At 44.7% G+C, this 288358-nt stretch overlaps 2 protein-coding genes across 4 annotated transcripts; both read left to right on the forward strand.

Moving 5' to 3' along the window:
• Nucleotides 1-38775: 38775 nt before the first annotated feature.
• FBXO4 (F-box protein 4) lies at nt 38776-203543 on the forward strand. Of its 3 annotated transcripts, none has more exons than XM_085631189.1 (7): nt 38776-39232; nt 67105-67340; nt 95292-95512; nt 110899-110974; nt 198557-198735; nt 201794-201969; nt 203269-203543. In XM_085631189.1, the coding sequence occupies exons 1-7, from the start codon at nt 39050-39052 to the stop codon at nt 203350-203352; spliced, it is 1155 nt and encodes a 384-aa protein (XP_085487315.1). In that variant the 5' UTR covers nt 38776-39049; the 3' UTR covers nt 203353-203543. The 3 variants fall into 3 exon arrangements, with proteins under 3 accessions (XP_085487315.1, XP_085487316.1, XP_085487317.1); XM_085631190.1 differs by having other exon boundaries at nt 38812-39232; nt 67105-67214; XM_085631191.1 differs by lacking the exon at nt 201794-201969 and having other exon boundaries at nt 38812-39232.
• Nucleotides 203544-219087: 15544 nt separating this feature from the next.
• Nucleotides 219088-231991, forward strand: LOC146864136 (general transcription factor II-I repeat domain-containing protein 2B-like). Its single transcript, XM_085638441.1, has 2 exons — nt 219088-219795; nt 231917-231991. The coding sequence occupies exons 1-2, from the start codon at nt 219088-219090 to the stop codon at nt 231989-231991; spliced, it is 783 nt and encodes a 260-aa protein (XP_085494567.1).
• Nucleotides 231992-288358: the final 56367 nt, after the last annotated feature.

Raw genomic sequence — 288358 nt, forward strand, 5'->3', positions numbered from 1 at the left:
CGTTGTCTCTAGTCATTTGTGGGCAAAGTGCAAGGTTTCTGCGTAGTGGCACACTGATGAACTGGCGAGATTTGCTCAGACTCATGGCCCTTCTCTTGTTGTCATGGAAAAGTATAACCAAGTGATTACCTTTTTAAAAACTAAGGTTCCACAGAGAGATTGACAGGTTGAAAATATCAGGCTATCCAAGAGTCTAAAGAGCATGTGCATGCTTATTATGAGCGGTTGATGCTGGTTTTCTGGCAGCATAGTGGTGTTGAAAATCCCGAAAAAGGAAATCTTAATAATTTTGCATGCCAGCTTGTTCTTGGTTTGGACCTTGAGATTAGTTTACATATTTAGCAAGTTAATTCAGTGCAATCAAAGCCCCTAGATGAGATCCTGCAGTATGCAATGAATTGTAGTGATTACTTAGAAGCACGACAGAGGAAGATCAAAGAGAGATCCATATTGGCTGAAATGAAGTAAGTGCAGAAAGGATTATAGAATGGCCCATATGTGACAAATTTAGGGAATGGGCCTGGTGCTGTAATGCAGGGAGTTGGCTATCAGGGTAATGGTCAGATGATGCAGAATGGGAATGGTGTCCCACAAGGTAGAGGACAAGGAATGTTAGTTGACCTGAAATCAGAGATGGACGTAGCCATGTTGAAAAATATATATATATTTTTTTTTTTCCAAAACCTTTATTCAGCATGACCACACAATACACAGCCCCATGCCTACAACCATCAGGTGGCCGGCGGCCTGGTACGAAAGATGAGTTTAGTGTTGAACACAGCTGCCTGCCTACAACCCTCCAGGGGGCGGCTGCGGCTCAAGAAACAATGATAGTCAGCACACCACCCTGAAGGACACATCATATCTAACGCTGAATACTTTGCATTTAGTAATTGTTTCGTAGAAGCATGTACCAGTTGCACAGAGGCGAACTTCAGTCATGTGTAATGGCATTCCCTCCTCACATCCCCATTATATAGCACAACAGAGTAATACCATGAGAGCCACCTATGGTGGAGGACAAAAGAAGTGAGGGGGAGCTCTGATCTCGTCACTTGACGACACCATCCCATTTCCCGTCCCCTCAATTGGGTCGCAGCCGGAGAATCAGTGTCGTGAAAATCGGAGGCTAATTTGACTGGAAAAGTTCGTTACGGCTGTGGGTGCGACAACAGATACGTCTGAAGGGGACCCCAGATGTCAATCGGCCTGGATGCGGAAGGCAGGAGTTCTGCATATCGAAGTAGAGTGTCCTGACAGTGAACCATGTCTCTGATCCAATCCTTAAATTTAGGAGCTCTACCCCTCCCCCATCTACAGGCTATTAGTCTCTTTGCCATGAGAAGGGCAACTGTGGCAAATCTGCGCACTGGCTTCTTGATAGTTTTTGTGTAGTCCAGGAGTGCCTGCGTCGGAGAGGGCGACAATGGGACATCTATCATCTCCGAAATGCCGGAATACACTTGTTGCCAATAGTTGGCTATTTCCCGGCATCCCCATGCCATGTGAAGGAAGTCTGCCGCCGGAGCGCGGCAACGCCAACAGAGATCTTCCTCCCGGAGGCCCACCCTATGCATGTGCGCTGGAGTACAATAGAGCCTATGTAGGAATTTATAATGAATTACCCTAAACCTGCTGCTGGAGGAGATTTGTTCAGTTTGCAAGCAGCAATAGCTCCAAAGCTCGTCATCTATGGGTAGACCTAATTCCTCCTCCCATTTGGCACGTGCCCTGCAAGGCAAGGAGTCTGATGTAGTACGTAGTGAGTGGTATAGGGTAGAGACTGCATGCGCAGGAGTGACAGCCCGGAGTAGCTGATGGAGGGGCTCTAGAGTGGGTGGCTCACCAGGAAACTCCCCTGTCAATGCGCGAATACCACTACGAAGCCTAATATAAAGGAATGTGTCCATGGAAGTAGGGGCGAGGCTAGCGAACATGTGTGTCTGGGAGCGGAAGAGTCCGTCATGATAGAGATCCCCCATGTCTTAATGTGAAATTTGGCCATAAAGTTCTTAAACAATTGTTCTTGCAAGAGGGGCAGCAGAGGATGGTATGCCAGGGGAAGCAGTGGAGAATAGAGCAGTGTTGTGTGGGTTATTTTCGCGATATGGCGCCACGCCAGAATGGAGCTTGAAATCGTGGTACGGTGTGCCGTTCGTGTCTCTGGCGCACCAAATATTGCACCCTCCAGTGGAATAGGATCCGCCAACCAATGTTCCACCGCTGTCTGTGGTAGGAAGGGGGTGGGGTGGATCCAGTGATGAACATAGTGGGCCTGCGCGCTATAGTAGTACATCTCAAAGTCCGGCAAGTCAAAGCCCCCCTGCGCGAAAGGACGAGTTAATGTCTCCCAACTGAGACGCGGCCTCTTCCCACCCCAGACCAGTCGAATAAGCTCAGACCGCAGGAGTTGAAACAAGGACTTGCCCGGGTAATATGGGATATCCAGGAAAAGGTAAAGGAGCTTAGGAAGAACCACCATCTTGATGAGGGAGGCTCGGCCCGCAAAAGAGAGGGGCAGCGTGATCCATCTGGATGCGCAGGTTTGAACATGATCAAATGTGCGGCCATAGTTCAGCCGCATCAGCTCCTCACGATCACGAGAAAGAAGTATGCCCAAATATCGAACCTCATCCATCTCCCATCGTAGGGGGTATTCCAGATGGAACGGCTGAGCAGCCGTGGTCAGCGGAAAGACAGTGGACTTTCCCCAGTTAATATGGATACCAGACATGCCCGCAAAGCGAATAAACTCCCGAAGGATGGGATTGAGGTTAGTGGCGGGATCACGGATGTATAGCGTGATGTCATCCGCATATAAGGATATAAGCACCTCTCGCTGGAGACAGCGCAGAGCCTTGTCCCGGTGGTGTTGCCGGAGCCGGGCAGCCAGCGGTTCCATCGCCATCGCGAACAGCAACGGAGATAGGGGGCACCCCTGACGGGTTCCCCGCGACACCACAAATGCCTCCGACATCCGCCCATTTACCCCCACCCTAGCGATCGGCCGGTTATAGAGGATATGGATCCAGCGCTTGAAACCCAATGGCAATCCCATGTTGCACAAAATACAGTGAAGATAGTCCCATTCCAGGGAGTCAAAGGCCTTGGTGGCGTCCAGAAAAACTGCCACCAGTGGCAAGTCAGGGTCTACATTATGCATAATGGAAAAAAGCGTCCGAAGATTATTGGAAGTAGCCCTGCCAGGGACGAACCCCGCCTGATCCGACAGCACCAGGCCTCCCAGTAACAACTGTAAACGGTTGGCTAGGACTTTGGTCAAAATTTTGGCGTCACAGTTAATTAAAGAGAGAGGATGGTAAGAGTCACAAGATTGAGGTGGTTTCCCAGGCGTTAGTAGTGAGGTGATCAGCGCTTCCTGCATGGATGGAGGGAGCGCGCCAGACTCATGTGCTTCCATATAGACCTCTCGGAGTACCGGAGCCAGGATATCTATATAGGCCTTATAGAAATCCATGGGCAAACCGTCCAGCCCCGGGGCCTTCCCAGGTGCCATCTGATTGATCGCATCTCGAACCTCATCCAGGCCTATTGGTTCCGCCAAAAACTCCCTCTGACGATCTGAGAGCCAGTCCAGGGTGAGCTCCCTCAGGTAGTCGTCCATGTCTAGTGCGCCGACCCTAGTAGTAGAGTAGAGTGTAGAATAGTGTGTAGTAAAGGCCGCCAGGAGTGATTGTGTGTCGCGTATAGGAACCCCGTCCTCCCCCTCCAGCTCCAACACGAAATTAGAGCCACGCAGTGGGCGGAGCGCTCCCGCCAAAAACCTACCGGGGCGTTCCCCCTCCCCATACGCCCGAGCTCTGAAGTACTTGCCTCGGAAGTTTACCTCTCTTTCAGCAGTGGAAATGTAGTCTGACAGCGCCTCGCGGTATTGTGCCTGGGCATCGGTGTTGACGGCATAGTCTGGGCTAGTTTCCAGAGTGTGTAGTGTGGACTCCAATGTACGTAGTGTATCGCGTAAGGCTCTCAGCACCCCCGAGCTCTTAGAGATGCAGAACCCACGAATTGTGACCTTTAGTGCTTCCCATAAGGTGGCCACCCGGTCTACCGATCCCTTGTTACGGGACAGGAAGTCTTCTAGTTCTTGACACAGTTCGGCCCGCAAAAGTTCGTCAAGTAAGATATTGGGCTGGAGTCGCCATGTCGGGGGTCTACCCATTATGTCCGGTAAGCGGAACTTGGCTAGCACCGGAGAATGGTCAGAGAATATGCGGCCTACATGTTGCACCGTGACCAGGGAGGGGGCCAATGCCCTATTTACCATAATGTAATCCAGTCTGGCCCATGTGGCATAAGCAGTATTCCAGTGTGTGCCTTCCATGGAAGTCGGGTGTAAGTGACGCCAGGTATCCACGACATCCTGAGTGTCGCAAATGTCCCTCAGGTATTTGTGTGTGTTAGTATAGTGGTGTACAGATGGGTTGGATCTATCCATAGCAGGGTTTAAGACAGCATTGAAGTCACCTCCCCAGATGAAGTGCGCGGAGCCCACTTCACGGATCTTGTTCCAAAGAGCAATGAAGCTGCTCGGGTCATCGCAATTGGGACCGTAAGAGCAGGCCAGGGTGATAGTCTCGATACCTATCCTGCCCCATGCTATGCAATATCGGCCCTCTCGATCCGTAGCGCCACCCAGGGGAACATAAGGAATACCTCTTTTTAATAGAATAGCAGTGCCTCTCGCATATGATGAGTACGGTGCAAGAATCGAATGCGCAGCCCATCTGGCAGCAAAGGTGCCTCTGCGGTTGGGGTCCATATGGGTCTCCTGCAGGAATACAACCTGGACATTCAGTCTATCCAATGCACCCAAGATTCGCCTCCGCTTCCGCGGGTCCCCCAGTCCCCGGGCATTCCAGGTAATAGCAGTGATTAGCTCCCCCACCTAGCTCAGTGTGTGCGGCGTGGGTTAGGTCTGTGGATAGGGAAATCACGGGTCAAGAAGCCCACCCGGCAGCAGCTCCACAGGTGCAGTTGTCTATCAAAGGTGGCATACTGTGCTACGTCAAGTATACGTGCAATGCTCATGCTGAAAAAAAACAAACCCAAAACATGCCCTTGAGAACCCACCCACCCACCCACTCCGACATCCCAATCATGTCGGGCATCTCCCCCACCCCTTACAAACCCACAATGACTTGTCATTTACTTATTAGGGAACACCCAAGTGGGGGACACCAGGGGTCCAGACCCGCCATCCCACTCCCCCGATATTGCACCCGCTATCCCCTGGAGCCAAGAGCCAGCAGAAGGCGCGGGAGGGGGAGGTTGGTGCCAGGGCGCAATCAAGGTTAAACATCATTGAGGAACCATCGAAAACGGCAAAGCCTAACAAGTGGTAGCTCAACAATAAAGGGCTAAAGCACAGAGATGAATACGTAACCATCACTAGAACTTCACAAACAGGCAGAGGCAGAACCCGGCCACTCCAGAAGAGTATCAACAATGGAACATAGTGGCTACCGGAGATCCCCAATCAGTCAAGGGCAGAAGTGGGCGATCGGGATCTCGCCCTCTCCGAAGGGGATCGGGCTGGTTCAGTAGATCCTTTGTGGTCCCTCAGAAACAGTTCAACCTGGGATGGATCCTGAAATATATGGGACCTGCCACGATGGACCACCCGCAACCGAGCCGGGTATAGCATGGAGTATTGAATTCCATTTTGAAGCAGTCGTTTCTTGACCTGTCCAAATTTACGACGCGCATCTTGCACGGACTGTGTAAAGTCTGGGAAGAAGGATAGCATGGTATTTTCAAAAAGGACTGGTTGTTTTTCCCTGGCAAGTCGTAGCAGGGTATCCCGATCTCTATAATTCAAGAAGCGTATGACTACAGGCCTTGGGGGTGCCCCGGGCACGGGGCGGGGGCCCAAGGTGTGGTGAGCCCGTTCCACCACCAGCTGTGGAGAGAAGACATCCGCGCCAAAGAGGTCAGACAGAAGTTTCTCAATGAAAAGTTCCATTTTGCCCACGGAAGTAGTTTCTGCCAGACCAATAAGGCGTACTTTGTTGCGGCGCGATCTCGCCTCTAAGTCCTCATTCTTGTCAGCGATGACTTTCAGCAATCTCTCCATCTGCGAAACCTTGGACGTGGTGGCCGATGCCCCATCTTCCAGCCCTGAGATCCGCTGTTCCGCCTCCTTAACCTGCTCCTCTTGCTGGTCTAGTCTATGCACTGCGGAGTCCAGGCGGCGAGACATACCATCGATCTTGGAATCAATGGAGGTGAGGCTGGTCTGCATATTCAGGAGGAGCGCCTTCCAGTCCACCTCTTCGGCGTCGCCTCCATCAGAATCGCCGTCTCCTGGTGGTGGGGCGCGGGGTTTTTTTTTTTGAGATTCGAATGGGAGTCGGGATTGTTTAGCGTCCACCTTCCCCATTATGTCGGTTAACGACCTAGTCCCCAAGTTTGATCGTCAACACGGAGCAGTCTCACTATTACAGCCAGTGCCTGGACGTGTGTGGCACTATGAGAACAGGGCCGCACCCCGGACACTTCTCCCCGGGAGTCTCACTCGAAGCTAGCAAAATGAAGGGCGCACAGATATTCAGAAAAGGGGAAGTCCACCATTACAAAGCGCCAGAAGCAGTGGTCCACGTCAGGAGAGAGGTCCCGATCCACGGCGGCAGTCCCAGCTAGGCACCTCCCCCACAAGGACAGCCGGCCAACAGCTCCGCCCGGATCGACAAGAACCCAGACAAATGGCGGGTAAGTCCTCGTAGCGAGCCCGGGGGGGGGGTACCAACAACCAAGACTCCGCACCCCCCGCCGCATCCAGAGCTGCCCCGAGCCAGACAGGGTCTCTCTCCGCCAGCCCCTCAAGCCGCGATCAGTCCCACAATGGCAGCCCCATGATCCAAAGCCTCCAGCACGGCCTCAGCTCGCCCCCGCCTTACCGGTATACCGGGTGGTCCGCGATGATCAGAGGAAGCCCACGCAGGAGCGTCGGATGCCGGTCTCCTCCCTCAGCAGCGGCCGCATTCCGCGGCCTACCACGCACGTTGGATCCTCGTTGTGGCGTGTGCACGGCAGCCGGCCTCCTCGCTCCAGCCGCGCAGCAACAGCAGCCGCAGGGAGTTTCGACGATCGTTTCTGCCGAACCACCAAACAGAATGGCCCTCAAGTCGGTATAGTTGTTCGCCGGCTGTTGCCCAACAAACGGAGCTGGTCAGATTCGTGGTCCCCCGATGCAGGATGGACTAATGAAGCATCTAAGCGCCCGGATGTGCGGCCATGTAGGTCTGGCGCCCTCTAGCGCCCCCCATGTTGAAAAATATTACTCCATGTCATTATTGTAACAAGGTGGGCCACTGAAAACGGAAATGTTAGCTGAATCCCATTTGAATGCAAAATGATGGTCAGATGTCAAACATGAATGTGATGTCAATAATATACAAATGTAAAGGCCTCAAAATGTTCATATTCTCCAGGCCCCGTTGATGCAGAAAAATATGGCCAATCCAAGGTTTAATACAAGCCCAAACCCCAGAGTTCACCAAAATACCTTTACGAGCCCTGACAGTTTCCAACAGTGCCCGGTCTTCAACAGTTTCAGAGATCCAGGTTCTGATCAATCACAATGACGGTGCCTGAGAGGGGAGGCAGATAGCGTGCTTGGCACAGTGTGTGAGGTACACCAGATTGTTCTATATGGGGATGGAGAGGTGAATGGCTACTTTGTGTTGTTTTGGAATGACATTGGAGCTACTGGAGCATTGAGAGAACTGTGGAGGTCCCAAACCTACTCCTCTCTGGAAAACAACTCCATGTAGTTGTAGGCATTTCCAATAAACAGATTGTGAGCCCCGTTTCTCCTAAAGTCGCTGTGAAGATAGGCCCCCTTGAGGAGGACTATCAGTTTGTAATATGTGATTCAAGTCCAGTCAATCTATTGGGCTGGGATTTACTGTACAAGCTCAACCTATTGTCCACCGGGTGGTTTTGAGCTTCAGACACACAATGAGGATGCAGACTTTAAAATGAGCACGCAAAAGAAAACCTGTAGATTATTCCCAGTTTTGACAAGGGAGGACATACCCTCTGACTTACAGGACTCCATGACGGAGGAAGTCTGGAATTTACCTGGCAAGGATATTAACCTGATCAAAGATGTTAAACCTGTGAGAATAACAATCAAGCAAAATGCAGAGTAAAATCAAGTAAAATGCAGAATACCCACACTCCCCAGTCCAACCTCTCACCAGAGGCGGGGGCTGTAATCACACCTGTAATTGAATCCATGCTAGAGCAGTGCATCTTAAAAGAGGTACTAGGGAGTTCCCGCAATTCACAATAATGCATTTGTAGATTCCAAATGAGAAGTGAAGCGTTGTTCAGGACCTGCAGAAGTTCAATAATACAATTGTCCCAATGTGTCCTGTGGTACCGAATCTTACCATGATACTTTTCCAAATACCATGCGACACTGAGTGGTTCACAGTTATTGATTTGTGTCAAGAGTTCATCTCCATTCCTCTTCATGAATAAAGTCAGTTCATCTTTGCCTTACAATTCCAAAATAAAGTTCTAGCATATTGCAGAGTCCAACAGGGTTATATGGAGAGCTCCTCGATTTCCAATTAGATATTGAAGAAAAATCTTGAGAACTTGCGGTTGCCAAGTAACTCAGTTCTGGTCCAATAAATCGATGACCTGCTGGTGTCATTGGCATTAAAAGACACAGGCATACAAAATACCATTGCAGTACTGAATAATTTGGTCGAGAATAGACACAAAGTGCCCCCTCCAAAACTGCAATACTCCTGGATCCTGGGATATCATATTAAGAAAAAGGCCAGTGGAATACATACGGCACATTTTCCTTGTTTGAGCCATATTAGGATGCATGTGCTGCCCCCAGGGCAGCCGCATATTTGTGCTGGCCTGCGTGCTGCGCTGTCATGTGAAAAACAGAATGCCTTTGAAGCAGCCACTCTGTGTTTCACTGTGCAGGCGGTAACCTGCCTGTACTTTTAAGGGGGATTAAAGATCCCTTGGCAGGCGGGTGCAGTGAGTAGCTGCACCCGCCTGCAAGGGAATGTCTGGGGGGTCCATGGGAACCCCTTTCCCCCTCTAGAGGGCTGCTACCAAGGGGCACACTGACAGTGCACCACCTTTTGGTGCGACTCCTGACAGCTTCTTAGCCTTGGCACCCGTCTCTGTAATACGGGGCAGACGCAGAGGAAAAGGATTCCTTCATTTGCATAGGGCCATGCCCCCCATGCATATGAGGGAACCCCCTCTGATGAAAACGCAGTAGCTTTATGTACGCCCGTGCCATCAGCATTACAGAAGGGTACGCACAAGGGTCTGCGGCCTCTTCCGTAATACTACAGTTGCTGGAGGCTGATTAAAATGATGCTACACTGCTAGCCAATACGAGTTTGACTTGGTCCACAACTTTGAGCAGTTGTGGCCTCACAGAGGTTTCATGACCTCCTTTGTTTCCCCTATCCGAAACAGGAATTATGTTATGGATTTGTTGGAGGCTTTACAGTTGCTGGTTGAAATAGCGATTGTGAGTGGATATGACTTTGTGATGGCTGGTAACTGCTCTGTAGATGAGATCACTAGATAATGCAGTCTTGATTCTTGCACATTGAATATAGACCATTCAATCAATTCTGAAAATGATGTCATCACAAGCCTTTTGTTGACTGTTGCTGATATGTGGGAAAAGATCAAACGTTTGCTGGAGGAAGTCTTAGAAAGTGAACAGGAAGGGTGGATCAGAGCAGGAGGTGTGAAGAATCAGGATGAGATTTGGGGGTCTACAGATGGGAGACCTGTTTTGCCAGATGCTATGTTGTCTGTCACGGCTATACATTTTCATGGCCCAACCCAAATAGGGAGAGACGCAATGGTGGGTTTGTTTAAGACGCATTGGTTCAATCCTGTTTCCATGTAATTGCTGAGAATCTGTGTCACTGATGTGTTACCTGCCAGTAGTTAAATGCAGGCAATATGACAATGGTTGCAATAAGCAAAAAACAAAGATCAGGTAGTCCTTTCAATCACATGCAACCAGATTTTGTGTATATGCCGGTGTGCAGTGAACATCGTTACATTTTAGTGGTAGTGTGAATCTTTTCTTGTTGGGTTGAGTGGAAGCGTGCCCAACTAAGAGGAATGATAGTCCCACTGTGGCCAAGCTGTTATTGAGGGAACTGATTCCTTACTTTGGCCTATTGATTTCTCTGAAGTCAGAACATGAGACTTGTTTAAAAAAACAGGTGATGAGGATTCTGTGTATAGACCTGCAGGTGGATCAGACATTTCATAGTAGTTACAGGCCTGAGACATCTGGTATTGTTGAACAGATCACTGAGACGCCGAAGTCCCGACTTGCCAAAGCATGTGCTTCCGTTTCCCTCAAGTGACCTGATGTCCTTCCTTTGGTACAGATGAGTCCCCAATGCACTCCAGATAGGTGGACAGGACTGTTTCTCCCATGAGATCCTCATGGCGAGAGCCCTGAGACTTCTTACGCTTGTAAATATTACATATGACATTGTTCTCGACTACTGCAAAGGACTGGCTGGTGTTGTGCATTCTGTCTCTCATCAGGTCGAGGTGACAACTCTTATGAGGCAAAAACAGTGGCACAACTAAAGTGCAGGAGATTAGGGTCTGGTGAAAACACACATCAGGAAGAGTTGCTTGAAGCCCTGCTGGTGTGGTGCCTTTCAAGTCATCCTTGCGATGACTTGAAAGGGGCCTTCAAGTGAAATGTGGTAGCCCCCAAACCAGGTACATGCTTCTCACACCTGAATAATAAGACAAGCTGGTAAAGAGATGGTGATCACAACTACTGATTTGCAAAGGCAAAATCCAGAGCATCCTGAACAGCCTTAAGGGGGAGAAGTGTGCCCATGTGTCTCAGGGTCAACCAGAGACAAGTGTTGAGTCTATGGTGAATGAGCCAAGAGTAACTACAGTGAACCAAGCTGAAGGAACCATGAACAATGACTCTGAGCATAAAGAAGGGCCTAGCAGTGCAGCCAGAGGGATGTGAAGAAGAGGAAGGTGGCAAAGGAAGAGTGAAATACTAAGAGCTGTTGTGTCAGGATTGCATCCCAGAGACCATCAACAAGGGCTCAGAATCAAGTGAGTAGAGTAACAGTGATAGTAAACCGACAGTAATTGAGAGATCAAAGAGAACTCGGTGCTTAGTCGAAGGTACTCAGCTCCTGAATAGACATACTTTGCTGAGACTAGGCCTGACTTGAGAACAAGTGAAACTGATTATCAATAGGAAGTGCTTGAAAAACCTCCATGAACAGCGCTACTACAGTTAAGGTTGACTGATTTTTGAGTGTTTCAATCCAAGTAAACTGTCCAAACAAACTGATAACTTTGCTGAAACTTATAAAACTTCTTATGGCCCAGGCTCCAGAAGAAGAGGAGCTTTGGCATTTTTAGACGAACTGAAAACTGAACTTATATACTGATCTTTGAACTAATCAACATTTGGCTGATTTGTACAAGTAGACGACAAATAGAATTAAGTTTTGTTTTGGATTTTTGTGTTCCTTGAAATCTGACTCAAGAGAACTAATGATGTTTGATTTAATTCCACAAGCCGGATGCAAAATCTGTAAAGAAGGTACAGCTTTATAGTATAGTTTAATCGTTTTGTTGATCCATATATGATCATAAAACACATATATACATAAAACATCAAACATGGAATATAGAAGTACATCAGATATTTAAAACTAAACATAAGCAAAATATAAATTGATATAAAATCATTTGCACTTCTCAACCATAAAACAAGTGCTTTGGGCCTTAACAAGAACATAGAAGTATAAAAAAGTGTTCACCATTGCATTTTAAACCAACTATCATACAAATATGATCATTAAAATCAATAATTACCTTGAAAAAGATCAGTAGCATCTAATAGCTTACATCTAGTGCGCAATGCACACAGTAAATATTTTGATACTATGAACATGACCCACTCAATATTTTCGGAGCACAATAATTGCAAGGCTACAGTGGGTATGTTTATTGATTGTCGCTGACGAACCGGAATTACCCATTGCTTCCTGGTTGTCACATATGCAGGGCAAAAAAACATAAAGTGACCCATAGTATAACAGACATTGATATTCCCTGATTTCATAAAGGATTATATGTAAATTGACTGAAAAGGATTTTATTGAGCAATTGGAGCAAAGAAGGGAAGAGATTGAAATAAATGCAAGGAGAGGCGTTAAGAGAGATTGGTATAAGGAGGAAGATAGGTTGAAAGCTGATGGGGCACATCCAAAGTTAAACTTGGATTAGCAACATGAGAGACTTATGTATTATGAGAAGAAAATAACATATTAAGAGTCCTCAGGTGGTGGGTTGGATTGAGTGTGTACAGAGATTTGATGTTATGGGTGATATCTGCTGGGAAGGATACTTCTTTTGCAAATAGTCAGTGATATCTTTGATGTTATGATTCCTTCTATAGGAGTAGTTCTAAACGACCTGAAGATTACAAAGTTGTCTTTGTTGGTGGATCGTCTTGCCACCAACACCGTGGGAGCACTTACTTCTATAAATACAGAGCTTGTGCCAATTAGGGCAATAGTTTTGCAGAAAAGATTCACTTTAGCTATCTTACTCATGAAAGAGGGTGGAGTTTGTCGCATGTTACGAGTCCAAAAGTCTTGCACTTATGTGCCTAACAAGAGTAGTGAGATGAACAAGTTTTTGACTAATATTTTTGATGTTTCTAAAGATTTGAAGGAGCTGAAGGCAACAGATGTCTGGGGAGCAGTAATGAAAGGTTTTTCTGCAGGTGGTAGATGGATTAGCAGCATTGGCAGTGTACTATTAGGGATTATTTGGACCCCCATATTGAAAGGGAAAGAGAACCAACACCTCCTGAACCTGGATATAAATATAGGACTCTCAGGTGAACATTATTACAATGTGCGAAAAAGTGGCAATGTTGGAACATTCACCAATACAGTGATTTTAGCTAATATATCGGAGAACTGTTGTATTAACCATAGCAATTTTTTTTTAATTCCAATCAATCTATTTAGCAAATTCACCAGCGATCCCAGTTTCTTTACTGGCATTACATATTGTAAAGGGTAGGGGAAGTAGGGATAGTCGGTCAATATATCAACAAAAGCCCATTTTCAAATATGGCTGGAGATTTGAAATCTGCAGGAAGTAACTCCTACACTATAGTATACCCCCCTAACCTCTCCAAGAATGCAACCGAAACCTTTCAACACAATTTACTGAGAAAATGCACTGATTTCAGACCTGTACATCAACTTAAAAAAAGGCATTATTGTAAATGACCTAATATACTTCTCAAAAAAATGGAAAAATGGCGCTCGGCCATAGCAAAGTTATTGAACACGCAAGAAATAGAAACATTCCATATGGCACTAAGACTAAGAGCTGATCAAATTACAACAATCTATAAAAATGGCACTGTACTTATTCAAGCAGCCAACAAGGATCTAAAACAATTTGCCAACTACTTTGCCACCCTAAAAGATCACATTTATAACAACACTCTCCCAAGACATCATCAACGACCTAGCACGCAAACAAACACACAATTCAGCAGGCTCTCACGTAGGACTGACCCGAAATCACAAGAACCCAAGCAGACTAAACCTACCTCAACAAACTTAGTATATCAGGACAGCGGCTCTCCGCACTCAAAATACAATTCCTCACCAATCACCAAAAGCTTCTTATCACCAACCCGCAATGAAAGGTACATCCCTGTATTCCCAAACATGATTGCCTTCCCTCATGGAGCATATAGTAACATTTACCGAGAAGCAAGTCGAGAAACGATTAGCCCGCCTGCAAAATCTCACAGCAAATCATTGTCTACTACATCATCAACCATACAAATTCCACATACTTCATCTTCAACAAATAGATCGCATGACAGCCAGAGTTTATTGCATACTTCTATCAAAGGCCCCTTGGTCGCCCCACTAAATAAAAAAAAACTACAGGTGGAACTAAAGTTAGCCCTAATTACACAAATGTCAAGTTATCAAGCAAACCCAGCTCTAGACTCACGCTGCAAACCAACAGCATACCTCAGAACATTAAGGGGCCGATTCCGATCCTGGAGAAATATTCCCCGTACGAATCGTATCTGGATTTTTTTACGTACGAATCGTACAAGTCCCGTACAAACTGGCAAGTACGATTCGTATGTAAAAAACATCATACGAATCGCATTGGGAATATACCCCGACACGTCCTCGGGTCGGAAAAAGAGTATCCGACACGTCCCCAAATGTTTTTACGTAGACTCTGTAAACTGACGTCCGAACGCGCAAGTACGATCCGTCCCGTCCGTTCGAATCCACAACCATATGGTAAAAACACCGTACGGAGCGAACCTCCACAGCAACCATGGAGACATCCAAACATGTGCCCGCATACGTGCCAAACACCCCCCCCATGTCCGCGCCGTACCCCCAGCCCCTCCGTATGTCCGCGCCGTTCCCCCAGCCCCCCGTGTGTCCGCGCCATACCCCCAGCCCCCCGTATGTCCGCGCCGTACCCCCAGCCCCCCTGTATGTCCGCGCCGTACCCCCAGCCCCCCGTATGTACGGTGCGGACCCCCACCCCACCCGAGTATGTACGGTGCAGACCCCCACCCCCGTATTTACGGTGCGGACCCCCACCCCCGTATGTACAGTGCAGACCCCCACCCCCGTATGTACGGTGCGGACCTCTCAACAGCTCCACTACAAGCCTGTCTCAAAGCGGTGCTAGGCTCATAACAGGTTCTAGACAATTTTACCACATCTCTCCACACCTGAAGGTTCTGATTTGGCTACCATACGAATACAGAATTCAACTCAAAATGGCTTATATCATACACAAAGCGATACACTTCAATATCTTGCTCAGAAATTGGAGATATCCGGAGGAGGCAGATATTCTAGGAGCACCAGAGATCTAGTGCTGAAACCACAGTTCTTTCAGAAGAAGAACACCTATGACAGAGCGTTCTGAGAAGCCACACCTTTAATCTGGAATTCACTGCCTCCAAACATCAGAAGCATGAAGGAGAAGACATCCTCTATAGCAAGAAAACTTACTGGTGCTGGCCGAGCTTCATGCAAGCATTCCAAGGTAAAGGAGTTCTAATGTATTCTCCTGTGCTCCCACACGTTCCAGACCCTTATCTTAGTGAACCTTGCGTAAGTAGAAAACATCTCAAAAGTACAGAAAACAATATGAATATTACATATATATTCACTGAAAAAAGCAAACTCAATGTGAAAATCACTATATATATATGTCACAGGATTTCGCCACACAACATCCACTGGTAGGATAAAGACAAAAACGGACCCAGATTGCAGTGCAAAGGTATTTATTTGTTGCCCCGCACCTCCGCTACAACGCGTTTCGACCTTCAAGAGGTCTTGTTCACATAACACGCATGCATTTAAAGTGCTTGTGCATTAACTCGTGACCAATCACATGATAAAATAATAGAAATGGAAGAGTTCTTTCTCATGCATTGCATGGACCGTTACATTTGGACAATTAAACAGATTAAAAGACAATGATGGCATATCACATTTCAGAAACTTTAAAAACATATAAATATGTTAAAAGGGAAGCCAATACATTATCTTTAAAAAACCTGTACATCCTATATATATATATTTATATAGGTATATATAAAAAATGTATTAAAATTATATAGCGCAACTGTAAACAGGAACATTATACCATGTTAATGCAATTTTATCAACTGTAAACAATGTTGTGCTAACTCTATTAATGCAGTTGTAAACCATTATACAATAGAGGTGTGTCTCAATATGTCCAAGAGTAGTTAACTGCTTTGTTGCTCAATGTAGCCCATAGTGGGCATAAAATCAATACTTCCATTACAAAATTTAAAGTACTAGTGCTGAAAAGTGCCACCCAATTAAACCGATCACGGCTCATAAAGTGCTAAGTGCAAAATCTGAAGACTTAAAAAGTGAGGAGGCGTATATACACATAAAAAGGCTAATCATGAGTAAAGAATCTTAAAGTTATACAGTTATGAGCTATGCGAACATTATAAAAAGGGAATATGAAAATCCTCACTGGAGTTAAGACCTAAAGGAACTTTTGTGTCTAACTCCAGGATATATCTGGTTTCCAATTGGCGTAAGCGTGCTTCACGATTACCTCCCCTTCTTAGAGGTGGGATTGTATCAATCACATAGTATTTTAGATGTTCAGGATTTTTGCTATGTGTATCCTTGAAATGCCTCGCGACAGGATATGCTGGATCACAATTGCTGATAGCCCTAATGTGCTGGAGTATCCTCTTGTGGACCTGCAGCTTGGTACTACCAACATAACGCAGGGCACAGGGACACTCCAGCACATATACAGCATACTCTGTTTTGCATGTTAACATTTTAGCAACTGGTACTGTTTCTGATCTAAATGGGCTAGTGTATGATGTTTTACAGCTAGCAAATTTACATGTTTTACATGAGGAACATTTCACAAATCCCTTGCGGGAGGACAACCAACTCTTATAATTTATTACCTCAGGGCTACTCTTTACCAGCATATCGTTCATAGAGCGTGCTTTTCTAAATGCAAGATCAGGGGTTTTAGATATATGCTCCCCCAATACCGGGTCATTGCGTACCAATCCCCAGTTCTTGTTAAATATTTTGCGAATGGTTTGATGCTGCCTGTTATACGTCAAAATCATTTGCGTTGCTGGGTTGGTATTGTCTTGACTTGAGACTTGGTGATTAATCTTAGTGGACAAAATGACCTCTCTCTGAATGTTAGATGTCTTAGCAATGGCTCTGTCAACAATTTTGGAAGAGTAGCCTCTGGCAAAGAACCGTTCCTTACTCTCTTGCTGGGCCAACCTACAATCATCCGGGGTGCTGCAAATGCGCTTAATCCGCAGCATCTCCCCATATGGTATACTTTGGATAAGGTGTCTGGGATGATGGCTAGTGGCATGTAGATTGTATTACCAGCTGTCGGTTTTCTATACATCCTGATTACAACGTTGTTGTCATTTATATAAACTTCAACATCAAGAAAACAAACATTTTGTCTAGTCATATGAGCAGTAAATTGCAGGTTGAGGTTATTGCAATTGATCTGTTCTATGAATTGGTGTGCCAGATCTTCAGGGCCTTTCCAAATCAGGAACAGGTCATCAATATACCTGCACCATTGACTTACATGTTGACTCAAAATGTCGGCATATTTGGTTCTGCGGACTTGCTCCTCCCATAGGCCCATGTGCAAACATGCATAGGTAGGGGAGATGCAAGCCCCCATAGCCACTCCCCTAGTTTGCTGATATGCCTGATTCTGAAAAAGGAAGTAATTGTTTTTTTAAGCATGTCTTAATCATCAATACTAGCATTTTATTGTGCATATATAAGCACATCGGTCTCTCATTCAGGTAGTGTTCAATGGCCTTAATCCCATTCTGATGTCGTATGCTAGTATAAAGTGATGTGACATCCAGGGTGATCAGGATGCATTCAGCGTCCCAGGTCACATCACTTATCTTCATCAAAAAGTCACCCGTACCTTGTAGGTATGATGGTAAATTCCTCACGTGGCACACCGATCATGATGTATCTACTACAAGATCTCTCTTGAAGGTCATGCAGTAGAGACGTCCAAAGTGTGATGGCTGGGAAGAGGACTGCTACTTATATATTGTGAAATGTTCAATCCTGATTGGCTTCCGCTCCATGGGAACTGTGGAGTGTTGCATACTGTCGGGAAATGTGTTTTGACTATGCATTGCTGAGCTGGTTAGATTCCCCTAGCCACTCCTTTTGCTCCTTCCCGAAAGATTTAGACTCCTGGGCAAGTCCATTCTCACTTATTTGACTAAATCTTTATTTGATTCTGCCTTTTAGAGGCTTTACTTGCTGACACCTCCTTCCGTATCTTTCTCACTGATTCGCTTAGCTTAGCATACACAGGCATTTTCCCTTCATTGGAAATTTAATTTGCTTGATTTGCTTTATAGCAACTTTAAATAGTTTGTCTTTGTATATGCTGATTTACATTAATTTGTATCATCAATCAATCTTTTTATTGTTACTAGTTAATAAAAACCATCACAATAACATTACATATGGGAATTTTGTGACACATGTAGAAAGATGAATAAAATTAAAATATTGACACTATATGTACAATTTAAAATTAATTATAAAATGGTGAGTGTTCTAAAATCAATTGTAATTAGAAGGAGTAATGTGCCATTGTGCATACTGTTTATATCTTGTGTTGGTTTTTTTTTGTTGCAGATTTATATAGGGTGAACTCGACCCGAAGGTATTGGAGCGCTTTACATAAGCACCAGTTATGTTACACAAGGACATGTTCATTATTGTTTGTACCGCCAGGGCAGCCTGGGTGCCCTGCTGTGTCTAAAGATGTTTGTTGGGCTTGTATTCATAGTCGCATCATTGTTCCCAGGCTGCCTGATGTATGGGTTAAAAGATGAACATTCGGCTGCCAAGTGAGTGATAGCTTGCGCACATGATTGTAAGTGAACATATTATCCCCAGTGAGTTGTTTGAAGTTGCTACTAAATTTCAAGTGGTGATCCTTTACTCACACTTCTTCTAAAACCAGACAAACCCCCAGAGCTTCGCGTCTCTTATCGTCCCCTTTCTTTAATTAATACGGATAGCAAGATCTTTGCCAAACTACTTGCCTTCCGCCTTCTCCCCCTCATGACGCTCATCGCTCGCCCGGACCAGTCTGGCTTCATTCCTGGTCGCGCGACCTCCCATAATCTCCGGACCATCTTCTCCGTCCTTCATCAAATTAATCCCACGCTCCCGGCAGTGGCCTCCCTGCTAGACGCAACCAAAGCCTTTGACACTCTTGAGTGGCCCTTTCTCTTTTATCTACTCCCTCTCTTAGGCTTTAGCCCAGTCTTTTTGCGCAAAGTACAACTTTGCCCATTGAATGGGGTCCCCCCCCCCTGTTTGGAATCCCTCTGCTCATATATAATGTCTTGATGAAGTGCAATTTTGTAACCCTGCTGTGCAAATGTGTTTAATAAAGGTTTTTTTAAAAGAAAAATGAAAAAAATAAGTCAAGTGGTGGTCCTTTGGCTAAAATAACCTCGTCGTGCCACTGTTGTTTTTATATTTCAGGAAATAGTGTTTCTGTAACGGAATAGCCTGCGTGACTCAGAGGGTGTATTATAATCTGGGAAGTCGAGCAGGGTTGATTTGTTTTTCACGGAGTCTCAGAAATTTCAATAATTTGCAATTGATCTTGGGATCTGTGGTAGCGAGGCCATCCAGCATGTTGGAATCCCCCGTTTGTTAAATGCATATTACAGTAATAGAGTTTGGGGTTTCTTTAAGGCCAGACAAAGGCATACTGGGTGGTTTATGTCTTCCTTTGGAGCATCACATAGTCTGAATGATCTTGAGCCTTTTTTATCTCTATGCGTATTGGTCAGCCAAGGATGGCAGAACTCCCAATCTAAGAGCGATCAGCTTTTTTTTAGATATGCTGGATATGTTGTGATGAGGTGTTCTTCTGATTTTAAACTAATGTATGATTGGACTATTGTTAGAACTAGCACCATTGGCGGGGTCTCCCTTCCATTTTTTGTCTTTGCCTCCTGTGTTTTGCTATGTATTGGACTCCATTTTTACTGGTCTAGATGCTTTGGGCACTTTGCCACTGCTGTTCAGTGCCGAAGTGCAACTTCTCCCTTTTGATTGGCTATGTGATTTACTTAGCAGACCCTAGTATAGTGTACTGTGTGTGCCCAGGGCCTGTAAATCAAATGCTGCTAGTGGGCTGCAGCACAGATTGTGCCACCCACAGAAGCAGACTGTAAAATGTAACTCTGTCCTGCCATTGCAGAGCCTGTGTGCAGTCTGGGACTGCCATGTTGACTTGGCGAGTGCACACACTTGCCAGTCCCTAAACCAGTGCTTTCCAAACTGTGAGTCGCGACACAGTAGTGTGTCACCTCCCATTTGTGGGTGTGTCGCGCGATGATGACGTCCTCCGTGCGTCTCAGGGCAGATTAGGGTGAATGCTCTCTTGGGCTGAACGTATTCAGTGACACAGACGTAGTACAGCTAAGTACCCGGAGGAGGAAGGTGAAGTGTGAGGCGAGTGTGCGGCCTAGTTCATTTTGCGACTCAGTGATTAGGAACTGCCTCTGCACCCCATCCCAGGCACTCGGTAAGGGAAATTTCCGAAATTGTCAAACTCTGTTGGCATCCCTCTCTACTTTTCTCCTCTTTCGCTTCTCCCGCTCGCTCTCTCCCAGCGTCTCTTTTGCCCTCTTCTTTCATTCTGCTTATGCCCACTCTGCGCTGGGTAAGGGAAATTTCCGAAATTGTCAAACTCTGTTGGCAGGGTAATCCATTTGTATTCCCTCGTATTTTGTTCACAAGGTAATAGCCCTGGGCCTCCTTCCCGGTGGGGGTCCTCTCTCCGCACAGGGGTCCTTGTTTTCGTCTAATAAAGGTTTAATCAGGCGTGTTCCCATGTCCCAATCAGAATCGCTCTCTGCGGTGTCGACTGAGCCCCAGCGAGCGCCAAAAGTCCTGCTCAGCGAAAAATGCACCTCCCGACGGGGAGATGCCATTATCGGGCAGAACAGGACAGGAGCAAATTAAAGAAGATTGAACCTTGCGGAAATAATTGTTTTTGTTTTGTTTTTACGAATGTTTATAGCGTGAGCCGACCTGGATGGCATAGGTGCACGATCTGTTACAAAAATATGAGTTTTTAAAAGTGAGGAAATAATATAATTCTAGTATTTTGCCCGATAAACCAGTCCGCACATTTGTTCTGGTTGTTGCTCATAGTAAGTTATAAATATCTTTATCTTTGGTGTCCTTACAATTAAAATGACACAACCACAAATTCGCCTGGCAGCTCTGGGGGGTTGGGGCGGTAATCATACCATGTGGTTGTTTGTATTGTAGAATTGCTATAGCTCTGTCTATATCGTGTCCGTGTTTGGAAGGTTGTGCTCTGCAGGGATGTGTTGTGGGCGTGATGCGTGATCCTGTGTCATTTAATCAATGCAAGTACAATCTCCGCTCGTCACCTTGATCTGCTCACCTTCTTTCTCCTTTTCTCCATTTCCCTTAGTGAATTTCCCCAGGTTGGTAGGGATCAGGTGAAGGTGGAGGGTGTGGGTAAATGGGTATTAACAGGGAAGAGGAGGGATGTCTAGTGATGGTGGTAGTGGTGGGGGGTGGTGGTAACTGAGGAGCAGTGGTGGTGAGCAAGCTATGCAGGGGCGTGATGTCAGGAGTGAGAACTGGACAGAGGTGGTAGTGCAGGGGAGAGTGGGCCAAAAATGGCATATGAAAAGGTGGTGGGTAAGAGGAATGGTAGAAATGCTGGGGAAGATTGGTATCGCTGTGCCCATGGTATGGGGTGACTGGGTGGGGAGGATTGTCAAGAGTAGGGGGTTAGAAGCAGGTGGAATTATGCATTAGGAGATGGGGGAAGAAATGGCGAGTCATATGGTTTTCAAGGGTACATAGCACCGTTCAGGTGGAGCACATGGGGTGCCCTTCGAGAAACTACGCCTGAGTGGGAAGGGGAGGGAGAGGTTGTGTTGCAATATCAGGTGCTACAGAAATGAGTAAAAATACAATACAGCCCTGGGCTGTGTGTTTAAATTACATATAGTTATACTTTACCCACATGTACATTAGAGCATGCAGGAACCACGCCTCCTCAACTGATGTGGAATGTGTTCTACCTTTCTGTATGGGCATTGCTTATGTTTAGAATTGTTGCGGCGGGTTGTCCCATTATTTAATTGCAGCAGTTAGTGTTTCAACACTGCTCCTGTGTTTAATGTTCAGATGTTTTTGATGGAATTGTAACCGTACCCTGCTACAAATGTTAGATTGGGAACTCTGGCAGTCTGGCAGTGCCCGCAGGACTGTTCTGACAGGTCTATGTGTGAGCCATTTTCTTGCTGTTTGTGGGCCTGTATTGTGGTTTGGTGGTCAGGTTTTTACTATTGTTGTCCTTGATAATACCACAACATTGCCTGGGCTGGCACAAATGCACGCCATACTTTACAAAACACCTTTACAGTGTGTTACAAGTTCAAAGCTGCCACGACTTGCAGAATATGGACTGCTTTTTTAGCTATCCAATTCGCTGATGGGTGGCACGTTTATTTTGAGCCCAGAGACTATTTTCTTTGGCAGCCCGACCCTGCCTGCTTCTGCTTTGGAGTCGATTGTGGATTGGTCTTGCCGAGTCGCAGGAGTGAAAAGTCCCGCTCTGATGCTTTTTCTGAAGCCAGGCTGCCCTTTCTTCAGCGCACGTGGAAAAGAGAGCCTTCCAGTAGAGGACGGAGAAGTGTTTTCTCTTAGTTCTATTTTGACTAGAGGCAGATGAAGGTAAACCCTGCACCGCAAAGCCAGGCGAAATCCGCAACTTACCATGGACAAAGCAAATGCACTTTTCAAACGTGGCTGATGCAAAACTTTCCTACCTGGGGCCTGTTTACCCTGACCTTGACTACTTTCGAGTTGTAAGAGTTCACCCTGACCTTGACTACTTTCGAGTTGTAAGAGGTCATGAATAAAACAGAGAGGAAAGTCTCTGTCAGGGAGAGCACCTGGGAGCAATAGAGCAGACAAGGGACCTTTCTGGAATGGCAGCCTTGTGTGAAAGAGCTTGGTGGGAGGGGCTGAAGCAGTGCTTAATTTGAGACAGGGGTTGTCGGTGTGGGGCACCGGCACACATTTCCTTGTGTTTGCTTTATTGTTTATAGGCCAATCTTAAATCCTATGATATTATTGACTAGATTAGAACTAGATTCTTAATAGATGGCAGCCATTATTTTCAACACAGCTTGGGCAACAGTTTGATTTCCTAATCATTTTAGAGGTTTCAGGAACGTGGTCCTCCAACTTAATTAGAATTTCCCATGCACAATGTTGGTGTGGTGCTTCCACCTTCAATGGCATGTTTTCTGCATGCCGCACTGCTACCTCATTTAGGTTGCCTGTCTCTGATCCAGTCAAAAAGGCTTCAGTGTCATAGCAGAGCGATATGTGGTTGTTTATGTGATTATCTCTTGATTGCTTCCAGTTCATATAAGTAGATTAAAAATGAGACATCGATTTGTTTTTTAGGAAAGTAAGCAATCTAGTTTGGCGGGGAAGACCCTGGCATGGAAATGTAAGGGCCTTCTGATAAAGGATGGAAGATAATTGTGGTTTCTGGACAGCTCACTTGGCATCCTGAGTCTGCCAGAGCCAGCATCAATGCAGTTATTACTTCTGTCCCACCTTATGCTCGGAGCTCTGATTTCACATGATTATCTACTACTCAAGATTGTTAAACTTCGTATCTCATGTTCTTCCTATCTCTAGATTTCCACATTTCTTCATTTTCCCGGAAGGCAAACAGAAACTCAAAATGGATAAGTTTATAATTCGGAAGCGAAAAGCTGGTGACGATGACGTTTGCAAAGAACAAAATGTAGCAGCTATTGAGCAAAGTACCCAAGAATCAACAGAACGGTCTGTCTCAGTACATAAGAAGTGTAAAGGGAGAATCGCCAATCCTCGTTTAAATATGAAAGCTTATATGGAACTGGGGTTCACATTTTCTGGCAATGAAAACCATCCTTGTCCCCAGTGTTTAGTTTGTGGGGAAATACTTGCAAATGAAAGTATGGTACCAAATAAATTAAAATGCCATTTTAACACAAAACACAGCCATTTGTCAGAAAAACCAGTAGAATACTTTATTGAGCTTTCAAAATCTATAAGGAAGCACTCTGCATCATTCGCAAATAGAATGAAGACATCAGAAAAAGCTCAAAAGGCAAGTTACTTGGTTGCTCAAATAATTGCCAAAAACAAGGAACCACACACTGTTGCCGAAACCACCATAAGGCAATCTTGCTGTGCTATTGTTCAAACAATGTTTGGGCCAAAATTTGAGATTGAAGTTAATAAAATCCCTTTGGCAGATAACACAATTGGAAGTAGGATTCAAGATATGTCTGCTAATGTTCCAGTATGCCTCTGCTAGATTTGTGTATTGCATGTCTGGTTTGGAGTGTCAGGGGCTGGGGAGAAGCAGTGGCTCCAGAGAGCCTGATGAGTCAGGGCTGGGCTGAATGGGCCTGGCCTGCATTTGGAGTGGTTGGAGGAGTAGCACCTGCACCTAAATAGGGCTGCACCTGCCTTGCACAATGATGGCTCCATCCCCCTGTGGTGTGTCTGTAGCCAGGGATAATAATGACAATGGAGGTTGTTCTGCACTTGCAAGGTGCCCCACAGAGCTGGTTTTGGCTGGGTACAGATACTCTTTGCCTCAGAGAACAAAGGGTTTTTGGGTATAAAAAGAGAGGCCCAGACCCCAGACTTTTAGCTCACTTCTTGGAAATAAAGAGGAACCTTTGCCAAGGAGAAGAACCGGATAAGCTGAGGAGGAATACTGCCCCTGCGCTGTTTGCTGTCTGGGGTTGGCCTGCAGTGGCTGCTTGCTGCCAAGAGAGAGGAGAAAAAGGATTTTGCTGTTTGCTTTGTCACCTGCTTGAAAGAAGATCTCCCAGGGCTTGAAACTGAGCTTTCCTCCTGTTCTGAAGTCTCAGGGACACAAAGACTTCACCACCAGCTCCCCTGAATTTCCTTATTGGGAATTCCCACCTGCAAAGAGGTGCCTGCTGCTGTTCTGGACCTCTAGAGAACTGTTTTCTGCTGAGAACTGGAAAATCTTCGCAACATCGAAGAAGCAAGACGCATCTGCACCTGTTTCCCACACATAGCCAAAGAAACCGTCGCAACACCTGCTGTGGCTCGAGAAAAAGCTGCCCGTCGCATCGAGTGCACCGATATCCGAAGTCCGAGATCACCACACCGAGTCCCACACAAGGCCTGCTGTGCGGCTGCATGAGTTCACGCATCGTCACTGGATCGTCGCATCACATCGAGGCACCAAGTCTGTCGCATCATTGGGGGACGCAGTAAGAAACCTTCACCACCAGCTCCCCTGAATTTCCTTATTGGGAATTTCCACCTGCAAAGAGGTGCCTGCTGCTGTTCTGGACCTCTAGAGAACTGTTTTCTGCTGAGAGCTGGAAAATCGTCGCAACATCGAAGAAGCGAGACGCATCTGCACCTGTTTCTGACTCACCGCCGAAGAAACCGTTGCAGCACCGATCTCGGAAGTCCGAGATCACTGGACCGAGCCAGACGCATGGTCTGCTGTGCGACTGCATGAGTTCACGAATCGTCACCGGATCGTCGCATCACATCGAGGCACCAAGTCTGTCGCATCACCTACTCTTCGTTAAGGAACCAACGCATCACCTCCCCGGTGCTGCAGTAAGGAACCGACACACCACCTTCCCTGCGGCCTGTTTTGTTTGTTTGCATGACGCATCCCAGGTACTTTGTGAGAAAAGGTTTGCTTCTGCAATTTGCTTTGAACTGAACTATTTCTACCATTTTAAAGCCTTATTTTTAATACTGTATTGTGGATTTTTGTCGTTTGGTCTTGTTTTGGTTTAGATAAAGATTACTTATTTTTATAAACTTGTGTGGTGTCCTTTTCCCTGTGTTACTGTATGTGTTCCCAAATGCTTTACACACTGCCTCTGACATAAGCCTCTCAGCTCGTGCCAAGCTACCAAGGGGGTGAACAGGGTTTATTTTAGAAGTGTATCCTCCTTACCCTAACTAGAAGCAAGGGTCCCTATTTAGACAAAGGTACCTAACCTCTGCCAAATAGAGACCCCCATTTCTAACATTGGTTGCAGCGGTGGGATCCTGGACTTGCATTTGTGATTTACATACAGTGATTGGTGTGCACTACTAGTGAGTGCAGACCATTACGCGACCACATACATTTTGGTAGAATTTATTTTTCTTCCTTGGAATCTTTTTGTATCTTGAGAACTGCCAATTGTCACCATGAGTAAACAAGCATCACTTGCATCTGTAGATAGGAGGAATTCCAAACGGTGCTGAGGGCTTGGTTGGGTGCAAGGAATGCCAGTGGGCAGACCGAGGAGCCTTTGGTGGAGGGGGAGAATTTAGAAGGGCAGCAGAATGGGCTAGTGCGCCTAACTGGAGGGGGTAGCAGCAGTGTGTCTTCAAGGGGTCTGTCTCCAGAAGAGTTGGAGGACAGGGAGAAGAGCAGAGTGCATGAGATGAAGCTTGCTAGGCTCAAGCTGGGGAGCCAGTCTGACATACAGAATAAGAAATTGGAGCCGGAGAATAAGAGGTTAGCCATGGAAGAGAAAACAATGCTTTTAGAGCCTGAAAGAGTGTCGAGGGAGTTGAAGCTGAAAACAAAGAGACTAGAGATCACTCACTCTGGTGGCAACACACCATCAGTACCTGTAGAAGGGAAAGTATACATCCCCAAGGATGTTATTAAGGATTTCACAAAGTATGAGGACATTGGTCAGTGGTTCAAGGCCTATGAGGTAGCAATGAGGTCCCACAGAGTCCCTGAGAGAGATTGGGGAGCGGGGTTGTGGGGCTGATTTGTCAGTGACGGAAGGGAGACATTGCTAGCATTGCCCACTGAGGATCAGATGTCTTATGCCCCCATCAAGGAAGCTTTAATGACAAGGTATGGGTTGACCCAAGAGCTGTACAGGCAGAAATTTAGGAACTGCAAGAAGCTGAAGTCAAGTACTTTGGTGGAATATGTATCTTATTTTTGCAGCGCACTGGATGGATGGGTGAAGGGTAGCAAGGTAACTGACTTGCAGGGGTTCTATGATTTGGTAGCATGGGAGCACTTGTCCAGTAGTTGATTTCCAGAGCTACACCAGCACATGAATGACAGTAAGCTGACTGACCCCAGGAAGCTTGCTGTGGAGACGGACCGCTGAGTCAGTACCAGGGTCCACAAAGGTTATGTGGGAGACTCAACCAAAGGTGGGCAGGGTTCCCAGCAGAAGAGCGGGGGGGACAAGGGTAAACAGAATGAGTTCCTAAAAGGGTCCCAAAGTATTCCCCAAGGGAACCAAGGTGAGGGTTCCCAGCCTCCCACTGAAGAGAAACCATGGGTAAGCCTGTTCAGAGGGGTCCCAAGACCTGTTCTTGTTGCGGTCAGGTGGGCCATTTCTGGGGGGATCCTAAGTGTCCCAACCTGGTTACCTCCGTACCCACTGGTGCACCACCCTGGGACCTGGCTAGTGTAGCCTTGGGAGAGGAGTCAGGTGCCCAAGGTGTGTGGGGTCCCGCAGAGATGTCCCTGGTCTCTTTAGGAGACAGTGAGATGGTCCCAAGGACTCACCTGTCTGATAATACTAAAAAATACAGGCAGTGAGTGACCATCAATGGCCATAGTGTGGAGGCTCTGAGAGACACCGGAGCCAGTGTGACAGCTGCCAGTTGTCGGCTTGTGTCTGAAGAGCAGGTGGTCCCCAACACATTCTACCCAGTAGTTGCCGCTGACAATTCCGAGTGCCTCTGAAAAGTGGCACAGGTTCCCTTTGAGTGGGGGGGAAGGGTCTCAGGTACCTTGAAAGTTGCGGTGAGGCCAGCCATGCCTGTTGACTGTCTGCTAGGCAATGATTTGGAGAGCTCCCCTTGGGCAAAGGTGGGGAGCGGAGGTCTCATTTGGAGATGTTGGATCTGCCTGAGAGGGCCTGTGTGACCACTCGGTCAATGGCAGCCGGTAAAGTCATTCAAGAGGACCTGGACCCTGAAAGAGTGGCCCAGGTTCCTGCCTGGAGGAGAAGAGACAGGGGGCATGGGAAACCAGCCCCGAAGTTCCCACAGTCCAGGAGTAGGTTGACCCTGAGGGGGATGCCCTGGAGCCTACAGGGGAACAAGTAGCTGAATTGGGGGACCTGCCTGAGCTGACCCATTGACAGCAAGAAGGAGCATCCACCAGGGAGGAGTTCTGCCAGGCGCTGCAGACGTGCCCTTCTCTCATTGGTATACAGAAACAGGCTGCAAACCAGGCAGCAGGTGATCAGTCCGGGTCACATTGGATATACTAGGAGAATGGTCTTCTGTATAGCAAGCCTAAGGTTGCTGAGCCTGGGTCAGCCCATGTGCTGGTGGTACCCCAGTGCTTCAGAGCCATCCTACTGGGTCTGGCTCATGATGTGCCTTTGGCAGGTACTTTGTGGCAAGACAAGACCTTTGAAAGGCTTGTCACCCACTTTTACCGGCCGCAAATGAGCAAGCATTCTGACGCTCACTGTAGGTCTTGCCAGACTTGCCAGGCAAGTGGTAAGAGTGGGAGGAAGTGTAAGACTCCTCTCCTACCTTTCCATGTGGTCAGCATCCCCTTTGAGAGGGTTGGAATTGACATTGTGGGGCCTCTGGATCCCAAGACAGCCATGGGCAACAGGTTCATCCTGGTCTTGGTGGACCATGCCACCCGGAAACCGGAAGCCATCCCTCTACGGACTGTGACGGCCCCCCGTGGTAGGTCGAGCTTTGATGGGGATTTTTTCCCGAGTGGGGTTCCTCATTGGTCCTGTCCGACTGGGGTACCAACTTCATATCGCAGTATGTGAAGGCCCTGTGGCAGGGGTGTGGTGTAACCTATAAGTTCACCACTCCTTACCACCCCCAAGGTAATGGGCTGGTTGAAAGATTCAACCGGACCCTAAAGGGCATGATTATGGGTCTTGGTGAACCCAAGAGGCGTAAGTGGGACGTCCTCTTACCCTACCTGCTGTTTGTTTGCAGAGAGGTACCGCAGAAGTCCTTAGGTTTCAGTCCCTTTGAGCTCCTGTATGGGCATCCTGTAAGAGGACCTCTGAGTCTGGTGAAAGAAGGCTGGGAGAAAGCTCCCATTAAACCTCCCCAGGATGTATATAGTACAAGCTGGCCTTCAGAAGCCAGACTAAGTGCTTCAGGCAACTCGCTCTGGCGAACATGGAAGCCAGCCAGGAGGAAATGAAATGCTGGTATGATCAGAATGCCACTCTGATCGAGTTTCAGCCTGGACAGAAGGTTTGGGTCATGGCCCCAGTGGAACCTTGTATGCACCAGTATAAGTGGACTGGACCATTTGAGGTGGTGGAGAGCAAGAGTAACATCACCCACTTGGTTGACTTGCAGTCTCCTAGGAAACCTTTGGAGGTCCTGCATGTGAACCGCCTGAAGCCCCACTTGGAGAGGTACGAAGTGGGCATCTCCTAGCAACAGATGCTGGGATCGAAAAGGATACTGAGCCTTATTCCTGACCTCCTGTCTGCAAAGAAGCAAGATGGGTTAGTGGACGGTGTGAACCTCTCTACCGCCCTGACCCCTGAACAGCAGAGTGACTGCCGCCAACTGTTGGGACAGTTTGCTGACCTGTTTTCCCTGACCCCCGGTGTCACTCAGTGGTGTGTCCATGATGTGGACAGTGGGGACAGTCCTCCAGTAAAACATAAGATTTACAGAGTAACTGACAGGGTCAGAGCTTGCATCAAGGAGGAAGTCTCCAAGATGCTGGCACTAGGGGTGATTGAGCACTCAGACAGCCCTTGGGCCAGCCCAGTGGTCTTGGTCCCGAAGGCTGCCGCACCCGGTGCCACACCAGAACTCCGGTTCTGTGTGGACTACCGAGGACTCAATTCAGTCACCAGGACTGATGCGCACCCCGTCCCCAGAGCTGATGAGCTCATCGATCGGTTGGGGGCTGCCCATTACCTCAGTACATTTGACTTAATGTCTGGGTACTGGCAGCTCGCCTTAACTGATGGGCCAGACAGAGGTCTGCATTCCCCACACCAGATGGGCATTACCAATTCCGGGTGATGCCCTTTGGGATGAAGAATGCCCCTGCCACCTTTCAGAGGTTGGTCAACCAGTTGTTGGTTGGGCTGGAGGATTTCAGTGCCACCTACCTGGATGACATTGCAGTGTTCAGTGCCACTTAGGAGGAACATCTGCACCACCTCTGGGAAAGGTTGAAGGTGCTGCGGAGGGCAGGCCTCACGATCAAGGCAAGCAAGTGCCAGATCAGGCAGGGTTCAGTGGTGTACTTGGGACACCAGGTGGGGAGTGGCCAGGTGGCGCCCCTACAGCCCAAGATTGATACCATTCTGGCTTAGGAACCCCCCCCCTCACCAAGACCCAGCCAGAGGTGAGAACCTTTTTAAGTTCTCACCTTTTTAAGACTCACTGGGTATTACAGGAGATTTGTCAGGGGATATGGCACCATTGACAGAGCTGACTTCCAGGAAGCACCCCAAGAGAGTGAATTGGACTGACACCTGCCAGAAGGCGTTTGATGCCCTGAAATCTGCAATGTGCACGGCGTCTGTGCTTAAGGCACCCAACTTCTCAGAAGAGTTCATTGTGCAGACCGGTGCTTCAGAACATGGTGTGGGGGCTGTGCTCTCACAGCTAAATGAGGAGGGCCTAGACCACCCTGTAGCCTTCATTAGTAGGAGGTTACTTCCACAGGAACAGAAGTGGAGTGTGATTGAGCGTGAGGCATTTGCTGTGGTCTGGGCACTGAAGAAGCTGAGACCATACTTGTTTGGGACTCACTTCTGGGTTCAGACAGACCACAGGCCCCTCAGATGGTTGATGCAAATGAGGGGTGAGAATCCAAAGCTGTTGAGGTAGTCCATTCCCCTACAGGGGATGGACTTTACGGTGGAGCACCTCCTTGGTACAGAACACGCCAATGCTGATGGTCTGTCCAGATTATTCCAACTTAGTGAAGAGAACTCCCAAGAGGGTGGGTAGTTCTCCCCACATTTCAGCTGGAGGGGACATGTGTTAGACCTGGCACCATTGGCGGGGGTCTCCCTTCTATTTTGTGCCTTTGCCTCCTGTGATTTGCTATGTGTTGGACTCCACTTTTGCTGGTCTAGATGCTTTGGGAATAAACAGAAAAAACATCAGAGGGTTCCTGAATCAAATGAATAGGGAAAACAGGGGGAATCAATAGACAACAACAAGAACAATTTCCCTATATTTGATTTACAATGGGTAATATATCCATAGAATTATATATCCCAAAGACCAAAAATATTATCTAAAATAAAGTTTATTAAATTATTTGATATGACATAAATATAATAATTATCAAAGAAGTCAAAGAAGTCATGTACACAGATATCAATAATTATGGAGCCCCATAATCACAAAGAGAAAACCAATAGGAAATGTGTGATTACAAAACTAAAAAACAGATCACAAACATATCATGTACAAAACAATCACAAAACAAGCAACAATGAGATGATACATAGAGAAATATACAGTAGTAATATTTACAAAGGGAACACAAAAAGAGGGATGCACCAACAATCACAAAACAAACAGCAATGATATCATACATAAAGGAATATACAATACTGATATTCACAAAGGACACAAGAAAAAGAGATGGGCTGACGCGCGTTTCGGAGGTGAGAAATATTAAGCCAATTCCTTCATCAGGGCGCTGAGGATAGGAGAAGGGTGGCGGCCAACAGCCATCATGGATGTCATGAAAGTATCTCAATATACAATAAACGGGGCTCAATAAATACACATATGTATTTGGTCTGTAGCCAGGGCTCTCACTGACAATGGAGATTGTTGTGCACTTGCAAAGTGCCCCCAGAACTGGTTTTGGCTGGGTACAGACACTCTCTGCCTCAGAAAACAAAGGATTTTTGGGTATAAAAAGAGAGGCCCAGAATCCAGACTTTTAGATCACTTCTGGGAAATCAAGAAGAACCTTTGCCAAGGAGAAGAGCCGGATAAGCTGAGGAGAAATCCTGCCCCTGTGCTGTTTGCTGTCTGGGGTGAGCCTGCAGTGGCTGCTTGCTGCCAAGAAAAAGGAGAAAAAGGACTTTGCTGTTGGCTTTGTCACCTGCTTGAAAGAAGATCTCCAAGGCCTTGAAACTGAGCTTGTCTGCTGTTTTGAAGTCTCAGGGGACAAAGACTTCCCCACCAGCTCCCCTGAATTTCCTGGGAATTCTAACCTGCAAAGAGGTGCCTGCTGCTGTTCTGGACCTCTAGAGAACTGTTTTCCTCTGGGAGCTGGAAAATCGATGCAACATCGAAGAAGCGAGATGCATCTGCACCTGTTTCCGACACATAGCCAAAGAAACCGTCGCAACACCTGCTGTGGCTCGAGAAAAAGCTGCCCGTCGCATCGAGTGCACCGATATCCGAAGTCCGAGATCACCACACCGAGTTCCACACAAGGCAGTTCACGCATCGTCACTGGATCGTCGCATCACATCGAGGCACCAAGTCTGTCGCATCATTGGGGGACGCAGTAAGAAACCGACGCATCACCTCCCTACGCAGTAATAAACTGACACATCACTGACTCTTCGGTAAGGAACAGACGCACCACCTCCCCTGAGCTACAGTAAGGAACCAACGCATCACCTCCCATGATGTAAGAAACCAACACTTTACCTTCCCTGAGTGTAAGGAACGATGCATCACCTTCCCTGCGGCCCGTTTTGTTTGTTTGCGTGACGCATCCCAGGTACTTTGTAAGCAAAGTGTTTCATCTGCAATTTGCTTGGAACTGAACTATTTCTACCATTTAAAAGCCTTATATTTAATACTGTATTGTGGATTTTTGTCATTTGGTCTTGTTCACAAATGCTTTCCACACTGCCTCTGAGATAAGCCTGTCTGCTCGGGCCAAGCTACCAAGCTACCAGGTTTTTTTTTAGAAGTGTATCCCCTTTACCCTGACTAGAAGCAAGGGTCCCTATCTGGACAAAGGTACCTACCTCTGCCAACTAGAGACCCCCATTTCTAGCAACTATCATCCAGGCATGTGACCGTGCTGTTAGTTTATGCGTGTCTTCAATGAGGGAATGCAATTGAGCTACTTTGTTGATGGCTCAGCAGAATGTGGAATATGGTAAATTTAGGTCCCATATGTTGATGGTATTTGTTTCTGGTAGTGAGGACCTCAAGTTTTTACTGTATAGTGAGTTATTGTCATTATCCAATGACTGCCATAACGCACTAGCTAATGTGCTATTATGATTACGCCAGATGTTGTGCCATGTTCTTATGGTAGTGTATCTTCTTGCAATGCTTTGTTTCATTAGACCGAATTCCAGTCGAACTTGGGCAGGGAGGCTCTCTGGGGAAGCCCAAGAACTTGCTTGTAAGTATTTGTTTGTATTTTCTCCAGAGTGGAAGAATCTTTCCTGTGCATGGCAGCACTTGCAAAAGACAGTGATGGTAGTATTTTTGCGATGATAATGGCTAATAGTGGTTTAAAAGAAGGGCTGTCCACCTTTTTAGCAAGTGCACAAAAGGTATGCATCAGCGCCTTACTTTTTTTTCACCAAATGTTGTCTATATATCATGAAATGTTGCTTTTTATCTATGATGAAGACCAGATATTTATAGCTACCCACTTTCTCTAGGGTTATGTTGTTTGATTTGATCCTTGGTGATTTGCCAGTGCCATTTCCCATTGTCATTGTTTTTGTTTTAGTCGTGTTGATTTTCAGTTTGTTTGTCATGTCGAATGCCGAGACTTCATTTATTGACCTTATAGTTCTACTGTTGAATGGCTTAGCTGCACAATGTCATCCACATATGCCAAGTGTGACAGTGGCAGTGTTCCTAGCCTGGGTGGGTGAGAGTTTACTTGATCAAGACCCAATGATAGGTTATAAATAAACTGAAAAAGTGGGGTGTCAAGACGCAGCCTTGCTTTAGGCAAATGGTTCTATTTTTATGCCTGGACAGCTAGCTACCATCCGCCAACTTGATTTGGATCCAGGTGTCGGTGTACAGTTCTTTTATTGCTCGTAGAGTTCTTTCATGGAGCCCCCATCGCCTTAGTTTTGTCCACAATAGGGCTCTATCAACTCGATCAAAGGCGGCTTTCAGGTCTATAAAACATAAAAACAGATTTGTATTATATGAACTGGTATTTATACACATATATCCATTGTTTGACCACTGACTCTGATAACATTAATTAATTTTGATTTGTAACTCTGCTAATCGGCTAATAAACCTTTATGGTTTGCAAATTTAAAACATTAATTACTGTGGAGACTAATGTGCTTCACTGTCATTGATGTGTTGTTGATTAGTTGAGCTACAACCTCTGTCTAGAACTAAAGGTCCATCCGCTCCAGTGCAGCTTGCAATTGAGTTTGCACTAACAATCTGCATGGTGAAAACTCCCTTCTGATGCAACACTAGTGAATACCTTGTCAGGTTGATGGTTCTTTCTAGACATCACATCACCTCTTTGTAATCGCTCTCCCAAAACACATAGCCAGCCGTGCATCCGTTTTTTAGGTCTTGCGCCTAGCGTTGCAGTGCGCGGCACTGCTCGCGCAGCAAGTGACTTCTTGTAGGGGGTAATCGCACACGCTCGTGCGTGTGCTTTTCCTTTTGGCCCACGCTATTGGCCTTTGCGTGCGTCTGTTTAACAAAGACAGCAAGCAATTGGCCAAAGGCGGGCGCATTGCTCCGCCCATGGCCTATTGGTGTTGGTTACCCGCACCGCCGCCATGTGGTTTCAATTATCGTGCCCAGACACGGGTGCGATAATTAACACCACATGTCTCGCTGTGGCGCGCTTGCGCACACCACTCGTTTTTATGCTTCCAATAGGTGAATTCACACGTGATTCCACCAGGGCAATCACTATACAGAATGGAGGCAGGAGCAGTGGTGTACTGACAGTAAGGTGGGTGAGCATAATAGTGCCGAGGATCATGCACGAATTATTTTTTTTTACGGGGAGCACACTGCAGCCAAATAGATTGCTCAGCCATGATTACGGAGACTCAGCGTCTCTTTGCAGCCATAGCGCTTAGTCCGCAGTGCAGCTTCCCTCGCACTTTTATTTTTCAAGACATTGTTTTGTTGCATTTTATATAACTTGAACTTCACCCAAAGGTATTGGAGCGCTTTACATAATAAGCGCTAGTTAGTTACATCACACAAGGTCACTCATATTTCCTTAAGGTACGGAGAGATTTAGCGATTTGGACAGAATAACCTGGTAGCTCTGGTCGTAATGCGAGATCCTCTTCCTTGCCCGACATCATGAGAGCATGTCAGGTCCGCTTTTACCATGTTAGTTCTGCTCTCCGGAGTCCCTAGGCATCCGCCTGTCACCTTTAGAGCACAGTGCGTGACCTGGACTCTGGATTCACAAGATCATGCGCCGCATTCTGTCTCCGAGTCCACTCACTGCACTTTCATTGCCTTCAGCTGCTGCGCGGTTGGTCCCACGAGTATGTCCTATAACTTAATTCAGTGCGCAGGTGGGGGGTTTCCTACAGGCCTCGGGGACTCCGGTAGGCTTTCCTAAAACTTGAAACGTGATGAGGTTGTTGTTTATGACTCTTGTCTTGAGCCAGTCACTTGCGATTCTGATTTATGTTTCGGTCTTCAACAGGCTCATGGAAATAAAAGTGTGCACCTTTTTAGAGGCCGGCGAGCCAACAAATTAACAGGGAGAGCCAGAGCCGAGCCAAGGGTCGGGCTAGTAAATGTAAAAAAAAAGTGCATTCCTTTAACTTCAAGTTTTGACACTAATCGGGCACATTATATATAGCACTGCAGTGAGAAAGTACTTATTAAAAGTAGTAATTTTATGCAACTTGTAGTCTGAACTCACATATTTTAAAGTGCTTTCATACACAATAATGAAGAAAAGAAAGTTTTGGTAAAATAAAGTATTTACATAAGGTCACACAATTTAAGCAGCTAAGCTGCGTTTTATCCAGGTTTTTTTTCACTTTGTGCAAATTAGCTAGAAAATGGGTATCTATTTGTCTTTCCCTATGTTAAGGCTTTGTTTTTACTTTTCAGTGCATGTTTCCGCAGTTCTTAAAATACAGAGCAAACTCGACCCAAAGGATGTTGAGCCGAAGCTGAGACTCGAACCTGGTTCCCCAGTTTGCCACTCTGATTGTAATGCAACATCTCGGGTAGAGGGAGAGATCAATTCGCATGCATTTCTTCCCAATTCCCACGGGTATATCAGTGCTTAATTTGTGCCGGAGTTTTGCAGTACTGACACTGGCACTCTTTTTTTAACACCAGCACTTACGTATCACAGCCCATCACATGGTGGCGCTGTCTATTTTTGTAGGAGCACATCTGTTACCAGTTAAATGCACATTTAAAAACACAATGGTAGAGCGACCAGTCCATTCTTAATGCTCTGGATGGCTTGGAATTGTCCAAACTGTCGCATTTATAGAAGTGTGCTGTTTAGTAGTGAGCTTTATAATAGGATGTGCAGTGATGGGATTTCCAGTTTGTTGGGCAGCTTGCAGAGGCCTCCTGAGCAATAACATAGGCCCTGACACTTGTTTACTCACAAATTAAGCACTAGGTATTATATTCTAAGAAATGTGTTACAAAAATTGAACATAAACGATACTATAGACCAGCAAGCTTGTGTGTGTGTGTGTGTGTGTTTTTGGAGGAAGGTGGATCAAAGCATCTAAGATCTAAAGCTTTTTAACCACCATCGCTTTACCTTATGTGTTGAGATAGGCCCAAGGGACCTTTGGGTGTTCGAGCACTCTAATATTATAACATGACTTAACGTAACATAACATGACATGACACAATCATCAGCATGAGTATGCGAGTGGAGTATGCTATCAAGTTCACAATTGGAATGAGTTGGCTGCAAGTGGGTGTTGTGGACATGAGTGGCCTGTAGTTGCTTTAAAAGGTGGCCTATTGGCTCTTGATATGGTTGTTAAAATCCATATGTTCTGAAGGCAGAGTGGGAACTCTGCAAAGGACTGAGGACAGTATTGCATTTTACACAGCAATCCTAGTGTCAGCCTACAGAGGAGTACGGGATAGAGCACAGGGGATGGCACTGTGACCAAACAAAGGACGAGGGTCTTAAGTGGTGCGGATACTGAGGCAGTGATTTTTAGGTCTCGCTGAGACAGCGCATGAGCTATCTCTTCTAAACCTTTTGTTTCCACCAGTGGGCTAAGGGACAACCCATTGCATACAATTGGTCGGCTTCATTTTTACTCGCTTGATATTGGTCAACTATCATAAGCGCCATTAACCCTCATGTGCTTGTCTCTACCCTGGTGCATAAATGCTTTACTTAAGTCCTTCCAGTGCTCATTTTTGTAGGTGTACCCTACTAGGTGTATTTAAGCACACTACTGGAGTGCTTCTTTTTTCAGCTAACTCACTCATGCACTTCTGCCCCCTCCGCTGTCTGTTACACTTGCCCCCATCCTCCTATTGTTAGCAGTGTTGCATTCCCCCTCCAGCTATTCCGCACTCCTTCCTTCCATTGTTGCCTGTCCACGAGCAACCCACCAGCCCTCCATTCTTCCACTGATGTTTGTCATCACCTAGGCCCTCGCTCGCCCTCCTTTTGTTGTTGCTTGCCTCACCCACCCTCCCTGTCTTTCTTCTTCTGTTATTGCTTGCCCTCACCCATCCTTTCTCCTTCGGTTGTGCTTGTTTCCACCTACCCTCTTGCACTCCCTACTTCCGTTGTTGCTTGCCCCTCCCCTTCTATTGTTGTCAGTGTTGCTTACCCCTCCCACCCAATTACCATCCTGCTGTTGCCCAGGTTGCCCCCCCCTACTGGCATTCAAAAACCGTCCTGACGTGTACAATTCTTGCCGCAGCATAGAGTTTTATTTTCTCTACCGGCATGTTGCCTCTAAAGTATGCGGCCGCCATTTTTTTTTCTATCTGTTTATTTTTGTTACAATCACGGCACCGGTGCTTTAGCTTTAAATATCTCAAGCTAAAGTGCCAGTGCGGCAATTGCTTCAAAAGTGAAGAAATATTTTTAAAATGTGTTTTCGATTTGTTTACTTTTAAAGCAATGAAGTGGTGAAGAATCCAGACGAATGGAGGTAAATTGAGAAACAAAGTTTATTGATGTACTCCACCCATCACACGGAGCATCCCTTTTAAGTCGAGACCCAAACAGTAACTGACTCGTACCCGTTGGAGTCTCTGACAATGGACGCCCCATGCGTGAGCCCCATATTCAAACACATACAAGTAAGCATCTTACAACAATCGGAGGCGCGAGTACCGCATCATGTGAATGATGCATCGCGCGCCTGTCGCGCGATGCATGACCCTTCACATAATGCCGTACCGAGCGTAAGTAACCACCACAAGCAATTTCAGCACCCACGCTTTAGCTTAAGATGTTTGAAGCTAAAGTGCGAGTGCCGCAGTTGATTTTTAATGCAATAGATCTGGAATCACTGAAAATTTGAGCTATTGGTGTTACATTATTATTAGCACCGCCAATAGCTCAAACTTTCACTAAGGCGAGATCTATTATGTTGCAAATGCTTGTTTTTGCTGAGACCACTTGTGTGGAGTCTTTTCTAACTGCCTCACCTGTGCGGGCGATGCCTTTTATTTGGTTTACGAGGTCTCTATGACTACCGGTAGATCAAGCATTGTCTATAAACGCCTCCTCTGATTCTGCTCCACTTGATCAGCCATCTTGGAACTGTAAATCTGTAATCTCAGTAAGAAACTAATGTGTCATACATAGACTTAGCAGCTAAAAAGAAAAATATTTTGTTGTAAGTTGTTATAGAAATGACAAAGTGAGTAGACAAATCTCCATTCATTTTACTGTAGTTGCCTCTACATTATTGCAGTATTTTAAAAGATATAGTAACTAATAATAATTTACATTTTATCTCTGGAAGTAAATGTGTTGTATCGTTACTTTCTACAATATTCTAACAGATGCGAAGTAAATATTCCTACTATAAGATGGCCGTTGTCACTGTCAATTAATACCCGCCTCCCCCACCCTAGTTCGCGCAGGTCATCTCCCGACAACTTCCGCACTGAACTACGTAAAGATGTAAAGCCCGCAAACGTGGAAGCTGAGTCAGGAGATGAGAATATTTCCTGTTGTACAGTGCCGTGTCAACGCAAGGGCGGTGCTAGTGATGGTTCTGCCTACTATAACCTGCGCTTCCTGGTATATCCAAAATACAATTATCAGAACACTGGTGCACTTTAACCCTGGGCACTGTTGACTCACTGAAGTTTCTCGCTAGCCGCAGATTGATCGCGGGCTGCCCATGGCAGAGAATGAGGACCACCCTAGCGAGTGGAGCCGACTGGAGTCCGCTATCCTCAACAGCATTCGACACTTCAGGGACCTCTACCTGCCGAGTGTGAGGAGGAGACGCAGCGAGGATGCATCATTCGTGCAAGAGCGCACTGCCGATGGAGAGCACACCAGCGCCCTGCAGTGTCTACCGGTTAGTGGCCCTGCCTCGTCACTGCAAATCTCACAAGTTTTTATAACTCACAGGGGAGAGAGATATATTGAATGACGTTAGAGAAAACGCTGCCATCCACTGTGATAATATACAAGGAATTATAATAACTTAAAAAGGCGTGACTTCTCAAACTAGTAAGTCGGGTCTCTAATGTGTCCAAAGTGATCCCTTTTCTGTCAACTGAAGCAGTTTGTATGAGGACTCCCCGTGTAGTGGTGGAAGAGCTTCATGATTTCTCGCAGAAGCTGCTATTTCAGACACCACCTATTTGAATAGTCCCATTTAGAGTTCAGGCCCGAGCCCTTCTCACCAGATCCTTTTTGTGAGAGGTCATCCCAACCTCCAAATGTGTGTCTCATTCGCAAAGAATGAGACTTGATGTCTCTACTTGCCAGCATTCTGCGACTAAAAAGATGAAGTCCTTTTCAGGTTTTCAGTCAGCGTAACGATTTGGTCACAGTTGATAAACAGTGCGTGCCCAACATGACATAAAATTACATCATAACACATTAAACCGAGACTGCCCTACCGAGAGGTTCACAAACAATGTGTAAAGCTGTTCGCGTAGTGAGGCTGTTTCATGGTGTAGGAACATAGTGCCAATATCGGCAACAGTTATCACAAAGCACATAAGTACATAAGTACATAAATAAAACACACAACACTGTAATGTAAGTGGCGAAATATTGCTGCAGGTTTATTAGCATAACCAATATGCAAACAAGGTGGGTTATCTTACGGGCGATCCCAGGGCAGGCCAGCCCTATGCCGCCTGCCCGTCTGATAAGCCTAGAGTCACCATGGCAACGCCAACTGGTGTATACCAAATATTGGGAGGGTCCACCCCTCCCATCCGTGGACCACCAGTCCACTTGCTTCACACGCCCCCCCGTGCTGGGTGGGCGGAGCATACATGGCAGCCCCCGGTTGCTCAGACCCACAACCGCCTTTCGGTTAACGGGGCGCCGTCGTTCTTCCAGGGTACACGCTAAAACATCCCTGGGTATCCTGGCTTAGCACCCCGCGGTGCTGCTGCATGATGTACCCCTTGGTATGTGCAGACCCTGGATCGCCCTGTAACTCCTCCTGCAACACAAAGTAAAATTGTTAGAAAAAACCTGCCCCCCCCCTTTGTCCCTCCGGACGCCGGGTAAGCGGAGGGGCGGGCAAGGCGAACGAGCGGACAAGAGGACGAGGAGGGGGTGGAGACAGTATATGTACCCCTGTCTCCTCCCCGCCCTCGCCGGAAACAGCTATCTGTTGGGGTCTCCCCCGGACTAGCCCAGGGACTCGACATCCCACCCCTGTGCCTTCCTGTGGCACTAAGGCGGCCGCCCTCCAAGGGGCGGTCCGCTGCGCAACCCCCCCCCCGGGCAGCCTTACATAGTGCCAATATCGGCAACAGTTATCACAAAGCACATAAGTACATAAGTACATAAATAAAACACACAACACTGTAATGTAAATGGCGAAATATTGCTGCAGGTTTATTAGCATAACCAATATGCAAACAAGGTGGGTTATCTTACGGGCGATCCCAGGGCAGGCCAGCCCTATGCCGCCTGCCCGTCTGATAAGCCTAGAGTCACCATGGCAACGCCAACTGGTGTATACCAAATATTGGGAGGGTCCACCCCTCCCATCCGTGGACCACCAGTCCACTTGCTTTACACGCCCCCCCGTGCTGGGTGGGCGGAGCATACATGGCAGCCCCCGGTTGCTCAGACCCACAACCGCCTTTCGGTTAACGGGGCGCCGTCGTTCTTCCAGGGGACACGCTAAAACATCCCTGGGTATCCTGGCTTAGCACCCCGCAGTGCTGCTGCATGATGTACCCCTTGGTATGTGCAGACCCTGGATCGCCCTGTAACTCCTCCACAGCCTTGGGAGTTGCCACCGTCACTACCAGGGCCACCCACCAAGGTAGACCTGTTTACTTACAACCTGCTGCAGCCAAAGCTTCCCCTAGGTCCAGTAGGAAAACATCCATGCCTAAACTAGAGAGGTGCACTTCATCTCCCTCCAGGCACCCTGTGGACTTGAAGCCAAGACCTCTTTGCTCTGCGCAACTGCGCATGGCTCCCGGTAGGCCTTTATACCTGCAGCATACCGATACCGGGCTTCTCCCAGGTCCAGCCAAAACAAGTCTACGCCCAACCGGGCCGGCGGCCAGCGTGCACCATCAGGACAGATTCCCCCATCCTTTCTAAACTCCCCCGTGGATTTGACTGAAATGACCTTAAACCTAAAATAAGCGATGGTCCAAAGTTGCCTTTGCATGGCTTTAAGAACAATCCCTTTGACAAGACACTCCTGCCTGGCAGTGCCCATGCGGGAGGAGGTAAGAGTTGACAAGCCCGCCTCGCTTCCTCTTTCACTCCGTTGGAGTACGCCCATCCCACCAAATGTAAAGCCTTGCCCTCCCAAAATGTTGCTAGTATACCAGGGAGGGACAGGTCAGGGTGACCACAGAGGAGAACAACGTGTAAAATGCTTCTCTAATTGAATACTAGGAAAGCCAATTGTTCTCCTGCTGATTAGTAGCCCAAAAGTGTTACCCCGGTGTTTCCCTTTATCATATGGACCATACTCCCCTGTTGGAAGGCCACTTCCACAACCTGCATAGCTGTCATCCAGTGCTGGAGGGCGGGAGAAGTTACCCGGAACCGATACTCGCATCACCGGTACCTGTTTCGTCGAACTCAAGGGCGGGCTACTAAGTGAGCAACCAGGCTCCGCCCTAGTATCCAGAGGTCAAACCCAAGCCCCTCCCAGTTCTGCTGCTTCACCTGCCTGTTAACAGGAATCCCAGGGCAGACCACCGGCCTATAACCCATGCTTGGCCATGCCTGAGCTAAAATACCTCTGAACAGCATGACAACAGTCTAACCACCAGCATTGCGTTCTGAATGTTTCTGACACTGCCGAGAAACGTGCGCATAACTAAAGCAACTGGCACCATGCCATAAAATTAACAATTCAGCCTTCTATGAAACAAGACGTGCCCTTGTGGCGATCCGAGTAGTGCTTCCTCCAAGCCAGCAGCCCTACCCAGGCAACCTGCACCCTCTTGGCACTGGCACACCCCCGCCCCAGCTGCCCTAGAGTGCCTGGTTGTGTGTGGCCACAACCTACGTTTCATCACTGCGTCATACCGGGGTATGATGACATCTAACTCTACTGCTGAGTGCCCGTTGCACCATCGCAAGTCTGCCTTTGCTTTGCCTGCTCAGGGTCTGGCTGCAAAGTTGGATGACATTGACCCCCAGCCCAGGGCGAAAATGGCAGCTTTACAGTATCTGGTGCTATAGACGGTCCCCGTACCCTGATGGAACAAAATGCAATTTCCTTGCTCCTGTTGAGCACGAACCCAGAAGCAATTGCTCACCATGGTTCAATACCTTCCTGCTGCTAATCATTTCCTAGCTGAATGTTGACAAATCCATGTTCTGTGAAGGCACTACTTCGCAGCCTGCGCCATTCTGTCAGTGCCGAAAAGACCTTTGTCATGCTGCCTGGCCTAATCAATCTTGCCCTGTTCTAGAAGCGCCCGCTTCAGCCGTGGAGCAAACAACTCGCCAGTAACCCCAAACTGGCCCTGATGCGAGACAAACCGGGCCAAGGCACAACAGTGAGTGTACTAACTAATAGCAGGTCTAACAGCATCAACAGGCATCCTCAGCTTACAATAGGCGTGATGGAGTGAGGGTTTCCAGTGAGAATCAAGATGACAGCTTCCCATCTGACCGACCGTGGTGGGAACCACTCCTGTATATTCTAGTACACATGGTCCCAGTTCGCCTGTCACTGCCTGATCGACGTGACCTAGGTACATGGTCCCCTTGCATGGCGGTATGCCATCGAGACCAACATCCAGTCCCCGATAAGTACCACTATCTGCCTACGCTACAATCTTGCCTGGCGTTCCTTCATGCCCAGATATACCACGCGATGATTGCTCTCCTCCGTCACTTGACCCGACCACACCTAGAAGAACAAACACAGCGAGAGGAAGCAGCCTGTGACCTGCCCCAAAAATCACCATCCCGCAACAAACCGACCCAATGGAAAGACAAGCGCCTAACGCTCTACACCCGCGGATGACCCAGGAAATAACCCATCGTTTAACAATCGAGTAAATAACAACGGACATCCTTTCAGCATCTGAAGGCCTAGCCCTTCAGAAGTAACCTGGGAGCCCAACGCCAGGCATCAGGACAGGCCTCGGCACCTGTGGCGTGTGTGATCTTTGCCCACTACCGTGTGAGCCGGGGCCCCCGTTGCATTTTTTTTTTTTGGTCACTGAAGCACACGAAAACCACCCTAGCTGTTCCTTGCCGCTAGGACATCCTACCCTCAGGAGGCCAAGAACGACCAGGTAACATTAACACTCACTCAACACTAGGCGTAACTCTTTGCTTCGCCTAGGTGCTGGATGCAAAGTGACACCTCCCCCTGCTCCCGACCATAGTGGTGGGGAGCAGCTCCAGTTACATGACATACCGCGCCCTAGCATCGCATCTCTATATTTTCAACGCGAAGAGCACTACCTACCCAAGCCCATCTATCGGCTGGTCAGTGCTTTTAATTGCATATGGTGAAATAATTCACCATCAAGCTTTGTTGCAAGGCCCACCAAGAGCTATTCTACCTCATGTCACCCTGCCTGCGTGTACGACAACTGGGCTGTCCCCCCACACTAGTAAACAGCCAATTCTTTAGGAAAGACACCAACAGCGCAAGCTACAAGTATTGGATAAGAATTAAAAACTGGTCTGCAGGGCTCCCCAACTATCTCGTTTCCGAAGTAGGGAGACGCGATAAGTCCTGCAGGCCACTTGTAGCATTAATTTACAGGTCCTCGGTACAAATAGCACCATATAATCAGTACTTAATAGTAAATTAAGTGTGCGAAATAGGTGTTTGGAATTCACCAGGTTTAAGTGGGAGAGCACAAGCCTTATACTATGGTAGCAGGAGTTGAAGTGTACAGAGCCCTGTGGCCGACTGAAACAGGTTCTGTCACAGAGGCAAACATTTACAGGATGCCAAAATACCCATACACATATCCAACATTTCAAATGTCACTGTGCTAAGATGTAACAACTTGATAAAGAAAAAGGGGCACTGCCTTCCAATGGCACAGGGTATGAAGCCATAAATATTAGAGATATTCCAAAGTCAATCATTAAGGGGAAATTAGGCAGGTAGACAGGGAAATGCAGTTCAAAGAATCCTGCGATACGAATAAGAGTATGAACATAGTTCAGGTATTTTAATGATGAGATAAATCACCTCATTGAGTGACCATTCCAATCAATGCTATATGCAGTGTGCAATATATAAGATAGTCTTACCACCAGCACAATATTTTAGAATAGAGGAACCGTGGACTTAATCAGTTCCTTCATTATGAAAAGTGGTTAGGGCATAATAGTTGACGTATAATTCCCAAGAACATCTGGCCATCCTCCACCTGCAAATAGAAGAAGCAGTGCATCAAGCTTGCCAAGAGGTCAGGTGATTCACTAAAGGGCCCAAAAGAGACAGTACTAGGCCATGTTTAGTAATTCATTGAGTGCAACTGTTAGCTCTCTTTGCAGCTATTGCTGCATATAAACCAGTTCCTCCCCTACTTCTTTCTCCACTCTCCCAGTAGTAAGGATTTTATGGAAGTTTGTACAAAGGTTCCCTCTCCAAATATGTTCGGTTCTCCCAGGGATCTGAACAGTGAGCTATTTAAACGAATGCCTTCCACTACAAAGCCCCTGCTTATAGCTGCAGGTCACCGTTTGTGCTGAGTTGCTACTACTTCAGCACATGATTAGTGTGATGGAGCCCCTATGTTTCATTAAACCATATACCATATTTCACAAAACAAGGCAAAGATAACATGACCCCTACCTTCCTCGCCAAAGTTATTTCTAATTTGTGCCAATCAGATTATCTTGTCCCCTGAAAGCCCTTTCCCTATATTTCCTTGCCAGATGAAAATCATTTCACACCCCTGAAGCAGAGTTATAAAATAGTGCCTAGTCAAAACTAAAGACTTCAGGCAGCCTACTCAACTATGCTCCTCTCCACAATCAGATGGTGATAGCTAAACAGTCTTCAACCAAGTTAAACCATATCCTGCAGAGGATATGGTTTGACTTGGCTCTAATGTTCCAATACGAAATCGACCTGAGGTATTGGAGCGCTTTACATGAGCACCGTATTTACATCACACAAGCAGGCACGAGGAGAGTGAGAGATTCGTACCATATAACACGAACCCCGTGCCAAATCACGCGAGTACCGCACCAGGTTAACCATTGAGGTGCGGGGGGTTTAGTAAAGCCCGTGATGTGAATACTGCTTGTACTTGTGTCATGTATCTGGCTTATAGGAAGCCAGCAATTACATGTTGCATATTTATATAGCGCGAACTCGACCGGAAGGTATTGGAGGACTTTACATGAGCACCGTATTTACATTACGCATTCAGGACGGGGAGATTAAGTGATTCGGCCAGAAACCCAGGATGTGGACGCGACCCAAAATGACCGAACTCTGGTTACCAGCCCCCAAATCAGCAGTCCAGCCGAGGCCCATCCCTTCTGCTTTCTACCTGACCTGCTCGTTCAAATCCCATGCTAGCTGCACTTGGTGCCCCATATATGTCACTTAAGGCCCTAAAGGCAGCCAGCAGTTGCAGCGTGCATATTTATGTAGCGCACTCTCAACCAGAAGGTATGGGCGCAAAATTCTCCTGCACCATGCTGTCCCTGCATCAAGCATCGGCCTTCTAGGCCGCCAGCCACTACATGCTGCCTGTTTACATAGCGCAAGACCAACCTGACGGTATAGGCGCGTTTCACATGTGCGTCGCATTTAAATCACATATTCTACCGTCCCCGATCTCTCAAGCCCCGCCCCCGGGTGTAGCATCGCATGCCGCCTGTTGTGTTTATATAGCGCGAACCCGACCCAAAGCTATTGGGTCGCTTCAACATAGCCCACATTTACATTACGCATTCAGGCACAGTGCGGTTGGGAGGGTTGCCCAGAATCACGGGATGCGGGCTGATATAGCGCGAACCCGACCCGAAGTTATTGGACCGTTTTAAAATTCGCCCGTATTCACATTAGACCTTCAGGCACGGTGCAATTGAGAGAGTGCCCAGAATCACAGGATGCATACTTACATAGCGCGAACCCGACCCGAAGTTACTGGGCGTATTAACAAAGCCCGTATCTACAGTACACCTTCAGTCACGGTGAATCGAGAGAGTTGCCCGGAAACACGATGCGGGCTTAAATAGCGCGAACCCGACCCAAATTTATTGCCGCGCTTTAACATAGCACGTATTCACATTACACATTCAGGCACGGTGCGGTTGAGAGAGTTGCCCAGCTTCACAGGGTGCAGACTTATATAGCGCGAACCCGACCTGAAGTTATTGAGGCGCTTTAACAGAGCTCGTATTTCCATTACACATTCAGGCACGGTGCGGTTGAGAGAGTTGCCCAGCTTCACAGGGTGCAGACTTATATAGCGCGAACCCGACCTGAAGTTATTGAGGCGCTTTAACAGAGCTCGTATTTCCATTACACAGTCAGGCACGGTGCGGTTGAGAGAGTTGCCCAGCTTCACAGGGTGCAGACTTATATAGCGCGAACCCGACCTGAAGTTATTGAGGCGCTTTAACAGAGCTCGTATTTCCATTACACATTCAGGCACGGTGCGGGTAGAGAGAGTTGCCCAGAATCACAGGATGCGGAACGCGTGCTTGAACCCGAGGTTTCCGCACCAGAGGTGGCAGTGAAGCCGCGGACCAGGGCCACTCCCGATTTTGCTTGCGGTGCATCACGTCCGTATGAGAAGGGCCGCTGGGACGCTTCGCCGGCGATAAAGCCACGCTGGACGTTCGTCCCCCATGCGGGCGCGAACTCGGAACCTGCGCCGCCCATCGGTTCAGAGGGCTAAGTCATCCCTACTCATCTAACCGTGCCCGGTCAGGTACTTCCACTGACCAACACAGGGAGACTGGCAAGCCAAAGCAGAAACTTGGTTATATTGTGATGCTCTGCCGGCAGAGCCAAATCGATCATAGCAGGCCGCCGGTTCAAAATTCGAGCCGGGCGCGGGTCCCCCGGGTGCACGGCCCAGTGGTCAGCTACCGGAGCAGTGAAAGCACCCCCGACATATCTAGAATTCCAGGGCTCCAAGGTTCAACCCCGGTTCCCGCAGCTCAAAAGACAGACGCGGGTCCCCCGGACCAGACGTGAGCACTCGGTGAAGCGGGGGTGGGGGTGGCGGGGGGGGGGGGGGTCCGCGCGACACCGCACGTAGCCGCCTTGACCGCCTCCCCGATCCCCTAATGGGCAGTGCAGCCCTCCCGCCCACAGCGCAACGCAACCGCCATGGGGCGCGGGGGTGGGAATTACACACTCGCAACGGGACATGTCACGGGGCCACCCGCCCGCGATCCGCGGGAAGCACGCGCCCCTAGATCCGTGCAAGCCCCCCCTCGGTCGCTTCCCCCAAGCGTGGATGCAGGGCCTACCGCAGTTGTCGGCCTGGGTAATCGCTACGACCCGGTGTGACCACCTCCCGGTCCCCTCCCCGTCCCGATCCCCGGTTCCCCCAGCAGCCCTCTGGGTCGTTTCGAATAGGGGCCGGGGTGAGACATGCTTTATACCCGTCCCTAAGGTGGGACCCAGCTAGGGAGGTCGGCGGGTGGCGGGCTCAACCAACCTCGTGGTCGCTCCAGCAGCGGACACCGTCTCCTCGCGCCCACCGCCCTCGCCCCGATTAGCCTTCCATGCGGTGCGAAGTTCAAAGCAGCAAACTTTGCCTCCCACAATTATCTACCCGTTCGCCCCTTGCCGAAAGAATAGCCAACCACGAGCCTTGCTCCGTGCACGGTCCCCCCCCCCCCCCGCCCGTGGTACTCCGACCACAGGGCCCTGTCTCCTGGTACTGCCCAGGGACAGGGCCGGGGCGAGGGGGCAAACCGGCAAACTCACCACAGTTATTTCGGAATGCTGCTAAGTGGTCGACGATCAACGCGAGACGACCGACCAAAAGGCGAGGTGGGCGACAAGGCGAACGAGCGGACGATTTGGTCACAGTTGATAAACAGTGCGTGCCCAACATGACATAAAATTACATCATAACACATTAAACCGAGACTGCCCTACCGAGAGGTTCACAAACAATGTGTAAAGCTGTTCGCGTAGTGAGGCTGTTTCATGGTGTAGGAACATTGTGCTCTAAAATGTACGTCTTACAGTGTATGATGAGTCTGTATAACGCAAAGATGCAAGGCTGCACTTCGTGATTTTTTATATGTTTGGGCTGCAGCAAAAATATTTTCCATTTCGTACATTTCGCACTGTAATTAAGATCTGACATTATGCACTGCTAAAAAAACCAAGTAAAAACAATTATGCATTGGGCACTTTGTCTTTTCCCAAAAGTGCTGTATATACAAAGCTATCTTAAGAGTTTGCGTACATTCCAATCACATAAATGGTTTATCTTCTCTAAGGTAAAAGTGCAATAGAAAAAAGTGCATAATCTGTTCTGAATAGTGATCTATAGGCTTACATTGTTTGATTCCAATTATTTACACACAATTATTATTGTATGTATCAGTGTGGATCAACCACTGCATGCAATTCATAGGATCTAACCTTTCTCCTAAAGTGCAATATATACTTATTGCCAGAACTATCTGAGACAACTCATATACTCCAACCAGATAATAACATTTTTATCTTCACTAAAGTGCAAGTGCAATAAGAAGTGCATAATCTTGTTCTAAGAAGTGCCCTACATTCTTGTAAAATTTAATTACAACCATTCGTTCACCATTGTGTTTTTTTTATGTATGTCTGTAAACCATCCAGTGGATATAAAATTATCAAAAAACTCAATTGATCCGAATACCATTAAAGTGCATTATTGCCCATCAATAATTCAGTTGCTTGATATATGGCTATTAGATACAGACTATTGAAAACAGAGGCCATTTGCCTAAAACAGACACCATACAGGGGATTTCTTGAACTTGTATCTACCTCAGGTTCAATTATATTCTTATCTAGAAGATCCCAAATATTTGGAATTGAATTATACAATTTTCCGCCTCTTAATATCCGTTCAAGGAAAACAGGTGCACCCAGCATTCCAAGGGAGTCTCAATTTTAGTGTCCGGGATTTCAGTTTTTAGAAAGAATTGTCATCTATCATCCTAAATGGCCTGTAGGGTCTTGTATCTCACTTTTACGGGTAATTTTGGTTCCCTTGGAGTCCTCACCAGGCTCTGTATCCCATTGCAGCGCAGCATACTCGATATAATGAGAGACTGCTATTCGTGTGATACTTGCCATTAGTGAAAGATACTGAGCTCCCTTGGTAGGGCTGTACTACAACCAAGGCATAACTTTTGACATGTCTATAACAGAAATGTGTATGTGTAGAGGCAGTGAAGGCTGCATCCTGTGTCGGGAGAAAGCAGTGAATGTTGGTAGGGGTACAACTTGGGGGCATTTATTATGATTAGGAATACAGAATTAGTCAAGCAAAGAAATACATTTCTCATTGGTGTCAACAATCTTGATAAAGATTGTTCCACAGTGGCCCAGAGCAACACTGACATAGCCTTGTCTCTGTGCAGGTGGGATGTGGTAAGGAGGCAGCTTCCTCTACTCACCCTCAGTTGCAGTGCTCCACCTGTAGCAGCCTACTGGGCATGGCAGAGGTGTTGTGGTTTTTAAAATTGAGTTCTGTCTTTCTAGTTTGTCAGAAATCCTTTTTTTCGGCATATTCTCAATGCTTTTAAGTAGAGGCGGAAAGTGCCATTGCTGGGTGTATTGTCCGACCCATTCTCTCACTGCCTTTAATCTCAAAAGACACTTCTGGTATCACTAGTCCCAAAGCTTGTTCTGAATGAATCCCTGACCGCCTGCACTGAGCATTGGTTTTGTTCACTGCAGGAGGAACGGTGAATTCCTGAGATCTGCTTTGGCCTCATGAACATCCTAGTTCTAGATGCTGAAATCTGTAAGGCTGATGAAAAAGTGATCACCTAAGGTTGGCAAGTATGTTGTATTGAAAAGAATCTGCTTTTCCGATGAGTGCCTCACTACTATCCTCAAAATCCACCTGTTCTGCCTTAAGCCTTGCACCTTTCCCTCCGCTGCACCATAGCTGCTAATGGCCCCATGCCATCTTTGACCCCTTTAGGGAGCTCTGTCTTTTTGGGCTAACACCATTGTAGTGCAGTTCATTCAACAGACAAATGATGAACAAGATACATTTATAATATATGGAATTCTGCATTTCCTGTATAAAAACCCACCTCTAATTTCTTTGTAATCGGCCACTTGTTTTGCACCCAGTTGCTGATCATAAAGAAGAGATGGTAAAACTCAACTGTAATAACTTACTGCAGTTCAGGTCTTAAGTCACAATGCCTGTTGCCAGAGCCAGCGGCCCAGGAGAAAGGCTGGTCAGATCATGAAGGATAATTAACACAGCTGTTTAAAGAGCGAAAAATGAAAAGGTTAATGGTCCCAGAATTGAAGGCAAAACCCTTCCGGTGCTTTTATACGCAGACAATGCGGTTTTAATTGGATGCACCCCAAAGACACTATGCACTTCAGTACAGGGTTTCACAGATTTTATGACTGGCCTTGACCTATGGACTAATTTCAGGAAATCTTTTCTAATGTCCAGTGGGCCATAGAAATACCCCCTAAGTTCCATTTCTGTTGGTGACCAAAAACTAGTTTGCAGTTCCACTTTCCCATATTTGGGGATGGTCTTTGCTGCAAACGGTACTTTGTCTTAACATATGGGATTTTGCAAGAATAAGTTTGTAAAGGCCACCAATTCTATTCTCGGTCTCCCCTGCCCAAAAAGATCAGGGGCAATCCCGGCGATCCTAAAGATTTTTAAAACACAGTGCATACCTATAGCAACCTATGGTGCAGAGGTTTGGGGTATCACTAAAAGCACCAGCATTCAACTGGAAGAAAATAGATTTTGCTGGAAGATTCTGGGCGCACCAATTTCCACTGCTCAGTATATATACCACAGTGAATTAAAATTAAGTTATATTGAAGACTTTTTAAGGGCACGTCCTGCATCGTTTTGGCTAGCCAGTATGAAAAACCCTGCAGCATCACTTACTAGGGAGATAACGGAGGATTGTCTTGGATGTGAGAAAGGGATGGATATCCCATGGCTCACTGGGGTTAGAAAGAGCCTGGAAAGCATCAACTTTGGAGGACTGTTTTTAAACCCTGCAGAGACTGTAGATAATAAAGTCCTTCGGTCAGCACTATATGCACTTTACAGCGCGGAGAGATCAGAGAGGGAATTAAAGAAACAAACTATTGCTAACTTTGTACCCATAGAGCGAACTGAGCTTTCCTTGCCCAGCTATATCATATTACCGATATCACACTGGGAGAGAGGTCTTCTTTTTCGCTTACGGACTGGGACTGTAAAATATTTGCTTTGCTTCCCCCTTGGGTACAATGCTAAACTTGATTCCTTACCATGTCCATTTGATTGCCAGAGTGGACAAACACTCCTACACTTTTTTTTTTCTGTAAGTATTATACTAAATACTCACAATGGCTGTTAATCCCATTTTAAAAAAAAAATCTCTCTCACATTTTATTGGTGGATCCAGTTAGCAGTATACTTAAATTGGAAAATGTAGAATTGATCATGCGTGTTGGTACTTTCTTACGCTTAGCCACAAGGGCTCGCAAATCAGTGTACAACCTATGGAGTCTATTTGCAATCTGGTTTTAACATTACGAACTTTTATCATGTCCCTGTAATTGCTTTTATTGTGCACTTGCTTTGCTACTTGCTCCATATGCCATGAACTCTGATTATGTTATTTATTTGCTTATCGTGATTTTAATCTTGTATGTGCTCTACTTTTATTGATACAGTGTTGTCTGAATAAAGTCTTTTGGATTGAATTGGATTGGAAAACGTTAATTTTGTTTTCTTCTGCTCTGTTTTTCTACCTGTACAGTGACAACCAGAAAGAAGATATTTATTGCAACATGTTTATTTTTTGCATTCTTTAGTCAATTATAGAAAAGTTTGAATCTCTTTGCATGTTTCTACAAATTCTGAGCTACTGCCCATTAAAAAAGCAACAAAAAAACATACGTGTATTAAACTGATTCTGGTATCTTCTTGCAACAAATATCGCACAGCTTTTTAAATGCATTTAATTTTGCACTAGAGGTTTTTATGTTTGCAAACATGCTCTCTCTTTAGTATGAAAGAGGTGTGTACCAATGATTTAAGTGGTTTGTGGGAAAGTACCCCTGCCGTATATAATAAGGATACTGCAATTCACCTTTGAGTTCCATAACCTTATAAAGGGACTTGGCCTTCAGCTTTGTTCCTCTATATGATTATGGAACTCATTAGTGACTTGCAATACCCTTATAATATATGTACATGGGTACTTTGTAATTGTCAAACAGGCTAATGAGAAGATACCTTCTCGGTATATAGGACATTCTCTATTTCTGAAACGAAAATGCTTCTTTTTTAAAGATCAGAAGCATTTTGTTTTCAGTAATCCAAGTCCGGTTGCGGAGGAAGAGCTTCCCTCACATCCTGAGTTTGTTTTTGTTTCGCTGTAACACCAGTACAGCTTGTTGACATCACAATATATTAAAAGTGAATGAAGATTGTGCATTCTGCTTTCATTTTGAATTTTTAAAAAAATAAATATATTCATTAACATTTTCTTAATTACATTACAAAGATATTGTTCAGTAGCAAAACGTAGTAGCATATTCTGTGTGACATCGACATTATACATAAACTACAGTGGTGGACAATCAAAGAGCTGCATCATATGCATATACATCGTGTTGGGCCCCTTCCTGTTTCGCAACCCGTACACCCACCACAGGAGATCATTGTGTATCAGAGAGCGAAAGTCCATAATGTGTAAGCCATAGTTTCCATATTTTCCAAAACGTTTTGGGACAACCCCGTGCTTTATAAGTCGTCTTTTCCCCCAACATATATATATCCATGCTTTCCCCCCATTCGATTAGAGATGGGTTCGCTACTGCACCCCATGCCGTAGCCAGGTCGCGTTTTGCCACCACTCATCCTAATTGAAGTAGCGTTAGCTTTGGTTTGGGGAGATTAATTTCAGTGGATATTCCCAGCAGAACAAACTGTGGACTGAGCGGAATCGTCTCTCCCAGGACAGTACCCAGCTCTGCCACTATGGTGGCCCAATACTTTTGAATCTGATGGCAGTCCCACACTGTGTGAAAGAATGTGCCCATCGACGCTCTACAGCGCAAGCAATCAGGTGTTTTTGCCCTCCCTGTGCAGTGTAGTCATGCTCTGTCATAGTATACCCTATGCAGATACTTTAATTGAATCAATCGAAGCCTAGACTTAATGGCCACCTCTCGGGGTGCATCAGCGCCAGTTACCAATCTGTCGTCCAGCTCACCCATCTCTGACTCCCATTTCACCCACAACTTCTGCAAAGTGTCTGGCTTATTATTAATGAATGTCCAGGAAACAGCCGTCTCCGCTAGCTCCCCCATCAGGAGTCGCCCCTCCAGTGGTGCATACTCAGGAATGTCATTGGTATCTATGCGTTGCGCTCGCCATGCATGGGTCAGCTGCAGGTATTTGTAGTGCTGAGTCTTGTTCATGTCATATTCAGCCTGAAGGTGTAAGAAAGTAACCAACTCTTTACGGTGTAATATGTCCTTAAGTTGCGAAATGCCTAGCAAATCCCATTGCCGGAAACCTCGCAGCTTTGTGATTTCCGGAAGCCAGTTACCCACCCAAAGCGGTGTTTCCCTATTGACTCGACCATCCCATTTCATTTGTCGCTCAGCCTGTTTCCAGGCTGTTACAACAGTCAGGAGTCAGGAGTTGTGCAGCACCTCTTCCCCCATATAGGTAGTGTATGTGTGGGCGCTTGGTAAACTGTGTGTGTTCAAGTGCATATGTGGGGTGATCTCTCTCCATATGCTGCCATTCATTCACAACTATTAGTTAGGCTGCCCAATAATATGCCCGGAGATCAGGCAGGGAGATACCACCATTGTATTGATTACGTTGTAACGTCACCAGTGCTATCCTCGGCGGCCTTCCATCCCAGAGAAACGTACGTAGTAAATCATTAATTTTATTGAACACCTCAATCGGTATAAGCTGATATGTATTTTGCAGTACATAGAGAAATTTGGGGAGCACTATCATTTTGTACAGTGCTGCCCTACCTAGCAACGTCAGTGGCAGAGTCTTCCACCTTTTGACTTCCGCTCGGAAATCCCTGAGCACCCTGTAGAGATTGCGATCCAGCGCCATTGTCCTATTCGTTGTGATGTAAATTCCTAGATATGTTATGCCCTCCCGTGCCAGCTGGAGTTGGCTGGGGCCGACAGTAGAACCGCCGCTCTTGTCTATGGGGTATAAGTATGATTTCCCCTAGTTAATTTTGTTCCCCGCATGTATGCCATACGTCTCACAGCTATCCATTATTGTGGGAAGTGTCGTCTCCGGGTTTGTGACATACATTAATATGTCATCCGCATAAAAGGATATGCGTTTGTCGGTCTCAGCATTCTCTCCACTCTTAAATCCCGTTATGTACGGGTGCTGTCGGATCACCCAAGCAAGTGGTTCCAGCACCAGGGCAAAAAGCAAGGGCGATAACGGGCAACCCTGTCGAGTACCTCTACCTATTGGGAATTCCCGTGACACTACCCCATTGACTCTGACCCTGGCCACAGGTCTCTCATAATGGACAGCAATCCAACGCCTAAATACTGGACCAAACCCAAACTCCTCCAAGACAGACCTAAGAAAAGGCCAGTGGACAGTGTCAAATGCCTTCTCGGCATCAAGGGAGAGAACAAGGTGTGGATCTTTCCTTTTATGAACAACCTCTAACCAATTATGTAGTCTCCTCAAGTTGAGCCTAGTCGACCTATTGGGCATAAAGCCGGACTGGTCTCTATGAATGAGGCTAGTAATTACCACGGCAAGCCTATTTGCTAATATTGTAGCCAGAATCTTAGTCTCTATGTTTATGAGGGAGATAGGGCGATACGAACTGCACGCCTGCGGTGGCCTGTCCTTTTTAGGGATTACTGCAATCATGGCTGTCCGCAAGTCCCTGGGGAGGCTTCCCGTCTTATGCGCCTCCAAGTATAGATGGAGGAGGTGTGGGCCAAAAAGCGTTGCATGTTGCTTAAAAAATTCTGGAGGTAGCCCATTGGGGCCTTCCCAGTTTTCAGTTGGCCAATCACTGACGTGATTTCTTCTGTCGTGATCCTGTCATCTAATGTCTTGGACTCGTCGTCCGTTAATTTGGGGAGTTGTATCTCTCGAAGATACACTTGTATGTGTGACAGCTCTGCTAGGTTACGTTGTGTGTAAAAGGCCTCGTAATAGTCTGCAAAGGTGTTGGCTATTGTAACTGGGGTCAGATGAGTTTGACCATCCTCCGTTTGTATCTGTGAAACCCATCTACTATCAAGCTCTTTTTTGCTAAGCCATGCCAGCAACTTACCAGTCTTGTCACCTACGTCATATAGATGCTGGTGCATGGCTTGTATCGCATGCTGTGCGTCTTTTTTGGCCAGTGAAAAATATTCCTGTCGGAGAAGTTGTAGACTGCGTAGTACAGAGGGATCACTACTCGCCTGTGATTCGAGCTGCAGCAATTGGGGTTTCAACCCCGTGATCACCTCTTCCCGTTTTTTGTGTGCTATAATGTTCTGTGCCCTATCTCTCAGCACTGATTTGTAAGCCTCCCATAGCGTAATTGCAGAATCCACCGACCCCACATTCTCGCTAAAATACAACTCTGTGTCCACCCTAAGTTCCTTAGCAACCTGAGGGTCTTTAAGTACCCACGGGTTCAATTTCCATTCCCCCTTCTGTTGATGTGTACTGGTACCCACCGTAAGCCACAAGGGCGAATGATCTGAGAGGCCCCTTGCCAAATATTCTACCTTGTATACCTCCCCAAGTTCCCCCATTGGGGCAAATATGAGGTCTATCCTTGAAAAGGCTTTGTGTGCCCCTGAATAAAAGGAATAGGCTCTGGTCTGAGAGTGCTGCCAACGCCATATGTCTGTGAGCGTTAATGTGTCTACAAACCGTTTGAGCAGCGTCTCTTTGGGATTTCCCGTTGGGACAGTCGTGCGGTTGCTCGTAAGGCCCATTACCTCGTTAAAATCTCTCCCTATAATGTGTGTATCTGACCCGGCCTCTAATAAAATCGCTGCAAGCATGTCCATAGTTTGCCTTTGGAGCCTAGGTGGTGCATATACACTAATGAAGGTAATGTGTCATCTATTCCATACCCATTTGATCGCTACATATGTACCGTTGGGATCTGTCCAAGTGCGTTCTATTCTAAAGGGCGGGTTTTTCCTGATGAGTATTGCCACGCCCCTTGCCCCAGTCGAGAATCCAGCGTGGGCCATAGTTTTATATGCACCTCTGCCTAGGAACCCACATTGAGTACCTTTTAGGTGTCTCTTGTAGGAGAATGACATCCGGTTTCAACCTTTTAAAATATGCGACCACTAGTTCCCTCTTAACCTTGCTCCCCATCCCGTATTAGATTTAGCCATCGTGGTGGTGCATTGTGTCTGACTCCTCAACGGGTCCCTTTCCCCCTCCCCACTGCTGTCGGTTTTGCAATGTCATGATACATGCCACCTCGCTGTTCTCCCACCTTGCTTCAATATCCTTGTGTATACAATTACTCAAAACAAACCAAACACCCCCCTTACCCCAAACCTGAGATCCAAAATAGCAAACAATACCTGTCATGCCCTTCTCCCCACACTCTGCAGTCAACCCCACCACCCCTTAACTAGTCAACAGGACAACACTGGTGCGGGTAAACCACCCAGAGGTCTGTAGCCCACCCCCCCTTCCACCCACTCAACTATATAATACTACAGAAAGAAAAACACACACAACTCGCTGTATACTTCCCTTCTTTGCAACAGATGGTTCAAATGTCCTCCGTGTCGTAGATACAATAAAGCATCTCTGTGAGGGCGTCTGGCCCCGTTACTTCATTCCTCCTCGCCATTGTGTGGATGCTGCAGCAAGCAAGTGTCTCCGCCCGAGGGACCCGAGTCCGAGGCCTCCAGGAGTTGAATAGTCTCCAGAAGAGGGTGTGTGGCGTCCGAGGTCCGGGAATCAAGGGTCTCTGACTGGTCAGAATCTCCAGGGCAGTTGGATCTCAAGGAAGTCTTCGACGCACACTCCAAGGCTGTGTCATCGTCCGAGTCCGACAGGTTGGCTTTCGGGTTTCTTGGCCTTAAGGCTCTTCTCGGTGTGCTCCCAACTGATGTCAGGCATTTGATCTTTCACCTTCGTCGCTGCGGCGTCTCCCAATCAGGGCCCGGTTGCCTGGTAGCAGTCAAGGGCGCAGGAGAGGGTGTCCCCAACCGCGGCTGAGGCCGTTCCTCTATCCAAGACCACGCATCCTCTGGCGTCTGGAAAAAATGCGTGGTATCCTGGAAGATGACTTTAAGTTTGGCGGGGAACAGCAGCATATATTGGATTCCAAGGGCACGAAGTTTCACTTTGATGGGGTCGAAGATGCACCGTTGCTTTTGAACATCACGCGAATAGTCCGGGAATACCATCACTCTTGTGTTCTCATACTTGATTTCAACCTTTTTCCGCAACTCCCGTAGTATCGGATCCCTGTCCTGAAAGTTCAAGAATCGAGCTTTCAACAGCCGGGGAGGGGGCCCGGGCTGCGGCCTAACCCCTGGTATCCTGTGCACTCTTTCTATGATAAAGTAGGAGGAGAATTGCACCGCAGGAAGTGCATCTTTAAGGAAAGTCAATAGGAAATGTCCCGGATCTGTTCGCTCTGCATTTTCTGGAAAGCCTACAAAGCGCAGGTTTTTTCTGCGGGCCCTATTTTCAGGATCATCGACTCTCCAGGTTACCTCCTTCATTGCCGTCTGAATATCTCTCAGATCCTCGCTCACAGTCCGCGTGGTGTCCTCAACCTCTGAAACCCTTTGCTCGACACCTGCTCAGAGACCTTGCGCAAGTCTTGTCTCAGAAAAGAGACTTCCGTTTGCACCTTGGCCAATTTGCCTTCCAGGCTCTCTCGAGAGGCGCGGATCGCCTGTAGGATCTCCTCTGTATCCGGGCGGGTGCAGGAAGAACCATCGTGTAGCGATCCATCTTCCCTTGTCTGGCCGTCTTGGAATCCTTTTCTTTAGCCATCATGACTGAACAGGCTGTGGACCAGCGACAGTACCAAGCGCGAGGGACTCTCAGAAGGAGCACCAGGGGGGCGGGGACCTCATCCCGCAGCACACAGACGTCCAGGCAATCCGAATCCCGGCCTGATGACCGGCAACGAGTCAGTCAGCTGCTCAGCTTTCCATTGGGGTCTTTATATCCCGCGATATGATACGTTCTTAATGTCCCAAGGACTCCGATTCAAGCAAGTCCACTCTAGGCGCAACTCCCAAGCCCCCCTGGAAGTGAGCCCGGGTCCGTCACCAGATGCAGTGCACCCCTCTGTGCCCAGCCCGGTTGTCACCGGTCCTTTCCACTGCAGTATGTAGATTGGGCTCCTGTGTTGTGTAGTTGATATGTTTAGGTCCACATCTAGTGTCCCATTGCCCCTCCGTGCCGTAGTGGAAGCATGTGTCGCATCAGCCAGGTGTACTTATAGTGAGCGGCCTCACTCCACGTTATTGTTGGGCAGGCAGGGGGAAGCTGCACTCACTCCAATCCCAGCAACGTCTAGGGGTATGAGGCCCTGCATTTCGCCCTGTCTGGGCCCACTATGTCCCCCCGTATCCAGGACAGGAAGCCCAGTCGCCGTCACAATATTGTATCTTGTCATGCAGGGGGCCCAGCTTTCCTTTTCTTCGAACCCCGAACGGCATCTGGCGGGCTGATCACCAGTGGTTTAAATGGGAAAAAATAAGTGAGCTACAAGTTTAGTGAGGGGGCGGGGCTAAAGGCCAGACATGATGATACTTAACGACTTCTATATTAGTTGCAGCACACACCAAAACACGAGAAATGTGTTGATATAAACAAAGCAAGTTAACTTATTACACAAAATGAAAGAGAAATGCGATAATATGTTAACATTTCCTTTTTTTTGCAATAGTTGCACCTTTTTTAATGTCATACTGTTAATTGCTGTTTGGCAAAATACTATATATTTTTAGGCATACGAGTAGGAAGAAACTGAAAATACCCCCACTTCGAACAAAAGATCTTATGGCACCAAGCAAATGAAGTAAACAATCATGACCCTCCCCAGAATCTCTTGTCTCTTCCATCGATCTATCCATTCATCCTTTCATCCTACCATTTACCTGCTGATGTCCACCATTTAACCTTTACATTCTATTGTCTATTCAGTCTTTCATCAATCATTCAGTTTTTCACCATTCCATCTATCCACCCTTCATATCCAAACCTATCCATCCATCTCCAAACCTATCCATTCATCCTATCACTCATCCATCTCTTTATCCACCTTTTCCCTCATCCATCAATCAATTCGCTCATCCATCCATCAACCCTTTCACTCTTTTATTCCATCCACCTTTTCATTCCATCCACCCTTTCATTCCATCCACCCTTTCACTCAATCCCTCCTTTCACTCATCCATCATCGACCCTTTCTTTTATCTATCCAATCTTTCACTTATCCGCCCTTTTAGCCAATCATCCACCCTCTTTCACCCATGCATGCTTTCACTCATCCATCCATCTATTCATCCATCCATAGATACATCCACCCTTGCTCACTCAACCATCCACTCAGTCACCCACCCACCAACCCTTTTTTTAGTTATTTATGAATCTTTGTCGCCGAGCAGACATGTACACACAAAGTGCCACCCATTTTCTTTAAAATACCTCCTGAGAGTGTCTTGATTCTCTCACTTTTTTCTTTCAAAAACAGGCATACAAATGCAGGCAAACACACAAACATAGCAGACACACAAGGGCAGAGATTACTTGAGCACCAGTTACATTACAGAAAGTCACATTAATTTTTGTTTTAGGCCTAGGACAATTAAGTCATTTGCTCAGAATCACAGGATGTTGAGCTGAAGCTGGGACTCAAACCTATTTTCATAGTTCCTTGTTGGGCAGCTCTGACCGGCCCTAACATTACATCCTCTCAATTTTTCTATCTGGGAAAGATGCCTCACAGCCTATGAAAACATAACCCCCCCCCCACCAAGGCCTGAAAGACACTGGAGCCAAGGTCCTAACAACAGGCACATATCCAGGCCAATTCACTAACTTTCCCCCCTTTCCCAGCAAACTATAGCTTCAGGGCGCTAGCCTGGACAGGGAGCAGGGAAGAAAAGCAGAGAGACCCTTAGGCACCATCCCATCACCCAATGTCCGCCTTCCCAATCTGATGCTGGGTAGCGTGTAATACCCCCCCCCCCCCCCACACACACACCCCCTTCGCAGACTCGTGCTGAGAGGTGCATTCATCTCGGGTGTCACGCTGTAATTAGATTTGTGGGGTGGGAGATAGGCTCAGAGTCCCACACCTACAGTGTGATTGACTGGGCAGGGTCTGATTGGACCCTTCACTTTTATTCACAGAGGGCCGCAGGGCATTCACAACCCTAAACAGCCCTTAAATGATGCTAATGAGCCGCTGCTGGACTGCTCAGCAGCGGCTCCATTCAGAGGCACACACTGCCCCTCCCGCCATTCTGCCTTCTCTTTTTCCCCAAGCAGAACACTTTCTGCGCAGCACAGTCTCCAGTGCCATCGAGCCTGCACTGCCTGACTTTCCCATGAGAACCGGTACTGTCCTTGGCGAAGGAAAAGTTCCGGTACTCAAAGGGAGAAAGATAAAAAGTGCCGGTACTCCGTACCGGTGAGTACCGGCCCATTTAAAGCACTGCTTATCACTGGCAGTCAACACTCACCGCCGTCTCCACCAACGAGGATTCCGGCGCTGTAGCCCACGGCCTCCCTTAGATCTTCTCGGCCGCCATCTCCGCAACCCTGCGCGCTGATCATCGCGCCGAAAGGGTCCCGTTTTCCGTTGCAAGATGGCTGTAACCTCTCTCTCGGACCCACCGCTCTATCGTCTGTCACTTCAGCCCTAGATATCCGTAAGTACTGGCAAGGAGGAACAGGATTTCATGCAGGATTTTAGTCTGGGCTGGCAGAGCTCGCGAACCACGCAGCTACCCGTCCATGATGCCGGCCACGGCCCCTCTGCCTTCATTTTTGATTGGTGGTGGGGGTGCACAACTCTGCTCCCTAGCACTGATCAAACCGGGAGTGGCAACGCTGGGAAGGGGACATTGTCCTCTTTCTAGCACTTCCGCTACCGGGTGGGTTTCTGCTTTAGAATCGGTCTTGGTACTCGATCCCCAAGTAGGGATCCACCCCACTAGACACCAGAGACATACTTTTGCAGTATTGGGGGGGAAAAGCCCCCGTTGGCATGGACATGTGTTCCTTTCTACCCAAGGGGTAATTAGTCTTTCTGCCACCCCACCCCTGGGGCCGGATGGCTTGTTTACTAAGGGGAGCAGAAAACCCACTATGCACCAGGGAATTGTGTTTTTACTAACTTCTTTATGGGGGAGCTCCTCCCTATGGGTCTGTGCTCCATCTGTCCCAGACAGGATAGCCTTTCTGCCCCCCCCTGAGGGGTAGATAGAGGATGCTTACCTCCCATTCTGTCACCTCTATAGCGGCATAAAGCCTATGAGGCACCAGCAGGGAATGTTGCTTTTACTATTTTTTTTTTTACAGGCGATTGCTGGTCCCCAAAGTTTGTGCTGCCTCCACCCTGGGCATGACAGTATTTCTGCCCCCTGGGAGGGGATGGATAAGGGGAGTTTGCCCCCAATCTGCATCTGCGAACGGAACACCCATTAGAACATAAGAGGATAAAGGTTCCCAGAAAAATTAGTGGAGGGCTGCCTATCCAGACATCGGGCTGTGCCTCCATCCCAAAGTGAGCCCAACAGTCTTTCTCAACCCCCCTCCCACCAGTGTAATGTCCCACCGGTGTTGATTGGGGAGGGAGGTTGCTGCAAAAAGCCCGATACAAGCCAGGGATAATTTGTTTGTTTTTGTTTTAGGAAACTAAAATTTGGTGTGGGTGGTCCACCATGGCACTTGGCCCATCTCCTTTCCCTAAAGCCCCAATAAACTTCCTGCGTGCCTAGGACACAAAGCATCCCCATGGCAAGCTAGATAAAATTTGGAATCATTTGGTGTAGTTTTGATGTATGGATCGGCAGAGTAGTGGTGCATCCACTTTTCTTCTTACTTGCCTTGCTTATTTGCTGCACTCTGCACCATGGGATGCCATTTTTACCGGGATACGTATGGGAGCACAGAATAGTAGGTACTTTTTTTATTACCAATGGATTTCACTGCCTTTTTGGCTTCAAAATGTAAGATAGTGTATGGGAAAGAACATATTTTGCAAAATTTCCTCTGAATCACATGACAGTATGTGTATGAACAAATTCAGAGGTGTGCAAATAATTGCTTCAAAACTCAGTCCCTTGTGCACTTTCGGAAATACATAGGTTCTCTTCATACCCATTTTTCATTAATCATATTTTACCATATGAATTGCTGCATGGTCAGTATATGCTGAAAAGCCATTCCAAGCTGCTGCTCAGTTGTTGGCTCTGGATATGGTGTGTTTTTGGAAAACCTAAAAACCCTACACATCCTTGTGACCTAAAGGGCAAGACAGACATAACTGTATACTGCTTTGTAAATCGGCCATTGTGGCAAAAAAATACAGGTGAAAACATTGTCCCCTGTCGCTATTATTTTTTCCCATTTCTCGTTTTTTTTCAAAAGATCAGTTTCTTTGGGAAAAAAGTTCAGGCATCAACACAAAGAGCACCTTGCTGAATTCCGATTTTTGTCTACTTTTCAGAAATGTTTAGCTTTCCGGGTTCACCAATGGGTGTTGCACCTGTTTCCACCTCGAACAGCAAATAGATTGAAAACACAAACATTTGGAAAAATTGACTACTACTTAGAAAAATGCAAAAACTATGGTATAAGCTTTCGTTGTTATCATTTTAAGAAAAAAAAGTATGCTTTCTTGAACAGCACTTTTTCCCATTTTCCGCCTAAAAATCAGAAACGAGCAAAATGTTTGCTATTTTCTCGATTCCCTATAGGGGAAATCCACAAACACTGGCTATCTATAGTATCCTCAGGATGTTAGAAAAACAGTATGCAAAGTTAGCCAGGATGCCTGCTGTGGAAAACAAAGTTATGAAGGCCTAAGCGTGAAGTGCGCCAAGTATAAACAAAAGAGCTGAGGGGGTGGGGTCAGGGCTGGCTTTAGGGCATTGCGACTGGTGCAGCCGCACTGGGTGCTGACCTGTGGAGGGGGGGCGCCGAACTCAGGAGGGTTGCTGAATTTAACAATATATTATTATTGGAGAGATATTGGGGACTTTTGGCCGGTGGTAGTGAGAGACTATGAGGAGGCGTTCTTGGGGTGCGGGGCGCCTAGAATGATTGTCGCACAGGGCACCACCAGTGCTTAAGCCGGCCCTGGGAGGGGTGTCAACTATCCAGAATAAACAAGATGCTAAAAAACATTCAACATTATGACTAGTGGCTATTAGTCAATATCCAATCTGCAAATAATCAGATTATTCTTCAATTAGAAAGTATACATACACTGCCTTCATAACCCAAATGATTATCAGTTCAGGTATATGCCTTTTGGTTTACCTACACAGTATTTCAGAGGTTACGGATCAAGTACCTTAGATAACATCATTGGTATTGCAGTTTGAGAAGTGAGTGAAAATCTAAAGTTACTTTAAGGGAATTCCTTGCTTTCAATGGTAAGTTAGCAAGCACTGTAGTGGCCACACCTGCAGTGCCCCAGACAGGGTTGAATACCCCATTGCTAGAAATTGGGTCTGTAGTTGGCAGAGGTATGCACCCTGTCCAAGTAGGGACCACAATCGTAGTCAGGGTAAGCTAAATGCACACTAAAAATTAACCCTCTGGTAGCTTGGCACAGAGCAGTCAGGCGTATCTTAAGAGGCAATGTATAAAGTATTTGTGCATATCTCTCTCTCTCTCTTACCTCCCCCACACAAATACTCCACATATATTTAGCGATTTTATTTTTTATGCATACAACAAGACCAAAACAACAAAAATCCAATTATTAGAACCGGAGTTATGAATTTTTAAAGAATAAACCAAAAATAGTAGCACTACGGGTTTAGTTGAGGTCAATGGACTGGGGCAAATCCAAAGTTCAGGCTGTTTGCGATGGAGGGAAGGCCGGCTACAGGACTCGCGTAGCTCCCGCTGAGAAAGTACCTTGAATGGAGCAAAGCGTCAAAGTCTTGATGCTTTGACGCCGATCAACGCAGGCGATGACGAAGCCCTTTACGATACAGACACAGCATTGTTATTGAGCCTTGCTGACGGTCATCATCGAGCTGTGCAGTCCGTCGAGGTGATGTCATCGATCTGCTTCAGTATCAAAGAGTAATGCGTCGGTTCTGGTCGACGCAAAATCATCACTGCGTCGATTTTTGATGGTTTTGAACAGCAGAAATCAAATGTCAAGGGCCCAGTTCAGGAATGGCACCACTTGGCAGGGCATGACTCACAGATGGTAGAGTCCAGGTGCTGTTGCAGAGTTGAAGGTAGTCTTTGATGGATCTGAGACTTCAGAACAGGGGGCAAGTCAGCAAGCCCTTAAAGTCACTTTGGGTTCAAGTGAAATGGGTCCAGTCCTTGTGATCAGCAGGGCAGAGAACAGCAGGCAGCAGTGCAGCTCCGCAAAGCAGAAAGCAGTCAGGCAAAGTGGCAATCCTTGTGGCACTGCAGTCCTCACTCCTGGCGGAGTTCTGCACAGGTCCAGTAGTGTATTGTCTTTGTAGGGTCAGAGGTTTAGTACTAACACCCAAATAGAGAGAGAGAGAGAGAGAGAGAGAGAGAGAGAGAGAGAGATGGAGAGAGAGATGGAGAGAGAGATGGAGAGAGAGATGGAGAGAGAGATGGAGAGAGAGATGGAGAGAGAGATGGAGAGAGAGATGGAGAGAGAGATGGAGAGAGAGAGATGGAGAGAGAGATGGAGAGAGAGATGGAGAGAGAGATGGAGAGAGAGATGGAGAGAGAGATGGAGAGAGAGAGATGGAGAGAGAGATGGAGAGAGATGGAGAGAGAGAAAGAGAGAGAGAGAGAGAGAGAACAGAGATAGTGGAGATAGAGATAGTGGAGACGACTGCGTATAACCCTGAGAAATTGCCCGTAAGTAAGTGAGGCATGGAGTGATCTGGGATGGTGACTTGAATATGATAAAAGGGTATTCCTTTTGGTTAGTACCGAAACAAAATCATGTATGTTCATTATCAGATTTTATCATAAAGTCAAGCACAGATGCCTCATAGTGCATCTTAAATGTCAACCCCTTGCAGTTAAGTAAGGGATGTATTCAGAAGTGATTGTGTACATTGCCATAATATGAACACTTCATCAATATATCTCTTCCAAAGAAGAACATGCTCTCTGAATGAATTCACATGTTGCAAAATAGTGGGTCTCTAGGTTGTCCATGTTAACAATCATAGAGTTGGGAGCAAAAATGGTTCCTGTCAATATTCCCTTAATTTATGAATAGAATTGATTATAAAATTGGAAAAAAAGGAGGGCTGGCCTTAAGATAGAGAAAATTAAAGGTGTGGGGACTTGATGAGGGCAAGTGTCAAGGAGGTTTTGGATAACCAAAAGCCCCTCAAGTTGAGGAATGTTAAAGTAAAGTGACTCAATATCGTGGCTAACCAAGAAGGAGGGTGCAGAAACAAAAGGTTTACCTTAAGTGATGTTAATACAGTCCTTACAGTCTCTTTTGTAGCAGTGAATGGTACAAAGGTTTTTATAATGAAGTCCACATATTGACTAATGTTTTTTCGTATAGAGCCACAGCAGAGACTATAGGCCTGCCTGGTGGCGCATAAGTGTGTTTATGAATTTCTGGCAGTGTATATTTAACAGGAGTTATAGGATTTTTTGTATTAAGCAATGGAAATAAATTGTGATTTATATATCCAATTTCCTTTGTATCTGCAGTCATTTGTAAAATTCCCTCTTGGATTTCTCTTGTCAGCTTTCTGTTAAGTTCATATAGAGTTCTATGTTTGACAGTTGACCATACATTTCTTGTATATACTCATTTATGTCTTGTTTTGTAAGACTATACCTCCGCCTTTGTCTGCTGATTTTATGACGAGAGGACGTCTTCTTAAGTGTTTCAAAATGTTGTTCTTTCTTGGCGAGAGATATTGTGAAGAAGATAGTGGTGTTTGTGTTGGAACCCTAAGATCTTTTTGGAAACTAATTTCCCAAAACGTACTGTCCCACTTTTAAGATTTACATATATTGTTGGATTAAATAATAAATTACAAATCTCCATTTGGAACTCAAAACATAGATATTGCATTTCTGTGTGTTATTGCTTGATATAACCTCTTCTGGGAGGGACCATTGTTCCTGTAAAAGTTACCTGTACTCTAGGTTCCTTTGACTTCCAGGTTTCCTTTGTTTCTTTAAAATATGAAGTATTTGAAATAACAAATATTTTTGGATAAATTATTGTATGAACTCAGATAATTAAACAGTGGTAATTATTGACTAATCTGCTCGGATCGTTCCGAGGATCGTATCTGATAATTCCATATTTTCAGTTTTAGTGACCTGTTTAAATGTATATTTTTCCATCACATATCTAAAAGGTTATTTTTCTACTTTGTTTCAGGTTGATGTGCAGCTGTATATCATGTCATTTGTTTCTCCCAGGGACCTATGCCAATTGGGTTGTACAAGTAATTACTGGTACCTGATGGTCCGAGATCCAGTGTTGTGGAGGTATTTTCTCCTGCGAGATCTGCCCTCTTGGTCTTCTGTAGACTGGCATTCATTACCAAGTGCAGATATTTTAAAAACCTACTGTTCAGAGACAAGTGATGGTACACTCCCTGATTACATGACCGTGTAAGTTTGTCAGTTCTCTAAAGCTGCACTAGTAGATGCATAAAACTGCTTCTTGTTCCCATATAGAAAGATAGTTGTTCGAAATATTTTTACCCTCTACCGTGTCTCCTCTGTAAGCCTCTTGCTTCACAAATGTGTTCAAATGGCACCCCAGTGTTATATTGATTGAAATTTTACCTTCCATGTCTGACAAAATAGTTGATGTTCCCTACATTCTTCCACTTAATGCTATGCTGTATATAAATATGTGGCAGTTTTTTTAAACGCAGTAATTCAAAAGTAATAGCAAAGAAAAAGCAAGTCTAGTACCCCACAAGACACCCTTACCCTTTTATCTCCTACGCAATAATTTGCATGACCGTGAGAACAGGCTCAGTGCCTCTGACAAACCTAATTTGTTGGTTATCAGGGATAAGATTTGTCTAGAGGTCAGAAAGAACTGAATGTCCTAAAGGGATGTAAAAGCTGAGACGATAAGTATTGAAGACTACAGAATCTATAGGACATTATTTAGTAAGAGCATGGCACATAATTTAAGCAGGCTGGCAGCAACCAAAGCTGTTTAAAGGCATTCTTAATAAGGTAAGCAGTTGTAGTTGCTGTTCCTGTGACAGATTAATGGTGAAACTTTGAAAGGTATCTTGTATGCAGCCACTTACTTTCAAGCATCTTGCATCTTTAATTAAATCACCACTGGTGATCTTCATGCTCGCAGAGCCACCCATTCCAGCCAAGTTTTCACACATTCCATAACCAACCTGTTGCTACTCTAGATTTCCTTTTTTCAAGGATAAGGACTGCTGCTTTTCAAGACATAATATTGCAATACACAATGGCAATAGGGGTAGGAAGGATGTCAAAAAGAGAAGTGAGACCAAATACAGCGTGATACTAATAAGTTCAGAATGTTTATATACATAAATATTTACAGGAGTATTCAATATAGGTGCGTAGTGTCCCCCAAGTGAACATGGAACTCATAACACTGTGCATGACATTTTGTGACATAGAAAACAGGCTTCCATAATGACAAAGTCGACCATTGGTTTAGTACAAGATGAACACAGCCATCTGACATAATAATCGAGACTGGTAAATGATTCGCTTTCAATACTGTTGACGGCATTTCAACCCCATTATCTCTGAGGGGTCTCTTCAGGACCTATCAATGCAGGGACATCTGTGGATTGATAACACAGAGTAAATCACGAGGGGCCAAAACCAGCTAGGACGCTGGAATTATATGCAAATAGGCAAACTGAGTAAGTACCTGAGGGAGGATTAGACTGTCAAAGTGATATTAGTGCTTCCCAGGGAAGTGAAAGTAGAGGAAAGGGTACTCACATGGGATCCCAGCTGGGAACTAATAAAATGGGAAAAGTTTTGAAACTGTACGTTAAAAAATGCATGGAAAACTCAAGTGCATTGCACTAGTGAACTGACTGATCGAAATGCTATATACAAGGAATTATTCACAGGACTTGTAAGGTCGCAAGGAGACAGCCTTACCCCTGTGAGAGGAGGGCAGTCTTCAAAAAGGACAAAGTACAATTACCTGCTTCTAGTTTCTGATATCACGGCAATCCATGTAGGCAATGTTCTTTGGAACATGAGGGAAACCCGGCTGATCCGTGTTGTATCAATGTGTTTCTGTTAGGGGAGTAAATGCCACTGTATTCAAGGATTGTAGCAGCCAGGGCAGGGCAGGAGAAGGGAGGGAGCGGGCTGTGCTCTTACTGTGGATGCGGCACAATGGCAGCAAGAATGATTCCAAGGACACGTGCAGCCGCTACGCGTCAGGGAAGAAGAACATGCAAGTCCGTCTCCTTTGGTGAATGACAGGGGCTGCGCTTGTTCAGGAGCATTATAGGTGCTTTTACCCCCTAAAAATCAGCGAGTACAGGCAGACCAAGTTGCGGATCGTGGTGTGTGGCTCCTATCTGTTGTGCTGCGATCATTATAGAGTCAGACCCCATCATGTTGGGAAGGGAACACGAAAATTGTTCGGTCAGGTTAAGTTGGGTCTAGAGGAGCAATTTGTATCCTGTGCTATACGGAAATTACCAATAAACCAATGCGGAAATAAAAAGTAAGTGGGATGTTACCTATATTAAACAGCCACCCGGCCTCGTTCGAAGTTACCATAGGGGTGCATCAATAATAATTATGTGGACACGGATCAACAATGGTGTGGTGGCAGTCTGTAAGTGGAGGGCACCTGAGAACAAGGCGAATATACAAAAACCCTTATCACACATAGTGAATGAAAAGTCTTATCAGTGGAAAAATGCTAATTGAGTCATGGCGGCCAAAATGGACATATCGGGCTGAAATCATAGGGTCTAAGGATAACAAGAAAAGGTCATGGAGTGATCACATGAAGGGACCCACAAGATGGTCCTGGTTAGGGGCCTATGAATAAACAGATATATAAACCATTGGTAACTGAGTGAAAGCAGATGTTAATGCTAGTTAGCAGGACATAGTCCTGTATATTGTATGAATGTGGACCGGGCTCTATAGTTTGGAAGGTTCCGTTGGCTAGAGTGGCCACAAATCCACGCCATTCTTCTGCTGTATTCAGTCCTTCGATTATAGAATTGGTCCATTCTATCCATTGACGTTCTAATCTCTGTAGAATGTGTGATAAGATCTCCACATCTTTCAGGCACAGTCGCTTTGTCGATGACCTGCTATTTGATTTCATCCGCTGTGTGATTCTTTTCGTTTTAGTGTTATACCAGAGGGGTATTTAGTACTGAACATCTTATTCTACTTCTGTGTTGACCAATCCGTGATTTGACCAGTTGTGACGTTTGTCCAATGTATGGTAGATGACAGGGGCACCATATACAATAAACAACATTTCTGGTGTTACAGTTCGAAAAAAAGATTAAAACTTGTTTTACATTGGCATGCTCAAAAGAATCTGCATCTGTTGTGAATGTACATGCAACACAGTTGCCACACTTGTAATGACCTTTGATCTCAGGGAGGCCCCAGACAGATTCTAGTGTTCTTTTCTTTTGCCTGGTAATGGCTTGTGTGGAGGAATGTACAAGGCAGTCTTTGACATTTTTGCCCCTTTGTATGCAAACATAGGGGTTGCAATACCAGAATCTATATTTCTGATCAGATTCAAATTTTTCGTGATCAAGTTACGAATCTTATTTGTGTGGACACCAAATGTGGTTACACAAATGAGTCTATCCACAAAGAGAAGCGCCACTATATACTGATGTATATATATAGCTAAAATCATTGGCGGGCCATCACTTTCTTCTGTGCAACCCATCAAACCAGTGAGCCGAAGACCAATATGGTCGGAGAAACTTGAAAAAACAAAGAAAAAGCATGTTAGAACAGAACTACATGCTTGCATGTTAACCGAGTACCTGAAGGCAGGAATCATCCCACAATGTTTACAAGTGAGGAATGTACCTGGAAGTTTTAGAGAGGATCCTAAATTTAAAGGTGGTTTCAGTCACATCTATTTTATTATATTAATTTTATTATCTAATAATAAAATATTAGATCTAGAAATAAGGCGATATCTTTCAAAACAGATTTCAAATCAATCAATCACCGACCACTTATAGAGCAGCGCGCACAGCTACCTCAGAAGAGGTTTCCCGGCGCTAGCTGATTAGAGAGACTGAGAAGCTCCAGACACTACTGCCCCTGCCTATAAAGCCAGGTGTTTAAAGCCTTTCTGAATTCCTGTTCTGTGTCCAACTTGCTAAGGTGGCTGGGTAACACCTGCCTCCTTGTCGCATTTTTGCGAAACAGGGGACATTGAGTAGACCGTGCTGATTAGATCTCAGTGTCCGCTCCTGATGATATGGGATGAGTCTTGACCTGATATATCCGGGCCCTTTGCCGTGATAGGCTTGGAAAGCCCGGGTGAGTGCCTTAACCTCCATCCTCCTGGTCACAGGGAGACAGTGAAGCTGTCTCAGATTAGGAGAGATGTGCTGGTGGAGAGTATTGGGCAGGTGGGTGTGAGAACCCAGCTTTGCCCTATATTGCATCTTTGCTTTTGCATCTGTCCGTGATCCTTGTGAGAAATAATTTAAATGCTTTTAGACATCGCTAGGAGTTACACATTTATGTCCTTTAAAGTATATGAAAGTGGAGTGCCTCCCTTTAAGATAACGATTGTACCTTAGCCTTGGATATAACTCGGCTGTGGTCATTCATTGGTTAAAACACAAGGTCAAATGCAGTTGTATTTGAACCCATATTCTATCACAAGCCTTGGATTGATGCTCACAGCTTACAAAAACGACCTTCGCGTTTGTTTCAAACACGAGGGGCAAAAGGCAGAGAATAAATGAAATAGATAATTGTACTGACCTGGAGTTGCTGCAGGCATTGATATTGATGGAATTAAACTTGCTATAGGAACTGGGGTGGGAGGCGCTACATCAGGTTATGTTTCTCACATTGGTGCTGGCACGATCTGCAAGCGCCACTAGCACCGTCCTATCACCCCCTCACAACCCTCATTTTCCCACCCACACGACACTTTGTTCATCACCTGCTGCAGCCTCTACCCCCATCTCTGCTCGACTCCAGGAGCAAGGGATGAAGGATGTAGCGTCTTCCCCAGTCTGATACCCGCCAATGACTACGCTACACACTGAGTTTACTATTACACATCTTTATTCATCTGTGTGTAACTGCAAGCTCAACATTCTAAATCAGCCTTGATTGCATTCCGCTCTAACACCTACGTCATAACTCTACGGAGTCTATTTGGAGCCAAAAGGGTACCATCGTTGCTAACTCGCAAGACACTACATCTCCCCCCTGTTAATTGGAAAATTAAAAAATGTTCAAAATATATACAGAATTAAATCTCTTCAATCAATCTTTTTGGCGCTTTAATTGTTCGACCTGATCTTGTAACAGGAAACTGGGAAGTGTGACCATCCATATCTGCATTGATGGTGGAGAGGCAACAGCAGTCACTGGTGCCTCAGACCCAGTCTCTCCTTCAACATGTAGATCTAATGAATGAGGATTTAAATGCCAAAAGTTAGAAGAGTCTCTGGTAATAGACTTCAAATGGCCCTAGGCAGTCACTATGTTTCCCTTATTAGACACCACTTGAAAAGGTTCTGCATCAAATGGAGTATCAGATTTTCTTTCCTGCATCTTGAACGTGAGCACTCTATCGCCTCTCCTAAAACGATGTTCTTTGCATGTCCTCTTTTGTCCTCCTACGCTTTCATCTTTTGTTTCTGATTCTCTCTCTCTCTCTCTCTCTCTCTCTCTTTCTCTCTCTTCCACTGAGGTATCTTGGTTGTCATAGCTCGCCTTAAAATTAGTGTTGCAAGACTTTCACCTGTGGTCGAGTGAGGTGTTGAACTATAAGCTCTTAGGGTAGTATTTAACACGTATTTAAATTAAGCTTTTTAAGATGAGCATGCTGCACTGCTTTCTTTAGCGTACTCAGAAAACGCTCAACTAGTCTGTTGGCCTGCAGCCACAGAGGTGTGCTCTTCTTTATGCTTAGATGCTCTATGAAATCTTTAAACTCATGACTGTTAAATTGCGGCCCATTGTCAGATTTCAACATGACAGGAACACCCCATGTTGCAAAGATGCCATCTAGTCTCTAAATGACTCGGTCTTGAGTGGTAGAGGAAAGATCCTTAATTAAGGGAAATCATGAGTATTTGTCCACAATCACCATCAAGTGATGTCCATTGTCGAGTGGACTGAGCAAGTCAATGGCTACTCTCTCCCAAACATGTTTCGGGAGCACTGGCATGTTTGAGGTGTGTTGAGTAACTCTAGTAGAAAGGCAGTTGCACAGATGGCAGGCCTTTAATTCTTTCTCAACCCACTCTTCGAAATAAGGAAACCAGACTCTGTCTCTGAGAGATTGATTTGTGGCAACCATTCCACAATGTCATTTGTGAGCCACTTAAATCATCTTCTGCATCAGACACTGGAATCAGGATTCTCGACCCTCGCAAAATAACTCCTTCCTGAGTTATAGACAGTTCATCATTGACATTTTTGTATATTTGATATTCACCCTCACTGGTGAGAGGTCAAGGGTGTTAGTTCCATGACTTATGTGTGATTATATCTTCCAACTGTATAATGCTGCTATCCTGGTGCATGGCAATGATAATCTGGGTTTACGAAATGGCAGCTGGTGTGTTTGACTTTACAAGCTTTACTTTATAGGCTTCAACCGTCTTGGATGGAGTACCATGACCTTGTATAGGCACTCAGGAAAAGTAGTTCTGATCCTTCCCATGTACAAAGTTATAATTGTACTCTTTGTAGTCGTAGTCCCCATTGTTCAATGCGGGGAGGCATCTTGGCCTTTGGATTGCCAAATATAGTTAATAAAGTTTGATGATCAATTACCAGTGTAAATGTTCACAAGTCCATACCATGGCTGAACTCTCTTTTTGAGGTTTTGAGTAAGCATATGCTCGTACTTGCATATGCCACAATATGCTTTTGAGCATTCGGATGTCTACTGTGCTGTGCAAGGATCGTGCCTAACCAGACTGGGCTAGCCTTGACAACAACCTCTGTATGAAGCTACGGATTGAAATATGCTATTTTAGTAGCATTCTCAATGGCTGGTTTGAATTTCTTAAAACTTCTCACATTCATGTGACCAATGAAAGCAAACATTATTTTTCATCAGCTCTCTCAATGGAGCACTTTGTGGATAAGTCTTGTATACATATGGAACAGAAGGTGGCCATGCCAAGAAATGAAGGCCCTATTGAAACATCTTTTGGGTGATCATCTTTTGACAGTGCTTGTACTTTAGCAGGATTCAGTGTCATACCCGCATCAGAAAGGATATGGCCAAAGAATTTTAACTTTGTCTTGTGGAACTCACATTTATCTGCATTCAAGGTCAAACCTGCATCTGCAAGTAAACAACATATTTGGGTGAGATCTTTATCGTACTCTCTTTTTTTTTTTTGTGTAGCTCCGAAAACCAATAGGTCATTGCTATTATTGAACACATTCGTGAAAGGCTGTATGATACATCGAATGACGTCTTGAAGAGTTTTCTAGCCCATGACATATCAAAATGTAGTCTTTTGTATCCAAATAGACCAACATGTGTAGAAAAAGGTGTATTGTAAGTGCAACTTGCTTCTATTTCCAACTTATGACAACCTTTATTCAAATCAAGGCGAGAGAAGAACTTTGCACCTTTAAATTACATTATGTCAACAATGTGTGGACCAGGATGTTGCTCTGGTTCAATTGTCTTGTTTGCCCGATGTAGGTCAATGCATGTGTACAGCTCCTTCACTGTCCCTTTTGGGCACTACCACTATCTGAGAAACCCAAGACCAGTAGGTTTCTCAATTATATTGTGCTTAAATAACGGTTCATGACTTGGCTATTCGAATGAACATAATGTTGAGTGTGTCCCTGTAGGGCACACCTGTGTCATCTTTAATGGAGGAGATGTGGTATCTAGTTTGTTTAAGTCTCAGTTTGTACACCAGCAGTCTGTTGGCTTTATCTTCCTTCTTGTAGTATTTCTGATTAATATAGAGTGGGTTTCACGCTGAATCCGCCATACAGAGCTGTTCAGCCCTCCCTAAATTTGTCGCTGTTCCCTATAGACTCTAACCCGTAGCTTTGTCATGAAGTCACATTTAGGCTCGATTAAGTTCACCATCATTTTGCATGCTCACATTTTAAAGTTGACATCTTTTCTTAAACGCTGACATTTGACACCCATTTGCTTGCGTGGCTGTGCAGGACAATATTCTCTGAAGTGGCTTTGCTTACATTTACGCTTCTTCGTAGGCATATTATCAAGTGTCTTGAACATTCTATACAAGGGCCTAGTTCACTAGCAAAATGCTGTTGTTGGTTATTGTCAGCTCAGCGACTGAGCTATCACTCAACAAGTGCCACCTGACTGGGTCTCTGGCTTGATCATGAGTGCAGTTTATTATATAAATGACATCACTGCTTTGGTAAGACATAGGAGCCTTTCGCTGACACTGCTGAGGCCGCCTCATGCTGGAATTCCAGCCCAGCTGATTCCTGTTTATGTCCTGCGAGGGATGATGCCCAGCTTTCCTCCAAGACTGGCTCCCTGATGACACCGACAGCTAACGGCGGAGTTAGATCACCCTACAGGGATTCTATCAGATCCATCCACCTTAGACACACAGGATAGGTAGAGCAAGGTAGGAGCACAAAATATAACAGTACTTGTATGCGTATATAAATATATAATATACACCACCGCACGTTGGTTGAATTGTTTATTTACTTTATTGTTCTCATAATGCTGATTGCACTCTTCTTTTTCCTTCTGTTGATTATTGCAGCGCATGTATTTTACACAAGAATCATAATGATTAAAAAAACATTGAAACACCAAATTGTGTATTTCTTGTGTAGCTGTTTGGGTACGCATGAGTTACCGAACGAAAGAGTTCTAGATCTGTTTCCACAATTTCCTTGGGGAGTCGGGGATGTCCTGTTCTGAGGATGCACATTAGACAAGTTACCTGGCTAGGTTAGGGGTACAGATGGTGCACTGTGAGCTAGCAGTACTAAGGCCAACAAATACTGGTGGTGTGCATTGAATCAGTCTTGAATAATTTCGAAGTTTATGTTGTTCAACAAATGCACTGTTTTACTGAGAAAGTATAAACCTGTATGACACTTTGTTGTGCTTCGGGCTAGGCCTGTGTCATATTCCCTAAAGTAATGTTCAAGAGATTCTCACACTGAGTCCCAGAGTGCCAGGTCTCAGAAGGCAGTCAAATTGATGTACCATGTAGGGGCCATACTCTGGGGGGAGTGCGCCCCCATCGAATAATAGGAACACCGGGTATGGTCCGGCACGGTCTGGGTGCCTATATTGGCAGACAGAATTCACGGTTAGAGATAGTGGGCAATTAAGAAGAAATCGATCTGTGTGTGTGTTTCGTAGATGCTGGAGTAAGAAGTGTAGTCCCTCTCCCCCCCCCATCCCCCCCATGGATTTCCCTCCAAATATCTAGCAGGTTAAGGTGCTGTATAGCTTGTGTCAGCTTTGGGGGCACAGCGGGAGTGGGTAAGTGTTGTAGCGTGCCACACAGTGATCTAGTGTGGAGTTGAGGACTGTATTGAAGGTTCCCCTAATAATCAATCTGCCCTTGGTAAAATGTGCTAACAGTGGGAATAGGAAGCCATATAACTCTTCCTTGTTGTTGTTGAGCCCATATATGGAGAAGAGTGTAACAGCATGGGTACTCAGTTGATCTCTCAAGCCCACTATCCATGTGTGTCTGCTCTGTAGTTATGGGTAAACCTCACTTAAACAGGGGGGCACACCTTTGTTCTTGATGGGGCTGATTGCATGGAACTGGAGTGGGAACCAGTACAAATGGAGCCTCTTAGTATCAAGTGGTAGGAGGAGTGTCTCTTGAATCATTGTCATGTCTACCTCCTTGGTGTGAAGCCATTTCAGGAGTGCTCTCCGTTTTATCAGAGATTTGAGCCCCTATTTATTCAAGGAGACTATATTGAGTTGGTGTGTCATTTACATATAAGAGGGCATTATCCTACTGTTGCTATTGATTGTGAAGGTGGGGTAGACCTTCACAGTAGTGATGCAGCCCCTAAACCCCCTGTAGGCGCCCAGTGCCAAGTTTATCAGAGGAGATTGTGCGAATCCTGGAACTATAAGTGGAAAAGAAAACAACAGAAATCTAGGTTAGGCAACATTGAAAAAACAAAACCATAAATGAGGATATAAGCAAAGCATAGCGGTTGAATGGTGCACATCAGCCATGAGCAAGGGGAAGCTTATGAGAGGGCTCCAGTGCCCCTGCGCCTCCACCAAAGGATATAACGATTGGTCCGTGTAGGCGAAAGCACAGCCTCTGTAGCGATCCGGGGGAAATGACTCCTCGATCTCAGCAGGGGGACCAGTTAGTTCTTCAATTACTGGACTGCCTAGCCAAATGTAAAGTTTGATGGAGGCAGATGCTTGCAAATTGGTCAGTTGTTGTCCACCACAGGTAATCCATCAATACGTGACTGCGGACAGTGAGCCGGGAGGTGGTACAAGAGTGGTGCAGACAGCTTTTCTTTCCCACTGCTGCTTGCAGCGAATGTCATATGGTCTGGTACTGCCTAAATCCCCCTCCCCGCCATAGGACTTATACCCTTGGTGATATTAGGGACCCTCCTCACTCCCCTGAGAGGCTCACCGACCCTCACTTCCCTCCAAGGCAACACAATGCAAACACCACAACTGTTTGGATTAGTGGTCGTAGTAACCTACATAAAATCTTAAAACATTAATAATCAATTTATTTACATTGCGTACAATACGCAGAAAGTCCAATACATTGATAGGTACATGGTGTCAATTGGCTAACCTTAACATATTTCTAATAAAGAGCCAATCCTATCATAATCTAAATGGTGAAGATAATAGCTTTCTGCGTATCCCTGTTAGAGCCTGCGGCAAGGTCAATGACTGGCTTTCCCAGATCCTGATCCATCTAGGTACACACCTCCTTACCGGCGTGACCTTGCGTAGGGGGCCCAGCTTATCGGATGGATACCTCCCCCGGGCCCCCCCGGGCCCTCCATGTTTAAACTCCATAAAAAGGGGCGCGGCAATTATGCCTCCTTGCGCCCTTGAGCGCATGCGGGGATTGGCCAACCAGCCTACTGGAAGCGAGACTTCCCTTCCCCCGCACCCCTCCAATCTACCGGCTGTAACTGCCCCTGGAGTTCCATGAGAGACCCTCTGTCTCCCCCTCGGGCGTCCCCATTTTACAATGGTGATGCCCGCCAAGGACCAAAAACTATGCTCACCAATCATGACCTTACCGCCACAGGCCAGTATAGTTGCCCGACTATTTGGCCTCCCCCCTCTACCTACTAGGAAGGTCATGTCCTGTGCTTTGCTCCCTCTCACCATGCCATTATGTTCTTCATGAATTTCTGATTGCCCTGCTTTCAGAGATGCACCCCATATCGCAGGAAAAAAAATTCTCCTCTTATGTACCCATGACCTTTATATCTTAGTTTCGGGGTTCTGAATAATTTTTCCATTTTCTTGTTAATTCGTTTGACCGAATTATTTAAAGCCCCTACTGACTCACCCCCTCTCCACTCTAATCTGGGAATCATAGCTGACCACACTATCATTGACTCTGGGCATCTCTTTGCCATCCACCCTACCTCAGTCAGCAGTGCCTCAATTACGCCCCTCTGCCCCAGGTGCACCAGGTCATTACCCCCTAGATGTATGTTCCACACTGCAGGGGCTCCCCACATTTTTCCATGGCGCGTGCCACCAGGACCCTTAATTGACTTAGTTGCAGACCCCTCTGCCCGTGAAATGAGATTTTAGCGCCTACCATGCGTGCCCTGGCCTCATAGGAACCTGCGACAAGAAACTGTTTCAACCTTCTTACGTATGAGTGGCCGATTATCCACACCTCCAGTTGCTTGCAGTCCCAGGCTTGCACCGGGTCTGGAACGTGTGCTGCTTGATGATGACCTGCTGATCGTTGACTTCCTGTCTGATAGGATGTAGACGCCTTTGTTGGACGGTGGACCGATGCAGGCTTATCCCCTGCGTTACTGGATGTAGAAACTGCAAGAACCATAAAAGAAAACCAACTGTCAGTGCGTTACACTTCTTCGTTGGCACTTCTACAGCATGTGTAGGCGCACATAGCGTTTATAACAGTTTGAGGACCATCTCCCGATCCTCTGCACCTCGCTCCCAGAGAATCCCCTGGCCACTGCCTCCGTGACGGCCCCTATCCTGAAAGAGTGGGCCCCAAAGCTGCCCGGGTCCAAACCGGCCTTCTGCATGGTTAGGCCCAAGACCCTTTTGAACTGGAAAAGAGTGAGGGGAGTCCCATCTGTGTGTACCAGTAGAGGCCCCCCGCGCCTACTGGAAGTTGAGCCAGAAATTTCTCCAGGCTGGCAATGGGGCAGCAAGCACTCCCTTCCACCCTGCGCAACACTACTCCTTCACCCCTACCTTCCTGATCAGTTTTGGACCTAGGTATCGATATCAGGAGAGAGTCACCCTGCAGCAGCACGTGGGCCAACTGGAGCCCCCCTGCCAATCCGTTTTGTTTTTTGCTACCAATTCCCCTATCCTGAAAGTGCCATAGAACGCAAGACAGAAAGCTGTCTGGAACAACAGTGACCCCAGCTGAAGTGCACGCCTGATGTAAAGCGTCTACCAGCATGGCCAATGTCTGAATACCTATTGGTCTCCTTCCATCAGGCTGTCCCCCCGTAGGCGTTGCCACCCTCTTAAGGCTTTCCGCACTATGAAAGTGCTAGTGGGTTCCTTTTTTCTCTTAGTTTCGCAAAGAAGGAAATGGCTGCCATATGCTTCCTCGCCGATTCTACTGAGCTCCCCTCATCTCTCATGGCCCTCAAATAAGAAATGACAGACTCATTGTTGTGCCATTTTTCTGGCCAATTCCCCCCCAGAAAATAGCAGTAAGCCCCAAACGCCCCTTCGTATGCCCTCCTGGTCCTTTGTGCTAGGCTAGCTGCTACGAGGTCCGATATCTAGGGGCACCAAGCTGACAAAGCTGTTCTGGGAAAGGCGTTTGGTTCTCCGCCGCCTCTGGGTGATAAGACCTGAATACCTGCATCTTAAAGCGAGAGAGCGCATCAGCAGCGTGGTTTAAGACTCCTGGCACATGTTTGGCTCTAAACAGCAAATTCATTCTCATGCACAGTAGTATTATCTCCTTCAGTAAACGCAGGATCATTTTACGTTTTGCATTTTGATTGTTTATGCATTCCACTACAGCCATTTTATCGGACCAGAAAACCACTGATTGATTACTCAGTTGTTCTGGCCAGACTGTCAATGCGACCAGGATGGGAAAAAGCTCCAAGAAGCTTATGTTTGTTGTAAGCCCAATGTCCACCCACCATGCTGGCTAGCGTTGCACAACCCATGGTGTACCTAGAATGGCACCAAAACCCTCGCTACCTGCTGAGTCGGTCCTCAAACTCATCTCCGGGCGGGACCTGGGAGTAGAGGGCCACACAACCCAACAATTGAAATCTCGCAAAAATGCTTGCCAGATCCGCATGTCCTGCTTGACCTCACTGGACAGTCTGGTGTGATGGTGCTTCTCCCTGAGTCCTGACATGGCCTGTGCGATGGTGCACGAGAAAGGTCGTGCCATGGGAATTATTCTCAAAGCAAAATTCAATTGACCCACAACCTGTTGTAACTGATGAAGCATAACCTTATCTTTTCCCAGGCACTGCTGCAAAACAGCCTTGAAAACCAATATTTTTGCCTGTGGTGGACGTGACAATCCCTGCACTGAATCCAACTCAATCCCTAGGAACTCAATTTCCATGCTTGGTCCCACAGTCTTGCCTTGTGCCAAAGGCACAGCTAAGTCTTGCATGAGTGCACAGAACTTCCGCAATGCCCACCGCACTCCTGTGAGTCTGGGGCCCCCAAGAAAAGGCAGTAATCCTGGTAATGCAGTACCCACCGGTGCCCAGTTGCCCTACGAAAAACCCATTCCAAAAAGGAGCTGAATTTCTCAAAGTATGCACAAGACAATGAGCATCCCATAGGCATACATTTGTCCATGTAATACCTCCCCTTGAATTGAAAACCCAGCAGATGAAAATCATGTGGGTGCACTGGCAATAGGCGGAAATCTGACTCAATATCTGATTTTGCCAACCAAGCGCCCCTCCTCAGACCTTTGAGTATCTCAACTGCCTGCATACTTGACACTGCATAGGTCGTCATCAATGGCGTCATTCAGTGACACACCTCTGGGGGCCGAGAGAATATGAATCAATCGGAATTCCCCTTGCTCTTTTTTGGGGACTATTCCCAACGGGGAGCAGACAAAATCCTGCATTGGGGGTACCTCAAATGGACCGGCTATTCTGCCCAACCGAACTTCTTTCTTGATTTTTGCAGCCGCCACCCCTTCATTAGCCCTGATTGATAACTGATTCTGGCAGTGTGACACCCTTGCATCCCAGGTTCGGGGATCCTAAAACCATCCCTAAAACACTCTAACAGAATTTTTGCAGATTTTGGGCAATTGTAGTCGTTCAACTATGGTATCAAAGTGCTGGTAATAATGGGAGATCTGGCCTTACTGAGAGACATACTCTCAGTCATGCTTTTTGCCTCCTTTGTCCTTTGTTTTCTTAAAACACTTAGACTCTCGATTGGAGGAGTTCCCTCAGAAAGTACATGTGCCCACTGCTCTGTTACACGAGCGCCTGTTAAAGTCCCAGCACGCCCACTTACTTTTACCTCCACCCCCTGAACCACTTGGGTGGCCTGAGCGAAAGGGCTGACTCCTGAAAGTGTCCTGCGCTGTAACCCGTGTGGCCTCCTGTGGGCCCCCTCTGAAGTGCGTCAGGTATACGATCATATCGATCTGATTCCAACACAAAGCCGGGTCCGACGCCTTAGCCCTTCTAAAATTCTTATCATAATCTTTCCATCCACTGCCACCATAAGTATCGTGTGTACAAGCTATACTATTTTGATAACATGCCATTTCTGAAGCCAGGCCTGGGAAACGTTCGCCCATTATGGATGTGAATACAGTAAAACCTTTGATCAAATATTCCAATGTTTCCTCAACCCTGAACTTCAGCAACATGCTCACCCACTCTCTTGGGTGTGTCCATTCTTTATTCTTTTTGGCCTCTCTTTCTGACTCATCCAGCAAGAGGGAAAATATGTTCACATAGGAGCCCTTCCAAATCTTTTCTTTAGTCTCCTGAGACACGTGTCTGCCTATGTGCTCCCTACCGGAGCGGACTTCGCCTAAACCCAAAGGTGGCAGTGTTTGTCGTATACCTGTTAATGCTGCCGCCATTGGTTTTGCTGCTCCTGCATCTGTTGGTGGGGTGACCGTGGTGGGGACTCCACCGTTTGGCCCTGTGTTTGCCCCTGTCGCACCTACTGCTGGTACCGTTAAACCACCTACAGGCTAAACACCCCCTAATTGCGACATTATCTGTCTGGTCTTTTCTAATGCGTCCTCCCCGCCCCCTGACACCCCAGCTGCCGGAGACCAGTTTCCCACTTTCTCCAGCAAAGGAAGTATCACTGTTAGATTGGCTACTAAATCTGGCTGGACTGGCGTGCTCCCGGATGGACCCTCGTCATAGGGACCAGCGAAGCCTGTGGACTGCCTCCCATTCCTCCTGGTGTGCTTGGCTGACCCTCAACCGGTTTTCCTGCCCCTGATTGCTAGGCAGATCACCCCCAACACTCGTGTTAGGCTGAGAGCTGGTATGTGGGACAGGTAAGGGGTCCACCACCCTGGGCAACAATCCCTCAGGAATTGTTGCCGGGGCACCCTCTGTCCCCTCCCCCTCACTGGGTCGCGGTGCACCGACTTTCTTAGCTCTACTCCTTTTAGGGACTGGAAAGGCTGCCTTAGGTGCTACCCCCAACTGCCTGGGCCTATCCTCTACCCCCTCTTGGCCCTCAACCCTTTCTGTCAGAGCTGCTAATGGCTGCCCCATTTCATCCACCTTTTTCACAACGGAGTCCACTGCCCCCATTTTCCTCATCATTGTAGCCATAACAATGTCCATCAGTAGCCTCTCGTCATCCCGCTTAACCTTTGGGGCCATTATTGTAAGCAAACAAATGTACTGACACAGTTAATAATGTCCTGCAAGGGCCAGTGGCAAGATCTTTAAGGTGTGTAGCGTACCAATTTAAATAACCGGTTGCAACAGGGCGTAAAAACCACCCTCTAGATGACAACCTCCCTCAACAGAGGCACTCACACCATATCTCCGTGTTCTAGGTATGAGCCAATGCCCAAACCCACACTTTGCAGTTGTAGCACCCACCAGCCGGCCCCTGCATCCACGCAACCAGAGCCACGCCCACCAGCTAGTCTAGTGGGTCAGGTGAGTAAATTCAAACCTGCGTGGCTCCCAGAAACGATGGAAACGCAGGCCCGGCGGTGCTGCCTCACGACAAAAGATCCTGAGCGATTTGCTCAGCACGCTGCCTCACCAATTCCTGCTAACCTGCTCCACCGTACTTGATTGTTTGCTGCTTTGACAAACTGTATGGGGAACAAAAGAAGAAAAAAACACAAAAAGGAGGGGGGGGGGTCAAAAAAACTCCCACTGCAGCGCTTCTTGTACCAGAAAAATGCCAGCAAAATCTGGCCTTTGGCCACCACACTCCCCCACAAGCGCTCCTCATGTTGCTGTTGTTTTTTGCTTTGCATTGCAAATGCCCAATTAAATCCCAGAGATGTCCCCAGCACTTAAAAAAACCTAATGCACACAATGATAAACCAAAAACGCTTGGATTTTAAACAGATCACCCCCGTAAGATTCAGGGCGAGATTCAAAATTTAACTACACCCCGGTCGCGCTGCACATGCTTCAATAGGCGGTATCGCCTGCCCAAATAGCCTCCCAGCCGCTCTCTACCTATTTGGACAACATGCAACGGGTATGTGCTGAAGCAGGAAAACAGCTCACAAGACTCCTCTGGAAACGCTGAAAATGAACCGCTTACTCGCTCCCTCGCGGCTCCATTCTAATGCTGGGTGTGCGCTGGAGCAGAAAAGAACAGCTGACTCGTTCCCTTGCCGCAAATGAACGTACCGCCGCTCCAGCTTCATACGATCAGCTGCTCGCCCCCTCAGGAACCGCCTCTCACCACTCCTTGCCGATACCTGCAGGGGACATGGGGACAAAAGACACTCTCTCCTTTTTCCGCGAAGCTGTAAAACAAAAAGGCAAATATTAAATATTTTTGTTGGGGCCTCAGTCTGAGGCCCTCCTGTCCCTGGGTGTCCTGTCGGTAAGCAGTGAACAGAGACTGTTCACTCCGCTCCCCAGCCTTTAATTGCTTTGGTGCCAGGCAAGCCGGTTCAAACCAGCTTGCCCGATGTTGTTGCCACCTGAGAACCGGAAGCACTTCCCACAGCGTCGCGCATTGCTAGAAATATTTGCTAGAGAAGCGCTCAGTTTTCCTAGAAACCGTTTCTATTTTAGCTTTTAAGCAGATGTGATCACGCACACGCTGCATTCCCCCGGAGGTGTCTCTGTCCACTGAAAAAACACATTCTTCAAATTCGATTGATTTAAGAATGTAGTATCTTTTCGAAAAGAATATGCCCTCTACCGCACGACCGAAAGAAACACGGCATGGTTCTATTTAGGGGTTGTGAGTGGGTGGCCTACAAATATGGTGTGAGTCAAACCTGGCTCAGCGGTGCCCCCTCACCCCTCCTAGTTTAAAAGTCTTATGTATTGTGAATCGAGATCTACAGGGTATGTGACTATTAAATATATCCTGTCGGTGCACGGGTTTACATAAATTCCAGTCAATCCCAAGATGACAGGGTCAGGGCTATATACTGAAATGTAGGTTTATTTTTTTTTCTCAGTGCTTTCGTTTGTGTATTTCACTGTTCTGCATTGGGTGTTGGACTGAACGATGATCAGCAGAACGAGATAGCTTGTTGTTTTGTTATCCACCCGTGCCCCCAAGTTAGTTGTGTTTTCCCGTTCTTTTTAAAAAGCATACATTGTGATTTTTGCAAAGATGCTTGCTCATTTTTAGTTGCTGAGTTTTGGTGGTGCATATATTGGAGAGAAAGGAAAATGTTATGGGGTCTTGAATGTCCGTACACTAAAGCAGGAGTTGCCTATGATAATTCTATACTCAGCAGGGCTTTTAGTGGGCAGGGTCCACTCGGGTCTCGGACCCATTAGTAATTAAATTAAAAAACGCAGATTAACACGGGTACCTATCGGGTCCTATACTCATGTCCTTAACTGTACTGGGAAATAACACTGATAATTCTCTGAACAAATAATCTAAAAACCAATAAGGTAGTGATTTTGGTTCTTGTTCATATTTCGTGTTTTACTTAATCTTGCTCCAAATTACCGGTAGGCTGGCACATTATAGGGATCAAAATAAATAGTGTGTTTAAGCGACGCCCCTAATCACAAAGGCCGCGCCTCTTTTAAAGCCCCCACACACACTTTTTTGCATCCCTCTTAAAGCCCTGACTCCCAACCATTTTATTTTTGTCCAGGATAATCATGCATCCTTTTCCGTTCAAGGCTCCAACAAAACGTGACGTTAGAAGTCCTTGAATTAATCTCACCCGCTGGTAGTTACACTGGGCTGTACTTCAGCCTATTGTGTGTGTCTTTGTTGTCTCTGCTACTACGTACATGGAAGAGCTTCGTAGTCAATCCTGCTCAGTGTGAGGTGCAGCTATCAAATAAGCTCCCCCCCCCCCGAAAAGCAGTAAATGCCAATTGTACATTCAGGGAAGGCATTGAAAAGCGAGTGAGATGCAGGGGCGGCTGGTGACATTTGAAAGTGGTGAGGCGTAAAATGATTGGTATACTGCACCGTTGCGAGCGAGCGTAGCGAGCGAGCCCGAACCTCCATAAGGGGGGTTCGGGCGGATTCTCCACCCGCGAAAATTTTGAAAAAAGAGAAGAAAAATTGTGCATTTTCAAGCAAATTTGAGAAAGCAGGAAGGTTAATAAAGCAATTGTGAAAGTGCAGTTATAACATTAATAAAGAGATGTCATATAACATAGGTAGCTGCTTATTCAGTATAACCACAGAGCTTCATAACAGACTTCGAGATACAATGCATTTCTGAGTACCTCACTCACAGATGTTTTTTATTTGACAAACAACTAAACTGGTTGCAAAGTAGCAGCATTCAACATTGTTTACTTTTTGTAAATGAAATCAGCACGTCTCTCTTTAAGACTAGCAAACTTTTCAATAACTTTAATGTTAAAGTCTGGGATTTTCTGAACTAGCTTGCTCTTTACAGAGCATTGCCAAAGCATTGAGTCTTTCCTCAAGCATGGTGTTTCTCAGGAATGTCTTAATCCTCTTTAAGGCTGAAAAACATCGTTCTGACTCGACTGTTGTCATAGGAGTGGTTATGACAATTTTAAGTAAAGCCACTGTCTCTGTAAATGACTTTTCCATATTAAGTTTATGTATTAAAGCCAGCAAAGACAAGGCACTTGTGGCCTTCCGGTACACAGGCATTGCGTACAGTACAGTCAACTCAGTTCTCAGCTCTTCTTTTTTGAGCATAGGATAAGCTTCCACAGCCTCATTCAGAGCACGCTCCGGGAAGGATTTATCAAATTTGGCAAACTGTTGACTTTGCAATAATGTGGCACTCACCAAATGTTTTGTGAAAGAAAAACGTTCTTTTACCTGCACAATTACAATGTCACATATCTCCTTTGCAATTCGGACCAGAGTGGTGATGTTTTTCCTGCGGTTTGAGAAAGTAGATTGCTCTGGCAGTTTGCTGTCTAAATTGTCAACCCCATTTCTCACTTTGCTTATGCTTTGTACAAACATAGTAGTATATACTTGCACTTTGACAGTATCTATCTCTCGTGCTTGTAACTGATTGTATAACAGGTCGACAGCTACCATTATATCATGAAATAAAAACAATAAGAACTGAAACTCTCCGTCTGGTAGTGTTCTAGCAAAGCCACGGGCTTCAGTCTGACTTTTGTAATCAAACTCATCATTGTCTTCTATGGCGGCAAAACATTTCTCAAGGTCCTCTCTATGTTCATAGATTAGGTTGACTGTACGGATGTTAAAGTTCCAACGAGTTGAGGATCCCCTTGGAACGCTTTTGTCCACAATCTCATGAAGTGCTTCTGTTCTTTTGGGGGAACGTGAGAAGAATGCTGCCATGCCTCCTATATCCTTAAAGAAAATTCGTGTCTCGGTGATCCTTGATACTGCCTGTTGCATAATAAGATTAAGTTGGTGAGCGTAATAGTGCACATAATGAGCATTAGGGTACACATCTCGAATTCTCTTCTGAACTCCACTAAGGCTTCCACTCATTACGGACGCACCATCATAGCTTTGCGTGATACGTTTTTTTTTTTGAGGCAGCTCTGGAAAAATTAAGCTCAGTTGACGCAGTATAGCTGCAGTAATGGTTTCTGCACTAGAGTCTCTTAAATGTGTGGAACCATAGAACCTCTCCACAACTTCTCTGTCATTGTCAATGTACCGAAACACTAATACGGACTGTGTTTTAGTGGCCACATCAGTGGTGTCATCAGCCTGAATAGGCACAAAGTCTGTGTTTTGCAATTCTTGCACAATATGACTTCTCATAATTTCGAGCATACACTCAAGGAGCTCATTTTGTATTGTTTTAGAGGTGCCCTTAAAGACTGTAGCACTTGCTAAATGTGCTTCCATATCCTTGTCTATGCTTGCTATTAAATCCACAAGGGCTTTGATTATTACAGGATTTGGGGAACCTTCTGATTCATCATGGCCTCGCAATGCCAGTTCAAAAGCACCACAGAAACGAATGCAATCAATTATTTTGGATAGCATCTGTCTGTTCCTATCAACTGCTTCATTGTGTTTCTGTATTTCTTTGCGGTATGCATCACTTATCTGCTGCTCAATCGGTGCATCTTCCAGTCTCGTCAGGTTTTCCATATGCTTTCTTGTGAGTGCATGCTTCTTTATTTTTTCAGACAAATGCTTCAAGTCTGTTACTCCTTGATTTGTCCAAGAAAACTCACCACCAAACAGCAAGCAGGGGAAGCAGAACAGAGAATTTCTTAAAGGGCACCCTGTAAGCCAATCAACTTTTGTGTACCAGGCGTTTGAGAATGTACGTGTGGACATTTTTCCTCTGTCCTGGGAAGTTTGCTGTAGCTTTATCTCAGGCTGATGAGGTCCTAATTGCTTTAAATGTAGTTTCTGTTCAAGTGGCCGTGCCTGAAATGACCTTGTAATCAGCTCTTGTACTGTATTCATGATGCCGATGCTGGCCTTACCAATATATATTAAAGAAACCTGTCAATAATCAAAGTACAACGTATAAGGTGCGGTGCAATAATATCAAATTTCAGTATAAATACATATATCTTGTGCAGTACCGCAATAAATCTCCAACAGCTCCCCTTTACACAACATGACTGCTAAAAATACATCCTTACTGGCTGCTGCCTCTGTGAGCCATAGAGGTTGCTGAAGGCACTGAAACAGACTCTGCTTGAGGGTCTTTAACAAGGCAAGGGATAGATAGTGCCTTTAACAACCGTTATTGCGCAAAGCACAGGGCCAAGGCTATTAGTAAATTCCATCCACTGAGGGTACAATGTTCAGAATGTGTACCCAACCACCATGTAGGGTGACCACCAGGATACATATCCCTAACTTCAATGTACAAAATATAGCATCAGTCTCCTTACCTTTAACACTGGTGTTTGCTGCAGCAAAGGAGGTTGGGGCGGCTGGGGCCTCTTGTTCTTTGCAGACAAATTGCCCAAAAATTTGGTAATGGTTCAGGTTGTTGTCAGCCTTTACGAGGTGCTGAAAATAAAAATATAACAATTTATTATTGAAACATTAGGGAAATCAAACAAAGACTGGGGGAAAAAATACAATGCTCCAAAGTTTACCTTGCAGTTTGCATGCAGCTCTTAGATGACAGTTAACAGCTCACTGTTCTATGTTAGGATTTTAACTTACAAAAAACTGCAAGTGACAAAAGGATCTCTCTGACAAAAGCAGTGACTCACTGACCTATTACATCATGTGCATTTTGTGATCTGCATCAGGTACATATTCTTTGCAGCACATGTGAGGGGGAGAGGTGCAAAACAATTACTTTGCCATTTGCAAAGTACTGCAGCACTTCCAATCTATTCCCAACCACGTCAGCACATGTTTTAGTGAGTGTATTTTCAAATGATAAAAGCTGAAGAACTATCATCTAAATGTCTCACTCCCTGTGGGGGCAAACAAAAGCTTTTTCATGTGCGTTCCAATGTACAACCTCCATATGCTGGCAGTGAGAAACGTGCTTCTAGCTGGAAAATTAATCAGTTCCTGAAGGATTAAGGGAGAGATTCAACTGATGTTATATAATCTGCACAGGGCCAGTTTTAGCTCTGGTGGCGCCCGGGTGTTTAACGGCCTTTTCTAACTCCAAGCGGGAAGGGTTTTGAAACTGCAGGTATCTGCTGTACTGTGGACGGATGCTGAGGAACCCCAGGAGCAGGGGCTGCTCTTAGCTGTCTCAAAATGCCCACCGACATGAAAAAAACTTACTTTTCATAGGATGGCTTTACTTTCCAATAAGCAAAGACCATATTTGAAAAACATTGAAACTTTGGCAAAATAAAAAGAAAATGAACAAAAAACTTTGGTCTAAAGTATAATATATTAAGATGGACAGGACGTGTGTAAAAACTCAACACTACGCAGCCTTGGTATTAAGTGCCTACACCCAGCCACGAGCTTCTGAGCAAAGCTTTGGGCATGAGCACTTATTTTTTAATAAATTAAGCACCGAGTCCACAACCTCTTGACAGATCCACCCCAAAATGTTAAAACTTTTGCATCCTAATTATTAGGCCCAGTCATCCCACGCATTCTATTTGTCGACCTGCCTTCATTGAAAATGTTAATGAATGAATGATGCAATTTACATAGCATTTTAATACATAATATCATTGTCTCCAAGCCCTTTGGAAGTAACCAGTGTAATGGATCTCGTGTTTGTTACGGCATCTTGTCCTTCCCATTTCCCACCGATCCTGTTTCACTACAGTTGAAAACATTCACTCGAATTGCTGGTGTTCATAGGAACAATATTTGTACTGAAAATACTACCAACTTAAATACACAATTGCTAATGAAAACGGATCTTTTAAACTTCTGCTAGAAGAGCAAGGTTTTCTATGTGTTCTTTTTGCATTTGTTGCTCTAAGTGATAAAGGTATGCCCAGACGTGGGTCCTGTGCTCCCTAAGATCAAGCTAGCCTGGCTGATGAGGGGTGTTACCCTGAAACCTGTCCTAGGATGCTTGTTTCTGGTCCAGGTAGGATCTGGCCTGGCAGTTGGGCTGGACTGTTCCCATGAGGAACAGGGACAAGACTGATTTGCTTGGTCTAAACTGCAATGGCAGCGCGAGCAAAAAACTATGAATTTAACCGAGATCTGTGTCTGCGGGTGAATGTTTGAATAATTAAGAATTCCGTCTATCATCTGTCCTTTTTGCAGTCTTACTGTGTTCTACCTTCGAGCTTTAAAAGCCTTGGCGCCCATTTACTTGGTTCTGCGACCCTCCCGAGAGTAGTTAGGGCTTGTTTTGCTGGTTATTTCGCCACTTGATGGTAGGTTGTAATAAACTGGTGGACGATAACCGTGTGCTCAGTTGTCTGCGCAGGGCTCAGTTTGTCACAGCCATCTACCTAATTGAGTGAGATGGAAGCAGCCAGGACAATTCGTTTCAATACTGCAGACCCTATTGACTTAAAGATCGGGTGCCGACATCTTGTGAGCCTCAGCCCTCAGTAAACATTATTTACGGCTCTCCAGGTTGTTTCGAAAGTCGGACTGATTCCAGTGTGGGGTCGAGGAGCGAGTGGAGGGTGTTCGTTCCTGAACAGATTTGTTATACCCACAGGGGTTTGGTTTCCACGGGGTGAGGGTGCTACATGCTACGAGTCACCAGCTCGGCTGCTTTCAATTGTGGGCTGGCAGCAGGGCTTTAAGTGGGCCATGACAGAAACAGCAAAATACCAGTCGGGCGCCACACTATGAGGGAAGGACTGTGGGAGTAAATGTCAATTTACCCCGACGCATCTGTGCGTCCTCTATTTATTTGTGTTGTGCAGAGGTCTATATACTGAGATAGATGGTACAGTGACCTGGTGAAGCACCTACTGCTGAAAGCTGGCTGAAACGTTCAGGTTGAATGCTGGCTGTGACGGCCCAGCCTTTCATCATCAGAAGTCGATTAAATGTATACCATTGCGTTTGGGTAATAATAACCACCTTTCATGTATCAGAGGTTAAAGGAATGAGATAAAATTACAATAACACTTGTTATTTATAGCACAACGAAACAACTGCACTAGCAACCGCTAAACTCAGCACATTATATACTCAAAGGAACATCTCGCAAATAGATTTGAAAAAATTCTGAAAAAAGCATTTATGATTACACTGGCATTGCTTATAAGGGGAATATTCATATTTATTTTAATAGCACCAATGGCACGCGGAAAAACATAAATACAAAATAAATTATTCTGCATGTACTTTTAGAGCACACATTCCCTCTAAAATGCACAGATTCTTTAAACAACCTCAAATAATCGGTACTCCATTTCTCATCCCTAGAAGAATGAAGGTCCGAGTCAACCTGCAGAATTCGAACATTTTGTAAACAGATCTCTGCAGCAAGCCTCTGCCCTTGTCTGTTCCAGCAGACGAGAGATGTTTGACAGATGAACAAGGGCATCTTTCTGAAAGGCCAGCAAAAGATGCCAAGGGGGGCTGGCGGCAGCGCCGCAAAGTGGCAATTAGGAGCCAGAGATGCCAGGCTGAAAGACAGGAGGTGGGCCAGCGCCCCATTTTGGAAATGTCAGCAGCTCGCGACTCGGCTCAGGAGAGGAAATTACTCGGCTCACCTTTTAAGTGAAATTAATACAATAATTAATCAGAGGCCCAGGCGGTGTAATAGGATTTCACAGTGGTGCAGGCCGGACTGCTGCTGCCCCAGAGCCAGACTCACATAATATCGACAGAAACGATGCCAAAGGACAGGAATAAGAGCCATAAAGATAATTACTGAGATACTCAGGAGAAAATTAAGTAATCAGGAACACTTCTGCACGAGGCTCCCAAACGAAAACCAGTACTATTCTATTATTTAAATAGGAGTGCAGCCTGGCACCGCAGCGGCAACTGGAGGCCCTTACTGCACACAATTTTATTTGCAGACTTAAGTTCACACTTCGAATGAATCGGCAGAAAGTAGTAGGCCTGTGGCTGCACCGCACGAGGTCTCGTGGTCACAGTCAGTCGTGTCGACTCCTCGTGGCACTGAGTAACGACGCGGTGACCATGACGGAGCCTGCGCAAGCGAGGTCACGTCACAAATCTATACCGGCCAATCACAGTGCGGCACAGCGGCAGGGCCACCCCACCCACGCGCGGCACCCAATGCGGCAAATGCCTGCCCTCAGGCTGCGCGGTGTCTCTGCCAATCCAGACGCTGCATTAGCAGCGCCAGTATTGGATTGGCTAGAGCACTTATGACGGCTCGCCCATAGGAGACCGGGGGCTGCTGCATGAAGCAACCCTCGGCTCCGACTCCCCCCACTCGCTTTCCTGGCTTGAGTGGCTACCTATTGGCCAATGCGATCATAACTTGGGTAGTGCGCATGTTCGGGATGGTCATATCCCAAAATCGAGCATGCTCACTTACCCGCACGGCACTAGTATTGCAGCAGCTACCTCTGCTGTCACTCAGGCTCAGCCCCGCCCCCACCCACCCCCTTCAGCGCCGTGATTGAATCCACGAACGCATAATGCCGACTGCTTGTGCTGATTGCGCGTGCGCGCGCGCAGCGTGCGGACTCTCGAGTCTTTCTCATTTGACTGAGTTGAGTTGACTTGTCTGATTCTGTGCTCATCATTGTGCTGGCTGGCTGGGTTAGTGGGGCATAGCCCCACCGCCCCAATGGACGCACCGCCACTGGTGAGATGATGCCTGCAAACTTCAGTGTGCTGATGAGGTTGCAATGTCTATTCATATACACTTAGTCCAGTGTTCTACCATTGATTTAGGAGTTGTGCACTATGCTTTATTTGGTCCAGTCTGACTAATAACACTTTTAGCAGTGGTTTAAAAGGAAGGTTATGGGAATGGATACAGGTTTTCCAGTGTGCAAAGAGTGTTCTGACAACCATCAATTTGATGTGTTAGTCTTAAAGAGATGCAGGTACTTAATTGCAGTTCGGCATATGCATGGTTACAGCAAAGAGGCCAAGGAAGGAATGGGCATGCAATGTGCATTGAATTGTTTCCTACTGGAGATCATTCCAAGGAGGGAAAGGTCCCGGGACAGCTCGCCCCTATTTTCTTCCTCCCTTAACTCTGTTTTACTTTTCAGGCTCTTTTTTCACTCTAAATTTGTTTGCTTTCAGGCTGACTTTTCCGTCCCTTTTTTTTTTTTACTTTTCAGGCTGGGCTTTCCCTCCAACTTTGTTTGCTTTCGTGCTCACTTTTCCCTCCCTTTTAACTTTATTTTGCTCCTTAGGTTCATTATTCCCTCTAAGCGTTTTCACTTTCAGGCTCGTTTTCCTCCCCGAATCCTTTACCACTTTTTCCTCAGCATCACTCAGAACCACCTGAGTATCATTCAGCATCATCTCCGCACCAGCACACCACCATCTCAGTCTGCCCTCGTAATCTAGCATCTGTTGATTCTCCTGTAGTGTCCGTTTGCTGCTTGTGTTGTGTATATCCCCCTCCCCATAACAAAAATAAAGTTATAACAAACAACCATTATAACAGGCAGGAAGACATTGCCAGCATTACAAGGACAAAAAAAACTAGAAAACATTTTTTGTTTTAATTCTTTTTTTAATAGGGTCATTCAGTTGTATGTGATGTCTTCTTGGTTATATACAAGATGACAAAAATGCTTAAGACTTTTTTACTGTAATTTTTTAACATGCTGCACAGCAGCCACACTGCTCTACAACATTGCTTAACGGCATTGGCAAAGCCAATAGCTCTGGCTAAACACTAATAAGGTCCCAAAGGCGATACCTATTGGCTACGTCAATGCTTTTTTTTTTTTTTTTACCTCCAGAGCCCCACTCTCCCTCGTGGAACCTTTTCTTAATCTTGTATCTGTACTTGTAAGGACACTGCATCAAACAAATGTAGACTAGAAGATTTATTTGACATATTGCCTACAGCCAGCATCAGCAAGGGTGCCCTGAAATATAGGGAAACACGTACGTGCAAAGGTAGGATTTTAGACCAAGTCAAGTCAACGACAAGCTTACATGGTGAACTTGTGGTTATACCTACCTGTCAAAATCAGGCCTGTTATAAGCTTTTTTCTGTGATTATTATTATTATTTTTTTTGAGTTGTAATTTCCTGCAAGGAATATTCCTTTGTTACGGTATTTGACTTCATCCGAGAGCATTATTTTTAATTTTCGATGAAACTGCGATGCACACAACATTAAATTGAAAACTCTAATGCCTCCTTCATTTCCAAAAGGAGTCTTTATAGAGCCTTTTCTACTTTGGTGGACCGTGGTGTGTAGCCAATCTGGACAATCGCTAGATTGTTTCTTGCTTTTCTAGTTAATAAATCTGCAAGTTTCTTGTACTTGCCAGATTCCTCCCATTCACCTTGACTCATGACTGCATCTTAAGCTTTCTAGAGGCGTGAATCCTAATCAGAAGTTTCTAGAGCAGCCACTTGAGGGATTCAGTTTGTTAGGCGGAATTCTTTGAATATTGATTCTGATTCTTTGTATCATGATTTTTCAGATGCCTTTTTCTTGATTTCTCCTGTTATCAACTTTGTGTTAGTTCCTGAAATCTGTATTAAGCAGGTGGGAAGGAGGGGTGAGCATGGTAAAAGGAAGGTTGCCTTTATGGTGATTGGTACTTCTTCTAATTCTTGCTGGCCATCTCCCTTCCAGCTTCTTAGCTCCCGTTATTTCATGCATAGCATAAAAACTAGTGCTGTGGAGGCGACTCTAGTGAGACATGCCAGGAACTGAATCCTAACTTACGGCATTTAACACACGTTTTGAAGCTCGTCTTTCAAAGTTTTAATGCTACCACATCCCTTCGTCCTTTGAAAGATCATCTTCTGTTTGGTCTGCTGCACCATTGGGTTTACAACTTGTGGAAAGCGCAGAGGGCCTTAAAAGTACCTAAATAAAGATTGAGACAGTTGCTTATGTTCTCTTTTTGTGTGTGTTTTTTGTGGGTTTTTTTGTTAAAAAATGTAGTTATTTTTATGTATTTGCCTATGTTTTTTGTTTCCTACATCGAGTACTTGCAATTTCTTTTTCTGTTATTTCACAGATATTTAACAACCTGTCCTGACAGACGAAAATGCGTGAAGTCGAACCGGCGCATGTATGGAGCTATGGCTTCACTGTGGCATTCACTGGTGGTACAGACAGAACCTCGCTTTGCTATGTTTGGTCCTGGTCTTGAGGAACTGGATGATTCTTTGGTAAGAAGTATGATGACTTCTCCAGAACTTCTTCCAGTTGCTGGCTTCCCACAACGCCAGATCGATGGTAATATTTTAATTCCCCTTATAAAGAAACTTTGCATCCGGTTGTTGTGTATTCAGGTTACAAATAAACATTTGGAACTCATACCTGTGAGAGAGTGCCATTTTTGCGTAGTGACCCTCATTCTTTGTGGGTGTTGCTACTGGGCTTTGAACTCCGTGCACTCAAGCACTGCTGATTACTTCCCAGTGTAGTACAAAAGGGGGTGGTGATGGACGGAGCATCAGAACCAATCAAACACTCACACCCAGTCAACAGATCTGGGTTTGATCCATCACCGTTCTTTAGCCCACTCCACCACCCCAGTTCAGACATGGCAATATGCAAATCAGTCTGACCCTGTGCCTCATGGGAACAGTCCAGCCCGAACTGCCAAGCCATGCCTTCCCTGGACCGGAAACAAGCTTCCTAGGACCGGTTTCTGGCATTTCAGCCATCTTCAGCCAGGCTTGCTTGAATCCAGTGGCAAAGTGAGCAAGGGACTCACGTCTGAGCATACCCTGCCAACTTATGGCGAACAAAGCGGTACAAAAGGGGGTGGTGATGGACGGAGCATCAGAACCAATCAAACACTCACACCCAGTCAACAGATCTGGATTTGATCCATCACCGTTCTTTAGCCCACTCTGCCACCCCAGTTCAGACATGGCCATATGCAAATCAGTCTGACCCTGGGCCTCATGGGAACAGTCCAGCCCGAACTGCCAAGCCATGCCTTCACTGGACCGGAAACAAGCTTCCTAGGACCGGTATGCACTGTGACCCCTAAAACGTGGTAAAATTGGCTAATCTTCAATGGGCATATTTAACTTCCATTAAGGCCATGACTTCAAGCCTGCATGTGTAGCCTGAGTGCTGAACTTCTAACACCACACCACTTCCCAGAGTCAGCCTTGGACTGCTCGACTTTGCTACCCTGAGGGTCAAATGCTAATGGGGCTTAGTGCTCAAAGTCCGTTCCTAGGGCACCACTCGTTAAAGGCTCGGATAATCGCACAGTGATCCCAGTAATCCCTGCCTGCCCTGGGACTCCTGAAAAAGTTATATGCAATAGAAGAAACCTAAGCAAAGGAAAATGTTTAATATACCATTTTAGCACACTACTCCTGTAGAACCTTTTGGCTATTAAAGCAATGCAGGCTTAAACCAGAAAGTTAGACATAGAAAAAATCAATTTTTTAAAGTTTTAATTTCAAGCAATTAATCAATAAATCTTTATTCAGTTTATAAGCATGGCAAACCATTATAGTACAATATCATAAATACATAAACACAAAATAATATTATCCAAAACTGAATTCATGTTAAAACTACATTCATTACATCGGAGGTAACATACAAGAGTTACTAATACATAAGTCATCACAATTCTAAATATGCCCAACTTTTCCTTTCACGTATAACACAGATGAAAATCTCGGCTACAGCATCAAGTACAATTAATATGTTGCACGACAATTTTTTTGTCTTATGTATACTCTTGTAATTCCGCCCAAATTGTAAAGCGCTCTGATACCCACCTGGGCCAAGTTTGCGCTATTTAGATCTTTCAAATAAATAAATTACGTCACTTAAATTGATCAAGTACGTAAATCAAACAACTTCTCTTTTAAAAATAGAATCAAATTTACAGAAAAGTTCCAAGCGCAATGTCAACTGAATGGATCTCCTTGTCGCACGGGCATATCAAGTTATTAAAACCCCAGCAACCCCTTTCTGGAAGTGCAACCAAATGATGAATTATTCCTAGACAACATTTTTAAAATATACCTATGGTGAATTTTAGATTCAAATAGGGTTTAGTCCCCAAGTACTTATAAGTTGACCAATAACTCACCATTGTAGTTTTATTATGGCCTCTCAAATATCTTTCATGTGCACTCGGGCCATTAGAGAAATCTTTTATTTCCCTTTTTGGAAACTGTACCATGTTTTCAGGATTCTTCCAAAGATCCCCATCTAGGTTGTCTAGTCCTTTAAAGTATCTCTAATATGTACTATTCAAGGCATGTTAAGCACATGGTCCAAAGCTCAGTTGTCTTTTAGGACCGATTTAGTAAACAGCTTCTCGGTTTTGGACCAAATCGAATGCCACACTAGCAGTGGTTTTGTATCTAAAATATCAGTTAAAAAGGGAATTAAGAGTTCCTTATGGATTACAGTCTTGGTGGGGCATACAGGTAAGCTACCGGGAAGAGGCCGGCCAGGACACAAGGGGGAGTGTCAACGTGAGCAGCAAGATGCCGCTCATTAATGTTACACGTGTGGTGGTATTCGGTGCCCGAGGGTTCATGGTGGACGGTCATCAGTCTTGGCCTCGCCTACAAGGTAGAACGTCTCCCACTCCCCACCTCCTGCGCGGGAAGCACCCTGCACGCGGAGCAATCTGAAAGTGTGTGCCTCGGCTCGGGTCCATGTCTACAATACCCAGAGCCAGCCACAAACCTCCGGGGGGAGGCGGGGGACTTCCGTTCCATTTAAACAGAACGAAGGCCAGGTCAATGAAACACTGTAAGTATTTGTCCTGGTTCGCACGGGGTTGCAGTCCTAGTAAGCAGGATTTAGGGGAGGGGGTGAGTTTGAGGGAGTGTGTGGACAATACTGTCATTAATGATGTCACTTCAGTCCACGTCAGAATAATGGAACGCAAGTCCATACCATGTGTATGCATGAATTCTGCGTCCCATAGTCTGCACTGGGGGCATTCTGGGGAGCTAGTTGGAAACATGCGTTGAATGCAGAGTAGTGAAAGGTAAATGTGGTGTATATAGTAAAACTGGGTGAAGCGAAACCTGGGATTACGGGAAATATCCTTCGTTCAATCGTAGCACGTGGGCCCACGCTGTGTCCGTTAGAGTTCATGGAGCACTGCGTTCCATCTGGCGCGAGCCCTTGTGGTATGATCAGGAGGAGTAGTGTTGAGGGCGGAGTACAGAAACATGACAGCGTGGCGCGTGGAGTCAGACTTAAACATTATCGACAGAGCTTGCAACAGTGGCAGTTCGGCCTCCCCAGCACCCCATGTATCATGGGCCACCCGTTGTGAAGCATGATATGATAGGAATAGGCCAGCGTGCAGTCCATATGTCTCGACCATGTCCGGGAATGGCATGAGTGTGCCCTCATTATAGAGATCACCTGCCTGAGTGAGTGCAGTATCGGTCCATGGGCATGAGTCAATATGCCTTGGTGTCCAGCGCAATAGAGCTAAGTCCCAAATGGGAATGGAGGGAGAATATGGTAGAATGGGGCCTTTGGGGTGCAGATACCGGTGCCAGCAAGTGCAGGCCACAGTCATTAGATGAAATTAAAGTGTAGGGCGGATAGTGGAATCAGACAACCAAGTGTAAGTAGCTATTCCTTGTAGGACTGTACGGACAAGCGCAGATTCAGGCCTTGTCAGAGCACCCAGCCAAGGCCTGTGCCATTGCAGTAGTGCCACGGCGTAGTACAACGAGCAGTTGGGCGCCCCAGCCCGCCTTCCATAAGTGGGCGCTGCAGTACTGACAGAGCCATCTGACGGTGGCCTGAGCTCCAAATTAACTCCAGCAGCAGTCCGTTCAAGTCACGGAAAAGGAACCTGGGGAGCAAAAGAGTTAGATCTGCAAAATAATACAACAGTCGGGGGAGTATAAGCATTTCAGAAATTGCGACCCGGCCCAAAGGAGACATCGGAAGTGAACGCTAAAAGGGGAGCGAGTGACATATGGAATTGATGGCCCTGTACAGATTACCCTCCCTAAGATCTCGGTCTGACTGGTATATCTGTATACCCAAATACTTGAAAGTGTTGTAACGCCACCACAGACGTGACTCCGAATGTGTGCGTCAGTAGTAACACACAAGATATGGACCAGTTTACCTGTAAGCTGAAGAGTGAACCGAAGTCCTCCAGAATCTGCATTAGGTTGGGTAGAGCAGATTCCACATCCAGTAAGAAGATAAGGGCATTGTCAGCGTATAATGAGATAAGGTGTAGCTCATATCTCATATCCGCATATGCCCCAGTCCACTGTACACTGGCGAAGTCAACAAGCCAGGGGTTCAATGGCAAGGTAAAAGATGAGGGGAGATAGGGGACAGCCTCCTGCCCCAGCGTATAGGGATCGGAGATCACCTGCCTCGTCTTAAATCGCACTTCCGGGTCGGTGTAAAGAGGGCTGAACCCCATGCTAATGAGAGATGAAAGTAAATATTCCCAGGCCAGTGTGTTAAATGCTTTCTCGATATCCAGCAACACTGCCACTTGGCCATGAGCATCCAATGTGGTGTGATGCAGAAGGCGTAAGAGTCGCTGAATGTTCATAAAAGTGCTTTGGTCCGGGATAAACCCAGATTGATCCGGGTGGATCATTGATTGTACAAGAGGGAGAAGGCAGTTAGTTATGACATTGCCTAGTATCTTGCAGTCTAAATTAAGGAGGAATATTGGATGGTATGAATGGACATCGAGGGGGTCCCTACCTAGTTTAGGTAGAACCAGTATAAGCGCCTCACAAAGGTAGACAGCCATATTCCCTAGCCTCTTTAAAAACATCCAGGAGGCTCTGTGTGGTCTGGGTGGGGATTGTGGCCTAGTACTTGATGGGTAGACCATCAGAGCCAGGTGTTTTGCCATGGGCAATCTGGGACATGGCAGTGCGCACCTCGTCTAAGCCCAGAGGCCTCTCTTATTCAGCACTCTGAAGCACGTTCAGGTGCGGCAGATGTAAGATGTCAAGGAAACAACACGACACACTGGTCTGTGCCACAGCCGGGGCGGAGTAAAGCATGCTGTAGTAATCCTGGAAGGCCCTGTTAATATCCAACTGTGTGGACAATGACGTGCCATCCCTCAATCTTGTTGCTGCCATAGGGGCGTGCTGTTGGTTCTCACGTACCAGCCATGACATCACCTTTCTAGTAATGTCACCGTCCGCATGCAGTAAAGCTAAATGATGCTTGTAGTCATGCCTGCTCGGAGTCAGTTCTGCTTTGTTTTGTTGTTTGTGTAATTGTGTGAACTGTTCATTGGCAGCCGCCTGGTTGACTAATCTCACCTCTAGGAGGCGGAGGTTGCATTCAGTGGTCAGAAGGTCCTTAGTCAGTCCTTTGCGTAGGCCCCATGTGGCAGAGAGGCATTGGCCTCGTATCACCACTTGTAAGCATCCCATTCGATGGTACGGGTGGATGCACTGCCTGTATTAAGTGTGAAATAGCAATCTATACATTAGGCGAGGTCCGCACGAAACGGTGGGCCGGACAGTGCCTCCACTTGAAGACACCACGTGGGTATGAGTGAGGGGGCCGCCCCCTTCGAACTGTGAGCATCAGAGGAGAGTGGTCAGACAAAGTGCGGACCGGGTACTCTGCTCCGGCCATTTGAGTGCCGAGGTGGGGCTTGCAGAGTAAGAGATCAATCCTGGTGTGAAAGGCATATACAGGAGAATAGAAAGAATATTTGTGGTCTATCTGGTGTATGAGTCGGCAGGTATTATGTAGACACATGTGGGTCACCCACCAACAGAAATGGCGAGTGATGCGTTTGGACGGTGTTGCACAGAGCCGGGGCATAGAGACACAATTGAAGTCGCTACCCCAAATGGAGGAAGAGGACAGGTCGCGGAGGAGCACCACAGTTAGTGTTGAGGAACTCACATTGACATGTGTTAGGGGCGTATAGCACAGCAAGGGTTAGGAGAGAGCCGTCCAGGTGACCCTCAAGCACTACATATCTAACCCGTATCCACACTCTGAGTAGTCACAATGTATGGAGCTCTCGGAGCTATCCAAATAGGAACTCCACGGGCAAAAGAAGAGGATGTGGTGCCATGTACCTGTCTCAGCCAGCGCATTCGAAGTTTGTGTACTTCAGTGGCAGTGAGGCGCATTTCCAGAAGCATTGCTTTGTGGACATGGGTCCTCTTAAGATAAGCATATATACTATGCCATTTCATTGACGTAGCCATGCCACGTACATTCCAGGCCATGATATGATATTGGGGGATGCGTGTATTCATTTGGAGATTAGGCATGGGCAGTGTATTGTGCGCCAAGGAGGGAGTAATGTGTAATACTCTGTCCTACCCATTAACCCACCTAAAAATGTCCATGCAGTGTGAGGTGAACCCAGGTCACGACGGTAAGTGTTGCGAAACAAATCGGTCTCTAGTAGAGCATCTTGTGAAAACGTAACAGTTAAGCCAGATAATATAGGCTACAAAAAGTGCAAAAACAATATCATCACTACATTAAAACATAGAGTCCACATAGGAACCTGCGGGAGGCGTGGGTTCAGATTAAGGAGTGTAAATGGCAACTGTGCTGTGACGGCAATGTCTAATGTGGCAGTGATGGTGTAGGCCCAGTTAGTGGAAACAGCTTGCAGTCCCGCACCCATGATACGCTAAGTACAGGCCAACTGCAAGCGATGGGGAGGCATCAGCCAACGACGGGCTTCGTCACAGCTCCACAGCAGTACTAACAGATCATCTGTCGATCTGGGAGTAACCGTCAGTCCACGGTGAACCCTGTCAAGCATGGAGCGAGAGCCACCAGGGTCCGACTCCGAAGGGTGACTGTCCCGCAGAAGAGCGAAGGGGTTTGTGCTTTAAAGGATGGCCTCCGCCAATGCACGAGCCTGCTCCTCTGCAGCCTGGTCTTTAGAAGGGCATGCTCCAGGTTGGCGGTGTCTGCGAAGACATGGCTGGGGTCAAGCCAGGCATCCTCAGGTTGCTCCGGGGTAGTTATAAACAAAAAAACCGTACGGCTGACCAATGTTAAGCACACCAAATCCCAAATCAATACACAATTTCTTAATAGGTGCAAAGACACGTCCAGAGCATGCCGTACTTGTGCTCTACTGGAAAACCAGATATACAAACTCTTTTACAAAGAGACGGTGCACCAAGGGAAAAGTCTTTTCAAGAATTCCAATTGTTGTTCTTTTATTTTCATTCAACTTTCAGAAAAATCAAACTCAGCCAACGCGTTTCGTTCTCTACGAACTTCGTCAGGGCATAGATTGTTTCTAAGGAACGGCCACCACAAATTTCAAAAATGGCCGACTTCCAAGTGGTATATTTGTTCATATAGAATTGTATACGACCTAGTAAGAATGGATTTTTCTCTCCAAATATAGATGCGCTCATAAATATATCACCGGCTAGTTCAAATATTAGTCGGACTCTTAGTTCAGTCTGTATGTATCACAGATAAAAATAGAACAACCTTGTTGTTGTATATTTAGGCCCAATGTACAGGCTCCATCATTCTTTCGAAACGGGCGCTATCTCGAGTCACCGGCGATGACTAGGTCGTATACAATTCTATATGAACAAACAATTGGAATTCTTGAAAAGACTTTTCCCTTGGTGCACCGTCTCTTTGTAAAAGTGCTCCGGGGTAGTTGTTTTCAGGAAATCCTTCGCGTGGAGCCATGTCCAGACATCTTCTGGTGATTGGAAGATGTGAGTCATGTCCTATCAACAATGCGTAGCTTCGCGCGGACTAATAGTGAATACTTGATGTCCAGGTCCCGCATGCGTTGCTTGACATGCAAGAACGATCCGCATGCGCATTGCACCTCCAGAGTGAAGTCAGGATAGGCCGAGATTTGAGCATTTTTAAATGTCAATGGACCTTTGGTGCGATAGCGCTGCAGAAGCAGGTCACAATCCCAGTTGTTAAGGAGACGTGCTATGATGGCGCTGGAGGTGCGGTGTGCCCTTTCAATTGAGAAGAAATTTGGTGCTTTGCCACCAGCCATTCCTCAAGTAACAGTTCTGCGCTGGGACCCTCCGAGCGTTCTGGAAAGACCAGCAGGCGGATGTTATTGCGCCTGGACTTATCCTCAGCATCCTCTGCCATGTGATTTAGGAAGGTGATTTCCGCTTCCACTTTTTTTAGGCGATCCTGCGATTCCTTTTTGGAGCGCTCTACTCAAGAAACCAACAGCGGACCCCACCGAACTCAAGAACTACCGCCCCATCTCGCTCCTCCCGTTTCCAGCCAAAGTCATCGAGAAGACCGTCAACAAGCAGATGGCCGCCTTCCTCGAGACGAATGGATCCCTCGACCCCTCACAGTCCGGCTTCCGAGCCAATCACAGCACCGAGACCGCCCTCATCGCCGCCACCGATGACATCCGAGCCCTGATGGACAATGGAGAAACAGCGGCCCTCATCCTCCTAGACCTCTCCGCGGCTTTCGACACGGTCTGCCACCGCACCCTAGTACAGCGCCTCAGCAACATCGGGATCCAGGACAAGGCGCTGGAATGGATCATCTCCTTCCTCGACGGAAGAACACAGAGAGTCCGCCTACCACCGTACAAGTCAGAGGCCTCCGAAATCATCTGCGGCGTCCCTCAAGGTTCATCTCTGAGCCCCACCCTCTTCAACGTCTACATGAGCCCCCTCGCGGCCATCGTACGCAAACACAACCTCAGCATAATCTCCTACGCCGACGACACCCAGCTGATCCTCTCCCTGACCAACGACCCCACCTCCGCCAGAGCCAACCTGCACGAAGGGATGAAAGAGGTAGCCGAGTGGATGACGACCAGCCGCCTGAAACTGAACTCTGACAAGACGGAGGTCCTCATCCTGGGCTCTTCACCCTCCGCCTGGGACGACTCCTGGTGGCCTCCCGCCCTGGGCACCGCACCCAAACCGACAGACCATGCACGCAACCTGGGCTTCATCCTGGACTCCTCCCTCTCCATGACCAGGCAAGTCAACAACGTCTCCTCGGCGTGCTTCAACATCCTACGCATGCTACGGAAGGTCTTCTGGTGGATCCCCACCGAGACCAGGAAGACCGTCACCCAGGCCCTCGTCACCAGCCGACTGGACTACGGCAACGCCCTCTACGCCGGTACCACCGCCAAGCTCCAGAAGAGACTCCAGCGGATCCAGAACGCCTCAGCCAGACTCATCCTCGACATCCCACGAACCAGCCACATCACCGGACATCTGAGAGACCTTCACTGGCTCCCCGTCAACAAAAGAATCACCTTCCGCCTCCTCACCCACGCACACAAAGCCCTACACGACCAAGGCCCGAGCTACCTCAACAGCCGGATCAACTTCTACGCTCCCAAACGCCACCTCCGATCAGCCAACCACGCCCTCGCCGCCGTCCCCCGCATCCGAAGAGCGACTACAGGAGGTAGGTCCTTCTCCTACCTGGCCGCCAAGACCTGGAACTCCCTCCCGACCGACCTGCGCCTGACCCAAGACCACCTCTCCTTCAGGAAGAAGCTGAAGAGCTGGCTGTTCGAGCAGTAGCGGCACCCCCCCAGTGCCTTGAGACCCTACGGGTATGTAGCGCGCTATATAAGTGTCACAGATAGATAGATAGATAGAGTTAAGGACCGATAACGCAGATTTAGTTTTGTCCACTCGGTTCGTCAATTTGCGGTGGTCGGTGCGTCTAAGGTTAACCTCTATCGAAACCGTGTCAATGCGGGCCTCCAGGGAAGTCTTGGTGTCCAGGATCGCTCTGAGCACCTTGTCAAATTGCGCTGTGTGAGCCGGGAGAGTCTGTTCCAGGTGTTGAAGGCTACTGAGGATCTTCTTCCCTTGTGCCAAATCCATCTCACCGGCCTTGTCCGGCGTCTGTTGGGTTTGGCGGTTTTAGGTTTAACCATGTCTGTGGGGTAATGTGATACCCCACCTCTGTAAATGGTGCCCACCCCAGTAGACACGTCAGATCTCCAGATGTGCCGGCCACGGGCGGTCTCAGCCAAGAGGTGGAGAAGGGCATGTAGAGTGGTGCAGATGGTTGCAAAAAATCAAAGTGTGAGACCATTATAAGAAAGCGGTGCTGTGCAATTTGCACGGGGGAGACAGGTGTCCGGACAGCAGCAAGCATCTGTAACCATTCAGCGCATGAAGAGATGCAGCATTCTCGTGGCCAACAAGCTCCCAGTGCGCCAGCACCTACCAACAATTTCGAGGTTGAGATCTCTCGAGGAGCGACTCCTCAACAACGTTGCAGGCACCTCTGTGGTGGCAAGGCTCTATATGATGGAGTCTGATGTGGCAGTTAAGAGTGAGCAGCCGGGGTGTGAAGGCCAGTGGCCTCCAGAGGCGCTCCAGAAAGATCCCTAGAGCCACCAGGGATTTATAACTCCAGTCTTCTTGGGCCCTCACTCCCCCCAATGCGCAGTGCAACTCTTATCTGCAGTAGGGGGTGGCTCAGTCCCACTGCAACTGTGTAGCCCATGTCCTCGCCACAGGATCCTCTTGTGGGGGTGACAAACAGACAGCTCCCGGCAACTCCAGTACTGGATGCCGGTCGACCCTCAAGGCTCCCGGCAACTCCGGTACTGGATGCCGGTCGGCCCTCAAGACAGCTGCACTGTAAGTCAGGCAGGCAGAAGGAATAGCACCTTCATCAGCCCCACAAGATCTGGGCGCTCGTCTAAGGAGATCGGTGGTCCACTGTCCATGTTGCTGCATCACATTGCAGCGGGCCTTGACTTGGCCCAGGTAAGCCTCCACTCCCCCGCAGGTACCCTCACCGAACGGGTCCCAGGGCACTTGGCAGGGAGTCGGCCCGCCCGGGAGAGCACGGTGGCGGGATCCTGCATTGTTTAAATCCATGATGCAGCTCCCGACAGTGTAGGCATGGAGGGCCTGGGGGTCGTGCAGCCAGGTCATCACGCGTCGATCACGCTGGGTTCGGCTCAGGTCAAAATCTCCTGAGGAGTCCGGTCAAGGGAAGCGGGTGGTAGTGGCTGCGTTCCCCACCCTCACGCAGTCACACCAGGGTCAAGCATACTCGAAGTGGGGGGGAGATTTCCATGACACCATGGTGCTGGGCCCAGCAGGCAGCAGGTCCGGATCTCTTGGGACATCATGGACCCAGTGCAGGGTGTCTGGCAGGGCGCTGGATAGACTAGGTCCAAACCTTCCACCATGTGGCAAAGAGCGGTGTTCGTGCAATTCGTACACCACCATATTCTCAGGAGGAAGAAAACACGGCTCTGGGTGTCCTACGGTGTCAAGACCTCAGTTCAATACACCGTTCTCAACTCAAGTGTATCTACACTACGGGTCTACAGCTGGGCCATCTTTCCAGGCCTGGCTGTGCTTGCCACAAAGGGGTCCGGCTGAGCGCCTCCGGTTCCTGCAGGGGTCGGCTCCGGATTTACGCCCATGTCAAGAGTAACACACTAGCAGGTGTGGAGACCGAGGATGGTAGGGATGCGGGGTATAAATGAGGATTATTGGGGGACCCGACGCAGAGCTCCAACTTACACATCCATAGCAGACACCAGATGCCAGCTTGGCTACGCCCCCAGAGAGGCAGGTCTTTAATCGTCTTTTAGCACAGCTCATGGTAATTTCTTTTTTTTAAACGATTAATGCTCAGATCTATCTCCTCTAGTAAGACATCGTATCCATACAGAAGTATTGGTATGGACCGTTGGCCAGCTTTGTGGATGTCGGTGCCAAGTGAATGCAGTTTCCCATCAACACCAATGATTAAAAAAAAGAGAAGAGAAAAGGTACAAGGAAGCATCCCTGCCTCACCTCTCTTCTTATATTAAACAAATGGGTTAGTTCCCCTAGTGGCCCAAAAGAAACCCTAGATGATAAATTATTATATACATATGAGCTAGAAAGGAGATTATATCCTTTGGTTCACCCAGTATATGCATACACTTCCTCAGTTAGTTATGGATCACTAGATCGCAAGCACTACTTTCATTTAATTCACTACAACGCGATTAAAGGGGTTATCCGGTGTAGATTACAATTTTTAAAGAAAATCTCTTCTCTTTATCCAACCCTGCATCTCCAACAGTCCTCAACAATAAGCATTTTTGAATGTTACTTTGTTCGGTTTTCAGGTGTATTGTGATATCCTTCACTGTATAGCCCCTTTGATGTAATCTCAGAGTATGTTCCTTTTAATTAACAATAACAGTGAAAGTCAAAAGTTCACCATTAGGGGTAGACAAAAAAATAAAGGTGGAATACTGTTGCTAACAGTAAGACTGGAGTTTTTGGGTTGCATTTGATTGCTCTCAATTTTCAGGGTCCCTTAAATTAAGATCTCGAAATTATGTAAAATACTAATATTAATATTAATAATTTAATACAGGTATAGGTTATACAGTTTTCATATGATGGCTATATTGTTGAACTGTTCATTTGTTTGATTTTATGTCAATCTTCACAAATAAAGCTATCCAATATATATCGAAATATGAAGCAAACACTAAATATACAGGAGCCTCACCCTTGCTTCAGTTCTTCTTTTTCTTCCAAGCAGAAGTGATCAGAATTGTTCTACTACATTATATTTCTCTTAACATGGTTTTGAGGTTTTATTTTCCTTAATATGTTTGGTGGTGACCATGCATCGTCTGAATCTCTTTTGCTATGCTAAAATTGTACTGAGGTGTTTTTTTAAAAAATGGCTTTAAATTAATTTAAATAAAGATTATAGAATCAATACCACAAATTACTACTCATTGTATGACTACTACAAATAGGTTTATTTAAGAAGAACCTTGTACTAGCTATTGTATTGTCTTCAGCAATGTACTGAAATACGCCTTTATTCACCCCGAAACAGACAGGACCAGGTCAGACGGTAGAGACATTTTCAGAGATCCGGGGAGGAAGGCCTGAAGTGCTTGCACGTAGCTCTTGATCTGCCAGATAGTCGGCGGAGGCTGATAATCAAGCATCTGCCCAGACGTTGGCACACAGGTTTGCTACCAGTGAATTCGTATGCTTGCTGGGGAAGGCTCCACCGGAGGAGCCGGGGGCGCATGTCGAGAGCGCTGAAGCGGGTTTGTCATTGCTGCTGGTGGCCCGAGGTATGGACTGCTGCTTTTGGCCTCAAGGCAGAGAGAGGACTGACTAGTCTGCATCCGCGGGGAGCTAGCGGGGGCATAAATAGGTGCCGGGAGGTGTGAGGGCAAACCTCAATCTCTGCAGGAGGGCCTGGAAGAGAGGCGATTAAGAGGAGGTAGGCGGACGTCCCCTGCCGTGAGACATAGTTGCCGGGACCCCGTGCCGGCTGGGGGGAGGCATTAGGGGACACACGGGGCACCGGCAGGACGGGGGTGGATCCATTCCCGCGCCGCCTGACCCCAAAATGTCTGCGATGGGACCCAAAGTTGCATCCCTTTAAAAGGATAACTTGTGACATAGGTCTGACGCCAGCAAAAGAACCAGCGGGGCGTCTGGAGATCATATTGTGAAGAACGGACAGTGAAAGCAACCCACACCACTCAATGATAGGATCAATAACCGTTTGCCTGACGCCAAGATAGCCGCCATTGAGCTCATTCGTCATACTTCCTTGATGAGGCAGCCGTCCACGAGAAGACTGGGGCTACGAATGGAGGCAACCCAAGGAGCTACAACACGACGTGGCCCCCGAGGCCACTGAAGGGCATTCCCTAGGTTGATGAAGCGAAACACAGAAGTCACATATCTGCCGCGAAATAACTACGCTACGTACCTTCACCTGTGACGACCTCTTCCGATTCAATAAGATCAACTTGGACCCTTTCACAGTGACTGACCGTGCCTGACCACAAGATGGCGTCTGGATTTCATTCGGACCATGGTTTACCCCCCCAACCCCCAGCGCTACTCTGACCTTCTCTGAGTACACCAGATCACTATCCTGACAGCGGAGTCCGAGCATTATGTCCGACGCCCGGTGGAGCTGCTTGGTTCAGCTATTGAGGAGATCGGCCGTGCTTCATCCCCTCGGCTGTCACCCACCCAGCCGGACATTGGGCACAGTTTCTCCCCATCTCCCTTCCCACCCCCTCCCATAACGAATTTTCTGTAACTCAGCCCTTTTTCTTTGTTTCCTTTGTTTTGATTGCTCCTAAACAAATGTAACATGTTAACCTGTAACTCTGATCCTCATGTAAAGCGCTCTGATACCTCCGGGTCTAGCCAGTGCTATATAAAACTCAAATAAATAAATAAATTCGAGAAAGCACTCAGTCTATTGATTGTATGCTCTATATTGAAACCCATTCACAGATTGGGAATTTTTACTTTACCGATGAGGACTCTACAATTTTGTTGCCCTTAGAATAGCACTCTCTGGTTCATCAGGGTTCAACCCACAGAGAAGTCTATTTGAACATCTTCAGATGATTTGTGATCATTACTAGGTGCTGCTTAAGGCTAATGTAAGGTCTGCACATTTGGAAGAGGATGGGACTATCCATATTTTTTTATTAGAAATCTGTTCTGCTGTCTTTCGCAAAAACATTGTGCCAATCCACTCCAGTCGCCCAACCCAGCACCTCTGCTCTATTGCATCAGTGGGACTCCAGAAGAACCTGAACTGGACAGCGATAGGAATGGACAATTCATTTCTTGTCCAAGTAAATGAGACCTTTAAAAATTCTCACTCTAATACTGAGTCTTCATGAACAGTTTGCGATTATGGGCACTGAGAAAGAGAGCCTTCCTCCAAGTTTTTGGACAACTGATTAAAAGCACCTGGAGCCGTCTGAAAGAAAGCCTACCAAAATGTTTTCCCGACATCCTTTCACGTTTTCAAATGATTAGTCTGCTGTTCTGGCTATTTATAAATGTATGTATTTGTGAGGTCCTTTTAAAGGGCCCGATTCTGATCTCCGTCGGAAGGGCTCCGAATTGAATTTGGTTTTACCTAAACCGATCCAGAGCCCTTGTTTCCGACCGACTCATTCCCAATTCCGAATGACCAAGTACGATGCCTGGAAACCCTTAGCACTGACCGAATCATTTCCAGAAGGCATACGGAGAGATAGAGCCCTCCGGAGCCAAATTGTACAGCTCTATGGAGTAGGTTTTCCAAGCAAGCAAGTACTATCAACGATTAGGACAGCCTTTACTATTTCTTTTGCCCGGATCGAAAAGGCTGCCGGAATCAGTCTTTATGGGCCCAAAGCAGGCCCCCCTTCACCTGGGGCCGTCCAACTTCTGCCCGTGGGGGTTCCCATGGGTCCTCACTTTCAGATGATGCACGGTGTAGCATACAAAAGGGCGTAGGCATGGATTCTACCATAGGCTTTAAAGGGAAGAGGCATTGAAAGTCACTGAAAGCTGGGGTGCAGGAATAGGATTGTGAGATTTTCTAGTTTCCACCTTGATTCTTCAAGTTAATCATAAGACAGTGCCACCTTCAACGTGGATTTGTGATACTAAAGGCTAATTTAATCTAAAATCAACTCTTGCAGAGATATGTTTACAGATCATGTTCTGATACAGTTGGATCTAATCTCAGTGTCTTTGACAAATATCCTGACTTTTCTATTCCAGTTTCTTATTTGTACATTAATGTTTTTGTTTAGATAACCTTCAAAAACTTGGATCTGTTTTGTTATATTATTGATGAAAGGTGACTGTAAGCTAATTTTGTTTTCTCAGGTATTGGATCAGGAGTTAGTTTTCAACATAATAACCACCACAGGTTCAACATCCTGACATTGTATTCAACTACCAGGTAGGCACCTATTTTTCATGTTGATTGGCATCACTTGTTTTCTTAATACACATTCTGTCACCACATTAAACCTGGAACATTGAATAGAATTTACAAGTAGCAAGGCCCAGATGTACTATGTACTGCTCACAAAGTACTTGTCTGAATTTGCAACCAGACGTTTTGCGACCAGTAAATATTTTTAACAAACTGACTTATGCACCATTAGGTCGGTTCATAAAAATAAGAATCAGATTGAGTCGCAATTCGATCTTCCTTATTAACATTCATTAGGTAGGTCGAATTGAAAATCAATCCTATCAACAACAATCATAGGGAAAATGGCCTGCAAGAGTCAGCTGGCCACCATGTCACTAATTGATTTTCTTTTTTCTTTCAACAATTTTCTATTGATGTATCATTCAAAGCATGACAGGTTTGTGAACTTCTGTATAATCATTCATAGCATGGAGACAGATAAAATATATGATGAAGAGTAATATATTAGAACATTATAACAGATCAATGAATAATAAATCATCAGTAGGGTCACATATAACAGTCCACTTACACCATTCCGGGTGTACATGTGTAACGCCCTGAACGTCTCAGGATCGTTTAACAGACACGACAATGAGGACGCAACCACTTGTGAAGGGTTAGTTCTTTTAATGAAGGCAAATAAAATACAAAGAACAAACAAAAGTTATAGTCACTGGAATCCTCCAGGCTAAGTACGTTACCAGCCCACAGCACGGATGGTCCTAACCGTCCTCTGCATATACGCCGATCCCGGCGTATGCCAACAGAGGGCAGAAATGAAATGGCCGACAATGCCAATCGGTAGGCTGTGAGGGGCACGAAGAGTGTTGGGGAGAATCGAGGAGTCAGGGAAACACCCAGCCGGGGTCTCTACCTGAAGGGAGCAGCCGCTCAACCTCTTCCTCAGACTGCACCGGGACGCGGAGTCACCTCCTGGTGATGCGTCACCGATACCCCAATCACAAGCAAGAAGACTGAACCGAGAGCAGCCGCTCGATCGATCGATCCTGTGGACTTCCGAGTCTGTAACGCGGCAAACACCTCCTGGTGTGCGTTACAGCTGGCAGTCCCTGTGTCTCTGGTCGGGCTGGGAGTTACGACTCCAACCAGCAAAAGCGCCACTGCGCTTGGACTCAGCCGAGTCAAAAAGCGAAGCTCAATGGTTGACCGGTAGAGCTTCCGGGTCCTTCACAGGTGACGATGGGGCAAGACACGGCCCAGGGAGTAACGACTCGACCTACCTCCGTTCTTGCCTTACTGGAGCACCACTCCGGAACACTGCTCTTCACGAAGCAGGTACGTCGGTGTAAACACAATATCCGACAGCCTTGTACCTCCCGGTTCCTCCCTTTATAGGGCGTGTTTTCCTTGAGTTATGTAACAGCTCTCCTGTTTACATAAGGGCGTGTTTCCCTTGAGTTATGTAACAGCTCTCCTGTTTACATAAGGGCGTGTTTCCCTTGAGTTATGTAACAGCTCTCCTGTTTACATAAGGGCGTGTTTCCCTTGAGTTATGTAACAGCTCTCCTGTTTACATAAGGGCGTGTTTCCCTTGTATGACAGGAATTCTTGACAGTACATCCTCCCTCTCAGCGGCTCCCCACGGGTCCAGCGCTGGCAGGAAAACGCCGATGGAACAAGGAGACCAAGCGCGGAGCATGAACCCCTTCAGCCGGTTCCCATGAATGCTCCTCCGGGCCATAGCCTTTCCACGCAACCAGGTACCACAGCTTCCCCCTGCGCCATTTGGACGCCCGTATGCCCGACACTTCATACTCCACCTCCGACTCCACGCATACCGGCCTAGGTGTCCCAGACGGCTTGGAGGGTGCTGGTTTGAGCAATGATACATGAAAGACAGGGTGTATCCGCAATGACTGGGGCAAGCACACCTTCACGTTCACGGGACCCATACACTTGGTAATTCGATAGGGGCCCATGTACTTGGGATGGAACACACTGTTCTTTCGAAACCTCATGTTTCTTGTGGATATCCAGACGTAGTCTCCAGTGCGGTACAGTGGCCCGGGCCTTCTCTTCCTATCTGCCGCAGCCTTGTATCTTCTCTTGGCCTCTATTAGGACAGCCCTTGAGCGCATCAACGTGTCTTTTATGTGTGCCACCCTGTCCGCTGTGGCGGGAATCCTGTCCTCTCTGAACGGATGTAGAAATGGCAAGAACCTGGGATGTTGGCCATAGTTGCTATAGAACGGAGATGACTGTGTGGAGCTGTGAGTGGCGTTGTTATAGGCTATCTCTGCAACCCATAGCAAGTCGACCCATTCTTCCCTGCCCTGGTCCACAAAACATCGCAGATACTGTTTGAGCGTTTGGTTCAGGCGCTCGGTTTGGCCGTCCGTTTGAGGGTGGTAGCTGGTGGACAGGGCGGTCTTAACATGCAGCGCAGTGCACCAAGTCTTCCAGAATTGCGCAGTAAACTGCGACCCCCGGTCCGACACGATCACCCCAGGTAATCCATGCAGTCGTACCACATTCTTTAGGAGTAGTGACGCCAATTCCCCGGCCGTAGGGACTCTCTTGCAGGGGATGAAGTGCCCCATTTTCGTCAAGTAATCCACCACCAGTATTGCCGTCATCCCCTGGTCTACCGGTAGGCCCACCACGAAGTCCAGTGATATGCTATCCCATGGTCTATCCGGGGTCGGAAGTGGATGTAAGAGCCCTTGGGTTCGGCCATGGTCGGCCTTCATGGTAGCACACGTAGGACACTCCTGTCCCCACCTCCTGACATCCACTCTCATGGTTGGCCACCAGAAATGCCGTCCCATGCTAGCCACCGTTTTTTCAAAGCCCAAATGACCTGCGCATGGAGGGTCATGGCACCAGATGAATGCTTGTTTCCTTAGCCTAGGCGTGGGTATCAATAGGCACCTGCCCTTCAGGGGTATCCCGTCCTTCAGTTGCCATTCTCTGTGACTGAGGAGCCACCTCCGCCATGCGAATGACCTGATCCCTCTCTTTATTCCCCTCAGGAAAGTATCCGGTTGGATAACCCCCAATACCATCCTCGGGGAAATGATGGAACGCTCGGTTGCAGGCAATGGTTCCTTAACTGCAGATTGACGGGACAGGGCGTCCGCCTTCCGGTTTTCCGTCCCCGGCCGATATGTGATGCGGAAGTTGAACCCCGCAAAGAAGATCATCCACCGCAGCTGCCTGGGAGAAAGGTGTCTAGTGGCCGTCATGAACTGTAGGTTCCGATGGTCCGTGTACACCGATACCACATGTCTTGCCCCCATCAACCAATGCCTCCATTCGGTGAAGGCGTCCTTGATTGCGAGAAGCTCCTTCTCCGCAATATGGTAGTTGCGTTCGGCGTCGTTGAGTTTGAGGGACATGTACGCAACGGGATGAAGCACCCCTGTGTCGTGGTTGCGTTGGGACAAGATAGCCCCCAGCGCCACATCCGACGCGTCCGCTTCCACCACGTAGGGGAGATCCGGATCGGGGTGAGCCAACACCGGCGCCTTACCAAAGGCGCTTTTCAGGGCCTCAAAGGCTTTGTTCGCTTCAGGGGACCAGACAAACTCCTTGGACTTCCTCAGTAGCTGTGTGATTGGGGCCACCACTCCTGAAAATCCATCTATAAACCGCCTGTAAAAGTTGGCGAAGCCAATGAAACTTTGGACGTCCTTCACGCTTTGGGGCACCGGCCATTCTTTCACCGCCTTGATCTTTCGTTCTGCCATCTCCTGTCCCTCTGGACTCAGCATCACTCCGAGGAATTCCACGGATGTGACGTGGAAGTCACACTTGCTGAGTTTACAAAACAGCATGTTTTCCCTCAGCTTTTGGAGCACAGCTTTGACGTGGTGTACGTGCTCCTCCACACTGGACGAATAGATGAGGATGTCGTCGATATATACGACCACGTAGATATCCAACTCCTCTCTGAATACCTCATTCAAAAAGTACTGAAAGGCTGCCGGGGCGTTGCACAGACCGAACGGCATGACGAGGTACTCAAAAAGGCCGAACCTGGTCTTAAAGGCGGTCTTCCACTCGTCTCCGTCCCTCATGCGCACCAGATGGTATGCCCCTTTCAAATCCAACTTGGTGTAGATACGAGCTTTCTTGACCTGTTCCAGAAGTACACTGATGAGAGGCAAGGGGTACCGATTTTTTATGGTTATCGCATTCAATGCCCTAAAGTCCACACAGGCTCTCAGCTCCCCATTAGCCTTCGGGATGAAGAAGAGTGGCGAGGCGGCCGGAGACTTGGACGGGCGGATGAATCCTAGCTTGAGGAGTTTATCCAGGTACCCCCGGAGATGCACGTTTTCAGGCTCCGTCAGGGCATACAGCCTGCCGCTGGGAACGCTGGCCCCTGGCACCAGGTCGATCTGGCAGTCAAACTGTCTATGTGGTGGTAGCACTTCCGCCTTCACCTCATCAAATACATCCTCAAAACTGTGATAAGCCTGGGGGAGAGCCACATCTTTTTCTGCCGCTGTAGCCACCGTCTGACTCCCGCTCTCATCTGCGTCAAGGGATTCCGTTCTTATTCCACAATGCAGGATGCAATACGGTGACGTCATTTCGATGCGATGTGTTGGCCAATCCACAAAGGGGTTGTGTTTCTGTAGCCACGGCAATCCCAATATGACGCCATATTGGGGTGCTCGGATGATGTTAAAATCGATTTGTTCCAAATGGTTCCTCCCATATCTCATCGGAAGGACCCCCGTGTGCTGTCCGATGGGCCCCGTGACCAATCGCCTTCCGTCTACCGCATAGACGTCTTCGGGTACTGCTTTGGGAAGAAGCACTAGCCCTAGCCTGCATGCCTCGTTGTGGTCCATAAACATGCCAGTGGCCCCTGAATCCACCATGGCCACAACGGGTATCCACTGGTCATGCACTCCCACGTGCACCGTGATAAACAGGTGTCGTTGTCCCTTAGTGACCGAGTTGGAAAGTGAAGGGATGGATGAGTGACTCCGAGATGCCCCTTCTCTGGTCTTGGAGTCCTCTAGTTTTCCGCCGGTATGTCCACCACGGCTGTTACCGACCGGTTGGCCCGATAACGTGACGTCTTCGGTTTGGCAGGGCATTCACGTACGTAGTGGCCTTTTTTGCCACAATATAGGCACAATCCTTGTTTACGGCGTGACTCTTTCTCCGTGGCTGTGAGGCTCGCTCGTATTGCGCTGATGTCCATGGGTTCTCCCTTGGATGCGGTGGAAGTTTCAGGACTTCCCACCGTCACATAGGATGGAAGGGATTTTTCTTTTCTCCCATGATCCCCCTTTCTTTCACTTAGCCTATGTTCCAGCCGTAATACCAGGTTGATAAGGCCCTCACATGTCTTGGGTTGAGGGTCAATATGAGCCACGGCGTCCTTGAGCTCATCGCACAGCCCTTGATGGAAGAGCGCCGTCTGTTTAGCAACAGGCCACTTGGTTTCCGCAACCAGCCTTCGGAACGCGTTGAGATACTGCACCAGGTCGTTGGATCCCTGTCTCAACTCAAGCATTTCACGGTCCGCCGTGTACGAGTCAGCCCTTCTGTCGAATACCTTCAGGAATTCCTCGCGAAAAGCACCCCAATCACATAAGAGGGGGTCGTCCCTGCTCACCAGAGGTACGGCCCATTGTGCCGCGTTTCCAGCCAAATAGGATATAAGGAAAGCCACACGAGCCTGACTCGTGGGGAACGCCTTTGGTTTGCACGATAAATGTAGCGCCACTTGTGTGAGGAATACCTGCACTGTGTTAGGATCCCCACTGTACCTCTCTGGTGTTGCCAAGGGGATGGCTACCGGCATTTCCACTACTACCGCAGGGGTCTGGTTCGTGAGGGAGGTGCTGGGCGTGAGCGGGTCCAATTGGATAGCATCCAGTCTGGCTTTTACATCGGCTGTTTCTTGCCTAGAGGCAGCCACTTCAACTTGCATGGCCGCTAAAGCAGCCAGCACATCATCAAGTGTTGCCATGTCTGTTATCGACCGGGAGACAGTTAGTGTTATTAAGGTCGGATATTTTGTAACGCCCTGAACGTCTCAGGATCGTTTAACAGACACGACAATGAGGACACAACCACTTGTGAAGGGTTAGTTCTTTTAATGAAGGCAAATAAAATACAAAGAACAAACAAAAGTTATAGTCACTGGAATCCTCCAGGCTAAGTACGTTACCAGCCCACAGCACGGATGGTCCTAACCGTCCTCTGCATATACGCCGATCCCGGCGTATGCCAACAGAGGGCAGAAATGAAATGGCCGACAATGCCAATCGGTAGGCTGTGAGGGGCACGAAGAGTGTTGGGGAGAATCGAGGAGTCAGGGAAACACCCAGCCGGGGTCTCTACCTGAAGGGAGCAGCCGCTCAACCTCTTCCTCAGACTGCACCGGGACGCGGAGTCACCTCCTGGTGATGCGTCACCGATACCCCAATCACAAGCAAGAAGACTGAACCGAGAGCAGCCGCTCGATCGATCGATCCTGTGGACTTCCGAGTCTGTAACGCGGCAAACACCTCCTGGTGTGCGTTACAGCTGGCAGTCCCTGTGTCTCTGGTCGGGCTGGGAGTTACGACTCCAACCAGCAAAAGCGCCACTGCGCTTGGACTCAGCCGAGTCAAAAAGCGAAGCTCAATGGTTGACCGGTAGAGCTTCCGGGTCCTTCACAGGTGACGATGGGGCAAGACACGGCCCAGGGAGTAACGACTCGACCTACCTCCGTTCTTGCCTTACTGGAGCACCACTCCGGAACACTGCTCTTCACGAAGCAGGTACGTCGGTGTAAACACAATATCCGACAGCCTTGTACCTCCCGGTTCCTCCCTTTATAGGGCGTGTTTTCCTTGAGTTATGTAACAGCTCTCCTGTTTACATAAGGGCGTGTTTCCCTTGAGTTATGTAACAGCTCTCCTGTTTACATAAGGGCGTGTTTCCCTTGAGTTATGTAACAGCTCTCCTGTTTACATAAGGGCGTGTTTCCCTTGAGTTATGTAACAGCTCTCCTGTTTACATAAGGGCGTGTTTCCCTTGTATGACAGGAATTCTTGACAACATGTCAGAGTCAGTAATATGAAGGTAGGAACTTTTTCATGGGGTCATCCGACAATTTTAATTCTGTGGTATCTGATAAGAAGACCCATGTAAAAGCAAATGTTTTTATTTGGTATTTCAGTGATATGTCATCTTTTCGTTGGCTGCTTGTCAATGTATTTCAGTCATCCATTCCTGAATCTCAGTCTAAGGGGCCGATTCCGATCCGGGTCGGAAGGGCACCGAACGTGATCCGGCCGGAAAAACTACGAGCCGTATGCGTGTTTTCTGGCCGACTCGTACAGCTGTACGAGCGAGCAAGTACGATGCGAGCTACATGAAATTCACAGACGAGTCGTTTCCGGGTCCGAACCACTCCGTACGTCTCCGTCGTAAGCTAACCGTGGCGTGCAATGGATGCGATTCACGACCGAGCCAGTACGATGCACGCGTCGGACAGCCTGTGCGAGCCGGAGTGTCCAGCTTGCAAATCGTCTGGGTGGTTGCCTTTGGGGGTCCGTGTTGGACCCCCTGTCACCCGCAGCCCTACGACTCGGACACAGGGGGAGACCCATGGGTCTCCCCAACACAGGCATGGACGGTGCGGATGGCACCGACACGTACCCACTGTAGGGGGCGCACTTGTCCGCTATGTACCCATTCAGTCAATGGGAGCCCATGTACGCGTCGTACGACTGGCTCCCATTGACTTCTATGGGAGTCCGACCGAACCGAGTCCGGCAGCATATGGCCGCATCGTACTCGCTCGGTCGGACTGCAGGACTCTGGCTCGTTCGAAAAACACTCCGGATCCGGCTCGGTCGGAGTGCTTTCCGACCTGGATTGGAATCGGCCCCTAAGAGTTAATCACAAAATTCATAGTTTAGCCACAGTTAATACTGGTGCAAACTATCATTTTTTATTGTTTTGTAGTTTCTTGATAATCTGTAAAATGTAAAAGGGCTACTTGACTACAAATCTCCAATATATTCCTCATGGTATCTCAAATTGTGCACCTGATGTGTTGTAGGGAGTGGCATTCCGAGTGTATGTGGACTATGTCACTACCTGGGTTAATGCATCTCCAACACGATTCCCTCTACATTATTCCAGCCCAATTGAGACTTCAGGGAGACCAGTGCAACCTATTCAGGACTTTGCAGTAACCCATAGTTATGTTGTGCCTCCCTTAGTGCTTTGCCATGATTGTCATGATTTCTGCGCTGTTTTCTTTACCTTATACTGCTTGTAGCTGATTTGACCACCAGGTCCTCAAGAGTTTGATTCGGGTGTTGAGAAGAATGATCACTGAGCTTATTGTATAATCCTGACACTCCCCTTTTAAATGGATCCCATTTACGGATGTATTGCAGTAGTGCAGAGTCTTTCATATCTGGCAGCAGTGGCACTAAGGATTTATTCAGGCAGTGTCATAACCTCTGAAAATCCCAGAACATGTATCGGTAGAAGTTCTAGTCCTCTTGCATCTCAGCAAAAGTTTTCAACCAAACTCAGATGGTCACTTGCCTGATCCCGTGGGACTAAAAGCCCTTCCAGAACAGTTCAAGCATTACTATGATAACGTTACTATACCCCATAGAGGGGCTCTTTGTGGAGAGTTCTGGTTTTTTTCGGTTTAGCGTATCCTTTTCACCAATTTTGTAATGTTGTTTGTAAAATGGGATTGGTTGTAAGTTTTCATCGCTTCTTAGTGGGATGTAGCAGGGATAGCCCATTCACCTCTCTCCATAGCTATCTTTCTATGTGGACCCAGTTTGGGGTGTCTAGGTTAATATGTATTGTGTATCTCACTTGTGCCAACTGGAACATCAGCCAATAGTATTCAATGTATGGTAGTCGCAGTCCACCCCTTTTGGTCGACCCTTATATTTTGCCCATCTTCAAGTCTTGGCCTACATCCAGCCCAAATGAATGACTTCATGAGCTTTCTAAATTCAGCAAAAGAGGTGTAGAGGTATGCGATGGGGCAAAAATGCAATTTAGGTCGGTCATCACATTCATTTTATAGACCTGTACTTTGCCCTACATGGCTAAGCCTAGAATTGACCACCTCGAGTGATCCTTTTTTATTTTGGAGATCAGAGGGTTTACATTATCTTCTACCATACTCACCTAACCGGTATGTAAGTTGATCCCAGGATAACGTAAATTAGATGTTTCCCATGTGAAGGGATTGTTCGGTATCTACGCGATGGTTGCAAAATGTTAATTTTATATCTAGAGAAGTTGGCTATTAGCTAGTAGCCTTAGCGATGCAATAATCTGGTTAATATGAAATAATGCAATACTGTGAAAATAACTTAGATGAAATGCATAGTCCAGATAGAAACATGTCAAATGCAACTGAGGCATGTGAAAGGCAAGGGTTAAGTCTCAGTACAAATAAATGAATTGTACCAATTCTATACGAGGCAGTGAGAGAACGAATGACAAAAAGGACATATTGTTAACACTAGTGAACCTATGTCGAAATTATAAACAAGTTGCTGCGGCAATGTACAAAGGACTCTGAAATTACCTGAGGTGGCACCTAGTATACTCTGTACAAGGTCAGTGCAGGAAATTGAAGATAACATGTTGGTGCCTACTTCAGATCCAAGTATGTGAACTACTGGTACTGATTTGTGACATTCAAAATAATTTCTACGTTCAGACCCTCCTTGACACTACTAAAAGAGAAAATCCAGAAAGTTTCCCTTCTCTCCTGGGTTGCTTCAACAGACAAGCCTGTCTTTGATTTAACCTTCTCAAGAATGCACCATCGTAGCTCATTTTCCCCATGGTGCTTTTCTAGACAATGTGAGATGATAGGAGCTGCAAGTTTTTTCGTACGGATGGCCGACTTGTGCACACTATATCTAGTGCACAATTCTCGACCTGTTTCTCCTATATAAGCAAGCTCACAAGGACACAAGATGATGTATATTATGTTTTGACTCCTACAATTGCTAAGGTCTCTGAGTTTGATGGTTTTTTCCCTTGTATGTTAGGGAGCTTGTTACCATAGCTGAATCACAGGCGTGGCAGGAGCCACATCTATGGTTCCCTAGTATGGGGGTAATCGCGTAGACTGGTGAGAGGTGTTATCAGTTTTCTGTCTTGTATGTACAAGCATGTCACAGAGATTTTTGTTTCTCCTGTAGGCTATTAGGGGGGGTTTTAAGTTGCTCCTCATCTTCATGTACGTTCAAGATTTTCTAGTTTTTATTTCAGATGTTCTTGATTTTATAGTTTAGTTGGGAATGATTGATAATACATACGACTTGGTCTCGCGAGGCACGAGTATTGCCCTGTAATAATGCGTCGCGGTTGTAGTATTAGGCCATTTTTAAAGGCCGCTCTGACCAGTCGATTGGGGTATCCTTGAGCTAGAAGACATTTTTTTAAGGTATCCCCATGAATGTGAAAGTCATTCATATTTGTACAATTGCGCCGTATACGTAAGAATTCTTCAAAGGGTGGGGGCATTGTAGTTATGAATAAAACCAACTACAATGATAAAGGTTCAAATTATTTCCCAACACTCTGATTAACTTCATCTGGGATACATTTCCCTTACAAATAATATGTTTTTTGTTTGCCCTTACCCAATAGCATCGCTAGTGGATTATGACCACAGCAAAATAGGTATTATTGCCTCAAGCTCCATTCATTTGCATCCTCATTGTACCTGGATTTGATTAATTTTAAGAATTATTTTGTAAGTTGAATGCTCAATTGCATTGCATGTAGTGATACACCCGAGGATGCATGCATGTATAGCACGTTGACGCTTGTATATATCCTCTCTATTTCATTATTCATTTTTTCCTCCTATCATTTTAACATTGGGCTGTTGGTGTCATGAACAATCTTATTCTGTTCTATCTTACGTGAATCCTCTCTTAGTGAGTAGGAAAGGCCTTATAGACCTCAGGTTTTAAATGTCTGTTGAAACTCAATGTGTGGAATACAACAGAACAATCACTTGGCATGCGGTCTAAAGTCTTTAACCTTTGCAATCCCTTCTTTCTTTTCCTGTCATGTGGTAGTCCAATGAATTGTATATAGACAAATTCGTTTTTGTATGGGTTATTAAAAATGAATTGCTTATGCCCCGTAGGTACCACCCTTTTTTTCATAGTGTGTGTGGAAACCTATGCCATTTGGGAAAGGTCCTGAAGGAGGTGGTTTACATCGTGTTTCAAACCCACCGAAACATGCGTCAACCTCATCTGACCCGATCTTGATGTACATGGTCATCTAAAAGTTGCCTTGGAGATTTTTGACATCTGTGTCTTCTGTTTACACCCTGATGTGTATAAGTGTTTCAAGTGATTGTGAACGTTTGTGTTGAATGAATGGGTATGGCTGTTAATGGTATAGTGTTGCTCTTGTTGCTTGGGATTCACAATTTTTTGTAAGCACATTTTTTAAAAGAAATATAGATATATAATTTGTATAAAAAAAGGAGAACAAATGTATTAAAAAATATTGTTGTATGATATATTGAGTATGGGAAAAAAAAGTGACCATAAGTTACAAATCAATGATAAAATAAATAATTGGCTTTGTATTCTATCAGTTTGTAGTTGCGTTTATTTGATTTTGTTATATACCCGTACCAGATACAATCTGTTCTGAAAATCAATATAGGTCAAAGGGGAGTATTCTCTGTTCATTTGAAGTTGTAGGAGTTACATGATGTTATCCTCATACGGTCTGTTTATGGCAACAGGAGTGTCCATGTCATTGATAGCTAATGTTTATCTGATGAATACATGATGAAGATTGATTTGGCTGGAGAGTAGGGAACTAAGTAGGTAAATCTTCATTTTATAATGCATATTAGAAATCTATACCAATCATGTATACAACCCTCAGTAAACACTGACAATAATAAACTTTGAAAATTCCACAAAGAAATTCATTGATACTCCTTTTAACATTCCAATTAAATAATTTTCCTTTTGCTTCTTTTAACTATCTCAATACATTAATGCTGATATAGCAACCCTGTAACCGTAGGGAAACAGACCCAATATACCCTTGAGGGCTTGGGCAGGTTAAATGAAGAGGTAATATGCCAACAAGGGATTTTATTTGAAAAAGTTCTATCGTTGTTGATTTTAGGAAATTAATTTGGTGGGTGAGTTCTAGACAAATACCAACCCATATGTCAATTGACTGAACCAATCATCAAAAATATGAAATACAAACACGGGAAATCTTTTTGTGAAATAATCACAAATCTTTTTATATGTCAATTCAATTTAAAAGGAGTACAAGTGAACAATTGAATGCTCAATGAATCATGAAAAAGGAGAAAATAAATATTATCCACATTTCATGACAGAACATCTATTCCAAAAGAAAAAACAGAGATCTATCTCATTCTGAGAGAATAGTAATCAACTGTGCATAATTAATGTTATGGAAATAGATGATGAAGTCGACGTTTCGGTCTTAGATGGCATCAATCCGTCAGACCATCTTCAGGACAGTAGGCATTGCATTAAAAAGGAAGACCCCTATACAAACATAATATAAATTAGTTACATCAATGTAGACATCATTGTTCTCTTATTGTTAATTACAAAGAGAGAAAAGAGATAGCCCGTGTGTGAAAGGCACTCATTTGAACTTTTATCGTGAGTAGCTGCCCCAAAACACCAACAATATATACAATATTCAACTATCTGCATATTTGAGGTGAAAGAATGAAGGCATGCTAAAGTGTGATTCAATGAATGTAGTTTAACGTCCTGTTACTTTGCTTGCTTAGATGTTTATGCTTAATGCGAGAAAAATGTTTCTTTTCGTAACCTGATGGTTTACGCTGGTTCTGTAAATTTAATAGAAAATTGCAGCATATAATGAACTAGGTGGTGACAGTTTCATATTTCATTGTGACTTGTATATAGGTATATTAACCAGACCTACCAGATCCTGTTCAAGTTGCTGACTACAAATTAATGTTTCTTTTCGTAACCTGATGGTTTACGCTGGTTCTGTAAATTTAATAGAAAATTGCAGCATATAATGAACTGGGTGGTGACAGTTTCATATTTCATTGTGACTTGTATATAGGTATATTAACCAGACCTACCAGATCCTGTTCAAGTTGCTGACTACAAATTAATGTAGAGGGGATGATCCTTCCTCTTATTTTTGGAAAGACATGACAACACCATGGGGCAACACCATGAATGTGGCACTCTTGTGTGTCGAAAAGGAGGAGACTATCCTTCCTGATTTATTGTTCTTTTTTCGGGACTCTGCAGTGACACTGAAAGGCAACATCATAGATGTGTCACTACTGTGCGTTGTCAAGAGAAAAATATTCGTAGTGAATTATTCTCAAGGTGTCAGAGTGTGACTAATTTCACATAATCTATCACTGTGACAAAGGATGTATTTAAAATGGTTCTGCACTGTTAGAAACTATCTCAAGTTTTATGGTAAAAAAAGAGCATAACATTGCTTCGCTTCATTAGTGATTGCAACACGTTGTTAATTTAAAGATAGTGAATCTTGAAATATTCAACAGTTCATCAATGCGGTTTGAACGCACAATTTACTTTAAACTAAGTTTTATGCATCGAGGTGCTAGGCTACCCCATGTTGATTTAAAGTCACTGGTCCATAAAGACAACGTAGAGCATGTCATTGATTCTGTGCGCCCAGACATAATCACGAAGCATGATAAATCATTACTGATAACGAATGAATGAAAGGTTAATAAATTCAAACGTCCAGTTGAGCGTGTAGCTTAATGTAAAGAGGGTTATCTTTTGCCAAGAGTCTGGCGTACCAAATATTCATTCAGACCCACTATTTCCGTCAAACATACTAAAGCATGACATAAATCATAGAGAGTCAGAGCCTACTTACATTTCTAACCAAGAGTAAAGAAAGCTGACGCCAATCCACACCAAGGAACACGAACGTGAGTTCAACGTTTTCGGCGTTTTTTAAAGGGCAATGGCAAGCGCAGGGCCAGGTGTTTGTAATCGGGAAGTGTAATCAATGCAAAGTTTTACTGAAATGTGGCGGCCATCTTAGACTGCCTGTGTTCAATAGACAAACTTGTGTTAATGATCGAAGTCGCGTGATAATCCGCAACTAGAGTGCAAATTAAATCTTATAACTAAGGTGTATTCGTAATGCTGTGCAACTTAAATGCAACTTTGTTCTTTTATAATCAGTGTAAAGTCTTGCTGAAACATAGCGGCAATATTAGGCTGATTCAATATAAACGTCTGTTGATAATCGAAGTGTTACGCGATAGTGCGCAAATAAAGGGCAAGTTTAATTTTATGACCCAGAGAATATTTGTGACACTCAATAGTTTGAATGCAACTTCATTCTTTTACCACAGATCTGTTTACAACCTGTGTCATCCTACACTGTATATCTAACAAACAAATTAATGATAACAATGATGGATGCTATCAAGAAATACAACAAAATAATTTTGGCATACAAAACATTCATGGGGGCAAAAGGTAATCGTAACTCAATTACATAGTTTTTATGTGCATATACATAATCAGCTCAGACTTATCGCTTACAATACAATTGAAAAACACAACACTATTATCTAGTTTAGCTTGTAACTAGTTGGAGTTTTACAGCATAAATAAATGACAAAGGATTGAACAAAAAAACATTTAGTTGAGCAATTTTACTAAATCGTAATCCTGTTTAGCAATAGATGGAAATGTTGCTATTGGATTCAGTCAATGGCTGAAGTCTCTTTTTAAGTGGGCCAGTTGTGTTCAAACTCATGCCAGGCATGCCAGAGTATACAAACATTCCTCAGCAAGAAGTGCTTGAGTTAATTGAAAATCTACTCAACAACAGACCCAGGCCACATGCGGTACCAACTGAATTTATTGTTGAATGTATTAAAATCTCACTTTGTGAAAACTTTTTCCTCTGTGAGAAAACGTTCTTCCAACAACTCAAAGGCGTCGCAATGGGGGCTGTTTATGCCCCCGACATAGCGAATATCTATGTTTCTGATTTTGAACAGAAATACATTTATAATCTACTAAATCCATTTACAGCCAACATTACATGTTGGCTAAGATACATAGACGACGTTTTTCTAATTTGGAAAGGGAACAAGCAACTTCTAGCTGAATTTCATAGTTGGATTAACTCTAGAAACCCAAATCTGAAATTCACACTAGATTCCAATAATCAGCTCATGAATTTTCTTGACATCTCAATCAAAGTAGGTACAGATAATACACTCTATACCACTCTGTTTACCAAGCCAACAGCGCGAAACACTCTCTTGAAATACGATAGCCATCATCCACAGTCTTTAAAAGACGGACTTCCCTTTGGACAGTTCCTCCGTCTCCGTAGGAACTGTTCCAAAAGGGAAGATTATTTCTTTGAAGCAAAAAAACTAAAAGAAAAATTACATTCACGTGGATACCCGAATAAGCTACTCAAAAAATCACTGAAGAGGGCATGGTATAATGATCGGAATGCCTTACTAGAAGTAAGACATAAGACGTCAGAACCTGTGCTGGCTTGTGTCACCACTTTTGGGACCGCTACCAACAGGATTAAAAAAATCCTAAAAAAACACTGGACCCTTTTGGCATCGCTCCCTGAATTGGCAGAAGAACCACTGTTTTCATTTAAGAGGGGTACAAATTTGAAAGATCGACTAGTCCATGCGTACAAAATGCCAGAGCATAATGTAGTTGACAATATGAGACAAATCGTACCGTTGGTTGGTCACTACAAGTGCAGCAACTGTGCAGCATGTTCAAGTACCATTAACCTAAAATCATTTGATTTGAATGGAAAAAAGGTTTGGGTTAAATCCTTCTCTAATTGTAACACCAATAATGTCGTCTATTGTATTCAATGCCCCTGTGGTTTGAAATACATAGGCAAAACAACACAAATGGTGAAGAAACGCATTTTACAGCATCAGTCAAGAATCAGATGCAGGGTTGAAAATGCCCCACTTGTTGACCACTACATCCGATTGGGACATACCGAAAAAGAGATGCTATGGTGGGTAATAGAAGTGGTGAGACCCACAATTAGACAGTCCAATGTTGACCGGATACTCACGATAAAAGAGAATCAATGGATTTGTCGGGCTGACAATATAAAACAGGGCTTAAACTCAGCTACTGAATGGCATACTCTGGCATGCCTGGCATGAGTTTGAACACAACTGGCCCACTTAAAAAGAGACTTCAGCCATTGACTGAATCCAATAGCAACATTTCCATCTATTGCTGAACAGGATTACGATTTAGTAAAATTGCTCAACTAAATGTTTTTTTGTTCAATCCTTTGTCATTTATTTATGCTGTAAGACTCCAACTAGTTACAAGCTGAACTAGATAATTACACTGAAATTACAAAATAGTTGAGTGTTGTGTTTTTCAATTGTATTGTAAGCGATAAGTCTGAGCTGATTATGTATATGCACATAAAAACTATGTAATTGAGTTACGATGACCTTTTGCCCTCATGAATGTTTTGTATGCCAAAATTATTTTGTTGTATTTCTTGATAGCATCCATCATTGTTATCATTAATTTGTTTGTTAGATATACAGTGTAGGATGACACAGTTAGGTTGCAAACAGATCTGTGGTAAAAGAATGAAGTTGCATTCAAACTATTGATTGTCACAAATATTCTCTGGGTCATAAAATTAAACTTGCCCTTTATTTGCGCACTATCGCGTAACACTTCGATTATCAACAGACGTTTATATTGAATCAGCCTAATATGTCCGCTATGTTTCAGCATGACTTTACACTGATTATAAAAGAACAAAGTTGCATTTAAGTTGCACAGCATTACGAATACACTTTAGTTATAAGATTTAATTTGCACTGTAGTTGCGGATTATCACGCGACTTCGATCATTAACACAAGTTTGTCTATTGATCACAGGCAGTCTAAGATGGCCGCCACGTTTCAGTAAAACTTTGCATTGATTACACTTCCCGATTACAAACACCTGGCCCTGCGCTTGCCATTGCCCTTTAAAAAACGCCGAAAACGTTGAACTCACGTTCGTGTTCCTTAGTGTGGATTGGCGTCAGCTTTCCTTACTCTCGGTTAGAAATATATGTAGGCTCTGACTCTCTATGATTTATGTCATGCTTTAGTATGTTTGACGGAAATAGTGGGTTTGAATGAATATTTGGTACGCCAGACTCTTGGCAAAAGATAACCCTCTTTACATTAAGCTACACGCTCAACTGGACGTTTGAATTTATTAACCTTTCATTTATTCGTTATCGGTAATGATTTATCATGCTTCGTGATTATGTCTGGGCGCACAGAATCAATGACATGCTCTACGTTTTCTTTATGGACCAGTGACTTTAAATCAACATGGGGTAGCCTAGCACCTCGATGCATAAAACTTTGTTTAAAGTAAATTGTGCGTTCAAACCGCATTGATGAACTGTTGAATATTTCAAGATTCACTATCTTTAAATTAACAACGTGTTGCAATCACTAATGAAGCGAAGCAATGTTATGCTCTTTTTTTACCATAAAACTTGAGATAGTTTCTAACAGTGCAGAACCATTTTAAATACATCCTTTGTCACAGTGATAGATTATGTGAAATTAGTCACACTCTGACACCTTGAGAATAATTCACTACGAATATTTTTCTCTTGACAACGCACAGTAGTGACACATCTATGATGTTGCCTTTCCGTGTCACTGCAGGGTCCAGAAAAAAGAACAATAAATCAGGAAGGATAGTCTCCTCCTTTTCGACACACAAGAGTGCCACATTCATGGTGTTGCCCCACGGTGTTGTCATGCGTTTCCAAAAATAAGAGGAAGGATCATCCCCTCTACATTAATTTGTAGTCAGCAACTTGACCAGGATCTGGTAGGTCTGGTTAATATACCTATATACAAGTCACAATGAAATATGAAACTGTCACCACCCAGTTCATTATATGCTGCAATTTTCTATTAAATTTACAGAACCAGCGTAAACCATCAGGTTACGAAAAGAAACATTTTTCTCGCATTAAGCATAAACATCTAAGCAAGCAAAGTAACAGGACGTTAAACTACATTAGTTGATTCACACTTTAGCATGCCTTCATTCTTTCACCTCAAATATGCAGATAGTTGAATATTGTATATATTGTTGGTGTTTTGGGGCAGCTACTCACGATAAAAGTTCAAATGAGTGCCTTTCACATACGGGCTATCTCTTTTCTCTCTTTGTAATTAACAATAAGAGAACAATTATGTCTACATTGATGTAACTAATTTATATTATGTTTGTATAGGGGTCTTCCTTTTTAATGCAATGCCTACTGTCCTGAAGATGGTCTGACGGATTGATGCCATCTAAGACCGAAACGTCGACTTCATCATCTATTTCCATAACATTAATTATGCACAGTTGATTACTATTCTCCTTTTTCATGATTCATTGCGCATTCAATTGTTCACTTGTACTCCTTTTAAATTGAATTGACATATAAAAAGATTTGTGATTATTTCACAAAAAGATTTCCCGTGTTTGTATTTCATATTTTTGATGATTGGTTCAGTCAATTGACATATGGGTTGGTATTTGTCTAGAACTCACCCACCAAATTAATTTCCTAAAATCAACAACGATAGAACTTTTTCAAATAAAATCCCTTGTTGGCATATTACCTCTTCATGATATAGCAACCCATCATTAAAATTGCAGCTAACATTGCACAAATCAGTTCATTAATACCACTTTAAAATTCAGTAAAATAGATTGTAGGTGCAGCCTAAAGATTTAGCAGAAGCAATCAACAATTTTGCCCTTTTTAGGCTCGCGACCTGCGTTGCACTGCGCAGCAGTGTTTGCGTAGGCGAGAGTCCTTTTGTTCCGGGGTTCAAAAATCGACCTAGGAATCGCACATGCTCGTGCGTGTGCGATTCCTTTTTAGCTCCCCCATTGGCCTTTGCGTGCGTCTTCTTCCAAAAGACTGCATGCAGTTGGCCTGAGGCGTGCGCATAGCTCCTCCCATGGCCTATTGGTGTCTATTACGCGCACCAAGTGCGTAATAGACACCAATAGGCCGTGGGTGGAGCTATGATTTTGCCCAGACACAGGCGTGACGCACGCGCCACTTGTTTTTCTTTACTTCTGGTATAAGCGCGGCACCCGCGCTTTACTTTTTATGTTATGAGTAAGTAAAGCGCGGGTGCCGCGATTATACCAAAGGTAAAGAAATTAGATTTTTTTTTCTATTTCTTTACATTTGGTATAATCGCGGCACCTGCGCTTTACTTTTAATGTTATAAGTAAAGCGTGGGTGCCGCGATTATACCAAAGGTAAAGGCATAGAGAAAACATCTATTTCTTTACCTTTGGTATAATCGCGGCACCTGCGCTTTACTTATAACATTAAAAGTAAAGCATGGGTGCCGCGATTATACCAAAGGTAAAGAAATAGATTTTTTTTTTCTATTTCGTTACTTTTGGTATAATCGCGGCACCGGAAGCATCTCAGGTACAGGTAAGAGGCAGACAGACCGTGGGGCTAGGGTAGGAATTGGGTAACGTGGGCTGGCCCATTGTGAGACCTGTAAAAAAGCCTGTGTAAATAAGACCCTATATACGTATACCATTATGTACTTGTTTTAACTTTTGTATGTCTAGGTGTTATTACTACAGCTTGCTATATATATTTACTGTAACTATTAGACGGTGAGTACCGAGTACATTTATTTTAGCATCCCATGATGTCAGTGAACGTGATATCAGTTTTGGCGCAATACAAAGCAGGGTTGGACAGGAAACTAAAATCAGGATTAGGAACAATGTTCAACCTAGCACCTCACGGTGGGAGGCTGCAATCAGACTAAGGCCATATTGACATGGGTGGGCCTCGGTAGTCCCCCCCTGCTCTGAAAAATCCCCACAGTCAGCAGACCACCGGTAATATGTAGCAGAACAGCCTGGCCTAGAGCAAGCCAAATTCTAATGAGAGGGGTGAAGCACATACACTGTCCTACTCAAAACAGTTCCAGTGCCCACCTGTGCAGTGAATACTCACACTGTTTATCAAACTGGGGGCACCAAGCTGGGAACATGTTTCGCAGTTGCAAACTGTTTGCAGCAGTATTACATTATACAAATATATTTACAGAAAAAACGATGGGGCACAGAGGGGAGCTTTTGCTCACAACCAGTCCTCAATAACAGCAAACTTCAACCAGCATTGATATGTATACCTTATGTGGCATAATTCAATGACGAGATGCTCGGAAAATGCATCTTACTCTTCGGAGACATCTGAAGTTGTCGGGAAACATTTATTTAAGCAGACCAATGATCACAAAAGAATTTTCAATAGCAGCAGAGGGATAAGAGAAACACCGAGTACAGAGGTACACTATCTGTTCGGACAGAGATTAAACGCAGCTCTTCAACATCAGTCATTCTTGTTGCAGCAGAAACTGTATTTGCTTAATTCCACTCAACGCCACTGTCTTTATCTCCATAACTATAAGAGTGTTCACCTGCAGTTCAGATTAGTTCACCAAAGCGTAGACTGCTTGACATTGCATCGTTTTTGGATCATTACAGATCCCTTGCTTTCAAGCTCTTTTCCTTCAGTAAATACGCTTATTCCTAAACTTTCTCTCTGATCCAATCCAGTCTTCTAATCCATGGTCCAGCTGGGTTTACATCAGCCATAATTATAAAACAAACTCCAGATTATCTGTTATGGTTTAGAAATGACCGTGCCAGTTTGTCCAGGGTCAAGTTCTATTGAAATGTGTCCATGAAATTTGTATGAATTAAACTAATTTCAATTACAGGAATACACTGTGGCCCTGATTACACATGTAGGTGCTATTTATCGCACCTGATAAATAACATCAGGGGGTACATTATTTATTTGGTGCAAAAAGTAGCACCTATTAGGAGATTGTGGGGACTAGCATGCAGAGTTTGGTATTTAACAAACCAAAATCCACATGGTACGGTAAATAATGTCAATAATTTCCCTGTTAAAATTCGGCAGGTTTGACCTGCCAAAGTTTAACAAAGCTTGTGGTATTTAATGCATCTGATGATTTTCAGGCGCATTAAATACCTTCAAACTTGTAATTCCAACAGGGGTTTATGCATGGGTCAGAATTACCCGACCCTTTCGTAATTAGCCCTAAGGGTGTTTCTCCTTTTTTAGGTCTCGCGTAGGCAGCGCTTGCCCTGTCTCTTCGAGACATGCTGTATTCAGTATATGGGCATACAGCTCTGTCCATTTTCGGCCCATCTATTTAATTGGCTCCTGTCCCTGTCCTTTTAAAATGGTGGCTTTTCATTGGTCAATGGTCTTAGTAGTTCCTTCTTAGTACCGCCTTATAAGTTCTTGTAGCCTTCCAGGAGAACACCACATGTTACATGTGGTGTTACTCCCTAAGTTTTAATTACAGCCTCAGAGCTCTATTTTCTTAAAGGACTTTTGGGCAGGACACACGCTTGGTGTTAGACAAGGCTGGCAGTGGTTACTTTACTCACTAGTACATCTCACTTATATATATATATATATATATATATATATATATATATATATATATATATATATATATATCTGAGACCTTTCTATAAATTTCCCTTCATCAGCTTCGTACAACCTAATCCAGAATTAATATAATAAATCTTTTGTCACATTTCAAAGCTACTAATTGTATATATAGTACTGTTTCTGTACATGTTTCAGAGCAGCTTTGTTAAATGCCACACCCTAACTATTGCAACACCAACGCTTGGAGTCAGACAGACTCTTAAAAAAGTGCGTATTTGCATACCTGCTACACACGTTTTACATTAGCTTCATATTTACAGGCTTTATTCTCCTCCCCCAGCAGAGAATACTGAAAAAAAAGAGCAGGCAAAATAATTAACGATCTAAAATTAAGTTGAAATTGTGGGACTACTTCACGAAAGTATCTATGAGCAGGGGAAGTAGTATAAGAGTGCTCTTTATGTGCTCCTATGCGCCTCTGAGAATCAACCCAAAACATCTAAGTTCTTAGTAGTAAAAGTGAAAGAGGGCACAGTTCTTTCTGTTTGTACCAATTATATGTGAATATTCCCATTTAATGTTTTGGGGTGAATTCACATAGATGGGTAAGTAAGCAAGTAAAACAGAAGCACTACTTTACATACTCCAAAATGCCATTGTAATTGAGCCCCTGTGGCTCCTGAAAGTAGCAGAAACATCAGGATCGATCTCCTGGAGAAATTAGGAATTGACATGGAACGCTAGAGAGACCTTCCCACTCACACTATTAATTCCTTATTGTTGATGGAGGGAGCGCCCCCACACTGCTGAAGCAAAGACTCCATTATTTTGCATAACTAGTCCCCCTTCATAAAACTATTGCATTGGCACAAACAAATCCGTCTGCCTAAATGAAACCTATATGCGTGATCAAACTCAGTCTGCACAGGAGGAAAGGTTAATCCTCCGGGTGAAATATTATGTTAAAAACTGTGGCATTAGTCACTCGGAACAGTTTGTGGGGTATGTTGGCGTTCAGTCCATGCCCGAGCATCACTTGTCATTCTGGGGGATTGGGGACTTAGCCAGGTGTGCAGTGAGCAGTGCTTTAAATGTGACATGACATCTCAGAGTACGTAGTCAAATTGAAAACCAAACTTGTTGGATCGCGTCCAGTGCAGGCTTGTACATTGCTTTTGCTGAATCGGAGAAAAAAGGCGTGAAGGGTGATAACTTGTTTTGTCATAACATTGTCCCATGGTTCGTTGGATCCGCCTCTAGGGGTGCAGAATAGAATGGCTTTACCTCATGTTCTCTTTAACTCGTCTTGAGTCATTATTCTGAAAACAAGACACCTGTGTCTTAACCAACGTAGTGAACGTGATTTCAGTTCTAGGATTAGATTCAGGACATAGTATGCTTTTTCCCTAATCAAGAAGGTGCAGCCCACTATCTATCCTTTTGACAGATACTTACCTCTGAACAGTTTAGGCGCTCTCATTGCCGACATTCAGCATCCCTCAATGTTGTATCTGAGGTTGAATTCTGCTGGGAGTCGGCTCGAACAGAGTAACCAACTTGTTCGACATCGGCTCCAGTGTAACTTAAATATATATTATTTATCTGCTCCCTTTCTTGCTGCGGGTGGTGCTCTAAACTGAAAAAGAAGGAGATATCTTGCACTCTATAAAATCACATAATAACTAATTAACTAATATTACCATAATTGATGAACTATAACAATTTGAGAATTAACGATGTTAGTGAGCAACACTACCAGTGGGAACAAATCCTTAACACTGAGTGGATTCTTATAGAGTTTTGGGGAAAGAGGTAGTACATTTTTACCAGTGAGCCCTCCTCTGACCGTCATGGCCTCCTTCTCTTTCCTTCCCAGGCCACATATACTCTTTTGCGTTCATGATTTTAAGAAAGCATCTATAGAACCATGCTCCGAATTCTAGAACTCTGTGTCATTATGGTTAAGCGCAGCCATATTATGGTGGTCCAAATGAGTGACTAAAGTAATTAGTTTAGTCGATCAGATCCATTTTGTGGTTGCTATATGTACCTAAACCACTCAATAATAACCCTGGGCGTAGTTTTCGAAGTAGCACTACGCGAAGTGCACTTTGCGCTACGCGTAGCTTCACAAACTACGTAGTGCACTGTGCAAGATGCTGTTCGCACTGATTGCACAGTGCCAGATGCTTGTCCGCACGGTGCAATCAGTTCAAACTGCATCTTGCACAGTGCATGCGGTAGTTTTCTGCTGCCCGAGTAGATTTCTACTCGAGCGGCAGCTTTCTCAACGCGGACTGGTAGTTTCTCATCGCGAGTGGTCGCAATCATACGCGACCACTCTCAATGAGAAACCTGACCTCCCCGCGTTGAGAAGCTCGCCGGGAGGTTTATTTTCCACGCTCGCGATCGGCAATTTGATGTTGCTGATCGCGAACGAGGAAAAAGTCTCGCCGGGATGTCATTTTGCTTGCTCACGGTCGCCAACTTGACGTTGAGGACCGTGAGCAAGCAAAAAATGACAGCTGCACTACGCTACGCGTGTTTGCACTGTGCTACGTGCAATTCGCGTAGTGCGAAGTAGAGCAAACTTCGCAAACTATGCGAGCTAGCATAGTGCTTTGCCCAGGCTTACTCAATAACACATACATGCCTTCTTGTGGTGTGCTTTTTCATTCGCCATCTTCCAGTACAAAATAGACAAATGTTCTTTCTGATCATCTTTTGAAGCCATGTAGCCATTGACCTACCAAGGAATTAATATTGGTGCATTTTCCTTCCATGCTCCTAATGAAAGCAGAATGGTGTATGTACACACTTTTCCAAGTGTGAGTATTTAATTAAACAGTGGCTTGGAAATACATTGCACTTGTTTGATTGTTTTTAGGTCTCGCGCCTAGCGTTGCACTGCACAGCAGTGCTCGCTCAGCGAGAGTCCTTTTGTCCGGGGTTCAGAAATGGACCCTGGAATCGTACACGCTATTGTGATTTTAGTGGCTGTATTTTTTAGACAGAGCACGCAATAGGCCAAAGGCGGGCGCATTGCTCCGCCCACGGCCTATTGGTGTCTGTTATGCGCACTAAAGCCTATCTGGTTTCAATTATCGTGCCCAGACACGGGCACGATAATTGAAAGCATATGGCTGTCTGTGGCACGTGCGCGCGCACCATTGGCGGCTGTCTCTGCTTCCAAAAGCGATTGCTTTCGGTTTCGCGATCGCTTTACTTGTGGCTTTGCTTTCAGTTTTGCGATCACTTTACTTGTGGCTTTGCGGCTGCAATACAGTTTGTTGCTTAAGTTGGAGGAATGCGTGGCTAATCTTTACGCGGTTACAAGGTAAAATAGCTATTACAAGGCAAAGTAAATGAAAATGCGCGGCAAATATTTACTTCGTTACAAGGTAAAATAAATGAAGGCGGTTACAAGGTAAAAAAAATGAAAATGCGCGGCAAATATTTACGCGGTTACAAGGTAAACAATGCGTGCCTAATAATTGCACTATACTTCTCTTTTTCTAATGTCGCGTCAGGCTTACTGAAGTAATTGACTGTATCTGCTTAGTTACAAAACAAGGACTTGGGGCTAAGTCATACTTTCTGACTGGACTGAAAACTTGTAATTTTGGATAGAGTTCTTTCTCTTTCCGTTACCCAATTTCCCTTAATCTAAATGGCGCTTGTTTACAAATAGAGTTATAGACATATAGACAAAAATGCACAGAGCTAGACCTAGGTACAGGAAAACAGACGTACACACATATAGAAAAGGAGATTTAACACATTTGGGTGTTGTTTTGTGTGTGGTTGTGGGTGTGTGGGTTGTGGGGGTGTGTGTGTGTGGGTTGTGGTTGTGTGTTGTGTTTGTGGTTGTGTGTTTGGGGTTGGGTGTGTGTGTGGTTGGGTGATTACACATCACATAATTACACTGTATTCAATACAACATAAATACACTCCACATACCACTCAGTTCTACATAATTGCACGTCACATAATTACTCGCTACTTAATGCAAGATAAATACACTCCACACAATACCACTCTGTTCCACATAATATCACAACACATAATTACACTGTACTCAATGCAACATAAATACACACCTGTCACTCAAGTTCGTGCTATGTAAAAAAAAACAAAAAAAAAAAACAATTGCAATGCAATAGGTCTCACATTACTGAATCTTTGAGCTGCTATTGGTGTTGCATTATTATTAGCAATGCCAACAGCTCAAACTTTAATAATGCGAGACCTATTGCATTGAAAATGCTTGTTAAAATTCCTTCTGCACAGTAATACAGTCTGACATAGCGAGAGGGATTATTTCTAATAATTCTTCAAATTCTTAAGACGCAGCCCCATCAATGAGCTAAATTTGATTGTACACCCTATAAGTTTATACGTACTTCCTGAAAAACAATAATGTTTTGCTTCTTTAAGTGCTCTAATACCCACTTCCCTAATTAGTGGCTTCAAGTACTTCTTTCTTACATCCTGCAGAAAAGGACACAGGCATAGGGTGTGATCGATTGTTTCAAGGTATGCATTGCAAGAACAGCAATGATTCTTTTGATCCCCAGTCTTTTTCCAGCATCCCTCAAACATAGTAGCCTAAAGCATAGGCAGGCCTTTTTTTTAACCCTCTGACTGATACAAGTTGTGACACGCTTGCCTTTTTTTAGAAAGTTCTATGAGTGTAGTGAAAGGTCTTCTACTTTGCTGCCACACCAAGTTCTCTTTCGTACCGTACTGATCTCATTTTGATTTTATTAGTGTCTTTCTAGTTAGCTTTGGAATTACAGCTAAAGTTTTTATTGTAGGCCATTTAACATTTCTCAGTATGCGCTCCTGTTCGGTTCCTGTGGCTACCACAGTTATTCTGGGATTTTTTTTCCAGATCTTCTTTAATAAGGCCCTTTAAACTTGACAGTGGTGCATTCTCACAATCACACAGATAATTATCCACATTAATGTAATTTAGGACGTCTAGCTGCATCAATCCCAGCTCTAAACTTATACAGGCCTGCAGTGTCCCAGATCGTATAATTTTAATAATTATAAAATGTAATATCAATAACTGTTGTTTCTTAAAAACTATGGGCCATTAGGACAATTTATTTGCTGTTAAGAGCATTAGCCTGAAGCCCAAATCGCCTTCTCCCGTATAAATGTGCAAAAGCATGCAATAACTCTGGCTGTAGACATCAGTCTAGCCTTAATCCGTTCTATATGTTCCTACCAAGTCAAATTTAAATCAAAGGAAACCCCTAGATAAGTGTATTATGTGGCTTGTTCTATTACTTCCTCACCTCACCATTTGATCTAGACTTTACATTTCTGAAATACATAATTTTTGTTTTGCTGTTATTAGTAAGAAGCCCATTCTCTGTGTAAAACTCTCCTAATCGTTTTAACTGCCCCTGTAGGCCATTCTGAGTCTTTGATATTAAGACCAGATCATCAGCGTTTATATTAAATGTGAGATTTTCCTATTTCCATATTTTGGTGGATCGCCATTGTTAAGACTTTGGGTTAAATCAGCAATATAAAGTGTGAATAGTAGAGGTTCCAGGATACAATCATGTTTATGGCAGTTTCAGGTCTTAATTTTAGGTGTTATTCATTGCGCCTGTGTTAGCTTGACTTGTACCCAAGTGTCCGTACATAGTTCTATTAATAGATGCAGAAGGGCACCATCTATTCCCCATTTTAATAATTTTGTTCAGAACTTGTGTCTTAATACTGTGTCAAATGCAGTGGGAAAATCCAGAGCACTAAGAAAAAGATTTGTTCTTGTACAGTAAACAAGACTAGTTAAAATGAGTTTATTATCAATGGTGGAGCAATTAGGGCTAATGTTTGTTTGATTAATTGGGATATGATCCCCACCTTCCACCCAGGCTGATAAGGTCCGTAGATGCTTTGCGAATAAATTCCCACCTACCCCCAGCAAAGCAATAAGCAGGTAGTTACTCGGGTCAGACTTTGGCCTTATCTTATAGCTTGGCTTTAGGTGGGAATCTTTCCAAGGGGGTAACACTTCACCAGACAAGATGGTCTGGTTAAACAATAACGATAACATTTTACTACAGTTAGTTAAGTCTGATTTGATGACTGCTATCGATATGCCATTCGGGCCTGCAGCCCAGGAATCTGAGGGTTTTTTTTAGGAGCTATACTGTTTTCGATGTACTGATATTGGGTTCGAACTCCCTATCACTTTTTCCGTATAGCGATTCTATAAAATCTTTCCATTTACTTCATGACATATGATACTGATAGGGATCAGGGTATCTAAAATATGCCCACTACCACGGATAGAGTAATCACACAGTTACACGCACATACATTCATCATACGCTAGGGCCCATTTCACTAACACACGCTCAAATACTCTACCAGCAATAAACCTGTGGAAAGAAAACACCTAAACACCCTGCATCGATATCAGGTCGATCAGATCTGGTTTTGTGACTGTCCTAATCAATAACATAATCTACACAACATGTACAATAATGATCAAAAATATAAACCCAATAATTTACAAGAAAGAAAATTCAACACTATGTTTAAAATTATATTGCTTTATCTAAAATTAGTCAAAGTAAATCAATCAGAATAAATCATTTCTCATAGTTACCTATTCTAACTAAGTGTCAGAACGGGTCAGGACAAGTCTCTCGGTAAAGTCTCTCAAGACGAAGTCCCTCAGCATCGATCCTCAGCAACGCAGATTCACGCGGCAAAGGCAAAAAGGCAAGTGGCAAAGCCCTCCCTAAGCTAACATTTTTTATAGTAAAAATTACAATGGAAAAACACATAAAGTTTGCAATATACACTGAATCACTGAGCAGAGCGAAAAGGAAGAAATGTAACATTGCTACATCTGAAAATCTCCGCTCAGGAAAAGTCACAAGACGGAAACTACGGAACAGGAACCAAGAAAATAAAACATGTATCACATTAATCCGGCTTCTCCTCGGCTATCGAGCCACAGTTCAGAGTTTCCCTCTAAGGCTCCTTTGTTTTTCAAAATTGCCAAGGACACTTTCACTTCTCTTGGAGAACTCCCAAAAACTGCTGCTGTCCTCATGGAAAGTTTCTCAACATGGACCATGGTCAGTTAGCTTCAAGACCATTTCCAGCAGGGGTCTCCCTCGTCTCAGTTTTCACATATTCACTCGAGGCCAGGCTCACAAAATCAGCCATCATGGACTAGGCCTCCATAGGCCACAATAGACCATCTCAATTAAAAGAAATAAAAACAACGTTACTACAGCATAATGATTAAACAGTGTTAACCCCACTAATACCCTTATGTGTATGCATTTATCTAGCTCTCGCAACATAAAAAACATTAATTCAAAAGCGTTTTGTGCTCAAAATAAACAGCACACAGCAACGTTTAAACATGAAAACTTGCACGTTATTTTTTAGAAAACAGAAACAGCACACGCATGCTAACCCTCGTGTAACTTTCTCCTTATAGTAAGACAAACGGATTGATTAATAAAACACACTTGCACAAGACAAATAATTAATTGTTATTTATTAATAATTAATAAAACGCATAGACATACTAGAGCTTCAAAAGCCCCTGAATTTTCTAAATGAAAACTCTGCTCCAACAATCCCCCCCTTTGGTGATTTTATCACCAAATAAACCCCAAAAAAACAAAAAAAAAATTAGTGAAAATTTAGTCCCATTTTAGGAGAAATCAGAAATGTCTTTTCCCCTTACACAACATTAAACACCAGTCACTCTTTCATCATCCCTTTTTGTCTCTAAATAAACACTCTCCCACAATTCTTCCAGCTCAATTTCTTGAGGTTCTCTCTTCAACCTCTTGTTTTTCTTTTCCTTATTCAATTTCTTCCTCCCTCCCCTGTTTTTACAACACACACACACCAATCTTATTATTAATAAAGCCATAATTATACAAGACAAAGGAAACAATATTCTACCTATAATAGTACTACCTATCTTTGCAATAAAATCCTTAACAGCTATCATTTTATTAGCTATTTTAGTCCACAAACTCTCAGCTTCAAGTGGTACTAATTCTTCATGTAAATCAGTAATATTTTTGATATAGACCTTTAGGTCTTTACTTTCGTCAGGAATGTAAGTGCAACAATGTTGAACTTTCAATATTCCACAGACTCCACCCTCCTTGGCCAATAGAATATCAAGGGCAAGTTGATTTTGCATAGACATGGCACGTACGGCACTTAATTTCGTATTCACCAAAAGAAACCCTCCTGCGGTATTTGTCGATAAGCGATCAACCACTGTGGACAGTTTCCGAATTCCATAAGCATTTAAAGAAATTCCCACTGCTGGAATCAAAACCCCAAAAATATCACCCACAATTTCAGACCAAGTTTCTCTCTTAAAACGTGTTAATAAGTTAATATCTTCTACATCTCTTATTTTATCTGTATGAAAAATCTTAGGAAAAACCAGGCCCACATAACATGTGCCATACCAATGGTCAGGCAACTTGTAATAAGCCTTGTTCCCACAAACATAGTACACTCCTGGAAAAATTGTATCTTCTCCACCTCTGAAACCCCAACCTGTCGCAACGAAGTATGTATCATGGCACTCACTAGTCCCCACAAAATATGTATCATATTGGGATTTCCTTCTTGTAATGCAACGTTTACCCTTCTGCGGTGCATCTAGAGCTAAAGTTGGACTAGCCCCATTCTTCAACTCTTTTCCCATCTCAATGTCCCAAATTGTCTCACTCACTTCATAATTTCCCGCTTTCTCATGCATGTTCACTCTCCTTTCTTCTACCATATCCAGGAAAGCTTTCTCCTCTTCTTTCAAACTGCAAGTTAAATTATTCTTAAAAATGTAATCTAATGTTAATCCTTTTTCTTCAATAAAAATTTCACCAAAAGTATTAGCTTCTTTAGCTGGATTCAGCTCTTTATTCATTGGCAAATGCCCAAAAATACTATCCCTGTTAGACATCTTATAATCTACTTTCCCTAACAAATAAAAAACACTACTTAAAATACTACAAGAAATACCATATGTAGCTGGTAAATGGTGATAAGTAACACCTTCTGAAACGGATGCAGGTAATTGCATACAAACGTAGCAATCCCTCACGTCCATTGTCTTCACATATTCATATAACAGTTTCGAAAAAACATTACTAGAAAAGTTATTAATTGACCTATCTTTGTGTGTATAAGCATTACTAATTCTAATTGGAACTACTTTTTGTGAATTCTTCTCTACATTTGTCACATTCTCTGTATGCATCTCAAACTCTACTCTAAAAGTAACGAATAAAACTAAAACACCCCATAGAAGCATTAATAATCCAGTACAACAGCAGCACATCCTACACCACCTCTTAAAGAAGGCACATCTATTTTTATTATCCTCTATGTTAGCCATTTTAGTTTAGTCTCTACTACTCCACTACTGTTTGAACTTCTTCAATTCTTCAGCAATTCTTCAGCTTTCAGTTTATCCAAATGATCTCTTCGTTCACTTGATCCAAGTGAATCTTTCTTTCACTCAGTTTGGATACTTGTCATTCTTCACTTCAATTTCTTCAACATCAAATTGTATCAGATCTCCAACGTCAAAATCCTCAGTACTCGACTCTTCTCCAATGTCAGTCAAGAGTACTTTCAGAATTTCACCAGTATCTTCCTCAACCACTTCTCTCAAGACCACTTCCGGATTATCTCGAGTCACTGCTTCTTCTTTTCCTCCTTCAGACAGTGCCACATAAGACCATTCCGGTGATCTGTACTTTTGGTTGGGTTTTCTTACTCTTTTTATTTCCACTGGTTCGTTTGACTCCTTTGATTCTTCTCCTTCAGCTTTTGAACTTTGACTCGAAACTTCATTCACTTGTTCAGCTTTTGATGAATTTGCTCTTATTACTCTGTATCTCAGCCTCTTAACTCTGTTGTTAGGCCAACGATCTCCTCTTAACACCTTCTTCGGCTTTATTTCTTTATTACTTCTTTCTCCAATCCAAGTTCTCTTTCTCAGAACTCGACCCTCTGTTTGTTCATCCTCATCATCTGTTTCAAGTGCCTCTTGTTTCCGTTTTCCAGCAGCTTTCTTCTTCTCCACAGATTTTTTCACCACTGTTTGAGACTTCCCTATTCCTGTCCCTCCTCGGGTCTCCAACACGCAATCTTCTTGCTGTCTACTTGTCCCTTCACCTGACTCATCAAGAATGTTCCCTACACCTCCTCGGGGGTCTTCCGCAATCTGTCCCTCTCTATCTTTTTCTGACCCTACTTCTTCAAGTATAATCTCAAGTGGTTCTTCAATCTCCTCCTCTTCTGATTCAGGAGTAGTCTCTGTGTGATTTCTTTTTTCTTTTCTTTTTCCTTCGCTGCTGTTTGAAACTTCAGGCTCTCTTACAGAATTTGATCTTCTCTCTGATACTCGCAGTGATTCTCTTGAAGCTCTCTCTGCTTCTTTTCTCACTGATTCCGTATCTTCAGTATCTTCACCATCACTAGAATCTGACTCTTCAAAATACTCTTTACCAGTCCCTTCTTTCGGGTTTGGAACTCTCAGAGTATGACTTGCATGTACCCAGTGCTTCACTCCAGCACACTTTACTGCAGTCGTCGTAGTCAGAATAACTTGTCTTGGCCTTCCCCACCTTGGAATCAAGCAATTTCTTCTCCTGTGCACCTTAATCCTCACCCAGTCTCCCGGACTCAGATCATGGGCTTGCTTCTTCTCAAGTGTGGTAGCTTCTTCTCCAACCTGGTGAAACACAGAATGAACTGCGTCAGCCAGGCCTTTACAGTAATCCAAAATCATGTCATCAGTTATTGTCACCAACTTATTGACAGGCACGAATGCATGGCGCATTGCACGTCCCATGATTATCTCATGCGGGCTCAAACCAGTAGTTCTATCTGGAGTATATCTCATTGTCATCAGAACTAGAGGCAAAACATCTGGCCATTTCATGCCAGTGGCTAAGCACATTTTTCCAATCCTATTCTTGATCGTGCCATTAATCTGCTCAACCACACCAGAAGCCTCTGGTCGGTATGCACAATGTAGCTTCTGCTGTATTTTCAATGCTTCACAAATCAAACCCATGAGCTCATTTTGAAAATGTCTACCTCTATCAGACTCAACTGTTACTGGAAACCCGTACCTAGGAATCAACTCCCTCAACAGTAATTTTGCCACTGTTAATCCATCATTTCTTCTAGTCGGGTAAGCTTCCACCCACCTTGAAAACAAACAGACTACCACTAGAACATACCTCAGTCTGTTCACTTGGGGCATTTCAATGAAATCAATCTGCATTCTTGTAAAAGGACCTCCTTCTCTGCCTATTGTTCCCAGACTCACCACTGTCTTTTTCCCAGTGTTAAATTGCTGACAAACTAAACACCTCTGACAGATGCTTTCTGCAATTGTCCTGAACTTTGCATTGTACCAGGTTTGTTTAAACGATCTAACCATCGCGTCTCTCCCCAAATGTCCCTGGCCATGATACATCCTTGCCATTGACGACAAGATTGAGTTAGGCATCACTGGTCTGCCATCTCTGTAGACCCAAACATGGTCTGTTTCTCTTGGAGCACATCCTGCCTTAATCCAATCTTGTTTCTCTTCTTCTCCTGCCTCATCTTGTAACTGCTTCACTTCATCCCAGGTCTCTAGGACATTAGTAAACATCACAGAAAGAAAAGACATTTCCCCTTCTCTGCCCCTATTAATGGACTGATTTGTCTTGGCACAGTATTGCGCAACATCATTGGCGTATCTATTTCCAATCGTTATGAAATCCTCCCCCTGACCATGGGCAGCACACTTTACAACTGCTAACTCCTTAGGCAGCTGTATCGCCTCAAGCAATTTTCCAATCATTTCAGCATTCTTTATTGGAGTTCCACTCGATGTCAAGAAACCTCTTTGTAGCCAAAGTTGGCCAAAATCATGCACCACTCCAAATCCATACTGACTATCAGTCAACACAGTCGTCCTCAAATCTTTCCCAATTTCGCAAGCTTTTGTCAATGCTATTAATTCAGCAACTTGCGCAGATTTCACTCCTTTCAATGGTGATGCTTCCATGACCTCTGAAACTTTGCACACCGCATATGCTGCACATAGCACACCATCATCATTCCTCAAGCATGATCCATCCACAAACAACACATGATCATTCTCAGGTAAGGGAATATCCCTTATGTCTGGTCTTGGTTTTGTACAGTACTCAAGCACATCCAAACAATCATGATCATCTTCCATTTTCACACCCACATTTTCAATGTCTGGCAAAAGCGTCGCTGGATTCACATTCACACATCTCTCAAGAGTCACATTTGATGCTCCCAGTATCACTTTTTCATATTTGGTCAATCGACTATGTGACATGTACTGAGTTCTGCTTCTTGTCAAAAGAATTGCCACATTGTGAGGTACGAATACCCTTACAGGATATCCCATTATGATTCCCTCACTCTGTTCCAAACTCCTGCATGTTGCAGCCACAGATTTCAGACAACCTGGTAAACCCACAGCTACAGGGTCAAGTGTTGATGAGAAGTACGCAATAGGCCTTCTCAATTGTCCATGTTTCTGGATTAACACTGAAAGTGCACATCCATTTCTCTCACTGCAGTACAGCTCAAATTCTTTCTCATAGTCAGGCATACCCAAAGCTGGAGCCTCACACATTTTACTTTTAAGCTCTTCAAATGCTGCCAATTGTTCTGCATCCAAATCCAATGGATCTGTCATTTCACTTTTTGTCAGTTTAATCAGTGGCTTTGCTATCAGGGAAAAATTAATTATCCACTGACGACAATATCCCACCATACCCAGGAACATTCTCACTTCTCTCTGGGTTTTTGGAGCTTTCATTTCTCTGATTATTCTGATCCTGTCAGTAGTCACTTTTCTCAGACCTTTTTCAATATTGTGTCCAAGATAATGCACCTCTTTCTTGCAAAATTGCAATTTGGCTGGAGATACCTTTAACCCTCCATCTGCCAGATGATTCAGTAAAGCTATGGTATCCACTTCACAAGCTTCACGTGTCTTTGATGCCACCAATAGGTCATCAATATATTGTACTAGCACTGAACTCTCAGGCATGATCAGACTTTCCAACGATCTTTTCAATAACTGATTGAATATCGAAGGACTCTCCGTATACCCCTGTGGGATACGACACCATGCTAAAATACGCTGGCCAAACCTAAATGCAAAAATCGGCTGGCTGTCATGATGCAATGGAATTGAAAAGAACGCATGACACAAATCAATCACTGTATACCACTCAGCATCATGTGGAATTTGATACAGAATCACTGATGGATTTGGCACAATAGGACAACATGCCACCACAATTTGATTAACTTTTCTCAAATCTTGCACGATCCTAAATTTCCCATTGGGCTTTTTCAGTCCCATTATTGGTGAATTACACGGACTACTCAGTAGTTCTCTCAGAACTCCTTGCTGAATCATTTTCTCAATTATAGGAGTTATCCCTTCAATTATTTCTGGTGTCATTTTGTACTGAGGAATGTTAGGATATGTAATTCCCTCTTTCACTGCAATTTTCACTGGATCTACATTATTCATCAATCCCACATCCTCTCCAGTAAAATCCCAAACTGCTCTTTTCACTGTGTCTCTCAGCTCTTGAGGCAAATCTTCCGGATTAAACACAGCAAATGCACCAATTAACTCACTTTCTCTATTTTCTAGAGTCATTCGGTAGAAAACATCATCATCTGGTGTCTCAAAAGCTATTCCATCTGGTGTACAAAAAATTGTGCAGTTCATCTTACACAATAGGTCCCTACCTAACAGGTTCACTGGACTCGTGTCACAGACAATAAATCTGTGCATGTCTGAAAATTTCCCTATCTGTACTCTTACTGGTTCAGTAAGACGTGTTCTGATTTGTGTATTAGCTACACCAACTACTTGGATTGCTTCATCCGAGAGAGGAAGATTTTTAACATCTGTTGACCTGACAGTTGATCTTGTCGCACCTGTGTCTACCAAAAAAGTAACACTCTCCTCATTTATTTTCCCATCCACAAATGGTCCTGCCTGGTCTATTTCTAGAGTTGCACCAAGTATGCACTCTTCCTCCTCTCTTCGGCACCGTCAATAATCACCCTCAGACTCACTCCCTTCACTCTTTAACAAGTACTGCTGTACTTTGTTAGAACGTCTTGGTTTGTTTACCTGCTCATCATTGTAGAATCCTGAATCCTGATTATACTTTTGTAACCCTCTATTCTGCGGCAAGGGCGGTTTTGGCTCTTGACTCTGCTGTCTCACAACTTTCTGTTGTTGCTGTTGTTGATTATTTCCTTCGTTCTGGTTCTGCACCTGTTGATTTAAAGGTTTACTCTCATTACTCACTAATGGTGGATTAGGACACTCTGATCTCCAATGTCCCAGTTGGCCACAGTTGTGACAAGGAAACTTTTTCTTCGCTTCCTCAAGACTTCCTTTTCCTTTCCCTGCATATCTGGGTCTATTTCCTGCATTATTTCCTGGATTATTCGCCTGTTCCACTAACTGTGCTTCCTGTCTTTCTGCAACTTTCACTTGTGCCCACATTGCTTTCTCTTTCAGCTTTCTTTGTTTTGCTTCAATTTCATCACTGAAGTATTTTGCATGTCTCAGGATTTCATCTACTTTTTTACTCTGCCAATCCACTGTGTGCTCACGAATTCTCTCACCAATTTCAGGTCTCAAACCATATACAAATCTGTATACAAAGTGACTCAAATCTTTGTCACCCAGGTGTTCATCTCCACTGAATTGTTTAAAAGCCAGTATCAGCCTCTCGTAAAAAGCATGAACTGATTATTTTGCTTCCTGTTGTGTTCGATCTATCTTAACCCAGTCTGTCTCTTTTGGAGGAACTTTACTCTTCAGGTATACCATCACCTGATCATATTTTCTCATTACTTCTGGATCTGGTGCCCCTGTTCTTGGATCTCTTGGATACTCCTCAGTAGGCCAACTCACAACTATTTTACACTCAGTCCACAAATCTGCTGGAACAATTATATCAAACAGACTATTCAGGTCAACCCACAGCACTTTTGACAATTTCACAAACCTATCTACCTGCCTATACCACTCGACGGGCTTTTCTCTCAATCGAGGGAAATCATTCGTAAATGATAAAATATCCTGTCTGGTCCATGGAACATGTACATATCCTCCTCCAGGTATTTCTCTCATAGGATAATTATCCACTGGTTTCTCCTTTTCTCTTACTGGAAATGCTGAATAAGTTGTTCTATCTACAGATTCCTCTCTTTTCTTATACCACCTATCCTTCCACTTTTCTACATCACCCCATCTTCGCAATAATGCCACCATTTCTTTAATCTGTCCTGTTCTACCAGAAGCATTCAAATTTTCAATATCCTTCTCTGTAAAATCCATCCTGTAAGTTTTCTGTAAAGCTTTCACTTTATCAATGTCAACTCCCTGCTCATTTGCTATTGTTTTCAGCCTGTCATGTGTATGTCTTGCTCTCCAGGTAATACTTTTACACATAAACATCAGCTCACCATCATGATGACTCTTCAGGATTTCTGTTGGAACTGTTCCTGTCACAAGTTCTTCTAATTCTATACGTAACCTAGCCACATCAATAACTTGTGAATCCTTAATAACTTGTGAATCCTTATCCTTTTTCTGAAGAACCTTCATCCAATCATTCAAATCATCAACTGTTATTTCAGCAGTTTTTCTCACTGGAACCACTCTTTTCTGCGGTTCTAAAATTGGCATCCCTGAACAACTAGGTTCACTAGCATCCAATAGTTCACTACATGTGTCATGTCTGGTTTGTCTCAGGTCACTTTTCCCTGTTCTTTTATCTGAATCTCCTGAAGGACCAACTGAATTTGTCAAATCATTCCAAACATATGGAATCACCAGTCCATTTTCACCTGTCTTCTGTTTGTCAAACACAGGCATAACCGGACCTATAGTTACAGGCACCGTAACAGCTTCCAGATTCTTCGTTAACTCCCTAATTTTCTCAGTCAGTTCTGTTGTCGTTTTTGCTAATTTTCTGGCATTTTCCTCACTACTTCGATTCTCTCTCTCCCTGAAAGAACTACTACTCCTTGATTCAGGTGTCACTTTTTCTTTCTCAATAATACAGACTGTATCTCTTATCGGAGAAACAACTGGTGTACTCTCATCTGGTTCTGGTCTATATGGAGGTGGTCTCTTGTAAATCATGTCATTTAAGACCTCATCATCATACTCATTAACTCCAACTGCTCCTTCTTCAATTGTTCTCATAGGATATAATCCCTCTGACATATTAACATCTCGCCACCTTTTCATCCGATCATGATGTGTTTCACGATCATGTCTCCTCCCAAACATATGCCTGTAGTACCCTCCAGATCTTTGCTTTTCTCGCTCATGAACTTCTTCTTCCCATTCCACTAAAGCCTCGAACTGTGTAGGTCTTGGCTTCGGGTCCAGACATACCATCTTTTCCCGTAAATTTCTCAACACGGCCAAATTAAATGAACCATGTTCTGGAAATGCTAGAACACCATCTTCTTTAGTATACCTAACCCAATTCTGCAACCATATACAGGTATGTAATCCATATTTCGCAGCCATGAAGGATGCAGGTGTTTTCGCTGGAGGTAGCAACTCACCCTCTCTCGTTTTAACCTCTTTATCCTTGCTAAACCACTTTTTAACTTTCCCAAAGAATGTTTTTTTCTTTTTCTCTTCTTGGTAATACATTTTAACGCTTACCAAAACTCTCTACTCTCTCCGTATTATAAATATACAATACGAGCTTCTCAACCAATAGCAGCGCGACTCACACTAACGCACCAATCCTGGAGCGTCTACGTCACTAAACAGCTCTTCCAATCCCTGCGCGGCTCATACTAACGCACCAATCCTAGCGCGAACCCTATTCTGATCCACTATCCAATCAGAGCGCGGACTTTCTGACGTCAACAGTCGCTGCAGTCGCTTGTCTCCTGTCTTCTGTCACTCGTCTACCCCTCCTTTACAAAATCTCTCAGTAGACTTCGTGTCAAGATTTCTACAAAATCTATTAGTTACAACATAAAAACATCTCCATTGTCTGCTTCGCTAACCACAGAATAGTAAAAGAGAGTCTATTTTTCAAGAGTCAACAAACTTTCATACATCTCATAACTGTTTCCTCTAGGACTTATCCAAAGAGTCTTACAATCAATAAATGTATATACATTCACGCACATTCATGCAAGAAAAATATAGTACATGCACACAGAATCCTGCTTCCCGAGAACAGCGCACAATCTGTCCCACTACAGAATTATAACATACATTAACTAAGCAACTTCGCCCAGTTCCTCAAACAAGCTCAGAGAATACCTATTACTCCTCCCGCGATAAGCTTTAACGGAAATCCTTTACGGATCCCTGGGACTTAAGACCAGAGTTTCAAAGATAACCTTCACTACGATACACACTCCTTATATACCAGAAATATATTCTAATAGTAACATACAACAATGTCACTGATTCCGAACCCAGACAATGTGAACGCGCAACTTCAATTGTCACACGTTATTCCTTACAATCCCGTCTTTCCCGAGAGCAGCATATACCTTCCTCTGCCCTACTACGGAACTGCTACCACAGCTTCCAAATTCCAGAAGCACTACATATAACTCAACATGACGACTTCAACATATAGTATTAGTACATATACCAATATCAACAAAATAAAATCAATAATCAATAAGCTAATGTACAAGCAATCTTATCAGATCAAGACAACCATCAAAACCATCAATCTCTGCTACCAGGAAATTGATAGGGATCAGGGTATCTAAAATATGCCCACTACCACGGATAGAGTAATCACACAGTTACACGCACATACATTCATCATACGCTAGGGCCCATTTCACTAACACACGCTCAAATACTCTACCAGCAATAAACCTGTGGAAAGAAAACACCTAAACACCCTGCATCGATATCAGGTCGATCAGATCTGGTTTTGTGACTGTCCTAATCAATAACATAATCTACACAACATGTACAATAATGATCAAAAATATAAACCCAATAATTTACAAGAAAGAAAATTCAACACTATGTTTAAAATTATATTGCTTTATCTAAAATTAGTCAAAGTAAATCAATCAGAATAAATCATTTCTCATAGTTACCTATTCTAACTAAGTGTCAGAACGGGTCAGGACAAGTCTCTCGGTAAAGTCTCTCAAGACGAAGTCCCTCAGCATCGATCCTCAGCAACGCAGATTCACGCGGCAAAGGCAAAAAGGCAAGTGGCAAAGCCCTCCCTAAGCTAACATTTTTTATAGTAAAAATTACAATGGAAACACACATAAAGTTTGCAATATACACTGAATCACTGAGCAGAGCGAAAAGGAAGAAATGTAACATTGCTACATCTGAAAATCTCCGCTCAGGAAAAGTCACAAGACGGAAACTACGGAACAGGAACCAAGAAAATAAAACATGTATCACATTAATCCGGCTTCTCCTCGGCTATCGAGCCACAGTTCAGAGTTTCCCTCTAAGGCTCCTTTGTTTTTCAAAATTGCCAAGGACACTTTCACTTCTCTTGGAGAACTCCCAAAAACTGCTGCTGTCCTCATGGAAAGTTTCTCAACATGGACCATGGTCAGTTAGCTTCAAGACCATTTCCAGCAGGGGTCTCCCTCGTCTCAGTTTTCACATATTCACTCGAGGCCAGGCTCACAAAATCAGCCATCATGGACTAGGCCTCCATAGGCCACAATAGACCATCTCAATTAAAAGAAATAAAAACAACGTTACTACAGCATAATGATTAAACAGTGTTAACCCCACTAATACCCTTATGTGTATGCATTTATCTAGCTCTCGCAACATAAAAAACATTAATTCAAAAGCGTTTTGTGCTCAAAATAAACAGCACACAGCAACGTTTAAACATGAAAACTTGCACGTTATTTTTTAGAAAACAGAAACAGCACACGCATGCTAACCCTCGTGTAACTTTCTCCTTATGTTAAGACAAACGGATTGATTAATAAAACACACTTGCACAAGACAAATAATTAATTGTTATTTATTAATAATTAATAAAACGCATAGACATACTAGAGCTTCAAAAGCCCCTGAATTTTCTAAATGAAAACTCTGCTCCAGCAATACTCTGCCCTATACATTATTTGCTGTAGGCCTTTCGATATTAAAGACCAGAATTTATGGTTATTGCTCATTTTAATTGCTGTCTGAAGGGCTTACCAATAATCTGATCGTCTTTTCATTTTTATTTGATAAATACTTTTTTGTATTCATGATTTAATGCTCTTATATGTTCTTCTGCTGAGTTCATCTTCATTAGTGCTGTCCGCAACAACTGCTTCTTACCATTGGCTCACTGCTCCGTCGCTCTTTTTTGCTGGGCCCTGAGTCGGTCACTCAGCCGATAGGTCACTTCCTATTAATTTTAAGGAGCACCAGCCGAGCACAGTCGCCTTACTCTTACTCTCCTTATCAGGGTTTCAGCTAACTTTTTTGTTTTTTAAAGTTGCTTTTTGCATGGCGCTACTTTTGCCCTCCCACCACCCATGGACACAAATGAACGTTTAAATGTTGCAGACTGATTCCTGTTCTGTTATAGCCACTTAATGCTGTTGTTTACTTTTGGGTGGACATCCTCACTTCAATGTTTCTCCAAGATTGAATGTTACGCACATTGTGATCCCATGTGGCAGCTGGTTCCTCATATTGTCAGTTGTCAGTTTACTGCCCGGTAAGTGAGTGCTTTGCGTGAGCAGTGGCAGAGGCACTGGGTTTTGTTTACTATTTGGAGAGGGGAGAGCCATGTTGCTGTGCTTTTAGTCCCCGCCCTTGTGTTGATTCCACCTTTCCTAGCCCGGCCGTCCCTGCGCGCACACACACACACATATAACCTCCTGCCAGTCGCTACTTTACACGGGTAACATCCTGTAACTTTGAAAAAAAATTATATTACACGTGTTCATGTGCAGGGCCTCTTGCTTTGCCCCAGCGGACAAAGACGACATCCCGAGCAGAGGGCGTGTTCGGCAAGTATTTTTTATTTTTGTTTTTAATTATGCAATGTTATTTCCCCCCTCCCCCCCTCCCTCCCCGTAGATGCCTGCCACCACCGAATCAAGCCCCTAGAACTCACAATTTACCTTCCTCGTCCCTGTTTCTCCTTCGTTGCTTGCTTTAGGCAAAGCTGCATGTTTCACTCAGGCGACCGTTACTGGATGCCCATGAAAATTAACATGAAATGCGTGCAACCAACGATGATCTCTTCTGTGATAGTCTGGGTAATACATGAAAATAATAAATCAACAGGTCCTGGACAGCAAAACGGTTCCTTCTTCTGGCACGCCTCTTGAGACTTCATTTGCGTACTAATGAGAATACTTTGCAAGTCAGAGTTTGTGTCACGTTCAGCCTTGGATTGTTATCAAACTCATGCTGATTTATTCTGTAACTCCTGGTAGAAGTATCATGTCCGAGCTCGGGTGATGGCGCAGCTCCTCATAAATCACACGACGTGTGGTTAGTACACGGCGGCCTGGGGATCAGGTATTTGCACAGAAAGTTGAGAGATGTTTTCCTCTTCCTCCCCAAGACCAGCTAGGGTGCTGCCCCATCTGAGCATATCCGAAGTGCTCAGTAATAGCTGAAAGGGTGAAATTCAATTAGTGCAGGAAAATTATACCTGCTGTTGCCCTGTATGTTGGAGATACTCCTCTGGCCATCACACACATTTTAAACAAGCATACAGTAACACAACGCCAGATTAATGGTATAACACAGATGAAAAACTCGGCAACAGCGTCACATACAATTAATATGTTGCACGACTATTTTGTTGTATTATGTATACTCTTGTAATCCGGCCAAATTGTAAAGCGCTCTTATACCCACCTGGGTCAAGTTCGCGCTATAATAAAACTTTCAAATAAATAAATGTTTGTAAGACGGGAAGACAGAAGCCGCCAGGGCAGCAGGATAATAGAGAGAAGCCAGACAAAAAGGGCTGGCTTAGTTAGTGACGTCTGGTGCGACAATCTTTGCTGCTCCCCTGCTCCCCCTCCAAAAATCTTCTTTTCCACGAATTCCCACTAATAATTGTTAGAAGGTGGTTCTGACACTATGGGCCGCCCGGATTTTTTGCTTTTTGAGCACCTAATTGTTTAGCTTTTACTGTGGGGGAGCCTCATAAGTTGGGACTCACCCACAGTGAACTCAGGATGTAAGAGACTGCATGGGGATTTTACTGGTGTTCCCCTGGCTTGACCAGGCCACTGCGCAGCAGCTGGAGTAAGGGACACCGGGCTGGTTACATGCAGACACATGTGAACATGCGTGTGCACACGTGTACGGGCTGTGCAGGGGAGATTCCTAGCGTGCGCAGTCCAGGAGCAGCTACAAAGTGAATGGTGTGGCAGGACTTATGCAGTATTAGGTGGTGATATGGAATAGGCTTTATACGCTGGAAAGAAACATGCCAGGGAAAGTCAGTGTGTTTTACTCTGTTTTCACTTCATTATTTCCCTAAGGGAATGTGGGGCCCATGGCTAAATTAACTTCCACAAGGCCTACAGTTTCCAGACATGCCGTAAAGTCCATTGTATTGGAGGTGAAAAGAAGTATTCTGCAGAGTCCAAAGTCATATTTGTACTGCTTTTGGGTCATCCAGAACTGTCATATTTCTGCAAGCCAGCCAGGACCAGACCCAGGCTGAGGGCTGACCTCAGCTGGATGGATTGATAACCTTTCTTCCACAAGCTAGGGCCTCCTCTCCACGAAGAGAAGATGGGAGGGGATACAGGCTCATCAATTAGCAGCTGTCACTGGGTGCCAGGCACCAGGCTGCACCAAGGAGGGAAGGCAGCGTGGGGGATGAGGCTTCAGACATGTGGCCAGAAACCCTGGAGGACACCATTTTGAACAAGCTCAGAGGCTGGACAAGGTGGGAGCAGGGGCAGGGACGTGATGTGTCGCTGTTTGATAGGACCAACAGAGACTTTCTGCCAGCCCCCTACACAACTTTTAAAAAGTGCTTGCACAGGAAGAGAAGGGCTCTCTGGGGTGTGGTCTGCTGAGGGTGAAGGTGCTGGAGCCTGGCACAATGGGCAGTTGGAAGGAGAGACCCCCTGACTGCCCCCAGGACCCTATCAGCACCAGAAGAAGAGCCCAGGACTGGTGCACAAAAGCAGGGGCCTCTGCGCAGGGAGAACAGAGTCCCAGAAGGAGAGCCTGGCGAGAGGCTGGCGCAGGGAGCCAGTGAAGACAGCACCCTGCTGAATCAGAGACCCTGAGGGAAGAGGAGAGTGTTCCCAGTGGCGGGGGCTGGTGAGTCCCAGAAGGAGAGCCTGGCGAGAGGCTGGCGCAGGGAGCCAGTGAAGACAGCACCCTGCTGAATCGGAGACCCTGAGGGAAGAGGAGAGTGTTCCCAGTGGCGGGGGCTGGTGAGTCCCAGAAGGAGAGCCTGGCGAGAGGCTGGCGCAGGGAGCCAGTGAAGACAGCACCCTGCTGAATCAGAGACCCTGAGGGAAGAGGAGAGTGTTCCCAGTGGCGGGGGCTGGTAAAGAGGAGCATGAAGTGCCCCATAATGCCTCTCCAGGAATTTGGCAATCTGCTGTTTTGGTGCTTTGTGGCCCCCAGAGGAGAGGGGCCACCCTCACTTGTGAAAAGGTGCTGGGGGAGCACAGTCTTTCCCCCCCCCCCCCACCCCCCCAGCAGGAAGAAATCTGCCATTTTTGTGCCTGGTGGCCTCCAGAGGAGGGGGTCAACCTCATCTGTGAAAAGGGGTGCAGGGGGGCGGCAGGAGCACCGCAGTCTCCCCCAGCATAAAGAAGAACAGTCCACCCCTAAGTTTCACGGGGCATCTGAAAGAATAACCCCTCAAGGGCTCAGCAGAAGGGCTGAGTTGGGGATGTCTGGAGAAGGGCATCCCCTGGAGGTGAAGTGGTGTGATTGCACCGAAATGCATTTACTATTGGATATTTCTTTTTAAGTGGACTGAAAGTCACATGTGTAAAGTGAAGTACCTGTGTAAGGTGATGCTAAGCTAAATGGAGTTATGTTGCTGGACCCTCCTGCTAGGGGGTCTTGCTGTATTTACGTAATCCCATGCTTTTGTGATTCCTTTTAAAGTGAAGAGGCACACTGCAGGAGAAGTTTAGTTGACAGGAGTACTTCTTTTGAAGGGACTGTAAGTCACATGTGTAAGGAGATGTCATAGGCCAAGTGGGGCTATGTGGCCAGACAGTCCTGCTAGGGTGTCTGGCTGTATATGAGCAATCCTGTGATTTCATCTGTGATGCCCTAAGGGGCTGTAATTGCAATGCATTCAAATGATCAACCAAGTTGATGAGTACTGTCATTCTAAAGTGTGCGTAAACATGGATTCTTGCTGCTGCGCTTAGGTGAAGACCCCAGACTGCTAGCCCTAAAGATATAGAGGTGCCAACTTTATGGTCGGTAGGAGATGCTTAGTCAGGGTCATGTGTCACCAAGGCAGGTTTACCCCTTTTTAATGCTTGTTGAGGTAATGGGGTGGGTCGCCACTGGGATGGCGCCAGTTCGCAGGGCCCTCGCTCCAGGTTATGTTCAACTAACTGCATTGGGGGCAAGTTGATGTGCATACATGGGAGTGGTGGTACTAGACCCCACCCCCTCTGCGGGAAGGGTGGAGATGTTATGCAATGTCACAAAGTAATTCCAACAGCTTATGTATATTTGTAAATTGGTGCATAGTATTGAGTAGTGTGTGTGTTTAATAAATGTACTCTTACTTTTATAAAGCAAAGTACAGACTGGACAATCAATTATTGAGTGTTATTTTTGTGCACCTGCAAATGGCGATTACTAGCCCACACCACCTCCCTTGAGTAAGCCTCAGACTGCTCTGCAACGCTACCCTCTGAGAGTCAGGCGCTACAATTGGGTGTTTGGTTCCCAGTGAAGGACAAATGTAGTCATGTTATTTGTGCAGGCCTCACAGATGCTGCCTCGTTTTCCAACAATAATACATTGATAATATTAATAATAAGATAACTATGGTGGCTAATGCACTTCCCGAAAAGATATATGATTTCCTACATAGTCACAGTTTTGACTCCAAGTAGCTTAAAGGGTTAATGGGCCTGCGGGCAGTTTGCTGACTGCCTACTTAGGTAAGATTCTCACTAGAGTATGGTCCCACCCCCTATAGTATGGTTTTGAGCCATATCGCCACAAGATATGGCTTGCGCTGCGGGATTTATGTGTGCCAGGTCCCTGCATGTCTAAGAGCAATTAGCAATAAAAAACAGACATTGAAACAGAATCCCATTCTATACTCATGCCCTTAACTTTAATTCTGAACAGTTAAAGTATTTGAGGTAGTTCCTGTTTATTTTTCATATTTTACCTAATATTGCATCAAAATCTCGTTCGAAAGACACATTATAAAAATCACAAAAATGTAGTTCACATGTTTAAGCCATGCCTTTCTATCTCTTGGGAATCCCCCCACCCCCTAACTTGTTGCCTCTTAATTAAATCCCTCCTGCTCTCTGCCATGTTTGGCATATAAGTTCAGTATTGGAGTGGCCCTTGTTCAAACCCAAACTATAAAATGGCACTAAATGTTTTTACATGAACATGGATGACCTCTGTAACTGCACATTTGGTGAAATATAAATGACCGCACATTTACGGGAAGAGCCAGAAAAAATACAACACACTTTGAACCTTGTCCCAAAAAGCTCCTGAGCGGAGGGATGAGGCAAGTGAACCCTTCATACATTTAGAAGAATTCTCTGCCTGAGGGAATTCTGAGATTCTTAAATTGTCTTCTTTCATTGACACCATCCTTCTTTCAGTCTTTTGTCCTCCTTTGTCACCATTATTCTTTATTTTTCCATGATTCTTTCCATCCTTTCTGTACATCATCCATCCACCCAGCCATCCTGCCTCTTTCTGTTGCTTTAATTAATTTCCTTTTCATCCATCATTCGTCCTTCCTTCTTACCATCCATCCATTAATCATACTCCCATCCTTCCTTCTTTCTATCTGTCTTTTCTCTTCATCAATTCATCCTTTTACCCGTCCTCATTCTTGACATCCAACTATCATTCATCCTTCTCATCATTCCGTATCTTTATCTGCATGCATGCATCAATCTCCCCATTCATCCATATACTCTCCCCTTTTCTCCCCATTCATCCATATGCTCAAATCCTTCTCCCCATTTATCCATATACTCTCCGTCTTTTTCTCCATTGCGAGCTCTATATAAATGCAAAACCATTCCCCTCTTCTATCCTTCCACCATCCTTTTCAATCCAAATAAGACTAACATATTCACCGCACAAATTGATTTGATTTAATATTTTCCTTTACTACTTCACCAGTAATCCTTTTTGGGTTCCGGAGTAGTGTGCTACTTGCTAAAAAAGAGCTTTGACTCCTCGTTAGGGATAGTAAGTGCTATATAAATACAATTACAATACAATAGTGGCAGGCTCGCGTAAGTCCATTAAACATTGAGCGCCACCCAATGATCTCCGTCATCAGTTTAGGCTTCAGCAGCGTACCTCTTCCCTGTGTTTTCCAGATTCGCTAGATGAACATATGTGCCTTTAAAACCTGAGACTTATGTTACCTTTTAACGTTAGTTGCGCACCCTGGCTCACAACGAGACTGGTGAGGCACTCGCGCATAAAGGGTGCGTGCACCGGGTGTTCCCTCAAGGCCACTTTTTCCCAATCTAACAAAAGAAGATATTGTAAAAAATGTGGGTTCCCGAATAGGAGCATTAAAGGTCCCGGATTGCTGCTACATTTTTGGGTCCTCCTCACCTCAACCGAGATGCTCCTAGATTCCCTCATGGCTAATGCTATTATAGCTGCTTTATCTCTGTCCGTCTTTTGATCCATGCCAATTTCCATAATGTGTGGACCTGCCATAATGTGGTCTATGTGGCATCATTTGTTTCTCAGATTCTGCTTTTCACCAGTCTCACATATATCTAAGTTGTGCAGCTTACATTGTGTCAAGAGATCCAGAGCTCAAACCCCAACACAAGTAGGATGTTGGGCAATTTAAAATAGGCTACCCTAAGCTTTTTCCCCTCGTCCAGTGAACAACATGCATGTTTTTTTCAGGTTTGAGCGTCTGCCATAAAAAAGTGCCTTACACAAAATTGTCCTTTTGACTCAAGCTATGCATCCACACCATGATGTTTGAAGGCTGTGCCACTTAGTAAGTTCTTTCTTGTAATATTACTAAGACACAATAGTTCCCTGCTGATATTATGCTTAATCCAATTATCTGATTGATTACTCCTTCCATCAAAACAGTGTAGTGGTTTTCAAAATCTCAAGGGTGGTGGTGGAAACAATTAGATGTAATGACTCTAACTTTTTCATACCAATTGTGAATCCTATTATTTTGGATTGATCCTGCTCTCTAAGGAGAGCTGGGATTGAGTTTATTGGAGAAGTTGCCGGGACCAACACATTATCACTGAACCTAGTTAATTTAAAAGTATCTGGTCCTAGTCACCTCCCATTGATAATAAGGGTTATTACATTTTCTTTAAGCCTGGGTTTTCAATCCCAGCGAAAACAGTAGAGGGGGGAGAAGTGGAAACCCTGCCTCTCCCTCCTTTGTATATTACCTACTTGGACCACCTGTCCATTAATCCTCATTCTGGCTTCAGGGCCTGTATAACACGGCCATATCATCTTTGTGTCTAGGGCAAAACCCAAATGCTTTCATAGTCCAGGAATTAAACTAATGCTCCATAATTAACATCACAAATTTAGCCTTAAACTTGTGTAAAATGGATTATGAGCCCATAAGGGACTTGGCACTTCATATTTTAGTTGCAGCTTTGGAGCTGCATCTCCCTTTGCCTTTCCATTGCCAACGGCACATCACTGCAGTCTGCGAGCCCAGTGGCAGCCATTTTGTTCCTGCTTATATTTCACATTTCCTTGATCTTGCATTCCCTCTAACTGTTTTAGTCTTTGCTTTTTCCAGAATGTTGAAAAAAAAAATCCACGGAGCACCTTATAATCTATTTCCCATTGATTCGTTCACCAGCATGGCAAGGTCATACCAATGGCAATAGCGCTATGCTAAGATAATCACACCACTGCAAATAAAAAAGCATAAGTAGAAAATGTGTATTTTCAATGCCAACAGCTCTAACTTTAACAAATGCGAGACCTATTGCATTACAAATGCTTGTTTCATTGTGTATCAAAAAGGCCATGCCACTATATTTTCGGACCCCTTTATTTGCATATAACAGCAGTCAATACATTTCCAGATATTATTCCATAAGGATTCTGTGGTGAAGAAGGTAGCTGACACTACTGGTACTGAAAAAGGTAAGATTATTGTCAGCCTGTTATTTGTGTGGCTTCCCTCCAGCCAGCTTCCATCTAACTGTCTCCGATGGAATCTACGCAACCAAACACTCCATACCATCATGCCCATGACGCTAAGGAGTGAGCCAGCGCGGAAGGAAGAGGATCACTACACATCTTCTCCCTTTACAATAGAACATTGAAACTCCAAGCAAGGAAACCGAAGAGGTGCAATAAATATAAAAAAGGGAACTTGTCAAATTACTGTATAGTAACATAAAAGGAAAACAAGTAAAGACAAGGCAATTAAAAATACTACACAGTAAAATATACCTCCAAACCTAAGTGAAGAATATTGCAAAAATAGTCACTTTTCAACAACATTGTCCTTCAGATATCAAGGTGGTCTACAAAATATTGAACTCCCACTCCTATCACCTCCCCCTCTTATACATTTCCCAGCAACCACGTCCCCTTTCCTCTCTACTGCTCCCAGACAAATCACCACCCTCCATCAAAATAAAACCACTAATGCTTTTGGTGGCACCCCCCTTGGGCATCGCAATCTCACCTCCTCTCTGGTATAACCCCATCCTCCACTTGTTCCACCTGTCACCATTCTCCAGAACAACATGCTAATAATGCACTCCCTTGACCTTAAAAGGTCCCAAAAATTTTGATAGCCCAGCCCTCACATGACCTTTTTTGATCTTAACCCAATCTCCAAACGCCACAACTTTTCTCTTGCTGACCAAAACGTCATTATTCCTACCCACCAAGTTATCCAGCAATGACATCCAACCAGGATGTAATTTAGTTCCCGCTTTCCTTCCCCTCATACACTTAAAAGAGGAAATTTCTTCACACCAGTTTCGGTCGTACGATGAGCCCATAACAAATCATCAACCACCTTTTCTACATCTCCTAAATTCTGAAGGCCCATTAGAATTGTACCCTTTAACAATCTGTTAGCCCTCTCCCATAGTCCATTACCTTGTGGGTTATAGATATAGGTGCACTTGTGTTTAATGCCACAATCGCTCAAAAAACTCTGTATCTCATCAGAAGTAAGCTGAGTACCATTATCCTTGACAAGTACTTAGGGAAACACTTCCTCCTGAAACACCTTTTCTAACGCAGCAGTGGTGTTTTTTGTGGCCACCTCCCTCATGAATTTGACCACAAGCCACTTGGAGAAAACATCCATCATCACCAGTGCACATCTAAACTCTGCTCTTAGTTCGTTCATAGGACCAATAAAATCCAAACACTCCGTGAACCATGGTTTCCCTGGATCATCAACATGTCTTCCTTCCGATTGTACACCTGTTCTAATTTTCTTGCTGTCCTTACAATACGAGCACCTCACTACCCAACTAACGACATCCTCATCCATCTCCGGCCACCAAAACATCTCTCGCAACCTTTTCTTCGTGAGGGTTTGCCCAATGGGCCAATTAAATGATTTTACCCCTCAAACCTTGTGGTGGCACAAATTTCTCATTACTCATAATAATCTGTTGCTCACTCAGCGAAAGGCCATCCAAATGTTTTAAATAAGATCTTACTCCCCTGGGTAGTGTACTCTCTTGTCTATTCCCTTTAACAAGCAAGGTCTTGACACATTTCAATACTACATCTATTTCCATCTGTCTACTCCAATCCACCTTAGTAAAAGTAGTCACTTTACTACAGTTCCTTAAATCAGACAACAAAGCCACTGCTCCTTCAAGTTCTCTAGGAACTACTGCCTCCCTGTCTACCTCTTTCCAATCCATGGACAGACCTGATGAACAGTTGACTTGAATATTCTTCCATCCAGGAATATACTCAATCTTATACCTGTACTCCTGTTACCTGGCAGCTAACCTCACTTGTCTTGCTGAACCCTTTCCTGCGCCACTAGGCATTAACACTTTTACCAAATGCTTGTGGTCTGTGCGAAGCACAAACCCCAAGCCCCACACATACGCACTGAAGTACTCCACTGACCATGCAACCGCCAACGCCCATCGCTCAGTAACTGAATAATGACGTTCCGTGTTTAAGGAATGGGAAACACAAGCTACTGTCTTTTCCACTTTATTATGTACCTGGGACAACACAGCCCCAACACCCCAGTGCCACCGGTGTTGGGGCTGTGTTGTCCCAGGTACTGTCAATCAATTATTGTATGGTTGCCAGCTGACCTAAATGTATCTTCTGATGGTTGGTCAGTCGTTCTTCCGAAAACTCAAGTCCCACAGTGAGTGATAAATATGCTTTCCTGTCTATGAAGAACTGGTTTTCCTGACAACCCGTTGTGGAATATTAAAGAAATCATCCTGCCCGTCATATCCCATGTTTTTCCTGTTCGTAATTAAGTTTGTTAAAATCCTCTGTTAGCAAGAAAAAACTTGACGGGAAGTTATCGATTAGATTCACAATATTCAAAATTAATCGCTGAGTTTGTTGTTTATCATAGATAGAGCTGGGAGGGATATAAATTTTCGCTACAGTAAGCACATTTTTATCTTTAAATTTAATCTCAGGAATACTTTGAAATCTGGTAGAAATCTGGATAATGTTCATATTGACCATTTTTAGATTGTTTCTTAGTAATATGGCGATACCTCCACTTGCCCTACCTCAAATAGACTTGGTTGCTGGGCAGTCGCATATGCTGACATTTGATAAAAATGTTTGTCTATGCATCCATGTCTCCGGTAAGCATACAAAACTGATTTTAAAAAAGTAAGTAATTCTTCTCCATTTGTTTTAATCTGCCTATAAAATTACACTCTGTTCCATGTAAGAAACTTAAAGAACATTGTCCCTCATGCACATCGATATCTTATATCCATCAGGTAGACATTCTAGGACATAATGATTATACCATGGAGTTTTTCCAGGCTGACCATGAGCTCTTTGCTAGTGCTCCTGGGGGAAAAATGCAGTGTCTGCTCAATAGACCTTCACTATTTATTTGTATTTGTAAATTTTCCCTCATACGTTTTAGACCCTTGTTTTTAATTGATTCCTCTTACAAGGCCTCTCAAGGCTGGCGACATGTATTTATTATAAGCTGGCTGAAAGTTTCACTAGATTGTGAGATATTTCACTTGTTTTATGTCTGTTAATAAAATTCCCCATTAAGCAAAAATAATTTGCCTAAGACCAAAGCATTTTTGCAATCTCTTGCAATCTCTATGTTGTGTGAGTATTTCTGTCGAAACAATTACATTTGGTCTAAATTCGATACTTAGTAGGTCACTTGAGTTCTCAACCTTCAAATCCAGAAAGTAACTTTAATATATATTGTCTATACAAAATATTGTGTTTGTCTTCAGAATAATATTGAGGACACAAGTTAATTTGCTTGGTTAAATTTGAGTTGTCTGTTTTGGCGCATACTTCTTTGCTTGTTTTGGGCCCTCCCTTTAGATAAGATTTTGAGATGTGGTAAGCCCATTTGAGCCCTCTGTAGTACTCAATTGTATCAAATTCTGAGAAAACAATTCACTATCTTCTTTAATGGAGATGTATGTGCTACGCCCTGAGGCACATCTGCAGGCTCCAAAGAATTTCCACTGAACATTTTTAGAGTATTGAACTATATCCTAATGCCTTACGCAGTTTCCATTAATATTCCTTTGTGGGTCGAATCCAGTGGGCTCTGTTAATAAACAGTGGGACGCTACTTGAAGGTGTACCATGAAGCTCAGTACTTGAATTCAGCTGTTTACCATTCATTACTGTTATTTCCTTCGTTTTCTAGCACTGGTGTTCATATCCCCTTTTCTTGAGTGGTAGCTGATTCACAGTTCCTTCTTGTATTTATAGGGCCTCACACCATTTTCTTTCCTTTTTTTGGATTCATTCTTTTGCTGGGTATTCAGTCCAAATATGGTATATTTTCTCTTTTATTCTTATACTTCGAGTCCACTTTTTTATTTTTTTTATTTTCTCAATTTTTAAGGTCTTTGCTTGCTTATACATTTTTAGAATCCTTCATCGTCCTTGCCATCTGTTTTTTTCCCTTGGGCTAGAAGGTTCTTCGATTTCAACGAAACAAACTATCCTAGGTTACTTTTTTTTTTATTGGTAACAGCCCACTCCCCCCCCCCATCCACAATTGATGGTTCTTAACCATCCAATATAACAGATACATTCTCATTCTCTCTGACAGCAGGGTTGCATCTGCCAATACGTGTTGCTCCCCAGTTACTGCTTAAGAACTGTTGTGTTGTCGGGAAGATATCTGTGACAACAAACAAACAAAATCACAGTGTTATAAAGAACCTAATACAGTAAACAATTCCTTATCTGCAATAAGATATAGCTGTCTTTTAGGAAGGGTTCAGTGGCAATTGTGATTTGCTACTGGGGTGTACTTTTTGTCCGAGTGTGGTATCTTTGAGCCTGTGGCCCATTGGCGACTCACCTCTTCAAACCTCCTCCTTTCAGTCCACGTGTGGCTTCATGCTCTGTCATAGTTCAGCTCTTGGTTGTCCCTTCTGTGTGTGCCCTTGGGTGATTACGATTTCCTCATCCTCGAGGGGTCCAGAAAACATTCCATTTGACCAGGATCCTCAAACTTTTTGGGTTTGTTGTTATGAGTAATCCGCGCACAGGCTGGATTTGCCCATGTTGAATTTCTAGTTTTCTCTTTAATCAGCAAAGTGCCAGAAATAGTGTCCTGGATCTTGGATTGTTTCATGGGAGAAGTCATGTGTTACTGTAATCTTCATGTCTAGAGAAAGGAATCCTGTGTGTCACCTCTATAATGATTTGTTGAGCTTGTTGATGCCTCAAGAAGCATGCCGTTATTTGACATGGCCCTGCTTTCCCCATTGTCCATCTGTTCCGTACACTACGCACCCTTTGTCAAAGGTCAAAAGTATGCTTTATTTGAATTCCATTCATAAAAGCCAAATACAATTACAATAATCAATTACATACAATAGTTTAAAATAAGATGAAACACAATCAGGACATCGAATACTAGACATACTTTGGCGAAATTCTTACTTGATAATGACCCTAAGTGAAACATTCTGTTCTATTAACAATAGATGTTATTAATTTAAAAACAGGGAAAAATGATTAAAATAAAAATAAAAAATTTAAAAGCATGATACAAACGTAAAATGCAGAAAATAACATGGCAGAGAATAGTCGAACGGCTAGTAGTCTCTCCCTTATCAAGAGAGTAGTCAATCGACTAGCAATCTCTGTCTAATCGACCATGCCCATCCTAAATATTTTGCAGTGGCTACAGAAATCCAAGTCAATGTACTGGTGCATATAATACGCAGAGCTACGGTACTACTGGTTGTTCCTAAATTTTTACACATCGGAGTCAGCCAGTTACGCCTTGGTGCCACATAAAATTTACAAGCAAATAAAAAATGTCCGATAGTTTCTTTATTAATACCACAAGCAGGACAGCCATCACATGATCCCACTTCCCACTTAGATGTCAGAAATTTAAGAGGGAGTGCACCTGCTCTCAGTTGAAAAAGGAGCTTCCTTTCTCTGGGCTTTGTTATAATGTCCCAATATGGTTCTAAACAGGGATACATTTTGGCCTCTAGGAACTCTCCGGTCATAGAGCCAGCACTAGAGCTGTTCCAATGCCGGCGGGCGACCATCTCCCAATAAATGGTCTTTAAAGTACTTTTAGACGGAAAAGTAGAACTCACCGGATCATCCCAGAGTGAGCACAAGCCAAGCTCAGACAGGGATATCCTAAGTGATTTAAACCATCCAATTTTGTGGTAGACATCGGATCTTATAATATCTAGAAAACCCTCTGCATAGTGAGAAAGCACAGGAGTCGTCCATAGCCTGCGCCAATACAAGATCGGACGAAGTTGAGCCAGATCTGAGATAGCTCTTCTGCCCAGATCGTATTTAAGGGGCAGCAATGGAGTACTTTTTGGGACGCCTGTTGTTGCCCTGAGAAATGTATTCTCTGAGGATTGAAGGGCAATCATCTTCTCAAAGCCCCAGAGCTCAGCACCATAGAGTGCGGATCCTAGAGCCTTTGCTTCGTAGACCTGTAAAGCAGGTTTTACAGGTTTAGTCAAGGATTTTCTATGCTCTGTACAGATAGCACCAGCCAGTTGCCTATGTTTAATTGTAGCGATATCAATATGATGCCGCCAACTCTTCTCGCTAGATATATGCATGCCCAGATAAGTAAAGGTATTCACTACCTCCAGCGGACGATCATTTAAAACAATTTTTGATTTAAAACTACGGTGGGGGTTAAAAATCATAAGCTTTGTTTTAGCAGTGTTAACCTCCAGTCCATACTCTCCACAAAATTGGTCAAAGATCGACAAGGCGCATTGTAATCCACTAGGAGTTTTAGATAGGATGAGCGTGTCATCTGCAAACATTAAAATGGGAATTTTAGCCCCAGCTAAAAAGGGAGCATCCACTTGTGCAGAAGTCATGCGTGCAACAACATCATTAATATATAATGTAAAAAGGACAGGAGCCATTGAACAACCCTGCCGGACTCCCCTCTCAACGGGGAAGTCCGAGGTTACCGAACCTAATCCCCCCCACTGAATTCTGGCATAATTGGATTCGTGAAGCCTCATTATCAAAGATAATAACTCACTAGGAAGACCCTGCTTCTGGAGGACCATCCATAACTTAGATCGGGGGACAAGGTCAAAAGCGGCCCGTAGATCAACAAAGGCCGCATACAGGCTTCCTTTACCCAGCACAACCGTCCTCCATTGTAACAAGGTAAAACGAAAAACCTGGTCCACCGTACTTGTGGATCGTCGAAAGCCAGCCTGAAATGGCGAGAGAGCATTAGTCTCTTCCGCCCAGTCCAGGAGTCTATTGACGATCACACGTCCTACAACCTTTTGAATGGTATCTATAAGGCTTATTGGCCTGTAATTACCCGTCAGGGATCGATCACCTTTCTTAAAGACAGGGATAATTACTGCACCCTGCCAGGATTTTGGAACTGCTGCACCCAGGGCAATAGCATTAGTGAGATGGTAAATATACTGACCCCAACGCTCTTTATCATTTATAAATAGATCAGCTGGCACTCCATCGAGACCAGGGGCACGTCCACTAGCGACCGTGTTAAGGGCCAACATGATTTCACCAAGACAAAAGGGGATTACTTTTGGAAAATCTACACTAATTTCCTGAACCAAGTTAACATTATTTGGTGCAGCATACTGGTTTTTAAAAAATTTTATCCACTCTGCTTCAGGCACATTGTTATGTGGGGACTCGGGGAAAACCCGATTTACCCCATCTAACAATGTGCCAGAATAACCGGGAGTCCCTTCTATCACCAGCTGCCTTTAACTCGGACCAGTGGTGTTCATCCCAATCTTTTTTAGCCTTAAGTATACTAATTTTATAATTCTTTCTGGCAGCTTGAATTAAAGCAGTTTGCCCCCCCTTGATAGCTTTACCCAGAGCAAATCGTGTTTCCCTACACTCTTCGTTATACCACTTAGCAGGCTTTGGAACTCTATCACCTTTGTTTTTCATAGGTTTAAGGAAGTACTCCTTAATTGTACAGAAAAGGGAATTGTGTAGTCCTTCTACCTTATCAAAGCCAGTGCTAAGTGTGTTGAGGTGCTTTAAGGCTGATATTGCTGTGTCAACATGGCCGTTGATATTAGCAATAGCCTGGTGGTTGATTACTACCTTTTCCCACCTTAATCTCCGCATATCATTGGTGGGAACAATCCGGGGAGGGGCAATCTCAGGAAAACCTGTAGGCCAATTAATATGGGACCACCATTTATGGGTTGTACACAGGGGGTTATGATCGCTCTCGATCCTCCCTACAACCTTCATATCACATGTCAGAGGCCATAATTTTAAACTACATAACACATAATCAATTCTGCTGTTATATCGGCCGTTATCAAATGTACTTGTCCCATTCCTATCGCCACTAGTCCTTCCATTTAAGGCTCTTAGTCCCTTTTCATAACATAGGGCATTTAGGCCGACAACGTCGGCGGTCCAACACACAACCGGAGGGAGCTCTAATTTAGGAACACCCCATTGTCGATCCTCCTCGTCGCCAAAAAGATCATCTTCATTTAGTAGGGGTTCAAATGTTCTATTAAAATCACCCGCGATGACAATATTGTTGTTCGGAGGTTGAATATCAAGAAGACTGACCAAGGCAACTAATACCTCAGACCTCCCCCCCCCCTCTTAATCCGATCGTAAACATTGTAGATATCCAAGCTTCCTAATTTATCTAAATCCAATCCAATTAGTTGGATATCTTGATTTTTAGTGTCCACATCTTTGATGGCCAACTTTAAACTCTGGCGAACCCATATTGTTAGGCCCCCCATGGGTCTTCCCCTAGATCCCTTTGACGCAGGGACAGAATAATTCAAATATCCCTGAGCAAAGCAGGGTTCACATGACCAAGTCTCCTGGAATATGCATAGATCAAATTTATTAACAAAACGCATCCAATCCACAGATTCCAGTTTGGAATTCAACCCTGCAATGTTCCATGAGAATAAATCTCCCGTTAATTCCTGAATATTGGCCAGAGAATTAATAGATGTTAAAGGATCAGGGGCAATGGGTTGATTAGAACAATGCTCTGTGCCTACTAACACCAGTGGTAAATTCCTTGACTCATTAGAAAGAATAAATGAGTCAAACAGTGGCTCATCAGATGACACTGTCATGGCCCTATAGTTATTGAGTCAATCTACGTCTTCAAGGTTTGCTAAAACCTCATATCGATTTTTCAACTGGATTGGTGGGGTTGGTTGGATGCAAGGTGAAGCCCCAAAAATAGAAGAGGGAAGTGGCCTAGTTCTTGGAAAAAAGTAGGTCAATTCCCACGTTGTAATGAGAGACCTCCTATGATTTGAGTGCCAGTTTAGAATATGGTTGACGGCTCTAGGATCCCTAAAATTAATTAAGATGACATCCCCATTAATATTTTTGGGTGTGTTACCTAACCAAGGTAGGCGCCTTACATGTAGAATTTCCCCGTTGATATACAAAGGAAGAGGGCGATTTTCTCCTAGCCAATGAATGACTTTATTTTTTAGTTGTGAATATCCTTCTGTAGCATCGGCCTTTAGAGTAGGAACCCCCGCAAGCACAACTACAAGAGGGACAGCTTCTGGTGGTAGATTAATAGAAAAAGGCTCTCGCGACTTAGCCATAGGAACCGGGTTACGACTTATTCTATCAGGCATTAAACCCCCTTGCATTGGAATATTTTCTCCCGGGCAATCTCTAACCTTGTTTAGATAGTTTAACTTTGGATTGATGATTCTACCTTCATGGTTAATCATTACGTTATTTGTACTCATGTCCGCTTGAGAAACTGTCTCATGTGATGGTAAAGTAGAAGGTGGTATAACAGAAGCTAAAACAGTAGGAGACGCTGATGTTGGCTTTGCAGAACTCAAAATTAGGTCCCTTTTTGCTACCCATTAGAGATTCTACTTTCTCCAACCTTCTTTCGATAGTCTTTAAACTGTCGACAATTGGTAGCATAAGAGATTTAAGTAATTTATCTATATTACCCAACAATTCCTCAGCAGTTATATCTTGTACAAGACGGGGTGCAATAGCACCGGGAAGAGATGTATTATCAATAGAGGGAGTAAGATCTTTATCAGAATCGAAATGAGCTATAATAGAGTTGTGGCTAAATTTGTTAGTGTTTTTATATGGCTCAGAGACTATCTTCCTCTTTTTCCTAGGCAATGGGCCTGACGATTTAGATCGCACAGATGAAATATCTTTATGAGATATAGGCTCGATGGCTTGTGTTAAAAGTCCATTCGATACAACAGGGGCGATAGTTACATCAATAGGAGAAGGAAAAGCAGTTAAGGACAAATCATTAAATGAATCATCCACAATTGGGTTACTGGAAGGTATTAGAAAATCGTGATTCCCCGAGAGTTGTGAAGTCTCTTGGTCGAGAGGAATGCTCTTATCTGGGGAAGTTACTTCAAGAGGAGAGGCTACAATTAATGACATATGTTTAATGTGCTCAATAGAGCTGCGACGCCTCGCCCTTAATTCTGCGAGAGTTGCTTCTCGATCTAGGCCTGAGTTGGCTTTCAATAAATAGCCGTCAAGAGTACCTCTTTTGGAACAATTAGTCATAGTGGTAAAATGTTATAACAGCCACAACAATCGGCATACAAACAATAGAATAATAGGATGCACCACTTACATATATTACACTACGCTACAATAAGAATGATCCACAATTACAAACATCCCTGGAGGGACGGACTGAATAAAGGTCAAGGGGGTGAGCCCAGCCCGGCCTCCTTCGGCTCCTTCGGGCTACAGAGGGCCCGCCCTTTGCCCGGGCTTAGCCCGGCGCCCGCCCGCGCGCGTCCCGCGACGCGGGAGAAGCGCCGGACCTTTATGCGCGTTTGTGCGCGTGTGTGGCGCTAAGCAGTGTGGGGGCTGTAGTCTCTGGCCGCGAAGATGGTGATGGCGGCGGGAAGACACACAGCAAGCAGGGACCCGGACACCACGATGACAGCGCCAGCGGTGGAATAAGGGGCAGCAAACAAAGAAGCCCAGCAGGTAGGCAACGTTCTCCAAGTTCAAGGGTTCCCACTCTGCAGGAGAAGCGCCGGACCTTTATGCGCGTTTGTGCTCGTGTGTGGCGCTAAGCAGTGTGGGGGCTGTAGTCTCTGGCCGCGAAGATGGTGATGGCGGCGGGAAGACACACAGCAAGCAGGGACCCGGACACCACGATGACAGCGCCAGCGGTGGAATAACGGTCAGCAAACAAAGAAGCCCAGCAGGTAGGCAACGTTCTCCAAGTTCAAGGGTTCCCACTCTGCAGGTGAAGCGCCGGACCTTTATGCGCGTTTGTGCGCGTGTGTGGCGCTAAGCAGTGTGGGGGCTGTAGTCTCTGGCCGCGAAGATGGTGATGGCGGCGGGAAGACACACAGCAAGCAGGGACCCGGACACCACGATGACAGCGCCAGCGGTGGAATAACGGTCAGCAAACAAAGAAGCCCAGCAGGTAGGCAACGTTCTCCAAGTTCAAGGGTTCCCACACCCTTTGTAATTCTAAGGGTGGATCAAACGTCTGCTTGGTGATTTGAAGGGTAATGCAGGTGAGAAAAGAGATCATATATTTGTGCCTTCCAAATTCTCAGGGACGTCTGAAAGTGTGAGGTTTTTTCCTTCTGTTCCTATCTTCTAGCTCATTCAGGTTCTTCTACAGGACCCTATGATCCTGCTTCCAATCGATTGAGACTGTCAATTTCTATTCAACTTCCTGAAGTTGATCCTCTGTTTGTTGCAAATGTGTATTGAAGGGCGCTATATCAGAGCAGAAAGAGACGATTTCCGTGGACATTTTCATGGTATTGTCTTTGATCGTGGACAGTTAATGTGGTGAGTTCTTTCAGTATAACCTCTAATATTGGATCCATGGACAGTATTTCTTGAGCTGTCTGTGTCTTGCATGGCTTCCTGTCACTGCCTCGGCGAGTAGCAATTGCCATGTTTGTTTGAATATGACTTCATGTATTGTGACGAGTAATGGAAAAGTAATGAGTGTATCGGCTGTCTTTTTCAATGAGAGAAGTCCTGTGGGGCAGGGTCTTTATTGTCAGAGGAACGGCATGCACAGCAGTTTCAATGCAGGTCACCCTTGTTATTGTTGTCCTTGAGGAAGTTTAATGCCTTGTGATAAATAGTCTCTTAGTGGTATTTCCGACCCTGAAGCATGGACATAATTCAACTGGTCCAAAATCCTTCATCTAGCTTTGTCTTGTGGGCGGGGGCAAAGCCAAATGCGAGAGCCCCAGTTGGAGGAGAGGAGATGGATTCACTGCTCTATGGTGGATGGCTCTGGTTTATCCAGACTAACGCCTGAGGTGGAGCAAAGGGAAGGGAAAGACAATACAAACATAAAATAAAAGTCATCAAAAAATTACATGTGCAGACTGTGCAATCTAAAACTAGCTTGGGTATATCCGGCTCTACGCTTCATTCCTGGACTACCCGACCAGGATTAAAAAAGACAAACAGGATGGTGGTGTCTGGGATTATTAGTAGCCCCTCACCCCTCCCAACTGCATACTCGTTAATTTTATGTTTGTATTCTCTTTCACTTCCCTTAGCTCCAACCCAGGCGTTGATCTGCGCAGGGGTGTCAGTTAGCAAGCCCTATGATGAAGCATGCCACAATTTGTGGGTGAGGGCAGTTTTTTCGTATCTCACACAGGCCACTTAAACTAAATGTGTGTGGGATTTAACATTCCTACCTCTCTTTTGTGTGTGTGAAATATTTCATTATTCCACAGAATCACTTAAGTTAGCTTTGTAGCTTTATTTTATAAACACTTTATTGATATTTTCAGTTTAACGCAATAAATGAAGAACATTAAACATTTATTAATTATTCATGTGGTAGTTTTGATAGTACAAAATCCAACCATGCACCGAGCTGCAACCCATAAGTGAGATACCAGCGTGGCAAACTTAATGCTCATCTTCTCTCTCCTCCAGAGTACTCCCCACCAGCACACTGTACTGCTTGTAGCCATATGGGAAAGTGATACATAAGGCCTCCCCACAGCATCAGCACTGCCACTAGACAAGACCCCATCCACATCTTCACTGATGAGATCAAACCATTGGTAAAAGTTTCAAAGCTGAAAAATCCACTTAATAGAGTAGTACATGCATTCTTAGTATCCATACATTCTTCATGTATACTTTTGTATGCATGTTTTTTCTTACACACTGATAGCTGGCACCAATGCATCTATCATATTTAATGCAGTCACCAATGTGGCAGAAACACAGTGTTGGGACTCCTGTCATGTCTACATGTTCCTCCTGCATACTCATTTCCACTGGGTACTGTTAAAGCCTCAAGACACACCATTACGATGGGTACCTTTTTGTGTTTGTTGCTTGGCAGCTGAGTAGCACGTATACAGATGCTGGCTTCCATCTTTTTTCTTTCTCTCTTTTTTATTCTCTGTTTGGGGAAATTGCCGGCCATACGAATGTCATGAGTTTGGTGATAATGGAAAATCCTATAGGAGATGCAAAGCGCATGAGAGGATCCTCTGCTGCCTTCTTCCTCTTTTGTTCCTTTCTTTTCCCAAACTTCAATGCATGCCTCTAATATTTGCCAGTGGAAATTTTTTTATTTCCAGCTGCTGGCAGCCACTTCCAATTCTAGGATACTGGTCAGTCGAGATAGACTTGTGTTGCTGCCTTGTCTCAGTGCTTTAAAGGCTGTCAGCAGAAGAAGGGGGGCCCAGATTCTATGTTGCAGCCATAATTAGATATAAGAAGATGAAAATGTGAGGGAGCCAGAGAATCGAGGGGAATTGTGTTGCTACCTTGTCTCAGTGCTTTAATGGCTGTCAGCAGAAGAAAGGGCCCCCAGATTCTATGTTGCAGCCATAATTAGATATAAGAAGATGAAAATGTGAGGGAGCCAGAGAATCGAGGGGAACACCTGCTAGAAGTGTCTGGCTAGGTCCCACCCAGATTGGACTGTAAGAGGACTTCCTGCAAAAACATAAATAACCTAATAGGTTTAAGGTTCTGAATTATGAATCAGGTTGAGAACCAACCATCAGGTATCACTGACCATCAATCAGCTATCATCCTATAGCCACTAGCTGATCCGCCTTTGTGTCAAAATGACTAAATGGTTATGGAGGGCCATTTCAGTGTGTTTCTCTCAAAACAGTATCAGAGTTTAACACATTATAAGCCGGACTCCATGTGTTGAGTACTTGGTGACCTCCCAAATTCTATATCAGAGCGTACCTGGCATGCTTTTGTCAAAAATGTGATAGTCTGATTTAAGTGTGGGAAGTTAGCTTTTCTATCTGGAGATGTATTTTTCCAAATTGTTTTTGTTGGTCTATTGTTGCATGTTTTTACACCATCTTCCTCATTGCTTCTTAGATGGCGATAATTTACAGTTTCTATCATCTGGTTCCCCTTCTTCCCGGTACCCTTTACGAGAGGGAGACCAACATATCAATGACCAATTAGAACTACCAAACTTGTTGTTGTCCACAAATCTATGAGTTGCACCAGACTAAAGCCCTATGTGGCTGAGGTTCATGCGCTGACTAGGGATGGACCTCGGCTCCTTAATGTAACGTGTTGCAATTGACTATTTAGAAGAATGCTTGCATGCTTTTCAGTCCTTTGTTCTGCTCTCCAGAGTTGTCTGTAGAATGGGAAATCGCCTCAGTGGCTTTCTGCTTCTTGGTTACATTGGCTGACTCCTCCAGATTTCCAGCAAGGGGAGTATGCTTTATGGACCTGACCTTCTGTCTCAGGAACGGGCCATTGTCTATAATTAGAAAGAGTGCTTAAGTCCTCTGTTTCATGGTTCTTTGGCATTAGCCTTCACCTATGTTAGTGCTTCTAGGATATAGATGTTGTTCTTCCCATGTAGGAAAACTGTACGTTCTTGGACCTCAGGGAGGACCAGGAAGGCATGCAAGGCCCTACCTTTTCAGATAGGCCTCCTAGCAACCAATCGGAATGACTTAAACCTATTCTGAATGGCAGACTGTTGGTCCCTCAGAATGGCTGAAATACAGAGTTCTTTCATCTATTCTGACCAATCAGAATTTACTACTGAGGAACCCTGAGGCGTAGCATCAGTTCCTCTTGAGTCTATCATTGTAGGGAGCCTTTCCTAGGAGTACAGTTATCACTATAAAGGTATTATCTAATCATACTGACCCCATTATAAACTTATCTCCTGAAACCCAGAACAAATAGATGTAAGGTTTGCATTTATAGTCATGGAATTTTGATTCTACTTAACGCCGCTCACTCTGTATCACACATTATATACAGCATTGTTTTTTCATCACTGTTATATTGTTCTGTTAAAGTGCCATGTATGTCACTTACTAATTCATCCGGAAGGTTGCTTTTGGTACTATCCAATAAAACCACTACACAAAGTGACTTTTGTGCATGCAGACCACAAACACAGTGAACAGTGTTAAAGACGTTTCTTACGAACACTAGCTTAGTTTATCAGCAGGCTATTTATACATATTATAAGTATCTCTTTCTGCCTAATATTAAGTCTGCAAGGAATCCCAGTTAAGGCTTTGTTTCATTCAGTTAAGACTTTCCTTAAATATTTAACTTTCTCTTCTGCATGCTTTCTCCTAATAATGTTCTAATTTCATGGTTCTTTTCTTTAATAAAAATGTTTAGAAACTTAATGTCCATTTCAAGGCCACTGCTGACCATGGTAATAGATGCAATGTGCCTCCTCCCAAAAATCCCCGCCCTCCCCCGGGAAGAAACTAGAGATTGCTGGTCTGGCTTTCTGTTATGCTCCTGCTATTGAGGCGTAAGTTTGGCCCATCTTGCTAAAGCTCTAATCTTACCGTTTCTGATTAAGACCCAGAACCTCCCCATCTTTGTATGTGCTGCATCTGCTGACAGGAATCCTAAGTAATAGTTTTCTCCTTTACTCCTTAATCAGACCTGGAAGGGCTTTGTTCTCTCAGCTTGGTTGACATTGAACTGCAGGTTCCCACCACGTGCTCCCATGCAGCCTATCCTATTTTTCATTGTCAGAACACTTATAGATATTATTTCTAGTCACCCTCTGAAGTCCAAACACTGGTTCTGATGAAAAACAGCTTAGTTTGGAAGTGGATAGGCAAGGGTTTCCATTTTACTCTTGAACAGTCTGCCAACCCAAATTAGATGTTTCGATGAGGCAGAGTAGATTGCAGGCTCGGATTATCACACTGCTTGCTTTTCTGCGACTGCCTCCTCCACACTTTCAATTAATTTTTCACTTTTAAACCTACATCATAAAATCCATGTGGTGCTATTGGACGATTCTGCCATTAGAAGATCAGGTTACTATTGTGGTCAAGAATAGCAGGTCTTAACTGAGGCTTACTGCCTCTGAAGGATCCTTGATCTTATTCAACACCGACTGAGGTCTAACCTTAAATGGCCCAAAAAAACTTTCTCTCATAAATAGTCATAGACTCTGAATAATCCTGCTCACTTGCGGGGATCCCAGAGTACTTTTGAACAGTATACATACACGGGTAACCAAAATATGTACCATAGTACTTTGTATATATTTGCTGCCTAAAGAAGGCTACATATGGCCAGATTTAATTGAATGTTCATTTTTATAAGAATCCAATTGCCTAGACATGCATCGCTATAAAAGGGTGACCATAGAACATCTTTCACATACCTTTTTCAAAGGAAAAGAATGTTATATAAGACATTGTTAACCATTGGGCTGCAAAATCTTGCATAGCAAATTGCAGCTGTGCCTTTAAGAACCTCACAGTACGCCCTGTATCCCATCATGCCTCACAGGTGACAGTTAGGTCAATTTAATTTTTCTGGCTCCTGGATACAGGATACTGGGGCTCTGAGCTCTGCCTTTTAGGTTAAATCATTTGGCAATCTTTTCAGACCTTATTTCTATAGTTTTCACTTAATGTCTTTTGTCTTTGAAGACAGCTTGACACCTTTTTCTGACAGGAAATGTTTCAGTTTTTCTGTCAAAAATGCCTTTACTCTTTGTGGAGTATCCTTTCTGTGAGAAAAAGAAGGCACAATCAGACCCCCACAGGCTCTGTATTAGGTGCCTTCCAGAATTTCACCCCCCCTCTGATTTCTGTACTCATTCTCAGTCCTTCTATAGAAGAAATTTGAAGGGTAGACAGAAAATCAGGTTACATGGAATGCAGCAAAGGAAGAAAGAACATGCTGCCTGATTTTCAAGAAGTCATGAGGAAGGTCAATCCTCCACTAGAGCTTATTATTTCTGCTCCAAGGACTCTCCTGGATGTAGGTCCAAGGAGAGGAGACACCAGAGGCAGAGACATCGCTCCCATTGGACGACGAGAAGCATGATGTCGGAATATAACGTTGAAGACCAGGCATGTACATACTTGCTGGGCGTCATCTGGTACGACATCAAGACACTCGATGGTGAAAGAATCCTGACGGTCGCTGTCGAGAACAGTCCACAAGGAGAACACTTCCGTCAACGGTAAAATCACCTCTGTTGATGTCAAGACGACCTCCAGCGATGACTAGTCTACCCCAGTCGAGGCTGGTTCTGTCAACGCCCACACCTATTCAGTCACCATTGAGGCCACCCCCTTCGATGTTGAGGCCACTTGAGTCAACAACAAAGTCACCCTAGTCAATAGTGACGCCACTTTTATCGACGTCAAAGCCATCACAGCCTTCAAAAGTGACATCTAGAGCAAACGCTTTGCCACCATCTATACAAAGATCTTCTAGATGGTCACAGAAGTCTCAAACAGACAGACATGCCATTCCAGGTTCTGATTACTCCCGAACATATTCCCAATCATGTCATATGCTGGAAATGGTACTTTATGGTACAAGTTCACCACCGAGAGCTACACCACCTTTTTTTTCTCACAGTTCAGTAATGCCACATAGGCTGTCACCTGGAATACCTCTGGCTTTCCCTTCTGTCCTCGCAAGAACACAGGACAGTCCACTTTTGAGTCCTCACTGTAGATCTAGATCCAGAAATCGATCTCCTAGAAGATCCAGAGAAAGATACCAGTCATCATCCTCTTGATCAAGAAGGTCTTGTACATGCCGTCACAGAAAGTCATGATCCCGACGCAGAACTGAGTCCCCTTCATGGACTATGACCTCGAGATCTTCTACTAGAGATTATGCTCTGACAGTCTCTAATACAAGGGTCTCTAATACAAGGGTGTCTCCAATTGACGATTTGATAACTTCTAATGAGGTGCGACAAAAGCTGAATATTCCAATGCCAGCTCCCACTGCTTGTACAGCTGTCATCTTTGAGACCCTACATCAAAGAACATCATCAATACTTCTCCTCCCCTTGGCCTCTGGTCCTCTTGTACCTGCAATGCATTTGTTCCTTACACCTGCATCTGTAGAAATTGCTCCATCTAGGCTATTGCAAAAGCACAAGCCTCCTGATCAAAATCCTTTCTTTCTCAGGGAAGATCCACCACTGTATTTGGTTATTCTGCCTACAGCAAGAAAGTCGCACATGGCAGCACCAGCTTGCTCAGTACCACCATATAAGGAGAGCAAAAAAATAGACTCAAAATGATTGATCGCTTTGGGTCTCCCTACAAACATTTACAGAAAAACTTCCTGAGGAAGACCGGCAAGACTTTCAGGAGGGCGTTAACGAAGGAATGCTAGTGTCAGATCATTGGTTCAGCTGCTGACATTTCAGATTTATCTGTCAATGGTTATTGCCATGGCATTTTCTGCTAGGAGATCCTCATAGCTTCGACTAACCGGTCTAAAACCAGAAGCGCAATCTAAAACACTCAAACTACCATTCTCAGGGAACATGCTGTTCGGATTTCACGCAGATGATGAAATGTCACGGATGAAGACTAAATTTGACACCTTAAAAGCTGTGGGCCTGGAAAAGAAAACATAATTTAAAAAGAAATACAGGCCTTATGCTAGGTGCTCCTATTACCAGAGGGTTCAACCCCCTTATTGGTCGCACCACAACCAGAAACACCAGCACAAACAGCCGTACCATCAGCGTAGATCCTCTAGAGCAGACGTCTTCAAACTTTTTTGCTCTGAGCCCCCCCTGAGCAGAATGTTTTGAAGTTGGGCCCCCCTTCCAAAACTATATGCAAGGATTTGGGGAGAGGGAGGGGTGATCAAAGGGGGCGGGGATCATGTCTTCATTTCAGGATTGCTTTTCTGTAGGTCGTAATCCACACTAAATGTGCAACAGCATCAAACAAGAATAACATTGACCCAAAACACTGCTACTCATAAGTGGGGTGCTGTGTGTCTCCGTGCACTCCATCTGCCACACTAATGAGGGCTGTAGCCCTGAGAAGCAGGAAATCTCCTCTTCTTTCACTCCTTCCCCACCATGTCTTACTTTCACTTCAATCTTGAAACAAGCCCAGTCTCTTTCTGAAAGAAAATCAGCTACTGCATGCTACCCACATTTTTTGCTCCAAGGGCACCATCTGTCCTAATGCTAGCAAGGAAAATGAGCCCCCATGCACCCTTTTTATTGTAAAAAATTAAAACGTGTGATGCAGTGTACCCCTGGGCAAAAGTGTCACTGCACCTGTTTTACTAATGACGGGTACAGACGTTTGTTAACAACATAGGTTCCCATCTCACACCATCCCTCTCATCTCTCTGATATCCAAATCAAGGTGTCTTCTCTGCACTAATGTTTCCTCTCCCTTAGGTTCATTGCTCCAAGGCTTCAAAGAAGCACTGGTACAGCAAGTATGCCCTGGCTCTCTAATACAACAGCCGCACCAATAATACCTACAGCTGTCCACTGTGCCTACTCAACAGGGCCATTTCTTCTAGGCCACATGCCCAAACAGGTTTTCTGCCACTTTGTGTAAAATCAGCAACAAAAAAGCACATTTACTCCTCCCACCTCCCCTGTTGCTTGGGCCCAGTTCTGTGCGCAACAATAGTGATTTGAGCCCTAATGCTGGTAAGAAAAATGCACCCCGTGTTCTTTTCAATAGTAAGACTGCCATAACTGGGTTCCAGTACCCACTCACAGTGGGTGGGAGGGGGTCCTGTGCTGTGAAACAGATAGTAGTGAACTAAAGAAGAAGTATGGCTTCTCACCAAGGCGCCTGGGACCTGAAAGAAATGGAAATGTGTGCAGTGGTTAATCACCAAATGTAAAGGCTGCTTTGGAGTCACTGTAGCTTTTTACTAAAGAAGTCAATCAGCTACATGGTGCATGGTGACTAACCTTTATTCTTTTTGAGATGTAATAGGTGTCCATTAAAAGGAGCTCACATTTTGTAATGGACAAATAAAAATAGATTTACATTTGAAATACAGTTTGAATGCTTATCACTGAAATGTGTTTTTTAAAGCACTTATTTTTCCTTAAACAGTATTTTGCAGCAGCCTGTTTTATTCAGTGTAATACAATTTTAAAATAATGGCATTCATAGTGCTTTCTGTCAGTGCTTTCGTAGCGTTATAAACAAATCACTATTCCTCATTGCACCAATCAGGATGTTATTCTGTGACTCTCTGTCTGGTCACGCACAAAGCCATCTGCAGTGATCACAATAGCCAACTGAGGTTTCATAAGGTAAAATAGCATTTTTCCCCTTGATTAGTTTAACTTGCATTTATTTTTTATTTCAGGTATGCACATGGTTTTATATGCAGTTACCCAAAGGTTAACGAAAAACAATAAAAGGGCTCTGAAAGTCCTGCACTGATCAATCAAAAGGAGGTCTGAGAGGCCTAAGGTGCCTCAGATGATCAACCATGTATTGCTATTCATGGTTAAAGGGCATAAAATATCAGGTTCATTTTGGTTCTTTAATTGTATGAAGTCCATGACAGCACAGGACCAACACCCAAGCATGCATTGCATATATGTACATTAGTAGAAGGGGAGTATTAAATAGTAGTGATTTCTAAAAATAGTAACGATGCAAGAACAGGAAATTCTACAGCCTGAAGTCTGTTGAATTTCAACCCAATGTTCTCTCTCTCTCTACCCCTCTCTGTAACTTTCTTGTGGTCTTGCATTTCCTCTAGATTTTTTATGCTCTCCTGGATCGCTCTTTCTAGGAACGTTTTCAGTCTTTCTCACTCTCGTTCTCATTCTCTTGTTCTTTTCCACACCCTCTTCCTTCTGAGTTCCTCCTCTGCTCATCATCCTGCAACCACATGGCACTTCCTCTCCCCTTTCAATCATGACTTATCCATAGCCCTATTCTGCCTTCTTTCTTTAGATCCACTCTTCTCATCCCATCACTAGAAACATCCTTAGCAACTTCTTTACTTTTCCTTCCTACACCACAGTCCCTTGTACTCATCTCCCCTCTTACTTTTCTCCACCTCACTTCTCCATTGCAAAATTAGTTTGCTCTCATCATCATATTCTCGCTCAAACCTCCACCACTTTGGCCTAGTGGGCCTTTGACAAAAAATCCTAGGGGAAGGTTTCTCCCAGGTGAGCTGCAACTGATATTTGCACAGAACAGACGTCTCACAAAGGTAGAATTTTGGACAGGCCAACTTGAGTGGAAGCATGTTACCAGATGGCCACCATGCTTCCTGCCAGCAGTTGGGTCTAAAATCAAAGGTAGTAGTACAGCCACAATATTATGTGGTACATTACCCCGCTCCATCTTTCAGACATGAAATGTTACTTCAAATGCAGTTGCAGCGTTGCACCTTCCAAAAGACACACTAAACAGCCAGAGTATAAGTACCATTTATGCATGTTTTCTCCCACACAACACATATACATCATTGGCAATAGCAATAGACGCTTACCTCAAAGACAGTACAGGTACTGCATGGGCAGCAGAAAGAGGAACCTAGGGCCCCCGCTGACACCAACAGTGTATGAAGGCTGGTGAGAGGGGCAGGGTTATGCCATGAGGATCATCCCGGCATTAAAGTCTGTGTTTGAAGATAGGGTTAGTGCAGAAGTCTGCTTTGAGGTCCCCAGCAATATATGCCGAAGAGGAGAGTTGGGGTGGATGCCAGCTCACAGTGTTGGGTAAGTGGTCTCCTGCTGATGCTTCTGTCATCTCCCAGAGCTCCTCTGTCTTCCCTAAGTGTTGATCTGCAAACCACACAGCCCATTACATTTTTGTTCAGGACACTAGGAGACCATCAGCCACCTGGGAAGTGTGGTGGTAAATCCCATCAGAGAAAACCAAAGAAGGCTGTAAGATGGCAGATAGTCACGCTGGGAAAGGCAGTCAGGGTGTGAAGGTTACGAGGCTCACAGAAAGCAAAAAGGAAGGAGCTAAAACATAGTGTGTTAGGAGTTGAACAGAGGCCAGAATATGTAAAAGGCCAGGATGTCACGATAGTCCCACATGTACTATGAAGACCAGGGTACAAACTCCATCAAAATCTATGGAATCCTTCTTTGTCATTTAACAAATATAATATTGTGTTCTACGTAGTGATTACTACAGCAGATTTAGCAAAAAGTAGAAAAGTACTATGTGGAATGTTTGAGTTAATCTCAACCAGTAGTAATTAATCAGGACACCATTCCAATGCATGATTGTTTTTCCCACCATACCACCCCAGACAGAAACAAGCAAATTAACCTTGGCCCTGCTTCTATAGGAATAGTCTGTAGGAGAGTAGGATCTGCTTCTTATAGTTACCACCACTTTTTGCTGATGTTTCACTGTTTTTCGACTTTAGTCTGGCTGGGGCCCTGCTAACCAGGACCCCAGCCTAGCTGCTTCCTCTTTAAATTGATTACCAGTACTTTAGGTACACTCCAGATTGGATTCTGGGGTACCCATATAAGTCCCTAGTATATGGTATACTATGTACCCAGGGCATAGGTACCCCAGAGGCCTACCAGGGGCTGCAGCATGTATTATGCCACCCCTGGGAAGTCTTCCAAAATGACACCACAGGTCTGCTACTGCAGCCTGGGTAAGGTGGTGCATGCACCCCTTACTGAGATATAGGTTCACTATATCTCTCCATATCACTGCACATGTAACCCTATCAGTCACCCCTATGGCAGGCCTTAAAAATCCTGAAGACAGGGTGCTGGGTTTCATGTGAGAGGGTGCCCATGCATGAACAGAGCCCCTCTGCAGCTGTCAGAACCTTTATTCCGGGGTTGTTTGTGATGCAGCCAGACCATATACTCTTAAGTGCATTATAACCAAACGGTAAATGCTAACTTTGGAATAGCTGCATGGAAACATGTCGTGTTTGGTGTCAAACACCTTAGAATCATACCTCCACACCAATAACTGGTGTGGGAGTATGATCCCACCCTTCTAGAGGGAGAGACATGACAGCACCGGTATACCTGGTACCAGCTAACAGAGCCCTGGCATCACAAAATGGATGCTGCCGGCAACAGACACGAGTCTGCCTTCCTGCTGCTAGGCGAAACTCCGGCAGGGGAGGCCTGTACAATTGGTTTCCTGTCACAGGGGGGTGTCACCACCTCCCAGACAGGCTTTAGTGTATTGGGACTGGGTGGGTGCACCCCAAGAGTGCGTTGAAGTCTGCACTGGGGCACATTTGGTGTCCCTGTGCATAGTCTAGCTCCAACCGGTTGCAGGGGCTACCAGCCCCTGCCCTGGCGCAAAACTGGACAAAGGAAATGGGTGTAGCCACCCCTCTTTCCTGACCCTCCTATAGGTGGGTCCCTAGAGTTTGTCCCACCCCTTCCTTGGGTATAAGATAGGAACCCCTGGCTACAGGACTTTAGATTACAGCTGGACGAAACTCTGATACATACTCCTGGAACTGCGACAATCTACAAGGCGCTAGATGACTGAAGAATCTCTCTTGGAGTAAAGGAGTTACTCCCCTGCAAGGCAGGCACCTAAGACGCATCTGACCGGTTTGCATCTCCGAAGCTCCCGCAGGACTCCGAAGAATTTGCAGCACAGGAGGTGGGTTCCCAGACTTCCCAGAGGCCGACCCGAGCTCCCAGCAATGCTGAGACCCGTAGCCCTCGTGGGGACCGTGGAACCGGAACGCCTGGACACCGAGCTCATTTACAAGTGCATATGCTTCTCGTCTATCCTTGAGGCTGTGCTTTGAGCTACTTGTAGTCCACACCCCGAGCAGTGTCTCCACCGAAGATTACTAGCCTACACTCACCGAGTGTCTCGTGGGCTGGTATTGTGTAATTCCTCTCGAGGTCCCTTCGCGATCCCTGGTCCGTCGACTGGTGGGTCCCTGTGAAGGCAACTCTAATTTTAATTGGGCTTCCCTGGTTGCTCCAGACGTGCCCTGACTCTCCATCACTTGGGGAGTCCCCAGGACCTTGCTGGTCCGCACCGAAGCATCTTTTCTCTTTCTGCGTGGGCTGCTGTTGCCAAGGCTTGTTGGGTTCAACCTGAGCACTGACACCGCAGCACTCGACATCCTTCGTGGGGCAGCTCGAATCCAGCTCCTGGTCGTCGTCGACGCCTCCTGGTCCTCGTGGCTGCAGAGTCAAGCTTCACCTCCTTGCACCTGAAACACCCGACATCGGTGGGCATTCGTCTGTCGTGCCCCTGGTCACTGGCAAGTGACCCAGACTTTGTCCCCTCTGCTTTCAGGTTCCTCTGATCTTCAATCCAGGCCTGGATCACACCGGACACTTTTCTTCTTCCCAGCAGCAGCACTTTGACATAAACTATAAATACCAACATACTTATACCTTACGGATTGTGAGTTCCATCTACTATCAGACCCAGTTTCTGTTGTGATATCTAGGAAATGTTATGTTCTATGTCCGGAAAGGAGGCAAGAGTTATTCTAGTTTAAAGCTTATTTACTACCAGAGTGGCCGTATTTACTTCATGCTTGAAATAAAGCGTCTTGAACGTGGAATGTACCAACTAATCACCCTCATTTAAAATGTCTCCAAACGAGCTTCTAAAGAAAAAGCCTTAGATGCCATAGCAACTCTCACCGAATGTGCCCCAAAGACGGACTTGTCAATTCCTGCTTCTTGCATGACCCCTTTCACTCGTCGGTCAATAGAAGGGGAAGAGACCGCTTTAGATGGTTTACGCAAAGCAATTAGGAGTTGCCGCTCCCTGGCTGGGCAAGTGTCCTCCGTCATTGCCTCATAGACTTTGAGGCATCTGATTACACATAATTTTGACACTGCTGCAAACTCAGGATAAGACACAATTTTGGAATTACATTTCATCTTCATAGAAATATGGAAAGTGAACAACGTCTGGGGTGAAAATCCTACCAATATCCAGAGCTCGCTCAATCGAGACTCGTTTACAGGATAATAGACATAGCAACGTTGCCAACTTACCTGACAGTTGTTTCCTCGAAAGATACTTATTATGTGGCCACGAAAGACAAAGGTCGAGTACCTTAGTGGCATTCCAGAGAGAGTAATATCTGGGTTCAGAAAGCACTGACAATCTCACATCCCTCTTCAATTTCCTCATCATGGGATGCTCTCCCACCGGAAAAACCCTCTATGGGAAGATGACTTGCCAATATGGCAGAGCGAAAAGTATTTACTGACCTGTATTTCATACCTAAGGGAACAAATGTTTCAGGATGGGGACTACTCCTGAATTCACTAGATCAGTATCCCTTTGCACACACCAACGTAACTTAAATTGCTTATTTCTCCCATCTGCCCATTCCTGGGATAATAGGTGTTGAACTTTTTCTGAAAGTCCTTGTACTTTCAATCAAGACCTGTAATCCTCCAGGCTATGAGAGGTAACCTCTCCTCCAGACCATGTGATGGGGATTCCCAAGGGTATTCCAAAAGATATCCTTTCTCCAGGGTAGACAGATTGGAAAACTCCAAGAAAGTTCCATCATCACTGGAAACCATACTTGCAATCTCCAAAGAGGCGTGGTCAGCACCAGATTTGCCTTCTGTCGATGGACCTCCACTACCATCCTCATCAGCATGATCAATAGGGGGAAAATCATACTCCATCTCCTTGCTCCAGTCTTGCAGGAATGCGTCCGTTGCCAGCGGACCTGGCCTCCAACTGAAGTAGCAGTCCAATTGGAAATCGAGACCCGAGGCAAACCGAAACACTGTGAAGGTCACCCAGAGCCCCTGGACCTTCTGTAATACCTCCAGGTGAAGTTTCTAAGCACTGAGACCCTGTAGGGGCCGAGAATGCCAATTGGCCACCTCGTTGGAACTTCCCAGGAGATACTCCGCTGTCAATGAAATACTATGGTCCAGACAATATAGCCAGAATCCTTTTGCCAGTTCCGCTAGCAACTTGGATCTGTGACCGTTAAGCGGTTGATGTACCTCAACGCTGAAATGTTGGCCATCTACAGAAGCACTGAGCAACTCTCCGCATCCTTCATCCAACAGCAGACCGCGAAAGAACCTGCCAGGAGTTCCAAGCAATTAATGTGCATAGACTGTTCTTCTGAGGACCATTTTTCTCTGGTGGATGTACCCCCACAGTTTGCCCCCCAGCCAGTTGTGCTGGCGTCGGACTCTATAATGATATTTAGACTGGAACCGAAAATGACTCGCCCGTACCAGGCTTCCATGTGGATCAGCCACCACTGCATCTGTTTCTTGACCACGTCTGTTAAAGGAACCATCCCCGAGTAAGATAAACCCTCACATAGAAGGTGTGTCTTCAGCCGTTGAAGAGCCCTGTAATGCAGAGGGCTCGGAAATATGGTCTAGATGGAAGATGCGGGAAGGCCCACCAGTCGGGCCAATGGCCTGAGAGACTTGTGCGTTCTGGTCACCGTCTTCCTCAGTTTGGGTTGAATCTTCACCATCTTCTTGGAATGCAGACTCAGTGTGGAGTCTCTGGATTTGATGATGCAACTGAGGAAATTATTTTTCTTGAGCTGGAGTCAGCAGGGCTTTTCTATTGTTGATCACAAATCTCAGGCGTTGCAAAAGGTCGACCTTCATCTGGAGATGTTGCGCCAATGTGTGAGGACATTGGTACATGAGTAAGATTTGGTCTAGATAGACGATCAGACGGATGCTCGGCCTCGTAGGAACTTCACTACTGGTTTGAGAAACTTGGTAAAACACCATGGGGCTGACGACAGGCCGAAGGGTAAGTTCTGAAATTTGAAGACCTGTCGACGCCACATGAATTGTAAAAATCTGAGATGGGGCGGACAAACTGGAACCATGAAGTAGGCATCTTTTAGATCTAAGCGCGCTAGCCAGTCTCCTGGTCACAGGAGGTAGCAGAGAAGATGGATGGCCTCCATCTTGAAGTGGTGATATACCTGCCACTTGTTGAAATCGCAGAGATTGCTCACCGGGCGTTGACCTCCATCCATTTTTTCTACCAGAAATAAGTTGCTCAAAAAAACACATTTGGGTGGAGTGTGAAAGGAACAGTTGTCCCTTCCTGATACTGTTCTGCCATCTCCTGATCTATCAGGGAAGCTTAGACTCTAAAAATATTGGGCACGGCCATGGCCACCTCCTCTGCCACCATGGGGAACGCTGGAAATGGCAGGAGGGGTAGAAACATCCATACTTGGCAGGGCTTGCCACTGCACTTGGCGGAAGACTTGGCCTCTTTGGGGGGTATTGGTAAGGAACCGGCCGGATTAGTGCCTCCTGCCACATGGAGGACCGAAGATGGAGTAAATCGTCTGAATCTAGCATGTCGGCCTCCAAAGTATCCTGCAGAGGACCTGGGAGCAATCTGGGTAAGAAAGCTTCATCCGATAATGAACAGCCAGGATCCCAGTCTAGGTCACCCTGAGAGTCCCCAACCCCCAAAGGATTAGGAGAGAGGGTGGGGCTGGGAAAGGTTTGGGATCCATGGCCTGGGGTTGAGTTGACAGAAATTGCCTCTTCAGATGCTCAAAGGTGTCCTTGTCGACCTCTCCCCCATCATTGGGGCAGTTAACGACGTGACGTTGGGCCTCGGGTAACTCTGCTGCCCCCGGGGGAGGTGTTGATTAACCTGGACGAGCCTGTCAATTTTTTGCTCCAAAGACGCCAGTGCCAGGGACGCTGTATGCTGAATTGAGGCATCAGCCGCCTCAACCAATATTCGAGTGCAAGTGTGTAGAGAGATTGCTTAGCTGACATCATGGAATGTGTGATGTCAGCTTAAGGTGGAATGTTAACAGATGAATTAGAGAGACTGTTGAGCTGGAAGCTCAGCTGGGTTGTCGTTGGATAATAAACTTACTTGAAGACTAAACTACATCTTGTGAAATCTTTACATTGGCGACGAGGATGGGATCCGAACCCATGCGTTTGTGACCTATCCAGTAGGGTGAGTGTGAGAACTCAGAGAATCGGGACCAGCACCCTATCAGATTTTAAAAGGGTATACAGTCTGGGCCAGTCCCTGTGGTGCCGAAGAAGTCTGAGGCCCTGCTACTAACAACTACAGCCCACTATAGCCTATGGGCCTCAAGGGGTTAATACCCCGAAGGCGCTGGGCCTATGGTCCCTCACAATTCTTAGAAATTGGTTTAGCCAGGCAGTACTTTGAGCTGTATTGGTTAATTTTACGGAACCAACCCATGGGGGCGTGGCAGTTACTGCAATGAGCAACAAGGAAATTAGGGTCAATGCCCTTCAATACTGACCCGCTTTCAGGCATAGGGCTCCAGGCTGGCAGGGGCGCTGAAAAATGAATGAACCGAGAGCAAAGCTCCACGCAGTGTGGGCAACTCTCCTGCACTAGTGGAAACAGCGCTCAACACTCTATGGTTTCGCTTGAGTAGCCTCTAGTGCTCGGTGCGTGCAAGCTTCAACATGCTACCCCGTTGTTATGTTCCCGGGTTAGGCCCAAGTAAAGGTGCTACACATTTTTCTTACATTGTCCCACTTTTGCGCAATTACACCTCTGCTTGCACATATTTGTGTGCGGAACAGTGTTGGATTAATTTCACTGAAACTACTTTATTTACACAGCTCACTTCGCATAACATTATCACGTTGCCTAGAACACCTTGTGCACGGCCTCTTGACGCACTACTTACAAATATAGTTCTATCTTCATCCACGGGGTGATAGGGCTATCTACATATCCATAACATTGCTAATCTATACGCACATCACATGGATGCTTTCTATTCTAAATAATGAGCATCCCAAAAGATTAGCAGAGGAGGCACTTCAGCTGACACCGAGGGTCCCTGCATGCTAAGACCACGCAGCAGTCGGACATGTCTGTGAGGGGGTGTCGAGTCTGTGACCAAGATGGGCTCCTACGTTCTCTCCCACCAGGTAATGGTGTTGGATTGTCCCTTGTGGGGATTCTTGGCTTCACACCTACACACACTCTAGGTACACTCAGAGTAGGGTTTGCATAGTAGGAGTACGCCTGATTACTGCCTTGTTTATATGCCTGCATATATACACTGTTTTAGCACCACGGTAGAACTATAGCTACTATTTACTCTTTTGGTGCTTGTAATCGCTTTCATCTGCTTCTGTCTACTGATTATCGCATCACATGTATTCTATACAAGAATTATGTTGGTTCAATAAATACATTGAAAAGTCCAGCTGTATATTCTCTGTATATTTCTCTGAGCACAAGTAAGCACATGTGACTGATCAAAAGTTTCTGATCTATTTCCACGATCCCTGAGGGGTCAGGGTTGTCATTTTCAGTGGTTGCCAGAAACCATTCGCTCCCTGGTAAGTTTAGGGGGGCTTATGGTGGCACTGTGAGCTAGCTGGTCTCTAGGCCAACATATCATGCGGGGGTGCCCGGAATCAGTCTAGGCACCTCGCTCAAAGTTTATGTTGTCCAACAAATGAGCAGGTCTTACGGATTAGTGGGAACTACACGATACTCTGAGGATCAAAGAGACGGCATGTGAGGAGTGCTGAAACACACTCCCGCTGCTGCTGTACGGGAAAAGAAACATGTTAACAATACAATTTACTGGAAATAAGACAAGCAGCACTAAGCCACAGTAACAAATAATGTTCAATTAGTACGAAGACTCTGCCGAAATCCCTAATGACAAGGAGAAGAAGAAAAGTACTTAACTCATGGCTGCTGGAGCAGCAAAGAAAGAGGGGGCATAGACAGTGTTAATGGACTAAATGCAATGGACTGTTCAGTGATTGAATTACGTTTTTTCTCTCCTTTCCCTATGATTCATGGGAAACGTAGTTTGTATTGTTTAAAGGCTGTTGTGAGATTTAAAGAGATGAGCATAATCCTCGCCTCCAGTCCTGACATCGAATCAAGATGTATTTCTTGAAACAAACTAGGTGTGACAAACGTTACCTCCTGAACAAAAAGCCTGTTTCAATAGATGGCTGTGGCTCCAAACATTGCATTTTTCCCATCAGACCTCTTTCCTTTGGCCCACCCTGTTTCTACACGCTCCATTACACTTAGCAAAACAGGATTCTTGCTTAACACTACTATGTCTCAGTAACATTGCATTCACTGGTAATATTTACTATAGGAATTAAACACTCAATACGTTCCTTGAGTCAAGCATAACCTCCTCGCACTGCATTGGCAATCCAAAAAAACAGTCTGCCTTTTTGCTCTGAATGTGTCCATGGATTCCCAAACAAAAGATTTGAATATTTATATTATTCATACACATGCTGGCATCTATCTTCTCAATAACTGTGGACTGATTTTCCTGTTCCTTGGAGTATAAGATGCAAATACAATTTTAAATTCTCGCCTGAGAGAGTCATTGACAGTTACATCTACAGGCAAACCTGTGATAAAAGGTTGCAATAAAGGTTCACACAAATGTTTTTCATTTATGGCTGATATTTGTTCACTTCCCACACAAATGTTGCACCCTTTTTGGAAGAGTTTTGTCACAGTTTTAGACATTGTTGCAAAGTTGAGCACAATTTTGACTTTAAATTCCAATAAGTCAGGAAAAAATAAAAAGCTGCGATGCCTGTCTCTCGGCACAGGTGCCTTTTCAGTGGCCATTGGGTGGAGAATCTCCATACCTCGGATTTATTGACTTCGCTGCAGCTTTCAATTACGTTGCATGGGGCAAGCTCTGGACCAAACTGAATAAATGGAGTATTCTGCCTCCCCTACTCAAAGGCCATAATCTCTTTATACAGACACCTGGGTTAAAGTGAAAGTGACTACTGGCTTGATCACAGCAACAAAGGTAAACTCAACAAGTGCCTTAAACAAGGATGCCTGCCAGCACCCCTGCGGTTCAATCTATATTTGCCCGATTACCTAGAAGAAACAAGAGCTACAGCAAACACAAACTACAGCTGTTGCAGTACGCTGATGACACGGTGTTATTAGATCAAACCAAAACTGGGCTTCAGAGACTGTTTGACACCCTGGCCAAATATTGCGAAAACAATAATCTGCTGATTAATGCAGCAAAAACTAAAGTGATGATCGCCTGCCTCAAGATAATCAAGAGTAGAGCATGGTTCTGTCAAAAGAACAGAATCGAGAAGGTCTCCACATGCAAATATGTATGCATATGACTGGACAGCCGGGGACGACACACAGCACATATACTTACTCAGCAAGCCGCCGCCAACTGCTTAACCTGGGCTTTCTTTAAACTAAAAAGATCTATCCAGAGCCCACACTGCTATGCGCTCCTAAAGGTAGTGGCTAGTAAACTGTTTGCCACCATTGCTTATGATGCCATTATGTTCAGGAGAAATCTGGCCAAATGGCAAGCGAGAGCTCTAGTTATCAGCTCTACTCAACTCTACAACTCACGCCCAAGTGCGCTTAGAATTTATTCTAACTTCCCAAGAGCTAATATTTAATGCAAAGTTCCTTTCTCACTGCATGTAAGTGAAGCAGACCCCTCTGGCTCTTTAAACCATTCTTTGTGGGCACTTATAATTGGGGCAGAATCAAATTGGAGGCGGTATATGATGAGCTTGCTGATAGATTTGGAAGCACATGAAAATGGGCCGCAGATCTTCCTATAAAACATGTAGCAAAACTCCTGCCAAAGGAAGCAAGGTTAATATCCCGGAACCAAAACTTGAAAGTATTGAAAGGAAAATGTCCATGATAGTTGGGCTTTCAACCTCTATGACTTGGGATCATGATATTAAGTTAAATAAAACTAGGATTTGGCCTGATCCAACTTAAAGTGTATTGGTATGGAAGAAAGGAAGAGGACGAAAGCAGGACATGCAGACTATTCAAGGTGGGAGCAGAGACGCTAATACACATAACCTGTATTTGCAAACCTCTACTGCCTTATAAGAGATTTTGGCTGTGCCCCCCTTCTGCTAGTGCTAAACGTTTGCACATATCACGATGCAATGCTCTGATGCTTTAAAGACGATTCCACACACCTGTCGTCACTTTATTAGGCTGCAATTGAGGAACAGCCCCATGGCATCCGTAAAAGCAGAGCAAGGCAACAATGGTAATATAGTGCTTCTTTTTAATAAAAAGAATAGGGAAAAAAAGTCTAAAGATCCAAATTTCAATTTGACCACCAACAGACTATTGCCAACGGTCCAGCAGTACAAACCACTTTAAAGCAATGGGAGGACTAAAACACCCCTGCCTATAGAAAGCCATTAGAAGGACACCCATTCAAAAGACTCTTCCCAGCCACACCAAGACCTGAGACCCAAAGGTTCAATTCCTTTAGACTCAGGATCAGTATCGCAAGGCACTTTATTGAATGGACAGGACAGTAGTACACCCTGAGGCCTAACTGAGATTGCACTATTGCACTTGCACAAGGTTAGGCCCTGCCAAAGAGGGAGGCATAGATGGGTGAATCGACAGATATCATATCCAAATATAAACTGCGGACACATTTTCTTGCCGAATACAGCTCCTGGCCCTCCGCTGACAGTGGACTTATGTCTATTAATTGTATCAATTTTAATGAGATTGTAATTATTTTAAATAATTGTACGATACATTCTTCTTCTTATTCCCCATCCATCTTACTACAAGACAACACTCTTCCACTAATACTTATGCTTTCTTTTCTAAATGCTTACATAACTATCTTCACAAATATTGTATGCTGTCCCATTGATGGAAGCAATCTGAATTTTCACACCAGGGATTAAAACCATCCCCCACAATCCCCCAAGAACAAAACTTAGATCGTCTCAACACCTGTTTACAATGTTAACTTTGTCATGAACTTCTATTGCTTTGTATTAAATGGAAGTCCAGCATATGCAGCTGGAGTGAAATCTGACTCTCTTATAGCTCCTTGTCATCCAATAACATTCAAAAAATCACATCAGAAATTATAGTGATGAAAGCTCCGAAATTATTGATTAACCTCTCAATCCTTCCACGAGTCTGGATGCCGTTGACATGATCACTGCAGTTTTGCTCAGCTCCCTTTGGTGCATTCACCGTCAGGGCCAAATACTCTTACTTTATTGCACCTCTTTTTCATTTAATACCAAGTTAACGTTGGGTTTCTTGGTGTTTCTACAGACTTTGGCATAATGTTTGACCACCCTAAAGATACCACATGTTTTTGAGAACCGGATAGAACTTGAAAATTTGCTGTATGTTTCAATGAAGCACATTTGTACGCTTTAGCAGAATACACAATGCATTCTATTTCATCTTTAGCTTTTCTCTAAGGTTCATCTTCTTCCTGTGCTGTCTCTACACTATTTAAATTCTCAGATGCTTCCCCTGACGTGAGGTTTTTCTCAGCTGATCTCTTATTAAGTGATCAGCAGCCACCAGGACTCCCAGATTTGCTACGCTTGAGTCCATTCATTCACTGACCAGTTCCGCAGAGAAGATTGTTTTTTTCCTGACCATGCTGCTCTTCTGGACATCAAAGGCTTTCTCTGAACGTTTCACAGCCTCTTTGTACTTATTGTACTCTTAGTCTGCAGGAGGAACACATCCAGGAAGATGCTCGAAAATTGTCTGCACATCTTTTCCTTAACAGTGTTAACATGCATTTCCTCATTTCAGGACGAAAATGAAAAGTCATTCGTTCACAAAGCTATGTAAAACCTTCCATCCAAAGTTTGGGTGGGACTACTGGTGACTGCACAAAGGCTGCTGATGGTGCCTGCATACTTCAATTAACCAGCTCCCATGCAGTTTTCATCTTAAAGGATTAATTGTAATTAAAAATATGTTAAGATTCTCTCTAAAAGATCATTTCTGCCCAAAAAATAAAGAGCCACCTTGCAACTCGGTGTGGTAGATAAAGAAGCAAGGGTTCCCCACACCAAATGAATATGCACCAGAGGATTCATAGTGATAATCTCCTGACGTCTGAGGAATGCGCCACTGCCAGCCCCCGGATTCCTTGCCGCGACTGGCAACAGTGAAGTAAGCACAAGATTCACATCAGGTGGATTCCAGGTAGATTTATTACCATCAGAGAGGACAACTTATACAACCACACAGGACAGTCTCAAACTGCTGAAGATCTCTCAACACATCATGGAACCTAGAACCCTAGTAATACAATAACACTCCATAATAGAACATCGCCCCAGATAACATGGACACTACACACCTTCCCCCCATAAAAACAAAAAAAAACAAACAAAAAAAAACTAAAACGTAACAAAATCATTCATTTTAACAGGTGGTTTTCTCACCCGGGAACTTCTCCTTGGAACAGGTGGAATAGACACTTCATCAGGAGAACTAACATGTTGGTTCTCAACAGGGACCACATTAGATGTAGCAGTAGTACATTGAGTCAAACAAGCTTCAGTAGCATTCCCAACATTATCCAAAATGTCAGTGTTTGAAGAAGGAAACACCCCCTCAAATTCAGAATTAGAACCATTCAAAGTATCCAGAAAATTATCAAAGTCCCCATTCTCCTCAGTGTCCAAAGATTCCGTTACTGGAGGAACAGGTGAATCATCACGAACATCCTTGGATCTAAATATGGATATCCGTCTGAAATTCCATATTTTACCACCTTGTACCCTAACAGCCCTGCTGAAAACTTCAATTACCTTCACTGGGTCAGACCATCTAGACCATCTTTTATCAATACCTCCCAATTTAACACGAACCAAATCACCCACTTTGATTTTGCAAACTCTTGAACGGTTGTTATTCCTTGTGTTCTGCATCCTATCTTGATATCTTTGAATACGCTCTCTAACTATTTTGAAATCCAACATAGGATCAGGACACTTGTTCTTTTTTAACCAACATGGCATGAGCTTGGAAGACGGTTTTCTTCCTCTTAACATCTCAAAAGGAGAACAACCTGTAACAGAATGAGGAGACATCCGATATGTATGCAAAGTGGCCCGTAAGGCCTTCCTCCAATCAATATTACTTTTAATGGCTAGCTGTATAGATTCTTTCACAACCCTATTAAAACGCTCAACCTGGCCATTAGCCATCGGATTGTAGTTAGAAACTCTTTTATGCGTGACACCGCATTTGTTTAGAAACATTTCAAATTCATGACTGATAAATTGTGGCCCATTGTCAGAAACCAATTCAGAGGGAATACCTTCTCTACTAAAAATGTTATCTAAAAATTCTATCACATGGTTAGAAGTTATTTTATCCACCACCTTGACTTCTGGCCATTTCGAAAAATAATCCACTAACACCACTGCAAAGACCTGTTTAGTAGAAGGAAGATTCAAAGGCCCAATAATATCAATGCCTAACTTACTCCAGGGACACTGGGAATATTCAATAGGCGAAATCCCCACAGATAAGGGTTTGACCGATTTGTCACTCCTCGAACATTGAATACAATCTCTAACCCACCTGTCCACCATGCCATCCATGCTAGGCCACCAATAGAATTCTCTCAGATGACGTTTAGTGGAGGACATTCCCAAATGTCCTTCATGTGACAACTTTACTAACTGTTCTCTGATACTCTGAGGTGGAACAATCTTATCGCCTCTGATTACAAACCCATGCAAAAACATAAGTTCATCATTAACTTTCCAAAACGAGCTCAACTCACCACTCAATTTCCTTTCTTCCGGCCACTCTCCTTGTAAATACTTTACAACATTTTGTAAAATGTCATCTTCAGACATTGCCTTAGCCCAAGTCTCCTCCGAGATGGCACCCGAACTTACACTTTCCTTCACATCTTCCATAGTATATGCTATATCGCACTCCTCAGAGGTATTACTTACACCTGAACCCTCATCTAAGGACAATCGAGACATGCAATCTGCATGAACATTCATACGGCCAGGAATATACACAACCGAGCATTGGTATTCTTGCAATTTAGCAGCTAACCTGGCTAAACGGGCAGTCAAAGTTCTACCACCACCAGCCGCTAACATATTTATCAGTGGTTTATGATCAGTTCTTAATTGAAACTTTGTCCCCCATAAAAAATGCCTAAAGTGCTGAGCGGCCCAGGTACACGCAAGTAATTCCTTTTCAATAGTGGAGTAACTAACTTCCGCTCCTCTTAAAGTTCTTGAGGCATAAGATACAACATACTCCTCCCCAAGTTTCTTTTGCAAAAGCACAGCGCCTAAGCCAGTATTGCTAGCGTCAACCGCTACAATGCATTCCCCACCAGCAGTGAAAGGTCTCAAAAACGGAGCCACACAAATTTCTTTTTTAAGTGTTTCGAAAGCTAATTTTTGCTCATTTCCCCAGATAATTTTAGCGTTTTTCTTTAGTAAATTGCGCAACGGGAAAACTTTCGAGGCATAGTTCCTAACAAACTTACTGTAAAATTCCGTTAAACCTAAGAATGACAACAATTGATCGTCGCCAGTGTGAAGTAAGCACAAGATTCACATCAGGTGGATTCCAGGTAGATTTATTACCATCAGAGAGGACAACTTATACAACCACACAGGACAGTCTCAAACTGCTGAAGATCTCTCAACACATCATGGCACCTAGAACCCTAGTAATACAATAACACTCCATAATAGAACATGGCCACAGATAACATGGACACTACAAACAGCATCACCTCGACATTAAAAATAGCTGTCGCCAGCGGCATCGCCAGCCACTGAGGATATAATGGAAGATCATATGACAACACATCATGGTTGGTAAGATGGCTGCCTGTTTGTTGACAGCAGCATTTACAACCCCTCCTGCAAACTGGATGCCACGTTGCTGTCGATGAGATGGTTGCCAGTTACACCATGTCACGTTTGTAAAAATGGTTCCTGGATGGTATGTTGGCAAAGCCTTGCAACCTGCCAGCCTTAACCACTTTCCTTAGCACCGAGATGGCAGTAGAGATTGCACCTGGTAGCTAGTTTTATGGATAAATAACCAATGGAATGCTAGTGAACATGCACCTCCAGGGAAACAGTGCAAAGCGAAGCAGCCTCTGATGATGAAATCGCTTGGATAGCAATGGACGCCTGTACTCGATGACAAAGTGTTGTGGCTTGAAGTAGAATTGAAAGCTCAGTCAACTAAGCTGTAGTGTTTGTTTTTTAACTTTAGATTTTTGTTTAAAAGAATATTGCAACACTGTCTCTATTGTAATTTCTGCAATCCCAACTATTTATAGTAAGAGAACCTTGCAGCCTCATAGGAGGGGAACAGAAGATCTTCAGTTTGAAATAATCTTCCTATTGAAGTGGTCTAACATGAATGATTGCATTATAAGAAACGTGTTCTAGTAAGAAAGATGAAAGCAATCAAATGACTACCAAATCCTAGCGAGCCTCCCAATATTGTGCTCAAACTAAAAAGAAGCAATATTTAAAAAAAAAAAAGCAGAGCAAGATAAGCAAAGACACTTCATGTTCATTATAAAATTCTTCAAAACATCCCTATTTATTTTCAGATTGTTTTTTTTGCTTGATTGAGAGATTTCTGCTGATGATAAATGTTGAGTATTTGTGGTCAGTGCCCTTATCCTTGTTCTCCTAAGATAGCGTATTTATTGAATGCTTTCTTTGCCTGTCTGAACATGATAACACGCTTAGGCATTAAGTGCTGTGTCTCACTGATTTTTCCTTCACCAGTACGTGATGGGCGTCTCTCCCCTTTTTAGCAGTATAAAGTGAAATCCTAGCAAAAATTTGTTACAACACTTTTGAAAGACGAGGAAAAAAACCAAGTTAAAATCTTATCGGAATGAACTGACCAGTCTGACCTGAGGCATTGCTACCAGCCTTAATGTGATAGGGGGTACTTACATTTTTCCTAGTTGGCAAGACTTACTGTACTTAACCTTCTAATGCCAATAAAAACAGATTTCAGGTCATATTTTCACAGTGATAATGATTAGCAGGTTGGGACTGAGTGCCCAGGAATCGGGAAGGCTAGCCTGAGTCAGTGCGACCAGTCTTAAAGTAGTGAATAATTTGCAATCTAGGACTTTCAAAGATTAAGTAGTTTCTTCTCAGGTTGTAGGCATTATGCTTGCCTTTAAAAAAAAGTGTATGGCTACTGCACCAGTCACAAGCTCTCATTCATGTACATTCGGCATTATTTTTCTCATTTTACAGCATCTCTGATTTATGGTGCCATATGGATTACTTGACCTTTTCTGAGTACCTCTCCTTTTTTGGTGTGCACACACACACATGCTACCCATATATTTAGTCCTATCTATAATTAGCGTGCTTGTGTCTTGCACCTCCTCCATCACAATTTTGGGTGCTGCGCCCCAAGTCAAGACTAGAGCACCTCTTTGGTCTCCCATGTACAGCACCAAAATGCTTCCCTCATAGGATCGCTGCAAATACCATACTCCTAGCGTGCCACCCATTGCAAAATGCTCTTAGGCCCCCCACAAAGGGTTACCAAGTCCTGTACACGTACTGCAGTATCATTCTGACCTCTGTAGTGAAGGCCTATCAATGCCGCAGCTCTACTTTACATGAGTTTAGAGGTATTTTTAAATTTCCTTCTTGGAGATTGGAGATTGATTTCCAATCGCAAAGTTTTTACATTACTGTATATTATTTTAAGGGTTTTTCTGAAACAGCTCATGGGGTATTCTGTGATGTATATACACTTGCAAAGAAATCCTGTTCTTCAAAATTGCATCCCAGTTAAGGAAATTTGCAGGATAGGCCAGTATCCGATAATTAATTTGGTCCAGATTACATTTCAAGAACAGATTTGTCATATTGAGTGTGTTCTGTGCCCAAGTAACTGAATCCGTTTTGATTTGCTGTACATTGCAGAAAAGAAAGAGACCGAAACCGAACAAGTCTAAATGCTTCAGTCAATAAAATGTTTATTCCTGAGATTGGCACAACAGAGGATCAACTCCCAGTCCAATACAGTATAATCCCACAAGTTCAGGAGGTCTGCAGGGTAGTCGATGGATTCATTTACGTTGCAAATGCGGAAGCACATAAAAGTAAGTGATTTGTTTCAAAATTCTATATTAAAATTATTGGGCATGTTGTTGCAGTTTTTCGTGGCCTTCTTGATCTTTTGGCCACGGGGACTGAATGTGTTACTGGACAAATTTCTTTGAGAGTTGTTTATTTTTTTTAATATGTTATTAAATAATTTTTATGGGCATTCAATTTCTTTGAAAATAGCACCTTTAGTTAAAAGAAACACTCCAATCAATACATCATATTCCTGCACAGCCAGGCTTGATAAAGTATAAATACCTTAAATACACAGTGAATAAATATTAACTACTGTGTGATCTTTGATTAAATGAAGCCCACCACAGTTGGTAAGTCGCCACCTTCCTCCGGCAGACTTATTCAAAAGCATTATTGCCACACATCATCCATTTGAAGGTCTGTTAAGCAAAAAACAAAACATATTCATACACTACCACTATATCTTTTGCCCTAGCAGACAGATTTGCATTTCTGTTAAGTGCCTGCCATATCCTTACAAAATACCAGATCATTCAAGCATATTCTCTGTGCTGTGGTCTGGATCCTTTATTTTGGTGGTCACAGTTTTCCTCTTCATCAACAGTTGGCTCGAAACTGGAGCGTCTTCAAAACTTCTTTGTCCAGAGATCTTTCATACCCATTCATGTTCCACATGGGTTCCTGGGGAGCTCTACACCTATGTGAGATAAATGTAGTTTGAACATCCTCCCGTAATGTGGAAGCAGTAGGAGAATTTCAAGCTCACAGTTTATTTAAATCTACCTTCAGCGCAATACATTAGTCCTATCAGCCGGGGGGTGAGCGCCTGGATATGTTTTCTGAAGCTTTGTTGATACACATGACCCTAGATAGATATATTTGAAATACAGATTTGGACTGTTCAGAGAGCCTTTGTATATCTTGGCGTATACTGTATAAATGTGCTAATCACCTGGAAGGCCTGTGTTCACATTACTTTTCCACTTGGACCAAGCATTGATGGCGATATTAGATATTTCCTTCATCACCACATACACATAGTCCAGAAACCGGCAATCTTCACCCACTGCACCAGCAGAAGAAACATGTTATGGTATGTTATTAAAATGTATACACCGCACGAATACCAGAAGGTGTCTTGGGGCTAACAGTCCAGAAGCAAGATAGTGCACTATTCATTAAATAGCCAGAAATTCAGGGCTTTTCGAAAGGATGTGAAGTATTGAAGATGTTTAATGGAGAAAGGGAGGGTGTTCCAGAGTTTCATAGCACCCACAGAGAAGCTTCTGCCACCCCATTTAGCCTTGTAAGATCTCTGAGAGAGCATTAATTTGGCCCCATCAGACCTAAAACATCTGTTTGGGGAGTACCAACTTAATTATTGTCTCAAAAACTGAGGACCGGTACCCTTAAAATGCCTTGTATGTATCACATAAGGCCTTAAACTTAATGCAACACTTGAGTGGAAGCCAATGAAATTTTCAAAGATGCTTGCCTAATGATTGAAACTTGGGGATCATCAGCAGGAGCCTTGCATCTGCATTCTGGATCATCTGCAATCTATGTAGCTACTTCCTGGTCATTCCTTGATAAAGCCCATTACAGTAGTCCAGTTTAGCCATGGCTAGGGCAGTAATCTCTATCTTCCTGCTGTCTACTGGGATCAAAGGTAGAATTTTCTTGATCACCTTGAGTAGAAAGAAATTGGCTAATGACTGCTTTGACTTGAGCTTCAAAGTTTAGTCTCTCATCTATAATCACTCCCAGAATTTTTACTTAGGTGACCGGCATGGGTACTGCTCTCAATTGATCCGGCCACCAGATTTGTGACCAGTTAGGGGAGTAATTCCAAAAGAGGATTACCTCTGTTTTGCCTGAATTAAGCTTGAGGCAGTGCGAGCTCATCCATGAGTTGACTGCCAGCATGCAATCTCTGAATCTTGTGACTGGTGGCCTGACATTTTTACATATGGACAAGACAATTTCAGTGCTGTCTGCGTAAGATGATAAAGCCATCCTGAAAGGTCTGATTAATGCGCCAGTTCAGATACATATACTTTGAAAAGTGTAGAACTCATTGAAGAGCCCTGAAGGACCCCACATGGGAGAGTGAAAGACGGGGAATCATAATTGCCCAAGGCAACCGATTGTATCCTATCGGATAGAAAAGAGGAGATCTAAGCTAACACATTGCCCATAATGCCCAATGAGTTCAGACGGGCAAGTAACAGGTTATGGTCGACCGTGTCGAACGCTGCCGACAGGTCGAGCACAATAAGCGCCGTAGCACCACCTGCATCTAAGACTGCTCTGATTTCATCAGTGGCTTTTATCAGGGCAGTCTCTGTGCTGTGGTCTGCCCTGAATCCGAATTGGGATTCATCCAAGAAGTTGTATTCATGTAAATATCGTGCAAGTTGATTATTCACAACTTTTGTCACCAGTTTGGCTGGAGCTGGGAGATGTGAAATGGGCCTGTAATTAATAGGATCAGCTTCATCAAGATTACATTTTTTTCAAAAGAGGCAAAATCGATGCCCTCTTCCAGGGAAAAACACCCTCCATAAATCTAGAGTTAAAAATTGATGTTAGAATGGGGCATAGGATCCCAGGAACTTGTTTAAAAATTGAAGGGGGAAGAGGGTCGTGGGGAGAGCTAGATTTGGCCTGTAAAATATGGGTGGTTACCTCATCCAAACATGGACATATCAACTGCATGGGAATCTGGGAAGCTGTCCTATGTGATAGAGAGTTTGGATCACCCCTTTCCATTTCTGAAAGGGAATACTTCTTTTAGAGCTACGGATGCCTCTTTATCACAGCATCATTTCGCTAGTTATCACACAAACAATCACTCAGTGTTATTATTCAGGGAATGTAATCAGGTTAGTAAGATTTGGATTATGTTTTGTAATGTGGCCAAGAACGTGTTGCGCCCAGGACATTGCGTGTAAGGAAGTGCCTATAGAATAGGGTTGTGCAAGTAAGTGTATCAATGTTAAATCTGCCCACACCTCATGAGTTTACTTTCCTACATGCCACCTACAGTTCATTTCTGCTTTCTATGTCTCTTTTCAGAACACAATCGCCAAGAAGAAATTGCCCATATTATGGCAATGATTGACCCAGTTTTTGGGTCTCCAAACAGACCTTTTTTGGTGTTGTCTTGCATCAGTCAAGCAGGAGTGAGACGGATCCCCTGTGTTTACATAGCACATGAGCTGAGCCTCAATCTATTGAAACGCCCCTGGATGGTATGATACTGTTCCATTTCTCTTCTTCCAGGTCATTAGTGTTCTTTTTATAGCTGCTGCTCCCTCTAAACTGTTACATTTGATTTTACAGTGGAAGGGGGAAGGATGGTGGACAAACTGCTTAGAAAGGGGAATAGAGAAGGTCCCATAAACACCTGGTTGCACTTTGATACAAGTTAGTATGGGAACTCAGTATGGATATTCTTACATTTGCGCAGTTAAGTTTCAGTTGAACTTATAGGATTTTTATTCTAAAATACGAATAACAATACTTTCCCGAAACATGGGTACTCATTTTCTCTTTCCCTCCTTCTTTTATCAGTAAATTGCAAATATTTAACTTTATTAACTATATATCTCGAGGAAGTCACTAGATTGGCAGAGGTAGAAGAGCACATAACAGCTTAATGCAGTATAGGCATGCTTCCAAAGCACCTACACCAGGAACATCCAGAGTTTGTAATTGGTAGTCGGATCTATGCCATATTTTTAGTATAGCTACTGTCTATGTAAACAGAGTTTGACTCACTTTGTATACAAATGTATCTCATTTGGTTATATGGCATGGATCTGCTCCCTTTCCCCAGACCACTGTACTACATATTTTCGAATGCAGGTGTAAGCCCTTGTAGCTGTAAGATACCCCTTGCTCCTCATTTTTTTTTTTTTTTTTGCAGTTTCATATAGCGCGAATTTGACCCAAAGGTATTGGAGTTCTTTACACGAGCACTAGTTACATTACACAAGGACATTTTTGGTACGACTGGGGAGATTACGTGATTTGCCCAGACCACAGGATGTCAAGCGGATGCCGAGGTTCGAACCTGGTTCCCCAATTCCAGAGTCAACAGCTCTGCCCGTTATGCCACATCCTCTCCCTTATTAGGTAGCAGTGTCAAGCTCAAGCAAGAGATCGTTATGAGTGTGTACAACAACATACACAATCCAAAACAGCTCATGAGATAAAAGGACGTTATAGCCAAACAAAAGAAACTTCAGAGATAAATAATCTATTAACTAAAAAATACGTGTTGATTAAAAATAAGCAATAATGCTACCACTCCATTTTGCATCAATCAAATAAGTCTGACAGAAACAGAAGTTCTTGGAGGGGGTAGGAGGGTTCTTCTGCTAAGAATTGATTTACAAAATGGGGCTACATTGTTCATTGTACAGCGCAGTTTACCAGATATATTGGCCTAAAAAGTTTTACGTGCACTTCATATGTGAGAATAAGGAACTCTTCATTGTTATTACACATAAACATTTGACAGTATTGTTTATTTATTTATGTTTTAGGTTCAGGATACAGAAGCAACAGCACTAACTGGACTATTGGATGGAATTGAATGGATTCTTGGAGAGTGTGTCGCAAAGACATAAAAATGCCTGTTCACTGCCATTTCCTCAATAAAAGATCAGCATTGTCCATATAAAAATATTATTGAAGACATTATCAATTCCATGTGGAACATTTAGTACTTTTTCTCTATATGGGGCATTTTTATATTTTGTTAAACTGCACCTGAAATGCGTTCCTACCAAATTTGTATTAAAAAAAATATATTTTCAAATGTTCTTATTTTTGTAAATGTTCTAAATGTAAGTTCAGGTTTGAGGGTACTTTCTAAGTACATAAAGCTTGTAGCAATACACAGTTGAGCAACTCCTGGATAATCTTTATTTTAAGCTTACTGCTGTGTAGAAACAGTCTAAACATAATGCCTTGAAAGAATCTGCAGCGATAGAAAGCGAAGTGCAAGAGAAGAAGTTATGGCTACCCTGTCTTTTCCCAGGTGAGTTGTATCGTCGCCTGGCTAATTGCCCTGTATAGAGCACATGTGCAACCACCAATGTGGGTAGACTTCAAGTAGAGAAATCTGAAAGTTCTGGAGAAAACGAGCATTGCAGGCTTGGGCCTATGCAGGCTGAAAATGATGTCCTTCCCTCTCCCCTGGCATCAACAGAAGGTCACATATCTGGACTCCGATTATAAGGAGAGCAAATGAGGCGATAACAGGTAAGATCAGGAATGATAATTGCTGGTCCACACATGGTGTGCCAGTCATTGGAAAGTCTGAGTAAGGCAGAGATTGTCATCATACCAGTTCTTCATGTTAGGCTTACCCTGCTTCTCCAGATGAGGGTAGAAATGTTGGGGCAGTAAATGACTTGACAAGTTGTGAATGATAGTTGAGTGCCAACAAATGTTATTGACTACTGTTGAAAAATAAATAATGTCATTTACAGTCCAAGAGCCATCAGGTGGATACCATGGAACCAAACAGATGTAGGCTTGCTCTTATGAGGATCATGGCGAATAAATAGAGATAGCGGCAGAGATAAAACTGTGCTCTACAAGTATGTGACATAATGGAACAGAGGGTGGATAGAACATGGCTACACGTACTTGCTAGAATCTAAATGGAGAGCGTTAGCACCTAAGCTGATTGCCCAGCGCCATATTTGTTAATGGCCTTTTCAGATACAGCAACTTGGTAAATATGGAATATGATGCATCCATGCACTGAGCCACTGATAATTTTGCAGAACCTTTGTGCACAAAGAGCCGTATAAAATAGTAACCATCTACAAGACAGGCCCGCTTGGTCAGTGTGATGCAGTGGAGAAATATGTAACTCCAAGTGAGGACCTGGCAGAGTAACCAGAACTTCTTTCTACAATCTTGGGGATCTGAGCAAACCTCTGTTGTACCACTGCTAGAATTGTGGTATGAGGTGCCTGTGAATATATTGACAGTGGGTGTTCGAGTGCCCACAAATGAGGATCTGAAGGGATGCCTGGCAGAACTCAAGACTGATTTGGATAAAATCCTTTCAGAGAACCATTCTCAGCGGAAAACCGATAATAGTAAAGACATGATGTCATCCAGGATATGATATCAATGCTTCAATTGCAATAATATAACTTTAGATAGTGTCACATTAACTTTTGTTTAGCATATGCAAAGACCTCAAAAACTGCCCCAGGAGCAACAATAATAGGATCCAAATCCTGGAAGAGCATTCGTAAAGGTATGACATCTATGCCAGCCAGTGGGGTAAAGGGATCAGTAGCCTAATCAGGTCAATACTGCAGGCAGATGACTCCTTTAATATTGGCATTGAGTGGGCAAGTAGAGTGGGTAGAAGGAAATATCTAAAAGACAAGAGATCTGAGCAGCTGCACAGAAGTTTAAAAAATACACCGAGTGAGTAGTACATAGTTTAAGAGAAGCGTAATTGTGCCAAAATAAATGCTCTCAATGCTCCCACTTGAACAGCTATTACCTAGGTGATCTGTTGACCCTACACTCTCCCAAAAACCTATTTCTATGAAGGGATTTGCCGTGCTGCCTAATAACATGGCATTCCTAAAGCGGTCTGTAGTGGGCCTCAAAACCAAGGACCCAGAGCCAGCTTTGTATCCACACAAACGAAAGGGGTCAGAAGGCTATTCATGGCATTAATGCAGGAAGATGACTCCTTTCAAATTGAAATTTAGTCAGCACAGACTGGGCAGAAAGAATGCTACGATGATATCTTGACCCTGAGACATGTTAGCTAAGATGTCCTAATTACAGTTGATGGAAAAAATAATCTTGAAAGTGTCAGACCCTTTGGTCAAGTACACTCCAGTCAGAATTTGGTCACCTCAGCTTTTATGAAGAGATGGAAATTGTGCTTCTTACTTGCAAAACTGAACACAGAAACACATGGTGGTTCCTCGTTACATAATCGTACTGGATGTAGTGTGGGAAGGGCACATTTGAAACCATATGATGAATAATAAACAATTCATATTTATATAATTTATTATAGAAACAATGTGCTTAGGAAGTGATGGAGATGCATAGCAGGTGAAAAAACAAAAAGCAATGTGTAGTACATTTCTAATAACATTTTAGCCCAGAATGAATTTAATATATACATGTGCAGTCAAATTTTCTTGGCAAAGGACCTAACACTCTATTGACTATTTTGGTAAAGAAAGCCACTTGAATAGAACAGACGTTTCAACTTGTTTGGACCAGTGAGTGAGTCGTCATCAGGACAATAAATTTCAAGCATCCGATGGAGCTGTAAAATATATTATACCAAAAAATTACATTTATTGGAGTAAAGAAATCAATGCTGCTAAAATGTGTCCCAAGTGACTAGAAAATAATAGCTAACTTGGAAGGCCAATAAGGTCATACATTAATCAAATGCCAAACGTGATACAGTGAGAAAGATTGGCTGAAAAGCACCTAATGGTGCGTGTACAAGTCACAATGAAAAACAAGGTAAGTGACGTACCAAAAAACGAACTGATGGTTGGCATTGGGAAGGGTTGAGAAAAGTGGAAAAGATCACCTAATGCTGAATCTTCAAGTGAGATAAGTTATTTATCACCACAAAACATGAAATCACCAACCATGTTGAAAAGTAAGGTGATAGTTCTTAACCCCTTCAGCGCGGCGCGGATTCCCGCGCTGTGCTGAGGGTTCTATTGAGCGGGCGGAGCCATGACGGAGCGGTTCCGTCATACGCACAGCGCAACCGATGCGCATGACGGAACCGCTCCGTCATGCGCATCGAAGGGGTTAATTGAACAATGTATCATTGTCTTATTTGAAAAGGTAGCATCACCAACGGAATTCTACTGGTTCTATTAATAAATCAAGTATTATCTGTAATTTGTTGGACTCTATTCACAGATTCTTCTTTATCATAACTACAGTCTTTGCTTCTGGAAAAATGTCTTTATCTGCCAAAACAGCCAGTGTCTAGAATCAGACCAAACCGAGACATTAGGAGTTATTAAAAAGAACGTGTAAATTCCTCCTGCCACCTTGGTGTTCCCCTATCCCTTCTCAAACCACATTTACTGCATACTGATAATATTCAGAGACTGTATGCTCCCGGAGTGTGCCTTTTTCAAGCATGGCATTTCCTATCTTGCTGTTTGCTCAACACTGCTTCATTATATTAACACTCTATGAGGAGCTTACATGCATGTCTGTAAATGTGAACAAAGCCATTCATGCTTCTGAAGGATTTTGTTTCATTCAGAGGGACCTTTTTTATCTCTGCAGGAGACCTCTAAGTGGGGAAAGCAAGGAACGCATATCGCCTACAGAACAGATATGGCCAATTATACCTTCTCATCTCCGGAGACCTGCTGCAGGTGTAGGCAAATGCAAAAACAACAGTTGATGATGGGGGTTTCACCCCTCTTCAGCCAGGATAGCTTGATTCCAGTGGCATGGAGAGCACGTGTAGGCAAGCGAAGACCTTACCAAGGACAGGCCATGCCACACGGAGTGCAGAGGAATCCAGCCAAACAGTGGAGCAGCAGGAAATCCTCTTGGTCCCAGCAAGTACCGACCCTCCCACCAAGACAATGGTTAGCATTAACCTCTGGACTGCTTGGGCTCCCTCTTTCTCCCCCACTGCTAAGCCCTTTTTTGGATTTTAGGGGTAGCTCACATTTAAACCTTTATTACTTATTTTTACACAAAAGGTATTTTTGCCAAATTATTTCCAATATCCTAGTGTTTCTAAAGGTATAGAGGGTTTGTAGACTCCCTGGAGGAAACAGATTTGTTTTGAAAATATAGCACATTTTGTGGGTTTTTGTTTAGGGGAAAGAAGTGCTGTGAAAGAAAACATTTTCCCCCTAAAAATGGCATCAACTAAAGGTTGCTGTGCCTGGGTCACCATATTCATATTTTCCACAATTCCTACTACCCAGCTTTCCCTCATGGTGTAGGAATTATGTGGATCCTTGCAGAATCCAGTAGTGGAAAAAACCCTTAAGCACACGCACTTTTTACAGGATATTTTGTGTCACACGATTTCAGTGCCCTCATATGTTCAACCACTTTACCTCCCAGAGCTCTGTGCATATACGTACATACAGAACAAACTTAGTGCCACAATTTATATTTGTGTGGATTACAAAGTCATCTTCGCCATTGCTAAAACATCTGTTCTTGTCCAGAGCCCATCTGCACATCCCACAGTGGGCCCATATATAGAAACCTAAAGTATGCTGTGTCAGCCAACACATCTGTTATTGTTGTTTAGGGTAACTGGGGCTCTAAATGGTTTGTAGTGACCTACCTCTATGAAAGGTATTGTTGGGTTTATCTGAAATGTATTAGCTCAGCATTCTGTCTGATTGGAGTAAATGCCAATGTCTCTGTAGACATTCGCAAAATCTGTGTGAGGTCCAAGTGTAATTAGTCGTGCTTGCTTTGATTTAGCCCTGTCCTGTTTATTGACACCAAGAACTTTTCTGATCTACTTTCAAATTCCTGTTTCTGGCAGAGCAAATAGCATGAATATTGTAGCCCCTCTAAATAAATCTTGCTTCCATATCTTGTAGACTTTTCTAAAAGTGTTGCTCATTGCTACAGTTGCATCTGGCCCGCATCAATTCCTCAAAAGGGATTGAATTTATCTGGCATGTGGGATGTGAATTAGTCATATGAAGGGTTGAGTTGCAGGAGGTTACCAATTTGTGAAACCACTCTAAGGGGCCGATTCCGATCTCGCTCGTTTACCGACCGACTCGTACAGCTGTACAAGCGAGCAAGTACGATGCGAGCAACGTGAAATTCTCCGACTGACTCGTTTCCGAATCCGAACCGCTCCATACGCCTTGTCCGTAAGCGAACCGTGCAATGGAGCTGAATTCCAACCGAGCCAGTACGATGCACGCGTCGGACAGGCGGCTAGCAAAATGTCCAGGAAACTGCCTTTGGGGGTCTGCGTCGGACCCCCGTCACCCGCAGCCTTACGACTCGGACACAGGGGGAGACCCAAGGGTCTCCCCAACACAGGCATGTACGGTACGGATGACACCGAGGCGTACCGACTGTAGGGGGCGCTCTTGTGCGAGACGTACCCATTCAGTCAATGGATTAGTTGGCTGACACAGCATACTTGAGGTTTCTATAAATGTGGCCACTGTGGGATGTGCAGATGGCCTCTTGATTAGACAAGATGTTTAAGCAATGGGGATGCAGATGAATTCATAATCCACACAAATATCAATTGCACCATTAAGTTTGTTGTGTACGTACTTATATGCAAGTGTGGCAGCATATATGTGGGAAGCACAGTCCGAGCTCTGAGGGACATATGAGGGCAATGAAATCCGGTGACACAAAATACCCTATAGCGGTTCATGCCTTGAAATGTGAGGCACATGGGCCACACAGGAGTTTTCAATTCTTGGGTATTGATCATGTGGCCAGTGACCCATGAGGTGGATGCAGGGAACTGGACTTACATTTACAAGAAGCCATGTGGATTATGAAATTGCAAAAAGTTTTTGGGATCATAAGCTACAGTACTTTTTGGGGGGTTGAATTATTTATTTCCTTTTCTCTCTCTGTAATGTGACGGGTGCGTCATTGCCTCTCCATCAATGCAACATTAGATATATATATGTGAGTGTACTGGTGCAGAAATGAAATTTTAGCGGGGTCTAATTTGAGATTTGCAGATTGAAATCTGCAGCTATGAGTATACCAATTTAGTGGCGGTAGTGAGACTGTCAGCGGATGAGACACTGACTGTCAAATTTAAAATATCAAGTGATGCAAGTGGTGGTCAAGAGATTGGACTGTCTGCAAATGAAGATATTATTTCTACCAATATTTATCTAAATGTAACTTTCTGTAAATTATGTATTGATAACGTGAGGCGGTATCAGCTATATGACTTTTTATTCTGACCCACTTCCCTTCTATAATATTTAAATTGGTGGTATATTGTGAACACATAGATTGAGGCAGTTTTAGGATAGCGGCTGTAATAGAGGGAGGAATGTTGTCCTTTTTTCAATTTGATGATGACGTTGATTATGACAGACTGTATAGGTCATGACCTGGACTAGGAACCATTTGGATCTGTTATGTTGAACATCAACATATGGCAGCCCCTGCCCTAAAATATGAAGCGTTTATAATTGAGATTTAATTGCAGAATAGATATGTTAGGGATTTTCAGAATGAATACAGATATTAAAATGGCTGCCACTGTAGTGGAAGATGTCTCGTCAGTTTTCTATTCCTACGTGGATACAAAGGGAGAAAAACATGGCACCCTACAAGAACACCGGTATCACAGGATGTACTCGCTGTGATATCCCGGGCATATTTGGTGCGATTTTAAGCTGTATTTTTAGGTAAGCACGAGTGGCTGTTAAAGTTTTAAGTGAGCTGAGATACAACTTGTAGTAGCGGCATTTGGAGGATACAACCTGACATGCTCTTGATGTTTTTTACAATACTCAAGCCACCTACATTTTTGCTGAGCCGAACTCATGACTGCAATTTCGTTTATGAGGTAGGAGCCACTTTACACTAAGTGGTGGTAAGGTGGTGATCGGTAGACTAAGCTTTGGCACTAATTTGCTTTAACTTTGTTTTCAGACATGTATAACAAGAACAAGGTATTTGGTGCACTTTTATTGGCGTTTTACACAAAGTGCTGATAAGGAGGAGAATCGTAGAGTTAGTTTCAACACTATTATGTTATAATTTGGTTTTTAGATGTATATAACAAGAATAAGGTATTTGGTGCACTTTCGTTGGTTTAAATTTGTCACTTTCTGATTAGCATATAAAAGATTACATATATTGCCCCTCCATCCAAAGTTAACGTTTTAAGAATGCTATTTGATTGTATATATGTCTTGATTTCACTTTGGAGTAGACCGTGGTGGAGACATATTTGTAGCCCACATCTACACAAGAAATGGTCATGTATATTTATTGTAGTGCTAATCATAACTGTAGTTGTCTTTAAACTTAGGACCATAATCTATGCATCAGTTTTGAATACATTTGCGCATGGATTTCCACAAAACTATCATATATTGAGGATAATGTGGAAACATGTATCTTGTCACAGGGTGATACTAGTCACGTTAAGGAAATCTTTTTTGACCTATGTAAAATGGAGGCTGTGATTTGTTGTAGCCCTGATGAAGTTGTGGAGCAAGATGCCCAATCGACAAAACATGTTTGGGTATGCAGTGCACAATGGAGCAATAAAGATTGAACATATAACAACAATGAACTTTGGAATTTGAGAAATACTTTTTATACAAATGCTTGTGTTTAAGGATCTTATTGTTGCATTATAAACCCTAGAGTATTTTGAGGGTGTGGAGGTGAACACCTTCCCTTTGAGCACTGTACTACAGATTTATGTCAGTACAGATATTGTGTGAAACACATAAGTGAGCACCAGGATTTCCCAATCACCCCCTGTTCAAAGCCTTAAGATTCCAGAGGTGCACAGCAAGGAAAATGCATGATTTTAGGCAATGTTTGAGGTTTGCAGTGCATTGTGTATGACATTTCTTCAGGAATTGGTCAGTTTCTTGAACTCAATCTCCTCAGACAGGCCCAGTGGAGAGGTGGCGTAGGGATCTCCTCACTTTATTTAGAAGAATAGAAGAACGAGGAATTCGTTAAGTGCTGGAGTCACCCCTGAAGGGGTGTCTCCGCACTGACAGCAGAAGAAATAGAGGGTAATATGACAGTCAGTTATTAAAAAATTCAGTTTTTCATTGTTCCTGAATTTAAGAAGATTAGGGAACTTGCATAAGATGATGGGGAGCGAGTTCCAAAAATGCGGGGAAAGATAGGCATAAGATTCGCAACCAGTTCGAAGTTTATTAAACCGAGGTACTACTAGCAGAGCCTTCTCTCAAGAGCGCAGAGATCTGCTAGGACGGTATTGGACGAGTTTTTCCACCCGATATCGGAGCCCCCTATCATTGATTGTTTTATGGACCAAGCAGCAGATTTTAAACTTGATTCTGTCATGGATGGGGAGCCAGTGAAGGCATTTTAATAACGGCAAGGATGCTGATCTGGGAGGCATATTAAAAGCCAGCCGTGATGCCGTGTTCTGGACTACTTGCAACCTGTCTAAAACAGCATCATTTGCAGCTCCCAAAAGTGCATTGCAGTAGTCAAGTCGACTGACTACCAGAGCTTGGATCAGTGTCTTAAAGACAGATAAAGGGAGAAGGTAGAAATTCTCCAAAGGAGCGTCAGCATCTGTAAGCAGGTGCCTGAAACAGCAGCCATGTGGCCTTCCATAGATAAAGAGAGTCCAGATAAACTCCCACATTTTTTGTCTTAGTTGTAGGGTTTGGGGGCAGGGCCTTATTCTTACGGTCACCAATTAGGGAACAACAGAATCTGTGCTCTACCGAACAGGAGAACTTCAGTTTTATCGGCATTCAACTGGAGAAAAGTCTTCGTCATCCAGTCAGAGAGAGCTCGCATACTGTCTGCAAAGAGCTGTTTTGTTGCCACTGTATTATTATCAAACGAAAGAAGACGTGTCTTCCGCATATGAAAATGGAACAAAGCCATGGTCTCTGATAATATTTGCAAGGGGGGCCATATATATATTTAAAAGAGTGAGACTGAGGCACGAGCCCTGAGGAGCCCCCTTCGTATGGGATTTAGCACCTGATCGAAAGGGACCCAGATTAACGTGTCTAAAAAGCTGGAAAACCATTGAAGAGCCAACCCTAACACACCAATTTCTGTCAGTCTTTGCAGTAGCCTATGATGAGCTACAGTATCAAAGGCTGCGGACAGGTCCAGCAGCACTAATTATACTGCCTTATTATTATCTATAGAAAGGTCAATAAAGTCCGTCACACCTATAAGGGTGGATTCGGTAGTGTTTTGGTGTAAAACCAGACCATGAGGGGTCAAGACATATTTGGGCTTCAATATATTCCATAAGCTGCGAGTTGATATATCCCTCCAAAGGTTTTCCCATGAGCGAAAGGAGAGAAATGGGGTAGTGGTTAGATAGCTCTGCATGAGGCATGTTAATCGTTTTACAAATTAGAAGGATTTGAGCAGATTTCCAAGCCAGGGGCACCTTCCCCTCACACAGCGAGTAGTTAAATAAAGTGCATATTGGAGGGGGCAAGATGCTGTGCCAGCAGGAAGAATAGTCTAGCTGGCATGATGTCCATAGGGGAACCTGATTTAGCTGTTTTTAGCACCTCTTCTACTTTAGAATTCTGCACGGGGGGATGCCAGCTAAAACATCTTTCTTTCTGGAGGCTGTAGAAGGAGGAATGAGTGTGAGAGATACTGGCGTCCCTGGGAAATTTGTCATAGATATTGTCAATTTATTCATCAAAACAATTGGAGATATTATAACATAAAATCTGAGAAACAGGGATAGGATTAGTGCAGGCAGTTGCAGACATAAATGATTTAAGGATCATGTAAAGTTCCTTTGCGAAATTCCCTCCTTTGCTTAATTGAGCATAAATATGTCCTTTCTAAATTAGGTTAATGTTTTTATGGTTGGTGGTTACCGCCGATTTAAATATTTCTTTCTCTCCTGTGATTGGGTTTTACGCCAGATTTTTTCCAGCTTTTTACACTTTGATTTCTCCCTACGTAGTTCTGGGGTAAACCAGACTGCATGCTTTCTGTGAGATTTGGGCTGCTGTACCTGAAGTGGAGCCAACATTTCTAAGGCTGTCCCTTTAGCATGATCGAGATCACTGAGTTTAATATTTATATCCCCGGGCTTGGCAAAAGTGGGTGATCGGAACTCCTCGAGAAAGCTTGTTCTGAGATTTTATGCCATTGTCGCGTGATCCTCCCGATGGGTGGGACGGTGTCACCAATCTGATGAGTGCAATTAATCTGGAAGTTAATTAGTGAGTGTTCTGACGAAATCACTGGCACCGAGGGTTGAAATGTATGTGAGGAGAATTGGTAAGGATAAGATCTAACATATGCCCTGCTGCATGGGTAGGCCCTGAGTTAACAGGGATAGGATTAGTGCAGGCAGTTGCAGACATAAATGATTTAAGGATCATGTAAAGTTCCTTTGCGAAATTCCCTCCTTTGCTTAATTGAGCATAAATATGTCCTTTCTAAATTAGGTTAATGTTTTTATGGTTGGTGGTTACCGCCGATTTAAATATTTCTTTCTCTCCTGTGATTGGGTTTTACGCCAGATTTTTTCCAGCTTTTTACACTTTGATTTCTCCCTACGTAGTTCTGGGGTAAACCAGACTGCATGCTTTCTTTGAGATTTGGGCTGCTGTACCTGAAGTGGAGCCAACATTTCTAAGGCTGTCCCTATAGCATGATCGTGATCACTGAGTTTAATATTTATATCCCCGGGCTTGGCAAAAGTGGGTGATCGGAACTCCTCGAGAAAGCTTGTTCTGAGATTTTATGCCATTGTCGCGTGATCCTCCCGATGGGTGGGACGGTGGCACCAATCTGATGAGTGCAATTAATCTGGAAGTTAATTAGTGAGTGTTCTGACGAAATCACTGGCACCGGGGGTTGAAATGTATGTGAGGAGAATTGGTAAGGATAAGATCTAACATATGCCCTGCTGCATTTGTAGGCCCTGAGTTAATTATTTCCAACCCTAGGGAGGCTATGACTGCCAGGAAGAGAGCGGCGTCCGTATTCTCACTATTTTCACTATGCATGTTAAAGTCCCCAAGTAGCAGGAATTGTTTAGAAGAAATTACGTGGGGGGAGCGATCCTTTCCATTCATTTTAAAGAGCAGTCCTTAAGAGGCCCCGAGGCGATCTACATAGGCACCTTTTCAGCAATCCTGGGGTGAAATTTCAATCTTAAAAAAGACGAATCTCTATCGAATTGTCTAATGAAGTATCCGTTATAGTGATTTTCAGGGATGATTTCAAAACAATAGCAACCCCTCCACCTACTTTACTATCCCTAATTAGATGCAAAATTTGATACTGGTCGGGGAGGGCAAATGCAATGGCCGGAATGGAGAAGAGTTTGAGCCAAGTTTCTGTTAGAAATCCTACGTCAGGGGCCTGGGAATTCAATAAATCCCATATTTCAGTGCAATGTTTGAGCAAAGATCTATCGTGTATTAGAAAGGCTCTACAACTATAGGTAGGACATACAGAAGCCTTTCTGCCTAAATTCACAGAAGTGATTGTCACCGGCTTCGAATCATCAACTCTTGGAGGGGGTATTGTGCACCCCCGTAGATCTTGCAATGAGACTGTGGAAGTGGAAGTATATACAAGAAAATGTCCCAACCTGGTTGGCTGAAAGAGCATTTGCATGAGACCCCCGTGAGCCGACAGCCAAGTTTACTAACTGACTTGTGCAGGTAAGCTCTGCCCTAGTGTAGATGTAACTCAGTAGAGAATAGCTGTTATAAAGGACAGGAGTCCTGGCGAGTGCAGGGCGCGGACGGGTGCAGACGGGCTTGCCTTTGGCGCACCAGTGGCACCCGTCCACGGTATCCTGTCCCTAAGTAGACAGGCTGAGGACAATTATCCCACCCGCCCTGGAGCCCTATGGCCTAAAGTAGCGGGACCGGAAATAAGGGAAAAACAAAAGCTAGACTGCTCGCACTCTTCTGAATCGAGAGTGACCCGCAGTGGATAGGAGTGCGAGCGAAGAAGCTGCTGAGCTGCGGAAGGTGCAGTTAGAGCACGGGTAATCATAGTACGGCCCGCGGGCCGCTGGCGGCCCGCCCGGCCTTCATTGGCGGCCCGCGGACCTTGTTGCCGTATGAGTCCTTCCTGATAAGTTTAAACAGGGAAGATGGCCGCACGAGCATACCTAGTGAATACGTATTCAATACGTGTTCACAACGTTTGCTCCTGCGACCATCTTCTCTGCTTACGCTTGCCTCTGATTGGCCTGAGCCTCTGTGACGTCACACCCGGCACGAAGCACAGGCCCTTTAAAATTCAGCTGTAACTAGCGCTTGTACAGCTGACTTTTAAAGGACCTTTTATGAAGCTTCCTGTGTCCGTGGTGACGACGTCGACGTCCTCGAAGCCCGCAGCCCCGGGGAATCTTCACTGCAGTCGGAAAACCTTTAGCGTCACTTTAGCTGCAGGTAAGTGTAACAGCGGTACTATGGGTCACAGACATTGTTGCCTATAATGCTTAATTTATCACCACTATTATCATAATTATTATCATATCTTGTAACATGTCACCTTTTCCTTTTGTAAGGTATCGTTGTATTTTGTTTGCTTTTGATGCATGCACAATTGTCACTGTTGCCTCATGTAACGTAACGTTTGCTTTTGTAACATGCCCATTAGTCATTTTCTCCTGATCTAACATAACTGTTCCTATTGTGAAAAAAAGAAATCACTCGTCATGAGCCGTGGTGTCCTACTCTGAAGCTGCACCCCCCACCCCCCAAACCCCCCCTTCCCCCTCCTCTTTGTGTGATCTCTCCGGGGCTGCGGCTGGTTCACGAGTTTCTGAAACCTCTTGGTATGCTTAAAGTCCCCCTTAATGGACTCGGTGCCTTCCGCCTGTTTACAGCAAGACAGCGGCCTCCACGGCTTGGTGATCTTTTGATTTTGATAAAATCACATCTAATGTTCACCAAACATGTGTCACATCACTTCTTCTATCATTGGGGTAAAATTTCAAGTGGTGTCAGATGGTGGGATATTATATCGGCAGAGCTCGCGTGAATTTAAAGGACATGTCATCTCCTCTCAGGTCTGCTATTTCAATGACTGCAGTGAAATAATGTTACGTCGAGGGCACGACCAAATATTCTGTTGTTTTTAAAAAAACGTATTTTGATCTAAGACAGCTGACGGGGATGTACTTTCTACCTGCTTGTGTGTGTCAACATCAGTGACTCTGCAAGCTGAATACTATAATAAAGGCATTGTTGATTTGGTCATTATTCAGTTATAAAGCAAATATTTTTATACTTGTCGACCTGAAATAGCACTTTACCATTAACCCGACCATTAAAGTGCGCAGTTCTTATATTTAATTTACTCTCTGTGACCAGTCTTTTACTGTTATTTTTCCTGTTATGAACCTTCTGAGAGTTCAATAACTGAAAGCCATAATCCTGCTGTGTCAATTGTGTCATTGCCTTAAATTAGATAGTTTCAATAAAATACTTATTGCTGCTTATATGGTGCACTTGTGCCACTCAGGGCTGGACTGGCTATACCGGGAATTCAATACAATAGAAAAGTTCTGAGTCTGGGTGGGACGGTGGTAGGAATGCCGGCTGTGAGTATCCTCTCTCTTTCTCCCCGCCTGTCTCACATGCCATTGTAATAATGTTAGATCAAAACAGGAACTCACATATGAGAAATGGGAGTGGTGTCACAGACATTACTTACAGTAATAGTAGTGAGCTGCTGCTGTGTTATCTTGCCAAGGCTAGACCTTTTGGCTTTACTAATGCTTGCTTTGGCTGGTTAGCGCTTCTATCCAAAGCTTCTGAAGTTTTTGTTTTCCTCTTATTTTTGGTAGGGGCTGTGTCACATTTTAGTTGTTTGTGAAAAGGTGCTTTTCTTCTCCCCGCACTTATCTTTTAACTAATAGGACTTCTCTCTTTTCTTTGTGACGTGAATTGTCCCTGATTGATGATGGGTGCACTTCGGTTGATCCTGTATTAAGGTAGCTTTGTGCGTACCCTTGAATGTTTCATGGCTTAAAGTCGTGGTAGCTTTGCCTTGTATCCTTGTTTTTACTTTCAGCTAGCTTTAGATATTTAAGAAACTGCATTGGTTGAATTATATAACGTAATAAGCTGTAACTAGGCAATGAAATACCAACCAAATACTAAAAATTGGGATGTTTTGCTCTTTCTGGCCACACCTGACTTTGCCCACTAGCCCAATCTACTGGTTATTCCCGCCCTCTGATTCTCCGCCCGCTCTACTAACCCCCACCTGAAACCTGGTCCCTCCCCATCCCCTCTCTACAGGCCTGACCATTGTATCTGAGCCTTTCAGATTCCTTTAGTTTGACAGCTGCTCCACACCAAATAGCGCTGTCCAGATTAGCTCCTTCCATATGTGTTTCTACTCTGTATCCTTGTACTGTGTGCAGGCCGGGTCTGGTGGCGCAGTGGACTAATGCGTTCGAAGCAGGGGCCTGTGTTCTACCTCATGGTCACAGGTTCAAATCCTGGCGGGTCGTGCCTTTCATCTATCTGAGGTCAATAAAATGAGTGGGGTAGCAATAAACATCCGTTCTTCAGCGCCAAGATACCTATGGGTGTGCTTGTATATACGTGTGTGGGCATGCCATTTATTTCAAATCCCTATTGAGTGACACATTTCATGCATAAACCAATGTTTAAACATAACATTACTATGCTGTTGCTCACAGATCTATTGCGAAATGTGGTGTCGGTCGTGTTGGTCCATCGGTCGTGGGGCGGTGTCGGTTCATTGGTCATCCGGTGGAAATTCAGATTCCTGGTCCTTGTTACTTGTTGCATAGTAACAAACTAGCTGGAGAGCTCCGCAATGGCCTACAGTCCAGTTTCCAAGCCTTGCAAACGATCCAGATCGATACAGAGCGAACGCAGGACCTTCCAGGAAGCATGGGAAGAAGAGTACTTGTTTGTAGAATGTCCAAAAGAAAAAGCCACCTGTTTGCTTTGCAAAGAGAAAGAAAATGTTCTTAAAAGGTATAACCTGGAACGGCACTACAAAACGCGGCACTCTGGATACAGTGCAAACTTCCCACTGAACTCAAACCTGCGTTCTGCAAAAGTGGCATTGTTGAAGCAAGCTCTTCTTTCCCAGCAGAAAATCTTCCTTTGCCAGATGAAGGAATCTGAGGCTGTAACAGAAGCGTCTTTCAAAATATGCTACTTACTTGCCAAACATAAAAAAACATTCTCAGATGCAGAGCTGATGAAGCAATGTTTCCTTTCGGCAGCCGAAATTTTATTTGACAACTACAGTAATAAAGGCAGCATTTTAAAGGAAATCAGTGCATTGCAGCTATTGGACTCCACGTGTGCACGCAGAATAGAGGCAATGGGACAAAACGGCAGGAGCAGGTGATCAAATCAGTGAGAGAGTCACCGTTCTTCAGCATTGCCATGGATTAGTCCACAGACATAGGCGATGTGGCCCAGTTATTAGTATGGGTGAGGTATCTGGACCAATCGCCTCATCTCAAAGAAGAGCTCCTGTGCCTTCTACCACTGCTAGGGCACACAAGAGGAGAAGATGTACTGGACAGCGTGTGCAACTACTTTAAAACAAATTACATACCACTGAACACTCTTGTCAGCATAACAACAGATTGGGCTCTTGCCATGGTAGGCCATGACAGAGGCTTTGTATCTATGCTTATAAAGAAGCTCATAGGACAGACTGTGATAGACTACCACTGCATTATTCACCAGGAAGTGTTGTGTGCAAAATTAAAGCATGGAGAACTGAATAATGTCCTAAAAGGTGCAGTGAAAATTGTTGCTTTTATCCGTGCTAAAGCTCTGAACCATAGACTTTTTAAAGCAATGCTGCAGAAATCTGAAGTGGAATATACCGACGTCTTGATGCACACTGACGTGCGTTGGCTAAGCAAAGGGAAGGTTCTGGAGCGGTTCATCGCATTGCTTCCTGAAATTGAACTCTTTGTGAACAGTAGAGGCCAATCGTTCCCAGAACTAACGGATGTGAAATGGCTTGTTATGCTCCATTTTCTTTCAGATATTTTCACACATTTTAATGCTCTCAATTTGACCCTGCATAGTAAACAACAGCTTGTGTGCTCCCTCATGAATGGTATTTATGCTTTTGAAAGTAAGCTTGTGCTGTTCAAAGCACAACTGGATGATAGTGACTTCACCCACTTTCCAAAACTGTGGGCTGTGATGCAGAGGTTTCCAGATGCACAAGAAATTCTTGCAAACCTCGAGCTTGGTGCATGTCTTGAGGAAATTTCTGGGGAGGTCAAACGGCGATTTTCCCAATTCAGAGCCCTCACCCCTCTGTTCAGGCTGGTAGAAAACCCCTGGATGGTGAGTGCACGAAATGTTGATGTTGTTGCCCTTATTGGCATGGAGAGTGCAGCCCTCGGCCACAAACCACATAAAAGAAGCACATTAAAAATATTAAAATAGAACAGCGCTTGGGGTTAGTTACCCTAGTTACACTAAAGTCGTGCCGAGCAACCCATACCCAAAGCACACGCTGAGAGTCAAATGGAAACGAGGCACAACAATTCTAATTAATTGTAACAACAGATAAGCATGCAACTAGCCTCTGTATATTTAGCATCCTTTGATTTGTATGGGATCCACCAAGCCTCACGCTTTTACTAAATTGATGGAGGCACGTCTACTAGCAGGCCAAGAACTCATTCTTTAAAGCAAGCTTTGATTTGCACATTCTAGAATGGCTTGGACATAAGTCTCTATTTATTGCACTAATGGCTGGTTATGGATTTTATCTAGATGTTTAGAGACCACTAATAAGAGAGAACCACTATTACCAGAAGCCACTGCACATTGCACTTAATGAAATATGCCGGCCGTAAGTCTATAATGTGGCACTGATTCGATTCTTTGAAGGGTCACCTTCTTTTAATATTTTTAGCACAAACTCCCATCTGCAGATTATAGGGCCAGATGTACGACTGTTTTTTGCGGTCGCAAAGGGGTTTCAGTCCGTTTGCGAACTCAAAAATCATTTGGCCCATGTACCAACCCTATTTTGTGAGTCACTAATTAATTAGCGACTTGCAAAATAGGGTTAGCGACACGCAATTAGGAAGGGGCGTTCCAAGGGCGTCCCTTCCTAAGAGCGACTCTAAAACCAATGTATGAATGTTTTGCAACACCAATTGTGGTCACAAAACACTTGCAGTTTACCACCCTTCTCAGAAGGGTGGTAAGGCACTCACAAACGGGAAGGGGTCCCCAGGGAACCCCTTCCCCTTTGGGATTGCGTGCACAATTTTTATTTAAGGGCAGGCAGTGGTCACAGGGACCCCAGCTAGCCACCACCCCTGGGAGTACTAGCCCTTCCCAAATGGGTTGTAAATTGTGACTGCCTCATTAATATTCATGAGGCATGCAATTTGCTACCCCATTGGGAATCGCAAACAGTGTCTCAGACACTGTTGTACATAGTATTTTGTGACTCGCAATTTGTCGCAATTTGCGAATTGCATAATGCTATGGTCGTACATCTGGCCCTTAAATCAGTAATTGAATATATTCTTTTGACCGGGGTGGGGAACAAAAAGGGATTGTTATAAAGCTTTATTTGACCAGTGCTTTCCATTGATGTTGCAAGGAAGTCCAACCATTGACTTCAATTCCATACCCTCTGAATAAATCAATTGTGTGGCACTATGGATAGATTGTGATGTTACTGGATTTTCTCTAGATGCTATGTGCGGGGCACTGGCGTGAACTGATGAATTTTAACACCATGTGATGTTATGCTTTTTATTATATGCAAGTATTTATGTATTGTTATGGGTTTAAGTTAATTAAACAGTAAACGTTTACCTCAACATTGTGGGTAATAATGCCATGAGACCCATGTAGTCAGTGGTCCCTAGACATAGAGAGAATGTATAGAGTAAATCAATATAGACCCAATCAGTACTATATTTTAGCCGCTATCCAGCCAGATAGGGGTATTTTAATATGCAATGTGTGAGATAAACATAAGGGTGAGTAGCAGAGCAAATATTTACAGTGGGACACAAGCCTGCGTCCAAGCTCACAAAAAAACAAAACAGAAAGGCTCAGGCAAAGTACGGTTGTTTGTATAAAACAATTATGGTATCACAAACAATTTACAGTAGAGCCACCATTACACATTTTTGGATTTAAGTCAAAGTGTGTAGGGTGTAGTGTAGTTCCTATATCCCTGATAGGCTTTGTGCATTGGAATAACATACACTATAAATTTGACATAGGACTACGGTCAGTATGTCTCTATCGAGTATATTAAACTTAATTACTTGTGTGTGCCAGCTAACTCAGAGGTCACTAGAAACTTCTCGAATATACAAGAAGGGATTAGTCTCTGACAACTGCATAAACATGACAACTTTGTTTCCTTTGAGAATCGGAACAGTCTCAGAATCGTGGAAACAATAGATAACAGTTTCACTCAGTCAATCGTGCATGCTTCGTTTCTACAGAGTTGCACAGAAATAGAGAGACGGGTGTTTCAATAAAAGGGTTTATTTCTCATGCAAGAGATATGAATTGCTACAATCGTAAGACAAACTGCGAAGTACAATATGTACGAGGCTAGCAGTAAGATAAAATAATACTGCAATAGCATGATTTGTAGCTATGACATATACTAATCAAAATACATACATAAATAACATAAGCTAAAATGTGATACTCATCTGATGCTTCTAAATTGTTCTACCCCAGTGTACCTAACCTAAGTTCAGTACGAGGTTTGAAGTAGGTGCCGTTTCTAAAGTATAGCTAGCTATATTTTAGTTTAGCCAAGAGTTGCCAAAAGTTTCTCTAAGTTCTAGTCAGCTCCATACCTTAAAATGAGAGAGGTTGGAATCTCTTTTCTGGACTCGATAGTCTAACCCCGTCAAGGGAATTCAGAGAGCACTGGAGCTGGATTCTCTGCGAGGAGGATGGCAGCGTCAGGTCAGTGCATCAGGCTGGACCTCGATCTCCTTCCGAACTTACCGTGGCGAACCGCGTAGTCTAGTCTAGTATCGCACGGGTTGCTAAAATAAGCTAAAAACATATCGAAAACATATGTCCTAAAAATACATTTCAAAACCATTGCTATGCATAAAGTGTTGTGCATATTAAAGGCAATGTTCCATTCTGAGCATAGGATCACATTGGAATGCTAAACGAATTAACCAAAATATATACATGTGATGAAATGGCTCGTGAATACAGAAGAAAAAGGGGCCGAAACCATTTCATATCAGGTTACACAAGTCAATTTGTTATTCATGACAAGGTGGCATACTGTCCCTGGAAGTGTTATCAAAGAATTCTGTTCTCTATGAATAGTTCTACTATAAGCAGATTACTGTGCCAAATTATGAAAAATACAATTTTGGGATGAGAAGAGAAAAAATATATAATCATTGAAAAAGTTCCAAAGTCAGTATCACATTTGAAAAAGAATGAAGGCCAAATTGAGAGTCTCTCCGGAACACTGTGTGCTTGAATCAAAAGTCAGTGTGTGGGGATAGAGAAAACATAAAATGTACTGATCCTGTAGACAACAAGTCGTCTACCGTTGTGGGTGAGAGTTGGAATACATTGTGTAGAAGATCAACAGCACATAGATGCGAACTATCGCCTTCAGCATTGAAAGCATCAGCAATGTCTGGATTGAATTTTACCTGCGCGCCTGATGTTTCCTCTCGTACCTCAGCAGTAGCATGTTGCGTCTGTGAGATCTCAATGAATGCCGCCATCAGGATTGTTAGCTGCTGGGACAACACATAGCATGGGCCGTTATCGGGTCCAGCAGAGTATCGATATCCATAGGCATGACTGATGGGAGTGTCAGACAAATGTCCAGCACACATTCTTCACCGCATAGCAGGCAGCGTAGAAGAGGTAAGATGCAATCTTGCCAGATTGGTCTGAATGACAGAAACCAAGTGGTGTTTAATTCTCGTAGGCGAGGTAAACCCAGAATTTGGACGATGCGCTCATGACACTTCATCTCCAATAGAGTTCTTGCCATGGTGAACTGGGTGTCGCTGGTGATGTGGCTTGCCATATCGTAGCAGTAGGAGCAAAAATAGTATCCCTGCAACGAGTGCTAAAAGGAGCGGCAGTCCGCCAAACACAGAGTGCACGAAGTTTGGAAAAATTCCTAGGACTGCTTGAAAGGGTGCTAACAGTCCTGCACACACATTCTTAAATACATGTACGATACCGCTTGTATCAGACATGTTTAAGATACGACCTAACATTTCTGAGAAATACACAGGGCCGTTTGTATACAAAAGGGTATGTATCTCTGCAGAAGTCCATGCGACTTGGAGAGCATAGGTTTCTTTGGCAGAGGTCAAAGGCAGGGCCGGACTGGCCGTAGCGGGCACCGGGCAATCCCCCGGTGGGCCGCATGGGTGGTGGCCGGTTTTGGTCCCCTGGGGGCCGTTTTTATTACACAGCCGTTTTTGCAGCAGTTTTTCGGCCCTGTAATAAAATCGGCTGAAAACCGGCCCTGGCAAAGAGCTCTGCGGCACCCCCAAGCCCGGAGGGAGGAGGGGGGGGGCGGCCGAGCACTTTGCCAGGGCCGGTTTTGGTTCCCAGTCCGGCCCTGGTCAAAGGCACAGTTTTTTGTAAAAGAGTGGCTTTCATTCTGCTTAGAGTATCAACTCGTATAGAAGAGATATTCAGTGAAGGCCATAAAGGCGACTCCCTGACTATGTCTATTTGGGGAAACAAGACCTGCATACAGCAAGTGATCCTGGATGTATCTGTTACTAGATATGGGATACCTGGCAGCATGCCACAGCAGCTGTGATCATTCAACATAATGTAACTCCCATTTGAAAGTTGACCAAAGATTGGATTAATCACTGCTGCCGGTGAACCGTGCAGGTGGCAGGATAGGTTTGTAGTGGAACCGTCATAGACCCCGTGCAAGTTAATACCCTGACAAGGGAGAGAACCGCTTAGTGCATGTTCACAGTTTTCACCGCTAAGAAACACTTCACGTCCCCCACTCCAACATCTGTGTGTGTAAGGTAAATCCCAGGATGTCTTGATGTATTCTTTACCCAACCTTTCATATTTGCCTGCTGGTATATTTTTTAGTACAATATAGAATGATCCCAGTAAACTAGAACTGACCGGACATCATATAAAGCATTGTAATCACATCAAGTTAGCAACACTACACGACAAAAATACAAAGCAAGTGTTATTTAATCACACTGCTGCATAGAAAAAATGCATTGTACATAAATCAGAATTCAAGTTAATATACATATAGGTGCCCAAAAAGGACAGGGAAAAGAAGGGGGGGTATGTGATTCTCGTGAGGATAGGAGATTGTGAAGGAATTATAGAAATCGTAAATTCATAAAAATGCCCAATTCAAATTGATTCAGGCCAAAATGTTTTAGCCAAAGGTACATGAAATATTCATTGATTCAAATAGCTAGACCACATTTGTGAAACACAGTTGATTACTCTTTGTTGTTTCTGAGGGCTGGCGCAAAAGGAAAGAGTGTCGAGGTTTCGACCCCAAAATATATCATAGGCCAATTAGCACCTTACACAGGGGTCTTCCTCACGACTGTGATGAGGAAAGGGCACCTAAAATCAAAGTAGAACACAATTGGTACTAAAAACGGGAGACTGATAAGATACTAGCAAGGCCAATAGGGTCCTTAAGTTTACCATAGTGAGTCCTACAATGAGGAGTCCAATGTAAGATAGCGGGCCAACTGACTCCAAACTGTGCTGAGCGACACCAACACCTGAAAAATAAGGTGTCGTGATGAGAGGCCACAATTCTGTATTACAAGTCAATGTATTTTAATTATATTATGTAGTTTCTAGTGGGGCGGTAGTGGGAGAGTGCAGCACTGACCCCAAACGCGGAAGCTTCCGGCGTGTCACTTCCAAACTGCAAAATTAATTAAATAAAACAGATCCTGCCCCAAGTCCCACGGCTAGGAATGATTCAGCAGACGTATCTGAAATCTAAAGTATAGAGGACAAAGTCACCAACCAAACAACAACTTAAAAAACTGCAAAAACCAATAGAGTGTAACACGCAATGGCATTACCTGATCTGTAGTCAATATACATACAAGGCACACATGGCACCGTATCTGAAAGAAATGATAAGTGCAACAGGGTCACAAAATGAGTACCATTAAGTTGTTTACTCAAAGTTATAGAAACTAGGTCTTGAAAAACACTCATTAGTGGAACACTTTAAGAGTGCTGCTCATACCGCTGATGATTTCCAATGGATAGTCCTTGAAAAGGCCACTCTGGGAACCCGAGGGGGCAACATTATATCAATCCTTAATGAAAGGGAATGTAAGTGGATGACCCGTTTTGACTCTGTACTAAATGGCCTAAATGAACTTGACTCAAGCAATGTGCAGCTAGCATGTCTAACGTCTGGCAGAGATTTGGGTATTTTGTTTTGTGCTATTCCATGTATACTGTATTGCTTGAGAGTACTGATGTGTCGATCGAACAAGTTCTTATCGTGGTGATTGTGGTTCAATGTCATTACCATGCACTAGACAAGCGGCGACTGCCCATTCACGGAACCACCGACAATGTTTGTTTGTGATTATATGAACCTATTATCATGTACATCTATGTTGTTTTTATGGATTACTGTAACATTGGCCCCCTAAAACATATACACTGCCTTGGCAACATCGTGATCAGTGATTTATATATTAACTTTGTCTGAATACCTCTCTATGCTTTTTTAGTCTGCAATGAGAAACATTGACTACGAGTAGGTAAATGCTTCGTTATGTTTCCCGACATGATCGCTTTAATGTATTTCCTCCCCGTATTTAGATAACTTGATTTTGCGAGCTTTTCGGTGACACCAGCAAAGCTTTTACACCCTGGTTTACCTCCTCCCACACTTTTGATTTTTCCGTGAGAGCGACTATTGACTCACACTTGTTTAGAGTCTATTGTCCCTGTTTATCTTATTACTGTGACGCTACGTGGGCAGCATCTTGCGCCTGTTACCGGCTCGTCATCAGATGACGAATGATGACGAATAGGTCTATTTAACGGAGGTTGAGCGGACGGCTCGGTTCCCTCCTTCCTGCTTTGCCAGTGGAGCCAGCCCGTAGCGGTAAGCTTACTCTCTCCACCCTCAAAAACCACCCGCTGGGGCTGCGTTTTGTCTAAAAACTACGGGGGTTATGTATTTTTCTACTTCGAATAATTCCGAGCCCATTCTTTGTTTTGGATTGAGCACCGCTCTCCCATTGAGGCGATTCTTCACCGAAGATCGGTGAGTGTTTTTCAAGACCTAGTTTCTATAACTTTGAGTAAACAACTTAATGGTCCTCATTTTTTGACCCTGTTGCACTTATCATTTCTTTCAGATACGGTGCCATGTGTGCCTTGTATGTATATTGACTACAGATCAGGTAATGCCATTGCGTGTTACACTCTATTGGTTTTTGCAGTTTTTTAAGTTGTTGTTTGGTTGGTGACTTTGTCCTCTATACTTTAGATTTCAGATACGTCTGCTGAATCATTCCTAGCCGTGGAACTTGGGGCAGGATCTGTTTTATTTAATTAATTTTGCAGTTTGGAAGGGGCACGCCGGAAGCTTCCACGTTTGGTGTCAGTACTGCACTCTCCCACTACCGCCCCACTTGAAACTGCATAATATCAATAAATTACATTGACTTGTAATACAGAATTGTGGCCTCTCATCACAACACCTTATTTTTCAGGTGTTGGTGTCGCTCAGCACAGTTTGGAGCCAGTTGGCCCGCTATCTTGCATCGGAGCCCTCATTGTAGGACTCACTATGGTAAACTTAAGGACCCTATTGGCCTTGCTAGTATCTTATCTGTCTCCCGTTTTTAGTACCAATTGTGTTCTACTTTGATTTTAGGTGCCCTTTCCTCATCACAGTCCTGAGGAAGACCCCGTGTAAGGTGTTAATTGCCCTACGATATACTTTGGGGTCGAAACGTTGACACTCTTTCCTTTTGTGCCAACCCTCAAAAACAAATAAGAATAATCAACTGTGTTTCACAAATGTGGTCTAGCTATTTGAATCAATGAATATTTCATGTACCTTTGGCTAAAACATTTTGGCCTGAATCAATTTGAATTGGGCATTTTTATGCATTCACGATTTCTGTACTTCCTTCACCATCTCCTATCCTCACGAGAATCACTTACCCCCCTTCTTTTCCCTGTCCTTTTTGGGCACCTATTTGTATATTAACTTGAATTCTGATTTATGTACAATGCATTTTTTCTATACAGCAGTGTGATTAAATAACACTTGCTATGTATTTTCGTTGTGTAGTGTTGCTAATTTGATGTGATTACAATGCTTTATATGATGTCCGATCAATTCTAGTTTACTGGGATCATTCTATATTGTACTACTAATTACCCAGGTCCCAGTACCATTGGGTCTACCCTTTTATGTACAAAGGTATATTTTTCAGGCAATATTGAAAATGGAAAGTTGTAACAGTCTAGTTTGGTTTAGTTTATTGTACAATTAATAAAAATTCACAATATAAAAACTTCAAAAAGACAAAGTCACCAACCAAACAACAACTTATAAAACTGCAAAAACCAATAGAGTGTAACACGCAATGGCATTACCTGATCTGTAGTCAATATACATACAAGGCACACATGGCACCGTATCTGAAAGAAATGATAAGTGCGACAGGGTCACAAAATGAGTACCATTAAGTTGTTTACTCAAAGTTATAGAAACTAGGTCTTGAAAAACACTCATTAGTGGAACACTTTAAGAGTGCTGCTCATACCGCTGATGATTTCCAATGGATAGCCCTTGAAAAGGCCACTCTGGGAACCCGAGGGGGCAACATTATATCAATCCTTAATGAAAGGGAATGTAAGTGGATGACCCGTTTTGACTCTGTACTAAATGGCCTAAATGAACTTGACTCAAGTAATGTGCAGCTAGCATGTCTAACGTCTGGCAGAGATTTGGGTATTTTGTTTTGTGCTATTCCATGTATACTGTATTGCTTGAGAGTACTGATGTGTCGATCGAACAAGTTCTTACCGTGGTGATTGTGGTTCAATGTCATTACCATGCACTAGACAAGCGGCGACTGCCCATTCACGGAACCACCGACAATGTTTGTTTGTGATTATATGAACCTATTATCATGTACATCTATGTTGTTTTTATGGATTACTGTAACATTGGCCCCCTAAAACATATACACTGCCTTGGCAACATCGTGATCAGTGATTTATATATTAACTTTGTCTGAATACCTCTCTATGCTTTTTTAGTCTGCAATGAGAAACATTGACTACGAGTAGGTAAATGCTTCGTTATGTTTCCCGACATGATCGCTTTAATGTATTTCCTCCCCGTATTTAGATAACTTGATTTTGCGAGCTTTTCGGTGACACCAGCAAAGCTTTTACACCCTGGTTTACCTCCTCCCACACTTTTGATTTTTCCGTGAGAGCGACTATTGACTCACACTTGTTTAGAGTCTATTGTCCCTGTTTATCTTATTATTGTGACGCTACGTGGGCAGCATCTTGCGCCTGTTACCGGCTCGTCATCAGATGACGAATGATGACGAATAGGTCTATTTAACGGAGGTTGAGCGGACGGCTCGGTTCCCTCCTTCCTGCTTTGCCAGTGGAGCCAGCCCGTAGCGGTAAGCTTACTCTCTCCACCCTCAAAAACCACCCGCTGGGGCTGCGTTTTGTCTAAAAACTACGGGGGTTATGTATTTTTCTACTTCGAATAATTCCGAGCCCATTCTTTGTTTTGGATTGAGCACCGCTCTCCCATTGAGGCGATTCTTCACCGAAGATCGGTGAGTGTTTTTCAAGACCTAGTTTCTATAACTTTGAGTAAACAACTTAATGGTCCTCATTTTTTGACCCTGTTGCACTTATCATTTCTTTCAGATACGGTGCCATGTGTGCCTTGTATGTATATTGACTACAGATCAGGTAATGCCATTGCGTGTTACACTCTATTGGTTTTTGCAGTTTTTTAAGTTGTTGTTTGGTTGGTGACTTTGTCCTCTATACTTTAGATTTCAGATACGTCTGCTGAATCATTCCTAGCCGTGGAACTTGGGGCAGGATCTGTTTTATTTAATTAATTTTGCAGTTTGGAAGGGGCACGCCGGAAGCTTCCACGTTTGGTGTCAGTACTGCACTCTCCCACTACCGCCCCACTTGAAACTGCATAATATCAATAAATTACATTGACTTGTAATACAGAATTGTGGCCTCTCATCACAACACCTTATTTTTCAGGTGTTGGTGTCGCTCAGCACAGTTTGGAGCCAGTTGGCCCGCTATCTTGCATCGGAGCCCTCATTGTAGGACTCACTATGGTAAACTTAAGGACCCTATTGGCCTTGCTAGTATCTTATCTGTCTCCCGTTTTTAGTACCAATTGTGTTCTACTTTGATTTTAGGTGCCCTTTCCTCATCACAGTCCTGAGGAAGACCCCGTGTAAGGTGTTAATTGCCCTACGATATACTTTGGGGTCGAAACATTGACACTCTTTCCTTTTGTGCCAATCCTCAAAAACAAATAAGAATAATCAACTGTGTTTCACAAATGTGGTCTAGCTATTTGAATCAATGAATATTTCATGTACCTTTGGCTAAAACATTTTGGCCTGAATCAATTTGAATTGGGCATTTTTATGCATTCACGATTTCTGTACTTCCTTCACCATCTCCTATCCTCACGAGAATCACTTACCCCCCTTCTTTTCCCTGTCCTTTTTGGGCACCTATTTGTATATTAACTTGAATTCTGATTTATGTACAATGCATTTTTTCTATACAGCAGTGTGATTAAATAACACTTGCTATGTATTTTCGTTGTGTAGTGTTGCTAATTTGATGTGATTACAATGCTTTATATGATGTCCGATCAATTCTAGTTTACTGGGATCATTCTATATTGTACTACTAATTACCCAGGTCCCAGTACCATTGGGTCTACCCTTTTATGTACAAAGGTATATTTTTCAGGCAATATTGAAAATGGAAAGTTGTAACAGTCTAGTTTGGTTTAGTTTATTGTACAATTAATAAAAATTCACAATATAAAAACTTCAAAAAGAATACGTTTAAGCCTTATTTACATTTGTAGTGTGAGTTTAAGAAAAGAAAATAATTGTTCTCTTATAAAATCATGAAAGTCTCAGTTGCTTTTAGGTATTGACCATTTATAAGTTTATGAAGTCAAGGTGCCTTAGTTTGCCAGGCAAAGCTGTAACTTGGCAAGTGACTTAACGCGCTGTCCTTTATTGGGTTGAGGTGCTGTTGCTTGCTGTTCATTAGATGAGCCGTGTGGCTAGTTCTGAAGTCTTCTAGCCACTGTATCAAAGTACTTTGTCAGTCTGCAGTTTAGCTGAGTCTCATCGGGATTAAAGCACAGCATCACAGCCTGCCTGCAGCTTCTTATGCCCTTTTGAATCCATGAAGCTCGAAATAAAGAGCGCCTTATGTCTGTCAAAATTGGGCAGATGCAGATTATGTGTATAAGGTCCTCTTTCCCTGCTCTACAAAGTCGGCAAAGATGGTCTTCTGTTCCCCTTTTGCAAGGTGCCAAGTGGGGTAGTATTGGTAAGATGCCTAGGCGCAAGTTTAAAAATTTATTTTTTGTCGCCTGCGTAAGGCCCGTTTTCAAGTATTCCTGCGGTTTCAGAGCGTTATAGTCTTTCAGCACAGACCATCCATGGGCCCTCTTGGCCAGAGTTTCTTTGTCGTCTATGGATGATGTCATTTTGGTTACTTTTGTGACCACATTTTTAAAGCTTTTGATGTCTGTCGATGAATCCCAGAGATTTATTAATCACATGGTCTCCAGCGATTCGTTTAGATATTTCCTGGCGGGGGAGTTCTCTCGAGTGGAGAGTTCGGTCCAAAGATGGGCGTTTAAGGATCCTTGCTCGGCGCCTCTGATTTTTCGCCAGCTTTTTATGTAGGTGCCTCTTCTCTCCACCGCTTGTCTCTGGAGTCCGAATTCGAGTCGAATTTGGGCAGGGTAGACGTAGTTAGGCAGGTGGAAAATTGCCCTGTATGCTTAACTGATAGATTTGTCTAGAACTGTGGCGTCTTTCCCTTGCATTGATTCGCTGCCGTATGTGAGCATAGGCTGTAAACGTGCTCTAATCACCTGTAAAAGGGGATCCAGTGACCGGTCAGGGAGGACTTTCTTCAAGGGCTTCATTGAGAGGTGGAATGTTGTGCCCTTCCGTCGAATAGCCTCTAGTTGGTATTTGAATGAACCTCTGCTGTCTAGAAGTACGCCTAGGTATTTTTAAGTGGTTACACGGTCTAGCCTCTGTCCGACCAGAAACCATTTGTGTTTCTTTGTTTTGTTATAGTTTATTGACATGACTTTAGATTTTTTTAGGTTAATCTTGAATGCATTGTTTGTTGAAAGTGTATTAGTGGTGTCCAGAAGATGCTGAAGTCCAATGGGGGACCGACTAATAAGGACCAGATCATCTGCGTATAAGAGATTTGAAAGCGTGATATCTCCCAGCCACGGGGCATGCGATTTGGTTTTCTCCAATTCTCCTGGGAGATCTGCGAGAAAAAGATTAAACAACATAGGGGCTAGGATGCATCCTTTTTTTAAACCTTTGGTGGTATTGATTTGCCTTGAGAGGTGCGTACCAGAGCCCAATTTGATCTTGACCCAAGTGTTGGTATGTAGTAATATCAGCTGTTGTAGGAGTGGCCCAGGAAACCCCCATTTTTCCAGCTTCTGCCAGAGTTTGCTGCGGTCTACGTGGTCAAACGCAGCGCTATAGTCTATAAAACATAGGAATAGCGAGCTCTTGGCTGTTTTTGCCGCATCTGTCAGAAGGGTTAGCGCCATGATGTTGGTTATTGTACCCTGGCCTCTACAGAATCCGGTTTGATTAATTGGGATGATGTGCTTGAGGGTTGCCCAGGATGTTAATTCCTCCAAGATAAGTCCCGCGTAGTACTTTGCTTCTGTGTCGATTAGAGCAATAAGTCGGTAGTTGCTTGGGTTGCTCCTGTCGCCCTGTTTGTAGATTGGACTTATTATTGATCCTCTCCAGGATAATGGACCTATTGCTGTTTCCCTGATTTCCTGGAAGACTGGCGCCAGGGTGTCGCTCCAAAAATCGGCGTCTTGTTTGTAGATTATTGGCGGGATTCCGTTGGGGCCGGGAGCACCCTCTAATCTCCCTTTTGAAATTTGTGACTTGATCCTGGCCGCTGTTTCTGTTTAAAGTTGGTTTGAGGCTTATAGTTGCTGGCTGATCCGGATTTGCAGTTTTACGCGGGGGCGCTGTCGTGGTGTGGTCATCATATACTTCATCTTTGTGTTTTCCAGTTTTGTGGGTGCTTGAATTCATTTCAATTATCCATGTTCTACCACTAAGTGGATCCCCCTTTGGGTTTTTATCATTGAAGTTATTCAGTATGTGATGTGCCCATCGGGTTCTGATGTGTGTGAGTTAATTCCTTTGTGTCCTGTACTTTGGAGGCTATGGATTGTTTTCCAGAATCTAGCACTGTTCTTCTGTTTTGAGTTGTGTACGATTTTTACCCAGAGTTCCTCATTCAATTGCCTTTTCCTTTCCCATTTCTTCTTCTTTAGCTGTGTCTTTAGGCTTTGCAGCTCTTTTTGCAGGGGTTCGTTGTTTGATTGTTTGCGGAGCTGTCTAAGGATCTGGTTTATTTGCCGTTTTAGATTTTTTATCTCAGGTGTGGATACCTTACCGAGTATGTTACTCTGCATATTCTCTTTTTGGGTTTTTTGCTCTGTGGCGTGTGTTATCCCGAGTGCTGTTACGAATTCTTCCCAAACCTCAAGTGGCTTCTTTGTCAGGCTTGTTATCTGGTGGAGGATTATTTTTGCATTAGTTGTTAATTCTTCAGCTTTGTCAGTCTTGCACCTTATTCGTCTATAATTGGTGGTGTATTCTGTGCCAATACTTCTCCTTGCTTCCGTATCATTACCACTGGCGACACCCAGTATCACTTCTAATGGCAGGTGGTCACTTTGGCCATTCTCTCCAACCTTGAATGAACTTATTATTTCAAACAGTGGCAATGTTGCGAGGGTGAAGTCGAGATGAGAAGAAGTGGTTGAGGAGAAATATGTTGTTGCTGGCGGTGTATCCTCCTTAAATCGTCCATTTAGTACTCTCAGGTTTAACTGCTCAAGGTCTTTCAGTAATTGATTTGAGCATCTTGTTTGCTTGTTTAGATAGGCTGTAGATTGGTTTGGTATTCCCCACGCAATGTCCATGTCCAGTGATATTTCATCATCTGATTTCTCTCCGAAGAGGTGAAGGTTAAAATCGCCTGCTAGAAGTATGTTCTCCATATCTCTTTTCTCCATAAGTCTTGCTATTTCCCTAACTAATTCTCTTGCCCCGTTTGTCTATGCTTGGGGTGTATGTATATGTTTATAATGTAAAGTAGTTGAGCCACCTGATTTTTTTCAATTGTTATTGCTAGTGCCTGTATCGCACTAGGGGGGGGTGATTTTTACATTAATTTCTTCCATTATACCGATTGTTAGTATTGAAGCGAATGACACCAAGCCTCCTGAACTGTGACCATGGGAGGAACCTCTGGTTGCTGGGTGAGTTTGAATTGTGTATCCTTGCAGGGGTATCTCTTTCTCTTCCCAGGTTTCTTGGAGTAAAATCAAATCAAATGATTTTAAGTAATTTGATGTTTCTGGGTCTTCCAATTTATCAGAAAGACCGTTAATGTTCCAGATGGAAAGTTGTAACAGGCAGAGTAATCTTACCATGTATGATCCACTCAGTAGCTGGTTTTTCTGCTACTGTGAATGGTGATTTCTTCAGTTTTTCAATGCTCAGCACCGTATAATCTTCTCCCCTTTGTGCCAGTTTGATCTGTCTATCAGTGAGATTGAATTCTGCAAACAGTGACGTAGTATTGATTAAACGCCAAGGCACATAGCCAGAACGCAAGTTTTGAAGCGTCCAGCCTAATAGCATGATAGAACGTAGCTGTGACCATGTTGCAACATGACCAAGTCTTGTTCCATGATGTCTATGACAGAGGATACAATGCTGTCCAAAGAATATATCCTGGACGACAGAGTCGTTAACCCATTGTCTACTACAATTTCTCGTATTTGTTCTGCCGTATCTGCTTGGGTGACCTTCCATGCTTCATTATAAGCAGCGTAGATACCGGCATATATGAAATGTTTTTGATGCGGTTTTCTTGGATCTAGCAAGAATTTCCTAAGGTCTGCGCGTTCTTGAAGTAAAGTTAAGTGTTGTTTTACAGCCTCTAGTGTAGCTTTCTGTAGCCAATCAAGGCAAAGTTTCCTCCTTACACTGTAAGTTATTACTACCCCAGGATGCTGTCTTTGGACATAACGTGGGTCTGGCCTATGAAAGGTAAAACCTTGTGTTTTGTTCAGGAATCTATCCTGACAGTTGTTTGTGTCTAAGGGCCAGAGCAACCATTTTTTCCATTCAGGATCTGATCTGTTATTATTCAAAATAGTATGTACGTTAACCTCCCCCTGTGTAGTGCTTTCACTTGTAGGTGCAGGTATAGACGGAGTGTTCATCTCTTTTGTCTTGGCTGTTCCAAGGCATGATGTTTGTTGGACAGTGTCATTCAAAAACATGATTTGCTCAGGGATGATACAGGCTCTAAACAAAGCTTCTATTTCCTGTACTTCCAATCTTTAGTACCCCAGACAATTTTCGTCTCAATGTTGTCTTTCCAAAAGTCGTAACCCTGTCTAGACAGTTAAGCAATAAAGGCTGTAGAATAAATCTGTTTGGTATTAGTTAACGTATTTTTCATTCCTGTCTTGTTGACATTCTTAAAGGAAAGTGTCTCTGCATTCGAGATATGAAATCCTGAAAAATATGGAAATTTCATTGCAACTGTTTTCGAGATACCCTTTGGTGGCGTAGGACAATGTTTCCATTGGTTATAAATAAATACATTTCTAGGTGTTGCAGATTTATGCAAGAAATGATGACCATAGTGGTTATAACAATACAGTTGTTCATAGTCAGATGAACCTTGTAAATATTGATTATTAGTGAATGCAGTTGACATCTCTAGATCAGACATCATATTTATTATGAACAGTCTTGAAGTCCCAATCATTAGAAAAGGTACTGGCGATAATAAAGTCACTTAATGAAATTTTAAATAAATATGGAATCTTCAAAAGCTCTGACGGGCCAAAAATGTCATATTCGGTTTTGTCCCAAACTATACCATCAAGTATAGGAATCGCTGTGATGTTCACTGCTGACAAGTCTCTTGCTTCACGATGGGATGATTTGTGTGGCTGGAGAAGAAGTAAGTTCACTCTTTTACTTGCTGTGTCCATTTGAATATATCTTCCATTAATCAGCATACCCAGAGTTATTACCAGAGCTAACCAAAGTGGAAAGAATAATATTCCCAAAACAATCCATACTTCAATCCATGGTGAAACCAGATACGTTTTTTCCAGTAGATGAAAGTCTGTTGCTTGTTCTTTGAAAGTTCTTTGTACTGGCATAGTTTCAGACTCGCTGGGATCCTCAGAAAACGTATCAAAGTTCATGAAATAGCCAGAAGCAGTTCTGTCAATGGTTGGAATTGCATCCGTATTTGATCAAATTGCTGGAACCAGTTGATCACTTGTTACTTCGCTGTAGACATGTGTATCTGGACGAACTGTTATTTGGGTCTCAAGAGGTACAAGGTCCATAGCATTGTTGCTTAGTCCTCTATTTGTTAATATCGAATCTTCAAAGGCGATGAGTCTCTCAGTTTGAACATCTTGGATTGTAGCTAGAGGAGTGCGTCTGCTACATTGGCGGAGTCCACTTGGCCTACTGTTCAGTATCGGCCACATAGTGTGGTTTGATCAGGTCGATGGACACAAATCTTTTCTCCTTTTTACCAGCAAGGGGTGGCAAAAGTACTGTTCTTGATCCGTGGATTTCTAGGACAGGTACTGGTTGTCTCTGTATGAAGGCCCAAATTCCTTCTTATCCGCGATCTTTACTTTGACTAGATCCCCAAGCTTTGGGATCCAGACAGGCCTTGGTGGGACGGCCGGATTTTTCTCGGTGGTGGTTGGCTTCAGGACCACGTTGCTTTATTGCGTTCTTAGTTCATTTAAGTCCTGTAAAACAGCCAAACGATCTTTGATATCAAATTGTTTGTTTTCCACCACTGTGCCTTTCATATCTAAGTCCGGATCCAACATTCTAGTCCCAAACTGGACCTCATATGGAGTGACACCCCCTAGAGAACTTCTTGGCAAGTTGTTTATTGCGCGCTGGACCCCATATAAATGTTTGACCCACCCATCACCCGAACCTAATACCCTAGCTTTTATAGACTGCTTTATGTCCCAGTTTTTTCTTTCCACAACAGAATTTCCCTCAGGATGGAATGGAGAAGAATACCGCAATGCTACCCCCAGACTAGCCATGGCTTCTTTGTAAGCCCTAGAGCTAAATGCAGGACCCTGGTCAGAATGTAGTATGCCTATTGCGTATGCGCCAATAAAGACTCGCAAATCTTTTATAACAGTTCGACCGTCAGCCTAGCGCTGAGGCCACATCCATAGGAACCTAGACTTAGTGTTTCTGGGATTGCATTCATCCATGAGGACGCATGTATATCGATAGTCTGATGCTATGTAACAATGGTGTCTGAACTGGGCTGGCTACATTGTAGTCAGGTGTCTGGTGGTGTTCTGTACTTCGATCTCTAATGCATGCTATACAGTTATTAATGAAGATGTGAATGAGAGTATTCATCCCTGGCCACCAGTACATCTCTTTTAACTCTAAAATTGTCTTTGAGATCCCCTGATGTATCAGACCCTCTCCCAGATGCGCTTTGTAAATCAAAGCTGCTCTACGTTCCCTGTTTGGAATTACTCTATCCCCCACTCCAGGGATTTGAGCAAACGGAACGCCATTCGCATAAATTATATATGAGTATTTGAGTGGAAACTTTATAGGTAATGCCTCACCGCTGCCTTTGCTTGATGCATTGACAGCCAGCATTATTTTGCTGTCTTTTTTTGTTTTGGAACGAATGATTGCAGCTACGGAAGCTGTTTGCACAGCAACATTCGTGGCTTCATCAGCCAATAAATTCCCTTCAACGTGAACGCCATCACGTTGGTGACTCTTCGTGTGTATCACATGAGTGTTTCTGTAGTCCGTTTCTTAACTGAACTACTTGTTCCCAAAGCAATTTGTGCTTGATTGTGCCACCTTTTGCATCTTTGAAACCATTTTGAATCCAATTCTGTAAATATTCATTGTAAGATTGAACACAGTAAAAAGAATTGCACGCTATCAGTGTTGGGAATTTGCGATCTGTATTTTCAAGTGCCATCTTAAATGCTTGTAGTTCAGCTCGCTGAGCTGTACAATCTCCTAGAGATTGCGTTTTGTGACCATTGGTCCATCTTGCATGCGACCTTTAACGATAGCACATGCTGCACTGTAAGCTTGTTTATTTTCCGTAGCGGGCTGTGCAGATCCGTCAGTATAAATTATGAATTCGTACTGGTCAAGAGGGAGAATTTCAGTAGGCAGAGGACATTCGTGTTCATATTTCAGGAATGCTTGTGTTTTTAAATATGGATCAAAATGTATTCAACTTCAGTTGCAGCAAGAGAATTAACCCATTGTATCCATCTTGGATGTAAAGCTTTTGCATTTGGAATGCTGTCCTTTGTAACTGCCTCTAGGGCTGGTACAGGAGTCACACCCATAATGCGTTTCCCCTGTGCTAGGGCTCTTTCTTTTGCTACAGCGGTTTGAACTGCTGTCAGAATTTTTTCTGTAGAAGTGAATTTCATTTCTGCTTGTGTATACACGTGGGATTTGTATGCAATTGGTACTTTTTCACCTTTGTTAAAAGTTAAGTAGGTGAATCCGTATTGACCCGCAATTATTTGGATCACTAAGTTGCGTACGTTTACGCATGTTTGCAAGTATTTCATTGCTAACGTGTCTGTTTCAAGTGAACGCACAATTTCTGTGTGTTTTTGTGTCCAATGTGTGATTAAAATCAGGTTTGATTAAGTTGTAGAGAGGTTTAACCCTTTCTGCGTAATTTAAAATGTAAGTTCTTCCAAAATTCAGTATTTTTGGTGGTTGGAGCAGCGCACACTTTTCTAAAAAGTTGGCGGCCACTAGTAGTTCATATCCTAGGAAAAGGACGTTGAGGTGGGCAATTCTTGACTTTTTAAAGTTGAATTTGTAACCCTCTGAGGCGAAGACCAATATTATGGTGCTCACCCTGTTCAAGGGCCTATCCTGGTCATCGTCTGTCAGATATATATCATCGACATATGACAATGCCTCGTCATCATAAGTTTGTAGTAACTCTGTTACCCTTCCTGAGATTAACCCCGGGCTGTTTTTGAATCCCTGGGGCAGTCAACAAAATTGACGCTGGGTCCCCATTATTGAGAAAGCGGTCAAATATCTACTTTCTGGTGCAATATTTTGACAAAAGAAACCATTTGAAATGTCTAATGTGGTTTTGTATTTTTTACGCACAATGTTATTCATTAATGCTGTACCATGTGCATTTTGCACTGCAAATGTTTTGCAATAAGAATTTAAGTGTCTGTAATCCAAAACTAGACAATATGTATTGTATGGTTTGGAGATAGAAAACAAAGGAATGTTCATTGATGAGGTGCATGTTTCAATCACCCCCTGATATTCAAGTTTATCTAAAATCTCCCTGACTTGTTTTTTATCTTCTTGCTTAACTGGGTACTGCCTTTGTGCAGTTGGTCGATTTTTTAACTGGATTTTATGGTGAGGTGAGTAATCATCCTATCCTACATGATTTTTATACAGTGCTGGGGCTTGGGCTACTGCCCATTTCCTGGCTAATGTATATTTTATATGAACTGGAACATGGTTGGAGAAGGCAGGCATAATGATGTCGTCGTCTTGGGGGCACTCCCTGACAAATTCTGGTGGCCAGTCCTGTTCTGCTAGAAGTATATCATAACCCTTTGAAAGATGCTCCCAAAAGAGTGCTTTCACTTTTCTTGGTATGTCTCCCTCCATCCGGAGTGTTATTTCATATAATCTATGTGGAGAACTAACCCTGGTGTCTACAGTCTCAACTTGTATGTCTGCATTCAAGTCCACTGTCTCCAGAAGTCCCTTCAGGTTCTGGCGAGCTATTGTAACTTCTGCTGCACTGTCCAGCATGGTCTGGGCCCATTCTCTGTTCTTGCGTTGGGTTCTCAGTATTCTCGGCAGGTCATGTCTGATCTTCAGACCTGCTACCTTTTTCTTGGAGAATTGAGGTTTTGCTTTATTTTTCTGAACGTGTTGATCGTCTTTGGACTTCACGCGTTCTTCCTTGTTTTCTGACCGTCCTCTTCTTTCGGATGTCTGAAAGTTACGAGAGGAACGTGTATCATTATCTTGATATCTGTCAGGTTTTCTCAAATTATCCCTATTCCTGAGGTTGTACCTCGTTTCAGAGGGCTCCTTCTGTGCAGGAGACCTGCCTCGGGAATGAGAACGCTTCTCTTTGGAATTCTGTTTGCTATTTTCCCACTTCTTTTTAGAAGAGGTAGGAGTGTTTTTAGGAAAGACCTTATCAGAACTTTCAGACAGTTGTGGTTTAACTGTATATTTCTATTAACTTTTGTATGTTATTAAGTAATTCCTTGTCTGGCATTGATTCAATGTCAGGGTCAGGTGTGTAGCCGGCTAAAATCGGCCATGTTGCTCCTGGTTTACCTAGTGGACCAAGCCTGGTAATGTGATTGTAATGGTTTAGGGCGCCTTTAAACCAGAGCTCATGCTCCTGGTATGTGAGTGGAATTTCAATATCCTCGAAAGGAATATATTCCTCAGGTGGTTCATCTTCTTTGTAGAAGTGAAACACATGTGTTACTGGATTTGATTCTGGGACTACTATCCATGAATAGAATACCTCTGTCTGGTGAGATTCATGTGCCTCTATCACGAAAACTGCTCTACCACCTCTTGGTGCTAGACAATGTTTTATACGTTTTAGAGTGATGGCTCTCCTTAAATTTGGTGGGATGTGTATAACACCCACCTCATTTTCATTAAGACCTGTAAGGTCAGCCGCAGCTTGACCGTTGGTGACGATAGGATCGTCGATCTCCGACATTGTTTAATGAAAGTTGCAGTGCAATTTTCTAGGAAACAAAGATAAGGTGCACAATATTTTGGAACACTGTATCCTTCAACGTTTAACAAAACCAAACAGCTAATACATAGGACTTTCGTCCTACTCAGCTATGGTGGATATTATCCCTACCCACTCCAGACGTCTTATGGTGTTTTATGAGTAGAGGGTCTCTGAGAAAAGCACAACTGAGTTACTTCTGTATCTAGCGTTAAATTATTGCCTTACCAAACCGTTGGGCGCCATGTAGTTTAGTTCCTATATCCCTGATAGGCTCTGCGCGTTAGAATAACATACACTATAGATTTGACATAGCACTAAGATCAGTATATCTCTATCGAGTATATTAAACGTAATTACTTGTGTGTGCCAGCTAACTCAGAGGTCACTAGAAACTTCTCGAATATATACAAGAAGGGATTAGTCTCTGACAACCGCATAAACATGACAACTTTGTTTCCTTTGAGAATCGGAACAGTCTCAGATTCGTGGAAACAATAGATAACAGTTTCACTCAGTCAATCGTGCATGCTTTGTTTCTACAGAGTTGCACAGAAACAGAGAGAAAGGGCATTTCAATAAAAGGGTTTATTGAACAGTCTTATTTCTCATGAAAGAGATATGAATTGCTCCAATCGTAAGACAGACTGCAAAGTACAATATGTACGAGGTTAGCAGTAAGGTAAAATAATACTGCAATAGCATGGTTTGTAGCTACGACATATATTAATCAAAATACATACATAAATAACATAAGCTAAAATGTGATACTCATCTGATGCTTCTAAATTGTTCTACCCCAATGTACCTAACTTAAGTGAAGTACGAGGTTTGAAGTAGGTGCAGTTTCTAAAGTATAGCTAGCTATATTTTAGTTTAACTAAGAGTTGCCAAAAGTTTCTCTAAGTTAGCTCCATACCTTAGAATGAGAGAGGTTGGAATCTCTTTTCTGGACTCGATAGTCTAACCCCCCGCAAGGGAAGTCAGAGAGCACTGGAGCTGGATTCTCTGCGAGGAGGATGGCAGCGTCAGGTCAGTGCATCAGGCTGGAACTCGATCTCCTTCGGAACTTGCTGGGGTGAACCGCGTAGTCTGGGTTGGATCGAATCCTCCGGGAACCGCAATTAGCCAGGGCAAGTGCTGGTATATTTATACCTTGAAGGTGTCTAGGAATGCCAGTATTGACGGAAAAGTCGGGCAGAGGAACGTCATGAATGAACCCCTAAGGAATAGATGTTCATGCATACTTAATGAGTTCTTGGATAAATCAATATTCAAGCTGAGGGAAATTCCTAAAGGCTTAAGGGTCTGGTTTTCCAAGAATTCGTTGTGACGTGGATGGACGGATGTAGGTGGCCATGCCTGTATCTGGTTTGTACGGACAATGTCTAAATAAGGGCCGGATTTCTATTTCCAAATAAGGGCAATGTGAATTGTACCTATATAAGGCCATAAATCGGGAAACCTATATACAGAATCTAAATCTGCACACAACAAGGGTGGACAACAAGTTGACGGCGTTTCAATCCTTGCAGAAAATACAGGATCATCATCAGGACATTATCTTTTTTTTTTTTTTTTTTTAAAACCTTTATTTTCAAAAGTCAGGACACAGCTATTCAGCCGACAACCCGGAGGTTCGGCAGCATCGATATATAGAAACAGAGATGCGTCCCCAGTACCATGAAAGGAGAAGTGCAAAGGTTCAATTTTAATTAAACACAAAAACGCACAACAAACCCCAGCAAGGCAAGAACACTGAAAGCCCATGATGAGCCCCCCAGGGGAGGTCGGACCCCACTCATCTAACAGTTACAGTACAAAGTAAAGAGGAAGAAGAGGGACTGTAGAGGCCAAAAAGTCCATAAACCATACTGGGCTGGAAAGAAGGTTAGGAGGAGAGCTGTTCCTCGGGAGGATCCAGATCCGGGGCAAGACATATTCCCCCCCTGTATTGATTCCACCGCCCCCATATGGCGTGCCACTTCCGGGGGCGGCCTCTAGCGCAATAGACCGTCTTTTCCCTTAACATACTCCAGTCCATATTTTCTTTCCACGCGGTCAATGTGGGGGGCCCCGCAGAGCCCCACATTCGCGCGATATCTCTCTTAGCAACCATGTTGCCCAGAGTCACCCATTGGGTCTGCGCCGCATTATGATCAGTGGGCCCCCAGACATTCAGTAGACAACACCGCGCTTCCGGCTGCATAGCAATGCCCGTCACCTCCTCCATCACTGCATGGACTCTCCTCCAAAATTCCGTGATGACACCACATTCCCAAATGATATGCAGGAAAGTACCCACCATACCACAACTCCTCCTGCATAGGCCGTCCTCCGAGAATCCCATGTGAACCAGCCTTGGCCCCGTCACATACACTCGATGCAGTATTTTAAGCTGCACCAGCCTCAGACGCGACGGGATCGCTACCTCCTTAGGAGATGAAACAGCAGACTGCCAATCCTAGTCATCCAACTCAAGGCCATCCCTAGCCCACTGGTCCCTCAACCCCAGAAGCATATCCGCCCGGACGTTGATCAGTTTCTTATAGATGAGCGAGATCGTGCTCTCGGGCATATGGCCATCAAGGACCCGGTCCTCCAAAGGAGAGGACTCAGGCACCTTCTCACCCTCTATGAGGACTGATCGGAGGGCGTGACGCACCTGAATATAGCGGAAAAACTCAGATGGCCCCAGCACATACTCCTTCTGCAACTCTTCAAAGGACTTCACCCTCCCCTTAATCAGGACATCTCCGACCCTGGAGATGCCGATCAAGTCCCATTTGTCAAAGCCTTTTGTGTGCCAAAGCCTACCCATTCTCTCAGATTCAAATAGCGGGGTAGCAAGGGTGAGCCTATCCTTCCAGCCCAGCGAGTCAGTTGCCATCTTCCACACTCGCACCGCCACAGCAGTGGCCCCCGTGAGGGACGAGTCCAAGGACCGCGAATACAACGCCCTGTAATAGTTACCACCACGCAGCAACCACCATGGCATACCCAGGGCTGAGGGCAGGGCCATAAAACCCATGGTTAATCGCACTCAGCTGGGTGGCCCAATAGTACCGTCGGATGTCTGGGAGCGCAATGCCCCCGTCGTACCATGGAAGCGTCAACTTTGCAATAGCTATTCGCGGCCGCCCATCCCAAAGCAACGTTCGTTGGAGGCCTTCGACCTCCCGAAAGTATTTGGCCGGAACCCAGTCCAAAGTATTCTGCAGTGCGTAGAGGAAGCGGGGAAGCGACATCATTTTGAACAGGGCCGCACGCCCGACGAGGGAGAGCGGCAGCCTCCGCCAGCCTTCAACATCCCGCCTCAGGCGTGCCAGGGGGGGGAGCAGGTTCTTCTCATATCGCAGCGCAGAGTCCATGGAGATAAAGATCCCCAAATACACGAAGCCCTGCTGAGCGACCTGTATCGAACATGTTCTAGGGATCGGGGGAACCTCGCCACTAAGAACATACAAATATGATTTACTCCAGTTGATAACAAGACCCGAGTTCCTACCAAAAGATGTGAGTACGTCACAGACCACTATAAGTGATTTCTTGGGTGAGGCAAGATACAGCAGGATATCATCGGCATAGAGCGAAATACGGTCCTCGTGTTCAGGCGACCATCTAAGGCCCCGTATATCCGGGTGCCAACGTATCCACGCCGCCAGCGGCTCAAGGGCGAGGGCGAACAACAAAGGCGACAGGGGACAACCCTGCCTGGTACCCCTCCCAAGCTGAAACGGAGTCGACGCACGACCATTCACCACCACACTCGCAAGTGGCCCCTCATACAGCAACCTCACCCAACTCACAAAACCGTGGCCAAAGCCGAACTTGGTCAGTACGGCCCACAAATATGCCCATTCCACCGTGTCGAATGCCATCGTGGCGTCAAGAGACGCCACAATAGCCGGTTCACGCAGTGTGTCCGCCCTGGCGATTACGCCATGAAGGCGCCGAAGATTTAACGCTGTGTTTCGGTGCGGGATGAAGCCGGATTGATCCGGGTGGACCAGGTCACCGAGTACCCTAATTAATCGGGTCGCCAGGATTTTAGCCAGAATTTTCGGCTCTGCGTTAAGAAGTGAGATAGGCCTATATGAGGCGCACTTATCTCGGGGTTTGCCCTCTTTGTGTATAACCACGATCGTCGCCAGTCGCTGGTCCAATGGGAGGGTCCCACTCCCCCGCGCCTCCATAAACATGGCGCGCAGGTGAGGGGCGACCCTATCCGGAAATAACTTGTACAAATCGACCGGCAAACCGTTCGGTCCCGAGGCCTTACCCGAGTTTAACGCGCGGATAGCCCCCGCCACCTCGTCAACCGTTATGTCACCATCTAGTTCTTCCCTATCTATGTCGGAGAGACAGGGCAACTCGATATCACGGAGGAGGTCAGACGAGTCCTCGGGCGGCCTATCCGACACTGAGGCATAGACCCTACAGAAATATTCCGAGAAACACTGTACAATCCTCTCAGGTTCCACAATCGCCTCTCCCCTCTCTCCCGTCAACTCTGGCACAACTCTATTGACCCGTTCTTTTTTGTCCAGCCAAGCCAGGAGTTTCCCTGCCTTGTCACCAACATCATACAATCGGCCCTGCTGCTCCCTACTGAGGGTCTTAGTGGCGTTCGTCACCAGATCCTTATACTCAGCTTGCTTCAAGCAAAGCTCATGCAGTGAGGACTCTGTAACCTCCTCCTCCAGCGCTCCCTCCAGAGCCGCGATCTCCTCCTCAACCTGCAGAACCTCGCCATCTCTCCGCCGCTTGGCAGCTACTACTAGGGAGAGGGCTTCCCCTCGGAGCACGGTCTTAAATGCTTCCCACAGCGACACTGCCGAGTCCACGGATCCCTGATTATCCTTGAAAAAATTATCTACTTTCTTTACCAGCGCGCTGTGCATCTTGGGGTCTCGGAAATACCACGGGTTGATAGGGGCCACCCTTCCGCCTCCCTCCCGACCCAGATCCAGCCGGATCCAAACTGGCGAGTGGTCAGATATACCACGCGCCATGTGCCTCGCCTCGGAGACCAATGAGGCATGCGCAGCCAGAGTGAGTAGGTAATCAATCCTGGAGAGACTACCATGTGCCCCGGAATGGAACGTGTATTGGCTCTGTGTTGGGTGCCGGAGCCTCCAGCAGTCTATCAGGCCAAGCGTGTTTAGGAAGTCTGGGAGCCACCTCTGAGCCCCCCCTGTGTCTCTGGGCGGGCATCTATCCAGCAGGCCAGAGCCAACAGCGTTGAAATCACCTCCCACCACAAGCATACCCCCCGGAAGATCCAGCAGGGCCCTACCCAGATCTGTGAACGTGGAGGCCTGCAGGGCCGGCGGGACATAAACCGAAACTAAAACCAAAGTTCTTCCTTCCCACCGCCCCGCCACCGCCACAAACCTCCCCCTATCATCAACAATGGTGGAGTCCACCTCAAATGGTAGCGAGGCTCTGACTAGGATGCCCACACCCCTGGACCCAGAGGAGAATCCCGAATGTGCTATGAATTTATACCCCTTCCTGTTCAGAGCATAGCACGTATTACCAATAAGGTGCGTCTCCTGCAGCAAGGCAACATCCGGCATTGACCGTTTCAAGAATTGCAAAACAATCCCACGCTTAATGCGATCCCCCAAACCATTAACATTCCAGCTTATAACACTTAAACCCCTACCCCCCATCCTCAAACGTAAAGAGGCCCACCCCACTCCCGAAGAGCCACCATGGAACAGTCCTGGAAAGAATCATCATGCCTTGCAGAAATAAACCCCCCAACAACAAACCCAAAATCCCAGAAACCCCCCCCACCCTGCACCCCTGCGGCAGCTTACAAAGCCCCCCCAACTTGCAGTGTGCCTGTCGCCCTACAAAAACCCCAAAAATCTACAAAAAGTACCCTAAGGGAGGAAAAGAGCACCCCTCGTCCTCCCGCCGCCCTCCGCATTGACTGCACTCTATTCAAGTCTTCAAATATAGCCAAATCGAATCAGACCGGCTCCGAAAAATCAGCCCTGCCCATCCCGGCCACTGTCCCCATCCTCGGCAATGTCCTCCCCCGTCCGTCGTCGGGGCAAAGCGTCCAGCCATTCATCGGCCATAACAGGAGAGTCAAAGAAAAATGTCCGATCTTCGTGCACCACACGTAGTCTGGCAGGGAAGAGCATGGCATACTTCAGATCCCTCTCCCGAAGCCGCCTCTTCACCCCCAGAAAGCCCTGTCTCTGCCTCTGCACCTGCTGGGTGAAGTCCGGGTAGAAATTCACCGACGCGTTCTGGAAGGGGACCGGGCCCGTCACCCTCGATGCTTGCAGGATAGCGTCCCGATCTCGAAAATGAAAGAGCCGAGCGACGATCGGCCTCGGTGGGGCACCCACCTTGGGCCTCCCACCCGGCACTCTATGGGCCCTTTCAACCGCAAAGAACTTTCCAAGACCCTTGGGCTTCAGATGATTACGCTCCTCGACAAGCAGGTCAACCGAAGCCTCATCCGAGGACTCCGGGACCCCGATGACGCGCACGTTGTTGCGCCTGGCCCGGCTCTCAAAATCCTCCAGCCGGCGGGCGGCGAGATCACTCTCGGTCCTCAGCTTACGAACCTCGATCTGCAGTTCCACGACATCATCGGTGAGGCCCGTGGTCTTGAGGTCCAGGGTCCTAACCCGTTCATTCGTTTTGCCCAAGTCCGCACGGATCAGGTTAACATCCACCAAGATGGCATCCACCTTATGCGCCAGGGCATCAAACTGTCTCCCAATTGAGGTCTGCATCCCTTCGAGCGCGCCCATGACATCCTGTAGTGAGAGCTCCGGGGCCAAAGGCGAGGCCTCCTTCTGGGTATCCGGCGACTGGCTCGACACACTCGGTGATCCCTTCTGCAGAGCATAGCGGTCCATACTATTGACTTGGATATAGGCTCCCCGCCTGGTAGACTTAGGCTTCAGCCGATCCACCTCTGCTTTGCCCGACATGGTTGGTACCAGGCAGGTCGGTTCAGATAAGACGGGTCCCTCTCAATGGAAGGAATCAGGGGTGATCAGTTCTGCAGTGGGCCACCAGAGTAGCCTGCAGAGCGTACATAGGGTAATAAAGCCACCAAGAGCTCTCCAGGGGCAGGGCTGACAAAGGGAGAGAAAGCGAAAGTGAAAGGACGGGGACCTCCGTCCGACAGTTCACACCTCGCCTGGCCGTTGTTGTTCAACTAGAAGTCGGGCATCCTGCCAACTCTAGCTCCTGGCATCCCTCGGAGGTAGGCCGCAAACTTCCGCCAGGCATAAGTCCGGTTCCCGGTGGGCGATCCGACCGCGGATAGCATCAATCGCCTCCCTGACAGGTCATCCACACGATGCCATGCATACCGACAGGATTAGAGACAGGATAGTCGACGGAGGGCGCGAGGGTCTCGGGAGCTCAGAGCTCACGCGGCCATCTTGGTCAAGCGCTAGGCTCCTCCCCCCCATCAGGACATTATCAATGTTATGCCTGTAAACAATTTCCTGTGATGACTGACGAGTACAAGGGAAAATAAGAAAATGGGCAAAACAGAGAAGTACAAAGAATTAACTTGTACAGCAGTCAGTGAATACACAGTTCTGGTGCTCATAAGGACGAACCTTGTGACAGACGTGAAGAATCCTAGATAGGTAAAGCACACGCACACTAGATCTGAGAGGTCCAGTGTGGAAAGTATACAGCGGAGGTTAAAAATATTTTGAAACAATAGCTTCCAAAAAACACAATTGCGCGTCTGGCGGTGAAACAGGTGAAGTTTAACTATGAATAGATAAAGTGTAATCAGCACAGAAGCATGCGACTGTGGAGAAAGACAGTGTTTGAGTGAAATAGACCAGATGCAGATGCTTGCCTAAAGGGAGAGAAAACAGATAGTGGTGAGACGCGAATGAGAAAGGTATGAGTACCTAGTTAAGAGGACGCGATGAATGATCTGGCGCCCGTGCCGGGTATGTGATGGTGGAGAGATGGGTCCCCACGAAAAAGCGCGGTCACGATCGACCTGTTTTGTGGGGATGCAATTTGATCAGGGGAGGTCTTAGCGTTGCATAGAAAATACGCAGTCAGTTGTGTGCCGAGGGACGGGAGCTTACCAATTTAGGGAGCTGTATCACCTATGAAGTGCTGGCACTCTCCAAGCTCAGTAAAATGGGGGTTAGTGAGGGCCGCGATGGAGGTCTCGGGATCAAGGCTATATGATGAAAAATTAAAGCGGCCAATAAGGGATATTTTTTTAATCCCTGGTGTCTAGTGGACTTTCTGCCACACAGGACAAATTGAGGGCATACCCCCTGTCTTCCCACTAGGGCAGGTGCTTTGCCCCTCATGAGGTGGAAGTCTGGCCCATGCCAGGGTGAGAAGCCCGCATCCATTTGCGTTGCCCAAAAACAAAAGGTAACTAATGAGCTTTCTAGGCTCAGGAGGAAAGATTAGGTGCAACCTCCCCAATCGGGACACACATCCTATCTGCTCCTAGGGGTACAGAAAGACTCTGTTGCTCCTTCTGTGGTGGGTTATGGCTCGATGCCAGGGTAGGCCACCCTAAATTCATTTGTTTGTTTTGGTACCAATTTGAAAACCCTGCGGTCTAGTGGGCTTTCTGCCCATGTGGCAAATTGGGGGTAAACTCCCTCTCTTGCTCGCTGGGGCAGTAAGACTGATCTGCCCCTTTTAGGTTAGAGGTTTGGCCCAATGCCAGGGCAAGACGCTGGCACCCCTTACTTTTGCCCAAATCTAGAATACCTAGTTTCTAAAGAGCTATGTACCTCCTAACAGGGCAGATTAAGGGCAACTTCCCCAATTAGGACAAACCTCCTATCTGTCTCAGAGGGGGCAGAAAGACGCAAGGAGTAGGCCACCCCCATTCTTTGTTTGCTTTGGTCCTCTCAGGGGGGGCTACAAAAAGACTTCACTGCCCCCTTTTAGGGTGAAGCCACAGCCTTGTGCCAGAGTGGCCCCCCCACCCCACTCCTTTGTGTTTTATTTGTAATTATTTTTGGTGTCTAGTAGACTTCTGTCCCCTCTCCACTCTCCAAATGGAGCAGAAAGACTGTTGTACCCTTTTTGGGGTGGGTAGAGTAAGGAACAGAGGCCCCTACCTGAAGAAATATGCATGTGTGCAGATAAAATGACAATTTTAATCATCAATTAAACAATTAAAGTGTCAATAACGGCACAGTGAGTGCCAGTGCAGAACAATAGGCTTGGTGCTCCTTCATAAGTGACACATAAACTAAGCTTCTGCTTTAGTGCCCGTGCTTGGACATGACCTCCACCTCCATAGCACCCAGTAGGGAGCTCTATGGATGCAGAGGTCACGTCCATAGTACCTCGGGGGTTAATTTAACATTTCTTCAACAAGTAGAGCATGCTTAGTTGGATCCTGTGGTGCTCACAGATCGGTATATATCTGTTACAGCAATGGGTGTAGCCAAGACAATGAGGCTCGCGCTGACATGGCTGACAGGTGCAGGCATGCTGCAATCTTTTAATTTTATTAGCAACAGCAGTGCAAGGCGGTTCCCAAAATAACATGCAGACTTTTCACATAGTAAAATTACACTGCTGTAAAGTTACTGAAGGCAAAGCAGTTGCAGTGGCGTGCTTGTCAAAAAGCAGAGAACTATGTGTCCCGTCACCTTCTTAACCACTTGACTGTTAGGGCTTTTCTCCCTGGTGCTAAGCCAGTAGTAGTTTGCGCATAATTCCTCATAAAACAAATTCCGCACAGACGGTATCCACACCAAATGTGTATCCTTTTTTCCAATATAATAAGAATTCTGAAGGTACCCAGTGTTTATAGGTCCCTGGAGAGAACCAAGAAAAAGGCTAAAATATTGCAAATTTTTTTGGGGGGGAAATGGAAATAAAATTCTCTGTACAAAATCATATGTTTTTTCTTTCTTTCTAAAAATGGCATCACTGAAAGGTTTCCTGTGCTACGATCACAATCTTCCTAGCCTTCATGAACAAAAAAGTTGTTACTAACATTTATTTTACCAGAATGTTTGTATTTTTCTAAAACTTAGTTCAGTTTTCCTAATATTGGTGGAAATGTTGGTCTGCAGTTTGTGGAAACAGGTGTGAAATCCATGGGTGATCCCAGATAGTTATCCATTTCTGAAAATAGACACAATTCTGAATTCAACAATGGGTTATTTGTGTAGATCCCTTAAGGTCTTCCTAAAGAAACTAATAGCTGAAATAAAAAAATTATACAAATGAGTAGGAAAAAATAGCCATGGTGAAAACGTTTTCATCTGCAATTTTTTGTCACGATGGGCACGTTAAAAAAGCAATGCAACGTTACATCCGATAGACTCTGCTAGTTCCGGTTTTAGAGGTTCTCCAAAAACACACAAGCCAACACCTGAGCAGCAGCTTATACATTTTCTTTGTATAAGGGAAACCTACGTATTTCTGAAATGTGCACAAGATACTGACTTTAGGAACAGTGGTTACATGTACACCTCTGAATTTGGGGTTACCCATACTATCATGTGATTCAGAAGACATATTGCAAAATGTCCTTCTTGTATTTGGAAGCCAAAAATGCAGAGAAGTCCAATTGATAATAACAAGTGCTCCTACCATTCTGTGTTTCCACATTTCTCCTGATAACAACAATATTCCTCTTATGTAGCTGGGACTAGCAGTCGTGACAAAATATACCCCTAAACGTAACCAGCAGACATCACATTTCATCCAGCAAAATCAACCCTGTTTTTTTATAATGTGGGTAGCTGTGGAATTTGCGCCCTAGCTCAGCTGCCACCCAGGGAAATCTACTAAACCAAAACATTTCTTAAAACTAGACGTTCAGAGGATTGTAGGGTGGTTTGAGTCTTTTGCATCCCACAGGCTTTTTCTTTTAACCCAGAAGTCCTTGCACACTTCAGAACTTGGCTAAAAGCACCCACTTTGCTCAAATTTCTGAGAGAAAGTTCTGGTAGCTGTAGGGATCTAAAACGTTCCTACCATCCAGTATTCTCACACTTCTGCTGATAAAAACGGCATGTCAATTGTTTGGCTAGGCCTAGTGCCCGTGACACTGAACACAGCAAAACACAAAATGGAGACATAAAAAACTCAGAGAAAAATGACCCTGTTTGGTGATGTGGGTAACAGGGGATTTTGAGCCCCAACTTGCCCGCCACGCAGTGAAATCTAACAAACCCGGGCATTTCTGAAAAATAGACACATGGGGAGTTCATGATTGTTTGACTTGCGTGAATCCCATGGTGTGGTTGCTCCCCAAAAAGGGATTTGAAGCCTCAAACTTTAGCTCAAAGAACACCTTATCCTCCCATTACCCTGAAGGGAAACCATGGTTTAAGTATTTGGTTTTAAAGGTGTCGTTTTAGGCTATGCAATTTCCACATTTGTATTGTAGAGTCCTAATACTTATGGTATCCCCCATTGGGCAACAATCGTGTTGTTGGTTGAAGGCAATTTGTAGGCCTGTACCAGTTTATTTCTGAGATTACAATTACATTTAAATACAATGAGGGAGACTAGAAGACCAGCTTCACATGCGGACAAGACATGACTGCGTTTCTTGATGGTCTTTAGAATTTGATGTGAGAGAGGACCGAATGTGAACACCCAAATCACTTGCGCTTTTATGGAGCTTTAGGCTTTGGTCTGAGTAATGTGTCATGGGCAGTGCTATGCCCTTTTTATAGTGTGTTTAGTAAGCAGTTTAGGGTAGTCTATATAGGATAATTTCAGTCCAAGATTTCAGCCACACAAGCAGCCTTTCATAGGGGTTTCAGACCTGCCACTGCAATTTCTTTGCGCAGTCTCTACTGTCATGTCGACCTGGCAAGTGCCCCCACTTGACAGGCCCTTCCCTTCCCTTCCCTTTTATTACATGGGAGTCACCCCTAAGGTAGGCCCAAGGTACCCCTGGGGGCAGGGTGCAGTGTATGTGAAAGGTAGGACACATACTGGTGTGTGTGACATGTCCTGATAGTGAAATACAGTGTATTTCTTTTTCCCAATGGGAAGGCTATCTGTCCCATAGGATAGAATGGGAGTTTATACATAACATCTTATAAGTATGACTTCCCATTGAGACCAGGCTGGAAGATGGAGTTTAGTATGCCAGAACTCAGAATTTAAAAATGCATCTTTTAGTAATGATGATTTTTATATTGTGTGTTTGAAAATTCCACTTTTAGAAAGTGGGAATTTTCTTGCTTAGACTCTTAATCAATCAAGGGAGAGAGAAGCTGAGATCCATTCTGCTTCCAAGCAATACGTAAACAATCAAAAGTGGGGAATGGATCACTTGTCCTGTAGTGTTGCCAGGTTCTCAGGTACTGACCGTCATATAAAAAACCCTCATTCACGTACAGTAGGAATAAACGGTATATCTTGATTATCCGCCCTGTTGATTACGTGGAAAGTATCATCATAGGGACTAGTGGTATGCTTTCCTTCACCTGGAGGGGAGACCAACTGGTACTTTACAGTAGTGATCAGAAATGAAAGAAAAGTGAAGTTGAAATTACCTCCGTCTCTCCAGTATGAATTTTTATTCTGTTGGAGATGGGCCAAGATTAAAAATGGAAATTGGTGCGTTTCTAGAAGGGCTTCTTTCTATAGCACCTGCTGTGAGCACTGGATGGTCGACATGTTTCAGCCCTTTTGGTGCCGCTTGCGGTCGGAGAGCTTTCTTCAGGACCAAGGAATTTGTATGACATGCACAGGTAAATAATGCACCTACCCTTCTTCACAGTGAGTGATTGAGTCACTGAACGGTTATGGTCTATAGTACCTATAACTGGTTTTGTAGCTTTTGTTCTTCCTCGCAGGGCAGGTGGAGTCTAGAATCCTTAGTCTCGAGGAGTCGAGAATCACAGCTTTTGCTCGCTCTGTTTCCTGTGCACCAGGGGGAGATATTTGTTGCTACAAGCTTTATTTTTCTGAATAACCTATTTTTGGTGATATCTTGATATATGTATGGTGGATGTTTGCCATTTTGGTCTTGTTTTGTTTCAATTAAGGTTTCCTATTTTTCTAAACTGGTGTGGTGTCTTCACTGTGCTACTGTGTTTGTGCACAAAGGCTTTACACACTTCCTCTAAGATAAGCCTGTATGCTTGTACTAAGCTACCAATGGGGTGAGCAGGGGTTGTCTAAGGGTGTAACTCCCTTACCCTGACTAGAAGCAAGGGTCCCTACCTGGACAATGGTGCAAACCATTGTCAATTAGAGACCCCCATTGCTAACATTGGTGGGCAGCGGTGAGGATTAGGACTTGCATTTGTGCCTTACATACAGTGATTGGTGTACATTCCTAGTATTGCGCAAACCATTATGCAACCACATAATATTTTCCCCTGTTTCCCTTTGGAATTTGGTAGTTGGAACTCTGGTTAGTTGATGCACCTGTGAGGCCTTGCCAAAATGGAAATCAACTTTTGGCACCAGCACATCTACAAGATGAGGGAATTAAAAGTCTTTTGCAACGAGAGGGGGCTACCTGTGAAGAGGACATCCACAAGGCAGGTTCTTGAGGCAGACCTACATAGCTATGAGGTATTACGCCGGGAAGCAACACTATCAGATGATTATGAGGAGGAATCTGATGGGGGGATCCCAAGCCAGAATACAAAGAGGGCAGTGGCCCTGAGGATGAAACATTATGGGAAAGATTGGCTCGTGAGGAGAGGAATAAGATTTGTGCTCGTGACCGGAGGCTGAGGCAGCTAGACTGGGAGTGTGAGGAGATAGAGCGAGCCTTAGCTGAAAAAGAAATGAGTGTAGCTCAGTAAGTGAGCTTGGCTGGGCTGAAGGTAGAGTCCAGCTCAGATGGTGGCAGTAAAGAGGTGTTCTCTAGTGCTGAGGGAGAAGCACACACACCTAGAGATGTGGCACCTGACTTGAAGGAGTGGGTTAACATACACCAGTGAGTTCAGGTTTATGAGGTGGCCCCAGTGGTGCGCAGGAACTGGCACAGGGGATCATATTCCTAGGGGTGGGATGGATGCTCTACTGACTAGATGAAAGGTGCAGGGAGAGGGGTTCCCCCAAGATAGAAATCCTGGTATGTGAGTGTGGAGACCACCAGGAAGAGTGTGGGTTGAGTGACAGAGACAGTCAGGCACTGTCTTGCCAGTCTCAGGAGAATTATGTTGGGTACTTGTGCGAGGCACTGGATGGGGAGGCAAAGAGTGGCTTGGTTAACACCTGTGTAGGGCTGTGTGATTCAGTTGTTGGATAGTATATTTTAAGTCCCTGTTTTCCACAGCTATGCCAACACCTGGTGTATTGTGAGTTGTCTGACCCCAGGGAGTTCACACCTTAGGCAGACCTTTTGATGGATTCCAGAGAGCCCGAAGAAGCATCTCGGGTGATCCTGAAGGAAGTGGCTCAGGGTTTCCCAAACCAAGTGAGTAAGGGGAGAGTTGTAGTAGCCCAGATAGGTCCCAGAGTAATGGAAGGGGTGTAGGGTCCCATGCCCTGTCTCAGAGGAGAAGGTGTGGGAGTGGGCTGTGTCCTGCGGTGCCCGAAATCCAGTCGCAAGGCCCGGTTGGTTCCATGATGGAACACCAGTAAGGGTGCCTGGTCTATAATAGGAGGCTTACCCTGAGGGCGATCCCAAGGTGCCAGGTGAGCTGGGGGGGATGCTGTAACAATTGTCCCACCAGTTCTGGTGTCTGGCACCACCTATCCAGTAGGTAGGGTGCATGAGTCCAGAAAGAGGGGGGAGGGGAGGACACAGCCCCCAGTGGAAGGACAGTGGGTTAGTGGTTGCCAGCTCTGAGGTCAGAGCATCCCAGGACTGACCCTGGTGAGGCCACTCAGGTGGACAGGTAGACTTGCACGACTCCTGAGGAGTGTGTTTCCCTTGGGGGAGGAGGGTGTACTCCCCTGGAATTACTGGGTTACTAAGCACAGGTCCAGCCTAAGAGTGCAGATTCTGGGTTGGAGGGCTAGGTTCAGGGTATCCCCCCTGACCTGGAGGAAGGGGCGACTGCTAACAGTGCCCCTGCCGGTTTGTCTTCTGGTGCACCACTCCAGGTGGGAGGGTGCAGGGCCCCTGTGGGGGGGAGGGCAGGGAGAGGGCAGCCTCATCCCTGCCCAGCTAAAGGGTATGGACCTCAGGCTGGGATACCAGTTGCAGGATAGTACACCTGAACTGGTGGGCGAATTGTGCAGGACACCTGCCACATGTGCCCTGGCAATTCTGGAATCTGGTGGTACTGCTCCAGGTGGTTGGTTGCAGAGCCCCCAGGGAGGAGGACCGGGTGTAGGAGAGCCCACCCTAGTCCCCTCTGCAGGCGTCGGTACTGCTCATGGGCTAGTGGGCCAGTGTCAGGATACCTGGTGGGAGGGAGGGACAGTGGACAAAGGGTGCCAGGCAGCAGGGGCTACTGCCCCCTTACTCTCTGATGCCACAGAGGTTGGAGAGACCTAAGTGGCAAAAGGCCTGTGTCTTGTCACTGACAAATGTCAGTGGCCACTGTGGCTTTGTCAGAATCGGAATAGTATGCACTAACCTCCAAATACAGATCCAGCAGAGGCGATTGACAAGCACCGGATCTCCCTAGAGGAAGGCCATATATTGCTGCTCAGCCTCCCGGGCAAGACACGGCTATTGGCACAGTTGCATGCTGGGCCTTGTAGTCATTCACACTCTTTTCCTACCCACAAACACACTGCACCACGGGGTCATGACAGTACCCCTCTGCAACAGCCTCCGTCTCGGCAGACTGCCAGGTTTAGTAGGGTGACATGTGTGAAACCGTCGGAGGAGGTGGGGACAGTGTAGGTTGTGCACATGTTCCCATGTGCGTTCTTCTGAACCATAACCCTTCCATTCTACAAGATAGTAGACCCACTCTCTGGATCTCTTGGAGTCCAGTATGTTCTGTACATCGTACTCCACCTCCCCATCCACTATAACAGGTTCAGCACTATAACAGGTTCTGGACAGCTAAGCAGTTGTGTGTGAGGCGGGTAAGGACGTAGAAGTAATATATGGAAAACAAGATGAATTCTCCATTTCATCGGTAGTTCCAATTTCATGTCTACCGGATTAATTATCTGCAAGATGGGATATGGCCCTACGTATTTAGCCTTCAGCCTGTTGGTTCCCTTCATCTGTTGATTCTTTGTGGATAATTGCAAAAATGAAGTACCCCTGAAAATTCTAGAAGTTCCTAGGATTGGGAAACAATTCTTACTATCAATCAATCAATCATAGGCATTTGTATAGCGCACTGCTCACCCGGATGGTCTCAAGGCGCTGGGGGGGTGGGGGGGAACGCTACTGCTCGAACAGCCAGGTCTTGAGTTGCTTCCTGAAGGCGAGATGGTCTTGTGTTGTCCGGAGGTGGATGGGGAGGGAGTTCCATGTCTTGGCTGCCGGGTAGGAGAAGGATCTTCCTCCGGCGGTGGCTCTGCGGATGCGGAGGATGGTGGCGAGAGCGAGGCTGGCGGAGCGGAGCTGGCGGGTGGGCTTGTGGAAGGTCAGGCGGCTGTTGAGGAACTTGGGGCCCAGGTCATGGAGGGCCTTGTGTGCGTGGGTGAGGAGTCGGAACGTGATTCTTTTGTTGACGGGGAGCCAGTGCAGGTCTCTCAGGTGTCTGGAGATGTGGCTGTGTCGGGGGATGTCCAGGATGAGTCGTGCTGAGGCGTTCTGGATCCGTTGGAGTTTCTTCTGGAGTTTGGCGGCGGTGCCGGCGTAGAGGGCGTTCCCGTAGTCCAGCCGACTGGTGACGAGGGCCTGGGTGACTGTCTTCCTGGTCTCGGTGGGGATCCACCAGAAGATCTTTCGAAGCATGCGCAGGGTTTTGAAGCATGAAGACGAGACGGCGTTGACTTGTCTGGTCATCGAGAGGGAGGAGTCCAGGATGAAGCCTAGGTTGCTGGCGTGGTCCGTTGGCTTGGGGGTGGCTCCCAGGGCGGGGGGCCACCAGGAGTCGTCCCAGGCGGAGGGTGATGATCCCAGGATGAGGACCTACGTCTTGTCTGAGTTCAGTTTCAGGCGGCTGTTCTTCATCCATTCGGCGACGTCTTTCATCCCTTCGTGTAAGCTGGCTCTGGCGGCGTCTGGGTCGCTGGTGAGGGAGAGGATCAGCTGGGTGTCGTCGGCGTAGGTGATGATCTTGAGGTTGTGTTGACGTGCGATGGTTGCGAGGGGGCTCATGTAGACGTTGAAGAGGGTGGGGCTGAGCGATGACCCTTGTGGAACGCCGCAGATGACTTCGGTGGCCGCTGACCGGAACGGGGGGAGGCGGACTCTCTGGGTTCTTCCGGCGAGGAATGAGGTGATCCACTCCAGGGCCTTCTCCTGGATGCCGGTGTTGTTCAGGCGCTGTACCAGGGTGCGGTGGCAGACAGTGTCGAACGCTGCGGAGAGGTCCAGGAGGATGAGGGCCGCAGTTTCCCCGTTGTCCATTAGGGATCTGATGTCGTCTGTGGCTGCGATGAGGGCGGTCTCCGTGCTGTGGTTGGCTCGGAAGCCGGATTGCGAGTGGTCGAGGGATCCGTTGGTCTCAAGGAAGGCGGCTAGCTGTCTGTTGACGGTCTTCTCGATGACTTTGGCAGGAAACGGGAGGAGCGAGATGGGGCAGTAGTTCTTGAGGTCGGAGGGGTCTGCAGTTGGTTTCTTCAGCAGGGCACTGATCTCGGCGTGTTTCCAGCACTCCGGGAAGGTGGCGGTGTTGAAGGAGGCGTTGATGATGTCGCGGAGGTGGGGTGCGATGATGTGGTCGGCCGTGTTGAAGATGTGGTGTGGGCAGGGGTCCGTAGGGGATCCGGAGTGGATGGTGTTCATTGTGCGTGTTGTGTCTTCGGTGCTGACTGGGATCCAGGTGCGGAGGGTGGCGGTGGGGGGCATCGGTTCGGTGGTGGGGTTCGTGGTTGGTGGGCCGAAGCTGTTGTGAATGTTGGCGATCTTGTCGTGGAAGAAGGCTGCGAGGGAGTCGCAGAGGTCTTGCGAGGGAGTGATGTCATTGTTTCCAGCGTCGGGGTTGGAGAGCTCTTTGACGATGCTGAAGAGTTCCTTGCTGTTGTGGGTGTTGTTGTCCAGTCGTTCCTTGAAGGCTGTCTTCTTTGTGGCGCGGATCAGTTGGTGGTGTTTGCGGGTGGCGTGTTTGAGGGCCGTCATGTTGTCTGTGGTCTGGTTGGTGCGCCAGGTGTTCTCCAGGGAGCTGCAGTTCTTCTTGGAGGTAATGAGCTCGTCGGTGAACCAGGAGGCTTTCTTGCTGCCACGTCTGCTGGGGGGGGTTCTTCTTCAGTGGTGCGAGGGCGTCTGCGCAGTTGGTGATCCACTGTGTGAGGTTGTTGGCGGCTTTGTTGGGGTCCGTTGAGCTGGTGGGGGAGTTCTGGCTGAGGAAGGTGGTGAGCTGGTCGCCGGTGATCTTGTTCCAGCTCCTGCGGGGGGCTTGTTGAGGGTGGTGGTGGGTCGTCGTTTTACTGAAGCTGAAGTGGACGCAGCTGTGGTCAGTCCACTGGAGATTGGTGGAGTGGCTGAAGGTGACGTATTTGCTGGATGAGAAGACTGGGTCAATCGTGTGGCCGGCGTAGTGGGTGGGGGTGGTTACCAGTTGCTTGAGTCCGAGGTTGGCCAGGTTGTCCAGCAGAGCAGTGGTGTTGCGGTCCTTGTTGTCCTCCAGGTGGAAGTTGAGGTCCCCCAGGAGGATGTAGTCGGTGGAATTGATGGCGTGCGGGCTGACGAAGTCTGTGATGTCTTCGCTGAACTGTGTGCGTGGTCCCGGTGGTCTGTAGACGAGGGTGCCTCTGAGCGTGGTCTTGGGGTCGGTGTGTATCTGGAAGTGGAGGTGTTCGGCGGAGGTGAAGGTGTCATCGGAGTTGGTTGTGATGCGGATGGTGTTCTTGTGGATGATGGCGATGCCTCCTCCTGTCTGGTTGACGCGGTCCTTCCTGGTGATTTTGTAGCCTTCTGGGACGGCGATGGCGGCGTCGGGCGCTGAGGAGGCGTTCATCCAGGTTTCCGTCAGGAAGGCGATGTCTGGTGCTGTCGAGTCGAGGAGGTTCCAGAGTTCTGTGGTAAATAAAATATTACGCTCTATGTATTTCAGAATATCAATAGGATCATGCATAAAGCAAGAGGCTGAGTCTGTGGTATCAGGTTCTAAAAGGGCTTTATTCCAATAACTCGAGTCAAAGGGAGAATATTTCCATCACCAAAATTGGATCTGGAAAGGGGCTCAAAAGTATTCTCAATATTCTCAAAACATTATTCACAGAGTACAGTATATATACATTTCTCAATTGTACGTAAGCAAAAGAGCAAGAGAGAATGAGATAAGAGCATGTGGGCGTGTAAGTAGGCGTGAAGGTGGGCGTCCATGTGGGCGTCCACTTGATGATAATGGGTAATTTGTCATGTGTGGGTGGATACCTGGAGAATCCTGCAATGTCAGCAGAAATATTTGGCAGAGATGCGTGCGCAGTCGCATGACGTGTGATAGACGTGCAACTAGAGGGAGAAAGGGACTTGACATTTAGCTCTACATGTGGAGACAAAAGTCTGGGGTTATGTCAACCTAATCCCAAATCATATCTAACATCCTATGTTTAAAGAACTATGTTATCCAAAAAGAAAGGTCTCTCGAACAAAATCTATTCTATACTGACTGTGAGTGCGTGTACAAGCGTCTAAGTGTCTACACTAGATGCGAGGGCAGAAATCTTCCATAGTAACAGGGCTATGAATTACTTGCATAAAGACAGAGAAGCCGGGCCCTTTGCTCGATAGCTGGAAGAATGTTTACTTAAACTACTAGACAGGAATGCATTGGGTAGGGAGCGGAGCAGATAATCACAAGGTGAAATACAGTTTTTGGCAGGCAACAGGCTGGAGTCAGGCACCGTTAGCCGCGCAGGGAATAGGACAAAGTTCATGGATACAGATGCGAGCTCAGACTGGAGCTTTCAGAGGCAGAAGGCAGGAAAAGGCTTGATGGCAGAATCAGGGCCTACTCGCCTGGACTGAAAAATGGGATAAATGAACCATATAAAGCCGGTGGCCTTTCATACTTAGAAATAGAATATCCGGCCCATTCATGGCGGATCTGAAAGAGGACATGTTGACGGTGGACGCACAATTGTTTGCGTCTTCATAACTGGAACTGGAGGGAACATACATGTACTTGTGATTTATACATGAAACCGTTGGGGTCCAAGATAGGGGACATAACTGATCATAAAAATCCATATTTCCACAGTTCGACGGCATGCCTGTGAACGGACCGGGTGTTGAGCAGGATGCACATCAGGTGTTTGTTGCTGGGGCTCGGTTTAGCAGGTGCGGTGTTGGGTCGGAGGCCGGTGAAGCGGCAGGTCAGGCAGGTGAAGGGTCCGTGGGTGCGTCTCGGGGTGGCTCGGTAGCAGGCGGTGTTTCGGCCGGCGTTGAGTGCGTGGAGGGTTTTGGTGTCGTAGATGTGCAGGGTGTGCTGGCGAGGGTGAGGACCAGGGGGTCTGGCGCTGGGCGCGGTCCAGGCGCGGATGAGCGCAGACGGGCTTACCTTTGGCGCACCTTCGGCGCTCAATCGGCGCTCCCGCTGCGCGCGTCCGCTGCGCGGTCGCTCTGGGGGCGTCATAAGTAAGGAGCCGGGAGGGAGGAGCAGCTGGGTGGCGGGAGCGTGGCGGCGAATGGAATCACAGGGGGGCGGGGCCGCAGGGAGGCAGCGGCGGGAAATTCCAAGAAGCAGCGGGCAGCGGGAAATTCCCAGGAGCAGCGGGAAATTCCCAGGAGCAGCGGGCAGCGAGCGAAGGAATCTGCAGGCAGGAGGCGGCAAAGGCAGGCAGGAGCGGCAGCAGTGAGTGGGGCGACCAAGCCCTGTGGAGGGCTGAGCGGTCACTAGAGTAACATTCCTAAGCAACTTGGGACCATGCGAAAATCAAGTCATATACATAGGGAGATAGAATCTACATAGGCTCAGTAATAGTGAATGGCTTCCCTCCAGGCCCATAGGAATGAATGGGAAGGTATTCCTTATTACCGATTCAGTAAATACCAAATCGGTAATAATGAATATTACCGAATCGGTAAAATGTACCCATTGTTTACCTACATTCTATTTACCGATACTTAAATACCGAATCGGTAAAATTCAGTATTTAGGAATCGGTAAATAGAAATTACCTACATATGGCCCTTGGTACTCAAAGCGCCCAAACTTTGTTCGGAAGGCCATCTTCAACTCGTCCTCCTGCTTCATCCTAACAAGGTGATAGGCGCCCCGGAGATCAAGTTGCTGAAAATGGTGAACCCCTTCAGTTGGTGCAGCCACACCGGCATCAGGGTAGGGGGTACCGGTCCTTTATTGTGTCTCTATTGATGGCCCTGTAGTCAATGCACGTTCGTAAATCAACTTCTTTCTTGGGGATGAAAAAGAGAGGAGAGGAAGCATGTGATGACGAAGGGCGTATGAACCCATTGGCCAGATTTTCATCCAGATATTCCCTCAGATGTTGGGTTTCTGGTTGAGTCAGTGCAGAGATACGACTGCGAGGAATAGTTGCTCCAGGAACCAAGTCTATCCTGCAATAGTATTCCCTATGAGGTGGGAGGTGGCTCGCTTTGATCTTGTTAAAGACTGTACTGTAATGTTGATACTCAGAGGGTACCGAGGACACACAGCCCAGTATATGACCATCACATCCCCTGGATAACAGCAGGGCTTGAGTTTCCACAGGTCCTCTCGCTAAAGCTTGTTTCTTCGTACACTGCTCCCCGCAGTAAGGAGAATTCATCACCACTGACCGGCTGGCCCATCCTATCATAGGATTGTGAAGCGTCAACCAGGGCATCCCTAGAATCAAACGGAAATGTGGTGCATCAATCAAATCGAACTGGATGCTTTCATAATGGACTTGTCCAAATTGCATGACAATAGGTTGGGTATGATATCTAACAGGGCAAGACATCAACGCTGTTCCATCTACAGCCTTCACAGGTTCAGGTACGAGTTTCTTCTAACAGGGCACGCCTATATTCTTTGCGTACGTTCTGTCAATGAAGTTACCTGTGGCCCAGGAATCCACTAAAGCAGGTACCTGTTTCAAGACTCCTTCCTCCAACCACAAAGACACACAAAAATTGAGATGTGGAACGGAATGTTGTAGGGTGTTGGCGATTACGGGAGACACTTCTCCATCCGGATGTCCCGAAATAGGGGTCCCACATTTGCTCGGGGCAATCAGTTTGGCGACTCTTCTCCTTGATTCCAAAGCCCCTGTGCCACAGTTTGGGTTTTGGATGGAGGCATCTTGTCCGGAGGTCTCGTTCGGGCCTTGCATTCCCTGATGAAATGACCTCCGTTTCCACAATGGAGACAAAAACGTTGCTTCTGTCTCTTCTCCCTCTCTTCTGTGGTAAGAGGTCCTTGCATACTGCCTATCTGCATAGATTCCGTTGCATCTGGGGTTGGGGCTCCTTTTCTTGAATGTAGTACGACCACGGGGAATGAAGCATTTGAAATCTCCTCTATTTGTATCGCTCTTTTGATCCTGCATCCGATGGTCCAGCTGTACAGTAAGCTCAATTAGCTCCTTGCATGTGTGTGGCAGATGGATCAACTGGGCAAGAATGTCCTTCAGCTCTCCACGAAGCCACAAAGCCCTTGATAAAACAAGGTGGTTCTTTTGTCCTGGGGCCAGTCTGTTTCCACCACAAGTCGTTTGAATGTGGTGATGTAGGTGAGGAGATCCTGAGTACCTTGTGTGAGGGTGAGAAGCTCTCGATCTGACGTTCACAGATGTGACTTTCTGTCGAACAATTTACGCATCTCCATGCAAAATTCGGTGAAGTTGAATAGCACCGGGGTTGTCTCGCTCTATTAGTGGAAACGACCAACTAGCAGTGTTCCCACCCAAGTAAGACATGATGAAGGTGGTTTCCGTCTGGTCTTCATGGAATATAGTTGGTTTGCACAATAAGTGCAGCCGGCACTGACTAATGAAGATCCCAAACTTCTTTGGTTCTCCATAGAAGTTCTCGGGCCGCTAGAGGTATGTGTGGGGACTGGACAAAGTGAACAGGTGTGTGTGAGGATGCAAAAAACCCTGTGCCAGGAGCTCCCCCACCCATGGGATTGGATGGTCCTAAAGCATTGTCCGTTGACCTGTGCTGAGGCGGTGGCAACGTCAAATTCTTGATATGCTTCCTCCCTGTCTGCTCGGAGTAGCCCTTCTTACTTAAACTAAGGGTGGTCATCAAATTCCGTTCCGCTCGCGGAATTTGCGATATTTTGACATTTTCGCGTTCCGCGGAGAACGCGAAAATGCCCAAATTTCCGCGATTTGCAGTGTTGCGAAGATTTTTTTCATGTTCGCGCTTTGAAAATGCGCGATCGCCGTACCGGGATCCCAGCGTTCGCCGACGAGTTTTCCAATCCGTTCGCGTGCTCCACGAGAGTTCGCGATCGCGATCACGTCATTCGCCTCGCCATCAGACACCGCGAGAGTCTGAGATCGCGAACACGTCATTTTCCACCGCGAGAGAGAGCGTGAGGTCGCGAACAAGTCAATCTCCACCGTGACAGAGAGCATGAGATCGTGTATGAGATTTGTGCAAGGAGTCCTTTTTTTTAAAAAAAAATTTGGGGGGGGGGAGAGGGAGGATGTGCCACAAAGTCTCCAACTTCCTGTTCCTGTCCAGCAGGTTCCTCCCAGTGCTTTGTCCATCTCCTGTTCATTCTGCCTTTGGATTTTGAGCTGGAAGGATCACTCTTTGTGTCTGCTGCATCATTATCATTGGATTTGAGGACTTTTGAATTTGATATTTTACAAGTAAGTTGGTGTTGTGTCTGTTTGATTGGGGGCATTGCAGTTGCTGCAACTACAATGTTTGTACTTATCATTCTTTTTTTTAAATTGTTGGGGGTAGCCAGTAGGCCCAGAGCTAGTCATGGGTGGGTGCATGATGAAGCAACTATTCCTTTGGGCTGTGTTGAATGTTTTTCAAACATCATTTAGGGCATGGATGGCATTGGACTGAGTTGGTAAATGTATTTCTGTTTTTGGGTGTGTGTTAAAGAAATGCCTTTGTTGTGTGCGCCTGGTGTGTTGGTGTGCACCCTGCAGACCTTGTTTTGCCCTGTGGAGTTTCGTTTTTGCATTTTATTGCATTAAAAAGGCAAAGCAGTGTGGTTTAGCATGCATCTTTTGCCTGGCTTCTTTTATAGGCATTTTGTCAGTTCATTGTTTCCCAGGCATCCTGCTTGTTGTTTGTGATTTGTGAGTGTCCATGTGGCTGGTGACCTTTTCTGATGGGAGTTATGAGTGTGCTGCTTTTGCCATATATAGGCCTGCATGGTATTCCTTTGTGGCCTAGGCTTCTTGTTGTGGGCCTGGCCATGAGGCTGGCGGCCATTTTGAAGGCAGGCAGTGTGTTTTTTCAACAGGCCTGCATTGTCTGTCTTCTGTTTCTTGTAGTTGGGTGGGCCTGGCCATGTGGCTGGTGGCCATTTTGAAGCCTAGGCCTGCAAGCTTGTGTGGCCTTGTCTGCTCACGGGCCTGCTTTCATCCAGTAGGCTCAGAGCAGGTAGCCACAGGTGCCTTAAACAAGTGTTTCTGTGTGTTCTGTTGAATTTAAACATCATTTAGGGAATGGATGGCATGGATTGAGTTGGAAAATGTGTTTTTTCGGCGGTATTTCTGTTTTTGGGTGTGTGTTAAAGAAATTCCGTTGTGTGTGCCTGGTGTGTTGGTGTGCACCCTGCAGACCTTGTTTTGCCCTGTGGATTTTCGTTTTTGCATTTTATTGCATTAAAAAGGCAAAGCAGTGTGGTTTAGCATGCTTCTTTTGCCTGGCTTCTTTTATAGGCCTTTTGTCAGTTCATTGTTTCCCAGGCCTTCTGCTTGTTGCTTGTGATTTGTGAGTGTCCATGTGGCTAGTGGCCTTTTCTGGTGGGAGTTATTATTAGTGTGCTGTTTTGCCATATAGGCCTGCATGGTTTTCCTATTGGCTTACTGCTTCCATCCATCCCCTTTGCCAGCAGCAGCTCCCTTCCATTACATTTGTATTTTGGTTGTTGTTCTTATTCTTTCCTATCCTTCCTGAGAGTGTAGTGTGTACACTGTACACAGTAAGTAGTATACCATAGCACTTGTTGCCAAAGTCTCACAAGGGGCTACACTATATCTTTTATTTGTTTGTTTGTACTAGTAGTAATTGAACCACAACAACAAATGCAACATTTCACTGATGTTCTTCTCCTGGCTTATTTGCTTTTAGGTGCACAAAAAGACAGAGGAGGTAACTATCAACATCATCCGTTGTACTGCCAGACAGAAGTCCTGCTGTGCACCACATCATGCTCACGTGTGACCCCAGACATCTCTGCAACTTGTGCACCCGCGTCCTGTCTGAAATCTGAAGAAGATGGCCCCAAAGAAAGGTACCAGGTCCTCGAGTACCAAGAAAGTTGCCGGTGAGAAGAAGAAGGAACAGAAAAAGGAAGAGGCACTAACCACGACTGGTGTGCCGGCAAATGTGTTTTTTGAGACCAAAAAAATTACGCCTGCAGCAGCGTTGTCCGGGAACCAAGCTGGGAGCAGCACCTCCACACCAGCGGGCCAACCCTACCAACCTAGGGCCAAGCCCATGAGTGTCGCAGAGGTAGCCAGTCTACTAACGAGCAGCGATGTTTAAATGTCATTATTGCAAAGTAGTACACAATCAACGCAGGCGGAAACTCAGCAGATAAGTGTGCAGCAGCCCAAAGAACAGCCTCAAGAACAGCAGCAGCCGTAAGAACAGCAGCCGCCACAAGAACAGCAGCAGCCACAAGAACAGCCACAACAACAGCCCACAATAGTAGTTGTTCCTCCTGAAGTAGGGGCATTTCAGGAAATCGAGCTTCCTGCAGACAAATTGGAGCAAACCACTGTTTCAGAAGATCCATTGTCTTCCAGACCCCCAGCAAGGAAAAGGAGGTTAGTAGATCATCTTCTTCTTCAAGTCCCGCTTCTGATGATCTTGATGCCACTTTGAAACCACCAGCTCAATCTGAGAGTGATGCACGCCACAAGACAAGGCTAGTGAAAAGGAAGGTTCCAGAAAGCCTTAGAGTTATGGAGGTAGATGTACAAGAGGGGGATGATGATGATGATGAGCCAGTCATCATTCACATCACTCCCGGCCCAAAGGAGATGGAGACCAACATTATCACCCTATCCAAAATGGCTGCAAGGGATGTAGCACGGATACCACCAACACAGGTCGACCTCCAGCTTCCATATTTTCATTTGCAAAGGAAAGGCAGGGACCTACATCCAGCTCAATCACCACCTCAGTAGGTAGTGGTAGAAGTCACAGTGTAGCTGCACAGAGTCACATTCAAAGCACACCCTCCAGTTCATCTGGTATTGAAAGTGGCATATCCAGCAGCACCAGAAAGTTCTCCTCCCCAGTTTGGGACTTCTTTTTGGTTAGCAGTAAGGAAGAGAACATTGCTATATGCTCAATTTGTCGACATGCTGTTAGGCGGTGTAAGCTTGGTACAAACTATGGTACCGAAGGCCAAACAAGCCATCTCAAAATACACCACACTATCGTGTGGGAGGCTTACCTACTTCGCTTAGAACAAAGTAAAACTCAACCCATTGTTGTTGGGCATGAAGAATCAGGGGCCGATATTATCGCGGTGGAAGGTGAACAAGAGGGAGACATTTCTAGCCCTGTCCCCAGTAGTGTAGTGGTTCATGCACACATCCTCAGCAACATCTCAGTGGCACCGCAGTAAGAGTCAGAGTCAGGCTAAGACACCAAGGCGACCGAGTAGTACTGCAATGAAACAAAGTGCGTCGTTGAGCCTAACTGGGTTAAAGAAAACAACTGCACCAGAAAGTAAAATAATCCAGCCTACCATTGACAGCATGCTTAGGTTGGAGGGGCAGTACCAACGCAACCACCCAACAGCACAGTTGTACAATGCGAACCTGGCTAAAATGTTAGCGCTGGACCTTCTCCCTTTTTCATTTGTGGAAAGGGTGGGTTTCCTTGAATTTGTGTCAACCATCTGCCCTAAATGGAAGGTTCCCAGCCGTTCCTATTTCGCAAGAGTTGCTGTTCCAGCACTACATCACGATGTGCTGGAATTGGTTGGGCAAGCTTTGCAGCAGAGTGCTGTTCACAATATCCACCTGACAACAGACATGTGGACCAGTTGCCAAGCCACTGATTACATGTGCATCACTGGGTCTCTTTTGTGGGGGTTAGAGATAGGGGTGGGCGGAATTTGCGGAATTGCGTTACGCAAATCTCCGCGAAACGGTAAAAAATCTCCGCGAACACGCAGAAATTCCGCGAACACGCGGAATTGCTTGTTCGCGATACTTTTTTCCTGTTTGCGATTGCTGTTTGCGTGCTCGGGGTGAAATATCTCGCGAACACGCATATTCAGAACGCGAACAAGCAAAAAATTTCGCGAAGTCGCGGAACGCAGATTTTTGGGCAATTTCGCGTTCTCCGCGGAACGCGAAATTACCCAAATTCCGCAAATTCCGCGAGCGGAACGGAATTTACCGCCCAGGCCTAGTTAGAGATAAGCTATCTGAAGTAGGTGCTGTTGACACAGCTGAGATTTGTAAAGCTACTTGGAAACATGCAACTGTATCCATGTTCGCCATGGAGAAATCTCATACTGCTGTAAACATATTGGAAGAGTTTCACAGCAAGGTTTTTGAATGGCTGCGCACAACAGGGCTTAAGATTGGTTTTGTTTCCACAGATAATGGCAGTAATGTACTTAAGGCCATGCAGCTTGGTTCCTATTTCAGGGTTCCATGTTGGGCGCACTGCATTAACATTATAGTTCAAGACTTTCGAAAAAAGAAGCCATAGTCAGCAACTTACCGAAGAATATGCACTCATTTCAGCCATTCTTTTAAAGCTCGGAAGCAGCTGAGGATCATTCAACGTGACTATAGAATGCCAGTCAAAACACTCATCCAGGAGATGGCAACACGTTGGAATTCAACTTATTGCATGCTTGACCGTCTGTTTGAGCACTACAGGCCAATCAATGAATATGTCATGCGAAGAGGGGATGCTACTGTGAAAGGCATGACCCTTCAGATGGACCAATGGTGCCTAGTTAAATGCCTGACTGAGATGCTTCTTCCTTTTGAGGTCTTCACACGTGAAGTCAGCAAGGAGGACTGTACTATGGGCCAAGCTATCCCATTGTTGCAAATACTAGAGCATCAGCTGAAGGAGGTGTCTGAAGCATACAAAGGTGTAGAGGAAAAAAAGAAGCATATGAGTTGGTGGAGAGCTTAGCCCGTTGTTTAGCTGACAATACAAGGGTGCAAAATAAGATTTTGTCACAAAAACATTACATTTGTGCCACAATTCTGGATCCACGGACAAAATGGGCACTGAAGACAGTAATTCCTTTTTCAGAAAAGGAGGTTGCCCGGTACAAAACTTGGATAGCTGAGTCAGCGAGTAAGTTGGAAAATGAACGGCTGCTAATTAAAAGCCCGCTAGATAAACCCACAACAAGTACTGCAGCAGGGCATCCGGCGTCAAGTTCAACTTCGAAGCCTGAGGGCAGTGCGTTTGGCTCAGAACACTCACCAACACTATCGACAACAGCAAGAACTGGATCATTAGGCCCAGTAAAATCGTTACAGGATTGGTATTTACAGCAAGACACTGGTAAGTCCAGTGCTGATGCAACAAGAAAAGAGCTCGAAAAAAGTTTAGCACCCCTGACCATTGAGCGGATGGTCCAGGCCTAACTGGACGACCCAACAGAGGTATACATTGATCAAAACCCATTGCGGTATTGGTATGGGAAAAGGGGCCAATAGCCACTGCTCAGCAGGCTGACGAAAAACTATATGGCTTGCCCTGTCGCAAGTGTCTCTTCTGACCGTGTTTTCAGTGCTGCTGGTTCCATTGTAACAGTGAGAAGGACCAGTCTCTCGCCCAAAAACATGGAGAGGTTAACCATGATCAAAATGAATCAGCACTTTATAACACGTAATTACACAATACATGAATCAGGGGAGGAAGATGAAGACAGCGGCTCAGGTGACGGAAGTGGTGTGTTAGATGATGATTACCTACTTCTGGTTGAACCCTCAGAGTTTGAGGACGAGCTATACTTCCCTGACAATTAGGCTTGCACTTCTTACTGCCTTCCTCCCTTATTTTCTTTTATTTGTGTGTCTGTCTTTCTGGTTAGAAACTTCGAATCACAACAAATCCATCACCACCGTCTTCTACTCGTTTTATTGCCATATACAAGTTTCAGCTGTCTGCATTTCACAGTATACTCCTCCGAATCCTGCTCCTCCATCATCCTGAATCTCCCTAAATCCATTTCCCTCAAGGAGACAGATAATGATTGGATGATGCAAAATAGAAGAAAAAAGAAAATCTTTCCTAGTCTCTCCAAAAGAAGTGGAACATGATTGATGATGACTTCTATAGCTATCCTCCTTTCTGATCCGAGAGAGACTGCCCATTAACTGAAAATGAGAAGGAACAGGTAATGAATGATGCCATGCATTGTACGCTGACTGAATTATTTTGTTGTTGTTGTTTGTTGTGCATGAAGTTACTTCATTGTGTACTTTATGTAATAATCTACACACTAAAAGTAACTCAAGTCACTTTTTCCCTTCTTGTATTTTTAATAACAAATTTGTACTTCTACTGCAGGCCGATACATTGCATTTTGAATATAGGAAGGGGACTCAATCTGTACACTGCACACTGAGTAGGACAATACCATGATGATGATGGCGAGAGAGACGGCCCCTTCACTTAAGATGAGAAGGAACAGGTAATGAATGGCATGCATTGGATACCGACTCTGAGTGATTGGTGTTTGTGTTTTTGTTGTTTGTTGTGCATGAAGTGAAGTCAAAGTGTACTAGTATTTACTCTGCACACTAACAGTGACTCAAGTCAATATTTCCACTCTTGTTGTTTAATAACAAAATTGTACTTCTACTGCAGGCCAATCCATTGCACACTGCAGACTGAGTTGAACAACACCATCATGATGACCACAGTGACATAGTATCTTCACAGTCACTCAGTACACGGATCGGAGATGATTGATGGAATAAGTCAGGGCGTTTTATGAGTGTCATAAGAGGTAAACAAGTAAACAACAGCCACAGCAGACCTAAATGTCTGTTTAGCGGTGGAGTCAAGCATAGCGGTGGTATGACTGTGGTGCATTGATTTAGTCACTTAAATTGTAAAATGCTATGTTGCTGGATATGTGCTTTGTCCAACTCTTTCAAAAAATGTACGCTAAATGGAGGATGTGCAAAGGGTGCCATCACCATGGGCCTGCTCTGTCCTGTTGGTGTTGTAGGTAAATGCTGGAAACAGACTAGAGTAGATATGATGCATCCATGCCGCCTCGGAAAGTGTTCTTGTTGCGCTACACCATAACTTGTGCATTTTTTTCAACTTGGTTTCTCAATATCTCTTTTATTTTGTCATCTACAATTACAGGCCGGGCCTTACCCTGTGCTATACTTGGGAAAACAATGCACACTTACCTTACCAATGAATTTATATATCTGCCAGGCAGGCAGTGGCGTCATCCAAGATTGATGGACGGAGCATCCATGGAAGGGAGGACCAAGAGGAACGCCGAGATTCAACTCTCCATTTGACCAGGATAACACAGTAACAGAATCAACTTTCATCATCTTTTAAATAATTCGATTCATTTTTTTGTCTACAATCATTACAACAGTGTGTTCTTGTTGTTATTATTATTATTAGGTTTGCTCTCTGTTTATAATTCATCCCTACAGATATTTTAAAATTTTCTTTGCTATCTGTAAAAGTAAGACCGGTAACACTGAACACAAACTGTATGTAATCCGTGTCTCCTTATCATCATCATGCATGCATTTCCTTTTTCTCCCTTAACATATTCATATGGATATGGTAGTCTACAAAGATTCTGTCGTTTGTTGGTTGTCCATGCGCACTGTTTTTCTTTCTCAAACCTTTCCCCAAGCCCCCCTTCCCAACCATTCAACAAACCCTAACCCTCTTCCCCCAGGCTGTGTGACTTATTGAGGTATGACTAAATTAAATGTACACCAATAATTTATCACACGCTTGCTGGGGCGGATGTGGCAAAAGCAACAGTACTTCAATTTCAAGTCAGGGCTGGGATCTTCTTCTGCTTGCCCACCCATGAGCAGTATATTTGTGAGGTAATTTTTTTACCAAAGGAACCTAATACATCAGCAATAATTGCCGGCATTGATTGGATTAATGGATTTGTTGTCATCCTCCTACACAGCACTAACAGTTACGCTTGTGTCCAGTGTACTGTAGGCCTAGTCAAGTGACTCGCTGTGCCTAAGTTAAACATCAAGCAAAGGTAAGAGAAGTTTGGGGGAGGCATAATTAATAATGGACAAGTTTTCATTAATTCAATTTTACACACCCTTTTGAGTCCAGTTGCAGAATGCCTAGAGTAGAAGAGACTGACAGTACTAGTAGGACAAGTCACTCAGTGAGGGGTGCCGCATCTATCTGTGTGTGTGTCTTACAAAGTCAGCCAATTATTAAAATCAAACACTGGCTGTGGGTGGCCCTGCACCAGCAAGGAAACAGTGTGATGTATAACAGTAACCCCACCCATAAAACATTAACCAAATTGTATGTAAAGTAGAAATATATTATTTAATATCCTAACAAAAATAAACTATGTAAAAAAATCCCACAACACCTGACCCACCCCTCTCCCTAACCCCAACCAATGTCCGTAAAGAAAAAGTCCAATATAATGTCCAATTGTCCAATGAAAAGAGAAAACCCAATGCCTGATTCTCACCCACCGAAAGAATAAATAAAAAAGGGGCAATGAACAGGGTCTTATGTTCAGCGGGCTTGACTCTGGAGGACACGGACTTGCTCCTCTAGAAGGGCAACATGGCGCCTCAATGCGCGGCAGTTGCATCCACGGGGGGGGCAGCACTGATGGACGGGTGCCGGCGCGTGGTGGCACCGTACCACTGGAGGAGGCTGTAGCTGCTGCCGCCTCCTCCTCCTCCTCTTCCAGAACCACCAGCCGATGGTATTCACGCTGTATAGCCTACAGCTTCCGGCACCGGGCCTTGGCTGACAACTCCTTCCTGTCAGGTTTCCCCTTGGAAAGAGTAGCTATATATCAAGAAGAAAAAACAAGACTATTGTAAAATATACTCTTAGCAAAGCAGTAAGACAAATTAATTCCACACATAGTGGCACGGTAGCACTAACAAGCACAGTACATAACATTTGGGGTATGTATCTATCCTCCCACTTTCTTGGACTTTAACATTTGTGGGAGTTTCAGGCATTCAACCAACCATGCATCTGATTCCTATCAGCCACCTAAGCATGCATGCATCCCACGTATCCTTCTCTGCCAGTCATTAATATTAAATCTCGCCCGTCCTTCTTCCTTCCACTCTTCTTTCCCTTTTCGTTCAATCCATCCATCAAGGTCATCTGATCTGACTTTTAGTCTTCTCCATAAAACTTTCACAGCTGAGTTGAAATCAGATAGAAGAGGCCATTGGTTACTCAACACTCCCGCCGCTAATGCTTTTACTAATGCTAATCAAAGGGTGTCTTCAACCGTTCACAACAACTTCTTACTTAGTAAGTCTCAACTGTACAGTATACAATACACCCTTGCAGTGAGTGTAATGTCAATAAGTAAGGATTAGGATTCTGACTTACCACTGGCCGCCACTGCTGCTGGCTCAACCCCTGCAGCTCCTCCTGCAACTGCCGCATCCTCTCCTCAGTCAGCAGCCACGTCGCCTTCGCTGCTGGCCCTGACACTGGTGGTTGGTAGTGCGCCTTGAAAAAACATTACACATTTTTTAGGTGTCATATACACCTCCCCCTGATTTTCACTAGCAAGATTAAAAAATGAGTTCATAGTAATACATACATATACAACATATATCACTAGTACTAATCAGGTAGAAGTAGAGTAGACACTAGTAGTTATATGGTCCCTAGGGTAATTCTAGTCTTTGCTTAGTTAGCCCGAGCCATGCAACCATTTTACCTTTGTGTCTTTTATTTTTGCACACGCCTCGCAGCTTGTTGTATAAAGACGCCTTTGAGCCCACATGAGCTCATACTGCAACTGTCTCAGCTCTGTGTACAAGGTCAAACAAAACAAGCCACTTTGTTATGGAGTTCTGGTGGTAGTCCATATTGCTTATCCATAAAAATGGTACACTTTTTGGCATGACTGAGAAATGCTTGCAATATACTAACGCGCACCATTTTTCTCATAACAGACGGAAGATTCCCTTCTACGAACCAGAGCTTTGCAGAGCTTATGATGTAACCAGTACTAGGTTCTTCTAAGGTGAGGGGTCCACAGAATTCGCTCAGAGATCTTCATTTATAATTTTATATAAACTATATTCCTAGAAAGGGGATGGTGGTGCTTCCACCAATGTTCAGTTCTAATGATTTCGCCTTTTTCTTTCTTCGTTCTATGGACTTGTAGTTGTTGTAAGTGTATCTAAGTGTAACAATGTTTATAGTTTTAATCTTATGCATTTTGCTGTTGGTGCTGTATTATAGAACAACGTACAGAGCTTGTCAGTTGCAAATAAAACTTTTGAACTTACATAGACTCAGTGGTATATGGTGTGGATGGACTTACACGAGTGAGCGAGCGAAAGGAAGGGTGTTCATGTGCATTTCTTCCATGACTGAGAGGTCGGGAGTGTTATGTTCTGGGTTGTCTACTCATTCGGTATCTTGGGGGGGGGGTTTGGAGAGCTAATAGTAATGAAACACTACTATAACTAGTTGGGCAGGGGATTGTGGTGGGTTCTGTTCTGATTGAGGTGTGAGGAAGGTCCAACCTCCCATCACCAACATCCTATTTTCTTGTGCAAAGTTCTGTATGTGCAAAATCCCTACAACAGTAGTAGTATGTCCTATCCTATCAAAATAGTAAAATCTGGTTGGGCATTTTGTTGGTGGGAATTGTCGAAAAACATCAAGATTAATAAAGCCTCAAGATTAAGAAGACTAGAAGGAGTACAAGAGGACAACCCAAAGTACTGGATTCAATGGCTAGAGCTACTGGTGAATCTGAGTTGTATTTAAAATCTTTTAAATAAAGAGTGGCCAACTGGGCAAGCTTAGCTTCAGACAGACTAATAGTAGTAGTACAGAGAGTCATAGCAGAGGCAGTTAGAGGCAGGGATAACAATAATTTAGAAACAGATAGTCTAGATTGAAGGATAACTGTTGGTAAAAAATAGCATTAGGAAACGGAAATAATAGTTCGGAAAAAATACGGTGCAGTAAAAGTTAGTGAATAAGAATTATTCATATTAAAAACAGGAAGACTTACTGGGGCCAGCAGAAGAGCCCTCGTTCTGGTCCTCCTGTCCTTGGTGTTGTTGAACTGCTCCCGCCGACTCAGACTCCGTCTTCTTGCCCCTGGGTGCTGATCCTGAACGATATAAGAAAGAAAGAGACAAACATTGATGATTGTTGTGAAAGAAATAAAATATTTTTAAAAGACTGTCAAAAAAACATTTATGTAAACAACAATTGCAATACGATTGACCTATCTAATCTGGTCGACAAGTAGTATCGGGGGATTCGCGGACCGACTAGTTATTATTTATCAACACTAATCCAGTGTTCCATTCTGATTCCAGAGTACTAACTAAGCCTAAGTAGTACGTACCACCTGACCTAGCCCACCTATTCCAGGTGTGCCAATTGTACATTAAGTAAGCATTTCCACTTCTTTTAGTCCTCAAAAATGCATAAATGGAGGACACATGCCTACATTTTTGTATACACCAAATTGTTGGTTGGTTGATGCTGATGTTCTGCTAGTGCTAAGCCTATTACCACTCACTGAACAAACTACAAAAGGTTCTACTAAGGACTGGGGTAAGCACTAGCAGCACTCAGCAGCACGTGACATAACAGAGGGGGCGTCACACAGACCACTAAAAAATTACGAACTCATAATAAGTAACTAAACCTAAGTATCAATCCACCCCTATCTCTTAGTGACAGGACAAAGGAAGGACTAGAGTCACTCTAGCATTACCTAACTTAAGTTTTCTAAAATAAACTCTTACATAATCAGGCAAAACGAGCGCAAACGCAAAGGTGCAAATAACAAGATTAGTAGCGCAGAGCACCTGTGTCATAACAATCACAGAAGACTTTTAAACGTAATTTACCTGTAATGTAAGCAGCAGCATTCTAGCTGGTCGGAAAAAAAATATATTCGCAATATATAACACAGAGCAGAAGAACAGACACAAAGTAGTAATAATTAAATAGTTACTCACCAAGACCCGGGACCTTCAGCAGGTCCAGCAGGTCCTGCTCCCAGTCCGGGATATCGGACCACCAGTGCGTCAACAGGTTCTGGCTGCGCCGGACACCAGAGAAGCGAAACACTGCCTGGTGCACCTTTCCCCACCGCTGCCGATGCTCCCGGAGCCCGGACCCGGACCCAGGCCTGCCGCCTGCTGCCAGGGTTAAGGGGAGGTGGAGCTGCACAAAAAAAACAGTGTGGCCAACTCCACCTCCCCAAATAAGGCCCATGCCTGCACCCCTTGTGGACACTGCTTTCCGCAAGGAAGGCGGTCGCGGCTCTGGCTGCGATGATGAGCCCTGCTGTGGCCCTTTGCCATGGTTCTGGGGTAGGCGGGGGGGTAGAAAAGAAAAGGTAAAAAATTAAAAAAGTAAGTAAAAGAAATGAAAAAAGCAGGTAATAGAAAAAGAGTGAAAAAGTTGTTAAAAACACACACAAAAAGTAGACAAAAACTAAAAATATAGAATCAGGAAAATAGAGAGAGAGATAATAAATAAAAAAGATCAAAAAAAAGTTTTCAGAAACAAAGGATTGAAAAGATAGAGGGAGGATTGAAAAGCAGGCCCCAGAACCATAGCAATAGAGTGAAAAACAAGATGGCAACGCCCATTGTGACTGCATGGGTAAGTTCGCGAGATATTTTACCCCCGAGCACGCAAAAAGCGTCGCAAACACGTAATACGTATTCCCAAACAGGAAATACTTATCGCGAACGGGCACGAGCATGCATTGCGCGACCCAGAACAGGAAATAGCATTATGAGCGGGCGGGACAAGTGAAAACAAGATGGCCGCGCCCAATAGCGACCGCATGGGCAAGTTGGCGACACATTTCCAACGCGATCACGCAAAAAACATTGCGAACAGGCGGGACAAGCACTTCCGCATCTTCGCGATATTTCCGTGTGTTTGCGGAGATTTTTGAAGTTTTAGCGAAGATTTGCGTAACGCGATTATGATAATTTCTGCCCACCCCTAACTTAAACCAGCCACTTCCCTTCGTACGGAACCTATCTCACTCTGGAGTTCCTGCGTTTCGGTATGGAAGGCGTTAACGTCCACCTGCAAGGCAGACTTGCATTCTAAGGGAGTGGCGAGAACCTTGTTGGTGTCTATCACCCAGGTTGGAGGTGCAACTTGGGCTTGTCATTCTGTCAAAATCAGAATAGTATGCACTAACCTCCAAATACAGCTCCAGCAGGGGCGATGCGCAGTTCCCAAATCCCCTATGCACTACTCCCCAGGGAGTTGGAAACACTCCACCCTGTACAGCAGTATCCAAGAGAAAGTGGAAAAAAGGAATAACGAAACCAAAAGCAGCAGTTCTCTTCCTACAGAATCTCCTAGTCCTGGTAGCCAAGGAACAAACTTCCTCTAGGCAAATCCCATCTACGGATAACGGCACGCTGTTTATAAGAAAAAGAACAGGCATTAATTCTGTAACCACACACACCAAAAAACACTAGAGGTTCCTTAACTGCCCCACCCTGTGTCTTTTCACTTCCATGAGACCCATACCTGCAGTGCTGCCAGGAAGTAGGCAGGCTAGGAAGTGCCGTACCAACAGGTAAGTATGAAATTCAAATGTCTGCGCGAAAATTACTCTCTCCTTGAGAGAATGACCTAACCCAGAATACCATAAACCAAATATGCAGGTGTGATACGTCTCACACGTCACTTAAGAATGAGGAGAGAAAACCAGACCAACAGTGGAGCAAGTGTGCAACAAAGTCGTGCTCCCACTGCTGTGAGATTTCTTACGCAGCACACAGAAAGTAAACCAAGAATAGGAACCTAGCAAACTCCTAAAGTAGGTAAATCATAAACAGGACACTCCTCGCTGGGAGTGAGCAGCACCAAAAGTCACAGAGGATCAGGGTGTAGGCTTACCACACTGGCAAGGTGGAAATCTCTGATTGACACAAAGAAAACAGGTCCGATCAGGGATCGCTTGGCGGTGTTTGCAGGAAGCAGCTTCCATGCTGCTTAGAAAGACTCACAGCCTCTTACAAGAACAAACAAGGTGTCCTCGGTGTCTAACTCTGACGACGTTGAACGGCCCTTCTGCAAGCTCCACACGAACCAACTAGTAGAAAGCAGTTGACAAGCACTGGATCCCCCTAGAGGAAGGCAATTTATTGCAGCTCAACCTCCGAGGCAAGACACGGCTATCGGCACAGTTGCATACTGGGCCTTGTAGTCATTCACGCTCTTTTCCTAACCGCAAACACACTGTTCCACGAGGGATCATGACAGGCTTCCTGTCTTGGTGGACAGAGTTGCCCCTGGAGGAGGGGATGAGAGTCACATCCCGGGGGTGGACTGGGCCACACCACTGTGTTGGCCATGTGGGTACTGTCTGACTACTGAGACACATCTGTGAGCAAAGTGACTTTAGGTGCTGCATAGATGGTATCCACAGGTGAGGAGAAGGATTCCCCATGGGTTAGATTAGTGGGCCCCAAGAGTATGAACAGAGGGATCCAACTGGGTTTAGCAAGGCGGAGAACCAGAACGTGCCCCGCTGTTGTGAGCCAGGTTTGTGTTCTATCGTACCAAGCAGGGAAGTCCATCAAGGGACTGATTAGTCTACCCTGGCTTTAGGCTGGGAAGGGGTTGTGTTAGACCTGTCTTTTTCAGCGAGCTTATACCCAGATGTTTTGCTTTTTGGCCTCCTGTTTCTGACCTGTTTTTGTTGGTTTTATGACTCTGGGCACTTTACCACTGCTGATCAGTGCTAAAGCGCATATGCTCTCCCTGTAAATTGCGTTTATGGATTGGCGTTTCCATAATTGGCTAATTTGGTTTACTAATACGTCCCTAGTACAGTGCACTGTGTGTACCCAGGGCCTGTAAATCAAATGCTGCTACTGGGCCAGCAGCAGTGATTATGCCACACACACAAGCAGCCTTTCATAGGGGTCTCAGACCTGTCACTGCAATGTCTGCACGCAGTCTCTACTGCTATGTCGACCTGGCTAGTGCACCCACTTGACAAGCCCTACCCTTCCATTTTATAACATGTGAGTCACCCCTAAGGTAGGCCCATGGTACCTGTGGAAATGTCTTTCTTTCATTGTGGAACTCTATGATGTAATGGGGTGACATCGTAGAGGGTTCTGAGATTGTAGTCATTTGAAGAAGCTGGAGGTTACTGTGAAGCTGTATAGGTGTATTCCTGAATAAATACGCTTCCATTATATATCACTCTAAGTGTGATTACTACACTTTTTTGGCGATGAGCGGTCTGCGCAGGGGCAGAGTTCAGAGTAACCTCCACCCCTGGAAAACAGTAAACTGAATGATTCTCCCGGGAGAATTCAAAAGACTGAAAACTGTAAGTTATATTTATTCAATATTCAGTTATTAAGTAATACCTTGAAAAGAAAGACTTGCTCCTGAATGCTGCCTTATTTTTTAATACTGTGATCTTTAACGGATGTTGGATCGCCTGTTCTGGACTGCTGTTAAGCCCTTATTGTGGCGAAAGCTATCTGCCTGGTTAACATTAACAAACGTTATCGAAGCCCGTTTTAAGTTAAGCTTTCACAATTCAACCTTGGACTTTTTATGGAAGTCGTTTTAATTGTTAGATCTGATTCAGAGTAAGACTACGTTTCCCTTATTGATACAAAACAAAACTGCAGCCGTTATTCGCTCGAGCGCAAGCGAGGGACAAGCGAGATGGCAGACAATGTTTTTGCTCAAGTTTGAGCACGAGACAGCGGCAGAGATGGCAGGCAATGTTTAGATTGAACGGGAAGCGCGAGGAGGTGCGCGTCACCAACACATGTGCGCACGAACTCTAATACAGATGATTGTGAAATAATTAAGCGTTTATCTCAATTTGGAAACAGGAGAAGTACTGCGCACATTTGACATTGATTTGTTGGAGAAACAATCTTTATCGTTTACACGAGTGAAAGTACGCACCTTCTGTTTCTTTTACCGGCAGTTCTTTCATGAAACTTCACAGCCTGCTTTCCTCACAAATTGAGAATCTTGGAGAGGTTGAAGAGGACATTATGTTGTCTGTTGAAGGATATGAAACCTTTAATAACTTATAACCAAGATCATAGGGTACAAAATGACAAAAATCTAATAGTAAAAAAAGAAAGTACTGAAAAACTTGAGAAATCTCATTGCAGTATTACTTTAGGAAATGCTCAAGTCAAGATGTTAGTAGATTCTAGTAGTTTATTTACTATTATATCTAAAGAGGTTTTTGAAAAGGATTTGAATGGAAACAAGAGTACATTGCAACATTCTGATATTAGAGCAGTAGGTTTTGGCGGAAAGAGAATAAATATCGTAGGAATGGAATGGAGAGACATATTTGTTTTTTTTTAAATGGTGTACATTGGTAGAGTCTATGTATCAAAAAATGGTTCAAATTTATTGGGATGGCGTCATCAAAAGGATCTAAATATTATTCTAAATCCCAACAGTGAAGAGCCAGTAATGGCTGTCGAAACAATGGATAATGTTGACTTGGAGTGGGGAAAGAAATTAATGTTGTTGTTTCCTCATGTGTTCACTGACAAGTTGGGAATGTTTAAAGGTTTCACACGACGTATAATAAAAATAAAAAATGCAGTCCCAGTAGTATATAAAGTGAAGCCTATTCCGTTGCTGATGAGAGAGCCACTACTAGCAGCACCCCTTCCCCCCAGCTCCTTGAGACCCCCACGGGTGAGTAGTGCGCTCTACAAACGTCTTGATTGATTGACTACAACTAGAACTTCATAAATTGCTGGAGAATAAGATCATTGAACCCATTGAGGCTTCTTAATGGCTCGGCCCAATAGTAGTTGCTCCGAAGGATGAGACTAAAATTCGTTTGTGCATTGATTTGAGAGACTTAAATAAAAATATATGGGTGGGTCGGCAGCCTCTACCCAATATTGAAGAGATGTTAAGCGTGATGGGAGGTGGAAAAGCAAGTTTTCACCGTTTTAGATATGTCTGCAGCTTGTCATCAAGTGAATTTAAATCCGGAGTCACAAGCCTTAACTTCCATTGTTACAATGCTGGGACCTTTTTGCTATTGTCGAATGCCTTTCGGGCTGGCTTCAGCCTCAGCGGTTTCCAAAGGATAGTGCACAATATTTTTAAAGGCATGAAAAGGGTCTTGTATTTTCAAGACGATATTTTGGTGGTGAGGGAGTCTTTTGAGAACCATGATGAGTTATAGTTTGAAGTGTTGAGGAGGATTGCTGAATATGGATTAACCATCAAAAAGGAAAACTGTCAACTAAGGAGGGATCAAGTAAATTATTTGGGGCATGACATCTCTGCCAATGGAATCAAACCAAAGAAAAGTATTGTAAAAGCTATTGTTGAGGCTCCACAGCCTAATGATAGGGAGTTATTGAGATCATTTCTTGGTCTTGCTGAATAATGTTCTAAATTTGTGTCTAATTTCTCTGATGTTGTTGAACCAATGAGAGTGTTATTAAAGAAAGGAGTGGAGTTTGAATGGAGTGAGACGTGTGAATCGGCTTTTAATAATGTTAAAATCTCATTGGTGCGTGAACATACCTTGGGTCATTTCGATTCGATATCAATATGAAGACAATTTTAACAACGGATGCATGCAATGTAGATTTGCCGGACTATGTTAACCCAGAAAGCTGATGATGAGGAAAGAGTAATTGGGTATGCGTCGCGCCGATTGCAAGGTGCTGAAAGATCTTATTCTGCTATTGAGAAAGAAGCCCTAGCTTATTGTTGGTCAATGAATAATTTAGGTTTTACCTTTGGGGATTACCTTTCATGCTTAGAACAGATCATAAACCTTTATTGTATTTTTCGAAGTAGGTAAGGGTCTGGAAGGGAGTGTGACTCCACGAAGCTCTAGATGGTTGTTATCGGTGATGGATATGAATTTTACAATTGATTTTGTCAGAGGAAAGAAAAACATAGTAGCCGACTGTTTGTCGCATATGCCTATTAATGATGAGGAGAAGATTTCCTGTATGGCTGAGATGGACTCTTTGTCTACACCAGTTGAAGGAGAATTGGCATTGAGGCTTGAAGAATGGACTGAGACATTGAGTACTGATGAAATGTACAAAGAATTGAAGTGTGAGATAAGTAGTGGTTGGCAAAATGTTTCAGATTTAAGTGAGGAATTGAAGCAGTATATCAAGGTGAAAGATCAGTTAAGTTTTCAAACTGATAAGGTTTTAAGATGCAATCGGATTGTTCCACCTAAGGTGTTGAGAGCAAGACTGATCAAGCTAGTACATGAAGGACATTTGAGAAGAAGCATGAGTAAAAGGAGATTGAGGCAGTGTTTCTGGTGGCCTGAAATGGATAGGGAGGTGGAGGAGATTGTTGAAGATTGTTATGCTTGTAGTAACAGTGATAAGTGTAAGGTTGTTCGTGAACCACCGTTGGGATGTGTGAAGGTCCCTGATCGACCATGGGAGAAATTAGCCTTTGATTTGTTGGGTCCAATTGAAAGGCTAGGTGTTAGAAACAGATGTTTAATTGTTTTGGTGGATTACCATAGTAAATGGTTTACTGTCAAACCTGTTGAGAATATCACATAAGTGAAAGTGATTGAATTTCTTAAGGAAGTATTCTTAGAAGAAGGTATTCCTAGAACATTAGTCACTGATAATGAAGTGCAAGTTAGTGTCTAATGTGATGTCTAAATTTCTTTATGATTTGGAAATTAAACATGTTAGGGTAGCATTATTTAGGCCGCAGGCCAATGGACTAGTTGAAAGAATTAACAGAATAATTGTAGACAACGTAAAGTTATCCAAGATGATGTGGGCCCATAGGGTGACTCCTCATTCCGTCACTGGAGTTTCCACGTTCATTGCTCTGAAAGGCAGAGAACCTGCAACCAAAGAATCTCCTGTATGTTTGCAAAAGAAAAGTCAAGTTTGGGTGGATCGTGAGTGCATTGCCGAAAGAGTTAAGGAGTCTCATGAGCGCAAAAAGGTGATTGAAGGAAAAGTGTGAAAGTTGTTGAGATGAGATGTGGTGATTGGGTTGTTGTAAGAAGAGAGGGTTTTGTTAGAAAAGGAGAGAGCAAGTATTCTCAACCTTCAGATGGTAGTTAAAGTGATGGGATCTGTGGTGAAATTGGATGATGGAAGAGAATGGAGTATAGACAATGTGTGTAAGGTACATATTCCATATCCTATAGAATAGTGATTGTACTTTCACTATTTTTATATTGCAATTTTTTTTTCTCTGTATTAATTGACATGGTTTAATTGTATTCATATTTGATTATTCTTGATGTTCACTTTATCAATTGTAAGGAAACGTTTGTAGGAGGGGAGATGGGTTTCTTCCATTGTGGAACTCTATGATGTAATGGGGTGACATCGTAGAGGGTTCTAAGATTGTAGTCATTTGAAGAAGCTGGAGGTTACTGTGAAGCTGTATAGATGTATTCCTGAATAAATACGCTTCCATCCTATATGACTCTAAGTGTGATTACTACAGTACCCTATGTGGGCAGGGTACAGTGTATGTGAAATGTAGGACTTGTACTGGGGTGTGTGACATATCCTGATAGTAAAATATAGTGTATTTTGTTTTTCACTATGGAAAGGCTATCTGGCCCATAGGATAGAATCAGAGTTTATTTATAATATCTTATAAGTATAACTTCCCATTGTGACCAGCTAGGAAGATGGAGTTTATTATGCCTGAACTCAGAATATAAAAAAAAAAAAACTTTTAGTAAAGATGATTTTTATATTGTGTGTTTGAAAATACCACTTATAAAAAGTGGATATTTTCTTGCTTAGCCATCCTGGGTGCCTCTGCTGGTTTGTGGGTTGACTGTCTGGCTTTGGAGTGACAGGGGCTGGGGATGTGCATTCTCTCAGACAGCTACTGGGGGTTGAGGTGTGTCCTGCCTTTCCTGAATGAGTCAGGGCTTGGCTGAATAGACCTGGGCTGCATTTAGAGTAGTGGGAGGAAATTTCCCTGCACCTGAATAGGCCTGGTCTGCCTTACACAATTGTGTCTCCACCTCCTGCCAGGAAGCTGGGCCAGAGAGGGCAGAACTGGTTTTGGACTGAGCACAGAGCCTCTCTGCCACAAGAGAACTAACAGATTGAGTATAAATATTGGGGCCCAGGCCCCAGGACTTTAGATTACTTCTGCACTCAAGAGGAACCTCTGCCAAGGAGAAGAGCTTGGTAAGCTGAAGGAGTAGTACTCCCCCAGTGCTGTGTGGGGTTGGCCTGCAGTGGCTGTTTCTGCCAAGGAGAGGACCAAGACTTTGCTGTGTATCCTGCTTGAAGATCTCCAAGGGCTTGGTGTAGAGCTTGCCTCCTGTTCTAAAGTATCCGGGGCACAAAGACCTAATTTCCTGTGTCCTCCTTTCTGGACCTGCTGCTTCAGCTGCCACAGAGGGAAATAGCAACACCAACACTGGCAAGCAACTCTGCGACCTGCAACAAGGCAGTGGCCACTGCTTGTGAAGTGCAGGATGCACTGCCCGACTTGCACCGGAGTCCCTGACACCTGCCGACCCGGTACTGTACTGACTCTGGCACCCTCACCGAGGCTGCTGCCTGCACCGGACCCAAGGGCACCGCTCATAACAATCATGACGCACCGCCCTGACTCGCATAGCACCCCCGACCTCACCGATGCCGGTGCTTCATCATCACGGAGCCGATACCTGATGTGGGTGACCTCCCGAAACCATCAACCCTGCATCGGCGTAAGGAACAGACGCCTTGACGCCACTGTGACTTCACCTCCCGTAAACAGTAAGGAACCCATGCCTCACCTTCCCTGTATGGCAGTAAGGAACCAACACCTCATCTCCCCTGTGGTAGTTAGGAACCAACGCCAACGAAGCATCACCTCCCAAAGGCCGTGCACCATATTTGTTTCCATCATTTTCTACGGTACTGTTCTTTGGGGTACTTGTGACTCCGTGCCCGATGCCATGCACCTATGGGACAGCTCCCTACTTTTGTATTTTCATCTGTCACGATGTTGTAATAGCACCAGGGGGAGCTATTTGTTGCTACAAGCTTTTTTTGTGATTACCCTATTTTTCGTGATATCTTGAGATATATATATAGTGGATTTTTGTAATTTTGCTCTGGTTTTGTTTAGATAAAGATTTCATATGTTTGAGGCATTTGAGCTGTAGATCATATGCTTTAGCATAGATCGCCATCTGGTGTTGGGCCCGGATGTTTGCACTTTGTTTTTCTTTGAACAAGTCTTTGTAGTCACGGGGTAGGTGACTCCTCCTTTCGGTGATAGTGCGCATGGGCATCAACTCCATCCCCAGATAGTTTTTTTCCGCCATCAGGTTCAGATGTGTATTGCTGTGCTCTGGTTTGGTATTGTTTTCGAACCCCTTTGACGCGTAATCCTCTACCCTCGATGGTATTGTCTTTCGATCGCAGTTTCCCATTCGACGCGTATCGTGTACACAGTTAAAACCTTGGATCGGGAACTTTGAAGCAGGCCATCAGGCGAACCCGTGCCGATCACGCCAGCAGTCGATGGAACAGACTCCGTTCAAGCTATGTTCCAGGTGATGTGCTAAGTTTCCACGCACCAACATGCACGAGATCTGTAACCTGTGCCTATCCCCGGAAAACGAAGTAAAATCCTGCGAAGCGTGCCGATTATTCCGATCAAAGAAAACCATCTGTGATCATCGGGCTCGATGCAACGAGATGCAACGCGGCAGTGGTTCCATACCGGACATCTTCGGTGAAGACCTAGAACACAGTCCTGAAGAAGAAGAAGATGAAGAACTGGTCTTCGTGTCCAAAGCTGACTCCGACATGGAAGAAGACCTGAACTTCACTCCGAGTACAGATCCCCATGTGCCCACTCAAACAAAAGATAAGGCTCCAGTATCACCCTCGCCCTCAGGCTCTGGTCGACACCGATAAAAAGTTTCAGATGCCCCGCCCTCCAGCCCGTCTATGAAACATAAACACAAGCCTTCCAGCTTGGGCTCGAACCGACCCCATTCCAGTGCCAAACCAACACCTTTGGCACCGAAACATAAGGAGAAACATGTGCCACTTCCCACGCCGTCTGCACCACAGACACCTTCGACACCGAAAACTTCGGAGCCGAAACCCTCCAAAACAAAACACTTGAAACCAAAATCATCCAAGTCTAAAGCCTCATAGCCGAAACGCTCTACACCTAAAAGCTTGGAGCCAAGACCCTCCGCGCCAAACGCCGAAAAGTTCATAACCGAAACATACCACTCCAAAGACCCCACAGCCTAAACTGGCTAAAACTAAGCACTCAGCATCCAAAGACATTGAGACCAAAATCTTCGACGCTGAAAGCCACTCCTAGAGGAAAAGATACTCCTTCCAAAGAACTTCCATCTGAAGACACACCTTTGGATCCAAAACAAAAAAGACTCAGCATTGATCCAAAAACTGGACACCTTCTGGCCACTCTTCGTAAAAAACAGAAGTCAGACCTTTCAGGAGATGCCTCTATACCTATGGAGGAAAAAAGAGATATGGGTACTAACCCTTCTCCCCCTTACATACCTCCCTCTCCTCTTCCATTACCCATTACACCATCAAATTCACCACCTCCAATATCACCTGACTCACAGGATCATGATTTTGGAGAGACATTACCACTATAGGAATCCACCCCTACACTACCCTCTGAAGCCCTCGGAAACCCACCTACCCCCTCTGACCACACCAAGAACCTCAGCATCGTACTCGACTCATCACTCACCATTAACCAACAGGTCAATGCCGTCACCTCCAGCGGTTTCAACACCCTCAGCATCCTCCGAAAGACTTTCAAATGGATCGCCCCCGAATCGAGGAAAACAGTGAGAAAGGCACTCATCACCAGCAACCTCGACTATTGCAATGCACTCCACGCTGGCATCAACAAGTCCCTACTCTGCAAACTGCAAACAATACATAACACCTCGGATAGACTCGTCCTCGGCATCCCCCAGCACGAACACATCAGCCAACACCTGCGGCGACTCCACTGGCTCCCAGTGGAGAAGAGAGTCACCTTCAAAATCCTCACTCACGCCTACAAGTGCCTGCACAACAACGGACCCAAATACCTCAACGACAGAATAAAGTTCAACGTACCCAATAGAAACCTTCGATCATCCAACCTCGCACTGGCTGAAACCCAGCGGATCCACAGAGCCAGATCAGGCGACAGATTGTTTTCTCACATCGCAGCCAAGACCTGAAACGAGCTACCGGTAGACATCAGACACGCCCTCTCCCTTCAGGAAGTCCCTCAAGACCTGGCTCTTTGGCTGAATGCAGCAGCATACTCCCCCTCAGCGCCTTACGACCATCACGGGTGAGTAGCGCGCTTACAATTCCCTGATTGATTGATTGATTGATTGACCCAATCATCCAAGTATTACCTAAATACTTATCCCATCCTTTACACATTACCCCTACACTCAACCAATCACCCATGTATTACATATATACTTCTCCTACCCCTTACACATTACCCCTACACTCTTCCAATCACCCAGGCATTATCTATATAATTCTCATACTCTTTGCACATTACCCTTACACTCTTCCAATCACCCAGGTATTACATATATACTTCTCCTATCCTTTACACATTACCCCTACACTCATCCAATCATCCACGTATTACCTATAAAAATTCTCTTATCCTTTACACATTACTCCTACACTCATAAAATTACCCAGGTATTACCTATATACTACTCCTATCCTTTACACATTACCCCTACACTCATAAAATCATCCAGGTATTACATATATACTTCGCCTACCCGTTACACATTACCCCTACACTCATCCAATCACCCAGGTATTACATATATACTTCTCCTTTCCTTTACACATTACCACTACACTCATTCAATCACCCAGGTATTACATATATATTTCTCCTATCCTTTACACATTACATCTACACTCATCCAATCACCCATGTATTATATATTTACTACTCCTATCCTTTACACATTACCACTACACTCTGAAAATCACCCACGTATTACATATATACTTCTCCTATCCTTTACACATTACCCCTATACTCATCCAATCATCCACGTATTACCTATATAATTCTCTTATCCTTTACACATTACTCCTACACTCATACAATTACCCAGGTATTACCTATATACTTCTTGTATCCTTTACACATTACCCCTACACTCATCAAATCACCCAGGTATTACATATGTACTTCTCCTACCCTTTACACATTACCCCTACACTCATCCAATCACCCAGGTATTACATATATACTTCTCCTACCCTTTACACATTACCCCTACACTCATCCAATCACCCA

Source organism: Triturus cristatus, chromosome 2_1 (genome assembly GCF_964204655.1).
Source record: "Triturus cristatus chromosome 2_1, aTriCri1.1, whole genome shotgun sequence".
In the NCBI taxonomy this organism is placed as follows: domain Eukaryota; kingdom Metazoa; phylum Chordata; class Amphibia; order Caudata; family Salamandridae; genus Triturus; species Triturus cristatus.

Bases quoted from the DNA above. Each gene is read 5' to 3' on its own strand.
- FBXO4 (XM_085631189.1), top strand. From the start codon at position 39,050: ATGGCAGAGAATGAGGACCACCCTAGCGAGTGGAGCCGACTGGAGTCC. The intron at 39,233-67,104 runs GTTAGTGGCCCT...ACTTTGTTTCAG, and splicing joins GCGCCCTGCAGTGTCTACCG to GTTGATGTGCAGCTGTATAT. The intron at 110,975-198,556 runs GTAGGCACCTAT...TGTACATTGCAG, and splicing joins ACATTGTATTCAACTACCAG to AAAAGAAAGAGACCGAAACC.
- LOC146864136 (XM_085638441.1), top strand. From the start codon at position 219,088: ATGGTAGGCCATGACAGAGGCTTTGTATCTATGCTTATAAAGAAGCTC. The intron at 219,796-231,916 runs GTGAGTGCACGA...GTTTGTTGAAAG, and splicing joins TGGTAGAAAACCCCTGGATG to TGTATTAGTGGTGTCCAGAA.